This window comes from Gopherus evgoodei, chromosome 17 (assembly GCF_007399415.2).
Source record: "Gopherus evgoodei ecotype Sinaloan lineage chromosome 17, rGopEvg1_v1.p, whole genome shotgun sequence".
Classification (NCBI taxonomy): domain Eukaryota; kingdom Metazoa; phylum Chordata; order Testudines; family Testudinidae; genus Gopherus; species Gopherus evgoodei.
The window spans coordinates 7003749-7287017 of NC_044338.1; the positions used below are offsets into that span (position 1 = coordinate 7003749).

Consider the following 283269-nt stretch of genomic DNA (forward strand, 5'->3'; position numbering starts at 1 on the left):
TCTGCCCCCTGCTTGCTCCATTAAGCAGAGGTGTAGGGAGCAGCTGGAGATGAGTATGCCCTGGCTCTGCCCCTGAAGTGCCATCCATCAGAACTGAGTTGGTTTGAAGGGAAAAGTAAGGGTTACCCAGTAAAGGTCTGCAATAAATTTCTCCCCATGCACCTTCCGGTGCAATTGCTTGCCCGAGCATACCCTGTATGAATGGAACCTTTACACTGGAAGCCCCTGGTGCAGGGTTCCTCTGTACTGGGGCAGTACACAGTAAAAAATAATAATGGGCCAGATCCTGCAGACTCTTCTTAGTCTGTACTTGGGCAGATCTCCGTTTGCTTTCAGTTGGTGTCTTTCCTGAATAAGGTTTGGGGCCAATAATAACAATTTAATATCTCCCAGCTGATCTGTGATGCACAGGCCTTTGTTTTCCCCCCCCGAGAGATGATGACTATAAATAAAGTTGTAACAATGAAGGGTTGCTGAGTGCTATTTTTCCATCCCGGATTAGGTAAATTTTAGAAACATGACAATAATGAGCCCAGCACCTGGTGCGGAGCTGAATTGTTACTGCAGTGACAATAACAAAAAGGGGTGGGGGTGTGTGGGGGGTGTTGGAGTTTGGAACTTCCTAAATTTGGCAGCCTCTGTGGAGTTTTCCGAGTGCCAAGTCCGATAAGCACGTAGTCAGAGATGGGGGTGTCGGAGGGAGGGAATGGGTCGGTGTCAAGCGGAGGCCTCGAAGGATGTGCAGAGAAGTTTTTGTTTAAGCTCTTTTCAGTTGGGCTAGGTGCAGGAATAAGGTCTTTGGTGGGGAGAGAGCGGTGGCTCTTCCGGAACAATTTTCTCACACTGTTCTGGCTGCACTCCCTGAAATGAGGTAACCTCATATGCTCCCTGGTCATCCTTATTTAGGCCCAAAGAATCAGAGGCTGAGAAACTTTGGCCTTTAAATCTGACTTTAATCTTTTTTTCTCCTGTGTACCCATGTTCATCCTCTCGTTATTTAATTTACATCACAGTAGCACTTAGGGTATGTCTACTCTGCAGCCGGGAGTGAGCTTCCCAACACAGGTAGATGGATTCACAATAGATCAGCTCGCGCTAGCGTTGCTAACAATAGCCGTGTGGATGTCATGGCTCTGGTGGGGAGACAAGCTAGTCACCCAGGTTCAGACCCAGGAGGTTGGGTGGGCTTTTAGCTGAGCTAACATGAGTCTGTCTACCTGAGCTGGGACCCTTGCTCCTAGCTGCAGTATAGATGTACCCTTAGAGGCCCCATTTTGTGCTAGGTGCTGTACATACATATAGTCCCTGCCCCATAGAGCTTACAATCTAAATAGAAAAGATAGGCAGAGGGCAGGAGAAATTAAATATTGTGATGGGGGAATTTAGGCATAGAGAGACTCAGTGACTTACCCGGTGTCACACAAGAAGTCTGTGGCTGAACTTGAAAATGAATCTGGGTCTCCTGACCTTTAACCCCAAGGCCATTCATCCCCTTCCATAGCTGTTCCTCTGCAGAATCTTTTGCAGCGGTTTTCATGGCCATGGGTGGGCTAAGAGCTGGGGACATTCAGAACAGTGGGATCCTTCCACACTTTGTGGTCTCTCTGCAGAGATTCTCCTTACCCCAAACCCTGGACTCAGAAGACATTTTAAGTTCTCCCAGTCCAGATTAGCCCTTCCACACTCTTGTGAACCCCTACGGGACAGGATAAACCCTGTATTGCCTGGTAACCTGAGCAACAAGCATCTTAAAATGTGTGCCATCATGCTTGGCGCTCAGCAGCAAAGACTTCTGGGGCTTTCCTGCTGGGACCTGGATCCTGGCCTCCAAGAGATCTGACCTTAGCCAGCCACTCCCCTCAACACTTCAGAGGATGTGCTGCAAGAATTGGTGTGATGTTCTTTGTAACGTTCCTGAGAACTGTTTGCATATGACTAAGCCAGTCTGTTTCGGCAGAAGCTTGGAGCCAGGAAGTAAGAGCAGTTTGCATCCTCTCCAGATGAATGGCTGGAGGCTCCTTGGATATCTGAGGAAAGGAGCCAAGGGAGATTAAACCAGGATCCTTTGGATCAGAGTCTCACAGCTGGGGGTGGAGTGGGGACCAGATGGAATAGAGGCAGAGTAGCGGGCAGCAGGTACCGTGCTCAGAGTATTGCCTCCAGTCAGCTTCCTGCTTTGGTCAGCACCTGTCTCACTTTGGCTAGAGATCAGAGAGCAGGAGAGTGACATGAGTCCATCGGGGGGTGGGTGCTGGGGGCATTTAGAGGGACTAAGAATGTTGGGGGATTAACCCTACATCAACCAGTGACTCTGCAGTTGGGAAACCTGCCCTCAAGAGTGAGAGAACATGTTGGCATTGCTCCTGATTACACTGTGTTAAGGCTTTCTGCCTACTGGCTGGGAAAGCTGGAATATCCCTACCAATAGGTGCGGGGAATCCTGGAGAGATCCAAGCTCCCAAGGTATCGTGTCGCTCCATTGAGTTAGCTTTTATCCTTCCCAGCAAGTCTGCTCTGCAGTGCTGCTCCAGTACTTGTTCTGGGGTGAGGAAGGCTGGCAAACAGTTCCATCCAGACTGCGCCAAACACATTACCTTGCTGAAAGGTGATGCTGGTTTGCAACAGGTCCTTTCCAAATGTGCTCATGAATTTGGGGTGTGGGGGTTGTTTGTCTGATCATTTATTTTTGGAGGGAAGTGACTTTTTAGTGCTGGTGGAATGTGCCAATTGACTTCCCTAGAGACTGAAGTCCTCTGTCTACAGAAACTGGCACAGTATAGATGGTGGCACACAGCCCCATGGCTGCCCCTTAACCCTGTCCTAGCAATCTTAGATGGCCAACATATGTGCCAGTTTTGGAGCTGGCTTTTGCAGTATGGACATACCTTCTCCAAGAACAGAACTAAGACCCGTTAACCACTGAATCTGTTAGATTCACTACTAGCTTCTGCCAGATTTGAACGGGTGATGAACATTAGCAGCTCTTTAAACTGTGGGGTGGGGAAGCCTATTCCAGTAACAGATCATTTTAAGTGGGGCAACCAGAGAGATTTGTGGGGGTTGGCTTCTTAAGCCTTTTGGCTCAGTTCTTATGTGTTACCTGCTTAATATTTGTTCTGTGTTATACCTGAGAACTATATGCTGCATTATGTGCTCCAATGGGTCTTTATCATCCACTACTCTGATTCTATACCCACCTCCTTGCAGTCTTTCTGGTCTAGGGCATGACTGTGTGTGTATGAGTGAATGATGTTTCCTTCTCAGAGATAATAAGGGAGCTATAACAGAAAACGTCTTCTTTAGCTCAAGTGCTAGTGGCCTGTGTTTTTGAAACTAAAGGACAAAGTTTCTACTTCTAGCTCCTCAGGTTTGTGCAGGTGGTTTATCTAGGCAGTGTGTCAGCCTTTTACATTACATAGATTTGTTACACTGCTTCTATTTTAAGACCAGTCCCTTGTGCCAAACATACCTCTAGTCTGAACATGGGTATTTTGGTTCAGACACAAGTTGCAAAAAAGCGGTGATGTTGAGACAGATGGGTTTATGACTGCAAATACAAGAAGCATTCAGTCTTCTTTGGAGTTAAATTATAGGTAGGGGACTTTGTTGCATGACACCAAGTTCTCTTTTTCAGTGCTGTATACATCAATGTCTTTCTCTTTTTAGACAACCTCATAAATTCTACGCAGGTTAAAAATTATAGCCCTGCATCTGACTGAATTGTACAGGCTGCACCATGCCTAAATACCTGTAAAAATGTGAGCTTTAGTCTCTCTCTGCCTCAGTTCCCTATCTCAAAAATGGGAATAACAGTACTTCCTTCCTTTACAGGGGTGCCGTGAGGATATGTGAAAGATATGTATGTGCAAGATTTTCAGATGCTCTGATATAGCAGTAATGGGAGTCACATACGTACCTAAATTAGATAGATATATTGTACGTTTTCCTTCTTTTGATCTCTAAATCTATGTTTGGAAAATTCTTGATGAAGTATAACTGTGATTCTTGTCAGTTATAATAATTACTATCATTCATTGAGAGCTGATGAGTGACAGCGTGCTGTATAAAACATGGTACAGGTAGTATAATCATTGCAAACTGTAATAGTCCAGAAAATGCTGTTGTTGGTTTTTTCCCGTCCGTGTCCAGGAGATCGAAAGGTAAAAGGAGTTTATTCATGGGGCCTGCCAAGGCCATTTTAGTGGATTTGTAGAGCTGGGAGAAGATTTTCAGTAGGAGTCTTTGGCTCTATAAATTCAGCCTTCACTCGCACACTGGTTTTTAATCTTGTCTTAATCCAGTTGACTCTGCAATCCTTCCTTGTAGTCTTCAGAACAGAAGTATGTAGTTAAAATAGAGAACTCCTGTTGCTTAATAGAAATACGGTAAAGACTTGGGAGTCTGCACTGGCTCCCATTGTAAAGGAAAAACATACCATTCCTGCTTGCCATGACCTCCAGCACAGTTTTGACACAAGAATACACATCTATTCAGCATTTCAATCTAGATCCAGCAGGCCTGCAAAGAAGGAACATTCAGCAAAGTAAAAGCAAGAAGCCTGTTTACCCAATTTTTGTTTTAATTAGTGTGGATTAAACCCTCCCTCTTTGGATAGGAAGACCAAGAGTCGGGTGTATAATCTCTTTCCAACATTTTTGCTGCGACTCTTTCAAAACAGAAGGTTTTGCTCCTCCCCCACCCCTTCCCACTGAAGAATTTCTATGTCCTAGTTTTTCAATTAACTGAAAATGTTCTAGCAGGAATTTGAATCCAAGATGATTATCAGGCTTTAATGTCTCAGGATATTGTTCAGCAGCCAGATAACAGAACTATATTAGCTACAAGCCACAGACGGAGAAGCAAAAGAAGGAAGTAAAAACCTTGTGCAGTCAAAGTAGCACGTGACTCGATGCTATACTAATCTAGTTATCAGATTTAACATTCTCTAAATGTGCCTAAGTTACTTAGGAGTGCAAGTTCCATTTTTAAAAGTGATGTAGGCACACATGAACCTAAGGACTCCCATTCAGTGGGAATTTTGCAAGATTGGTCCCTGATCTAGTTATACTTGGGGTAGAATTTTCAGAAGTGCTTAAGTGACCTAGGAGCTTAAGTACCATTTTTCAAAAGTGGCGGTCAATCTGGCCCTTAGCCTTCTAAATGACTAACAGTGCAGACAGGTATCTAGAGGGAATTACAAAACTGCTTGTACAGCTTAGGCACTTAACTTCCACTGAAAGTCAATGGAAATCAGGCACCTAATTCACACAGTTTCTTTTGAAAATCTCACCTATCTGTGTCTTTAGGTGCCTAAATATCATTTTAAATGTGGCCCTGTGTCCTACTTACTTTCAGTCAGATGAAGGGTTTTTCTACACATAGAGGTATCCCCAATGAGCTCCATGTGTGGACACTCTATTCTGGAACAAGAGTACCTGGTTCCTGTTATAGTTAATCAGGAATAATTCCATGTATAGACAAGCCCTTAGGCTTATAAGACCCAGCCTGCTCTTTGTCTTTCATAATTTGGGACAGGATATTTGCTGTCCACAGTTTAACACATATTTTTAATAGAATGAGGGGATGGTTGGGAAAAATTGTTATTGTATGTTGGAACTGTGGAATTTTATAGCAAGAAAGGTCTTGGGGCTCAAACACAGAATGCTGAGTCAGACCTATTTCTGCCACTGTCTTCCTGTGTTTCCTTGGACAAATCACTTAACCTTTCTGTGCTTCACTTTTCCTAGATGTAAAATAAGCATAAACAACTGGAGGGATAACACTGGGTGATGTGAGGTGCAATAGAGGCACAATTATCTTACTCATCACATTGCAGTGCAGCATCTTCTCCCGTAACTTCAGAAACAGTTTTTGCACACTTATTTAAAATCATAGGGTGAAATTCTGCAGTCTTCAGACAGGCAAGTCTCCCACTGGTGTCAGTGGAAGTTTTGCCTGAGTGAGGACTTGCAGAATTTGTCTTAGATATTTTAGAAACTGCTTTTTGTTTTCAACACAAAATTCAGGATGCATGATATTCCCCCATAGGACAAATTCTGAGATGCCTTGTGCTAATGTACATGGACAAAACTGTGCATGACTTCCCCATAAAGTGGACCCCTCTCAGGAAGCACGCCTAAGTGATTCTATCCAGATCCCAGCAGACAGTATTACTCTCACTTATTATTTGTATTACAGCAGCACATAAAGGCCACAACTGAGACTGAGTAACATTATGTTTGACACTGTACAGATATAGAGCAGGAGATGATCCCTGCCCTAAGGCGCTTCGGTATGAGGTGTGAGAAGCTAGTTGTGCAGGTGTCTGCACAGAGAGGATAGGAGGTATCTTCAGGGGGAAAGTGAGCATGCTTAGCTCCATTGCACACTTCCCGCAAGCATGGCCCCAGTGACATGTGTACATGTTGTTCAAAACTCTCTACTCCCAAGCTCTTTCTTGGTGCCATTGGGCATTTTGAGAGTATTGAGCCTTCCGCGGTTGAGTGGCACAGTTTCAAAGTGAATGTTTCAATGTAAGACCAAGACTAAAGGGCTCCCTTTGAATTATTCAGCGCTGGGTGGCCGAATATTCTAACACCTAAGCTCATGTATACTAGAATGTAGCACTTAAAAGTCATGTGACGCTATGGAGTTAAAGGGTTCGTTGTTGGAAAGTGACCTCTCTCACCCATAAACGTGCCACTTTACATTCTCATTTGTCTAGCTAAAAAAAATATTGTTTATTGGGACTGGTTTTTATCTGCAAACTTCCTGCAAGCATTCCTGAGCTCTGTTCTGTCAGTAATAAAAAGGCAGTAATTTCCCATCTCTTTATATCTGTTTACTGACAGTAAGAATGGTTAAAGTCACAAGATGATCTTTCTGGTGTCATATATCTTCTGCATGGTATAGTCCAGAGGTTCTCAGACTTTTCTACTGGTGATCTCTTTCACACAGCAAGCCTCTGAGTGTGACCCCCCCCCTTGTACACTAAAAACACTTCTTTTCATATTTAAAACTATTATAAATGCTGGAGGTGAAATGGGGTTTGGAGTAGAGGCTGACAGCTTGTGATCCCCCCCCACCCCGTATAATAACCTCTCAGCCCCCTGAGAGGTCATGACCCCCAGTTTGAGGACCCCTGGTATAGTATATTCCTGCAACACAAAATACGGCCTTTAAAACAAAGCAAAAAGCAGCTTGACTGATGGCTGGACAACTGGCCTGTTAGAGATCGATTCAATCTCATATTCATGTACATATTTTTAAAAAGATTGAAAGCTGCAAATTATGCACATAGCTAGTCCAAGTAATCCTGTGTTCCTAGAACCAGTACCCTGGTCTTTCATCTCCTGCCAATGACCTCTCTTATAGGCTATACCTGTTGTCTCATGTTTCGAATTAGATTGCAAATTCTTTGGGGTGGGGACTGACTTTTTTTTGTGGATTTATACAGCACCCAGCACAATGATGGTTCTGTCTGACTGGGGCCTCTGAGTGCTACTGTAATATAAATAATTTCTTAGATTTAGAAGAGAGCTAGAGAGAGAGGGGCCTGGTCCAAAGGCCTGACCTGTATTTTTTTTCTTGTCTTGCCACAACAAAGTTGGGAAATTAAATATATAAGCAAACTCTTTCCCATTTTAAAAATTCAATTGATATTTTTAAGTTAGGTTTTCAAATGGATCATTAGCCTAACAGACCTCAAGAGAATTTTTCCCTTTATAATGCTAATAAGAGACGGTGTTGTCTAACGGTTATCATGTGGGGGCTGAGTGTCATGGCTTCTGGGTTCTACTCCTTGTTTGGAAATTGATTTGGTGTGAGGCAACTAGGGCCTGATTTTTCAGAGGTGCAGACAACCCACAACTCCAGTTGAATACCAAGGGATCTGCAGGTGCTAAGCATGTCTGAAATCAGACCCTAGTTGTTTCAGGCTGGCACTCAAGACCTGGGGCACCCAATATTAGTGGACACTTCGAAAAACGTACACCTCCAATTTCTGTCTCTCACTTTATCTGTAAAATGCGTACATTAATACTTCCCTGCCCCACACAGGTAACAGGAAGCTTAATTAATGTTTATAAAACACTATGATATCCTGGGAGGAAAGGTGATAGAGAAGAGCAAAATATTGTTATTACTTGGCATTTGTTTTCACACTATATATAATACCACCTAGCTCTTATATAGTGTTCTTCATCAATAGGTGTCAAACAGGTAGATATAAATCAGCTACTTCCTGGTAACACCAGGTCACATCTGAACCCATTGAGCTTTTGGCCAAGGGAAGATGAAAGGAAGGATGCTCTAATGGTTAGGACATTAGCCTGGGACTTCAATGACCTATGTTCACTTCCCTGCAGTGCTACAGACTTCCTGTGTGACCTTAAGTAAGTCACTTAGTCTTTCTGTGCCTTAGTTACTCATCTGTAAAATGGGGACAGTAGCACTTCCCTACTTCTCAGTGGTGGTGTGAGGCTAAATAAAGATCATCAGGTGCTCTGGTAATCATAGAACTGGAAGGGACCTTGAGAGGTCACCTAGTCCAGTGCCCTGCACTCATGGCAGGACTAGGTATTATCTAGACCCTCCCTGACAGGTGTTTGTCCAACCTGCTCTTAAAAATCCCCAGTGATGGAGATTCCACAACCTCCCTGGACAATTTATTGCAGTTAAAAAGTTTTTCCTGATGTCCAACCTAAACCACCCTTCCTGCAATTTAAGGCCATTGCTTCTAGTCCTTATCCTCAGAGGTTAAGAAGAACAATTTTTCTCCCTCCTCCTTATAACAAACCTTTTAGGTACTTGAAAACTGTTACCTTGTACCCTCTGTCTTCTCTTTTCCAGACTAAAGAAACCCAATTTTTTCAATCTTCCCTCCTAGGTCAAGTTTTCTAGACCTTTAATCATGTTTGTTGCTCTTCTCTGGACTTTCTCCAATTTGTGCACATCTTTCCTGAAATGTGGCGCCCAGAACCGGACACAATACTCCAGCTGAGGCGTAATCAGCGCTGAGCAGAGCGAAAGAATTACTTCTCCTGTCTTGCTTATAACACTCCTGTTAATACTTCCCAGAATGATGTTTGCTTTTTTTGCAACAGTGTTACTCTGTTGACTCATGGGGGAGGCCCACGATAGATGTTCAGCTCTGGCAGAGTAGGTGGTCTCCTGTCTTGCATAGCTTTCATCCTCAGCTTTAAACCATTCCTTATATATATTTTTGAAAGTTCAAAACTCTCTTGCAAAAAGCTGAAAAGATAGAAGTCTGGCTTCCTCTACATAAATGCATAATAAATCAGCACTCTCTACTACTTCACTAATACCTGTTTTCATCTAGTAATATTGGATAGATTTTTTAAATTTTATTTTATTTGGCAAATCCATTAGAGAATTAGGAAGATCCCTGAGCTTTTCACAAAGAAGCTATTTATACTCTGTTTGATATTACTCTTTAATCAGACTAGTGCTTCACAGGATATTTCACCCCAGAACTCTAGATTCCCAAGAGACTTACGGTAACATTTTCAAAAGTGTCTGCTTCACTTTGGAGCCTCAGTTCCATTGAACTTAGGTGCTTTTGAAAAATGAACCCTTAATAGCTTTACTGCTGCTGGTCCCGCTATTCTCCCCTTTTGTCTGACCTGTATGTCGGTGGATCTAGCTAGATGCTGACAGGAACTGCTGCCCCCTCCGCGGTACTGCCAGAGAGGTGGTGGCAGTGGCCGAGATAGCAGAAGAGTACTCAGCAAAACAACACGCCAGCTGCCTGGATGATGAAGTAGTAAGAGGACAAACAAAGAGTGTATAGAAAAACATTAACACACAAGTTTTGGTGGGTCACACTTTGCATTGAGTGTGTTTATAAAGGGTTAATATATCAGGAATATATTTTTAATAAGGGGTTGATCAACTGTTGTAGAGTCAAACAAGGTCGATAGTTTGCCTATAACCGTTGATAACACCTTGACTGATGTTCTTATAACCCTCTATAATGCACACTATTTACATTTGTAACATGCTTACAGCACCTGTTAAGCCTTTATCAATTTTATAAAGATATCCTTAGTATAAAGTGGGATTATTTTGGTTTCCTTTTCATGTCCATCCAGCATTTTCATATGGATTTCTTACTTTGGGTTTCCAGTTAGCTGAATGTTGTAAAATGCTGGCAGAACTATTATGTGATTCACAGATTCATAGATTTTAAGGACAGAAGGGACAATTATGAGAATCTAGTCCCTGACCTCCCATATAACACAGTCCATAGAAATTCACCCATGCTAGTAATTCCTACACCAAGTCCAAAACTGCTGTTTGAGTTACAGTGTAGCAATATTACCATTTAACTGTAATAAGATGCTTATTTTTAATAAAAATGAAGCCTATGATTATAGAATAATGATGCAAACTCATGACTTGGTGCATCATCAGCTGATTTAAAATTATTCTGTAATTATTCTGTTCTAGAAAGTTTTTGGTATAACCCAATTTGGTCATTTTGCTTACAGGAAACTTGCATCATTGGGTCCTCAGTTTGGACAGCCAGATAACAGCATAAATATTTTACCAGGTCTCTGTCCAGAAGATTTCTTGTGATAAAAAGAGAGGGCTGTATATAAAAAAAGAAACAATTTTATGAACCAAAAGCAGCTGTTTGGGTGTAGAAAAGGTACTTGTGTACCAGTGCAAATTCACATATTGATTTACTGTTTGAAATGGCTGATATGATGTTTAAAAAAAAAAAAAGGAATCCATCAGACTCAGCAAAAACTTTCTAAGGGGGGATTTTGTGGTACTCCCAGAGAACTCTGAAATTGTCCCAATTTCTTCATTTTTCCCACTCACAATGTGTATAGCTGTAGAACATTCTTTGTAACAACAGTGACCTCTACTGTCTAACATGCATTTTTATAATGTACATTCAACACCAGCCGTTTTCTAACTAGGCTGAAGCACTTTAAACCTGGTTCTTGGAACTCATGTAGCTTTTCAAAAAAAAAAAAAAAAAAAAGATCAGAAAGTAGTCGTTAATTATACTGGTACCACATGGAATATCCCTTAATGAATATATACAAATACAGATGCTTGTCGGTTGCCTGCTACAAACTTGTATCAGGACTAGATAAATACATACGATGGGATTTCAAAAGCACCTAAGTATCTTACGTGCTTAACTTCCCTTGATTTCATTAAGAGTTAGGTGCCTAACTTGCTTGAGTGCTTTTGAAAATCCTACTAATAGACCCTCTTATTCAATATATGTTTTAACTTCAAAAAGAAAACAGTAGGGGGGGCTCATGATTTACACCACTGTAAGAGAGATGAGACTCAGGCCTTATAGTTAGCTATTGGTCATGAAGCATTTTTGAATGTCCTTCCTGAAAATGATATTTCTGCACATATAGGTTTCAGTTCTGTAATCAGCTCTGTGTGGGCAGACCCTTCCACCTGCATGGAGCCCCTTTGGGACTTTGCAAAGGGATTTGATTGCAGGCTTGGGGATTTGTTGTCTTACCATGTCTGTACTGTGCTTAGAAAAATTGAACTGCTACTGTTCAGACCAGTTGCAACTGTGAGAACAACAGGCATTTAGCTACTACATTGTTGATTCTGTCTATCAAATTGCTGCTAGAGATTTTGATGTATTCCCTATGCAATGTGTTAGTCATGCGTTAACTATATACATTTTTGTGCATAAAACAATTTTTAATTTTAACTCAGGGGACACTGTGTTGTATTAAAGCTTTAATGGTTAGGAGCATTTTTGGTAGGTGTAACCCTTTGAGAATAGTTCTGAGATGAAATTACAGCTCACAGCTCTGCGTGAGAGGCTGGATTAAGAAATTATCAGCCCTGACTCTCATCAGATCTAGAGAGAGGTAGAAAATGGCAGATTTCAGTTAAGAACATAATACTAGAGGTCTGTAATCAGCCAGGATATGAGAGGCTTTAAGATTCAATTTGAAATGAAAGCTGAGCAATAAATTGGAATCTTTTTCTACAAAGAAATTGAATTGAAGACCAGGGCCCTGAACCAGCAAAAGCACGTAAGCACATGCTTAACTTTAAGCACATGAGAATTCCACTGAAATCAATGGGACTACACACAAGTATAACTTTAAGCATGTTTTTAAATGCTCTACTGGATTGGGGCTCAAGACAGTGAAACTAAAATGTTGTTTTCCACATTTAATTTCTACCCAGTGACATGCTCCGCTAAATATTACCATACTAGCATATCTATCTCTGTCTAATCTATCTATGAATTAGGGCCTGAATTCACATTAGGTTGTTTTTTTTGGGATACCATCCAAGACTTTATAATTACTAAGCTGATCATATAATGCCACTGTAGGCAGTGAATATTTACTTCTTGATAAAGATTGCTGTAAGCAGAGGAAGGTTGCCATAGGGAGATGAATGATACTTTATTGAATATGTTTGCCACCTTTGATTATCCTAGCAACCTGAGCGGGTTTAGTCATGCCCCTGAATTGATAACCAAAGTGCTTTAAATGCACTAAGGGTTGAAGTTTAATCCATTATTAGGATGATATTGTGGCAACAGAAATTCCAACAAAAAGATAAATTTTTGAACTGCAGAGCAGGGGGACAGTAATACATCTTGTATTGTTCGCTCTCACGGGATATAGGATATGCAAAGCAGTGTGTTTTAGCTGTTTAAAACTGGATTTTCCACCATGAACAGATACCTGAACTGCTCTGTCAACAGCACTGAAATCTGGAGCTCGCATCTAGTCCTTGCACTGGGTATCCCTCAATTGATCATTAACATAATATCTGTGATCTTCAACTGTGCGGTCATCATTACCATATTATCTACAAAGGATCTGCATAAACCCATCTTTATTCTTTTCTGCAATTTGGCGTTTTCTGATCTTCTCACCAGCTCTTCAGGCTTTTGGATTTCAATGCTGTTCATCACTAACCCAGAAAGCACAATCTTTGGATCTAAGGATATCCTCATAGCTTATGCCTTTTATACTATGTCTATTCTGTCCACCATCTATAACTTAGTCAGCATTGGAATTGAGCGCTACTTGGCTGTGGCAGAAGGCCTCAGGATGAGATGCAGGGTTTCCCGAAACCAGTCGCTGGCTGCAGCTCTAATTAACTGGGCACTTGCTGTCTCTTTGAGTTGCATACCTCTAATGGGGTGGAACTGCTTGCATAACAAAGAAAACATGTCTGCTCTCTACAGCCCATTTTGTGTTGACTACCTCATCTTAATCACCATCCCCAACTGTGCGGTGGCCTTTATCTTGCCTCTGTTCACCTACCTTAGCATCATTGCCATATTGAGGAAACAGAAGTTCACAATGGGAGCATGTGGACAAGCCAATGGCACCTACAAATCAGCTGAAGTCCAGGTTGCCAGAACTAGTGTCTTTATCTGGCTTCTGGCACTGGTTTCCTATGCACCTTTCATTGGAGGAGTCGTGTTAGATGCAGCCAACCGTCTGTGCCCCACTGACCTGTATCCAAGTGTCTATGTGTTTCGAAACTGTACTGCTATGATGATAACCATTAATTCTTTGGGGAACCCCATCATATACACGCTCCAAGTTAAAACATTGGGGAGTAAGCTCAAGTTTTTGAAGTGCCCTGCCAGCAACCGGGTGCAAGTCATTGGGAATATCTGACCTACTCTGGAATTGCATATGACTAACATAAAACTGTCTGTCTGTCTAATAATTTTCTGCATCCATGAAGTTCTTCAGCTGGACTGTGGTTCTCTCTTGCAAAGCCACACTCAGGTTCTAGCATGCCAAAGATTGGCCTACAACCATGGGTCAATTTCAGAACTAGGACAAGTGGACAGCTCCCTGCTGCTACTTCGGCAGAGGTAGTGCTGGAACCAACATCACTGATTTGAGATCTTCAGGTCCTTGCTTTGTAATGCACTTGTGGAGAAATTCAGACTGAGTGTTTGGGGGAGCAAAAAACCCAAACAATGAGAGCTTTTTTCAATGAGCAAAAACAGATTGTGAACATTAGCCTACTTCAGTTATTGGACTATAGAAATGTAATCATCCAAATGATCTGTTAGGTGCTTCTCTGGATGCACCCAGGTTTGTCTTGCTCTGATAAAATAGCAATGCTGCTGTTTTGAAAGGAGAGTTTTGTGAGTTAAATCAATTTTCTTTACATTATTTTAATTTTACTTGATTATTCAGATAATCCTTGACCCTGAGTACGGGAATTGAGAGTAGCAGTTATTTGACTGCTGACAGTTCTGTGTATGCCTGATTTGTCTGTCCCTTTATTGGAAACATATGATTTATTTTGCATTAAGAGATAAAAATAAATCCATGAATACTATTTACTTTGCATTTGGAAATGGGCTTCTGCTGTGCTTGCATTACTAGCAAACTTTCTTACTTTTTGTATTGTTTCATGTTTTTAAAGGCAACTTTGTGTTCATTTGCATGAAAATTTTCAGAAATAGTAGAAAAAATTAAAGTTTCAGCTATTATTTATAATCAGTCTTTTCTGTGTGCAAAAATTTTTCTTTTTCTATTAACATAGCACTCACCGTAGTTTACTGTAGCCCTTTTAATTTCAAAATGTAGCCTGATTGTGTCTTTTTTTGTGAAACATTTGTGATTCTATACTTTCTACCTTTTTATTTCTTCATATTTCTACTTTTCACACTGCACTCACTTTAAAACTTGAACTAAAAACACACTTCAGTTTCACAATATCAAGACTGCAATGGAATTCATGTACCAAGGAAATTGCTGGGGTTTTTAAATAAAAAGAGCAAACATTTTATAATTGATATTAAACTTTGTTCATCTGCATCTAATTAAAAAGAGGGACAGTCCCTTTCCCAAAATTACATGCCTGAATAGTTTATTTTTTCATATTTCCTTACGTAGACTAGAAGATGGAAACTAATTTTTCAGCTCTGCCCTTTATTGTTCAAAATAAACTCTTGGGATACATTTTTGGGGGTGATTTTTGGGATAGAAGTTTTGAGCGATCTGAGGTAGCTCTAAAGCACTACATGTATGGTCGTGTCTTCAGAAATCTGCACTTAGAAATCCTCATTACACAAGCTCACCTTTTTGATCGAAAACACTACTTAAATGGACATTGTCTGGTGTGTGAAAATACAGTAATATGGATTCATAGTCACAAAATGAACACACACATCACATAAGCCAAACAAAATGATCATTTGAAAATCAGCCCTTGACTTGCTGGTTTGGAGTTTTGAAAACAAAGCTATTTGTTTTTATACATTTCAAGGTGGTTTTTGTTTGTGCTTTGTTTGTTTGCTTTTAATTATTACTCTGAAACCTGTAAAGACTTAGGGGAAATTTTTCTTAAACATCATCAGCCTTTTATTCAGAGGGTCTGAAACAGCATGTTTAGTTTAATATGATGATAACATGCATCAGTTAAATTAACACACAGGCAAATTCAACATTTACGTACTGGCAATTTAGTGTTTTATGGATATTGGTAACAAAAGCCGTCTTGACTGTGACGCTAAATATGGAAAATCTGGCAGGTGTTTTTATATTTTTTAAGCAAGCATTTAAAAGTCATCCATTACTTTTAAGGAGATGACAGTGCCAGGTAAACAATAATGAATAATGCATTAAAATAAATGATGTCTTGTAGATCAAGTAGGACCAATTTTCTTCCACTCTTTTAAATATTACTGTATTCTTAATTGTATTTCAGAAATTATCTGCAAACATCTAAACATCTGTTTCTCGCTAATTATATTTCAACCTGAGTTGTAAATCAGGAGATTAAAAACAAAACCTACTACTAAAGGGCAGATTATAAAGATTAAATTTGGGGGGTGATATTTATTTTGCTTAGCTGCATTAACAGCCATGTTGACCTTGGCAAGCTGACATGTAGCAACCAGAATATTTCATTTACCATTTATCTATGATGGTGATTGTAAAAGATGTTGAAATTCTTTTAAAAGCAATATAACAAACAGTTGGACCCTAGCCAGAGAAAGAAAAGTTAATCTCAAACCTATCAATTTGCAAATAAAACTTTGTACTGCTACAGACCCTTTTGTTCAGGCACAGTGCTGTTCCTACTAAAGTCAATAGCAAAACTCACATTGATTTAACTTGGAGGAAATGTAGTCCAGTGGCTAGCGCATTGGGCTGGGATCTAGAAGACTGGGCTTCTCTTTCCAGCGTTGCCACTGATGTGTGACTTTGAACAAGTCACTTCAGTTATCAGTGCCTCTACTTCTCCTCTCACACTTTGTCTAGTTAGATTGTAAACTCTTCATGGCAGGAACTGTCTCCTTTTCAGTGCCTCCCACAGTGGGGCATTGATTTGGTTTCGGGTGTGTAAATATTGCATTAGTCATAACAGTAAGAAGCAGGAGAAGGTCCTGTAATTAGGAATCCAGATTTATTTTTTCAAATTTAAAAAGCCTTCTATCTGAGATACAGTCGATAAAATATACACCCAGAAATATATTAGATCATTGACCTTAAATAAGATCTTCCAACTCATCCATATAAACCCCTCCTCCTTCCCCCCACTCCATAATGTTATTCTGCCCCCTCCTCTTCGCTGCTCCTGTAAAAGTCTGGTAAAACAGAAGAACCTTACAGCATAGCCCAGGTTCATTGTATCCAGGCTTTGTTGGCTTTGATAGGGCAGAGTTAATATCTTAAGATTCATCCAGAAATCAAAGCTAGAGAGAGCACAGGTGTGAAATGTGTGTTCTACATGGAACACCACAAGAGGGCAGCTGCATTCTGCATTACTTATGAGTAATGGAAGCAGGATTTGCAAATGGTCCTCTAGTTTCACAGGAACTGTAGATCCGGTGCTGAAAAGATGAAGTAAAATACTCTGTGTATTTATAATATTTTCATCACGGTGGTACCTGAGTATGTATTGCATTTTCCTCATCAGTGTGTTGATAAGCCTACAATGCTGCCTGTCACTTCTGTTGATTATTTATGCTGCGAAACAAATGTAAATCATAAATCCAAGGGCACCGAAGCTCAAACTGCCCTTTACCAGGCTGCTGTTACTGAGTGATCATGTGAGTATTGTTCTTCTGCTTCGTACCACTCAGACTGTGATGAATTCTGGTAACTAACATGAATTCAGTTTAACCATTAACTCTGCAAAGCAGTAAATGGTTGCTTTAGATTATTATGTGGCCATTTAGGGGGTCCCTTCTCCCTCTAGTTGTTTTCCATGGACACTAGCTTTCAAGTCCAGCACTTCTGATCACCTTGCATGGAACTGAGACTTGTTGATCAACCAGCAGTAACCTGCAGGATGCTACTATGACTTGGAGAATGTATAATGTGCTTTACACCCCTTTGACTTGGCTTATAAAGGGACTCCTTCCAGAAATGTGTCACTCCATGTAGCAGATTATTACCATAGCTACAGTACAGAGCCAGTAGTTCTCTCTTGTGGCCTCTCCATTACTAGACTTCTTTTTCTTTTCAGAATCCCTATTTTTTCATAGAGAATTCATATTTTGTCCTACTCTGTCCCTCTTGTCTGCAAGAGTGCCTCTCCCTTTATCTATCTAAATACCAGACTATTTCAGAATCTCATCTAAAGATTCATCTTTTCTTGGCTAATGATGCCTCTAACCCTCTTACAGGCCCATCCCTAGACCAACAAAAATAGAGAGTGGGGCAGAGAGAAATTATGAGTATTTTGTAAGAGGGTCCCTCTATTTCTCACTACAAGCCTTTCCAGAGCAGGACTATGTGGAAAACGGCACAATGAGCGCACTCTCTTTAAAAGTGAGATCAAAGCAACATGTATGGTAGTTTATCCAAGAAGGAGACAAATGCTTTTGTCTCTGGATTGCTTTGAAAAAGAGAAGAACTTTTAACCTGTCTCCTCATTATAAACCACCATACAGCCTTAAATCCAATATACATATGAGAAGGAGACATATGTTAAAACTATAACTTATTCTTTTAAGAGATGTGACGGTTTCAAAATTTCTTTGAACATAGTGCTGTCCCTGTATGTATGTTGGAGTTGAGGTTGCACTGGACTTTATGGAGCCCGGGGCATTAACAATAAATTGTAGAAGGCGGATACTAATGTGTGAGAGTTAACACATTTTATATGGGTATAGGCAGAGAAATAGAAGTGTCGTTCTTAACTGTCGGCTAGTTTTTCAGCACTTGAGGAAGATGTTGTTGAAGTAACAGTGTAACCTTAACTAACATTAAATGAATTGATGTTTTCTCTGTGTGAATACAATAGATATTTAATGATCCAAAAAATGATCCATAGTCTGAGGTTCATCAAATTCACATTGATTTGTTTGTCTGATCTTCAGGCTCCTAGTGAACAAAGCAGGTCATGCTGATGTAGACTGTAGGATTTTCGCTGCTTGTAGGTGATGCTTCCAGGAAGAATAGAATAGAATGAGCCCATAGTCTCCCAGGTACAGAAAAAGTGCCAAATATGTATTGAAGTTGCATGAATTTACAGGGAGATTTTCAAAGGCAAAAAGGCAGTTTGAGCCTAACTCTCAATGAAAAGCCAATTAGAATTGGTCACCTGACTCCTGTTTATGCCTTTGAAAATCTCCCCCTTACTTGACTTTGTAGAGCATTGAAAGGTTCGTTCCAGCAGGTGACGCTGTAGTCAACTAAAATATCTAGTCTGGATGCATCAAACTAAATGCAACCATCTAAAAGGGGTGGGGAGGGGAGAAGAGACTGACTCAAAAAGGAGGAGAAAAAAATTATTCTGGGGCAGCAGATCTGACCTTCTCTCTTATCATAAAATCTAACTTTCATTGCTTAGGTGGGTCTATAGTGTAACTAAGCGTATGCCTACACAGTCTGTGAGAGTGAGGCTCAGAGCCCAGATTGACACACGCAGGCTTCCCCTACAGTGCTAAAAACAGCTGTGTAGACATTGCAGCTCAGGCTAGATCTTGGGCTCTGAAGCCTGGGGTGTGTGGCAAAAACTAGAGAGAGCACTTTTGAGTCTGTAAAGATGCTGGCAGCTTTAAGCTAAGAAACTGCTCAGGTTGTTTTTGGTTCCTCCTGTGTTTGGGAGGAGCAGGACTCTGTACATTCCTTGTATGTAAACAAGATTGCACCGAAGAAAATACCAGATTCCATCAATTTCTCCTTCCAGCTGGAATATTCCCCAGGGTCCTGAAATTGGGTTGAAAAGGGACAACAATGCTACAGCTACAAGCCCACCCTTTCTGTGCAAGTGGAAACCACGCAAAGGTCTCAAATGTAAGTAGTTATTATAAATGTAGCTAATGACAATGGACACTCCTGCCAGGAGAAGAGGAAAAACTGTTTTGTTAACTGGAAAGCAGCTCAATATTTAGAAGCAAAGTAAAATGAGTTAATGGGTTCTCGGATTCTTACACCATGTCCATCACCACTGTATCTGAACTCATTTCAGGATTGAAAACTAAAGTGGTAAGGTGTCATTCTTTGGTCCTGTGGGAGTGATGTTATGGGCCCATCCCTGTGACAGTGCTGTCTCATCAAGGCATGTGGGTCACCTAGGAATCTCTAGACACTGTCATGGTCCTGGAGAGTGACAGAGGCACAGATCTGGTGAGTGCAGGAGGTTTTTTTTATATGTATTTTCAAAGCTCAGAATGGTCTGGTTCCAGAGTATAAAGAGCAAGAACTAGGTTTTTAAAAAAGTTGCAGCTAGATGCCCTAGTTTTATTTTTAAAACGCCCATCTTAAAATGGGCAGCAAATAGTTTTATGACTATTGGTGACAGCGGAGGAAAAAAGGGAGTTTGGATTTTAATTCCTGGGCCGTGCTCAGCCACTCGGGTGGCGAAGGCAGTAGAACTAGCGGAAGGGGTGGATATAGGAGGGAGCCAGTCCAAGAAGTTGAGCACAGGGGCGATATGCTTCAGTAAGAATCAGAGGGGTAGCTGTGTTAGTTTGGATCTGTAAAAGCAGCAAAGAATCCTGTGGCACTTTATAGACTAACAGACGTTTTGGAGCATGAGCTTTCGTGGGTGAATACCCACTTCCTCAGATGCATGCACCCACGAAAGCTCATGCTCCAATACGTCTGTTAGTCTATAAGGTGCCCCAGGACTCTTTGATGCTTCAGTCACCAGATGTCGTTCTGCCTAGAGAGGGCCGGGGCGGTTTTGATCTCTGGTCTGGGAGTGCAGGAGCCATAAATAGAAGTGGGGCTACTCGAGGTCAGACCAAAGGCCAGTGCCAGGGGCTCCAGAGGGAATAAACAGAACAGGTGTTCACCCACTGATCCCTCTGTGCACCCCTGGGTGCCAGGAGCCTGCATGTCCTGAGGGCTCTTCGCCCCAACCCACTTATCACACCAGGGGCAGATTCAGAAACATCTGAGTGACTGTGAATGGGGGGGGGTGTGTGACAGGACAGCCATGATGATTTATGTGCTAAGCAGCTTGCACTGGGAGTCTCCTCACAGCCCCCCCCGCGCCCATCCTGTCTCCTGCGCGAAGGGGCTGGCTCAGCCCCGCGCCGCAGAGCCTCCAGCCCCATCACACACCCCCTGCCACGCCCACAGCCCCTCCCCGGGGGCGGCGCGCATCGGCGATGGATTAGTAGAGCCGGGTGGAGGCGATGGGCGCGCGGCAGAGCGGGGCTTGGGGCGGAGCCTGACCCGCACACGTGGGCCGCGCTGGCCGGAGCATGCAGGAGGGGAGCGGCTGCTGTGTGTGCGCGGGGCGCGGCGCCCCTCGATACCGCTGCCCGGGCTGCAGGGCCAGATAGTGAGTCCGGGGGGCGGGGGCGCCGGTGTCCCCCCCGGGGAAGGCCGGCCATCCTCCCCCTCCCTCCCCCGTGCAGTAACGGCCCGTGGCCCTTCAGCTGCAAAGGGTCCCTCCCCCTGGTGCCGGCGGCAAGGCCGCTTGGCCCGGGAAGAGCGGGCCCTCCCGTGTACGCGCGGCCTGTTGCAGTGGAGAAGGGGATAATCGTTCTCCTCCTTTCCCCCCAGTGGGTTATTGCTGGGAGCAGGAGTGAGGCCCTAGAGCCCAGCTCTGTCTGCGTCTCCGCCCAGTGATTCTTCTTCTTGTCCTCCGGGGGGGCAGAGGAGGGAACAATGGTGGGACTCCCCCGTTGTCCTACAAGTTATTGAGACTCTGTTTCTGCATGCACACGTGCTGCTGGGCCCAGGCCCACTGGTGGGAGCGGAAATAACTTATTTCGCTGCTCCGAGGAGAGCCCTCTGCTTCTCCCCGAGGTTGCCAGGAGAGTCGCTGCAGCTAGTCTCTGGTAGAGCACAGGTAACATTTAATTGGTGTGGGGTTTTTTGTAAATGGCACTTTTCTTTCTTGTAGTTGTTCTGTCCCCTGCTACAAGAAGCATAAAGGTAAGATTATGTCTTCGTCTCAGAGTTGCACATTATTCTAAGCCAATTTTTAAAATAATGCTGGCCTGTAGCTGTGACCTTCCCACTGTTAAGAATTAATGTAACTTTGAATTTTTCATAGAACAGTGTATACCAAAACAGGATCAGGTTGTAAGGACGCTGATTACAGACACATCCTCACTTTTCAGAAGAGTTAAATCAGTGCAAGACAAAGGTATGTTTGCTTCCTTTATAAATATATGAAAAGCATAAATTCTGGATAGCTATTACCAAATGAGCTTTCTGGGGCTTCTTAGCAGAAATGGTCACACAAAAAGAACAAAAGATTTAATCTTTCATCTGCTAGGTGCTGCTAGCATCTCATTGGAGAAAGAAAAGTAGCCCAAAACCTAGGAACTAGGAAAAATTAACACACCAATTACATACCCAGAAAAATAGGACAAATACATATTTGGTTACCATTTATTCAGTATTCAGGCAAAAACTATTTGTCTGCTAAAGGAGAAAAAAAGTATACCTGTCCACTTATTTTATAATAAGTTGATAAACATGCCTGATTTAATAAATACCTAATCAGAAGTTTCACACTGTCCAATAAAAGTGCCAGAAACAATACATCCTGGGTATGGTAGAGGCTTCCTCTGAAATATAGTTAGAGAGATCTAATAATTAGATTACAGTATAATGTTTTTCTAAACAAAAGCTCATTGTTGTAATGATTATAATTGTCTGATATTTAAATGCAATGATCTGTAAACCTGTTAACTGCCTAAATACATTTTAAAAAACCCCCATAAATATTGACAAGTTTTTTAATACATAAAATTAAAGCACATTGTTTCAAATTACAGCAATTATAATCATCTTTTAACAGGTCCTACTCTTTGCTGAATACTTGCCTGTTTTACCGAAATGCCTGCCATTGTTTATGTAAGGGAGGGAAAGTTTTTCTGTAACTGTAGAACATAGCATGTTTGGTTAGAATAATACTGCTTCAAAATATAATTGTGCCTTTAGCTTGTTAGAATATGCTTAAAACCCAGAATCCTTATACTAAATAACTATCTTTTGTAAAGTACCTTGTGACAACCTAATGTGCTCTGCTGTTAACGCATGTGAGTTTAATCTTAACACTTTATTCTTATCTACATATTTAAATTTTCAAAAAAAGAAACTTGGATATGTAGTGGCCCAGACTTTCAAACAAGTCCTACAAATTTATGCCAAAGGAAGAAGGGCCAAGTCTTTTCTTTTTGGAAAGTGCCATGTGAGTGAGTGCCTATTCAGTGTTCCAGGTATTGCAACTGTGTAAGGTCTTGTCTAGAAGACCTCTACATTAAATGGTACTCAGAAGGTTTTGGGAAAGTGGGATGAAGGTCTGTTCTTCCACAGAGTCTATAGACATTTCATATCTGAGTTTTACTCCATTGCCAAGGGGGAAAAGCATCTGCGTTCTAAATGAGGGATAGTAGATAGAAACATTTGACTTGTTGCTGTGACTTTTTGGACCTAACTTATTTTATTCGTAAAAACCACATTTGTTTGCCTTAGGAAGCCATTGGTCTGTAGATGATATCCTTACAGAAGATGATGAGGCAGACAGAGTCTCGCTGCAGAAACTCAAACTCTTAGGTAACCTTTAAGATTAATCTATGATGTTTGCTGTAAGAGCTGATAGGTGTTGTGACTGAAGCAGAACTGCAAAGAATTTGCTTAAAAACTAAAGTCAGTGCTCAGTATTTAGTTCTTCATGGGCATCTTTATTATGCCTTTGGGAGGATTGGTTAAGGTGTATATTAAGTTTAGTCTTTGTACAAAGAGTAACTTTCAGATAAACTGAATTGAAGCAATACAGTCTTTGACTCTATTGCCTGACCGAGTGGGAGAACCAAGCTTTGATCTGGACTTATTCTCTAAACTGCAGGAAATCATGTATTTACAAAAGTAGTGTCTGCTGAGGCTCGGGTGGGGGTGGGGAAGGGGGAAGGATGAGTTTAAGTCCTCTTTGACAACAGATAATGGGAAAGGTTGGGCTTGGGATTTTTTTTTGTTAAAATAGAGATGCAAGTTTTCCTCCTACATATTAAGTTTTTCTGCTTTCCTCAAGCAGATGCAGCATTGGGTTGGATTTTAAAAAACAAAACAAAACACACACGTTCAAACCCATGATTAATCCCCACCTGTTAATTTCAAATGTGGCTCTCTTCCTCCTGTAATATATGTTTTTTTTTAAATAGGGGAGTCTAAAGAACTGAGAAGCTTACTACTCAACCCCCATCTGCAGCAACTGCTGCTAACTGTAGATCAAGCCAAAGAAAAAGATTCCCTGATGAAAACATACATGCAAGAGCCATTATTTGTGGAGTTTGCAGACTGCTGCTTGAGAATTGTTGAGCCTCCAGAGAAAGAGAATTGTCTTCTGGAGTGAGAGACTCTTCAGGAACAGAACTAATCATGAATTTTTCTAAAACTAGAAGAAACATTTTATTACTGGGTGCTTTGCTGAAACAGCCTCATGTGTGTGTTTTCCCCTCAGTAAAACATATTTAAACTCCTGGATATCAGCACTCTAATTCACACCTCCAGTGTTGTCATATGGTAAGCGTTGTTACAGGTGGTTGAAGGGAGGCTTATGTGCAAGTACTAGGTGTAATTAGAGGTTCTATTGCCAACTGTGGCTGTGCCAGGCACTGCTGCTGTCAAGTGTGTAAGGAAGGAGAAAGATTAAGTCCACTAGTGATTAACTTTATCCTTTGAGCATTTGACAAACCTTGATGAGAAATTAGAGTCCAGGGAGCTGCACAAGATATTTAAGTTTATTAAAATGCCATGTACATAAGAAAAAAAACAAAAGCATACATTTCCGTGCCTCAGGTCAAGTAAGAGGAAAGAGCCATTTTTCCTCTATCATACTAAAGGTTGCCATGCTAAGAACCACATCTGCTCCTACACCATGTGTGAGCCTAATGCTGGAGATGGATGTAACAGTGAGGGGCGCTGGAGCTTAGCAGCACCAAGAGAATGGAACTCATATGCTACATTTGAGTTTGGACCAATACAATCTAACTGCTTAAAAGCAGCATGTTAATTTTTCTTCAGCTGGTCAGAAACGTTGAGCCCAGTCTTATGATCTCACTTTTCCTGAGACAGTGGTGTCCAGCATTAAGCTCCACCAATTCTTGCATTTTATTCATGAGCATTAGCAACCTGCTGAATGTTAGTGCTATTTGAGGTACGTGGCTGTATGCTTGCCTCCAGAGGGGAAAAAATGAGTAGGGTTCAGATTTCTTGAAAACAGTCATCGTTGCCCTCTTACTTTTCCCCATATGGGGGAGTGCTGAAAGGATATTTTACATTAGATCAGAGTTTTGTTCAATTATTTTCCCCCAAAATATTGTAGTTCTATTAAAGGTGGTTGTGATTGTTTGTAGTCCTACTGTAGTGTTTTCTTGGTATTAACCACTTCCTCCATTACCTATAGGAGAAAGAAAGAAATCTGTGCTAGCGACCAGTATACCTGTAACCATTATACTTATATATGCGACTATAGGGAGAGGGAAATCAAGGCACCAGGGAGGGTAGCAGCAGATATTTTTAAATTGATCTGTCTCATGCAGGAATATATTGTAGATAGATTAAAACATTTAGAAGCAGCAGCTTGAAAGAAGTCCTTCCTTGAAGGAAAAAGTGCAATAAATATTTAAGATGGCCAAAAGTCCACATTATGTAGTGAGCAGTTTTTTCCTATCTAGTAAGATTTGGTTGAATCCAGTGATCATACAGGCTTGGTTATGTGGACTGATGTTTGCATGAGGTAGTGGAGACTTCTTGCAGTGAAACTTGACAGAGCCCTAGGAAGAGAAAAAAAATGACATTTTAGTTGCTGCAGGGGGCGAGGGGGGAGAAAATCAGCCCCCCACACAGCTCAATTTGCTACCAACAGTCACCAAATCATACCTTGTTCAGTCACCTGCCCACTGAAGTTAGATTACCTGCTGAGTAAGTAAAGTAAGGGTGGTGAAATCTGTCCCTCAGCTGTCAGGGAAATTACAGCGGAGAAGAATTTGTATAATACACCAGTAAAACCAGCAGGGTCTACAACACAACATTTTTAAATAGGACATTTTGGTTGTGAACACCAGTGTGCAACCAGTGGTTGGAATTTAGGGCCCCTGTGTGCTGAGCACATTTATCACCTTACACAAGTGTTCCTTCATGCTTAGCATCCTATGATGGTGTCCGAGTTATTTCATGCTGAGAAACAGGACAAAAAAAAAAGAAGGCCTTTAAAGAGCAGTTTTTGGAGAAGCAAGTGTGAGGTTGACTATTTGGGGGTAATTTTACCTAATGGACTCTTTCCAAAATTTGATCTCTTCTGGAAACAAAGAAGTGGGAGAGAAGAGAGTTCAGTGTTGCCCTCTGAGTTCTCAAAAGCCCTGGTGTCGCAGATTCTTTAACATCTGCTCTATGCCCACACAACATTTCTGCAAGCATTTTCCATCTCAAAGTCTCAAAATTCCTCTGACACTATATTAACCTTCAGTGGCCTGGTGGAGTGAACAAGTTATGTAAACGGCACAGAAGTTAAATGACATGCCTAGAGTCATAGGAAGTCTGGCTGAGCCAGGAAGCCTCCCTCAGCCTTGGGCATCTGTGGGGTGAGGCTGTGTCTCACAAGCACACAAGGCTCAAGTTTGGACAGTAGTTCTGCCATTATGCAATAACCAGCGCTCACTGCATGTCAGGTCATACTGCTGAATTTGAAGTGTTCTCAGGGTCAGGTACCTTACCTGTGGGAGTGCTCTAATGGAGGTGATACCACAGCCAAACAGATTGCTCTCCACTTTGTAACCATTGTTCCGATGAAGTATTTTCAAGCATGCCAGAAGGGATGGGTCTCTTCGAAATCCAACCACTTTAACAGGTGCAGCAGATAGAACTAGTCCAAGAGGCCAGAACTGTATTATTGCACTTAAAGGCCAAGTCTTTTCCAGTGGACTAGGTGATCGGTCTAAGAAAATGGTAGCACCAGGAACAGAGGAATGGAGTTTTTCTTCAATGTAATCTAGCTCCTTTGCTGCTAGCACATCCATCCTTGCCTTAAGGAAGGGAGACAACACAACATTCCTGAGAGACTGAAAGGTACAGATGGAGCTAGTTCAGAACTAGCCTCCTATGCCCTTGAGTTATTAGAATCTTCCAAAAATAACATGGATAATTCAACCAACAGGACAACATTCTGCAGAATTCAACAAGCCTGGGTGGCTGGTTAAAACACTAACTCCCCATAAAGTGAAGCTGAAGAGCAATTGAGGAGTTGATCCCACTGCCCTCAGATGGGACTAACTGCAGGACTGAACTCTTAATTCTTGCCTTCCCCAATCCTTCAGCTTGAGGAAACTAACTCCAGTCCCAGGAGAGGAGACTACAGAGAGCAGTTTTCTCCTTTCCCATTAAGAGAAACAGGAGGCAGATTTATAGTAATGGGAAGGAATAAAACACCAAGTCACAGCAATGTACTTTTACGATTTCTTTGATTATTTGGAGGAGGAGGAGGAGAATATTTTTAAACACATAAAAAGAAGCAGGCAATCAGACACTGACTCAGTGCAGTTAGTATGGTACTTACTTTCCATTTCCTCCACGCATGCTTTATAACAGTAGCAGCCCTGCGCATTCTTTGGAAATGTTTCTTTGCGAACCAGGAGCGAACAGCTGAAGATTTAATCAAGAGTCAAGAATAAAGGAACTGTCATATAGAGGATCTCAAAGCACTTACCTATAACAAAACCAGTGGTATACATTTCCTAATTGGAATCTTTGTGCCAATGTTCAATTATGGTACCCAGACCCTGGCACACTAAATATTTAACCCATCTGGAAAAATTACTTTTGACATCAAACCACACCTGTATCAGCTTTCACCTACCAGCCTGGATGATGGTAGCAGACCAGCTCTGCTTTGATAGCTTCCTCTGCTTAAATCTTCTCCAGCAACACTGAATACAAAATGCTTTCTCAGATAGTACCGCTGCTCTTCTAGCTTCAAGTTGTTCTAGCTGTGTCAAGGAAAAATCTTGCCATTAGTAGACTGCATATTCATTCAATCATTTAGGAAAAAGCTGCGATTGGCCTCATTTTTCATTAATTTATAACATGGATCCTTTGGTATTTTGCATGAACATGTTTTAGAAAACTATTAAACAGTGGTGGGTTAATGTATCTATGGAGACCTGAAAATATCAGTTTCTAGAACTGTAGATCATATTTTGAAAAGACAGGCTAATTAGATAGAACCCGCTACTCCTAAAGTGAGTGGGGAAGAGACCTAGGGGTGGGAAAGTGCCTAGAAGATAGATACTTTCTATCAAAGCCAATCTAAGAAGCTTGTTTAAAGTGGTCTGCTTCATTAGCGTAGGCCCAATTCAGCAAAGTATGTAGTTAAAATTCCAGCTGCGTGTTAAGCACATTCTGAACAGGGAATTTGACACTTAGGCCTGGTCTACACTGCGCATGGGGTGGGGTGAATCAATCTAAGTTATACAACTTCAGCTACATGAATAACGTAGCTGAAGTTGACATACGTAGATCTACTTACCATGGTGTCTTCACTGAGGTAAGTCAACGGCCGATGCTCCCCTATCGACTCCACCTGCACCTCTTGCTCCAGTGGAGTACTGGAGTCGACAGGAGAGCGCTCAGTAATCGATTTATTGGGTCTAGACTAAATGCAATAAATCGACCCCTGCTGGATTGATCGTTGCCTGTTGATCCAGCGGGTAATGTAGACAAGCCCATAGGAGATAAATGAAATTTATCAACCCGAAACTGAATATAATCTTTAGTGCACCTGTGGCAAGCAACAGTAAATGAGTGGGCATAGAAACAAGTACAGTGTACAAGCCCTTAGGTTCATGTATGCCTACATCACTCATGTCCCTTACCCGATGGAGTTTTAAAAAGACTAAATTCCTACTCCCATTGGATTGTTTTCACGTACCAAAAAGTGTTTTTGTGGGTGTTTAGGAGATAATGTGAACAGGGTGCGAAATTCTGCTTCCACTGAAGTCAGCAGTTTCGTTGTTGTCTACAGTGGAACTGGGCTGTGACCTGTATTGCAGAAGCACACCCTTGTTCTTCCAAGGGATGGATATAAGATACTTACCATGGAATTAGTCATGAAGATTTTGGTTTTTCCGCAATACATGGAAGAGTTGTTTGATTTGGTCTCTGTTTGCTTAACGGAAACAGCACTTTGTCCCACCGTCATTTTCTGAAGAAGATCATGGATGACAAAGCGTAACTCTTCATCGTTATTTGCTGTTGGAGTCAAACCTGCGAAATACAAGATGTTGAAGGGAGGGAAAGTCAAGCATCTAATTAAAGACTGGAAAATAGTCTCACTATAAGTAAAAGGGACGCCATTATTGCAATGGTTAAAACCACCTATGTAGAAACAATCAGACTTGATTTGAACAGATCTTATGCAATCTAGAAAACAAAACCAAGAACAGGAGCAAGCGGCAAGGGATTTTGACCCTCAATGACAATGTTCTGCAAAAAAGCAAAAGCACTGAGCAGGACTTCACCACAGTGCTTTAGACTGTAGTTTTAAAAAGGGAAACATTTCAGAGATACCCAAATAGGAGATGATTCTATCAATGGATCAGGGATTATTCTGGCCACTTTTGAGATAGAATGGACACAGTTCTAGTCACATTATTAGACAAAAAAGAAAGAAAGGACAGCAGAGTGAGCAGGAGAATGAGGGAAATTTCTCTTTTGAAAGAAGTAAGACTGGAGGATAGGCAATTCAGACTAGTACAACTACATATCTCTTTCAGAGAGTATAAAATAGTGCTGCACAGCAATTCTGAATGTCAAATATAGGAACCTGGAAATCCCTGGATCTTTCTAACCCTAACAATGCGTGTGTTTCCGTTTTTTCATTGCAATACTTATTTCTCTTTAGGAGATGGAAGAGTTGGAAAAAGCAATATATTTAGGCTGACTATTGAAGTTTTGCTTTTCTTGCCAACAGGAGAACACCTGGGGATGAGCAGTGCTTCCATTGGCCATCACTAGGAGCCAATAGTCATATTGCTTATTCCTACCAACAGGAAATAACATTTCCTCTTCTTCATTCTCAACCTCTTACCTACCACAATAAGCGGGGATAGCAGCTAGTCAAGAGAAGGCATTTCCCACGCCAGTGTCCAATAAATATTTTGACTGTGGCTCTCAAATTACAAATTTAACTGCCTATACTTGACTGCATATAACTAACCAAAGCTAAGCAATCAGTATTTTCCCAGATACAAGTAGACTGAGGCAGTCAGAACCTCTTGTACCAATGACCAATGTTTCCTAGCTTACTGGGCTTCCTTTTCCATGTTAAAGTTAGATGTATGAACTTTTATTAGATTAAAGTTAAAAAAATGGATTAATATGATGCATGTTGCAGATACTTTCTATGCCAAATTTAACAAGGAATGAGCTGGTACCTGCTCCTAACAGCCCCTCTTTCAGGAATACATAGCATACGCATTACCTTGTGAATAGGATTACTTTTTAAAATGCATCCTCGATTGTTGCTTTGAAATACAGATGCGCACAGAGAAGTTTGCAAAAAGGTAGAAGCAGCAGAATCCAATAAAGCTAGAGGCCAATTGTGTATTTGGCAACAGGTACAAGAAACAGAGAAAGGAATGTAAGCAAACAAAAAACTTAAAATTTTCCAGTTTACTTATCTAATGCAAAATATAAAATAGTCACCAAAAAAAAACAGGATCATTTGAAAATTGTATTCTACTCCCGATAAGAATACAGTCATCTGCACAAAGATGGAGGATTTAGCATGGAAGTAATTTTAAACAAACAGTTTTAAAAGCCTGCCTTAAATGCCAGATTGTTAATTTCCGTACAATGACTAGAACATAAAAATACTACGAAAGCTCAAAAATGAGGAACATCCCCAAAACTGAATGTGTGACAATACAGTTGCTGGATTTGTTTTATGCAATAGCAAGAAATTCTGTGCACTGAGATGAGTGAAACGAATAAAACCTACCTCTTTCCTTCTTAGCAGGAGAAAAACCATTTTCATCTGGCACTGTATTAGATGTACGTGATTTTCTCAGCACTTTATAACGCTCAATAAAATTTTGGAAGGAGATCCTGAGAGCCAAAGTGAAAATCAATCCTGCATGAGTACCATTTACTGTATGGCTCAAGTGTTTAAAAATTACCTTTTGGGGGGGAGGGGGAATAATTTTTGGTATGGATTATTAAAGGATGAGCAAGGTTCCACTGCACACAGGTATAGACTTAGTTTTTGTTTAGGGAATTCTACACTACAAACACCCTTGTTTAACAGGATTATTGCAAATTTTAGCTGATTAAAGTCTCTCAGTTTTACTACTGGAGGCAAGCTATCACTGCCCAGAGAGATCATTGTGACTTACTGCGCCACCAGCTATTCTGCAGTTTTAAATCTTGGCTCTGAAATACAAAACAACCCTGCAAAAGAATTGCTCAGATGGCTTTAAAAACCCACTGTTTCCATGAGAAAAATCCTGAGACAGCATTCATGATAGCTGGTTTTCAAGAATCTCCACCAAGAACTAGGGGATTTAGACGTTAGCTAACTAAAATTAGTGGGAATTGTGTTGTTAAATCCCAGGTTGATTCTCCAAATCTCAGTCTCAGAATACAAAATTCCTTACTAAAAACAGAATAATTAAGTAAACCCTGTCTGTGCCATTGGCAGATTTCAAAATTGTCATGCACAAGGGCTGACCTGATCCAGTAACAGCATAATGAATTGCTGTACTGATGTGGGGTTGGAGAAATGGACATTTCAGAGTTCAGGTGACAATCTTATACCCATATTTCTTGGGTCAACAGGTCATAAGGCTGTTGCCTTTCAGCATGGAGATTTTAAAAGGAAGGTAGGAAATATGCATCTAAATTCCCTACACGGTTTTGAAATTCTTCACCAAGGTGTATTTGTCTAAATAAGCCATACAGCAGAATATGCAGGTTTCCTGCCATTTTACATTTGGCTACTCCAGATAAAAGAGTTTATAGTAACAAGTACTCAGCAATTAAGTTGTAATATAGAGAAGGATGCAATGGTCCCTGATTGAACTCTGTGGAAGCCAGTGGAGCTGCACTAGACAAATCCAGCTTATGAAGTTTAAGGAGCTGTATTCTGAAGATAAAGTAAACATGAGAAACTTAAAATTCATTAGGACTTACCTAACAGGAAATCCAGCTGCACTGATGCTGATAGTTTCTACTATGCCACATGCTTCAAGCTGACTGAGAACCTATAGCAGGAATTAAAACACTAATTCTGTTTAGGTACTGCTATTAAGGTTTACCAGGGTTTCTATCAATGCAAACTGCTTTTGATAACCTATGAGTTTTTCAAAAGACTTGAGCCTTTCTATTCATATATAGTTTCCAAAAGCAATTAACGTTCACCTGTTCAATCTCTCAAGTCTGTTGATTCTTTGAAAGATGGCAAAGTTATGGGCTCATCTCCTACTTACTACGGTGGGAGTTTAGCCTAAGCACTCTAGGGTGTGTGTGTGTGTGTGTTACATCTCACTCTGAGCAGAGTTAGACAATACTGTCCTGTCCCAGACCGTTTGCCCGAAGTCTTGAGGCTCAATTTTGCTACATGTCTGATTTCCACACCCTCACACAGTCAGCTCATTCATTAGTGGCAGAAGTTTCTTTACTTTGTGCAGTAGGTGGTTTTGCTCCAACCCCAAACTACCTGGAATTTGTACTGAGGATTTGCCAGTTACGTGCCTCACTGCACTTAAAGTGGCAGGAAATTTATCCTGAATTTTCAAACTGGATTCAGGTTTTTAAAAATGTCAATAAAAGAACATCAAGATAGATCCTTTGGCGCTATGCTGATCCTTATATGTACATTCAACAGAGCTTTTGATTTTATACCAGCTGAGAATCTCCAAGTTTAGCTACAATTGCTCTGCTCCGAAGGAACCTCCCACTCAGCATGCATGTCAGCTGTTTGCATCTGAGTTGGCAGACCTCCCTGTATAGAAACTAGAAGTAGGCAGAGATTTAATAAAAGGTGTCTATTATAAAATAGACTGTGCCATTAAGATGGGTCTTGACTCAGAGCTAGGCTTGGTGAGCTCCAAGCCCCCCCACACCACTAAATCCAAACTTGTACTGAACAGCATTTAATAGAAACTGATGTTTCACATACACAGTATTTATTAACAAAGCTGCAGTGAAGAGAGCCTCACTGAAGATTCACCGTAGTTTGGAGAGGTTTAAGTATCATCGACCCTACCTCTGGTAAGTTCCCTCTTCTCGAATGAAACTTTCAAGATATTTGCTAAGAAAAGTGCTTTACAACCCTTATCATGCTGAGCCTGATGCAAAGCTCAGTATGAAACCAATGAAAAGACATGGACTCCATGAGGAAAATTCTTTGCAGAGTTACCTCCTCTTTTTTAAAAGTCATTGCCTTGCAATCAACATTAGGCTTGATGCATCTGATGTAATGAGGTGTAGTGCTATGCAAGATCTGCATCAGACGTTCAAGTGAACCCTATAGAAACAAACACAGCAAATTATTAATGACCATGCCATATTGAGACCTTTTTGTTTTTCCAGAGTAGTTTGGCTAATCAATACTTACGTTTTTAAAAAATCCTGATGTTTATTCATGGTAGCGTTTATAGGCCCACAAGAGCAGAATTGTTTAATTTCAGCATAATAAGCACAGTTGCTCTTTTTCAGGACAGCTAGAACAAATTATCAGTGTTCCATTTAAAGATTGCTTCTGGCACTTTTTTATTCTGTGGCTAATTCAGTATTCTTAAGTGTGCTGGATTGATTGCTCTATGCCTGGGGTTGTAGCAAGTCTGGAGAGGTAGGTACTGGTTTGACATGCGGCCACAAGTTATGGGTTAAAAAGCACAAAGGAAATACAACAGACTCCAACTTCTACTTGTTTAAATACAGAGGCTCCCTACTGAACAGTGGAGTTTGTCAGTTTTATACCAGTGTATCAAACATTTGGCACAGAGTCAGGAAATAAATGGATGGGTTTTAATCATCAAGTTACTTGAAGATGGCAGCAGAAATCAGGCAGAACGATATAGTATCTAAGTAGCATCAGATACTCAAACAGGACAAACCTTGAACTTGGAGACCACTGTAACAACTGCTGCTCTGTTCTGGGTTTTGGTATCATTCGGTCTCTTTTCTGTCATGGGAAAGAACTTCTGAAGCAAGCAGTCTTGGGAATTCTTCAGAAGCTGGAGTAACTCCAGTGGAACTGGGTCCTATATAGGCAAATACACGTCACTAGGATTTGGGGGAGTTACTTGGATAGGTAAGGCATCCTTAAAGATGTAACTAAATATTCATCATGTTTGGAGTCAATAAGGTTAGTAAATAAGCTGTATCAGAATATTACTCAACAAAAGCAACAGTTAAGAGACCATTTCAGATCTGACCCCATGTATTTAATCTGAAATCACAAATACAGGAAAATGCTTGAGTGTTAAACCAACTACCATATTTAGTAAAAAATGTGTGTGTTACTAGCATTTTCTTATGGAGAGATGGCACAATGAGAAGATTCTGGCACTCATGCAGTTTAGTTTTGGGACTAGTTAATGGTAGGGCAGTCCTCATAATGGACATTAGAACACTTTCCTATGCTTAATAAGATGATATTCACTGCATCACAATACCATTTCTTAAAGTTCCTTGCAAAAAAAGTGACTTGCCGTATCAGAAACGTCATAATAGAAAATAGATTCCAGTGTTCACAGATCACCTCCTTAACTTCGTGGTAGGTATAGTGCAGAAAGACACTACGTTTCTATGTGATATTGGTAAACAGCTAAAGGTAAGTCCATGCTGCTGTTTCCCTGATCACATGGAAGTTTAAAGTCTGAATTTAATATTCATAATTAAATGCCACAATGACAGTTCTGGAGGCTGAAGTCCTCTATTCACACAATATGCAATAGTAGTGCACATGCCTCTACGCTGCCCCAGCAATGACCAAACCCTGGAGAGAACATCTGCAGGGCGAGAGGTCATGGAGTCTGCATGGCTCCCTTAATTCTTGGGCCTCTGAGCCTGCTACTAAAGGTGCTACCTGTGCTGGTGATTGTTCACTAGGAACTGGACTGAGATGATCAACCCCTTTTACATATCAACTACTAGTAGTGGACGCATGCACTATGTTAACAGCAATTAAAGACTATTTTAAGGAGGCTTTTTATTTTTAGGCTAGCTTCTTTCATGAGCCATGTGCTTATTTTATAGTTTATTTTTAAAAATACATACCCTATTTTTCTCCACCATACCTTCCACATGGTAAGGGACTTTGCCAGCATAATGGGAAACAACAAAGTTAGGCTTCTTACTAAACTTGTCCCGGCTTATACACCGGTTATTAGACAAAGCGTTCTCAATTCGGGTTTGGAACTGGCTGACGTTAGAGGACCTGTTCAGGCGACACTCCTGTGTAATGAAAACAAGGTAAAATTGCAGCATGTCCTGTTTGTAATAGGCAAACTTTACCTGCGCAGCAATTAAAATCTTTCAGACATTAGTATACTTAGGGTATGTCTTCACTACCCACCGGATTGGAGGACAGCGATCGATCCATCAGGGACTGATTATCACGTTTAGTCTAGACACATGAAATTGACCCCCAAGTGCTCTCCCGTCAATTCCTGGACTCCAATGCCATGAGAGGCGCAGGCAGAGTCAATGGGGGAGCGGCAGCAGACGATTCACTGCAGTGAAGACACCACGGCAAGTCGATCTAAGTACGTCGACTTCAGCTACATGAATACGTAACTTAGATCGACCCTCCCCCCGTGTAGACCAGGGCTTAGACCTTAAGGCATTTTACCGGTCTATGTTGCATTTGGTATTGCAAGTCCTTTAATGTTAAACTACTTTTAAAAAGTGACTCAGTCATTGGGGTTCCATGTTTGACATCAATGGTGTGCACATACACGGCATACCTGCAAGACTGGGGGAGGGATGTGGGGAAAGAACCACCCTTATAGCATTATGGAAACAGTTGGTTCTTTTGCCTGTAAAGATGCCTTTAAGTGAATCTACTATCTTTGGTCATTTTGGGAGACAGTTGAGGAAAGGAAGAAAAGCAGGCTAGACAGTATTATCAGTTCAGCTCTTAAAAAAAAAAAAAAAAAAAAAAAAAACTTACCTCATTCAGCAAAGAGAAGATGCTGACAGGGCTTCCTTCTATCAGATTCAGACAGCTCTGGTTATCCTGGTAGTTTATGAAAGACCATTCTAGACCTTCTGCTGCATATTCTTCCTAATACAAGAGAAATGAGAATGTTCTCCTCAGGACATTAGTATTTCACAGTGTACTTAGTGAAGTATTTCACTTCGGGCTTTTGTCACTTGACATACAGTTGTTACATGTTGGCTTTTTAAAGAACAAGTCAGTTCATATCCTTAATCACTTGTAGCAGATTTGTCGTCATTTTCAGAACTACCAATGTTCTGAAATTTCTTCTCACATAAGAGGTCTAAAATCTTTGGCTAAGTAGCATCAGATCCCCACAGGGCCATCTGTAGGATGTATGTGGAATTGTGCAATTTTTCATAAAACTGCAGAGATGCTTTACAGAGAGTGATCACACAAGGTGAAAGCCAAGTTGTGACTCAGATGCCCCTTCGGGTTTCCCTTAAAGGGAAAGAGCATCCCACATGAACATCTTTAGGGCACAATTCAGCCCTAAGCAAGAGCTCAACATGCATCCACTAACAGTATTGTGTTGAAAACTAAATTAGATCCAAAAGGAAAGGGAAAATGACTGCAATGGAGTTAAAAATCAATCAGTGTAACTGATTACAGTACTGTAGTTGTGCTGCAGAGTTCAGCATTCGTTCAGCACAAACGGACAAGTGAGAAAGCAGAACAAGTTCTCATTTTTGTTAACTTTAAAATTTTGTGGCAAGTCAAACTTGCTTAGGCAGACTCACTAATGGAATATAAACTGTTTGGCATGCAGCCATATCAAGAAGGGCAAGTAGTCAAGCTGTGACTTGCAGCTGGCATAAAATGGCTCTGTAAATGGAGATGATGATTTTGTTTCAGTTAGAAGAAGAAAAGGCATTTACGCAAAACCTGGTTTCCATCTGTTAACTGATTGTTAACCCCGTGTGTGCTGGCATGTTGTACACAGTCACCGTAGGAGCGCAGTTTAAGCAAAAAAGTCAGTGGAACACACAAGCACACAAGATCGTGAATTTCTTGATGATTTACACTCGGGCCAGTTTTGTACTACTATGCTGTCTGCAATGTATAATTTTCTTATCTCCTCACTGCCACAAATACTAGATAGTCTTGTACCCTTCAGCTCAGCTGAAAGGGCAAAAAGCATAATGGGGATATACGAGTAATAATGGGTTCCAACGCAACAAGTATGTTACAGTAGCAGCCACAAGCCCCAACGAGGGTTGGGTCCCCACTGTGCTAGATACTGTACAAACTTTGCAAACAGTTACATTCTGAAGGTTTATAGGTCTGAAATTTATATTCAGATGCATCAAGATCTAATTAGCAAGGAGTTTCTTACTTGTGATCTAGCCAGTGGTTGCAACAACAGCTTAGCAAAGTTCAATGTTTATATGGTTCTAAATTAACTCAACCCCTTACTTTCTAGTGGTTGAAATGCAGAGTGGGAAATACTTCTTGTCCTTTGCCAGGGCTGCTTCCCACTAATAAGAACCTAGGGCAGACAATAAGTGTTCTATTTCTATTGAATGGACAAGGGAGCGGCAATTTGGTTTATGAGGTAGTACTGCCAGGGCAGAGGGCCCACACAAAGCACTAGGCATCGTTTAAGCCCTTATTACAGGGCTCTGCACGAGCTCTCTGCAGGAGATGAATTTTGGCCCTAAGGAACTGCCCACAAGACCATTACAGAGTCTTGTGTAAGACACAGCCATGCATTAAACTCCGTTGTTCCTGACAGGAAGGCTGTGCTGCGGTTGCAATTTCTGAGGAAGTCGCTGTTCAGACAACGCACACCTTAAGAGATGCCCAACAAATTCAGCAGCACCAATATGCCACTTTGATGAGCTCTGGACAGCTCAGCAATTCACAATGTCACTGGAACCCTGGTGACAGCTTTTTAATATGTATGTGGATACACATTTTATTTCCTGCACAGATGTTCCCGCTCCCTGGAAGGACCCAATACGACAATCCTTGGTCAGATAAGTAATCCTGACCTACCTGTACAATCCCAATTATTTCTGTGACAGAGTAAAAGTTCCATAATCAGGCCATAAAACAGTTTTAGGTTAAAAAAACAAAAGAAAACAGTCTTGTAATTAGGAATTTAACAGTGTAGTAACGTAGGAATAAATACAATGACTTTGTGTTAGACATCTCAGAGGGACAGTACCTGTTGTGCCTTCAGATAGTGTGCTACAAAGTGCTGCTGTAGTTTCTCATTGGCATAGTTAATACAGAGCTGTTCCAAGTTGTTTTCAGGAAAAGATTCAAAACCATAAACGTCCAACAAACCTAGAGAAATATGGGGAAATATTTATTTTCTGTCAGATCTAGTGTGTTTGGGTCTACAGAAGATTTACTGTACTTTCTACTCTTAAATTAAAAGGGACTAGAAACCATACCTATAAAGTTGGTCCACACAAGAGAATCTGCATAGATGCTTCCATTTATCACTGAAACCAGCCAGTCAAATAATCTGTAAGTAACAGAACCCCAATTAGCTGGAAAGCTTTACACTTATCTTGTAAATATTCAGTTGATTTATGTTTTCCAGTGATTTTTTCTGACTCCTACTGTTACGGCCAATACCACAATATTTTAGAGTTTCACACTTTATCTTGGCAGCTAAACTTATTTTTATGAAGTCAGAGGTTTGCCACGAATGTTTGAGTAAAGTTAAGAGACCTCCTGAAACAAATGAAGAGCCCATACACCCCTGCCACTAAATTCACTTAGTTGTGTCACACAAGTTTTGAAGAGCAGAAGACTATACTGTAACATGTGAGCACAAAGGCAAGACACCATTCTACCGGGTTTGTTCCCTTTATTCCCACCAAACTTCATGAGACTAGAGGCAGTTTAGTACACGTATTTAAGCATTGCTCTGCTCAGCTCTGTAATGAGTAATTGACTTAGGAGTCTAAGGCGCTTTTGAAATGGCATCTTAAAAAAAAAACAACAACAACCCCACACCATGGACCTAAACCCTTAATTCAGTTAAGGACACAGGGCATTTATTCTGCCCTACTTTACATCACATATTGTCTCACTCATATCAAAGGGAAGTCAGAGAGTGTGAAGGCAGAATTTGATCTAGATTTTTTTTTCAAGAAACTTCTTGATTTTAAAATCATCTATACCATGTTTATCTTTGACTGCAGTAGCACCAGCAATGCAGCCCCATTGTGGTAGGAACTGCACAAAAATACAAGACCAAGTTTCCTCCAAAAAGCTTACAATCCAAGGCCCTAGTCATACAGTGAGGTATGCATTAAGGCCCTTATCTATGCAAAACTTATTGTAGGATGGGGTCTCAAGAATGAGGGAGGAGAAGGAGGGAAGAGAGAATACACACGTTTCTTTAATATTTATCAGAAGGCTGAAGCACGTAGGGCTGTCAAGAAAGTGGATGAGAAGAAACAGATTTCTCACAGCACTGACCCATGTATTCAAACTATTTTAACTTGGATATCTCTCTCCAATTCTGCATCTAAACGATAACATTATTTAATCATTGTGCATGAGTCTATTTTATTTGTGCTTTCAAAACATCATGAGTCAAATATCTACAGTGAGCAGCAGTGGCTCAGGGATTCCTAAGCTTTTTCATAATATAAACATGTTTTAAATGCATTTAAATCCCATTAGTGATTGCACAGACAGCTCATCTGTAATTGCATAACATCCATGTAAGCAATTGCTGTATTTGCAAGAGAGGGGAAGATGAAACAGAGGAAGCCAGTGCCATGAAACAAGAGTTTGTAAAGTGCTGGCATTTTTTTTTAAATGTTTCATTATATATAAACTATTAGCAAGTTGAAAATGCTAAACAAATCCTCAAGTGTTCAAACATGTAGAAGGTAAAAAACTGATTAGAAATGTTCTTGAACAGATATCACATGACAAGCTTTCCAAGGACAAGCACATGTAGTCATGCTAGATAGGCTGCAGATGAATAAGAAATATGTAGAAATGACTGATTAGACTACGATAAAACCCTGCTGCTCACGTTGGCACTTGAGCTAAACCTTATACAGGCATCAAGGCAACATTGCTCATGGAACGTACTTAGCATAGATAACTTTAGCCAGGCAGTCCCTTCTTGTTTCACATTCTGATCTGGAGCATGGCTTCTTGAAGACTTGTTGCTGTTTTCCAGCAGTTATAGCTCGAATTCTTAGTGTTTCCAGCAGCTCCTCTACAGATACTTTTAGCAAGTTTGCAGTGGTCTTCAAAAAACCTTGTTCAAACAGCCAAGAAAGAATAATATGAATATAACCGGTTTCTTAAAATCTAAGCATCTCCCAGAAGTTTAATGTATATTAAAAAGTGGTCTTTGGATAGCCCACACTGAAGCTTCTGACTTCATGATATATGGTCTTTTACTTTTAAGACAGAATTTTGTAAGACTAGCCTCTAATTCTGAATACCCACTAATTTTACCCAAGTTGCAGGTGCTCAACAATGCCTGTTTAAAAACAAACACACACACACCCCTATCCCTCTTGGGCTATGTCTATACCACAATGAAAGCCCAGGATGAGAAGAACTCAAAGTTAGCAGACCCTGGATTTGTTAATTTAGGACTTGAACATATGCACTAATTTTTAACCCCAGGTTAGGAATTGTTGAACCCAGAGTCCCAACTTGGAGCACCAGCATCTGTCACTGCATGATGTGGGCCCACAGTCCAATCACTCATTCCAGACTTCCTGATGCCCACCCAAAATGTAGCTGCTCTAGCCTTTTGTTCACAGTGCAGTGGGAAAGCTTGACTGTCCAGAGGACAAAGGAAGTTGACCCATGGGATTGTGGGACAATTTTGGTGGACTCTCAGAGCATGAGTCCAGTAGTGCTGCATCTACACTGCAAAGCAAGAGGGCTTGAACCCTGTGACGTTCTGAGTGTAATATAATAACATCTCACTGAAAGGCAACAGGCCCAGAAAGAGTTAGTTAATTCACAGACTGGACCTGACACCTGGCTCAACTTTAGAGACTTGTTAGGAAGATATGTACATGAACAGAGCTTTGAAATGCAGCCTGCACTGTTAGAGATAGAAGGGTAGATGCTTGCTTACATCACAAGACCTGAGCAAACAAGTCTTGTCTATTGCTATAGCTTTGATTCAAAGATCAAAAAAGGAATATTAACATTTAGGAAGACACTGAGTGAAATAGTATTATTGTCTCTATGTCTCTTTGAAGGTTGTGGTAACCTGTATCTGAACTGTTTAATGGATAAATTACCCTGTGCTAACTGCCAGGCCAAAAGGCAGCTGGAAATGTGTAAGAACCCTGGGACACAATCCATCTCAGATCTGCTTTGGGTTTCAAGAAGGGGAAACCTTAAGCCATAAGGATTGAGATCCCTAGTCATTGGCGGGAGCCACCCTGAATATGGGCATTTAGAAATAGGTTATAGCCCAAAGGACTTTTGGCAACTACAAGCTCATCTCTGCTATGTATCTGAACCTTAAGAATTGAATTCAAGTTTGTACGTATATTGATATTTTAACCAACCCTCTCTCCCTTTCCTTTTTTAATAAATTTTAGTTTAGTTAACAAGAATTGGCTATAAGTGTGTATTTTGGGTAAGATCTAAGTTATAATTGGACCTGGGTGTGTGGCTGACCCTTTGGGGTTGGGAGAACCTTTTCTTTTATATGGTGAGATAAGATTTTTAGTTATCATCATATGTTTGATGTGTGTCTGGCTGGAGGCCTGAGGCTGTCTAGCTTAAGGGAACTGCATTGTTTGGACTTTTGAGTAACCAGTGAGGTACTACAGAAGCTGTTTTGTGCTGGTTTGGTAAATCTAAGTATTAGAATATCCACCAGCATTTGGTGTTTGTTTGCCCCATTCTGTTTGCAGTTCACCCCGATTGAGTGATCCCAGCTGCCTCCCACAGGCAGCATGGTCACAAATCCCAAAGGGTCCCTGGGTTAGCACAGTCTGTGTGTAGACAGAATGGGGGCTAGGCTTGAACCTGAGTTTGATACCTGGGCTTAAAATGCAGAGTCTAAAACTGGCCACCCAAAATTAGACCCTCTCTCTTAAGATATACCCTTGACTATTTATTTTGTCATCACACATAAACCCCAATTTGCACTGCCTAAAGAGGTCTCTAAATCCATGAAGGGTAGTACACAAACAATTATTGCTACTAAAATAGGAAAGGTATCTGGCATAATTAAGAGAACTTAACCCTGTCATAGTAGGAGTCTAAATTTTCTGCGTACATTGCACAAGGAAATCTTAACTCAAAAAAGCAGCTGAAGTATACTAGAAATTATTGGGCCCAAATTAAAGCCATTGGAATGTGTCAGAACTTGTGAAACAGAAATATGAAGCCTTCCTGATTAGGCCACTGTCAGTTCCATGGAAAACTGGGGCCATTTAAAATTTAGGTCATAGAGATCTTTTACAGATAGAAGTTCAATATAGGTTCTCCCTTGTAAAGTATCTAAGGTATATAAAAGGCTGCAATTTGACAGACTTGCTCAGATTGGAATCTCAAAATGGAATTACAACCTGAATATTTAAGCACATAAAATACATAAAACCTCCAGTCTAGGTGTCTCTGTCTCTGGGGGCCACAGTGTGAGTATACGACTGGAACAAAGATGATGATTCTGCCAACAACTCACTCTGTGCCTTTGTACAAATCACTCAGTTCCCCTGGTCTCTTACAGGGGTGGGACGATTACATTAGTGTTTGTGCAGCATTCTGATGTTTTATAAAAACAGATAGAGGAATAATGGAGTGGATACAATTAAGTGACAGTTCTTGATTCCTGTCCCCGCTTTGGCCTCCTAATGAAAGGAAGAGTACAGTATATGAAATTATGTACTTCTGACATCATCAGATCTTTCTGGTGCCTAATAGGAAAGCAAACACTAAAGCTATGTATGTTTGGGGCCTCACCTTTAGCATTATCTTCTGGTTCACAAGGCTGGGATTCATCCACTGAATCAGAGAAGTGAATGTTACCAAGGTGTAGAAGTCCTGCTAATATCTGCAACATAAAGAGGCATTTGAATTCTGGAGTTCAGATTCACCTACCATTGTTGAAGGCATCTGGGTTCCAAATACCACAGATGAAAAGGACAGCAGCTGAAACATTTGTGCAAATATGCAAGCCAGAAATCATATTTTTAAAGCCACTAATTTAGCTCCTGACCCTGCACTATTCAAGTAAATGAAAATTCTACCATTTACTTTTAGAGCAGAATTGAGCCTTTGGAAGTTAAAACTTTTACACATTAGATAGTATGACCTAACCGCAGGTGCTATACTAAAGAACTACTGTTGGTTTAACATCAGTCTACAAAACGCTGTTGAACAAATGCAGTCAACTGCTGAAATGAAGAATTAAAAGCACATCCTCCCCATCATCCTGCCATCCTGCTCTGCTGCTAGCAAGAGCTCTAAATGCAGCTGAACAGATGCCAAGAGTGGGCAGGATCCTCCAAAAGATCTTGGGGAATGCCAGAGGAGAGCCACTTTCCCCACCCGCAGAGAAGAAACACAGAAGTTGTGTTGACCACTGCAACAATAGCCAAACAGGTTCCACAGTCTTGGGAAGGCAGGGTAGGATTCCTTACCCAGGATTCTCACTCAGGCTTAGGATTTTCTGTTAACAAGTCAAACTCTGCAGTCCTTACTAATGGGATCTTTGCCTGAGAAATCAGTAGGAGGAGATTTTCTTGGTAAGGCAAGGACTGCAGGATTTCATACTAAGACTGATCACACGCCAAACAACCAACCATATGCAAACCAGATCCTTAGTTTCAAAGATGAATTTACAGTGTTTTTATCTGACCTTAAAAATATTGTTCTGTGTGGAGTTGTCAATGCCCAAGTGAAACATTGCCTCTCTGGTCACCTCAAAGCAGTCCTCTGGAAAGCCAAAACAGCTGTTATTAAAAAAAAAAAAAAAACAGAACCAAAAACACACACACCCCCACCCACCAACAAGCCACTCAACAGCACACTCATCCCTTCAAAAGGACAGTGTCCACAGGACAGCTGAAATTTTCAAAGGAGCCTAAGGTGGTTGGGCACCCCTTTGAAAGTATCAGCTGCAAGCACAAGAACATCTGCTTTGCCAAACTAAAAGAGCAGAAGTCATACTATCAATTATACTACTGTCACCGAGTGACTTAATATTGAGCCTTTGTGGGCCCTAGGAGGTTAGGTAGCAAGTTGCTAACGTAGCCAGAGATCACACAAGGTTTGTAAACTTAGCCTCAGAGAGATGCAGAGGCCCTGGATCAGAATTTGCTATTCTATGCCAAGTACAAATTCTTAACAGTGCAAAATGAAATCTGAACAGAGTCAGGCAGGTGGCTTTGTGAAAATAGAACATAAATCCAATGTATCAGAGCTGTAAGTCTCTCTTGAGCGATTTTTCTTATGAGCCATTAATATTTTACATACAACAGTTAAACCTTTCGTATCAGTCTCAGTTGTCAACTTTAAAATCTTACCTTCCAGCGTTCTTTCAGAATTTGGCAGCCAGAAGAAATTGGCACCCTCAGGCAGGTTCCATTCCAGTCTTTCATCCTTTGTGGCACCTTTTGTGATCTTGCAACAAAAACAGAAGAGACTACTGAATCCTAATGTTGTATGAAACATAAATGGCAGAGTGATGATTAGCCAACTGGGAACATACTTAATGCAATAACACAAGATCCAGAAAACTGAATTTAAACCGTGAGTAAAAAACTGAACTGTTCTAAACAATAGGAAGTTGCAAGTAGATCTTCTGCCAGATCTAATGGTTCCGTCAACTAATGTACTTTAGAAATATCTAGATAAATTAATCTAGAACAAACCTGATAAAAAATATGGAAATTCCTTTCACATGGAGCCTGATAAGCAACTCTGGTTTTCTCCAATAGAAATGTTTGGATGGAAGCACTAGTCAGATGTTGTGATCTAGAGAAATAAACATGTTAGCATATGCCCTCAAAAACAGAAGTCCTATGCACAGCCTGTTGTCACACAGTATGCAAGGCACCCCTAAACTTTTAATAGTGTTTTAAGCTTCTGGTGTCTTTACTTTATGAAAGATACTACGATAGGGTTCTTAAATTGATTAGCCATGCAAGTGCAGAGTAGTCCATTGGTACAGTCTTCTGTACTGAAAAGCTATCCTGCAAGATAGATGTCCTTTTAAGTGTTGACAATGTACTAGGTAAATCCAGGAAACATTAATTCATCCCAATATACCAAGGTACATTATAAAAAGCCACTCCATTCCATGTTCTGTGGAAGACTCGAGACACATATGTTTGCAAGAAGAGAAAGTTGTGAAGGTCAAAAAAAAACAAACCAAAAACCAAAAAAAAAAACAAAAAACACCCACCACCACACAGCTTGAGCATTTTACATAACAATTAATACCTGTTTAATTGAAGCTGGATATATTTTCCAAAACGGCTACTGTTGTTATTCCGAAGAGTACATGCATTTCCTGTGAAGTTACCAGGAGTGGGGACACACAAAGCATAATTATTCTCCAACAATGGGGAAACAAAACAAAAACACAGAGCTAATTTTCTTCTCTTCTTTTGGGGACACACAAATATATAGGATGATTTGCATGCTGCTTGAATATTTCAGAGGTGATTTTTTAAAGAGGAATAATGGGGGATAGTGTAGGTTTGTACCATAAAAAACACCACACCCCACAAAACCAACACACACACTTACAATATAATCATGGTTTTGTTTTCCCTTAATTTTGACACTAAAAAAAAAAAAAAAAAAAAAAAAAAAAGTCTTTACCAAAAGCTTCCATAACAGGGTTGGAGTCCAGCACTCTCTTCTCTATCCTCTCCACTGTTTCATTGCCTTTAGGAGAGGTAGATGATGCAGCAATAGTAGCATAAAATTTCATAAGACATCGGGAAGTCCAAGTCTAAAAAGAGAATCTTGACAATAGGCCTTTGTCTGCTCTCACATTACTAATTAGATGCACATCTGACAAGAGCTTTGGCTATTAGAAAATAACATTGTGCAGCTAGTGATTGTGTTGAGGAAAGTGATTATTCAAAATTTATGGCACAAGCTTAAGTGCCTTGCTGGACTAGGTTCTTGTAAGAAAAATGAAGGTACAGCTATTCTGAAGCATAGCCAGAATTGACAGCTATTCTGTTAAGCAAAGCTGTATGTGAACTATAGCCATCTTAAGTGCTTTGCTGAGCAGAGATGGACTGTTGAATCAGGGTCAGAGTTAGAAGCTGAACTCTTCAAACCTTGTGGGTGTTTTGACATGTGGGGCTTACGCTAAATCATATCTAGTCCTAGCAAAGGGCCAAACTCAGCTATCTTTACCTTGATTTCAATAGGAATTTTATTCTATCAAGAACTACAAATATGGTCCAGAATGCAGTTTTACTGAGCATGGCCTGTTTGAATTGAACCAGAGCTCATTCCCCTTCTCACCTCCTCCCCCGTACTATAATGGCTTATGGTTGCCTGCTGTATTCTGTACCAATTGTATTTATGTTTCCTTCTTCCTCAAATTAGAGAGCTAGCTGAAATGCTTTGTACCACATTAATGTCTCAGAACATGCTAGCAATGTCAGAAGAGTGGCCTGATTAAAAAGGGGAGGCAAAGAAAAAAAAATCCTACGCTTACCTTTCCAGCACCACTTTCACCACTAACAATTATAGACTGGTTTATTGGTTCAATCTGGCTTTCAACATTTCTGTAGGTCTGTTCAGCCACAGCAAAGATATGAGGTTTCAGCTCCTAACAATAAAAATAGTATATATATTGTTTGGAAAAGAAAACAGTTATGTTTAAAACAAAGCAGATTCTATTACTTAATCCTCACCAGCCCAGTGAGGTAGGGAAATAGAACTGAACCAAAGAAGAATTTGGGCCCAGGAAACAGAAGCAGAAGGATAAGCTATGTAACCTAAGGCCACACAACAAGAATTAGAACTCAGGAGTTTCTGACTAAGCCTCACGCTCAGGTCACTAGAATATTCTGTCTCTTCCTCTAGTCAACTTAAGAATTTGAGCACAGAAATATCAACCATCTCTCTCTTCTACATACAGCCCTATCTTAAAACTAAAATTTGAGACGCACACTTAACTATACACCATAAGAATGAATGAACCTGGCCAACGGTGGGGTGGGGGGGAGAGAGGAGAGGTAAAAATGCTCAGGTCTGTAAAAGAGCCCTGGCTGAATAAAGCATATAGGTTTTGCTAGAAGAGATTCTAACATAGCTGGTTTATTGGGTCAGATTTGGATGACTTTTCATCTCTTTTGCTTTGTAAGAAGACCAGTCACCACCATTACCTGAGGACGAAGTGCAGCATGGTACTCTTTCATAAGCTCAGGCGTATAGAGGCGACAGATAGATTGAAATGGATTTATGGCCACAAGACTGCAGCCAGCATATGTATAAAACACATCTACTGTGTACCTTGCTTGAAGACATTTCAGTACTGAAACAAACATATGTTCTATTAGCAATTATTCAGAACAAATGTATTTTGTTTTCCCTAGTGCTATTTGTAGAAGAAATCTTTAGGCAAATGCTTTTTTTTTTTTTTTTTGCCAGTTCACAGACTGTAAAAATCTGATTTAAATCAGAGTCTGAGAATGGTCAAATAAGAATTTCTAGCATGTCTACCAGAAACAAATATTCCTCTTATAGGTTCATTTATTTTCTTAAAAACAAGAATTTAAAGAACATCAAATTTGACTAATTAATTTCTTATGCATTCTCATTATAGGTTCCAAATACACAGCCCTGGAGATTGAATCATCTATTCATTCACAGAAAAAGGAGAAAACAATGGAGAATTTGCCACATTGTATCAATATGCCTCATCTGAGTCTACAAAGGACCATTTTTAAAGTTAAGTGGAGACTGTAGTTTCCAAGCCTGATTTCAATCCTGGGCTTCTCTGCTAAGACTATTACAGTAAGAGGGCTCTACTGTTTGTGATGGTGTCTTGAGATACGGAAATCTGTTAACAGAAACTGGACTGAAAGCACAAAATCCTTTTGGATAGCCATGTAAGAGCCATCCAGTAGTAGAAGAAAAGTTTTTTGTTTAAATCTTAGTTCCATGTTGCTGAGAGACCAGTGTGGGTTCAAAGCAATGCTAAAGAATATTGATCAAGCCAAGTTTAAAGACTGATCTCCAGTCAACAAGAATCTTTCCATTGACTTCAACAGACTCTGGATCATGTCCACAGGTACTATCTTCATGCTAGCATTACCAGGATCAGAATAGGTGAGCACAAGTATGTTGTATGCAGTATTGTTGTAGCCATGTTGGTCCCAGGATATTAGAGAGGCAAGGTGGATAGGGAATATCTTTCAAATATATTGAAGTTGATTGAATAAAAGATATTACCTCATCCACCTTGTTACAGTACATGTTGACAGTTATTTGTTATGTGAAGTGAAGCAACCTTTCAGGAGATGTCTCTGATGGCCACAAATACTGACCCGTTGTTGTGGTTACAGGATTAACTTTGGTAAGGTCATCTAAGAGATGCAGTTTATCTTCATCACTCAGAAAAGCTTTAACCTCTTCTTTGAATGAGTCATTGAGCTCATTCTGGATGGCAGGATCTCTCTTTGGGCCATTCACCTGGAAAACAGAGATAAAAGAGACCACCAGTAATAGATTGAACACCTAGGTGGACTTTCACCTCTTCAACTGCAGTTTAAAGTCCCTTTCCAGTTTCCAAATAAAGCAGAATTGATTTAAGTGCAGTCTTAGCAAGAAACTCAGCACATTTTTACTACTGGTCTGACTTCTCTGCCCAGAAAGTATTAAATATTATATATATCAGTACCGTGGAAGTTGTGTTTCACTCTTTATACATACTTTAGAAAGTGTTTATTTGATGCATGAGAGATCATGAACTAATGACAACTTTTAGGGGCTGAATTCAGCCCTGGTGTAATTCTGACTCAAAAGGAATGTCACCATGGATAAATCTGTCATTAGATGTATACTTCTTGGTATTGGCAACTTTGTGATTCTTTAAGAACAGATACACTTACACAGTGGTTCGTGATCAGGAGATTTTGAATCCTCTGAACATCATATACTCAACACAACATATGACTCAAGAAGATGGTTTATTGGTCTTAATGGCTGCTGCCTAGATCATATTAGTTGTCAGAAGTATTCAAGCTAATGGAGGTTCCCCAGGGTTGCATTTTTTGGAGCCAAACATGGTGCTCCACAAGTATGGTTTTGCAATATATACATGCCCATCTGGAGAGGCGAATGGAGGGGTTATACTACTTTGTCTGCATCAAACCAGAATTTGGCTCTCCACATATAACTTATTTAAATACTTTAATCTGAGCCTCTTGGCTCCAGTGTCCTTGAAAACACTGTTTGAAAGGTCACTTGTCTGTTAAGCATAATAATGGAAAGTGCAGCCAGTACACACCGGTTTCAGGTGCTGGGTTTGGGTGGGTTTTGGGGGGGGGGGGGGAAGGAAGGGCAAATGCACATTTTTGCATTCCTTCCTGCAAACATTCTTTCTTCTTCTCGCCCCCAGATTACGTAACTATCATTAGCATTACAAGTTGACCACGTCTTGACACACTGGATTTTGTTTATACCAACAAGCTTCTGAATTAGCAAATACAATTTGTTAACTGACCTCAGCAGCATTCAAATGGACAAATAACATCCTCTAAACACCCACTTGCACATACGGCTCTGCAGGAATAATATACAAACTAGAATAATAATTCCTCACAATTAATATAGCCACTTGGGGATCTCCAATCTCTTTCCAGACTGGATATAACTGAATTTAAAGTCGTGCACAATTCTATAGCATACCAATAAAAATGTGCTTACCAGTAAAGTTGAATGAGAAGAGAGTAGGCCAAATATTGACATGAATAATGGTTTTCATTATCATACCATGTATGAGCATTAAGGGACCCAATGAGTTCACAGCTAGACATGCTGAACTACACAAAGCCAACTACTGCTCTTCAGATAATACTAGAGATTTGTTCTTGTAGATTCCCCCAGCTGTGGAAAAATATGCATTGTTCTCCCCCTGCCCTCTCATTTGTTTACTGTTTAATGTTTATGGTAGATAAACTGTTGCAAACTCCATTGCAGAGCTAGCCGTACTAAGTCCTGGAAAAGGAGGCTCCTTTTTGCTGGCTTGTATTAGTTAGCCCAGCTTCCCTGCATTCAATTTCATCTATTGATATGTATGGCTAAAGGCAAAAATATTCGAGAATAGGATCAACTCTTAAAATGTGCCCTTTTCCCTTCTGTCTGAGTTTTTAATAATGTTATTGAAAAATTAATTTGAATGATGATTAAAAATAGTGATAGTCTATTGTAATCTACAATTTCCAGTTGTAGTTGGCTACATCTCTGAATGCAGGCTTACCTAAATTAATGAATTGCCAGTACTCACTTTACTCATTTTATCAGCCATATATAAAAACAATTTTAAGTAACACAGATCAAGACCTTTAACTGATCAGATCTAGTGGCTCGATATTACCTAGAGGTTATTGACAAATTTGTGGAGCAGCTGCAGGGCAAACAAGGGAGGGGGATGGAGGGAAGAGAATACTTTAACAGTCTCCTATTGTGGATTACAGTCAGTTATTTCATGACAAAGTTTAAATATTGGGGCTTGATTTTACCTGTTTTGGCATATTATTCAGTTGTCTGATGCTGGGTATGGGTGAATTTGTAAAGCTCTATAAACAGGACTCCTGGGTAGCAGAGTTGATACAGTGAAGGCCTTCAGACTGGGGGACCCTGTCCAAGTCAAAGTGGAGGTCCTAAAAGAAATCAACTTTGTTATTTCAGAAAGAGTAGTGCAAACCATAGAATCCTGTATGGCTTTCCTGGAGAGGAGACTCAAACCTAAATTCTAGTATGAATTTAAATTTTTTTTTCCCTAGAGAAGCCAGCCTCACCAGAATAAGGAGTTAGTTAACAATGGTTCTAGCTAGCTTATATTTATAGTTACACGAACAATAAAAATACTTGGCTTGCCCTCAGCCAACCAAGTTTAAACAGCTTGATCTGTAAAGGGAATAATTAAAAAAACAAAACAAACGAACAAAAACACACACAAACCCACCACTAAAACTCCCAACATATGAGCTTCAGCAAGTCATACTACCAAAGAGGGGGCATAAAATATTTTCAGCCATGGGGCTGAAAGAAGCAAATTGAATGAGTTTTAAGTGTCCTAACTAGGAAACGTAGAATGAAGAGCTACTTGGTTTTATATGCACTCCTTACTTAGCTTCAAAAGAATTAGCCTGTTAAATACATTTTTATTTGACTACTTAAACTTATAGAGCCTTAAGTATACAGCCATTTCTTCTGGGCTCATTCAGATACCAAGTGGCCCATTAATCCTGCCTTCCCCTTTGTTGCTTTAATTGGGCCAAATTCATTGCCAATGTAATTACACAGGTTCATTGACATATGCTAATGATCAGTTTGACCCATCACCATTAAATCACTCAACATCAATAGATGAGTGTCAAATCTAGTCTTGACTATTTCCAGCAAAGGAGATTCCACTACCTGTCCTGGCATCTTGTTCCATTGTCCCAAACTATTCTTACAATTCAGTTTGCATTAATGTGTGTTCTCTACAGAAGTGTAGACCTAGACCTACTGTTAGATCACTTCTAATTCATTTCATCCAGCCAGAAGACCAGACAAGAGCTTCCCTCAGAGACACCTCTGTACTGAACGAAGTCGCAGGTGGTATCCTGTCCTTCACCCAAACTTCCCAGTGAACATGAACTTGTTAAGCTCTCAGGATTCCCAGACAGGTTCAGAATCAAGGTCTTTAAAGTTGCAGAATGCTGTGACACCAGACCTAAGTGTCCTATTTTTAACAAATTTTGTATTTCAGTGCAACTTTCATTATGTGTTTAAGTCTCAGAAATCCAGGTGAATAACTTGATTGTATTATGCAGAACCCAATTCAAAAGCATAAATCATTTTGGCCCAGATCCTCAAACTGTATCTAGACATCTAGCTTCCATTGATTCAAATAGGAGTTAGGCCCCTCAATGCCTTTGTGGAGCTGGCCTAGGAATTTGGGGTCAACAAATTCAATTCTACTCCCACTGAAAATAATAGGATCTTTGCTGTTTACTTGAGTGGAAGTAGGTTCATGACCTAGCCGAGTACATTTATTATGTGCATCTCTTATAATTCTCTTTGTACTCACTGAAGAAAAAAAAATGAAATAAAGGTTCTTTAGGAAAAAGTTGTGTGAACATTTACTTATTGCAAAATCAGTTACTTGGTTTCTCTTGGATTAAGAGCAGTAAAGCTACTATACAGTTCTCAATATCAAAATACATTTTGTTTATCTTCATTCCTGCGGTTACATCTGATAGGAAAAGTGAGTGATAGCATCAGTGATGTCAGAGCATTTCTGGATAGGGTGCGACTCTTGAAAATTACATCCTACAGTAAAAACAAGACATACTTGCTCATTACTGGCTTTATTCTGCTTCCGCTGAAATCAAAGGGAGTGTTCCGATTTACTTCAGTTGAAGTAAGCAAAAAGATAGGGATTAACCTTTCTTGTTTTTAGTCTAGCAATGAAAAAAGATTGATTCTCTAGGCTTCAATAACTGTATCTCTCCTACCACACATCCTAGATGGGTGAACTGCTGTGGTTTTAGTTTCATGTAAGTGGTGTTTAAAGATAAGGCTTGGTTAACACAACACTGATCCTTAATTTGAAAGAGCTAGAGAGCAACATGTTATTAACAGTTATGCATGTAACTGTTATACTCCATTCTGCACTTCTCTACCTCCTTCCATTATTAAAATATTTAAGTGTTTTACAAACTACTGATTTAAATCTTACAAGCTGTTGAAACAGGCAGGAGAGAACAGCTCCAGTTTACAGATATCAAATACTGCCCAAAGTCACACAGCAAATCTGTGACAGAACCAAAAACAGAGTCCAGATCTGACTCCCAATCCTGTATTTTACCTATTGGACTATAGTTCCATCCAAGCACACCACCAAAGCAATAGCTTTTCCTGACTACACCGGAAACATCTATTAGCAAAAAGAACAGGAGTACTTGTGGCACCCTAGAGACTAACAAATTTAATTGAGCATAAGCTTTCGTGGGCTACAACCCACTTCATCGGATGCATAATAAACGTGTTAGTCTCTAAGGTGCCACAAGTACGCCTGTTCTTTTTGCAGATATAGACTAACACGGCTGCTACTCTGAAATCAATTAGCAAGTGATTTTAAAAAAGGGGAGTGAGTTTTCATCATCCTCTGCATTGTGTTTAAAGTTTCTTGTTTTCTGCCTTCAATTAATCTCTGAAATAGGTTTTATTTAAAGTTATCCCTAATTATGTTTATATTCAAAACACACACACCCACACACACACAATTTAACCTTGACTGAAATTATCTCTTTGCAGTCTAGGCATTACAGAATGGGCTTTGCTAGCATCCAGTTTAGTGTTACCCTTCCATAAGCAAAAGGACATGTAAAATAAACAGACAACCCCCTCTAATCCAGATGTGCTACCAAAAGACATTTATCAAGGAAACTCAATTTCTATAGTGCCTATATAAAGATATATTTCTGTAGTGCATAAAACAAACTATTTGCAACAATTATCTAATCTACAAATGTATCCTGGATGCCTTATAGGAAAACAGTTAGCCTTATTTTTAATTTAAGTTATTATTGCTTATTTTAAATATGATCATCAGGCTTTCAAGGGCACCCCAAAGACAGTCTGAAGTTGAAAGCTGTTTTTAAATAGTCAGTGAGTGGTTAATTCTGTGGATTGGGCTGAAACAGAGTTTACACTCTACACCTCTAGAAAAGTCTATGGCAGAAAAGTTTAAAGTACATGGCTATATCACCCATCCCTCACACTTCACCAATCTCTTCCTAATCTGAGAATGCGTGAAGTGGAGGGAATAAGGGCGAGTTTGTGCAGCTGGGGAAGAGAATTTGACCCAAACGCTCCGATCATTAGAGATAAGGGGTGGGGGAGAAGGAGCAGATCAGATGTTAAACAGGGGAGAGGGTGGGACGTGGGAGAACGCCGCAGACGTTAAATGGAAGGGGGGAAAGAGCTGGAATAAAATAAATATCCCTAATTTAGGACTCACCCGTTCCATAGGGCGCGGACATGAGACTGCAATCACCCAGGCAGCCGGGAAAGAGAAAGCTGCTGCCTGAGCCGAGCTCGCCAAGGAAGGAGGAGCTGAAGGAGCAGGGGCGGAGGCTGCAGTTTGAATCCAGAGAAGAGCAGCGTCCCACGCCCTAACCGCGCGCAGACAGCTCCCAGCGCGACTCTGGAAAGAAGAATGCGAAAACCTTGGCCTTGCCTTCCCAGCCTCATTCAACGGCGGCTAGAAACACGTGGCGCCAAGAACCCACGTGTCTCTGGTTACAGCGCTCTCCCTCCCTCCCTCCGCGGGTTTAAAGGCAGGAGGAAGGGGGTGGAGGTGGGAACGTTGCTGGCATTGATCTCTGGAGTAGGGGCTTCATAGCAAACCCAGGGCTGTTGTCCTGAATCTTTAAATGCAGCCCCTAATGCAGAGATGTTAGCAACATTTTCTCCCACTTCCTCCTCTCAAACTTGTATGTGCCTGCATTGGTCGTGTACATAAGCTAAGGGAAAGGGCCTGTGGGTGTTTTGGTTACCCAGGGAAGTGGCAGTGGGGCTTCACTTTGCCTTAGTTTCTTTATCTGTAAAATGGTGATCCCTGTCCCAGAGAAGGATCATTCGAGAGTCTTAATTCATTAATATTTGCAAAGTGCCTTGATAGTCAATAGTGCCCCCTAGAAGTGCTAAGTAATTTTTTATAACCTTTTCCATAGCCTCACTTTCAAGAAATACCACATTTAAAATGTCATTTCCCACTTCTGCAAAGACTTAAAGTATATGCTTGCCACTAGGCATGTGAACGGTCCCATTTTCTTCAGTAGGCCTGTCACATGCATGAAGTTGCATGTGGCTTTGCAGGATCAGGACCCTAACTATTGACAGTAATTTATCATTCAGAACTAAAAATACAAGTATTTTTATTTTAAGTGACAAAGAGTCCTGTGGCACCTTACAGACTAACACAACTATTGGAGCATAAGCTTCCGTGGGTGAATACCCATTTTGTCAGATGCACAAAGTGGGTATTCATCCACGAAAGCTTATGCTCCAATATTTCTGTTAGCCTATAAAATGCCACAGGACTCTTTGTTGCTTTTTACAGATCCAGATTAACATGGCTACTCCTCTGATACTTTAAGTGCTTATCTTTAACTCTCCCAACTTCAAAATAATTAAAAACAAACAATTTTTTCACATAAAATCTAATGCCTAGACCACATGAAACCTCATATGTCAACAATAAAGCTCAAACAACTAACTGATTACTTCAGCATCAAACCCTCAACCCTCTTATTCCATAAACACTCAGGGGGAGGAGAAAAGTTGTTTTAAATGTTCTGTTTATATAAGACAACAACACCTACCCTGGATGGCTTTTGGGGGTCACTGATGGGAGATAGATGGACCCAAGGACCAAAATGTTCATGGGAGCCAACAGCAAGACTTGGAACTTAGGTGTGTCAAACAGCAGGAAATTATAGGGGGTCAGAACTCAGAAGAAAAATTTCCACCCATTTTAAACTGCACAGCAATCCTGGGGTTTTTGTTTGTTTTGATTTTTTGAGCATCAGGCCTGTATCGCATTCTTCTGTTTTGCAGGAAAATGAAGTGTTTAAAAGCTCAGTGCAGAACAAAAATTGGGAATGGGGAGGTACTAGAGTAGTTTTCTACCTAGGAGTCTGCTCCGAAATGAAATGTTCCAATATTTTGTGAAAACATTGTTTTAGAAGTCATTGTAATAATCGTATATCAATTTACCAAAACAGTAATTGCCAATTCCACTTATGTATACTCATCTGCAATTCCCATTGACATTAAGGAAAGCTGACTTCAATGGGAATTGAAGGTACGTATTTGAGGGTGACATTTGGCCCTAAAAAGGCAAGTAAATTGCATCTCTTTGTATTTACAAGCGTATGGGGATTTAGGCAACTCTCATATTCTCTACCTTCCCTCCCAACATTTAGAAAGTATAAAAGGGACATTTAAAGAGAAAATTAGGAATGGGTCTTTTCATAACAATGCTTTGCATTTCTACTGAATATCTTGCATCCCAGGATCTTAAAATATTTTATAATATTTAAATAATTAAGCAGCAGAAAATCCTCATGATGTAGATCAATAAACACCTAGATTGGATTGGAAGAGATTTCTGGAAGAAAAGAGTGGAAAAGTGGTAAATATTTGGGTTGCACATGAAGAGGGATGGTAGAGAGATATTCCACACCTGCACACTCTCTCTAATCAAAAACATTTTATGTAGTGGCAAATAATCAGATATTGTCTTTTTAGATGAGTAAAATGTAAGGTGTGGCTCCTCCCCCATTTGTTTTTCGTGGTGGCAGCTTTATACTAAGTAGAAAAGAGGTTTATTAGACCACTGTGTGTTGAATCAGGCAACGAAGTAAACCAGACTGGTTCCCTTAATGGTGAAAATGTTTGGAGGAAACAGAGTCCTCATTTACCTCCTAGATTTGAATTTTGGCAGGCTACCACCGGAAGTTAAAGCAAGCCGCAGCGAGAGAGAGAGTGAAACTAATGGTAGATTGCAGAGACAGGGAGGAAGAACTTCATTTAACAAGCAAATTGCCTTCTGCACAGAGAACGCTCATGGTGAGGATCTCCTGCATAATAAATGTCAAAGTCACAGATGTTATAGAAATTATTAAAATAAACCGTTATTATTTTTCATATGCTGGCACAATGCCTTAGAGCTCTTCCAGAATTACTTGGTATCTGTCATACCTTGTGGGGTGTGACAAAAGTGTAAAGAAATGAAACTACTAGATGGAACCATTGCTTAAAACGGCCTTTGAACTCATTTTAATTGACTTAATGTTATGTAATGCAATATTTTGGATAATTTATTGCTATTATTTATATAGTGCTATTTATGTGCCTGGTACTTTACAGAGAGATGAGAGCAGGTCGCTGGCCTTAATGTCTTAAAATCTAAACAGACAAAATACAAACTAGGAGGGCAAGGAGTCCAATACGAAAACTGAAGTGATTGATCAGTTGAATTTAGCTGTATCTTGGTATGCTATATATTTGCAATGTTCTTTGTTATGATTTTTGTGAGTTTAAATTAAAGAATTATGAGATCAAGTAAGGCCCCAATCGTGCAAACACTTGTGCACTTTCTTAACTTTACTGCCATGTGTAGTTCATTTCAAAGGAACTACTCACAAAATTAAACAGACAGGGTGTGTGAGTTAATATCTTTTATTGCAGTGGTTCTTAACCAGGGGTACGTGTACCCCTAGGGGTTCGCAGAGGTCTTCTGGGTGGTAGATCAATTCACCTATTTATTTCCCTAGTTTCACAACTGGCTACATAAAAAGCACTAGGGAGGCCAGTACAAACTAAATTTCATACGGACAATGATTTGTTTATAATATATAGGGCAGTATACACTGAAATGTAAGTTCAGTATTTATATTCCAATTGATTTATTTTATAATTGTATAGTAAAAATGAGAACATAAGCAAGTTTTCAGTAATAGTGTGCTGTAACACTTTTGTATTTTTGTCTGATTTTGTAAGGAAGTAGTTTTTAAGTGAGGTGTAACTTGCAGGTACACAAGATAAATCAGACTCCTGAAAGAGATATAGTAGTCTGGAAAGGTTGAGAGCCACTGTTTAATTGAACCAACTTCTGTTGGTGAAAGAGACAAACTTAGGAGCTTACACAGAGCTCTTCTTCAGGTCTGGGGAAGATTCTGAGACCTGAAAAAGCTCTGAGTATGGCTCAAAAGCTTATTTCTTTCACCAACAGAAGTCAGTCCAATAAAAGCTATTATCTTATATCTAATATCCTGGGAACAACATGGCTACATCACCACTGCAAACACAGTAGTAAAGTTAAATGTGTATAAGGCCTAAGAGAGCAAGGGTGGTGAATTATTACAATATGCCGTGGATGGAGATAGATCTAGTTTCAAAAGTATTTACAGAGGTAAGGAGACAAGGTGAAGCTGGTAATTTAATACTTAGTCCTGCCATGAGTGCAGAGGACTGGACTAGATGACCTCACGAGATCCCTTCCAGTTATTTCTTAACCCTGAGGAGTCATCTTCTAAGAGCATTTGAAAACAAGGCTTGTGCTGGAGAAATTTTCTAGGTAAAAAAAAGAGAAAACAGAGGAGAAAGAGTGTGGTTGCTAAACGTGAAGGCTCCAAGAATTTTAGCATGACAGCTGTCACTGTACATCAGTGCCCCTTAAAATGTTTGATTAAGCTGCTTGAATCTTTTTTTTTAAATTGTATTAGTGGAAATTTAAACTATTATGTTTGATATGCCTTTTTAAAATCCATTTTCAAAAACTTTTGCTGGGTTTGATCTACTAACTTGAGTTGATGCATGTTTAAATCATTCTGCTTGCCTGGCTTCATCAACTGGTAAACTTTTGAATTTATTATTTAACATCATATGCAAAATTATTGTTAGTGCTTGTGAAAAATTAGGGATTAGTTTAACTGAAATGTTCTGTATGTATCCATAAAACAAGTGAAGCATGGACAGGAACAATGCTAATTTTCCCACCAATATGCCTCCAGTATAATGTAGGTCCTTCTGAATGCTGCTCCATACAGGCCGATATGGAACAGCTTGCAGAACTGGGGCCTTAAGAAGATACTTTAGTCAGTTTCTATTGTATTTGGTTTCTTCACTGAGAATGGAAACAAAGGTGCAAATTGTGATGGTGTTGTTTCTGATGTGGACACTGGGGCCACAATCTTCCAGATTGTTCTGTGTTGGCAAATCCACTGCACCAGTGTAGAGTAACTTGCAGGATTGGAGTCTTCTCTATTAAGAACTCCATGAAGGCCACTAGTTTAATCCACACATGCCACCAAACAGCTGTCCAATAGATAGTGACAACTTTTTTTCTTTTACTGCAGCATATTTAATACCTCTAAATGTATTCTCTAAAGTAATAAATGCTATGACACTAGTTACGTATATATTTTACCATTTATAACTTTCAGAAAAAAATCCTTTGGTGTAACAAAACTATGTTTAAAAATATTGCTTCTAAATGTCTCACTATAACAAAGTCTCACTGTGAAATTTGTAATCCTAAACCTTGGTCATAAATCCTGCAGACACTTACACATGTGCTTAACTTTACTACTGTGAGTAGTCCCAAGTTAAGCACATACATAAAAGTTTGCAGGAGCGGGCCTCTTATTGTGTCGGGCTTGGAGGGGGAGTGCTTCTATTTTTTGTTTTTATTAATAGATATTTTAAGAATCATTAAAAACCAACCAGATGGCCAAAACACTTCTTATGACATTGCATGATTTCTTATGGGAAGCATATGTTTTGAGAGGCAAAAAGAATTCACCTGTAACTAAAATTAAGTTGGTACTTATGAAAAATCATTTTTATTTAATGTCTTATGTTTCCATATGTAAAAAGAAGCAGAGCCTAAATTAAACACAAAATTGAAAAACATTCTTGCATTACAAAAATTAATTCTGGTTTACATTTTTATTTGCATAGGAAGAAGAATGTCACAAAAGCTGCTGAAAGAAGCCTTTATCAGTAACTTAAATGGAACGAGTTTGCTGGAAATTTCAATAGGTTTAACTCTAGCTCCACTGTGTATAGCTTGCAGAGGTTTGCTGTTAATTTTGTATAATCTGCACTATGGAAGACCTTTACGTTCAAGGAAATATCATCTACTACTAGACTTTACAGTGCTAGTAGCTCCTTTTGTGCTCTGCTGTACAATTTTGTCCTCTGTCCTCCCCCTTTTGCCTATAACTATTGGGGCCTTCTGTGCAGGATTATTCTATAAAATATACAACAGACGAAATCATTATATCAGGACTCCTCCTAAGCAAGTCATACGTGATTTCCTGAAGACTAGCTTAGAACCAGACTACATTCCATCAATAACCGTGTTTCGTGTTTATGTCAATGTGTTAACTGCAATCAACATCCTAGCAGTGGATTTTCCACAGTACCCCAGACGGTATGCTAAAACTGAGACCTATGGAACAGGAGCTATGGATTTTGGAGTGGGAGCTTTTATTTTTGGTAATGCTCTTGTTTGTCCTGAAGTTAGGCAAAAAACAGGTGTGGTGCAATCCAGATTCTCCTGTCTAGCAAGACAGTTGTTATCTGTTTGGCCTTTAGTTTTTGTTGGCCTGGGACGACTGATCAGTGTTAAAGCTGTAGAGTATCATGAACACTTTTCAGAGTATGGAGTGCACTGGAATTTTTTTTTCACTTTAGCAATTGTGAGAATGACAGCATCACTACTTTTAACTCTGTTTCCAACCAACAAATCATGGATTGTTGCTGTGATTCTTGCTGTATTTTATCAGTTTATTCTTGACACTACCCATCTGAAGATGTTTGTTTTATATGGGAGCGATGGCAAAGATACAAGGGTTGGATTTTTAAATGCTAACAGAGAAGGAGTGTTCTCTCTTTATGGGTATCTGGCTATCTATATGGCTAGTGTACAAGTAGGGTTATATGTGTTAAAGAAGAGAACTTTAGTCAGGGACTGGATTGAAGTAATATGTTTCCTTCTGCTGACAGTTTTTATACTCTTTATATTTCTTCATATGTCTCAAGTTTATGTGGAGCCTGTGTCCCGCAGGATGGCTAATCTGTCTTTTTGCATCTGGATAGTTGCTCAGTGCCTGATATTTTTAATCTGTTTTTTAGTAACTGATCTTATTTTGGTGTTTACAAAACTTCTGGTAAATGGGTCTAGAGTGCCTTGCTGTTGGAATTTTACACAATCACCTAATACAGATACAAAGCATGATTCAGAGCCCACATCTGTCAAAAGAGAGAAAAGGTGGCTAAGTATTTGCATAATTAATGCTATTGATAAAAATCAGTTAGTTTTTTTTTTGCTAGCAAATGTTATGACTGGCATAGTGAATATGATGATAGATACAATCCACAGCAATACCTCATTTACCTTATTTGTGCTACACTTGTATATGTTTACTAACTGTTTAATTATGTATATATTGCACGCAAAAAATATATTATTAAAATGCTGGTGACTATTGAAACTACTTGTGTTCTAGTACTGTTTATCTTAAGTGTACAAATAAAATTTCTATTTTGTTAAACATTATTGTTAGCCATGCTCAAGTGATTATTTTAATAGAAAATACAAATTTTGTCTTAGATTTATTTCTGTGCAAACACACTGGTTTGTAGTATACTGTGTATTTAAGATTTATATCTATATATCTTGGCAGGATTCAGTGTAAAAAAAACCTGAATTTTTATTTTTATTCTTTATTTTTTCACTTTTATTTTTAAGCATTTTTCCTATGTTTACCAACTTAAATTTCCAGGTGTGCAAAATTATGGGTTTTAAGCTTTTTTTTTTGTATTTTTATCTTTTTAAATGTTCACAGTTGTGGGAAATTATGGAGATCAGACATTGGGGAAGGTCAGACAATCATTTAATGACAGTAGACAATGAGATTCAAGAAGTTAAAGCTTTATAGCCATTAATGCACAAATTATCAATATAACATCAGAATACACTAAATAAATATCCTTAAATCAAACTCTAAGTTTTCAAGCAGCATTTTTCTTACCATGCCTTTCTGTAAATTTCAAATATTATTGATGGAAATGTTGTTTTGTGTGGTGACAGTGAAATTGACATTTATTGAAAAAAACTAATTCTTCCTAGCCTATTTTTACCAAATGATATCATCACCCAGTGAAACTTATGGGAAATGTAACACTTTTTTAAAAATAAACACCTTAATTGCATGTCTGGATCTCTTTATTTTTAAAAACAAATTTTAAAGTATTATCAACAAACTATTTATTGACCTTTGTCTTGATCTTGCAAACACCTGTGCACAAAAGTAACTTTACACATTGAATTCAAAAGGACTATTCACATGTGCAAGTGTTTGTAGGATTGGGGCCACTGTCATAAGAACATAAGAATGGCCGTACCGGGTCAGACCAAAGGTCCATCTAGCCCAGTATCCTGTCTACCAACAGTGGCCAACGCCAGGTGCCCCAGAGGGAGTGAACCTAACAGGCACTGATCAAGTGATCTCTCTCCTGCCATCCATCTCCATCCTCTGACAAAGCGAGGCTAGGGACACCAGTCCTTACTCATCCTGGCTAATAGCCATTTATGGACTTAACCACCATGAATTTAGCCAGTTCTCTTTTAAACGCTGTTATAGTCCTAGCCTTCACAACATCCTCAGGTAAGGAGTTCCACAAGTTGACTGTGCACTGTGTGAAGAACTTCCTTTTATTTGTTTTAAACCTGCTGCCTATTAATTTCATTTGGTGACCCCCTAGTTCTTGTATTATGGGAATAAGTAAATAACTTTTCCTTATCCACTTTCTCCACATCACCCATGATTTTATATACTTCTATCATAACCCCGCCTTAGTCTCCTCTTTTCCAAGCTGAAAAGTCCTAGACTCTTTAATCTTTCCTCATATGGGACCCTCTCCAAACCCCGTACATTAACAGTTATTCCTGGATAAGAAGTGAGAAAATAAATATTCTAAATATAGACATATCTACAATTTATCAATTTAAGGCCTTCGTATGAATAAGTATTAGATGCACATAATTTTATATATAAGGTAAATTATATTGAATAAATGAATATTTAAAAAACTTTGGTTGCAATTCTGCAAAGATTTAAGCATATGCTTAGTTTTACAGACATTTATAGACCTTTGACTTCAGTGGGAGTAATTACATGTGTAAAATTAAGCATGTGCATAATTTTCTGCAGGACTAGAGCCTAAATTTGCACTCGGTTATGAATGTAATATAAAAACCTGGATAACAGAAATACAAACACAGATTGGTCCATAAAACAAACACTTACAGATTAATAAAACTTTTCACTGAAAATTTGTGTATATAACACTGCTTTTGGTGCGGGAAGCTTTGTTTTTTTTCCCTAAATGCTTCCTCATGGGGTATGAAAGCTGCTTATAAAAATAGTGATGGGAAAGCTGAGTCTCTTTCATCTTTATTTTAAAAGAAAGGGTGCTCAGTCCCACGCACTGTTCCCTGAAGTCATTATTTTAAATCACAGCTTACTTAGGACTGTAGTTTTTCCAGCTGAAATCCTTTCCGTTATGAAGTCTGTTAATTTTCCTTAGCATATAAATCAATTGCAAATTGTGAGGAAAGAGAATTCAGTGGTTTAGGATTTCAGCCTGGCACTCAGAAAACCCAGGTTCAATTCCCTCCTTTGCCAAAATCTTTGTGTGTGACCTTGGGCAAGTCATTCATATCTCATTTCCCTATCTGTAAATTGCAGATAGTCGTACTTCCCTATCTCATAGAGATGTGAGGATAACTATATTACAGACTGTAAGGCATTCAGTAATACCTTAGATAGACATGCAATACAAATGGTAAAAACTTATTTAACAAATCTTTGTTCAGGTTCTTATGAATTAAAGGGTTCATTTCATCCTTACTGCGCTGACTCAATGGACTTATAGGGAAGAGTGTGGCCCAACCCAATAATTGAAATTTGCCAACTAACATAGCAAGTCTCAAAAACTGTTACAAATTAAAAATCCCATTCTTTCAATCACATGCACGTAGACAGACTCACCTTGTGCTGTAGAGCTCTGCTTTGTACAATGGGATTCAGGATAGGTACAGGGTTTTGTCTATGTAAATCCAATTGCAGAATCAGGGCCAAGGACTATATTGGTCACCTGGGATTTGTGTTTATTCTTTTCAGTTGCAAACTATACACTGTTCATCTCTGAATTAGAGAACTTCCTCCACTATCTTTGGGACAACTATACATTTTGGGTCAATGTTATCTTTGGTTTACCCATCATAATAGTTTATAGTAGGGCTGTCAAGCAATTAAAATTAATCACACTTAAAGATTAATAGAATACCATTTATTTAAATATTTTTGGATGTTTTATACATTTTCAAGTATATTGATTTCAGTTACCACACAGAATATCAAGTGTACAGTGCTCATTTTATATTATTTTTATTACAAATATTTGCACAGTAAAAAAGAGTACTTTTCAATTCACTTAATACAAACAATGTAGTGCAATCTCTTTATCATGAAAGTTGAATTTACAAATGTAGAATTATGTACAAAAAAATCTGCACTCAAAACCAAAACAAAGTAAAACTTTAGAACCTACAAGTCTACTCAGTCCTACTACTTCTTCAGCCAATCGCTAAGACAAGAAGCTTGCTTACAACTGGCTCATCATCTGAGATTGCTATAACATGAACTATATGACAGAATGAGGGTAAAATGGAGCAGGAGACACACAATTCTCCTCCAAGGAGTTCAGTAACAAACTCCCCACTGGAATGGTGGTTGAAGCATGAAGGGGCGTATGAATGTTTATCATATCTGGCATGTAAATATCTTGCAATGCCGGCTACAACAGTTTCATGCAAACACCTATTCTCACTTTCTGGTGCCATTGTAAATAAGAAATGGGCAGCATTATGTCCTGTAAATGTAAACTTGTTTGTCTTAACGATTGGCTGAACAGGAAGTAGGACTGAGTGGACTTGTAGGCTCTAAAGTTTTACACTGTTTTGCTTTTTGAGTGCAGTTATGTAACACAAAAATCTACATTTGAAAGTTGCACTTTCACAATAAAGAGATTGCATTATGGTACTTGTATGAGGTGAACTGAAAAATACTATTTATCATTTTTACAGTGAAAATATTTGTAATAAATATAAAGTGAGAACTGTGCACTTTGTATTCTGTGTTGTATTTGAAATCAATATATTTGAAAATTTCAATTGATATTTTGTTTAACATTGCAATTAAAAGTGTGATTAATCACAATTTTTTAATCACAATTAATTTTTTAATTGTGTGAGTTAACTGTGATTGACAGCCTTAATTTATAATACAATTTTCTGTTAATCATTAGTACATATTTATTTTAAAGGATTCAAGTGTTAGTTTAGGTGGCAATCAAACTAAGGCATCAGTCATAAACTCAGAGTTACTCACATCTATTAATGTTTGGAGGGTTGGAGCCTAAGGCCCAGATCCTACAATGACCTCTGCCTGAGTACAGGATAGGGATGTAAATGGATATGATAAAGTTGAATTGTCTGTTGGTACAAGCAACAAACTATCTCTAGCATGCAGGGTAAGGTATTTAAATTGCATTTTGCTGAGCAAAGGTTTAGGCCCTGATCATGCAACTGGTAGAGTGTAGGAGTATGTCTATGCAGGAATAAAAGACCCAAAGCATAGACACAGCTGGCCCAGGTCAGCAAACTTGGACCTTCCTGCTTTGCAGGGCTGCAGAGCTCAGACTCCAGCCCAAGCCCAAACATCTACACAGCAATACAGTAACTCCTCACTTAATGCTGTAGTTATGTTCCTGAAAATTGTGACTTTAAGCTAAACAATGTTAAGCAAATTCAATTTCCCCATAAGAATGAGTGTAAATAGGGGGAGTTAGGTTCCAGGGAAATTTTTCTTTGCCATACAGCACAGTACTATAAGTTGGGAGGTGCCCCTGCCTTACTCCACACAGGCACAGCCCACTGGCACTGGAGACAATGAGGCAGGCAAGGAGGCTGAAGGTGCTCTAGGCTAGGAGAAGCATGTTGTGCAGTAGCAGTGGCAGCTTCCCCTACTCTGCAAGCAACAGGGGCAGAGGGCTCAACCCTCGGCCTACCCCCACCCTTAACCCTCCTCTTCTTCCCCTCTCCTCCTCCTCCTTTACTCTGCATGCTGCTGTCCTTGCTCCTCCCTCCTGCCCATGGCAATCAGCTGGTTTACAGTGTTCAAGAGACAGGGGAGGGAGGGGGAGCCTGCACGCCAAATCCTCGCTCCTCCCCCCTCCCTCCTGAATGCCGCAAGCCTGCTGATTGCTGTGGGCAGGAGGAAGACAGGGAAGGCACTGATCCATGGGGTCTGTCAGCAGGGTGGGGGAAGGCTTTCTGGGGGGGCTAGGGGAGCTAATGGGGGGCTGCCAGCTGTGGACAAAACAGGCAGCTGAACAACATTATAGCGAAGCACTACACAATTTTAAATGGAGCATGTTATGTAATTGAGCAGGGACCTAAGATCGAAACAACATTAAGTGGGAAGTTACTGTATTACAGCTCTGCAGACTGAGTCAGATGACCTAGGCCAATCACATTTTTTAAATTGATGAACAGATGTACCCTAGAGGTGGCCTGCTGTATCTATGCAGTGCCCCCTTGACTCAACATGGGTTCAACTCCAGGAGCATCCTGTTGATTGCAGGACTAGAGGTTTGGTTTGTAATGGACAAGACTAACAGTTGAGCTCTGTAAACCAATAGGATTGTAGTATGCAAATAAATGATGAAATAGGGGATGGGGTTGGCTCTTATCTCTGATGTCACAGTCCCAACAATGAACTATTCATAGTATGTGGAAGATAGCAGAACTCCACATCATGGATCAGTCATCCATTTTTAAAGCTATATAAAGTAAGTCATTCATCACTGAATTAGTGAGAGTGCCAATTAATTCATGTTACTTATTGTCATTAACAAGTATAACAACTTCTGGCCTGAGGCAACTGGCATAGTTTTTAGAACCGAACGTTTAGTCCATGAATAGTTAGGCCCTGTTTTGAGCAAGGGAGCGTTTTTCAATTGTGTTAGCTCAAGAGTTAGCTTAACCTGACTGTAAAACCCTGTTAATACTTGTATAATGTAGGCAAACACATAAGAAGCCCTATTAACAGGTGATGGTATAGCTCAGTACCTCATCTGCAGCTGGGTTTTAAAGGTGTGATCTTGGAACATGCTAGACAAATCTAATCTAGACCAGGAAAATGGCATGCCTGTAACCCATGATAAACTGCTCAAGGGACAGCTTAGGCTAGAGCACAGCTTCAGACATGTTAGTTTGTGTCCTCCCTGGCATTAAGAGAGTTTTTCAACTATGTTAAGCCAACCAGACTCAGCTAACATGATGGAAAACCTTCTCAGCCTTTTACCCCTTCAAGACAGGGCCTTCAACCGGGTCTACACATAAAAGGTTTTTACTGGCACAGCTATGTTGGTCAAAGAGGGTGTGATTTTTTTTTAAACCAAACATAACTATGCCAATAAAAGCCCTATATAGACACTGTTATACCAGCATAACTGCTGTAGCCAGAGGAACTCCATAAATGACACCCGTATAAGCATTTTAATACCAATATAACGGTGTCCACACTAGAGCATTCTGCTAGTATTTTTATTGCCATAACCAAAGCCTCCAAGTCAGGGGGTCTCTGGGAGGTGCCTCGTACTATGTTCCCCCAGAGGTGGATAAGTAGCTGACTCTCCATGATGCCCCCCTCACTGGGTGTGTACCCCTCTTCTGGTGAGCCACTGCCTCTCGCAGGGGGGTTCTAGGTCCCCTCAGAGGGGGGTGCCCCCCACCTTCTCTCCTCCCAGAGGGTTTCCCCCTCATGAGGGAGGTGCCCCCCTTACCCGAAGAGAGGGGAGAGCATCTCCTCAGCCAGCGCCTCAGGGCAGACAGGGGGGCGGACCGACCCCTCCTCGCGGGTGTTGCCCCCGCGCCTCTCCATGACCCGGGGCTGCCCCGAGTCCCCTCACACTCAAGCGGCGCACCGGGCACTAGCCCCAACACTCCCCCCTCCCCGAGAGCGGAGCACTGACTCCCGCCCCCCGCCGGACTACTTCCCGCGGCGGCGGAGGGAGCCGGGCGCTGGGCCCTGCGGTTATTTGTGACACCTGTGAGACTCCCCATTCCCCTGGTTAACGCCGAACCCAGCTCGGAGGCCCAGGAGAAGGCGGTGGCGGAAGGTAAAGGTCGGCAGGGCTCGGGGCGCGGCCTGGGCGGGTCACCCGGGGCAGGAAGAGCCTGGGCCCGTCGTGGGTCACAGGGCGGGGTCTCCCTTCGGGCAGGGGTGGAGGCGGCGGCCTAGGCCTGGGTGAGGGTCTCCTGAGGCTGGGGCGGAGGGGAGCGGTTGGGCCGCGGTCTCTCGCGAGAGGTAGGCGGGGCCGGAGTGGTGCCGCCGCCTGCGGGGAGGGGGTGGCTCTGAGGAGACGCTGTAACTGGGGCCTGGGCCGTTCGCTGGCTGGTCACAGCGCCTAAGGCTGCGGACTCGCTAAGGAGCCGGTAAAGGCCCCCGGGTGATGAGCAGCGGGGCCCGCGGAGGGTGACGGGGGCGGCCTGCGGGAGGCGGGCGCAAGGTGGCCGGGGAGGCCTGACGGGAGGGGAGCTCCCCAATCCTTGCCCGCCGGCTGGCTCCGGTCTGAGCTGCCCCCATTGGCGCCCAGGCCGGGGAGTTGCCTGAGCGGGTGGGTGGGCCGCAGGCAACCTCGTTCCCGGCATGCAGAGGAAGCGGCGGGAGCAGGGCCCCGGGGCGGCGACGCTGCTCTGAGCGGGCGGGGGCTGGGTCTCTGCTGGGGGCAGTTAAGGGAGCGGATTTCCCCCCCCCCCATCGCGGATGCGGGGCGGGGGTCTGCGGCGGAGGGGAAAGGTCCCCGTCCGGGAGCGGGGGGGTCCGTGCTCAGGAGACAGGAACCTCCCCCCCGCTCCGCTCTTTACATAACCGCCGCGCAGGGAAGCGCGCTGGCGGGGTGGCTGCCCGAGCTACACCCCGTGCCTGGAGCGGGCGGGTTCTGCACGGTGCTGACCGCCTCGGAGGAGGGGCTGAGCCCCACTAAGGGATGGGCGGATCCTCCCGCTCTCTCCCCCTCCCCCTGCGCTGTGTGCTGAGAGTTAAGGCCTGTTGACAGCCCGGGCGCATTCGTCTTCCCCCCTCCTCGGTCGTAGTGATCCCACGGGAAGGGGGTTGAGTCCTAGTAAGATCTTGATGGGCATGGACAGACTTTCCACGTTCAGCCACAGTGCCTCCCCCTGGTTTGGTTAAACCCCACTAGGGGGTCAAGGTTTGCCTCCCTAGTCCTACTGCCCCCTCCCACATGCTGTGTCGCATTTCCCAGTCTTTACACCTCAAGTCCCATCTCTTATCCGTTTCTTCCAGACCCAGAAACAGTGACCTGTCTACAGAAAATGGGTGTGGGCTGGGCAGAGGGTGTCTTTTGTATCGGTGCTTGGAAAGCTGAGATTTTTAATGTACACTTTAGTGTGTTGAATCAGGCGATCCGATAAAGCAGACTCATTTCCCTGCTGGTGAAAGTGTTTTGTAGAACCAGAGCTCTTATTTACTTCTCTGGGGCTTGGCTGTTTGCAGGCTGAAGCTAGGAGGAAGCAGCAACAGCAGAGATGGCGCGGCTGGCTGCAGTTTGCAGAGACGGGGAGGAGGAATTTCCCTTCGAAAAGAGGCAGATCCCCCTCTACATAGATGACACCCTTACAGTGAGTGTCTGTTGTACAAGTAACACCTAATCTCCGTGTATCTAGCTGAGCACTTTGCAGTTACAACAGAGGTAGACGATATGTTGCAATTCTTAGGCGAGGCCTTTTTCTTTAGACATGCCTCTTAGGCTCCTCCTTTGAGTTCTCCCAATACGATAATCTTTGGGAATTGATAATGCTTTGAGTCACTTATGCTTAACGCAGCACTGCATTTTTCACCAGACTTTTTTAGAAAAATATAGATGACAAAATCAGAAAATACTTTTTACTTATTTGGGGCCCATATATGTCCAATTTCCAAGAAGTGGTAGGTATGTGTCTCAGCCTACCCAAAAGTAAGGCAAACCAATCTTTAGATAATGTAGGATTAATATAATTAGTGAATCATGAAACTAAGGGAACAAACAAGGTTGGCCAAATATAAGTCACATTTTAAAATAAGTGACAAGGATTAGGTGGATTGGTGATACATTTGCATTTAAAATAAAATAATTTAGGGACGTTGATGTTGTTTAGGTTCTGCATCAGAACATTGTCCTTTGTACAGTTCTCCTTGTAATTGCTTGATGGTTTGGTTGTCCTGTCTCTCAATTCTCTATTTTGATGATCAAAATCTACAGTCATGTGGTTAATTATTCCTTTCCCCAGCTGGTGAATGCAGTAAAATTAACTGGATGTAATCTGGGGGGCTCTGATTTCGGAGCCTCTCTCTGACTTAGTGTTGGGTGCTTCAGTGGAAGGTGCAAGAAAATTAACTGAATGTAAACAGTGGCACAATGTGCCTGTAGAGGAAGTGTCTTCATAACGCTAGCTGTTTAGTATTTGCTTTAGCCATGAAGTGTGAAACTTTATCCTTAATTTTATTTTTATCCAGTCTAATGGAACTATGGATAGTCTCATCCATATTAGTGTCCTCTTTTTTAATCCTGTTCAGTTGTTGGCCTTGATATATCTGGTAACAGTGGATGTTATATATTAATTATGCATTGTGTAAAAAGTTTCCTTTTATCTGTGTTAAATTCCTGTTTTTTTTTTATTTCGGTGATTATCCTGGCTTGTATTATGAGATCATGAACAGGAGTGCCTGATGTGCTGTATTTTAGCTACTAAGTATTTTGTATAGCTAAATAGTTCAGTCTCTTCATATGAAAGGCTTTCTGTTTCTAAGCATTCTATTTGTCCTTCGTCTTTTTGAAGTATAATGACCAAAACGAAATACAGACTTGCCAGGGAAGTCTTGCTGTCCTGGCTAAATCACAATTTGGGTAATTTAAATTTTGCTTACCTAAAATTTCTTCTTCTTTTAGTGGGCTGAAATATTTTTCTCTTCCTGTCCTAAACGGTTAGTGTTGTTCAGTGCCATCAGACTGCCGCTTTTAAACGAGGGTAGGCTACAGTTGTGATTGAAGAGGTTCCTGTGTATAGCTGTAAATTGTTTTTTGATGCTATTAAATGAAAGGTATTTCTATATAATGAGTGACAGTACTTATTACAGACATTACTATTGGTCCAATTCTCATTCCATACCACTATTGAGTCTCACAAAAATTCATGTTTCTACATATGCTGGAAGCTTCTCTTTAACAGTAATGGGACTAGTAGTTGGGTGGTCTCCTTGATGTTTTTTCCCCTTTTCTTTTGAGATACTTAAGAAAAAGTAGTGCATGTTCTCCAGCTATCTGCAAAGCTTAGCTCTAGTGCTTTAATTTTTAACTTAACACACTTATTTGATATATTTTTTTTTAATTTGATATTAACAGGCTTGTAGTAACCCATCAAAAACTTACACAGATTCTCGATCATCTATGTTTTTAAGTAAGTCATTATGCAAACTAAATTTCAGTTAGAATTTAAGAAACAAAGCATCAGCATGACCTCAAATTGGTAAATGTGTGTTTGAACTAAAATGGGGTAGAAACATACTACATCATCTTGGAATAATGATAAAGTGGCATAGAAGCTGAACAGATGCAATATCATTTTGCTCCCTTAAATGAACAGTGCACTAGCTTAGGTGTCCCATCCTCTCATAAAGAGAAATTGCTGAAAGTTTAAAATACCTTTTCAGTTTATGAAAATAACGTACCCTATATGATTTCTAGAGGCGATGGGTTTGATTTGGTACTGTGGGGATCTGCTCTTCCATTTCAGTACCTCAGGAACTGACTGGTTGCTGTTGCTCCTGTACATGGAACTTCTTCCAGAAGCTCTTGAACTGACTTGATGTTTGACAGTTTCACTGTACTGTTCAGTTGCCTTGGAGGGCATCCTCTGATACGGGGTAGAAGACAGAAATTACTTATTGGCCTTTCTTCGCTAATAGCAGCAGAACATGCTGGTACATAGCACCTTCTCAGTTGAAGTATGATATCAACACTGACAAAGATTGTCAGTTTCAGGTGGATGGTGGAAATTGCTTTGTGCAGCATGATTGCATACCATATGTGGCATTAACTGGCAGAGGATATGTGCAGGGAACAATTACATATATTCCAGTAGCACCTACAGGTCTCAACCAGGCTGGCCCATTGTGTCAGGCACTATACAAACATAGTAAATATAGGAAACCCCCAGTTCTGCACCAAAAATTGATGTGCTGCCGCTCACAAAGTGTTATGGACCACAAAGGCATGTAAAGTGGGACCAAAGAAGGGGCAAAAAAAATGGCACAGGGGTAGTAAAACAGAATCCCATAAAGAATAGAATGAAGCATTAATGTTCTAATGTTAGCACATATTAGAATGCGACAAAGGTATTTTCAAGGCTGGGAGAACAAATATTCAAGTAAATCTCTTTCTAGCTGAAAGAGCAGTATTGGCTGGCTCTAAAGGGAGATACATCAGTGCTCTGGAGTTGGTTTCAGTATTTGTGGGGGAAGCAGAAATAGAATGAGGATTTCAGAAGATTGCTCCCCTCTTCTCTAGCCAATTAAAGAGGCAAAAGAGTTGGTGAAAAGGAAAATGGAAGCAAACTACTTCATTTTCAGAGTTGACATGTTAGTTCAGCTACTAGTCCAATTTAAAGAGATGGTAACGGATTTCTGTTAAATTACAGGTTTTTTTCCCCACGTTAGCTCACTGAAACTGAATTTGACTTCTCTGCATTTCTCTATTGGAAAATGAAAATTGGTTAACCAAACTTACTACTTTTTTTTTTTTTTCCTAGTTAGTGTTTCTTTCCCTCTCCATGGTGCAGTCTGAAATGCAAACACTGAAGTGGGTTTCTTGTTTAAAAAATTGTTTCCATTGGATAGAAACATCCTTGTTTTAAATAAAAAATCTAAGTTTGGGACTGAATTTGAACTGGTACGTCCCCTGATTCCATAAAGAGATCTGTGCAGGCGATCCTTACTTACTTTAGTGGGAATCTGTGAAGACTCAATGATCCATGCACCTGGAGCCAGTTGTGGCATCAGTCCTTTCAGTAATTATAGTTAGCTGGATTGGTATGTTAAGTGAAATTAAAGCTCATAGGTAATAATAAGAAGAAATTGAGTTGTAGTTATTTGGTAAGCTACAAGAGTAAGAGTGGAATTGTAATATGTTACATTTGTTAAATAAATAGTGTTTAAATTAAAAGAATGCAAAACTTGGGTTGCCTGCAGAAGATTAACAGATTAGTTTTCTGCATCTGCTCTGCTATCTGTGATACACATTGGAGGAACTTTGAAGAGACATATCTTAATTGTACCTATGAAGGAGTCCAGTTCTATCTCTCTTGTGGAATGGGATGAAGGCAGGGTATAGCAATTTAAATACTAAAGGAAGAGACTTGTGTTCTCCTAACTGCAGCTGGCAAAATTATTTTTTTATGTTCCAGACAAAATATTTGTGCACTGTTGTTAAAATGGTGGAACAGAATTGCCTGTTGAAACTCCCAATCAATGATATATCAAAATTTAAAATACTAATTGGGTTGAGGGAACTTGCACTTTATAAACAAGAAAATATTTTTGCTGGGTTTTTGGGTGCAGAATAGATTTTAGTGCTTTTCATTATTTAAACTGTAATGTTGTTTGGCTCTCCGTTAGCAAATGGCACCATAAGTGAATACCACATCATCTTATTTTTCCAGCTCTTGGCTTCCTGCTGCACAGTAAGTAATTAGGCAAGAAATAGTATGAAATATTGTACCAATTATCACATAGCTCTGTGAGTTTAACATCTTGCTTTGAACCACTTGAGAATTGCAGCTACAGTCATTCAAAGCAATGTAAATGCCTTTGGAAAACCTTGTTAAATTAATACGTTCTTAAAATTGATACTTTGCAAGAATAGACTGTGAAGTGATTAAACTGTCATACATGTGCTTCCATTTTTTTTTTTTCTGTAGTTGATCTACTGCAGGGGTCGGCAACCTTTCAGAACTGGTGTGCCGAGTCTTCATTTATTCACTCTAATTTAAGGTTTTGCATGCTAGTAATACATTTTAACATTTTCAGAAGGTCTCTTTCTATAAGTCTATAATATATAACAAAACTATTGTATGTAAAGTAAATAAGGTTTTTAAAATGTTTAAGAAGCTTCATTTAAAATTCAAGTAAAATGCAGAGCCCCCCAGACCGGTGGACAGGACCCGGGTAGTGTGTGTGCACTGAAAATCAGCTTGCGTGCCACCTTCGCCCTGATCTATTGGATCACTTGATATAATGCCTTGCAATAATTTGTTTGGTTTTTTTAATTGAAGCACTGTTTCAAGTATTGTAGATTGGGGTTCTCAACCTTTTTTCTTTCTGAGCCAGCCCCCACACCCCCCTATAAAAACTCCATGGTCCACCTCTGCCACAACAACTGGTTTTCTGCATATAAAAGCTAGAGCTGGCATTAGCAGATAGCAAGCAGGGCAGTTTCCTGGGGCTCCATGCCCTCGAAGCTAAGTTTGGCTCCAGCCTCAGATGGCAGATAGCCCTGGACTTCCGCCCCATGTGGTGGGGCTTCAGCTTTGTGCCCTGGGCCCCAGCGAGTCTAACACTGGCCCTGCTTGAAGGACCCCCTGAAAGCTGCTCACGACCCCCCAGGAGACCCAGACTCCTGGTTGGAAACCACTGTTGTAGATCATATTAGTAACGTAAATATTGCTGTCTAACCTAATGATTGTTGCCACTTCCTAAAGAAATGTTTTAGAAAAGCACATGTTCTAAAATACCTTCTAGAGCAGCAGGGCAAAGTTGAATGCTTTGCTGACCATTCTGATACCTTTGTATGGAGTACTCTTATGTTTAAAGCTTCCAGTATTGTAATGTGAGAAGAATGAGGATTCAACAGGCAACCATACATGCATTTTTTTTTTTTAAAGGAAGTAGAATAAAGTCAGGTCTGGATTATGTTTGAGTTTTTGTGTTCTGAGAGAGTGTTTTTTTTCTTTAGATGGTGATGGAATTTCCTGATAATGTGCTAAATCTTGATGGACATCAGAATAATGGTGCACAATTAAAGCAGTTCATTCAGGTAAGACACAATCCTTAACTTCCTGTCAGTTTAAACAATCCACTTGCCAGATTTTACTTTCTCTGGTTACTTTATGGTACTTATTTCTTCAAAGGTGTATCAGTCACCATGTTGATAAAGTACATTGCTAGCTTGATGTGCAGTGAAATGCCTCTCAGGCACTAGCACCAAAGAAAGATACATTACACTTTTGTCCCATTGCAATTGTTGCTCCTTTATGTACACGCTGTTCTTTCCAAAGATGAAGTAACATGTTATTTAAAACAAAACTTTTAGGAAGGTGACATCTGGTTGTCAGTGTGTATTTGTATATAATACTTTACAGAAACTGATTTCTAATTCTATTTTAATCCATTATTTGGTTTCAGGATGCTGCTAATCTGTTTATTCAATTTATAAATATAATTTGTCACTTCTGAACATCAGATTCCTGCAGCTAGGTCCAAGTCAGGGGGAATGCACTATTTCATAATATGGTTGCTAGTGGGATTCTAAAAAACAAATTTGTGGTTCTGACAATTTTTGGTGTGGAAAACTGTTAACGAAGTTGGCTTTTTGTAGGGGGAGGGATATCCTGTCTCTCCCTTTTTATTCTATCTTCTTTAGGCTGGGGTTGTCTGCAGTAGACAAAGTAGCTTCTTGCAGTATTGTACTTTAATTTTAACAGTGGTATTTCTGACACAGATACAGCATGTAAAGCATTTCTGTGCAGGATAATTGCACTGTTTCTGCCACTGTTAGTCAAGTATTGGAAAGAGAAGAGTTGCGGCATAGCATCATCACTGCTAGACTGTTGCTCTGACATTTTGGTGATTATTTTTATGTTGGTATTCCTTTAAAGACTTCTAGATGCCTGCATTTTTTACATTGCTTTCAGGTAATAAAGATTAGTAATATAACTTCTTCCCCTCATTCACCCCCCGACACACACACACTTATGCTTTGATATCTGTTTGTATGGTTAGTTTCACTGTGTTTAAGTTATTGGCTTTTTTTATGAAATTGCATGTAGCTTTCAAGAAAAAAACAAACCCTTAAATGTGTCCTGAATTCTTAGTCGGAAGACTTCAAATCGCAACACTTTCACCATAAATGAAAATCACTTGCCATAGCTTAAGAGACCAGAGAATACCTGCATGGTTTGAAACTAATGTACATTCTTTCAGTGTAAATACTAGGAGGTCAAGTAGTAAATGACAACTTGTTGGTTTAAAGTTGTCTTGCAAGCCTCAGGCTGATCTGTTAGTCCCACAATGAGACAGAACTTTTGCCAGTCCAGATTTCTTCCTCTTCCCCATCCCCCAATACTTTTTATGGAGGAATGGGTCTTTCCCTTTGGAAATAAGGCTGGGTGAAGATGTGAGTTCTCCTCTGTAGCAACATCTCTTGGCAAAAAGATGTGGGGAGGGGGGCTGGAGGGGAATTGCCTCCTTATCTTTTCCAAGGCTGGGCCATAAAACTTAAAACAGTGCTGTTGGTGACAGAAGTTGCATTTATGACAATAAAAGGCATGCTTCTAGTCACGTGTTGCTCCAGGCTTTTCTCTCTTTCCTCCCCCCTCCCTCAAATTAAATAAAAAGGATATTTAACTTTCCAGTAGTGAGCTGGTGACCTGAAATTTTGGGGCTGTAGCCAATATACACTAAGATATTTTGAAAGGAGAAAACTGTGAAAGTCTAGAATTCTATAATAACTTAAAAACCAACCCTTTAGAAATCTTAAATCATTGCATCTCTTTCTCTCTCTCAGCGACATAGTATGCTTAAACAGCAGGATCTAAATATTGCCATGATGGTGACATCGCGTGAAGTCTTGAGTGCACTTTCTCAGCTTGTCCCATGTGTTGGCTGTCGTCGTAGTGTGGAACGTCTGTTTTCCCAGCTTGTTGAGTCTGGAAATCCAGCACTTGAGCCCCTTATGGTAGGGCAAAAGGGGGTCCTTTCTGTAACTCGAAGCTGTATGACTGATGCAAAGAAGCTTTATACTCTATTTTATGTGCATGGGTAAGTTAAACTACTTAGTGTGATACATCAAAATGCAGTCACTCAGCTTATTCTTTCCATGCCCCTTTCTGAAAGAAATAAGGTAACTTCTGCATGTAAGTTTTGCCAAGTTTTCTTGGTACAGACACAAATGTATTATTGACACTGTGATCAGATACTAATTAACTTGAAAGCAAGTTGAACTAGAAATTGTGTGATCTGTTAAAGTTTAAACTTGATGATCTTTCAGATGACCAGTTGAATTTGTTGCTCTATCCAATTGCAAAAAGGATTCAGGATTAAAATTAAGATTCTTAGCCAGTAGCTTCTAAATGGCCATCTGTGACTTCTGTTGGCATGTCTAGAGGAAGAGTGTTTGCAGTAGAACAGGATTTTCCTTTTTTCTCTAGATTGTAAACATTAAAACAAATGATATTTTCTTGTGATCTTATTCCACAGTATAAGTTTGCAGGTGGGGTGAGAGGAAGGAATCCTTTAGGGTAGGAAAGGTTGGACTTAGAAAACAAAGCCTCTTCTGTGTCTAGTATCAGTAAAGGCATAGTTGTGTCTTGATGACATATTGGACTATGGTTCATATTGCTTGTTAGAGTGGTTGATTGGGAAAATGCCTACTGCCCTCCCTTCCTTTGTCTGAAACATTATATAGGCAAAGGTGATAATGAACGCAGGAAGAAGAAAAGCTTAGAGTTAATAAGAGTGGAACAGTATTGTATCTCTGATAGTGTTTGTAACAGGCTGTCTTCGTTTAATTTTTGTTGGATAATCTTGTAAGGATTTGTTTGCAAAATTGTAACTTCAATTTTAAAAGTAGTTTCTGAAATGTCTACATAGGTCCAAATTAAACGATATGATAGATGCAATTCCAAAAAGTAAGAAGAACAAGAGATGTCAATTGCACTCCCTAGACACGCACAAGCCAAAGCCTTTGGGGTAAGTTTAAAAAAAACTTGGATACTATGTCTGTGTGAGTACCTTAAAATCTAAAAATGTTCAAAGAACGGAATTATAGATGAGTATTTTTTCCCCAGTTTGTTATCATGAAGAGATACTGAAAATTCTGTAGGTTTATCTGATTTTTGTAGGCAGAGAAGTGAGGGACCAGCAATATGCAGTATGGAACTGCATGCTTAGGTCTAAAACCCTTTTAGCAGCTAGCAAAAGCAAAATTTTATAGCTATAAAACTATTTTGAAGTTTGTATTCCACTGCTGTAACTTCATGTCTGTGAACTTTGAGAGTAGAGATCTTCACCAGGAAAATTCTGATTTGAAGACTTGTTTTATGACCAATTTTGGCCCCATCTATATTCGCTTTCAAACCATATTTTTTTAAAGCATATATATATTTTTAAAACCTGTATAGCATTGTGGATGGAGCTAAATTAAAGTGTGCAGCTGTTCTAAAATATGGTTGGAAAGCCAGCTTAGGTGAACACTTGCGGAGAATAGACCCCCAAGATCTTAACACAAGGAAAGTAAATCCTTTCCCTCACTGTTGCCTCTCCCAGCCTTCCTCTCCCTGGGTTACCCTATAAGATTACTGTGATTCAAACTCCTTGAATCTTAAAACAGAGAGGAAAATTCACCTTTCCCCCCCCCCCTTCTCTTTCCCCCTCCCAGACTCTCCCTGAGAGAGAAAGTAATCCTAACACAGAGAGAAAATTAACCTTTCTCTCCCCCTTCCCTCCTTTCTCCCCACCAATTCCCTGGTGGATCCAGACCCAGTCCCCTGGGATCTCACAGGAGAATAAAAAAAAGCAATCAGGTTCTTGAACAAGAAAAGCTTTTAATTAAAGAAGGAAAAACAGTAAAAATTATCTTTGTAAATTACAGATGGAATATGTTACAGGGTCTTTCAGCTATAGACACTGGGAATACCCTCCCAGCCTAAGTATACAAGTACAAATTAAAATCCTTTCAGCAAAATACAAATTTGAACTCCTTCCAGCCAAATACACATTTGCAAATAAAGAAAACAAACATAAGCCTAATTCGCCTTATCTACCTAGTACTCACTATTCTGGACATATAAGAGACTGTATCAAAGAGATTGGAGAGAAACCTGGTTGCACGTCTGGTCCCTCTGAGCCCCCAGAGTGAACAACCAAAAACTAATAGCACACACACAGACTTCCCTCCCTCAAGATTTGAAAGTATCCTGTTCCCAGATTGGTCCTCTGGTCAGGTGACAGCCAGGCTCACTGAACTTGTTAACCCTTTACAGGCAAAAGAGACATGAAGTACTCTTGTTCTATTAACCCTTAACTATCTGTTTATGACACCAGGTCTTTCCTAGAAATAGCTCCATAAGCTCTTTGAAACTGGGACTGTCCTTTCTTATTCTTAAAGGATTTACATAATGTGGTCCCAGACTTACTGGAATCTATGCACTACTATAAATTAAATGTTAAATAAGTCTTTATATATGCAAATAGTTAACTGTTGTACAGAACATTCTGATAATTTTCTACTGTTGTGAAAATCTGAGCTAAAAGTGATTGTTTATATTTCTGTCAACTAACTGATCCTATTTGAGGTCAGGAAGGAATTTTCTCTAAGACTGGCAGCGACCCTTTTTTTGGGGAGGGAGGGGGGGTCTTCCTTTACAGTTTGGAAGCTTGCTTGTTTGAACTAATAGTAAATGGTGGACTCTTTGTAACTTGAAGTCTAGATCATGATTTGAGGATTTCACTAACTCACCCAGAGGTTACAGGCCTATTACAGGAGTGGGTCGAGTGAGGTTCTGGGGCTTGCAATATGCAGGAGGTCAGACTACATGATCATGATGGTCCCTTGTGCCCTTCTAAAGTCTATGAGAATGTTATCCCTCATTGGAATGTATTGGAACCTTGTAATTATCATTAAAGACCTTGTCTTTCATTTATTATGCTCATTCTCTGAGGCTGAATAGGAGAAGGGAAATAAAATTTATTTTTTTGTTTTGTTTTTGTTTTTCTAACTCCATATGTCCTGAATTTGAGATAATAGTAGCTAGTCATTTAGTTCCATCTCTGACCAGATTAAATATTTCAATAAAGAGAAATATAACTGGTAATACATACTGTTTTGTTGCATAAGCAGAGGTATAGAAGCTAGAGTAATATAGCAAATCCAAGGGAATATGAAAACAACTTGACTCTTTTGCACGTTGATTTCTATCAGATGAATCCTCAAAAGCAGCTTTTTCTCCAATAAATGAATATATGTCTTATTCTCAGGGTGCGTCAGACCAAAGAGGATTATGAAACAGAATGGTTCATACGTGAACGTAATTAAAATTTTGCCTTAGCGCTCTAAACTTGCATTTATTTATTTATATATCCCTACATATCCATAGTATGCAAATTGAGGCTTCCAGCTCTGTCAGATAATGCTTTATGTAGACAACCTGTGTAAGCTGTTTAAATTGCATAGCTTGCAGGTCTCTTAAAATATACTGCTCCGTATAGTATTACTTATACTATTTATATAGTGCAGAAATCATCAGGTACTAGCAATATTGCTATCAAAACAACTAAATCTGCAGTTCTGAATGAAGGCAAATGTATTAATAGCCTAACTGAGGAGATGGAATAGAATGTACATGTCTGTCCAAGAATAAATAGTTGTGAATGATCTTTAAAGTAACTTCTGACTGATTTTATTTTTCCTTTGCAAGAAGCCTTGCTTTTAAATAAGATAATCACAGCTTTGCATGATGCATATTATATATGATTGAACTAGGAGTTTTAATTAGTTTTCAATAACATACTAAATTTGTAGTTGTAATTACAAGTAGTCCACTAGTATGGTTATTGGCTGACAAGTAGTTAGGAGCCTGTAGTCATACCATGTATTGAATTGTAAAAGGCATATCATTACTGCATTCCCTTTGGGGCACAGAAGATAACTTGGATTTCTCTTCCAGTCTTAAGGATTATTTATACTTGGAAATTTATCAAAAGAACTGTTCTAAAATAGCTATTTTTGACTAAAGCCCCAGTGTGGACACCTAAAACTTAGGTAGACCTAGCCATATCTCTTAGGGCTATGAAAAAAATTCACTCCTTGTGCAACATAGTTAGGTTGTCCCACATTGATGGAAGAATTTTTCGGTTGACATAGTTACCGCCTCTCAACAAGGTGGATTTTACTACAGTGACCAAAAATCCTTTCCATTGTTGTTGTGAGTGTCCGCATTAGAGTGGCATAGCTGCAGCTGTGCTGCTGTAGTGCTTGTGTAGTGTTGTCTTACCTTTATTCTGGAATAAGCACGTTCTTTTCTGATTTAGATTAATCCTTTTTGTACATAAGAGTATTAATGCTGGAATTTATACAGAAATAAAATTTCCAGAATAATTGTTCTCAAATAGCTATTTTAGTAAACTTCCAAGAGTCAGCAAGCCCTTGAGTAAAAGTGAATTATTTGTTCTCTGCCATACAACTGCTGACTATTTCAGCAAATGTAAGCTGTTAAAGATATCTGAAATATGGTGTTTTAGCTTTGAACTTGAAATAGTTGATGATGATGATGTTAAGCATGTCTTAATTTCAGATTGCAAACTAAATATCAGTTTGCTGTGGAAATAAAGATTTATAGATACTATACTTCAAAAGCGATACTCGGGGAGGTGTGGGGAGGGGGGAATGTTACCTACAACTTGTCATTGAGATCATGATTCTTGCAGAAAACAAATTCCATTTGATAGTTCTTGTCACTAATTTTATGGAAGAATAGTTTTTCTGTGAGTTGCAATGCTCTCCTGTATCTTGAAATATATGGGATTCAAACTAAATTAGTGAACTGTAGGATTTTGATAGCATGTTTCAGGAAAACATTTTAGATTACTCTACTCTAGACATTATATAGCTGTAATTTTTTTTAATACTGTGCTACAGTGAAGGGAGCAATAGCACAATCAGTACAGAGAAATTAGGTGCAGATAAGAAAAATAGTGAAGACAACAGAAAGGAGAGCAAATGTAGGATCACTTTCCACTATGGACCTTTCCAGGGAGCTGCCAGGTAAAATAATTTAAAAAAAAAAAAAATAAAAAAAATAGCCCTACTGTTTTCCTTTCTCCCTCTCTCAAAAGAAACTAATGTGCAGGTTTTGTTTTTAATCGGTATGTTATGTTTCTTTCTTCAGGGGTTGTTGGATGGATGTGTGGGAACTCATGTCCCAAGAATGCAGGGATGAAGTAGTTTTAATTGATTCTAGTTGTCTTTTAGAAACATTAGAAACATATCTGCGGAAACACAGGTGAGATAAGGAAATTAAAATGTTCTTTATACTTTATACTGTACATACTGGGGATTCTCATTCTCTCTCTCTCTCTCTCTCTCAACAAGGTATATAAAGAATACAGTTTGAAGTTAAGGGTAAATTGAAAAGGTCTTTGTTAAGCTCTGACAATTTTGCAGAGTTCTGCAATAGTTGATGAGACACCAAAAACAAGATGTACTCTTTGGTTGTTTGATAGTAATAATCAGTCATAGCAGGAGAAATGTAGAACCCTAAGATCAAGCCTTAGTTTACTTTTCATTTATGATTTTTAGCTAGTACAATACTGTAACTTGTATTGTAATTCTAGCTACATAGTCACTTGAGGTATGAAATGGCATTCTCTTTTCCCAGTTAATAAAGATTATGGAAGTTTTATTTGCAACTATTAAACTATATCATGTGGCAGCTATTAGAAAAATATTAGAGGCAGTTGACTCATCTGAAGCATCAGCATTTGATTTGATGTAAGCTATTCTCGGAAGATCATTTAAGAATCAAACTCCTCGTGTTTACACCCTGTACCCCTTTTTATTGAGTTTATTATATGGAGTTTTACCTATCTCGTAGAGCTGGAAAGGACCTTGAAAGGTCATTGAGTCCAGTCCCTTGCCTTCACAGTGGGACCAAGTACCGTCCCTGACAGATTTTTGCCCCAGATCCCTACATAGCCCCCTTAAGGATTGAGATCACAGCCCTGGGTTTAGCAGGCCAGTGCTCAAACCATTGAGCTATCCCTCTCCTAGTTTAATTGAGCAGTACTTCCAAAACTCTTTCTTGACCTGAGAGAATATTAGATTCGTTACAATGGCTACATTAATGTGCTAAGGTTGACCTTTTTAAATCGCTCTTGTAACTTAGTCTCACAATTTAATAAAATGTAGTAACAAGGCAGTCCCTGGATAGAACTTCAGACCATTGTTTTAACTTTCTAGATTGAGTTCCATGAAAACAAAATAATGGTAAAAGTTTCTCAATACTGTTTCCTGTTATACTTTTAAAAGAGCAGGTAAAAATCAGCCATATTTAACCATCAAAATATGCTTATGTTTTTTACATTAAGTTAATAGAAACCAGTATTTCCAGTCTTGTTTGACATTTTAGGTCCTTACACTTTAGCATATTACACTTTTTATAAAGTATTAGAAAAATATATAAAGGAATTCTTTCCTAAATGTGCAATTTCTGCACTTTAACGTATACATCTACAGTTGACATAAGTAAGCATGCAACTTTTCAGAATTTAAAACTAAATTAGGAGCACATTGAGTTTAGACTATAGAATTTTTTAAATAGTAGTCAGTCATTTGAATAATATCAAATATTACTACTCTTAAAATAGTTTTCTTAAGCTTGGTTGCATTTTTTTAGATTTAGCACTTTTAGAAAAGTGAAGAATGCATTTCACAGCGGTTGAAAGCCCTTAGAGCACTGTTTTATGACACACTTAAGGTGAAGTAACTACCTTGTATAAGTACACATCTTGTGCAGCTACTTGCACACATTTTATTTGTTTAATATGTACACTTAGCTATAGTAAAATCTAAGGTACTAAAGTAGTTTATAGTGGAAATGCTGATCTTACACAGCAGATACCAGATAAGAATGTACTCTTTGATGTCTTCCATTTTTCACTGTAGTTACTTAAATTATTCTGAAGTCCCCTTACAAAGTCACTTACATTGTGCCATAGCCCACGTCCAGACTAACCCGCGGCATCAGCGGGTTAAAATCGATTGCTCGGGGATCGATATATCGCGTCTAGTCTGGACGCGATGTATCGATCCCCGAGCGCGCTTACATCGATTCCGGAACTCCATCGACCCGAACGGAGTTCCGGAATCGACACGGAGAGCCGCGGACATCGATGCCGCGCCGTCCAGTTAGTACCTCGATTTTAGAAATTCGACTTCAGCTACGTTATTCCCGTAGCTGAAGTTGCGTATCTAAAATCAATTTTAATACCTAGTCTGGACGTGGCCATAGATGGAAAAAGAATTTTAAAGGTACAGGAATTGTGCTGGTTTAGACCAGTGAGTCATCTCGTCCAGTATTTTGCAGGAATCTCAGTAATAGACAATATGGAATTATCTGTCCATAGAGGAAGTTTCTTTCTAATGCTACCAGTTAGTGGTTGGTTTATGCCCTCAAGTACGAAAGGTCATATTAACAACTTCATTATATTGTAAGATGTATTATATACTTTGGATGTTATCCATGTAAGTCTCTGACTTTTTTGGTTTGGAATATCTTAACTTAGAGTGGTCTAGTTTTAATAAATGTAATATGCACTGTGTTATTCCTAAATGATTCTTATGATTGTATTAAACTCTGTTAAACTGCTACTTCAATAAGAATACTCTATTTTTTTTTTAATTTTAATATAGGTTTTGCACTGACTGCAAAAATAAAGTGCTCCGGGCATACAATATTCTTATAGGTGAACTAGACTGCAGCAAAGAAAAGGGCTATTGTGCTGCACTTTATGAGGGTTTGCGTTGTTGTCCACATGAACGTCATATACACGTATGCTGTGAAACAGACTTCATTGCACATCTCTTGGGTCGAGCTGAACCAGAGTTCGCAGGAGGGTATGAGTATGTAATTTGCTAGAATGGGCTATCTAGCGCTTTGCTTCTTTATTTTATTTCTGAACATATGTTGCAAGAGTGATTGATATTTTCTGCCTCTGCTGCCTAATGGATTTTTAGATGTAACCATTTGTATTTGATGTATACCTTCATGATCATGTTTCAAAGCAGTGAACATTTCATTAATCTCTTGGCTAATTGAAATCTACAAGCAAAATTGTAAGAAATTGTTAAATGCCTTGAAATTAATTTTGTTCACTTGTTAGGGCTGCCTTGCTTTCCCATTGAGGTGTTCAAGGTATGTGAAATAGAAAGGGAATCCTGAGTGAAAGTGTTTTTTTTACTGAGTAATTTATATATAAAATCCATAATTTAAAGATCATTTTAGCCACTGTACATTTTTCAGTTACTGCCCTAATATCTTCCATTGGTAATATAGTTCTGAAATTGAATAACTTAGACTTTTCTTCACTGTTGTGAGAAAAGCGGAAGAATCCTGTTCCAAATACTTGTTCTTAATAACGGTTTATAAACTGGTACTGGGATACAGTTGCTTTATTGCAAGGTAGGTCATTTGTAAACTCGCATTCCCCATCCTAAACATTTTGTTTCCTACTTTGTCTCTCTTAAAGGTGCAACTAACATTCTCACTAGACTATAAACTAGATAAATGATTAAATCCTGGAAAATCAAATGCTTAACTGTGCCCTACTGATATTCAGAATGATGATAAAACTCTTGCAATATCCCTCCACCAGTAGAAATCATGTACTGGTGAGAACACCCCTCAAAAGCCACAGAATGGAAAATGCAATGTAGCCCTAAGGTGCTGTGCACAGATGAACATGTCATGAGAGCGATTGATGCAGCTTCAGATTTTTGTTCTGGTCCCTTCTATTTTGCATTTGCATGCAGCACAGTAGAACTCTATACAATCATTACTGTGATTATGCAAATGTCTCTTCAGATTGTTCTATAGAAATGTTCATGTTCAGCTGCCTTAAATGTACAGTAAAGAGATTTCTGTTGACTTTCTTAATGAAAGGAGTGGTTTAATACTGTGCATATCTCTACATTGTTCATAATATTCCAAACCAACTCAGTATAATCTTGTTCTAGACGAAGGGAAAGGCATGCTAAGACAATAGACATAGCCCAAGAAGAGGTTTTGACCTGCCTGGGCATTCATCTTTATGAAAGACTACACCGAATCTGGCAAAAGCTACGGGCCGAAGAGCAAACATGGCAGATGCTTTTTTACCTTGGTGTTGATGCTTTACGCAAGAGTTTTGAGGTAAAAATGGGTGGCTATTTAAAGCCTTATAACTGAGCAGTTAAACTAAAGGTTTTTTACATTAACTATTAACTTACAAAAATTATCTAATTCTTTATCATTTATGATAATTTTCATTCTGACATGAAATACAGCTTGGACAATGGGAGAGAAACACAACCATTATTTTACTTTCCAGTCCAGTTGCTATACACTGGACTCACTACAGTGAACTGGGTCACAGGGACATAGTAAAATCTTCTCTACGCTACAGGTTTTAGCTATCCTGTAATAAGGTTACCTTATTTAGTTTTAACTGTGGTAAAGAATTGAAAGGATGGGGTAGCCTTTGAATTACAAATGCTATAGCAAAATGCCTAAATTCAAACCAAACTGTGTTCACTGGAAATGTCTAAGGACTTGGTGGGAGGAGGGTAGAAACCTACAGTACCTAAATTTGGGGCAGAACCTTATCTGAGTGTCCTTTTAACATTCATTCACTCACTCACGATCTCATGCATCCTTCAGTGCCTTTGACATTAAAATTCCAGTATTTTTATTGGAATAGTTATATCTTCCCCATCTTATATATTATGTGGTTTTTCTTTTATGCTGGTTCCTTTTCATAATGACTGTTCTGTGTCCAAAATCTTTATAACTTGTAAGTGTCAAGTTAAAGGAAAAAAAGATAAAATCCCCATTGGGTGAAGTTATAACCAGATTAAGGCTCAACTTGTTCCCACTTTATGGTCTTACAAAGCATTTTGTAGGAATTTTTTGTTGTTGCTGTAGATGTGGCTCTAGATTACTAGTACCTTGCATTTCCAATTCCCTGTTGAGGGAGCTGCTTTAAAAACCACAGCTATAGGGAAGCCTGATTTGTAGTCTCAACGTGACAGGTTTTGTGGTTTTTCACTTAAAAACCTAAAACTCCCCCCCGCCCCCATATGTTAAAATACAACTGTTGAAAATTAAATCTTCCTGTGATTGGTTTTTTGTTTTCTTTTTTTCCAAAGGGCCTGTCTACAAGGGCAGGTTATACCAGTACAAGATAGAATGTAAATATAAACCATTATAGTGAGACTGATATAACTCCCCAAAGCTTGTGTTTGGAAGTGGTTTAAGCTTAACCAGGAAAAACCACTTTTATTCTATTCCAAGATGAGTTTCCACATTGGGAGTCATGCTTGTCTAAGTTCCCATTACTGTGATGTTCTTAACTCTAATATATTATGGAAGATTCTGATGTTTTTTAAAGGTTTAGATTTCTCATCTTGCTGATGCTCTAGGCAGCTGTATTCATGAGAATACTACCACATTTTTATCTGTGTTGCAATAGTACCATAATTATTTAAACAGAACACTTTCCAAATCAATTTGCTTGCTTTACTCTTTCACTTTTCACTTTGGATAAGGAAAATTCACAAATCTGTTTCACTAATCTTTGTTTTCAGTGCTGCAAAGCTAAGATCATGAAGTCTTTCCACTTACATTTCTTGAAATAATTAAATTTTTAATAAAATTTATATTGATGCATTTTTATTCATAAGTCTTATAGGAGCATCCTTTCCAAAAATCTAAATTTGGGGCCACATTTGAACTGACAATTTTCCTTAAGCATTGAGAGTGATAGTGCTATGATTGTTCAAAGTACCTTTGAGTCAAATGACTTACCAGTATACCCTTTTTACTGCCCTTTCTGTTTTATAAATGGAGAAGCTAGAGTTTAGATTTAACTCCTTTAAGCAGGCTTTGAATTTTGTTACCAGATGGCTGTGGAAAAAGTGCAGGGTATTAGTCGATTGGAACAACTCTGTGAAGAGTTTTCAGAAGAGGAAAGAGTACGAGAACTTAAACAAGAGAAGAAGCGCCAAAAACGGAAGAATAGGCGGAAAAATAAATGTGTGTGTGAGATTCCTGCTCCCTTACAGGCAACAGAAGAGAGAGAAATAAGTCAGGCGAAGGTAAATATTGCTGATTGACTGGTTTAACAGTTTGTTGCTATTGAATAACTAATTTTGAGTTAACACTCTGTTCTCTTGTTCGTCACATTGTTGGACTCTACAGTGGTCTTTTTTTTATTATTATTTTTATTGATGGGGACTAACTTTTTTTTTAAGCATGTCTCTAAGGAAACAGGATACCTCTTTATTCCTTTACAAGAAGGGGAAAACTAGTCTAGTTTTCAAATAAGAACTATGATTTGTAGAATTACTTGATCTAGCTGGTTATTTGAATGAGTAATAAGTGATTTATCCTTTTTTTTTTTTTTTTTTTTTTTTTTTTTAAACTGAAGAGAACACTGGATTTGCATGCTTTTCAAAGACAAATACCACCAATGATGGCCTTTTATAAGGAAACTAAGGATATGGCTACACTGCAAGTAAACACTTGCAGCTGGCTCATGTCTGCTGACCTGAGCTTGCAAGGCTTTGGCTGAGGAACTGTAAAATTGTGGTGTAGATGTTTGGGCTCATGCTCAAGCACAAGCACTGGGACCCCAGCCCACGGACTACAGTTTTACAGCCCTGCAGCCCAAGCCCTGCAATCCCAAGTCAGCTGACATAGGCCAGCCACAGGTGTTTAATTGCAGTGTAGCCATACCATAAAATACTCTTCCTTACATTGGCTTCAAGACCTGTGCTGCTGAATCTAGCTATCAGTAAACGTACCTATTATTGAATTAAGTGCTTTGAATTGATGGAAACAGGGTTCTCTATGGCCACATTCTGGGAAAGAAAGGATGTATCTTATTTAAGGTTGATATTTTGCTTTTTGAAGTGATACAAGCGACATGATATTTAACAGCCTTATTTGATAACAGTAGTTTCTCTTGTATTAGGACTATACTTTCTAGAGATTTAAAGAAAGCAGCAATAGACTAATGTTATCAGCTGGCTGTTTTAACACTTGCATACCTCTCTTAGTTTTATTTTAAGCATACCTCTCTTGGTTTTATTTTAAGGAAAACTCAGACTTCACGGACAATAGTTGCAAAGCCTGTGGTAGTACAGAAGATACTAGCAGTTGTGTAGAAGTAATTGTTACCAATGAAAGCACTTCATGTACCTGTCCTAGTAGTGGCACTCTTTTGGGTTCACCTAAAATAAAGAAAGGTATGTTTAACTTATTTTTCATAACTGTTTGTTCTGAAAACATTTGATGTAGGGTGAGGGAAGATATTTTCAGATACTCTTTTTTAAAAAAAATAGTTGGAAGAAGTAAGAGAATATGAATTAAAAATTCAAGAGCTTCTTGTTTGTAGAGCCCTAACTAAAGAACCTGTAACTTCTGCTATAGATTACAGTAACTTCTCATTTCATCTCAGGTTTATCTCCACATTGTAATGGTAGTGATTGCGGCTATTCATCTAGCATGGAGGGCAGTGAAACGGGATCTCGGGAGGGTTCAGATGTAGCCTGCACTGAAGGCATTTGTAACCATGACGAAAATGGTAGGTTCGGCAAGAACTTAATGTTCACATTATCTCAGTGTATAGAAAGCATAGAAAACATGTTTGAGAGAGGAAATCAACTCTCTTTCACAGGTGATGAGTCGTGTGTCCACCACTGTGAGGATAAAGAGGAGGATGGGGATAGTTGTGTGGAATGTTGGGCTAATTCTGAAGAGGATAGTACAAAAGGCAAAAACAAAAAGAAGAAAAAGAAAAGCAAAACTTCAAATGAGCATGTAAGGACAAATGCTTGCTTTAGAATTCTAACTTAGTTATGCATGTATTGTAAATTATTTATTGCAGATTACCCAATTTGGATTGTGGCTAATGCTACAGGTGTAAGCAAGATGGTGTGGGCTTTTCATCTCCTCTCTCTCCTCCCCCTTCTCATTCAAAAAAAATCTTTGAAGCAAGTATCAGATTAAGTGTTGAAAAAAGGTTTTTGTTATTTATCAGCTACCTATACACTTTAGTAGTGCATTTTCCCCTTATGCCTTCTCTTCTTCCTGTATACCTCAGCCCTGTTCAGGTGGGAGACATCTGTGATAGGCTAGTTATCTCCATGGTCCCGTAATCAGTGCTTTGGTGAAGGCAGTAAACCTAGCTTACCAAATGCACATTTCCAGTCATCTGAAGTATTCAGCATTTGAACTGGTCTTTTGCTACCTCCTTTAAATATTGCTTTGTAAGAAATATTGTCAGTGTCTATACCAAATCTTAGTATCCCAATCGTGAAATGAACTCAATATTACAGGTTTAAAAAAAAATACTTCCAGTAATTCATTGTAAATTATCTTAACTCTTAGATTCAGAAACTTGGAAGTTGTATTGCAGATCCGAGTAACCATGAGACCTCAGGAAATATTGTGTGCACAGAGTTTCACCTTGACAAGACCAAAGACACCCATGCTGAAAGCTGCTGTAACTCAGAAAAAAATGGGCAGCAGCTGCCTTGGTTTGACCACAGGAAAAATGTGTCTCAGTTTGCAGAATCTACAGAAACATCACTTGTTCCTGATTCTGGAAAGGGTGCCAAGAGCTTAGTGGAACTCCTTGTAAGTAACAGTTCATTTGAAGGCATAGGTTCGTAGCCTGCTGCTTTGACTCTTTTGTGTTAGGGATAGGTTCTGAGGAATTCAGAATCTGTATGTGGCATGTTAAGCGTTGGTACAGTGAAGAGGTAATTGAAGATGCTCCTCATACCTTGCTCCTAGTGTTCTGTGTTTCTGGTTGATTTATGTTGAAATGTTGGTGAGACAGCCTTATAGGAGATTTGTAATTCTAATTTTTGAGTAAGAGTTGTCAGTGGAATAATAGTGGTAGAATGGCAGTCTTGTAATGAAGATATGTGCACCATCTGTGCTCTTGTGTAGCATGCGAGTGCCAGCACAGATTTTCTCAGACAATTTTTCCCTTTTTTTCCCCATTGATAGGCATCTCTCCATATTTTGAAAGTTCCATGTTACTGCCATGATCTTTCACTTTAGAGTGTTGTTCTGTTTTCAGGTGCAACAGTGCTGCTGCTTAATTTATGCTAGAGTTCACTGCTGAGTAGACTACTTCTGACACAGCGTGTAGCAAAGCATTGTGAATCAAACCCAGATCACTGAGCTAGCTAATTGTGTGTTGCCACCATGTGACAATTATTCTTTGTTCAGAGCAACTGTAGACTTTGAGCAACACTGTACATAGTTATGAAACTTGAACTGGAGACACTATGTAAAGTGACAGGGAATGTGCAATGTTGGAAGAGCAACGTTCATGTTTTGAACTACCTTTTTTCCTTTGTAGGATGAATCAGAATGCACTTCTGATGAGGAAATCTTTATCTCGCAAGACGAAATACAGTCATTTATGGCAAACAACAAGTCTTTTTACAGCAATAGAGAACAGTACCGACAGCATCTGAAGGAGAAATTTAATAAATACTGCCGCTTAAATGATCACAAGAGGCCCATTTGTAGTGGTTGGTTGACAACGGCTGGAGCGAACTAAATACAATAAAATAGCTCTGTCTTTCATTGAAATCCTCGAGATGACTACTGCGCCTTCTCTTTCAAAAACTTAATTTAGTGACTTATGGCAAAATTTTATCTTAAAATCAATGTGATTCTTTTTCTTTTCTTGTCGTGTTTTTTTTTTTTTTTTTTTTTTTTCCCCGGTGGGGAGATTGGTGGAGGTGATTTCGTTTAATTTTGATCTTTCTTCAGGCTTGTTTCTTTAGTTGAGTAGCTGTGCAAGCCTCTTATAATTTATGCCATCTCCTTTTTCATTACATGTTTCTCTTACTGTGAGACTTACAAAAAGCAACCTAGTGGCAAAGTAATGTTGTACCTATAATTCTGTACAGAATGCCGAGCTGAATATAAGATTTTACAAATAGACATCCATTTGGAAAATGTTTTGGATGTAATATGTTAAAGCGCAATGTGCAAAATTTAAATAAAGAATATTTATTAATATGCATAGTAAACGTTGGTTTAGATGTTTCTGCTTTTCATAACATTGTGGACATAAGTATTACCAAGTCTCTTCAGTGCAGCTAAACTACTGTACCATCGGCCCCTGTATGTAGGTTTTGATAACAGAACTGAGTTGAGTTGACCTACAACCCTTTTCCATACAAACTGATTCAATGCTATGTCTGAAAGCCAAGTCAGTAGTTTCCCCAAGACAAATGCTGGTACTGATGAGTAGTATCTCAGTGTCTCTTCCTTAGTTCCCTCCTTCCCTTGCAGAACAGACTGGGAGCTTCATTTGAACAAATTAAAAGCAGATTAGTATTTCAACATACCTGGAAGGTTGCTTACTGGAGTGGTGGATGTCTTGGCTGGTGGAAGCCTGGAAGATTGGTTTTGAGTAGGTGAATATGGGTGCTTTTGTACAAATGTACATTCAGCCTTGGTTAGTTTAAAAATACAATAATTATAATATGTTGCATCCTATTAATCTGATGGGATTATTTGTTCAGTACTGAGGATAGGAGGGGTAGGAAATATATACCAGCGTGAAAAATGATTAGCCTTCTGATTCTAGGTAGATGTGGATTACATAGGTTGTTGCGTGCAGTAGGCTAAATTCAGCTGGAGTAAATTGGTACAACTGGCATTAGTTGGTAACTATCCCCTTGCTTTATGACGGATTGTAGCCAGTTGTATCCTGCATTTACCTTGTACTTCACTCAGAACTTGGTTTTAATGGCTGTGCATTTTCCAAAGACTGTATGCAGGCCATAGAATCATCCGTGTACTTCATGAGATGGGGCTAAGGGAAGTAGCTTTTATAAAACAAACAAACCTAAAGCACACAAATTAATCAACATGCAAAACTCACTTAAAATTGTTGGTTCTTAGAGCAGAAGCTTCCACATTTATATTTTGTACAATGAAATTGTCTTGCACTCCACTGATTCAGTGTCTCACTTCGTTTTTGTAGACATTTAAAAAACACTGATTTGATAAAATGTGGTGGTCTTGAACACAAGTTCTTTAATGTGGAAATCGTTCTTTTCCTAGTTAACTTGGAAAATCTGTATTTAGTAAGACTAAATCTCTGATGAAATATACAGGTAGATCTCTGATCATGCTGCTGGCCTACTAAGTAAGCAGAAAGGAACAATCTAGTCAAAAGAATCTCCAAAACTTTCTGTAGCCAATTTCAAACTGCTAGAGAGGAGATGCAAGTGATTACACAGTCTTTATGCATGTTTTGAATTGAAGTCCTCTACTATAAAAGTTGATGTTTTTGGATGGGCATAAAGTTTTTCTCTCTTGGCTTCCACCTCTTATTTCTGTTGATTTTAGAGACTTCAGGAACAGAGATGCTGTAGTCATCAGTAAGAACATGGCTGGCTTTCTTTGCTTTTACAAAGCGGGTTCATATGTCTGAAGTCTAGAGCAAAGTTGCATTTTTTGGCTGGAATGAGAACAGGCTGGGAGGGAATCTTTTCTTGCCTTAGTTCCTTTCACTAATTTAAGTTATACATTAGTATTTTACTTTTAATATAGTAAAAATGTCACTTTCAAGCATAGCCAAACCACACAGCTGAATGAAACTGTTTTATGCAGTACAAAGAAATAGAGAAGTAAGTCTTAATTAGCCATGTGACTACTGAAACCATTTTTGTGGATCATCTGTTTGACTTGTGAAATAACTGATTTAACACTCCCATATTACAACAGCAACATGGTAGGTGGGTTAAAAATTGGCCATGGATGAGTCTTAATGGAATGGTAAATAGGGAATATTCATTGTCAGTTATTTCTAATAGGGTCCCATTTTCTAGTAGTAATCTGTTCTAGGCCCTATGCTATTTAACACTTGAAAGAAAACAATCATTGATAAAGCTTGCAGATGATACAACTGGAGGAATGATACATAGTGATGGATCACTGATACAGAACAACTTGTATAGATTGGTAAATGGGGCACAAATGAACAATCAGAGAATCATAACAACATGGGACTGAAAGGGACCTCAAGAAGTCAACTAGTTCATTTGTCCACCTGGAGAGACAGAATTAAGTATACCTAGACAGTGAATTTTTAACAACCCACTCTTCTTTGCTACTGTGGAGTCCTATAGTCTTGATTCTGTATTGGTGAAAGAAAATGATGGTTGGCCATACATTGCTTTTATATCCTCAGGTAGGGGTGTGAGGGCATGCGCGGCTTACGTGCAATCCCCAAAATACTGCTTGATTAAAGAATCTGATCTCATGCATGGAGAGGATGCTCACTTACAGCAGGATTCATAGGGACAACATATCTTGAAGGATCACAGTTATATAAGGTGTAAGTAACCATTTCTTTATCCGGGCAACTGTGATTCATGCACCTAATGTTTGCAGTGTTGTTTATAAACATGTAGGTACCAGGGTATCAGAGAGACTAGGTGGTTAAGGTAATATCTTTTATTGGACCAACTTCTGTTGGTGAAAGAGGCAAGCTTTTGAGGGACACAGCTCTTCATGAGTATACAATGTAACAATTATCTAGAACTCCAACTATCTGAAACCTGGCCATGTTCCTTTGACATCTATTTGAGGGAGTTTACAATATAATTAATTGCATGAAAAATTCCATTATTAACCAAAACCTTTAGTTAGGCAGGCTCAGTCTCCCTTACCCCAGAATTTGAGTAATCAAGTTTGTAAAGTAGAATTATTTGGATAGAGCATTCTACACATCAAGGACTTGCAGAGGTGGGCTGTAAGAAAATAGATGCTTGCCCTTTTTATGGAGGACTATATAAAGGGAAACGGACAATATATCTGGAGAACAAAATTGACAGGATGTGTAGAGCTGAACAAATTTTTTAGTATGCCTTTTTTGGTTCAGCTTAACCCAAGATAGACTTTTGGGGGGGTTACTTGATGAAATAAACTGAGAAATACATTTCAGGTTGAAGTAAACATTTTGTTCAACCCAAATTTAACTATATAGTTCTGGGTTGAACAAAACATCTCATTCAATCCCAAAGGATATTTTTCTTTGGTTTTGTACATGCTTTGCTTTTTTGTTTTTAATCTAGCTAAATGTCAAAACATTTCAAAAAGTCAAAATATTTCATTTAAAAATGTTGAAACATGACTTTTTTTTTTAAAGCTGAAACTGTTCAGGAATTAGATAAAAAATTGTGAGTAATCTCATTCCTCTGGAAACTGCTTCTTTTTGGTGAATAAACTATTTGTCCAAAAAAGTTCACATTGCTCTAATAACATGCCCTTGTAAAAAGTGCCCCCTTCTCTTTAGAGCACCTCCTTTGATATAATAAGAAAGTGAATCTAGAGGTTTTGTTTTTAACCACCGTTTCAAGACTTTTTTTTTGGTATGGCAAATCCATGATTATTTTTTTTCAGCTCCTTATGCTAAAAAAGACAAACCAAAGGACTATGTGCACTTAGCACTATTGTCCACTTGATGGCGCTTTTCTGGTTTCATGTTGCATTTGTTGAAAAACACTTAAAGATACTTCAGCTTTTAAGGAAGAGAGATCTTTTAGTTCCCCGTCCTCTCAAATGAGCTAAAGTAGTGCTACTTTGTATTTTTTTTAAATCTGTATAACCCAAAATTTCATATTCATATATAAATTTTTTAATTTGGTATCTTCATACTTCAGTGAAATGCTGAATACTGTACTTACGACTCTTGGATGTTGCTCTAGGATTTGTTAACTTCCTACAGACTTGTATAATTTCATTCTTGTATGCTGGAAATGGAAATAAACCTTTAAACCAAACAGCACTTTAGGATAGATAGTGAAGGTGGAAGGAAAGCATCTATTTCAAATCTGGTTGGGTTTTTTTGGCTGAGTTTTTTTTTCCTGTGGGCTCCTATAGCAAGTGGCTGCTCCTGATGGTTTCGAACAGAAAGCTAAAGATTGTAGTTGGTAGATAAATCTTGAAGGGAGTATTTGGGCATTTTATTTTCCTGCTTTGGAAAGGAGTAACACCAGATGGACTCACTGAGAATTTTTTGTATTTGCTGGCAGGAAAATGTATCTATCCGCAAGAGAAGTTGCATCCAGCAGGGGTGTCCAGGGTAGAATTCTGTAGAGTTGTTAGCTTCCCTCCACCACAGCATGAATTCTGATCCAGGAGCATGGTACTTACTTAATAAACCTGGACCTGAAAAATGTTTACCATCAGCCTAGAGGAAAGACAGACTTGCAGCTAAAATTTGACTCCAGATTTAGTTTTGAGATTCTATGCTCTGTGTTGGGGCATCTATATCTAACTGGACTACAAGAGCATGATTGAAGTTACTTTTGCAGAAATAACGTACCTATGGTGACTGAGAAATTAGATTTTGACCTATAGACTTCTGCATACAATGACCCTGATATTAGTGTATGGTCCTTGCCACATACTTAGTCATCAGAGTACTCATATAATATTTCTGCACTGCTGCTTAAGATGTTATCATGATCACGGTTTTTACTTTTATTGGAAGATCAGATTAGGAGTTGCAAGTGCTCAGCATCATTCAAATTCAGGCCCTTTAACTGTGTATAGGTTAAAATTACTTGCCCATTTATTTGCATCTAGTTTTCTAATCTAAGACCTGTCCATTTGTCTGGGATGTAAAGAGTGTCCAGAGGGTCTATGCCTTCATGACTTCTAAAATGTGGTTGAGATCATAACACCTATTTTTCCAAACATTGTGTAACATATGTGGTCTGACAGCCCAGCTTTCTTCTTTCATAAAATCAAATATCCTGTCTTTTGTATCAGCTGTTATTATTCAGCAGTTTTCTCAAAAGAATTCCCACAAATTATTAAAACATGATCTTTGTTTCTTATGAAGGAAGCTGACGGTCCTTAATTAATTTGCTTATCCTGTGAACATTTTTCCCATTTGATCTTATGAAATGTTTTTCCCCCAGACTTTCTCATAGCTGAAATTAAAGGAAGTCTTCTGTAATATCCTACTGTCTGTGTCCCTGCATTTTTCCTTTAAAATTATATGACCTAGTCCCGATGTTCCACTGTTGAATAGGACTATGCACTTCTTCTCTGCAAGAACCTGAATACACACAAATATATTTTTCACAGTGACAATGGAGGAGAGAGGGAAGTTGCCTCTGGATGGCAGTAATTTATAGGGCTTGTGGTGATTTGGCTCCATCAGTGGCTCCCATAAGCCTATCAAAAAAGATCACAGACAACCACCCCTGCATGCACTAATATTAGACTGCCTCTTACTAGTCTTTTGGGATGCTTCCTAAATTGGGTGGACTTGTAAAAATGTCAAACTGCTTTTTCAACACCTGCAGTGTATTGGAGTGCATGCAGTTTGGTTTGGTGCCCGATCAATTTTTAAAGGCTTCCAAATTTCAAAGAGGCAGCACTTTTCCTTTTTAAATTAAGATGCCTCTTAGAATCCACTTTTGACTTAGGTTTTGGAGAAAGTTTGTACCCTTCTGAGTTGGCTAAATTTTCTTGGTTTCACTCTATCACCATCATATTTTTCTTAAAACCTGGTCTGTGTGTATGAATTTCCATGTTTAAATTATATTTAATACGTGCCATCAATATCAGTAAATTATTTTTAGTCATACCTAACCCTATTAGAATTATTTGAGATAATAAAATGGAGTATGATTAGGAGAAGTGGGGTGGTGATAAAGGAAAGTTTAGGCTGAATATCAGGAAAAGTTTTGCCCATGACAGACTGATCTGATAGTTCCACAAGGAAGTGTTGTAAGCCCCTTTGCTTGAAACATATAAACCAGACTAGATAACTTGCTAGTAAATGTATGCTAAGGAACCATCCTGCATTGGCAGGGACGTGGACTGGATGACATAAGGGAGATTTTTCATCTATTATATCTACAATTCTATGATGTGGAGAAGGTGAAGAAGGGAGATATTTTCAGAGGCTAGCCAGCTCTGCATTCATGGACAACAAAGTAAACAGCACAGGAAAGTCAGCAAGGTAAAAATCTCCTTGAGGTCTTCTTTATTTCCAGTCATCAAAGTCCAAACAAAAGGGACTTGCATGAAAACCTCCCAGTTTTCCTGGTCACCAGGTGCTTTTGGGTCATTAATTGTCTATTCACAACAAAGTCTTCTGCATGTGCTTAACTTTACACACTGAATCCTGTGGCACCTTATAGACTAACAGACGTTTTGGAGCATGAGCTTTCGTGGATGAATACCCACTTCCTCAGATGCATGTAGTGGTCTACATGCATCTGAGGAAGTGGGTATTCATCCACGAAAGCTCATGCTCCAAAACGTCTGTTAGTCTATAAGGTGCCACAGGATTCTTTGCTGCTCTTACAGATCCAGACTAACATGGCTACCCCTCTGTCTGATACTTTACACACTGAGTAGTCCCATTATAGAGTGTAAAGTTCAGCACACTGATAAATCTTTCCAGGATTGGGGGCCCTCATTTGTTCTACACATTAAGGTAATGGGCTTGACCTGCATCCAAATATGTTAGCTACAGCCAGCATCCAGAAGCAGTATGGGCAGACACCTGCAGCAGCTCTATTGTTGGGGAACCTGTATCTAGTTAGTCACAATGTAAGGATCTAAACAAGCCTTCTCAGCTACTCAGGCATATTAGGTGTGTCTATAGATAAATAGGATTGCTGCAAATATCCCTGTTGTTTATCTGCAAGGCTGTGTCCCTTTGGATGCTTCCTTGTCTCAATTAAATACATAATTAGGCAGGGTTTCCCCCACCTCATTGATTATTGTATAATTATGTCATTAAATTAATGTGTAATTTATGAAATTAGACTATGTAACTATCTTCTTTCTTACCACTGTCCTTTTCGGGATCAGCACACTTGCTATATGGTTAGTTACCTTTTCCCAACACAGTTTAACACTCGGCAGTTGGTTCAACCTTCTGATAAGCTCTATCTTGTGTGTCCGTGTGGTTTCATCCAGAATAACTCCAACAGTTTCAAGAGGTTGGGTAGTAGATTTTTGTAACACTCCATCAGCATCTTGGCTTTGCAACCTTTCAGTTTAGTCTCGTGTACTCAGGAGTCCATGTAATTATGTGGTTTAAAAAAAAAATTGTGAAAAATGTTTACTTCTCTGCTGTAGTGAAGTGCTTGCTTTTGTAACTTCAAAAGCACCGAAATCCCCATGATTTTGTTTTAAATCGCATCCTCCATGCCCCAGTGCTCCAAAAAGAATGGAAAGGTCATCTTGAAAACTTTGATTATATTGGGCTATGTTCATTCCTTTTGTAACTCATCTGCTTTCATTAGAATTACACCTCAGATTTAGCCTGGTTGTTGTTTTCTGTTTGCTGCAAAAACAGTCACATGATTTATCTTTAATTTGTGTACATTTTTTCAAGCAGTGTTTATATGTGACCTTGCAGTCCAGTGTGACTGCTTAACTCCCATGAAGCTGAACTTAAAATGGAAACACTGGCACAGTTCTAATTATAGCACACAGGAGACTGCTGCTATAATTACCCCGTGACCCCAGGTACATCATCAACTTGTATCTTATTTATCATACTTAGGTAATTTTCTGGTACTAAGTACAATGTAGCTTCTGATTTTGCTGTGGACCAAATTAAGGTCCAGATCTTGATCCCAGTTAAGTGAATGGTGAAATGTCCATTGATTTCAATGGAAGCATGATTGACAAGTAAGACAATGATATTAATCACTCCACAGTCGTTATTCCTGTAACTATCAGCATGTAAGTGAAATCATACTCAGTTTACTGTATTTTACACGACTCCCTTATCTTCACAGCAAAAGCTTTCTGACTTTTGGGGGGAAGTTGCCTTTGAAGTCGATGATGGTTCTTGTATTGTACGTTGTTTTGTATAGAGCTATATTATCTGAATTCAAAAGCACCTGCTATAGTGATTAGCTTGTAAATGAACTTCCTTAAAAACACTATCACTTCCACCCAATCGATAGCGTTACAGGCAGGGATGAATTTGGCCCAGTCGAGGACCCACTGACGATCCTCCTGCTGTCAATGGAAGTTTAAGCCCATTATTGTCAATCTCCTAGGTATTGTTGGCTGCCGTGTGTCCTACTGGGCTTTTTCTTTCTGCTAAGGTTTACATAGCCTGATAATTTTGTATTCTGGTCAGTGTCTGAAACTAAGTTAAGGCTTAACTAGTCCCAATGACATGTGCTGCTGTCCCTGACAGAGGCCCCTTTTCCAGCCTTGTGAATTGTAAGCAGTTTTCTTTAAAGATTTCATACCCCTTGCAGATTTCCCCTTCATACAGCTTGCATTGCTGAGGTTGTGTATTTAGGGCCTCATCCTGGGAAGGGCTGGGCAACTCCTGCGAGCTGTTGAGTGCCCTCAACCCTCACTGAGCTCAAAGAATACTAAGGATTGACCTACATCTTTTACGATTGGGTCCTTAACTTTAAAGATCTTTGGGGTATGACTTTGTTCTCTTATGTATTCAAAGGGGCATAAGTGCTAAAGTGCTGTAGAAATAGTAACGGGTAGTCATTGGAGACTTGATTGCTCAGCTCCAAAGTTAAATTAACCATATCACTGCAAAATGACATAACTTGTGACATCAGTTGTCTGGTACAAATACATTCCTTAAAGGATTCTCTCTCTCTCTCTCTCTCTCTCTCTCTCTCTCTCTCAGAAATAATTAGAAGAAAATTTAAATGCTAGCCTCACTCAGTTTTTCCTCAGGTTTTCTATACATTTCAAGTCTTACAGATACTGCATGTTCAAAACCATAGGGATAGACCAAGCATGATTTAGTGAATAGGGCCCTGGATCTGGAATGAAGGATACCTAGGTTTTATTCCTGACTCAGACTGGCTGTGTGACCTTGGGCTAGTCATTCCAGCTCTCTGTACCTTTGTTTTCCCTCCCACCTTTTATCTGTCTTGTCTGTTTAGACTGTAATCTCTTTGGGGCAGGGGCTGTCTCTTATTATATGTGTATGTGTATATATGCACTGGCTAGCAGAATGCGGCCTTGATCTCCCTGGGCCCTATATGTTACTGCGGTACAAATAATAAGCATGGTAGGCAACAAGAGAAACCTACAGCTTCCAAGGGGTGGGTTTGTGGGAAGGGCAGATTGGCCCAAAAAAAAAAAATGACTTGGAGGCTGACTTTTGGAAATGCTGAATACTCCCATCGCGATCATCATTCAACACCTCTAAAAAATTCAGCCCTAACACTGTGAGTCTCAACTTCTCAGCACTAACTTATTTAAGAACCTCTCTATCTCCTCACTGTGGAAGGCTGCCAAGGCTCACTCAAAAGCCATAATTTACAGTTTTTCCCTTTGACTCTCCAGATTTTTCTTATTCATAATGTGACTTTTGAGCACTTTGTGGGAATAATTGAACCTGTTCCATTTAATGGGCACTTGATTTGTTTCAGACATTAGGACCTGCACTCCCGAGACTTATCTCTTGAGGTGGAGACGCTGACTATTGCCTACCTAAGCCAGGAAAAAAAGGTGTTTGACTCAAGTTAAAACAAGAAGTCTAAGTGAAGGAAGGGATGGCTTTGCAGTTAAGGCACTGGACTGGATCTGGATTCAGTTGGCACTTCGGGCAAGTCACCATTTCTCTGTATCTCCGTTCCCTTTCCATAAACAGGTGGTGGAGATCCCTTTTTATTCCCTCCCATCCTGTGTCTGTTTAGCCATTAAGCGCCTCAGACAGGACTTACTACTTGCATGTACAAAGACTACCACAACGGTGTTCTGATCTTGGCTGGGTCCTCAAGGCACTACTGTAATGCAAATAAATAATGCTAGAAGACAAGGTAGCCATGACTTCATCTGTTTGCCCATCAAAGCTGCTGGGTGAATTTTCAGTTCAGTTTGACTGGACTGAGTGATCTTTTTGCCAAACAAATAAAAGGTTTGATTTTAAAGTTCCCTGTAAGGCTGAAGTGGCAAACTCTGTAGAAGAGAAGCTAAAATGTTATGTAGCCTAACCTATCTATCCAACCCATGCTCATCACTGGTAGCAACAGACTTGGGGCAGTAACAGTTGGCCTCCTTAAGGCATTGATCGACAAACAGTCCTCAGTCTGATGGCGGCAGCACTGGGAGTCGAAACAAGGAAGAACTGGGTTGAAGAAGGGGTGAAACAGAGTTTATATATATATTTTTTAAATGTTTGAAAGTAACCTTTAACTGTCCCCAGATACATGATACAGACTGTCATTCTGGATGAAATACTCTGTTCTACACACAGACTTGATTTTTTTCCCCATTTATTGTTGCTATCATTGGCTTTACCAAACCCTCCAGTTCAATGTAGTACTTTTGTTTCTAATCTGTAAATATACTGGCGTTTGCTGGTTCCTCTCAATGTCTTATGGTGTTAAAAAGATAAAAGTATTCCCATCGGGGTTTTTTTTCCTATCTGGAGTTCATCTGGTTGATGATCTGTATAAATATCTCACATTTTATAGCCCCTTTTGAGCTCAAAGATCACAAAGCACTTTGCAAAACATATACTTACTGCACCATGGAAATGCAGTCATCAGTGGGGTTGAGGGTGACAACCAACTAATTCAACAATGGTGTAGAGAGGAAAATGTCGGTTAAGAACACGGACGTGAATCTCTGCACCTACAAGAGATGCCAGGGAATCTTTGCTATCCATGCAGAGAAGTGCAAATCTTCCCTCTACACTGCCTGGTACTCGGTTAATCTACCTTCTAAGCAGTGGGCTGAGTCCATGCTGCTGGAATTTAAACTTTCAGTCCCAGAGAGACTAGGTATTTCAATCCTGATGTTTAGCCCCTTGAGGCTAAGTTCCTGTCTCCCTGTTGCTGCCAGACCCAATTCACTTCTCCAAGTCTTCATGAAACTCTCCCATGCCATCATGAGGATCTCATTGCCCACAATTCTCATGCAGGCATCTTGTTCTATTGCAAGAGAATGTTACTACATTGCTACAGGTGTTGCCTTCCTCTGCCTCCTGTCAATGGTCTGAGCTGTGTTCCTTCCCTTTGTGCTTTTTCCTAGCCTGGGCAGTGTCAGCCTGATGGAGAAGAGGGAATTGTGGACAGAATAGACTCATGGTTGACTGCATGTTCCTGATGACCCTTGGACTGGCTCTGACTGACTAAGCCATCCTCACCTCCTTCCGTTCTTTCAACAAAGGCAAAGTTCATTTATTTGCTCAAGCATTAGCTTAAAAGTTAGCTTAAAAGTAAGAAAAGACAAGAGGTGGGTAGCAAGTTAACTGGTTGTTATTCCTGCCTGGTTGATCTATTGTTTTTATTCTGTGTAAAGGGACGCCAACTCTGAAGACTTTGTATTTATTTGTTACATAATATATTGTTAAATATGAACCTCTCCTAATCTTTTAGCTGCATGTACAAAGCACTGCAAGTGACAAAACAGACCTCTCAGAAATTCCCTTCAGCTCACAAATAAAACTCCAACCCACTGCAGTCTCCTGGGAAACCCTCAGTGCATAGGTAAACCTACAGGGCCTGCAGCAGGAATAACACAGTCAGGCTTTGTCAGACTCTTGGAGGAAGTAGGCTACAGAACCCTAGGTGCAAAGCTCATCTATGTATCCAGCTCTTCTGGTGAAATGCTGAGGTGCTGAAGCCAACGGTAGTTAAGAATCAGGCTCTTTCTTTGAACTAGGTAATCTCAGAGCCCAATGTTGCTTCCATGAATACAAAAGCTCCTCCAGTGTAGAGTCAGGCCTTCAGTTCTGTAGGTCAGTTTTTGAGCTGTGAGAGTTTGACACTAATATATTCTGTGTTTTAAATTTTTTTTTCATGGAGGTAGATTTTTTGTAATAGGAGCATTGTATAAACCAAAATAAATAGCAGCAGGTACACTGGTGTCTATCCTTTTTTTTATTTAGAGGCATTTCTATGATGCCTGTAATGTTGAGCTCTTCACAAATATTAGTGAATTTATCCTGACAACCGCTTTTCCCCTGTGAGGCCGGGAAGTGTTTTCCCTATTTGACAGGTGTGGATTCTGAGGCACAGAGAGGTTAAATGAGTTGTACAGGGTCATGCGGCCAGGCTGAGGCTGAGCTGAGACTACAGCCCAGCTGTCCTGACTCTGTCCTGTGCCTTAACCATAAAACCATCCTTATTCTACTAGGGTAGCCCTGGAAGCCCTCTCCTCCAAGATTGGGGACTTATTGTAATTGTTGCTATATGTATATGTGAGACAGTCCCTACTCTGAAGATGTTGCAGTCTAAATAGACAAGACAGACAAGGTGAGAGAAAAGAAGTATTTTATTATCCCAGGTTTAGGGATGGGGAGCTGAGGCACAAAGAAATGAAGGCTGGGATTATCAAATGAGCCAGCAGTCTAACTCTTTGAAGTGACATGCCCAGGGTCACACAGCCAGTCTTTAGCAAAGCTAGGACCAGAACTATGAAGTCTGGACTCTCAGTGGGATGCCTAAACCACCCCTCTTCCTTTTCTGTTTAACCTAGCTACAGTAGAACCTGGGAGGTAGGAACACCTCCGGAATGGAGTTTGTTCATCGCTCTGAACAAAACGTTATGGTTCTTCCAAAAGTTTACAACTGCACATTGACTTAATACAGCTTTGAAAATCTACCATGTAGAAGAAAAATGCTGCTTTCCCTTTTTTTTTTTTAGTAGTTTTGTTTTTTTTCTTTGCTCTGCTTCTACCTGATTGTGTCCTTCTAGTTTCAAATGAGGCAGTTCATAACTCTGAGGTTCTACTTTATCTTATTACTAGGGTGACCAGCTGTCTTCATTTTATAGGGATAGTGCTGATTTTGGGATCTTTTATATTGGCTTCTATTAGCCCTCTCTTCCATCCCGATTTTTCACATTTGCTGTCTGGTCACCCTACTTACTACTGATTATACTTTATTATCTACATTGTGGTAGCACAGAGGCACGCGCTGTGTCATGTTAGGCATTGTACTAATGTTACACAAAAAGTCTCTGCTCCCAAAGATTTAATGGATTTGTTTCATCTGCTTTGCCTTCCCTCATTTTTTATCTTACTAGAGTGCTGACGGGAGCTCTCATGCAGGAGGAGTGCCTTACACATTCATAGATAAACACACCAATAAAATAGAAAGCAGAGCAAAGGAGACTGTGTGGCTTATCCTCCCTTTGTGGCAGAGACCCTCAATTTCTTCTATGTGTGTATAACACCTTGGTAGGGGCACCAGACGGAAGTGTGAAAAATTGGGACAGGCAGTGGGGAGTAATAGGAGCCTATATAAGAAGAAGACCCAAAATCAGGACCATCCCTATAAAATCGGGACATCTGGTCCCTCTGCATCCTGGGGTGTCGGTTTATGCCTGAGGCTCCTCAGAGCTCCTGCCATAGCAATAATCTATTCCAGGGGCAGCTCATGTTAACGGGCTCTCCCCCTCCCTGCGCGGTGTGCGCCCAGTCCGCACGTGCTCAGCCTCCTCTCTCCCCCCTCGGGCAGGAGCAGCAGCGCTGAGGCCGAAGAAACTCAGCGCAGGCAGGCGGGGGTGGGGGGAGGCTGCTGAATATGTAATAGGCGGGGGAGAGGCTGGGCTGGGAGAAGGGGAGGGAGGCGGGGCGGGGAAGGATTCATCCTCCTCGGGCAGGAGCGCGGCTGGGCTCCCGGGGCCATGGAGCGCTGGACGGGCCGAGTGGCGCTGGTGACCGGCGCCTCGGTGGGCATCGGGGCGGCCGTGGCGCGGGCTCTGGTGCAGCACGGCATGAAGGTGGTGGGCTGCGCCCGCAGCGTGGACAAGATAGAGGTAGGGGGAGCGGGGCGGGGGAGGAGACGTAGGGCGGGGTCTCCCTGCCCCCCCCGGCTTTTGGGGGGAATCCCATGATACTGGGGGGGACCCCACATTTCCGTCCCCGCTGGGGCGCAGCCTCCCCGCCCGCCCCTTCATTGTTAGCGCTCCCGGTGCGGGCTGCGCACAATGCCGGATACACCCCCCACGTGCGGGAGCCGAGGTGCCTGGGGAGGGGGCAGGTTGACGGGTCTCTCACAGTCTTGTGAAGGGGGGAAAAACCCTTCCAAGGGTCAGCCCGGAGACCCCCCGAGGGGGGGGGGAAGGGGATGAAAGAGATCTGGGGACTCTGCAAACATCCCTTGTCCCCATTATTCTTCCAGTGCATGGGGGGGGGAAGGGGTTGGGAGGCCCCAGTTAAACTCCTATTATTCTCCTATCTGAAATTTGCTAGAGCTCTTCCCTTCCCACCTCTCAGGTCGCTGGTTAAAGTTGCAGATCCCCTGTGTTGGTTGATAGTTTCCCCAAGCCTTACGCTCGCTCTCTGTTGATCTGTCAGATAAAAATTCAAAACCAAGATTTTTTCCAAAGTAACTGGTAATTCTGGTTGGCTGCATTTTGGGGGGGCCTCATTTGAGGTGCCGTTAAAGGGACCTGATTTTCAGAAGTTGGGTGCTTAGCACTTTTTGAGCTTTAGGTTCTTTGAAGGTATCTCTCAGGCTGGGTACCCAAAACCACGAGCCATTTTTGAAAATCGTGGCCCATATTTTTTGGAAAGTATCTTTGGAAATAATGTTTTTAGCTTAAATTTTAAAACTGGACTGAGTTCTCATAACTTTTGCTGTTTGTTTTACTTTCCACAGTTTTGACTTTGGAAAATAGTCCCGTCAATCTCACTTCTATTTATGAGTCCAGTTTGTAGTCCAGTTTTACTCTTAGGTTCTAGCACAATGCTGCAGTGTGTAGGTTGCAGACATTTCAGGGAAATGGATATTAAAACAATTATAAAAACTGTTGCCATTGCAATTAAATTGTAAAAATTCCTGGAAATATTTCTATTGCTGCTAGGGTTTCTAAAGATGGGTTTTTACAAAACCTAAATTTAGGTCCAAGTTTGACCTGAGTGTCCCTCTAGTTAAATAATACTAATAAAACACTTTGACCTCAGTAGATGAAAATATTTATAGAAGTGCAAAGTATTACATTATGCAGCTGACTGTATATTAAAATAGAGCAGCCAGGAGGGTTGGATAGTAAAGACGTGTTGGTTGAGAAGGACCATGGAGGAAAAAGGATCAGTGTTTTGAGGGAGATTGTGGAGAGTAGTTGGGTAAGAGAGCATTTTGCTTTACAAGGACTTAGCTCCATTGCAGAATTGTATAGTGTTTGAAAATGATTGTGAACAAATGAGTTAGCTGACACGATTCTGACCCCATCTAAGTGGACAAATTGTATTCAGAATCAGCTAAGTGTGATTCATGATCAGTCAGCTGATATGAAGCTAAAACCCATTTGTCCTGGTCTAGACAGAGGACTCGGATGTGGTCAGAAGCATCATGTCAACTAATTCAACTGTTGAAAATTATGTTCCAACACAATACAATTTTGAAATGTAGAAAATCCATAAGGGATAATAGAGGGATGGTGGTGAGATTAGATCATAATATTAGTTTGCTGAATAACGGTGAACATATCTTGTAACAAGATGTCCTTAACAACTAGGTGACCTCATGACTATATTTCTGTAAAAACCTCCATGTGCTTATCCTCCTCTTTCCCTCATCTGTTATGGCTTTCACTTGTTGCATCATGGCTACCAATATAATCTAAACTCTTTGGGACAGGAATTGCACCTTGCTCTGTTAGAAAGCTTTCTGGTACATTTTGGATGTTACCCACGTTAAAATAATAAATATCATAGTATAAATACTTATGAGTGTGTAAAATTCATAAAATGTAGCTGAAGAATGGTTTAATATTCTGCATAACTGTTCATATCAATTTGAAATCCGGTTTTTATGAATGTGTATCATTTCCGGAAAGGGCTGTGAATGAAGTTCACTAAAGATATCCAAGTCACCTGTGATTATAAGGGTGAAATACATTCACGTATGTGCTATTTTTTTTTTCAAGACTATACATCTCATATCTTGTGGCTGCTGTTATAATGGTCAAAGGCACATTTAATTGACTCACCTAGCAATAAATGTAAAATATATTCTCTTCTTTGCCGGCTTGATTACACTTTGTACAGTAATTCAGTTTTATTATCTTTTAGGCCCCAACTCATCAAAACCGTTAAACACGTTTAACTTTAAGTTCAGTTTTGAATTCACTGGATCTTACATATATGCTTAAATGCTTGGGTGAACTGGGGCTTCAGTGCGTAAGTTGGGAAGACAGTTGTGGAGTCAAGTTATACCACTAGCCAACTATAATTATATTCCTCTCAGAAATCACTGGCTAGAAGTTACTTATTATATTTTTATTAGGTTACATTTAAAAAAAACACACGTGTTTGTGCCTGTGTATTCATTCTATTTTGATAGTTAAATTTGTCGCCTAGCGCTTTAGGTTTTAATCCTTTGAGGGGAAGTAGCTTGTTAATTTAGTTGGGAAGTAAAATTTAGGTTTTGCTAGAGAGTAAGGCATGTTGTTTTTTTTCTTTTTATTATGGAAAGATTCCCAAAAGTTTGATTTATCCTTTGTCCAGACAGATCTTTCTGTGCAATATTGGCTCTACACAGCTAGTTAAAAGCTAAGCAATAGCATGTTTTATGTAAATATTGACAGCTTCTAATGATCTTCAGCAATGTATTTGGAAATTTGAGGTACTAAAAATGCTGACTTTATTGTTATGCTGCTACAGGGGGAGGGGGAAAAATATTTCTCAACAAGCCTGAATTGGGAGACTAGAGCCTGGGGAATGGGGTGGCAAGACTCCGAAGACACAGATACATGTGTATAAAATATGGTGAAGCTTTGGGAGGCAGGCTGTGGTAATAGAGAAGAATACCCAAGACGTCTAGGGAACGTTTCTTGGCTTTATTACCAATAGGGCTGCTGCAGATACATGTTCAATAGTCTCTGTTTGCCTTGCATAGTCTAGCCATGGAAATGAATTTCAACTTTTTCTTTCATCAGCTCTTCCCCTGAGATTCCTGCCCTGTTTCTAATCAGGTTTTTCACAAAGCTCTTTGTTCAAAAAGAAGAATTGGAAGTTGTACCATTAAGTTTTAAACATAACTCAACCAAACCCCACCTTTATTTACCACGTGCTGCCTGTATTTAAGATACAACTTTGTTGTTTTTTAGCTTCTGTGTTGTAGGAAAGTATTATTTTAAAAATTGTCTAAAAACAGAATTGGTTTATGTTCTGAGCTGACCAGAGGTATACAGCATTTTAAGGCACTTATTGTTTACGTGTGGTTTAATAAATTTTATCTAGGCCTTTAAATCCGTCTGAACAATGGAGAAATGCTGGTCTTGCCATAATTGAGGTTAAAATAGCTTTTCATGTTAAACACAGTTTTGTCCCTGCAGCAAACTTTCCCAGAACTAAACCAAATTAGCTGAGTGTTAGATGTGGTTTGTTGGTTTTTTTTTGTTTGTTTGTTTTAATGCTGGTGTAGGAAATTTTTTGGGCAAGCCTAAGTTATTTGGGACCATGTTCATATATATTTTGGGGACACCAAAAGTTCAAAATGGTTTGGCCTAAATACTCCAAATTTGTTTTAATCTGTTGGTGTTGGCAGGAACTGGTACGTTGGAGTAGTTTTGTGGATGGAATTGTACAGTTATTTGAAGCAGTTTTTGCGTAACTTTGTGGAGTTTATAAACGCTGGCTGGCCACCATATGGGGAAAGGCAGAGGGAAACCACATAGGGGAGAGAGGAGTGGGCTGGCATCAGTGGAACAGAACAGAGAGAACCTCATGGGTTGAGATAGAAGAGTTACACCTAACCAGCCAGGAAACGAAAACAATGTCATGTGACCCATCTGTCCAATCAAAATTAACTAATATACAGTATTTTAAGCTTAAAATATTAGATAACTACAATAACCTTCTTCTAAGCAGGCTATGATAGTAGCATTTGCCAGATAATAGGAGGTAAGAAGCTTATGCCCAGATAAATGTTAGTCTCTAAGGTGCCACAAGAACTCCTCGGTTTTTTTGCTGATACAGACTAACACGGCTACCACTGAAATCTGAATAATGAATTAATCTGAAAAATGTATAAGCTGGTTGTGGATGATTTGCAGCTAGAGAATAGTCAGAAGGGTAGATCCTCAGCTGTAAAGATCAACATCAATCCAGTGAAAGCAATGTAGCTAAGCTGATTTACCAATGAGAATCAGGCCTTTGATTCATTACATAGATTGTTCCCTGTGAGTTATTAATTTTGCTTTAGTTTAAAACCAAAGCCAAGTGCACCAGTCTTGACTCCACAGGTGAACCCTGCAAAGGAGGTGAATTTGATTTGTCGGTAGTCACAGGCTACAAACTTCTTAAAATCTTCATCAGATCCTACTTCATTTAAAAGTCTTCCATCTAATATCTCCATCTTATATGCAAAGGATAAAATCCTGACTCCATTTAAGTCAATGGAAGTTTTGCTATTGACTTTCAGGGGCCAAGGTCTTGTCCAGAGTTTGAGCCAAAACCTATTGAAGTCAGTGGAAAGATTCTTATTGACTTCAGAAAGCATGGGACCAACCTTTGTGAGCACAAGGCTGAAGGGGGCAGAATTAAGGTAATTGGAGTGGCCTCAAATCAGTATTGCCAGCCCCAAGCATTCAAAACTCACAAGTCTGGCTCCAAAATCCAAAACGTTTTTTGGGGGCTGCTCTTTATTTGCCTTCTGGTTTTTCAGCCAGTAGTGTGTTTGCGGGTAACACGTTCAAACTTTTCTCCACAACCATGAGAACCAGGAGCTTACTTTAAAAAAGGCTGAGTCTCATGTAATCACGTGACTCCAGGGGCTGGGGCTTTAAGAAGAACACCTCAGATCCCGAGAGTCTCAATAGAAGTGTGAGAGTACCAACACTGCGTTTCCATACATTCTAATATTTTGAGGGTCAGGGAGGTGTTGTTTTATTTTTAAAGACATGAGCTTAAAGGTCACCTATATAGGACAAAACATCTTTGAGATGAAAGAAAGGACCCCCCATTTGTGTGTACCTTAAAAATTCAGGTTTTGTCTAACGAGGTACTTCATGAAAATGACTGGGATGATGAGATCACAGTAGACAGAGAGCTGAGCAATTTGCCATGGGGAAACTGGTTTATTGTCAGATTATTTAAGACTCTATTGTCTTTTGGCTATTTAATGTTTTCTTTTTCTATGTAATATCTTGTAAATGATGCCATTGTATGCATTTCCTTTAAAAAAGAAGCAGAACTTGTCAATAAGATGGAGAGTCAGCTTAGTCTGTTATGATAACGAAGCGCTACAATCTGAAGTTCGATAACATACACATTCAAGAGTTATGTTTGTCATAATCTATCATCAATTGTTTACCCCAAATAGTTTACCCCAAATTTTTTATAAGGTCAGAACTCCTGGGTTCTGTTCTCATCTCTGTCTGATTTTCTGTTCCTCAGTTTATTGATCTGTAAAAGGGAAATGCTCTTGCTTACTTAACTCACCAAGTGTGTTAGAAGGCTTAATTATTTAGGGCTTGATCCAAAAGCCCATTGAAATCAGTGGGAGTTTTACCATTTATTTCAAAAGGCTTTGGATCAGGCCCTTAATGTTAGTAATGGTTACGTTTGTGGTGGTGAAGTGAAAGGACTTATACAGATGAAAATTATTAGTGGCATTCCACGGAGGGCTTTGGTAAAGTGGCCTTTTATCTTGCTATTTCCTTTTCATTTCATCTTCATTATCATATCTGTAGAATGGCATTCTATCTGCACGGTTGCTAATACGCCTTTGCACTTTTAGGTGTCCATAAGCACTGGCATATGGTAACACTTACATTTGAATCTTTTTGAAAAGTTGCAGATAATATCCTGCAAATGGGTTGTGCGGTTTCCTTGGAGCTAGAGATTTATATGGTTAGTTAATCTAGTTGGGCTGGTCTTTGTGAAACTGGACTCCTCACTCCACCCAGCTCCATTATCCATCCATTCACAAAGGGAAGTTCTGCCCTGCTTGTGTGAAACACAACATTAATGAATGTTCACTCTAAAACTTGAATCGCAGATGATCATCTTTCACAACATTTACTATCCGGGGAAGCAACATAAACACCATTGCAATGTGTATACTGACTTGCATTTAAATTGGCTTTTTGCTTCTGCTGGGCATCTCTGGTAGTGCTGGTTAATTTACTGAGTTGTGTGATTGCTGAAGTTGGTGATTGCACAAAACTTTTAAAGGAGAGACTTTCCAAAGCATCTAAAAGATTTAGGGCAGGAAAGTCAATGAGCCTTGTGCTCTCTAAATCTCATAAGTACTTTTGAAAATCTCAGCTTAGTGGTCTTTGTTACTCAAACTTTTTTCTGGCAAAAGTACATTATGTATAACATGGACCTCAGAAACACTCTTCTAAAATCTTTGCTTTTTATTATAACCAGCACAAAATGCACATTTTATATTGGTAATTTATTTGTACATAGATTGTGTTGCGGATACCCAAGTGTCCCAGATAAGACCAGGTTCCATATTCTAATTCTGTTTAGATTCTTTTATATCACCGTAGTATCTGAGCGTCTTCCAGTTGTGCATGAAGTAATGCGCTAACATCTGTCTTGTGTTGGCCATTCTTTCTCTCATCCTGTCCCCAGGGGAGAATTGGGTGTGCAGTGTAGTGATTTGTTTTGCTAGGGTTTTGGTTGGTTGGTGGTCATAGTTAAACATCCGCATTGCTCTGTGTTTGTGTTAGAGGAGATGAGGTTAAAGAAGTGCAGCCTGCACTTGGAATAGAAGGGTGTGAGGTTTCTGGTGGTCCTTAACAACCAGGGAAGTTCATTCTGCAGTCTCAGACTGGCCCCCAAGAAAGTTGTCTCCTGTGCTGACAAGCTTTGACCTTATGTTGTAGAAAGTTCCATTTTGGAATGGAGTTTCAGTCGGCTATCCCTGACTGCTGCTCTTCTGAGGCTGGTTTCTTGTAGGCATCACAGGGGCAGTGAGTCTTGAGTAAGGATATGAAAGATGAGTGGACTTATGGATTAGTTCAGCGAGAGCATTTCATGTGTCAAGGGCAGTGTGGAAAAATGCCTGGGGATGTTTGGGAGAGAAGCAGGCAGATAAGAGAAGAGCGAAGCTGGGATGATTTAGTTGGTTGTTGGTCCAGCTTTGAGCAGGGGATTGGACTAGATGACCTCCTGAGGTTTCTTTCAACCCTAATCTTCTATGATTCTAAATGAAGCATTCATGGCTGCCATCAGTGGGAGCGATGCGATGAAAGGCAGGAGCAGATAAGGAAGGGAATTAAAGGGGAAGAGAAGAAACCTGTATTTGATGCAGTGGGAAATGGCAAGGCAGTGGAGAGGTCAAAAGGAGCCAGGGGTGACATGGACTATTTGAATGGATTGGAGAGAGGCAGTGTGGGTGCTGAAGAAGCAGGAATGAGGGAGCAGGCAAGATGTGTTACAGTATGTATCTCTCAGATGTGTTAAAATCTAATAAATAGATGTATAAATCAGTGTAACTCGTGTATATAGAAAATAAATCCAAGCCATCTTTAACTGGGGCAGCATAACTGGTACTGTTTTAAAAACAAAACAGAATAATCATATTCATAATCTCTTATCCTTCTAAACTAAACTGGCTGGAACCACTGTGTATAGATGTTTTATAACCTACTGCAGATTGGTAACTGAGAAAATATGTAGTCTTGTGGGGGAATTTATCTAGGGCAATAAATACTATGTCAAGATTTCTTAATCTCTCGGAAAATCAGATAAGAGCTAAAGGCAAGATTACCAAGGAGTTGCAGAATTTTGTTTTGGGGTTTTAAGTGGTGGTGAGAGTGGTACACTCTCTTTATTTGACTTTGAAATAAATGTAAATGTGTTAGAACTGGTCAAAAATGTAAAAAATGAATATTTTTGGATCTGTTCTATGAATTATTATTTAGTAAGAGTATCATTTCGTTTCAGTAAGTACAGTACTTACTGTGTGGTTTGATTTGGATCGATAGTTATTTTATCTGTGTGGCACAATAAAGAGCTAACTTTAGTCATTTGGTTTTATCCTATATAATAATATCCAGTAGTGATGGTCTAAAACAGGGGTAGGCAACCTATGGCACAGGTGCCGAAGGCGGCATGCAAGCTGATTTTCAGTGGCGCTCACACTGCCCAGGTCCTGGCCACTGCTCCAGGGGGCTCTGCATTTTAATTTAATTTTAAATGAAGCTTCTTAAACATTTTAAAAACCTTATTTACTTTACATACAACAATAGTTTAGTTATATATTATAGACTTATAGAAAAAGACTTTCTAAAAACTTTAAAATGTATTGCTGGCATGTGAAACCTTAAATTAGAGTGAATGAATGAAGACTCGGCACACCACTTCTGAAAGGTTGCCGACCCCGGTCTAAAATAAAATTCTGTACATGCTCAGTTCAGCAACAGTGACTCACATAGAAGTTCGTTACTCCGTTAAAACAGTTTCTCACCAGCGAAAGTCTTTAAATCTTACTCAATGCACTATGCCTGCGAGTAAGGGTTACCTGTGTCAGTGGTACAATTGTGGTCTTCTTCTATAATTCAGGTTTGGAGGAATAAGATAACCCTGCAAGAATCAGATAACCCTGCTTTTTCTGGGCAAGTCTGATAAATTAATTTGGCTAAATACTTGTGTTTAAGTGGAATCCTTGAGGCATTTAAGCAGTAATACAGTTCTTGGTGTGTACAGTAACCCAATGTTCCCTGGCTTTCCAAGGTTTAAGTACTCGTGTACTCAATGTTGTTGAAGGGTACCGGCGCTGCTAGTCAACCTTGATTCCTCAGTAATAAAGTTTTTTTGGCAATGAATGTATTAAAGTCAAGCATGTACTTAAGTGTTTTGCTGAATTGGCCCAGAGCATTTAGTACTTTGCATTAAGTGAATCACTTGTGTGATTTCTCTTGTCCTCTCTGTGGGAGAAGAATTGTGTGTACAAGCAGTGTTGTGTTTTGGTTGTTGGACTCTGACCTGCAAGGCTTTTTCCATTTTGAATTTCTGACTTCAGTTTCATAAAACCATTTTGTAGTCTGAAACCTGTATTTTTGTAGCATTTTTCTTTGGGTGTTGAGAAAGGCACCGTGATAAATTTGAGAGTGTTGTAACTGAGAAGACTTAGTAACACAGCTGAATATTAAAAACTCATATGTTTCTAAAGTAGCAAGAAAATTCAAGCAATATTTGAGATCTGTTCATGTCATTGAGAATAAAATATCTCATCTCCTGGCTGTACTGGCTGATAGAACATCCTCTGCTCCTCTTACTTAAAAATGTAATGCATCAGTTACATTTTGCAACTCTCTACACCTGAGATAAAATGTATGAGTATAGGTAAGTGTAGGGTCTATATGGCTTGGAGGCATAATAGACAGCTGAACATCCTGTCATTTGTAACGTGTGCTGCTTTTTTTTTTTTTATTAGAATGCAGGAACATATTAAATGTTTTTCTCTTTAAGAGGCCTAGAGTAGAGATCAAGAGAACAAAGCTGCTCCTATGGGATATGAAAATGAATTCCATGTATAAGAATGAAACCAGATAGCAAGTCACTCTGCTACTCTTTCTCTCTTATCAGCCAGCAGAACATTCGTCTGTGTAATTTTAAGGGTACGTATTAGTGCTAATTTAACCTGTACAATTGTAAGAAGGCTTTCAACGTTAAATCATGTATTAACACAGTGCGGTAGGTGGTAGAATGCTGCACAATAAGACTAATAGATAAGCATAGAGTCCCTCCGCCCAGAGAATTCACAGTCAAAATACGGCATCCTGTTCTTTTTCAGGTCCATTCAGACTGTACTGTATCCCTTAGCTGGTGATTTTCTCTTTTCCCTACTGACCTTAGTCATCAATGTATGGGCTGTATATTTATGTGATAAAAGTGCTCAGTTGGGCTGGGAGAAATCCTTTCTCCTCAACCCCTAGGCTGTGGATCTATACCTAAAACTGCTATTTAAAAGTCTGGGGCTGGATTTAACACCCCCTCTGTGGTCCTTATGCACATCCCAACCAATCCAAATAGACAAGACAAAGGGTAGGAGAGAATACAGGCACAGAGAGGTGAGGTGACTTGTCCATGAACAGTGTCAGGAATAGAATCCAGGCCTCTTATGTCCCAGTCCAGTGCCCTACCTACTGGACCATGCTGCCTCTTGCACAGCTCTGTAGTTTTCTATTTAAGCAGATAGGTTTGGAGTAAAGAGGTAGACTTTTTTCGTTTCTTTTTGTCTAAATGTAATAGACTTCAGAAGTGTATTCACCTCATCCATGTTAATTCTATCCATGTTTTATTTATGTGCATTCTTCCTTTTAACGGTGAGATGCTGGTCGCTACCGAGGACATTGTAGTTCATGTTGCAGCATTAAGCTTGGGACACAGCATTACAAGAATAAGACAGAATTAAAGCGTTTCCTTGGCTCCCTGCCACTCCACCACAAGAGGGGAACGTAAGAGAAGCGTGTTGTCTGATAGTCTGTGTGCTGCGCGCACAACACAATCCAGACACGACCGGGGGAGGCAGACGCAGAAGCACGTTACACTGACGCCCTGGGGACACAGCTGCAGCAAAAAAATAGCAGACGGAGCACAGCTCTGACTGTAGCAAAAAGATGAGTTCAGTGGTACCCTTGCTTAAACTTGATGCAGCTGTGCTAAGCACTGCTCAGGGGGCTGCCTAATATTTCATTACGTTTAGCGGCTGCTTAGGGGGATTGAAACCTGTTTCTAAACTAGCTGCTGGTCTGCACAGGGCTAAACTGCGTTCACATTGGCTTTGCCAGGGTCAGGATGAATTGTGAAATGCTTTTTAAACACCTTTCTTTCTAGTTTATATAGGGATCATCCTCACATCCTAGCTGTATTCATTTGGGACCAGATCCTGAGCTGGTGTCAATTGGCTTAACCCGTGAAACTGTTTAGACAGGCTGAGGGTCTGTTCCCATTTCAGAAAAGTTGATCGTTCATTAGGCTGCTGGTTGCCCTATAGGTGGAAAAGTTTCAAGGGTGCTGAGATTTTTGGTGGTTTTATCCTTCCCATTGCTTCTTACTTCCTCTGCCACTTGATGGCAATTTCCTTTTCTTTAAGATTTGCAAATACTTGTTCTTTATTTGCCAGCACTGAGCATGGTTGCAATGTACCTTGGAGATAGGTGGCAAGGAGTGAGCATTAACTGTGTTCTAATACTGGTATGCACTATGGAATTGTGCTCACGGCTGCCAAGGAATCTAACTGTAGATGATATGACAGGTATCCAAAGGTAATCTCACTCTTTTTTTCTATAGCTCTCAAAATGCTGTAGAAAATTGGTATCATTATCCCCATTTTATAGATGAGAAAACCGAGGCACAGATTGATAAAGTAACTGTCTTAAAGTCACACATCAGGTCAGTGGTGGGGTGGGAGTCGCACCAAGGTCTCCTATCTCCCAGCCCATGACTCTTTCCACTGGACCATGCTGCTGCTTTGTATGATTTGTGTTTCTCTTGGGAAATCATTTTTCCATCTTAAATTCCCCTTTGAGTCCTGCACTGAGGCAACTTTCTAGCTGAGGAGGCCTAGATGTGGCTTTCTCTGGAAACAGGTAGTGGTACACGCACACACACACCCACACCCACACCCACACGCACGCGTGCACACACACCCTCCTCCCCCCACCCCACCTGGAACATTTGAGCAGTGTGAGGTGCTTACTTTCTCCTCTTGGTTTTAACACACATCCTTCAACAGTCAGAGATCCATATACCTCTTCCCTTTGATAATTTGCATTACGGTAGCTCGTGGTGGCTGTCACTTCTTTCATTAACCTACAGGCTTTTTTAAAATGTTGTTGTGAATTCATTGCTTGTGAATGTTCCTGGATTGACAGCCCAGGAAACTGAGGTCTTCTATGTACAGAACATGCACAGCTTCTCCACAGAGCCACACCTGTGTTCCTTGCCCTGATCCAGGTGGCTCAGGGTAAGAATGAGAGGGAGCTCAGCTGTCTCTTTCAATCTTAGCCTCTCTGCTAAAAAAAATAACAAAATGGGAACTTTTTTCCTTTTCTCTCTCCATACATCTGGCCATTGGACTAGTTACACTGGAAGCTCTTTGAGGCAGGGACCCTCTTTTTGTTCTGTGTTTGTACAGCACCTAGCACCATGGGGTCCCAGTCCACAACTGGGGCTCCTATGTGCTACTATAATAAAAAATAGATGAGTGAGTTGGTATCTTCTTATTATTTATTATTACACAGGCCACCCAATGTCCACCAAATGCAATAACTTTCAACCACTACTGATCTAGGTTGGATTAGGATCAGGGCCTGAAAGGTAAAAGATTCAGGATCCCATTACCTAGTTCCCTTAGCCAGTCATTCCCCCCCCCCCCCCATTCTTAATAAATAAGACAAAACAGGAGGACCAGAGACACCCAAACTAACAAAGGGGATTTTTGGGAGATGAGACACCATCAGGATATAACTGGTTTCACAGAGTGTGTTTTGATTTTTTCCTCGGATTGCTTTTATAATGGATTGTGTCCTACAAAACATCTTTTTTTTGGTAGGCTATACACAGCGTGATACAATGTGACTCCAATTACAAGCTTTAACAGGTTAATTTTAATGCATTTGTGACAGTTATTGATCAAAGGTAACATTTATAACCAGAGTCTACTTTGTCAAGGTTGCTCAAGAAACAGCTTTTGATAAGATGAGCTATTGACTGTAAATTCTGGCCGCCCAGCCTCTTAACAGATTAGTGCTTTCCTTTTCAAGCAAGCTGTATGTAGGAGGAGGGGAGAAGAGAAATGCTGGGCCTCAGTCTCCCTGCTACATGCGCTTTATATAAACGTTCAATCTTTACCCCCCCCTCGATATATCCCACTTGTATATTTATTATTTTTAATGATTAGTAGTACAGTAAGGCAAAGAGAGAGCCCAGCGGAGATCAGGGCCGTAGTGTGCCTGCCGTGAAGTCCCTCCTGAAGAGTTTACATTCTAAACAGACAGACAAAAGGAGAAACAGGCCCAGAGAGGAAATGATTTGTCCAAGATTATTGGCAGAACCAAGAATTCAAATTAGAACTTGAGTCCCAGTTAAACGCCCTATTCATATACAGCTCATCGGGTAAATGCAAGCAACCTGCATAAGAGCTGTAGCCGTATCAGGTGCTACAGTATTTCCCCTCTTGCAAGGAAAGCCCATTGGGTTGGGCTAATACCTGGATAAGAAACCTCCAAGGAAAAGCTAGGTTGTTTGCGATTCAGTAGCTAGCACTCTTTCCTCCTAGTCAGTACTGTACCAAGGTACTAGGATGTGTTGCACTGTTTTTGACATGTGATGTTCAGTCAGGATCTTGTGACCATTAACAATCCAATGGCATTTTCCACAAGAACAGGAATGCTGGCCAAATTCCAGCTCATTACATTCTGTCTCCTTAATAAATTCCTCCTCCGGCTTCAGGTAAGCATGACATGTTCAGATAAATATGTCCTAAACAGTTGGGTAGATTGTAGGGTTGCCAGGCATCTGGTTTTTGACCGGAACACCTGGTTGAAAAGGGAGCCTGGCGACTGTGGCACTGTTGACTGGGCTGTTAAAAGTCCAGTCGGCAGTGCAGGGGGGTCCAGGTCTATGGCAGGCTCCCTGCCTGCCCTAGTTGCATGTGGATGCCAGCTCCCTATGGCCCCTAAAGCACTGGGGCGGCCAGGGACTGGGAGGCTTTGCGTGCTGCCCCTGCCTCCAGCACTGCCTCTGCAGCTCCCATTGGCTGGGAATTGTGACCAGTGGGAGCTACGGGGGGTGGTGCTTGCAGGCATGAAGGCAGTGCACGCTGCGCAGAGTCACCTGGCCACCCATGCGCCTAGAGGCCACTGGGACCTGATGGCTGCTTCCTCGGTGCCGCAGTAAGCAGTGTCGAGACCCCGCACCCTCCACACACCCCGACTCCCTGCCCCAGCCCAGAGCCCACATCCCCAGCTGGAGCCCTGACCTCGCTCTTCACCCCGGTCCCACCCCCAGCCAGACCCTTCACCATCCGCGACCGCAATTCCCTGCCCCTGCCCAGAGTGCCCTCTCACACCTCAAACCCCCATCTCTGTCCCCACCCCAGAGCCCTCACAGCCCTGCACCCTAACTCCCTACCCCAGCCCAGAGCCCCCTCCTGCACACCAAACCCTTCTTCCTTGACCCATCCCAGAGCCTGCAGCCCCAGCTGGAGCCCTGACATCCCCTTTCACCCCAAACCCCTCATCCTCTGCCCTGCCTAGAGCCTGCACCCCCAGCCCAGAGCCCATACCCCTTCCCATACCCCAACGCCCGGCCCCGGCTTGGTGAAAGTGAGAGAGGGTGGGGAAGAGTGAGCAATGGAGGAAGGGGGGGATGGAGAGAGTGGGGTTGGGGCGTTGGAGAAGGGGCAGGGCAGGAGTGTTCAGTTTCGTGCAATTAAAAAGTTAGCAGCCCTAGTATATTTACTTGATGCTTTTAAACAGATGAATGTATTTCAACCAGGGGCGGCTCTAGGAATTCTGCCGCCCCAAGCACGGCAGGAAGGCTGCCTTCCGCGGCTTGCCTGCGGACGGTCCGCTGGTCCCGCAGCTTCGGTGGACCCTCCGCAGGCAAGCTGGCCTCGCGGCGCTGGCAGAGCGCCCCCCGCTGCTTGCCGCCCCAAGCACGTGCTTGGTGTTCTGGGGCCTGGAGCCGCCCCTGATTTAAACTCCAATATGATTGCGTGTCAGTAGTGGATAAAGTGATTCCTGCATTTAGCAGGGCATGGTTTAGCAGTGTGAGCATAGGACAGGGAGCTTGGGGGTTTAATATAGGTTCTCCCCCATGATTTGGTGTAAGAACTTGGAGAAAGTTACTTGCTTCAGTTTCTCCATCTGTAAAAAGGGAGCTAATAATCTAATTTACCTAGGTTAAGTTTTTCAATGATATTTCTCATTGTGGTATCTAAGCACTGTGTGCTGGGAAGATTAATTACTTTGTCTGCAAAATGGTTTGAAGATGAAAAGTGCTATGGGAGTGTTATTATTGCGTGATCATTTTCAAAGAGCTATGGGGGCCTTTTGGATGAGACGCACCCTCTAAATGTTAGACCAGACGTGTGGTGTGTCAGTGCCCAGTGTTACAATTCCAGAATGAGAGGAGGAGAATGTCTTGCATGTGATTAGACCAGACCCATAAATAACTGCCTTTCCCTTTGATCCTCCTTTTTTCACCTGTGGATTCGTCTTAGAGAGAGATTTAGAGGGGATGCATTTTCTGCCATGTAAATGCAAACCATGTGACTGCAGCATGACTTAAATTGTGAGTCCAGGTTAAGAGGTGCTCAAATGTCTCAAGTGCAAGGAGGGTGACTTGGTTACTTTTTAAAGGCTTGTACTTACGTGTGTATTGCACAGTATGGAAACCTGGACATCCTGATCTTCCCGTGGCATTACCTGTATCACTTCCATAAGGGGCAACAACAAAGAAGTGAATTGAAAAGCACTTGCGTTTATGATTCAAGTGCTGCAAGCTGACATTTATCCTTCGGAACAGGCAGCATAAATACAGAACATAAACTCATGCCTGGGTGGGATTTATTTTATAGCAGCGTCAACAGCTTCAGCAATTGTGGGGCTTTAAGCTTAATTGGTTCATATTTATCAAAGTATCCTTTCAGTGCTTTTGGGTCCAACCCGAACTGCACATCTGCTTCCCAGCATTTGGTGCCTCTGGTTCCATGTGGGTTGTGTTCAAAATCTTTCAGTCCTGAGCTTGAAGTTCCAAGAACTCTAGACCATTAAGACTTGAATAGGCTTAATTTTCTGAATACTGTGATGTGCCACTAAGTGCCAATCATGTTGAACCACAGTAATTGGTGCCAGAATTATAAAACATAAAGCAAGAGGAAAGCTTTAGGTTCTAAGTGTACTTTGTACAGTACAGTATTTTGGTCATTTAATTAAACACTAAATTCTCTCTGTGTATTAACATGGGAGTAAATTAGGTTCCATGTAAATTGCAAAGATGACTCTTAAAGCTACCTTTCTACTCCAAACTTATTTCTTTCTGTCCAATCTAAAATCTTGGCCTGTCTCTCTGATCTCTTCTCTTGGCTATCTAGCCGTCAGTTGAAGTTCAGCATGGCTAAAACAGAGCTTGTAGTCATTCTCCCCAATCCCTCCTCGCTACTTCCTTTCTTGATCACTGGGGACAACTTTAGTATCCTACTTGTCACTCAGGCCTGTAATCTGGGCATCATCTTGGACTCTGAACTCCTTTCTAGGTTGTCACATCCAGGCTGTGTCTAAGGGCTCATCTATGCAAACGTTTAGATCGGGCTTGGCAACCTTTCAGAAGTGCTGTGCTGGGTTTTCATTTATTCACTCTAATTTAAGGTTTCGCTTGCCAGTAATAAATTTTAATGTTTTTAGAAGGTCTCTTTCTTTAAATCTATAGTATATAACTAAATGATTGTTGTATGTAAAGTAAATAAGGTTTTTGGAATGTTTAAGAAGCTTCATTTAAAATTAAATTAAAATGCAGAGCCACCCAGACCAGTGGCCAGGACCCGGGCAGTGTGAGTGCCACTGAAAATCAGCTTGTGTGCCTACTTCGGCACATGTGTCATAGGTTGCCTACCCCGGTTTAGATCATGGTAAACTGGGAGGTGATTCTACTCCACACTAGGCTGCCGTGGTCTAAGTGTCCTTGTGCACTCTACTGCCACACGTTCACAGTTTTGTGAGAATGCTTTGATCTAGTCCTTCAAACTGGACAAGATCAAAAGAACTGTTAACTTATATCAGCAGCGTGCACCCAGGTAGTGAGGCAGGTTAGTGCAGAGTAGATTTATACCACAGCTTACTGAAGTCTGCTTCATATGGATAAGCCCTAAATCTTGCTGATTATTTCTGCATATCTCTAACATACGACCTTTCCTTTCCAGCCACACAGCTACAACTCTTGTCTAGGCTTTCATCATCTTGCCTCTCAATAACTGTGGCATCCTTCTCTCTGGCATTGTGAAGTGCAATCTTGTCCTGCTCATGTCCATTCAGAATGCTGCTGCAAAGGTGATTTTTCCAAACCCATCGCTTTTGTCATGCTACCTGGCTCTCTGACTCACTTCACCAATTGTCCCTTCTCTATCTCAGCAAACATAAGCTGCTTCTATCAGAGGGGTAGCTGTGTTAGTCTGTATCCACAAAACAACAAGGAGTCCAGTGGCACCTTAAAGACTAACAGATTTATCTGGGCATAACCTTTCGTGGGTAAAAATCCCCACCACTTCTGATGCATGGAGACTTGTTTTCACCTTCAAGGTTTTACACAGCTTATTCCCATCATATCTGCCATTTATAGTTCACTGTTAAAATGTCAACTGCTGCCTCCAACTGGCCCATGATGTTAGCCCCAATAACCTGCTTGTTCAATTATCAAACAAGCTCCATCGTAGTTTCTCCCACGCTGCCTCTTGCACTTGGGAGGACCTCCCCTTATACATCTGCAAAGCTATTTCATTCTCCTCTTCAGTCCCTCCTTAAAACTCTCCTTTACTACGATTCCTAACAAAAAATTGTCAGCAACTAGGCTGATGTACCAAGATCACGGTTTGTCTTGCTGACCAATATTGTCTCATTGTTTCTTTGTACATCCCCATCAGTCCGTCTATGTCCCTCTGTTTATCTCTTGTTTTATACTTTGATTGTAAACCAGTGGTTCTCAAACTTCTGTACTGGTGACCCCTTTCACATAGCGAGCCTCTGAGTGTGACCCCCACCCCCATAAATTAAAAACACTTCATATATTTAACAACATTATAAAAACTGGAGGCAAAGTGGGGTTTGGGGTGGAGGCTGGCAGCTCGTGATCCCCCATATAATAACCTCGCAACCCCTTGAGGGGTCCTGACCCCCAGTTTGAGAACCCCTGTTGTAAGCTCTTTGGGACAGGGAGACGCTGTCTTTTTGTTCTATATTTGTACAGCACCTAGAAACATGGGGTCCTTGTCTATGAATGGGACTCCTAGGTGCAGAGGTAAAATATAAATTTTCTTTCTTGTTGAGGGTAAATGGTACGTTTTTGCTACTGTTGTTTTAACCTACCCCAGGTTAATTAGCCTCGGGACAGAACTGTACAGAACAGCAAGCAGCTTGAGAACACTTAATGAGAAATGTGCTGGATTCCAAAATGATTAGCCTGCTGCATCATCAACCTCAGAAATTGTCTTGGAATTTTCTAGGTTAAATAATTAGACATTTTGTTAAGGATATTTCAAGTAGCTTCTTTGTAATATTTCAGTTTACAACGTATCTCTAAAATAACTCAGTTTTACAGGTGAACAAGATGGATGAGGTAATATCTTTATTGGATCAACTCCCGTTGTCTCTGCATGTCTCAAAAGATTCTTTCTCTCTCACCAACTGAAGTTGGTCCAATAAAAGATATTACCCCACCCATCTTGTTTCTGGGACTGACATGGCTACAACTACATTGCAAACATCAGTTTTCAAGGAGACAATCCCAGAAAGTAATATGAGAATGTTATCCACTGTGATTTTTAATCCTGTATCTTTAAGAAATAAACCTAAACCAGGACTGTTTCTCTTGTAGGTAGAACACACAACACAAGTAGGTAGTTGCTTCCTCCTTCATTAACAGCCCTTTGGTTTATTTGGCATCAACCAGACTACTCCTGTGTGCTGAGTTACTCCTGTATTTGCAGGATCAGGCTTATGTGCAGTAACTTGAAAGGTTAAGGCCAGGTCAGCATGCAGGGCTATCTCCATTGTGGTGTGGCTGGGAGCTGTTGTGGTCTGAGGATAAAGTCACTGCAGCTAGGCAGTTTAACGGGGTGTTGATTCAGGAAGTGGCACAATGTTGATAGGGAGCACAGGTAGGTTTGTGCGTGCTCCCAGTTGGCTGAGGAGAATATAAATGCTGGGCGTTCTAATAAAGACAAGATGAACCTTGCTGGCCTGTTTGCAGTCTTTATTAGCTGTCACATGTTCAGAAAACTGTAACAACCCCTCAAACAGCTGTCTCCTGAGTGAACATGAGGGAGGCCTGATTTTCAGAGGTGCTGAGCATCCACCACTTCTGTTGACTTCAGTGGGAGAAATCAGGCTCTGAGTGCTTCCTTGTTGTCTTGCCATTCCGGTCTTGGAAAATGCTGCTGCCTGCTCTTGTCTTCCCAGAGGGGTTGGAACCTGCCCACTGCTTGCCCCAAATGCTGGACCACTGTTATTGAGGAGTAAAAATTGGTCTCATAAGAGGCAGGGATTTTTGTTTGGGCTGGATTTTCCCTTATTTACAGGAAAGGATTGCAGAGACTGTTAGATGAAGCACCCATCAGGAGCACGCAGCTCAGAAAGCTTCTGTACCATAGGAGAGCCCCATTAATTTTGACACTAAATTGAGCCCAGACACAGCTTGCCAGAGGCTTTTTTACTACCTTCAAAAATTTTAATGACCTTCAAAATTTCCTGGCCCCCTTCAGAGGCTTGGTTTTTATTTAGTGGAAGCAAGGGCTGAGAGAGACAGAATACTAACTGCCTCTAAGAAACCACCCTTCGTTGCCCCTTGACCCTGACCAGATTCCTTTCCTAATAAATATGAAAGAGATCGTATAACTATGTTTTGTGAGCAGCTGAAACAAATACTTCACTGCACTAAACAGTTTCTCAACCCTTGAATCGAGTGAATTTAATAGATTTTAAAAAACAAATTAAAAAAAAAAACCTTGGGTATTTTTTTTTTTCAAACATGCTTTGGAAATCTCCCATCCCTTCCCTTCCGTTCCCTCGTTCGTTCCCTCGTTCGTTCCCTCGTTCGTTCCCTCGTTCGTTCCCTCGTTCGTTCCCTCTTTCTTTCTTTCTTTCTTTCTTTCTTTCTTTCTTTCTTTCTTTCTTTCTTTCTTTCTTTCTTTCTTTCTGAGTTAAAAAGGACAGCCTCCAATTCAGTACAATCAAGATATTTTGCCATCCAAGCACCTTATTGTGCCTCAATGGCTGAAATAGAATAGGCATTTATGGAGGAAGAATTAGATAAATCAGGCCATCTGCCTAGTCACACATCTTCCTAATTCATCTTCTGACCACAATGATCTGGATCAGTAGCACTGAAGAGGTGGACACTTTTGAGGGTTGGCTATGACTTATAAATAGTGCTTTCTGCTTTCTCACCAAGAATAGTCTCACTTTTTATAGCACAGTTAGAGGGGCATAGAAATGTAGCCAGCAGTAAGAAGGGTGATTAGATTGAGTGGAAGGGTGGGACAATGGTTAAGGGATATACACAGACCCAGTTAAGAAATATTGGGGCCCCGGGCACAAAGACCATGTGGGATCTCTACATCACCCCCTGTCCTGGGGCCCCACCCCCTACTCTGCCCCCTCCCCCAAGGCCTCGCCCCCTGGCCTTGCCTGGCCCAAAGCCAGGTCATGGTAAGAGCTGACCAGGGAGCCTGGGCCATTGTGAGGAGCTTTGAACCCTTCACCTGCCCTGGGGGATAGGGACACGGGCTGGGGGCTGGTCTTGGGCCACCTGGCCCCCACCCAAGGCAGATGTAGGGTCCTGGGCTCCCCACAGCTGCCTGGGCTCACTGGACAGCTCTTACCACAGCTTGGTCAGTGGTCCCCAAACTGTGGGGCCCACCCCTGTAAGGGGGCTCAGAAGAATGTTTGGGGGGTGCGGTGGGGCCCTGCCCCCAACCCCAGCTGTGGCTCTGCTCCTGGCTGCACCCCACTCACAGCCCTTAACCAAGGGGCCCCAGCCCCGCTCCTGGGAGAGGCACAGACTGGATAAGATGGAGGTGCACAACTGAAAAAGTGTGGGTACTCCTGGCCTAAGGTGACCATACTTCCCATTTGGGCCCCAGATGTCCTAATTTTTTTGCCGACTGGTCATCATGGTGATTACCTGGCAAGAGCAAGTGGGACAAATGCCCAGTTTTGACAAAAAGGAGCCGGGGCTGGGGGAGGAGGGGAACTTTGGAGAACTTGGGTCAGCCCTGCACAGGGGAGGGGAGGGGGCTAGAGAGAAGGACTCAGGTGAACTCCAGGAGGGGGACTATTACTCAGCCGCACTTCCACAGGCTTCCAGCTTGGATGGAGGCGGGCCTCAGGGGGAAGAGGAGAAGCAGGGGGCATGGCCAGAGTTCCAGCTTCTCCTGTGTGGGCCCCTAAATTGGCATGGGACCCGTCGGCCCATGTGCTAATCTGCTCCTAGATGAACCTGGGACTTGGGAGATCAAGTTTGAGGGTGATCACAGACTTCCACATGTGACCTAGGGTAAGTAATTTAACCTTTCTGTGCCTCAGATCCCTTTTCACAAAATGGGGAGAGATACAGTGGTAACGCGGGGCCATATAAGTACAAAGACATCTAGTAAAACTTTTCTAAAAAGGTGGGGTGGACTCTTGCTGGCATTACTTACCATGTCAAGAGAATTACATCAGTAACAAAGTACTGAATCAAGGTCAAAGACTCATCAATAAAATAATTTATTTATTCATTTATTTGTTTATTATTAATTTCATTTATATCTCTAAAGCAGCTCCAGTATAGAGAAGAAAACAGCAGGTGCACATTCTTTATCCTTTGTTTATTTGCATTTCCACAATGTCTAGGAGTCCAGCTTGTGGTCCAGGACTCTTTTGAAGACCTTGTCAGAGCAACAAAGAAAAAGAGTTCAAATTACTTTAGAGGTGAATAGAAAAGGAAAGTGAATTGATGAGCTTTTTTTAAAAAAAAGTTGAACTTATTGAAAATGGAAATGTAACCTATATATATCTGTTATGAACATAAATGACACAAACACCGGTGTAAATTAGATCCGAACGTGGCCCATTGTGGCTGGTCGCCTAAAGTAGTGTTGGTATTTGTGCAGTTAATTACAATACGTCAAATCTGCAGCTGTGTGTTTCTGCTCAGAAGCAGGAATGTCTATCTCTGTTGTATGTGTCTTTCACTCTGAGTATTACTATACCCCTCTATGCTGAATCCTTCACTTCACCTGGCCTTGGGTCATAAATCCAAAACTTATTAAAATTCAGTAACCATCATCTGTATTTTGCTAGTGGGGAATACCAGGGCCCTGTGAGAGAAGCCTGCACCTTTCCAAACATGCATTAATGTTCCTTTTCAGAAAAGAATTTGTTTAGGATTATAGTGGCATGTGGTAGTAGCCAATGAAATGGAGATAAATGCATGAGGAATATAATTTCCTCTCCTGTACACCCCTGGCATAAATATTTGTCTGAATGATTTAGGGGGCTGTGTGGAAAAATGTCCAGCGCTGTATTTGGATGTTTAAAAAAACCAAAACACTGGGGAGTGTTGAAAAGGAAAAAAGGCTGATCTTATAGCAGGGACCTGTTGTTCTTGTACTGTTCTTTTCATGATAGTGTTTGAGTGATTTCCAACCAGTTAGCAGGCTGCTCTACTGACAGGGATGTTCCTTATAGTGTGGCACAGATTGCAGCTGAGTTGTTGGAAGTTTATCTGTCGCCTTCCAACTTTGTTGCAACAGAGTGATTCACGCCTGGAATTTACCAGACTCAGTCCTTTGCTGCTACTAACACTTTGCCCTTCTATCCAAGGATCTCAAAGCCCATGAATGGCTCATCTTGCAACGCCCTGTTTTACAGGTGGGGAAACTGAAGCAGAGAGAGTATGGTTAATCAGTGAATCTGTGGCAGAACTGGGAATATAGCACTACTCTCCTTGTTCCCACTCCTGAACCTTAACCCCAAGACTGTCTTTCTTAGACCCCCGTCTAAAATTGTCATTTATTATTTGTATGTTGGTAGCACCCAGGTGGCCTGTTCATGGACCAGGACTCCATGGTGCTAGGTGCTGTACAAAAAACAAAAAGAAAGTGCCCGTCCCTCAGAGTTTACAATTGACATAAGTGTGTGTGAGGTCACCCGTGTTGGGTGGCACTTTATCATTTTGGTGACATTCCAACCCATGAACCCTGTTTTACAAAGAAATGTTGTCCCCATGTGCCTGCAAGTGGTGTTGGTCCAAGGCTGCAGATGGTATCAGTATGAAGAGAAGGGGGCAAAGGTGAAGCAAGACATTCAGGGCCTCTGGCAGATATGAGCAAACTATCTAGCAAATCTGAGACTGGGTGGTTTGGAAGCTGAGGGTCAATGATCCTTATTAGGGGATGTGGGTGAGTGCAAGAAGTGGGGCTGGGAGGGGAGCAGATGGGAAGTAAAATGCTGGGTCAGGAAGTATTCATCAGCTAGATGGGGATAGGGATAGTTTGGGTAAGTTGGAGGAGGTTCAGCCCTACAGTTCATCTTTTCTGAATGGATGTTGAAGGGAAGAGGAGCTTAAAAATTAGGGCTGTGCCCAGAACCAGGGAGTGCCTTGTGGCTACATGCTCGGAACAGAGGCCAACTCCTGCTCGGCAGATCCCATAGCATAAAGTATTTTCCGTGCTCCGTTGTCAGTCCCCCTGTATGGGCATGGGATGTAAGAGGACTCAGAGGGCCTCCTCCTTGAGCTGTATTTTTTTTTTTCTTTTCATATGCAGGCGTAAGCATTGTGGAGTTCATTGGTGCAGCCTGATTTGGTGAACACTGGGCTGATTAGATGCAGACATAGACATTGCTGTTTAGGGTAACTGTGGGGGAGCAGGCAAGGAAGGTAAGCGTGTGTGCGTATGTTCATCTATAAAGTAGCTCCAGTATATAGAAGGAAACAGCAGGTGCACGTTCCTTATCCTTTGTTTATTTGCGTTTTCACAATCGTGGCTTTGATTTATAGCTGTTGTCCATACAGAGACTCACACAGCGAGGTTTCGGGGGGAAAAACTGAGAGCAGAGGCCAGTGTTCTGAGTATTCTGGTGGGAGGCTGGCTGAACCGCTGTGCTGTTACAGAGGACTGTGGTGTATGATGCTGACACTGTAGGCGAGGGAAGCACTGACCACAGATCCTGGCTTAATATTGTTACTCTGAAAAATGCTTCAATTATGGCATCTTTCCCCACTTCTCTGCCAGCCCCCAAGTGTATTTTACTTGAGGGGAGCCCTAGAAAATCAAGATGGAGGTGGCCTGTTAGATCATCTACCCCATCTCCAGGGAACCGCTGTCAGATTATCCCGTGAAATATTTTTCTAATGCTTAGTCCTGGTTAGTTTGAAAGATCACTACTTCCCTTGGGAGACAGATCCACAGCCCAAGAGATGTAATTGTCAAAAAAGATTTCTATAACATTCAACCTAATTTTTCCCTTTAATTAATTAAATCCCATTGCCCCTAGTTGCATCATCATGACTTGTTCATTAGTAAGATAATTTTATGCAAGGGTATGTGTGTTTGGGTGTCTTTCTATTTATTTCAATGAGCTTTGAATCAAGCTCTAAATTTATACAGTGTATCCATAGGTGTGTTCCACCTTTCTGGAGCAGACTTTCATAGATACTCCCACACAGGTTGCAAGAACACGCCAAGTGTAGTTGAATTAAAACAAATTTGCAACATCTAGCTGTATAAAAATATAGTCAGTTGTGGTAGAATAAAATAGAAGTGTGTGTGTGTGTGTGTGTAAAAGTATCTGCCTATCTGATATTGAAATTCAGATCTTCCCCTCAGATACTGCACGCATACACGCTGCTTTGTATCTGCAGGTTGCCTTGGAAATTTACTTCCAGATAGGCAGTGATCCATACTGTAATACATAACAAGTGAGGCCTGCTGGGTGGAAGCACTTACATGTATTTTGGACAACAGTGTCTTTGACTGAACTCTTCCCCACTGCGAGTAACTAAGACTGCAGAGTGTCTGGCAAATGGACACGTATGACTGCAGTACATTTACTTCCTTCTTAACGGTAACAGCAGTGTTCTGATAGAAAACAAGGGCGGGGGAGGAGGGAGTTTGAATCTCTGTTATGGCACTGCCTTGTGGAATTAAGGAAAAGGCAGAAACCTAAGATGTTCAGTTCAGGATATTCACGCTTTAAGGTAAACATTGGTTTAATGAGCCGTCACAATAGAAATGGCATATTACCCTCCATCCACACTCCCAGCCCGTGAGAACACTATTAGCAATCACTGCCAAGCAGTATCTTTTTAATCGTGATATGGAGAACAATTGTTTTTATGCTTTAAGGTAGCAGGAACACTTATTAAAATATAAATGGAATAATTTGATTTGTACATATCAGACTGGACATTTCATGATCTAGTTGAGTTGGAAAATTTGTCTGACAGGTTTAACTGTTGAGAAGTACTAGGAGTGGGGTGTGACATGAAAGCAACATGCTCTACCTCCTCACTAGGCAATTCACGCCATCAAAAACATAGCAACTGCCACAGGAACATAGAAACTAATTTGATCCATAGTGGGTCAAACTAGTTTTCCGTTCTGCCTAGTCAGTATCCTACCACTAACAGTGGCCTGTACTCCGTGCTCCAGAGGAAGGTGCAAGAATCCTGAAGTTATAGGATAACCTGTTCATAGGGAAAGTTTCTTCCTGACTCCCATTAATTAGAGGTTGGCAGAAGCCCTGAATCAGGAGGGTTTATATCCTTTGTGAAAATCTTGTTTGCTTTCAATATTTTGTATTGTATCTAGGGGGTGATATCCTGGCTCCGTTGAAGTCAATGGGAGTTTTGCCACTGCTTTCAATGGAGCCAGGATTTCACTTGGGATATTCTTGTTGGTGATATAAATATCTAATCCCTTTCTGAATGCTGCTAAGATCTAGGCCTCAATGATCTTTTGTGACAATGAGTTCCACAGTCGAATGGTGCATAGTGTGGAAAGAGTTTTCGCTTTTAGCCAGTTTTGAATTTGCCACCTTTCAGTGTAATTGAATGTCTCCTGGTTTAGTGGCAGAGCTGGTCTGTTGCTTTGCGCTCCTGGGAGATGGGCGTGTGTCTCTCCAGTTTGATTCAGATCCTCATCTCACTTCCTATTGGCAGGGGGCTTTGAGACTCTTGTCACTCAGTATTGACTTTCCTATTGGTGTAAGGTGCAATATTGTCCAGCTCTGTTGAATTCTCTTTTGCCACTTAGAGCAGGAAAGGAAGGATGGTCCAGTGGTTAGGGAGCTAGTCTAGGACTTGGGAGACCTGGGGCCAATTCCCTGCTTTGCCATGGGCTTCCTGTGTGACTATGGACAAGCCACGGAGGGTATATGGACGTAGCTTGTGGCAGTGAGTCTCCGAGCATGGGCCAACAGACTCAGGTTGACGCTACCCTTCTGAAAGTAGCTGTGCAGACATTGTCACTCAAACTGCGAAGCCTAGTCCACCCTCCTCATTAGGGTTCTGAGCCCAAGCACCCCTACAGCTGTTTTTAGCGTGAGCCCAAGTCTATCAGTCTGGGCTTGGTGGCTTGCTGTCTGAGGCTACCGCTGGCGGTGTAGATGTACCCTTAGTGCCTCTGTTCCCCATCATTTCTAAAATGGGGCTAAATCCATTAAAGAGTGTGGGATGCTCATATACTATGGTAATGGGGAAATATAATTACTGTATCTAGACAGAAAGATGTTAGCTGTGACATGAGTATTGGGATGCATAATTAAGTTAGAATGGTCCTAGCATGTATTACTTCCACCTTTGAATGATATTGGCTCAGCTATATCCATAGCACAGTGCATGATCTATAACCAGGCTTAATCAGGCAGGTCTAGAGGGACTCTCCTGGTAAGTTGGGATAGGTGGCATATGTAAGATGGTGCAGTGTACTTCCATTGTATGGGAGATTAGCCTGGGCAAACTCAGAGTTGGACCCACTTTTACCACAGCGGAATTTGGCTCAAAGCATTCGGTAAATTGGAGAGGCTCTATCCTGAGAGAGATTGCAATCATATGTATTTTAACATTTGAAACCTGCTCTTCTGAATGGGCTGGGAATTGTATGTGGGCTTAGCACATTTCTCAGAAGGTTTTGGCTTAGCTTTGCCGTGGTTAGAAATAGTTTTTCTTGAATCAAACAGATGCCTGAGCAAAACTGCCTACTGGAAACTAAGGATTGGACACCTGAGACAGGAGCACAAAGAAACAAGTCAGAATGAGGTTAGGCAGTGGTGGTTTCACCCCAGATAATCTGAAGAAAGCGATGTTTAGCTGAAAATAATGAGATCCCAGCTTCTCTAGGCAGTTTTTAATATTTCACTGAAAAAAGATATTTCTGAGTTTCTTATGAATATTTGTTAGCCTTAATTTTACACAGCTGAAATATTTCTTTTAGCATGTCTCTTTGAACAGACAGCATTTATAAATATATCTTTAGATTCATTTTGACTCTCCAGTATTCTTGTTACTTTTTTATTCATTGTTTACAAATATTTGTGCAAATAGTTTTGTTGGCCGGAATGTTTACAACTGACCCCTGTCTGAATCCCTGTCTTCAGATATGAATAAGGGTATTGCTGTGCAAACAAAGCCATTCCTGGTTCATTGTCCATTATTCTTTGTTCCTTCTTCAGTATTCTCCTGTTAAAAAAGTTTAGTCCAATCAAGGCACAGATATAAAGCCACATGACATAGGTGACCAATCAGGTCCATGAATAAAGAAGAACAAGCAATTCACAAACAATCCATAGGCTGAACGTATAAAATATTTGTCAAAGATTTATAAATAACCAATATACATGCAGAAACTGGGATTGCATCATGACTAGAAATATAGAAGAAAAAAAAAACCCTCAGTTTGTTGGATAATGTTATTCACCACCAGTTCAAGCATACAGTCAGATAACCTGGAGGCTTGGTTTAAAGTCCTTAATGGATAAAACTAGTTAGACTGTCTCTTCTAAAAGCAATGCTTGTTCAGTTTTTGGCCAGCAGAGTCCAGTGGACACAGCATGAAGTCTTGGGGCTATTTGAAGTCAATAGCAAAATTCCCACTGATTTCTGTGGGGCAAGATTTCACCCAACTGTTAATGTCAGACCTCCAAGTCAAAAAGTGACGGTATGCTTCAGCTGCAGAATACCGTTGTGATCTAATACTGACAAAGTCTGAGCTAGAGGCACTCTGGACATCTGTGGCCAGGGAGTGTCTCATACTAGTACATAACTGTACATTACCTCCAGCATGGATCAGAGTAGCTGACGTAGATTGTTAGTCAAAGTGAAGAGTTGCTGAATGCTGGGTCTATACAACTGGGTTCCTCAGCTTCCAGTGTGCTTTGTTACTGAACTACTAGGGTGACCAGACAGCAAATGTGAAAAGTCAGGATGGGTTGGGGGGTAATAGGAGCCTATATAAGAAAAAGACCCTAAAATCGGAACATCTGGTCACCCTATGAAGTACAGAGTGAGCACCAAGAGGGTATGTCTAAACTGCAGTAGAAAAGAAAAGCACTTACTGAACTTGGGTAGCTAACTGACTAAAACAGCAGTGAAGACATGGCAACTCTGCTTCTAACTTGAATTAGCAGCTCATGTTAAAGCCCATAGGGGAATCTGGGACTGAACTCAAGGTACTGATCCAAGTTAAAAGCCAAGTTGCCCTGTCTTCACTACACTGACTTCCTTGCTGCAGAATTCCTCTAGAATTGTTTTTCCTCCTTTTTTGAAAAATTGACTTAATTGGGCTTTGGATCAGGCCCATTAAAACCCAGTTTGGACTTTCATCCTGGAACAGCCTCCACAGGCATAGGTCAGCATGAAACTGTGATTTCATGAGCCAGGGCTACCCAGATGAAACCCTCCCCCCTTCCCTCATATTGTGTCCTTCAAAGTTTGATTAATTTTGTTTTCTTTTCTAGTGGTTATTTGTTACTATAATTTATTATAACATGTAACAGGGTTCAAAAAAGAACTAGATAAGTTCATGGAGGATAGGTCCATCAGTGGCCATTAGCTAGGATGGGCAGGGATGGTGTCCCTAGCCTCTGTTTACCAGAAGCAGGGAATGGGCGACAGGGATGGATCACTGGATGATAACCTGTTCTGTTCATTCCCTCTGAGGCACCTGTCATTGGCCACTGTTGGAAGACAGGATACTGGGCTAGATGGACCTTTGGTCTGACCCGGTATGGCTGTTATGTTCTTATGTTCATTTTCTCACTGAAGTCTTGTAGAGCCAAGTATGAGCACTTGAGAATGGCACTAATTATTGCTGTCTTTTTCTCTATTATTTGAATATATACATTTTTGAGTCACCCTTTTGGTCTCATCTATTTGTTTACGTATGTAAACAAATGTGGGCCCCTCAGAGGCCATGGAAGTGAATAAGAAGATATGGGTATGTCCAAACCTGAAGTTTTAATCATGTTAACAAATTTGACTGCGAATTCTAGTGTAGACCCGACATGAACGTTTGCTCTTAGAAGTGTAGGACCCTAGCACAAGACAGTGATCTAGGATTAAACATGACCAACAAAAAATGTTGTGCCCTAGAACAAAAGTTTGTGTCACTAGGATTTATGATCACATTAGTTCAAATGGTAATCATTACTGTTCAAAAGTGGCTAAAATTTAAAGCACAGCCTCGCCCCAAGTAGTAAAAATGCTTTACAATTGCTCCTCTGTACAGATTATGATAAACAAGTCACACAATGTGGGTCATACTTTGTTTATAAAAATATCCGGTGCATCTTTCATCTGAGGTTTTCAAGGAGCCTGTGGGCCTGGTCCCAAACCCATTGTCCTCAGTGAAAAGCTTTCTAATATCGTAACTTCAGTGGACTTTGGATCAGGCCATGATTTCTTAGTAAGCCAGCAGGTTTGATGTGAGTGATGGAAACAATTTAAAGATGAATCTAAGTACAAAATTCCCTGAATGAGGAAACCCACTTAATAGTGGTGGTGGACCATCTGCTCAGGCACACTGATTAAAGGTGAAATCCACTATAGTGCAAAAGACCTGAACGATGCCTGGTGAAACCTTCTACAAAGGGGGGAATTTTGCTGGATGATGAAGCAGAATCATGCATGTGTAGTATGTGTAATTAATGATCACTTCAAAACGGTGCTCCTGAATTCAGTTGTTATAAGGAATCATTAACAATGAGCAGATGCTCCCTCCAGCTGAGTGTTCCATCTTCTTCCAATAGCCTCTGCAGCCTCATAAATCATCTTGCCAGGGTGTGCCAGGCAGCAGGAGGAATTCTCATTTAATTCAGCCATCTACACACACACGGTATTAAGGGCCAGAGTCAGATCCCAGTGACACTGAAGTCAACCTGGAGTAACTTCCACCAAGTTCAATGGAGCTAAACTGGCACTCGTGGCCCCAAAGGTCAAGGAGGAAAATTCCAGATCACTGAAGTAATTTTCAGATATATTTATAAGGCCCTTTAAAGTATCCATTGGTTAGAAGTCTCAGCGTATCTTCAGGAAGTGGCTGAACTTTTCAGCTTCACTTGAGCTTCTCTGACTCTAACAAGCTTCTCTGACACAAACAAGGTCCCTTTCGAACCAGGAGCTCATTCCTAAATTAAGGAGCATGTTGTTCTTCTTCGAGTGATTGCTCATATCCATTCCAGTTAGGTGTACGCGCCGCGCGTGCACATTCGTCGGAAAACTTTTACCCTAGCAACTCAGTGGGCCGGCAGGTCGCCCCCTAGAGTGGCGCCACCATGGCGCTCCATATATACTCCTGCCGGCCCACCCGCTCCTCAGTTCCTTCTTACCGCCCGTGTCGGTCGTTGGAACAGTGGAGCGCGGCTTAGCTGACCTCCACTTCCCTAGCTACTCATTTTCTCGTATATAATTATGCAGTTATAACCCTTTTATATATATATTTGTATGGTTATACGTGTTTCTTTGCTAACATGGTTAGTTTAGTTAGCGGGGTTCAGGAAGTAGCCCTTCCATGAGCCCAGTGCCGGAGCCATGCATGGCTCACCCGGTTTTAAAAGGGGCCCGGCTTGCCAGAAGCCGCGGCCGAAGAGAGATCTACATGACTCCTGTTTGAAGTGCCTCAGGGAATCACACTTGACAGATAAGTGCCCCATTTGCAAGGCTTTTAAGCCGAGAACAAAAAGGTGCGGGACTTTCACTTATCCCTCCACCTTGGGCGCCGAGCGATGTTCAAGCGGCGGGCAGAAGCGCCTCCTCGGCACCGGACCCCGCCGGTACCACCAAGGCCTTTCGGCACCGACCGTCGCCGGCACCGATGTCGACTCGGCACCGCTCCCTTCTTCCGAGGTCGAGAGAGTCTACGATTCCTGCTGGTGCCTGGCAGCTCCCCGGCACGCGCCGTGGTTGAGCCCCCTGCTCCCGCTACTTCCGTGCCACCTGCATCGCAGCCAGAGAGCTCGCCTAAGTTGCGTTATCCGGCACCGTCACCTGCAGAGGCACCGATGACTTCGGCTCCGTCGATTCCAGTCCCCCAGGACCATGGAATCCGGTGCCTGGCAGCTCCCCGGCTCGCGCCGTGGTAGAGCTTACTGCTCCTGCTGCTTCTGTGCCAGCTGCACCACAGCTAGACAGCTCGTCTAAGATGGCTCGCCCGGCACCGCCGACGTCGGCACCGTCGATCCCGGTCCCACGAGGGCCGTAGAATCCGGTGCCTGACGGCTCCCCGGCACGCGCCGTGGTTGAGCGTATTGCTCCTGCTGCTTCCGTGCCAGCGGCACCGCAGCCAGAGAGCTCGTCTAAGTCGGATCGCCCGGCGCCGACACCTGCTACGGCACCGATGACGTCGTCACCGTCGATCCCGGTCCCACAAGGGCCGTAGAATCCGGTGCCTGACGGCTCCCCGGCACGCGCCGTGGTTGAGCGTATTGCTCCTGCTGCTTCCGTGCCAGCGGCACCGCAGCCAGAGGGCTCGTCTACGTCGGATCGCCCGGCACCGACACCTGCTGCGGCACCGATGGCGTCGGCACCGTCGATCCCGGTCCCACAAGGGCTGTAGAATCCGGTGCCTGACGGCTCCCCGGCACGCGCCGTGGTTGAGCGTATTGCTCCTGCTGCTTCCGTGCCAGCGGCACCGCAGCCAGAGGGCTCGTCTACGTCGGATCGCCCGGCACCGACACCTGCTGCGGCACCGATGGCGTCGGCACCGTCGATCCCGGTCCCACAAGGGCTGTAGAATCCGGTGCCTGACGGCTCCCCGGCACGCGCCGTGGTTGAGCGTATTGCTCCTGCTGCTTCCGTGCCAACGGCACCGCAGCCAGAGAGCTCGTCTACGTCGGATCGCCCGGCACCGACACCTGCTGCGGCACCGATGACGTCGGCACCGTCGATCCCGGTCCCGCAAGGGCCGTAGTATCCGGTGCCTGACGGCTCCCCGGCACGCGCCGTGGTCGAGCTAATGCTCCGGCTGCTTCCGTGCCAACGGCACCGCGGCCAGAGGGCTAGTCTAAGTCGGATCGCCCGGCACCGACACCTGCTGCGGCACCGATGACGTCGGCACCGTCGATCCCGGTCCCGCAAGGGCCGTAGAATCCGGTGCCTGACGGCTCCCCGGCACGCGCCGTGGTTGAGCTCCTGCTCCGGCTGCTTCCATGCCAACCGAAGCCTCTGAGGCACCGACAACATCGGCACCGTCGATTCCAGTCCCACAAGGGCTATCGAATCCGGTGCCCGACGGCTCCCCGGCACGCGCCGTGGTTGAGCGTATTACTCCCGCTGCTTCAGTGCTGACGGCACCGCAGCCAGACAGCTTATCTAAATCGGTTCGCCCGGCACCAGCTCCTACCGAAGCTCTGATGACCTCGGTACCGTGGATCCCGGCCCCACGAGGGCCGTCGAATCCGGTGCCTGACAGCTCCCCAGTACGCACTGTGGTTGAGCCTGCTGTTCCCTGCACGCCGGAGATGTTACCAACGGCGAGGGCTCTCAGTGCCATGACAGAGTCAGTGCTGCCTGACCCGGGCACCGCCGGTACGGGTAATACAGTCTCTTCAAGGGACTGTCCCCTGTCAGTACAGCAGAGCGGCACCGTTCATGATCACGGTCCCGCAGACACTCCAAGTCCTGTCGGCACGCCGGACACCACTGGCAGTCCCGGTGCTGTTTTCCTCGGTACTGGTCACACTCGCTGCACCGGTCGGTATCCCGTTCGCCGACCCGCTATCGGCACCGTTCCGACATCTGGCACCGGGGCAGGTACCTTGACTCCTGTAGCTCTTCTCCGAGCCTCGAGATCTCGGTCGACCTCCCAACACCGTTCTGGTTGCGGGTCTGGATCTCGTTCCAGGTACCGATACGCCTCCCGATGCCGGCCCCCGGTGCCGAGTTGGGCAAGGTCCGAGTGAGTCAGAGACTCGGCCCATGCCTTCTTTTAGTACCTCCATGGCCGTCCGGACACGCATCCGTGTCAGCCCATATGCGCAGATTTTATGCTCAGGACCACGATCCTGATATGATGGCCAGCGGGCGCCAGCCCCGAAGCAGAAAGAGCCTTGGCGAATGCAAGGTGTACTCTGCAGGGGCCCTGCACCTCTGGGTAGCAAAGCAACAAGCCTTGCTTAGCTGCGATAATTATAGCACCTGGGTGGAGGAGTTTCTCCCTCGAACCTCCCACCTGGAGTTCGCTGCCGTCTTGGAGGACGGGGGAAAGAATTTACCCTTTGTTGGTAAAGGCATCTTCGCGGCAGAGACAGCCCCAGACTGCGAAGCCTGCTGGACAATAGGGTCCTAATACGTCTCAGCATGTATACGCTAGCGACCAAACGCAGGCCTTTATGGCCCCAGCCGCCATACTCTGTGCCTAGCCAGAGGCAGAACTCTGGAAAACGGCAAGGCCAAGGTGGTTGCAGACAAACGTCAGGCCCCCTAAAAAGCCAAAGTCAAGGTCCCTCGCAATTACCACTGGGACCAAAGACGGACCTTCCAAGGTTCGCCGGAGGGCGGTGTACCAGTCGCAGGACGGGATCCCGATCCCGCTTTCTCCTGGCATGGCCCCAGTTACTTTCAGATCGCTGGGTCCTGCGCACGATGGAGCATAGGTACCACCTTTAATTTGCTCCAGCCCTGTCCCCCTTCAGCGGACGAAAGGGGCAAGGGGTTTTACTCCCGTTATGCCCTAGTCCCCCACTCGAACACAGGTCTCAGACCTCCCTGGTCCTGCATGGACTCAACCGGTTTAGGATAAGGTTGAAGTTCTACATGGTATCCCTGGGAACCATTATTCCATCCTTGCCTCCTGGGGGCTACTATGCCGCCCTGGATATGAAGGACGCGTACTTTCGCAGTGCCATCTTCCCTCCACACGGGAGATGCCTCCGCTTTATAGCCAGCGGTGAATACTCCCGGTTTACGGCCATAGTCGCCGCCTTCCGTCGCTGATGTCGGATATGCGTTTTTCCGTATCTGGACGATTCGCTTATCCGAGGGGACTCTGAGACACAAACCGCTCAGCCGTGGGCATCATCACGGTCTTATTCACAGATCAAGGCCTGATGATTACTATAGAGCAATCCACTCTGGTTCCCACGCAGAGGTTGGGCTTCCTAGGGGCTATCCTGGTCTCCTACCTAGCCGGAGCCTGCTTATCACAACTGCGGTTTTAGGCGAGGGCAACAATCATCTGAGGTCTGAAGGCTTTCTCAACGACCTCAGCTCGCTCTTGTCTCAGTCTCCTGGGTCCATGGTTGCCCGCAAAGTTGTAACCAAACACGCCAAGCTCCGCCTCCGTCCTCTCCAAGTCCGGCCCACCTCGGCGTACCGCTTGGTCAGGGAGCCAATGGTCATGGTAGTCACCGTTCCCTCGAACGTCTTAGGCTCCCTAGAGTGGTGGCTAACTCCCTCCTTGGTGTGGACAGGGATGCGGTTTCATCCGCCCCAGCCCTCACTGCCCCTGACGGCGGACGCATCATCTCTCTGCTCGAGTGCTCATGGTCGCCTCCGAGCTTAAGGCCTTTGGTCTTCTAAGAAGCTGGCATTCCTCGTTAATGCCCCAAAAATGAGAGTAGTCCGCCTGGCATGCCAGGGGTTCCAGCGGCAGCTGCGAGGCCGTTGTATCTCGGTGTTTGCAGCCAACACAAGGGCCAGGTGCTTCATAAGTATTCAGGGGGGACATAGTCCTCCCCCCTTTTTTGTCAGGAGGCCATCCATTTCCGGGTCTTTTGCATGGCCCACTCGATGGAGCTGGCGACGTCCTTTCTCCCAGGCGTTCGGAACGTCTTAACTCTTTGACTCAGCAGGTTTTTCCTGTCTTACGAGTGATCACTCTGCCCCATGTGAGGCGTCCCGCTTTCCGGAAGTGGAGATGTTTCCTCACACAGACCTGTTCGCTCACCGCGAGAGCAGGAAATGCCAGGTGTTCTGCTCCTTCCAAGGTCTCTCCTCGGAATCGATCTTGGACGCATTCCTGATGCCGTGGAACGGCCAACTGCATTATGCCTCCCCACTGTTCCCACTGGTTCGTTACGTCCTGCTCAAACTCCGCAGGGGCAGAGCGTGCATCATCATGATCACTCCAGAGTGGTCCAGACAGCACGGACATACCACGTTGCTCGGCCTGTCAGCCCAGACCTCATCACTCAGGGCAATGACAGGCTTCGTCACTCGGACCTGCAGCCTCTTCGCCTCACGGTGGCTCCTGCGTACCTGAGTCGGGGTGACAGGCAGCCTTCCACCTGGTCAACGTACCGAGCCAGGTGGAAGCGTTTCCTTTACAGCTGCAGTACGCTCGATCTTGCTCCTGCTGAGGTCTCGATCCCCTCTATTTGGCCTGCCTCTGGCCTTCAGCGGCAGGATCTGGCGGTATCATCGCTGAGGACACTCTCAGTGGCCATCCCTACCTTCCAGCAGGCTAAGATGGACGTTCAGTGTCCCACGCTCTATGGATTCGAGGTCCCTCAAGGGCTTGGAGCGCTTGCACCCTCGGGTGCGCCGCCCAGCCCCGCCCTGGGACCTCAACCTAGTCTTGGCCAGACGGGTCTCTGAGATCAGAGCTCTTACGAAGGTTCCAAAAAGACAAGGTGCAGTTATGACCGCACCCGGCTTTCCTCCCTAAGGTGTTTTGGCCTTTCATGTTACCCACAGCTCAACGCAATGGGCATAACCGTTGCACTCCTTGGACATCTGTGGAGTGCTCGCATTATATTGTGCTGACAGAATCATTTCCTAAGGTGCCCCAGCTCTGCCCCGGTAGCGGGCCAAAGGGAGGGCTTGCTTGTTTTCCTCTCAGAGGATCTCATCTTGGGTGATGGCGGACATCCCCACTTGTTATGATTTGGCTCATATTTCCCCAAGCCACATCACCGTGCATTCTACCAGGGCTCAGGCTTCATCTGCCGCCTTGCTGGCTCGTGTTTCTACCCACGAGACCTGTCGCGAAGCTCCATTGGTCCTCGGTCCTTACCTTTGCTTCGCAGTATGCCCTGGTTCAGCAGTCAAGAGAGGCTGTAGCCTCTGGCTCGGCAGTTTTATTCTGCCACATTTCACTCCGACCCCACCGCCTTTGTAAGGCTTGGGATTCACCTAACTGGAATGGATATGAGCAATCACTCGAAGAAGAAAAGACGGTTACTCACCTTTGTAACTGTTGTTCTTCGAGATGTGTTGCTCATATCCATTCCGCACCCGCCCTCCTTCCCCACTGTCGGAGTAGCCGGCAAGAAGGAACTGAGGAGCGGGTGGGCCGGCAGGAGTATATATGGAGCGCCATGGTGGCGCCACTCTAGGGGGCGACCTGCCGGCCCACTGAGTTGCTAGGGTAAAAGTTTTCCGACGAATGTGCACGCGCGGCGCGTACACCTAACTGGAATGGATATGAGCAACACATCTCGAAGAACAACAGTTACAAAGGTGAGTAACCGTCTTTTCCTTCCAGATCTAAACTTATCCATGTTACTGTGTTGTGGTTACCACCCTGAAATCACCTTTGCATTGCATTGCCTCTGCCATAGCAAATTCATCAACCGCCCTGGTCACTGGATTACGGACCTCAAAGTCACAATACTCCAACAAAAAAACTTCAAAAACAGATTTCAATGAGAAACTGCAGAATGGGAATTAATTTGCAAGCATGACACCATTAAAGTAAGCTTGAATAAAGACTGGGAGTGGATGGGTCATTACACAAAGTAAAACTTATTTCCCCATGCTAATTTCCCTCTCCCCCCCACTGTTATTCACACCTTCTTGTCAACTGTTGGAAATGGGCCATCCTGATTATCACTACAAAAATTTTTTTTTCCTCCTGCTGATAATAGCCAACCTTAACTGACCACTCTCGTTATAGTTAGTATGGCAACACCCATTTTTTCATGTCCTCTGTGTATATGTATCTTCCTATTGTATTTTCCACTGCATGCATCCAATGAAATGGATTTTAGCCCACGAAAGCTTATGCTCAAATAAATTTGTTAGGGTATGGCTACACTCGAAACTTCAAAGCGCTGCCTTGGGAGCGCTGCCGTGGCAGCGCTTTGAAGTGTGAGTATAGTCGCAGCGCCAGCGCGGGGAGAGAGCTCTCCCAGTGCTGCACGTACTCCACATCCTCATGGGGTTTAGCTTGCAGCACTGTTTACACTGACGCTTTATAGCGCTGTATCTTGCAGCGCTCAGGGGTGTGTTTTTTTCACACCCCTGAGCGAGAAAGTTGCAGCGCTGTAAAGCGCCAGTGTAGTCATGGCCTAAGTCTCTAAGGTACGACAAGTACTCCTGTTCTTTGAGCTACTTTAGTGGCAATTCAGAAAAGGCTGATGGGCAGCATTTCTAGCACTGCAGGCATCTAATCTCCCTTCTTCACTTGCAGAGTAGCTGCGACAATGAGTAGTGGCAGCAACCTGGCCGAGGCAACTGTTCCCTAGCTGCTTCCCATGGGTGCTGCCTGTCACTGTACACAGTTAATAGACAGTGAGTAAGGCCAAGAAAATCCTTGTGTAGTTTTCCCTCCTCCACAGACATCAGCTCTGATAATTGATCTGCATTACATATTATTTAAAATAGTTTATTTTGCATGCCAGTAGCAGGTCTTGGCTAAGAATATCCTGTTGTAATAGGAGAGTGAAAATTGTGCACCGGGAGCTGAATTCTCTATAGATTCCATCAGCTTTTATCACCTCTTCCTTTGTCGAAGCCTAGAGATGAGCCTGACAGTTTCTGGGGCAATGTTATAAATTCGTTCCTGCTAATGAGACAGCGCTTTAGATGCATTTGGTGTAAACTATTTAGAAACTGCAAGACTCCTCCATTCTCTGTTAGTTCTTGATGTTGGCGTTCCATGTTGAATGCTTATGTGATGTCTCGTTAATCTGCATGTATTTGCCTTTCCACCTGCAATGTTCTATTTCAAAAGCCCAGATCCTCAAAGGTATTTAGTTGCCTAGTGCCCACTGAAATTAATGGGAGTCAGGTACCTAAATGCTTTTGGAGATCTGGGCAAAAGTCATCTTTCTCTTCTGCCATGCATCTTGGCACAGAAGATCTGAGTTGAGGAGCAGTGTGCTAACTATATTTAAAATGCATTGGTTTAATCCATTTTAAAACAAAAAGTTAGGAGGATTTAATACCCAAATATCACACCAATTTAGGGGGATTTAATACCCAAATATTGCATCAATTTAGTTAAATTTGTTTTGTAAATTGATTTATTTAAACTGGTGCATATCTCTGTAAACAACTTTAATTTGTTTACAAGAATTTAAATTGATATAACTGAGACACTGTTTTAATGTCTCCCAAGAGGGCTTTCCACCTGCTTAATTAAATCATTTAAAAAGCCAATTGTAGTTAAACAAGGACTAAACTTTTGTTTGTAGGTAACCCCAATTGCTTTTGGTGATTTAAAGATAAAAAAAATCTAATTCCTATTTAGTGCTTTTCTTCTGTAGACCACAAAGCGCTTTACAAAAGAGATAAGTATCATTATCCTCATTTTACAGATTGGGAAACTGAGGCACAGAGAGGTGAAATGACTTGACCAAGGTCAATCAGCAGGGCAGTGGCAGAGAAGTGGCAAGCTCCTGTGTCCCAGTCCAGTGCACTATCCATAGGTGCTGGAACTAAGGTCTTCTGCACCCCTGGCTTGAAGTAGTTTCCATCATATACAGGATTTACAGTTTGGTGCAATGACTCTCAGCACCCCTAGTATAAAAAGTGTTCCAGCACCCCTGATGCTGTCCGCTGGGCTGCACTGCTTTTCTTGTGTTACCATTCTGGCTTTACATCTTATTTAAAACAAGCATCAAAGTTGTCAATTAGTAAAAATGGAAATAATTTACAAAACCCAATTTCCTTTCACCTTTGATGCAATATAATTTTTTTTGTACTTCACTCACCTCCGAAAATGAAAATAGAGGAGACAGTTTCACTTTCCTTTCTAGTCAGTTTCTTGTTATGGAACGTTTGGGTTACAACATTGCAAAGTGAAATATTTAAGACTTTGATATAACAAATCACCTAAGCATTTACACCAGTCTGTCCCTTTCAGGAAAGTGCTTAAGCACATGCTTAACTTTAAGCCAAAGGGACTTAAACACCTGTGATATACAGGAGGATGGAACAGAAGATTTTATGGATAGTTCTGGCATTAAAGGCTATGAATTAAGCATAGAGTTAATGGGTTGGTTTGCCAAATCAGGGCCTAAACATTTAAATATTTATATTAAGTTTTGTAAAAGCTTTAAGAACTGTTTACTGGATCCTAAATTTTGGGTCTAAAGTATATGTGTCCTTTTAAAATTGTCTAGTGCACAAAAGCCTTGTGAGGACTGCTACTGCCTATTTTTAATATGCATGGAACATGTCATAAATATGATACAGCAAGGTACAGTTTAAAAAGAAGGTAACCAAACATATTGTAAACAGCTGGACCAGATTCCTCCTTTGGTTCTTTATTGGAGATCTAGTTCTTCTTTCATTTATGCTAGTTTAAGTCAAGATTAACACAAACGCAATCAATGGTAAGACTGGTATAAGTTAGAGGACAGTCCTGCCCTGTGTATGAAGTAGATGCAGATATGTCTAACAGGATGTTGGGAATGATATTCTCAGATCCTGCTTTTGTATTAGCTACTATATAGGCTTAGCAGCTAGGAAATGCTGTATCCATGGCAATGGGCGCTTCCATTTTAAACTTTTGAACATGTGAAGTAATTATTTTTTCTTTGTTATATTTTCCCAATATATAATGGTACTAATGGCCACCTGGCTGGCACTTAACGACAAGCTGGGTTAAAGGGTTAGGGCTTCATCTGAAATCTTCAACTCTACCAGCTGGTGGTTAACTGCCAGGAAATAATCTTTCCCCATAGGGCATCCTGGCTTAAATGAGATCATGACAATGAGATTGATTGTATAGGAACAAAAGGAGTTGGGATTGGGCTGAGGTAGTGATTAGATCTCTGGTTAGATGCTAGGAAAACATTCCCAGCCTGATTCCATATCATGTTTAACTGCTTACACATTTCAGACCCATTTTCCACTGGTATAAATAACCACACAAATCACAGCGCAATGAAGAATCAGACCCTTAGGACTGATCTACACGCAGATTTTGCACTAGTATAACTATTTTGGCTAAGGGTGAGAATTTTTGCTGATATTGTTATACTAGTATAACCCCTAATGTGGAAGCAGTTATATCAATATAAAAGTCCCTTATAAGCCTCACCAGTATTCCACCTCCTGTGGGAATAAGCTGTAAAGATAAAAGCGCTTTTATACCTGTATAACTGTGTCCATGTGGTGCGGGTTTTGGTGCTGTAACAATAGTCATGTAGTTAAAGCAATACAACTTCTGAGTGTAGAAAAAGCATTAGCTAAAATTGTAGCAAGGGTATTCAGCTGATAAATCTGTCCTTTGAAGTTCATCTTAATATACCCAATGCTTACTGTATGCTTTTAAAATTTCTTGGCTTTCCCGTTTCTGTGTCAAAGCCATCACTTCATAGACACCAAGGTGATTATCTTAGTATAAATGTCTAGAGAGACTCACTATACTGCTTTTTGTATTATTCACCCCCTGTAGGTGTGATCAGAAGCTGACTAGTCTCTCTGTAAATGAAAATCTGGCCTATGATTGACCGGAAATGGTCCAGCCCTATTTGAGTTCTTGATCATCTTAACAGCAGGGAATTTACTGTTCTGATCAATGTCTGTTTCCAAAGGAAAATGTTAGTAGGGTTTAGCCTAACAAGCTAGACAAATTGAGACTGGAACTCAGGTGTAAATTTTTAACAGCAAGGATAATTAACTACTGGAGCAATTTAGCAAGGGTTGTGATGGATTCTCCATCACTGGCAATTTTGAAATCAGGATCTGCTCTAGTAATTGTTTTGGGGAAGTTCTATGGCCTGTGTTATACAGGAGGTCGGACTAGATGATCACTGTGGTCCCTTCTGACCTTGTAATCTAGTAACGTTTCCAAGAGTCGAGTGTAGTGGCAATTAAACTCCAGGGTAAGGACTCAGATCTGGGCTTTGGTCCTTGTTCTGCTAGTTACCTGCTGTGTTACTCAAGGCCTAAATATTTTCAAAGCCTATATCAATTTTCAGTGCCGCACTTTTTGGGAACCTGATTTGAGACATCTCTTATCTCAAGTTGAGACGCTCCAAATTAGTGGATGCTTTTGAAAATTTCGTCACTTACCTTTGTGTGCCTAAGCTTAAAGTTGGGGAAATAATCCTTAATAAGCCTTAATTAATACTGCAGCATGCTTGACATGAAGACTATATAAAGGCAAAAGGATACAGTACCAGACTGGAAGTCAGGCGACCTCAGTTCTCTCTGTCACTCTTTTGTAGTGTGACCTTGGCTAAGTCACTTCACCTCTCTGTGCCTCATTTTCACCATCTATAAAATGGGAATAATGATGCTCACACACCTTTTGTAAACTGCTTTGAGATCTATGATTAAAACAGGTAATATTGGTGCTAAGTTTTATTATGCTAATAATTACTATTAAGAGCTGTGAGCAAAGAGAGTAAAGTGCATTATTCACATAAGAATGGCCATACTGGGTCAGAGCAGTGGTCCATCTAGCTCAGTCTCTGGTCACTGTTGGAAGACAGGTGTCATATGCTTCAGAGGGAATGAACAGAACAGGGCAATTTATCAAGTGATCCATCCTATGTTGTGCAGTTCTAGCTTCTGGCAGTCAGAGGTTCAGAGGCATGGGGTTGTGTCCCTGACCATCATGGCTACTAGCCATTGATGGACCTATCCTCCATTAACTTATCTAATTCTTTTTTGAATCCCATTATAGTTTTGGCCTTCACAACATCCCCTGGCAACGAATGCCATAGGTTGACTGTGTGTTGTGTGAAGAAATACTTCCTTATGTTAGCTTTAAATCTGCTGCCTATTAATTTATTGGGTGACCTCTGGTTCTTGTGCTTTGTGAGAGGGTGAATAACACATCTTTATTCACTTCCTCCATACCATTCATGATTTTATAGACCTCTATCATATCCCTGCTTAGTTGTCTCTTTTCTAAGATGAACAGGCCCAGTCTTTTTAATCTCTCTTCATAAGGAAGCTGTTCCATATCCCTAATTATTTTTGTTGCCCTTCTCTGTACTTTTCCCGATGCTAATATATCCTTTTTGAGACGGGATGACCAGAACAGCATGCAGAATTCAAGCTGTGGGTGTACCATGGATATATGATGTGGCATTATGATATTGTCTGTCCTATTATCTATCTCTTACATAATGGTTTGAAACCTTCAGTTGGCTTTTTGACTGCCACTGCACACTGAGCAGATGTTTTCTGAGAATTATCCACAGTGATTCCAAGATCTTTCTTGAGTGGTGACAGCTAATTTTGACACCATCATTTTGTAGGTATAGTTGGGATGTTGTTTTCCAATGTGCATTACTTCGCATTTATCAACATTGAATTTCATCTGCCATTTTGTTGCCCAGTCTCCCAGTTTTGAGAGATCCCTTTGTAACTCTTCCCAGTCAGCCTTGAACTTACTATCTTGAGTAATTTTGTATCATCTACAGACTTTGCCACCTCACTGTTAACCCCTGTTTTTCAGATCAGTTATGAATATGTTGAACAGCATTGATCCCAGTACAGATCTTTGGGGAATCCTGTTATTCACCTCTGTTCACTGTGAAGACTGGCTGTTTATTCCTACCCTTTGTTTCCTATTTGAGCTCTCTTTTGGCTCAGCAGCTGCTATCCTTCTGAAACCCAGAGAAAATGTCCCCAGTGTTTTGTTTAAGGTTGGGTAATAGTTAAATGATGCCCTGGAAGAATATCACAATCTCCTTCAGTTCCTTTGCAAACTTCCATGAGGCTGGTCTTTCTTTGAAGAGAGCCTGTAACTCTCCTTTATTCACAAGATCCCATTAAGCAATTTTGGCTCAGACTGAATGCCAGCAATGTACACCAGGCGCTTTGTTCTCAAAGAGCATTTGCTTGAGCAGACGTAACCTGGGAGATGAAAAGAGCCATCTTGATTCCTGTTTCTGCAGGTGACAAACTGCACAGACCAATGACAACCAAAAAAACCCCTCAGGAGATTTTCTGGGATGATTGCTGTGGTCATTCTTGACAGAGAAGCCCTTCATTAAGTGAGAAAGAACTACATGCTGTTGTATGTGGTTTCTAACCCCAGAATGATGAGATTAACTTGAGGCAAGGTGTGTCCTTTGCAATCCTCAGGAAACAGCATTAGCTGCTCAGGATCATCATCAGCTGGTCTACACTTCTGTTTTGTTTGAATCTCCGTCAAGGTCCATATGCTTGGGTTTATGGCATCTGGACGTGATCTCTTTTCATGCCAATGTGGTACTGAATGTTTAAAAGCACTACCCAGCTGAATGTGGAAACAGAGGTTAGATATGTTGGTTTCTTTCTGGCCCACAAAAGTGCACTAGAAACTTGTGCTGAAAGTCAAACCAAAGAAAAGGCAACTGATAGCCTGAGAAACCTGAAATTGCAAAACTAGTTTCTTTTGATGCAGAATTTAAAATTTTCCCCATGGAGGAGAATAACGGGGGACAGAACCATGGAGTGGACTTTAAAATGCATATATCTGAGTTTGTTCTCATTCCCCAAGGGAATATGCAAAACTCTTCCCCTGGGCTTCCCTGTGGTCTTGTCCTCACAGTCAGTCCCGAAGTGACGCCAGATTCAGCAAACCCAGGGAGCAAAGGACTGTAGTCGAATCTTTAAACATGAATCCCTATCTGCTAGTGTTTCTGTTCTTTTCACATCACCATTTGGATGTTGCCAGCACTGGCAGATCCATTCTCTCCCCTCAGTCTTCCCCATATGCACTGGCCTATGGCAAGTGGGCCTGATTCTGGTCTCTCTTTCCCCAGTGTAACTAGATTGACTTCAGTCATATTATTTCTAATTTACCACTGATGTAAGTGAAATCAGAACCAGGCCAAGTTGTAACCTTTTGCTGGCCAGGGCTAGCTCTGTGAGGGCCAGATCCTAAGATAATTGAAGTTAATGGAAAGCATAGATCAGAGCATGAGGGCAGCAATTGCTCCAGCCTAAGTCATTTTATCGTGTCTTGTATAGACGTGATAAATCGACCGCCAATCGCTCTAGCGTCGACTCCGGTACTCCACCTCAATGAAAAGCGCAAGGGAAATCGACGGGAGAATGTCTCCTGTCAACACACGGGGATGAAGATACCACAGTAAGGTAGATCTGAGTACATCAACTTCAGCTACATTATTCATGTAGCTGAAGTTGCATAACTTAGATCGATCACCCCCCCGTAGTGTAGACCAGCCCTTAGTCACCTTCTGCCACCATCCCACCTTTGCCTATCTGGTTCTGTTACTGCTTCCCTAATCTAACAAAGGTGAAGGGAGTGGAGCATGTCCTAAAGTTCTAGATGTTCCCTATTCTTCCAGACTGTCCCATGGCACTTAGATCAGCCCTCAAAACTGGAGAAGCAACAACTGTTTGTTTAAACCTCCCTTGAGTAGACATGTGCCTCAGAGTAACTGCAATGATTTGTCCTATGTGCAGAAGTGTGCTGGGAAACTTTCATATACACCTGGAGACAATATAGAGCTGGTTGTGAGTGTGGGGGGGAATTTGATGAGGATTTTATTGATTCTCCCCTTCCCCCCATTTATTTAAAAAATGTTGAAATTACATTGAATTTGAGCCAGCTCTACAGGTCTTTGGGGGTGTGTGTGTGTGTGTGTGTGTGTCTCTGAACTTTTACAGCATGTAAATGTGTGGTTGATTTTTTTTGACTCTTTCTCTTTGTTATCCAAGATGCACAATGATTCTCGATAACCTTGAGATATAGTGGATGTCCTGCTTTTGTTTTCTGTACCTTGGTACGTTAACATCAAATGACAGCATCCTGCCTTACCGTGACAGTTAAAATTCCAGGCACTGCTGGAATAGTAATTGAAGAAAATTCTAACCTCATCCTTGAGTGTACTGCAGTGCACTTTGTCAGTTTTTTAAAAAGAACAGCAATTTAGAAAAATTAAAAATGGCCAAGACTTGCGAAATTAAGACCAGCTCAGTCTTGAGCCTACCTGATGTGTTGTTTAATTCTTGTTACATCTCTCCCAAATTGTCTTGCTGTTCCCAATAATAAGAGACAGGTGAAGTCAGTTTGGAATTAGCTGCTATTAATCTTCTCCACTCCCTCCCCAGCCACCCTCAGTTAGAACTTTTTAATGTTCTGCAGATGCCAGAATTTGGGGTTTTTCCCCCACTTGTCTCAATTAAACATTTAATTACAAGATAGGGAGAGCCTTATTCCCATTTACATAAAGGCCCTTTTACACTGCTCTGGATGTAAATGTAATTCATGCCCATATATCTCTATCTCAAGTTAAGTTTCTTAGGGAGACTCAGCAGGGGAGAGAATTATCTTATCAGGAAGAGGACAGAAGGAAATATTCTTCTTCCAACTGACTGAGCTCTTTGTGCTGAGCGTTAACTGCAGTATTTGCATTAGTGGATCTTAATTTCCTGACAAATTATTTTACACTGCAGTGGACATGATGGCTTAACAGGTGTGTCTGCCGCTCAGAAATCCTAAAATCAAGAGTGACCTTTAGTGTCTGACTGCCTGGCGTAAGTTGTTTACTAGGACTTCCTGTTCCCTGGGGTGGCAGGATGTACCAAGATACAGTGATTGCATTTGGGAGCAAATTAAGATCTTATCCCAAGTACAGAAAGTACATGGCCACAGACAGGCTTATGGGGGCATAGAATGTCACCACCAATGCCGCTGAGACTCTTCTGCTGTGATACTTTGTAACGGGCAAATGTGGTGTGATAAGCTCTCTCTTCTTGAGGTATTGGCATTCAGGCTGCAAGATTGTTTTCTGGCTGGGAAGATCTCTGAACTTGGGGCATTATGTCTCTCTGAACCATTGAAATAATCATGAAAGCTGACACCTTGATGTAAAGCTATGATCAAAATGGATGAATGGTCCCTTCTATCTTACCATCTGTCTGCGCCTAGATTCTTATAGCGCTCCAGTCATTGCTATATTTGCTGTCTAAAACCAACTCTATAACTTTTCATGAGTGATGTACCCGAATATTTGGATGCTAATAATTAAACAGTATTGTTAAATTTTAATCTAAATTTGGGTTATTGCAGATTGTTCTCTATGTAATTTATGACTCTTGAAAGAAACTTGGTAATTTTGGATGATCTAAGCACTATATCTGGATGTACAGACACTCCTTCCTTAACCTGTGTATTATATAATTTTAACATTAGCTGTGATTACATTTTAAAATCTGAACACCTCCCAGCAGCTCTGGATGCTTCTTTTAATTTGCCCGACTGCTGCTTTTGCAAATGGCCTCTTAAAAATATTTCTTCAAGTGTATGCTACAGTCTTTTCCTCTTTTTAAACACACATCTTCCTTCAAACCTTATCAGCACATGGTGGGCCTATCAGCAAGAACACATCAATGGCCAAATGAAACCACGCACAATAAGGGGGAGGACATAATTCAATCATAGGGTCAATTATATGCTGTGTCCTACAGAAATATTGTCTAGCTCAGCACAAGCAGAGCCCGATAGACAGGATGATGCTATTCAAATGTATCGATTTCCCTGTCATTGAGGCTGAACTCAGCAAGTCTCCCCCCACTTTGTTCTGTAGTACTAGTGGTAATAGTAATCACAGTTTGCGTTACTGTAGCACCTTCATTTAAGTAATTTGAAGTGTTATAGGACCTGATCTAGTGCCCACTTAAGACAATGGACTTTGGATCAGACCCTTAGACATTAAGGCTGAGATTTGCAAAGTCGCCTAAGGGATTTGGATGTCCAACTCCAATTAAAATGCATGAGAATTGGGCCCTCAAACCCAGTCTCAGCCTGTGTGTCTCATCATCCCAGTGGGTAACTGAGGAGACTCATCAGAGGTTGTGACTTGCCCAAGGCCACACAGCACATGATCGAGAGAGCTGGACTCAGAACCCTGATCCCCGGCTGTGTCTCCCAGGTCACACTTTTAGGGTCCAGAATTCATTAAGTTCTGGTAGGGAGAAATTTTCTTGTCAGGATTTTCCAGCCTCTTCTTTGACCATGTTGCTATCTCTCCTCATTTCCACGAAAGCCAGAGGAGTGAGTGAGTTGCACAGTTCTGAGTTAGGTTGCTGTCCTGATTTCTGCTGGCAGATGAACAGAATGTTGATTCTTGCAAAGCTGTAGGGGACCATGTATTTCAAAGTTTTCCCTCTCTTGTTCGCATGTTGAACTGAGGAATCGGCTGCATCAAGAGGCAAGTTGGATAGGAGCCAACGCCCATGCTTTGATTTTGTGGTTAACAGGTCCTGTATTATTTGTAAATACACTGCAATCATACATCAGTTCGAATCGCACTCCCCCCCACTTCTCTTTGCAAATGTCTGTGACGTGGGGAAGATTTCACATTGTATTTTTCCCCTGATTTTCCCTGTGTGCCATAACGTTCGTTTTTCCTCTGTCTCTAATGTTTATTTAGAAGAGGATCATTTCTCTTGTGCTCCTTGATGACTCTGCCAGATGCTCTCTACCTCCCTAACTACCTGAGTAATTGTACGAGTGGGACAAAGCATTCTGAAGCAGAATTCCCTCTTCCGTCATAACAGCAGACTCAGGATGTATTGTAGCTGCTTAAGTCCTTGGAACCTGCATAGTTTAGCTTCCCTATGTGCAACAGGGTTAAGAGAATCTGTTTGCTTCGTCCTTAGTCACGGACTGATGAAGAGGAAAACCTTTTGAGAAGTGCCTGAGCTGCAAAATTTGGCTCTGGAGTCAGCTCTCAAATACTCTGAAAGTTCAGGGAGTGAAATTGCCAGTGAAGTCAATGGCAAAGCTTCCATTCACTTCATTAGGGCCAGAATTTCAACCAGGGTATTTAGATCTGTGGGCTTTTGCTTTGTCTCATTATATTAATATGGACCAGCTGCAAAATTCAGATCTGGGTCTTGGTTTGGATTCTAACCGACCCTGAATTTCACAGCATTTGGACTTGGGGGTTTTGTTTGAAGTTCACCTCTGTGATTGCTGACAAAAGAATAAGTCTGTTAATAAGCAGTGAAAGTTGGCTGCCAGGCTTGTTAGTGGCCCCCAGATGGGATAGATCTTCAATGCATTGTTATACTGAACCTCTGTCCTAAGTGGAAACTGGGATGCAGAGGAGCCGGGTGGGCAAAGCTGCTGTCCATTTAGTGGAATGCTTTTGGGGAAAACACTGAGGGTATCCTTGCAGGGTTTTCTGCTTCCAAGCCTCCTCCCACTGGTATTTCTGTAGGACAATGCAATCTGGGCCACTGTATCCGCTAGAAATGTAGTTGGAATTTAGATAGTCAGCCCTGTTGTCCACCCAGGTTCCAGCTTGGATTAGCACCTTACCCTGATGGGGCCTAATTCAAAAGTGATTGAAGTCAATGGAAGGACTCCCACTGATTTCAATAGGTGTGGAGATGGCCCATGAGGAAAACGCTGCAAGCAGTTTTACATCTCATCCAGAAATCAGCACCTGCAGCCATCTGAAATCCTAGCGCCTTACTGCCGCAGGTATTTACCCTGGACATAGAGGAAAGAGTGCCATCTCTGAAACCCTGGACCACACCCTCTAAAGGTGCTCCTTGGAGGCCTCCTATTCGAGTACTGACCCTGCACAAGGCTGCCTAGATCATGAGATCTGATCAGATCACAGCACAAGTTGGTGTGGCTGTGGGCCTTTTACTGATTTATTTTTGCAGCAGCAAATGTTATCTGTTTGCATTGTCAGGATGCAACACAAATCAGTCTCTTGTGGAGGAAAGGGCTTATGACACGTGGTATGTCACATAGCCATGCACTGTACTGCATCAGGAGGGGTTGTCCCCTCACTGTCCTGCAAGTGGCCAGTCATTTTGGATACAGAGAGACGGGCTATAAAGGAAAAGAAAGCTCCCTTTAATGGGATGTGCGTTTTATTTCACCCGCTGAAATGTCACATTGGTGAAACAGCTGCGGGCTACAGAACTTCGAGTGATTTGGTGGATGTTTGTAGCCAGAGTCCATCTCTCCCCAGCAGCCAGACATCATGTGACTATTGCCTCATGCTGGAAGCTGTCACTGTCTCTAATGTGACACATCAGAGATGAGATGCTGTTTCTCATTAGCATCAGGGCCCTTCCGAACGGGTGAGAGGGCATCCTCTGGAGAATTTTGGGCTGTGGCTGTTGAATGATTAACACACATGGAGAGCCGCAGAGCCTCTCATTTCATTAGCTTTGTATCATTTAGTTTGATAAAAGAGCTGGATGCTTCTAATAATCACTGATAATGAGTAATTAGCAATGGTAATGCATGCAGTTGCTGTGTCCTTTATCCACACTTGTGTGTGTTAAGCCTACAGCTTGTCACCCTCCAGGCTGTGACATTATTTATTATTTTTATTAGTAGCCTCGATCTTATGATGAGACCTCTGTTGTGCTGGGTGCTGTATGAGCACAGAACATGTATATGCAGTTAAATAAGGTTAAAAAGACTTTCACATACGGATTCAGAATCTTGTCTGTGTAAATATATTTTTTTTAATATTCTCATTTCATTTTTTTCTTCTCAAATGAGCTAATTTTTCTTTTAAAAATTCTCACGGAGATGCGTAAGGGTTTGCTCATACTGGGTCACAACCTCCTGGGCAAATGGATACAAATACATAGGACAGATCAGCCACATGGAGCTAGATCATTGTATTGTTCTTGATGCAAAACCTGATACAGGGAGATAAAAGTGTATCGATTTTATACCCCCTTCCGATTCCAGGGGCTGTCTAGAAGTGGCTTTTGCCCCGTATGCATGTTTGAGGAGCCTCAATGTTGGTCTAAGTTAGGGCAATTGTAAAGCAGCTGAAGCAGGGACCAGGATGTGGCTTCCAGGGGGTGAATGCATAGAAGAAATGCATTACAGTGTGTAAGTGATACGCTGGAAAGCTATTAAAGCTCTTGCAATAAAAGATGAAAACTAAGCAAGGAAACAAAATGTTAATATCCCCTGTGAATGTGTGAAGAGTCTAATCCTCTCTACATACAGGCAGGATTTAAAAAAAACAAAAACCTAATACACTCGGGGCCTGATTCCCCTCCGAGTTACACCAGTGTAATACCATTGACTTCAAATGAGTGGCTCCTAATTTACACTACTATGAGGGGAGAATCAGGCCCTTAAAGCTGCACAAATGAATAATAAATTGAGCCATATTTATGTTGGAAGCATTCACATTAAAAAAGCACTTACACAAATTCCCTTTGGTTCCCATAATGTAATGCTGCTTTATGAATTTTGCCTATTAAATTCAGGGGGAAAAGAGGACAAACAGACCCAAGCACAACAGAACTGTGGAAAAAATGGATCCAATAATCTTCATCTTTCTGTTCATATACAGTGAGCCCTGAGCCTCCCCTGCATAAAGACCTTTTCTTGAGCTTCTTGTGAAGGAGCAGAATTTCACCCTGTTCTCACTTGCCAGTTTTTTGATACGGGATCATCATGCATTTTGCAATGTAGAGGTTTGTTGTTTACTATATGTAATGAATCCTAGCACTCCCTGAGCATGGTATGCATGTCTCTTTTTTGTTTTTTAAGGGCAAATAAACAAAATTCAATGTAAACTTACATTGTGCAAACTGACAGCTACTTGTAACAAGGCGCTTTTGCTGTGATTTAGTTGCTAATTAAAGGTCTGACTGCGTGATTGCAGTTACATTGGTGTAAACGAGGAATAGCTCCAGACAAGTCTCGGGGGTTAATGCTAAGGCCAGTATTAGGGGAGTTGGTTTGTAGTATAGAGAACTTTAGTTATTTACATTAATGGAAAATGGGGATAAAAGGCTACCAGATGATAATGGTAGCACTTTATATCTGTTTTGCATGGTGTGATTGTATACAATGCAGGAAATTGTGAACTGGGCCCACAGGTACTGATTATTATTAATAAACAAATCATTATTTTTATGACTGTAGTGCCTAGAAGCCCCAGTCATGGAGCAGGATGCCTATATACTAGGTGCTGTCATCTCTTGCCTACACTGTTTTTAATCTGGTAATTCCATTGATTTAGTGGAATTATTCCTGGTTTGCAGTGATGTAGGTGAGATCATAATCAGGCCTTGTCTTCATTGCTGAAAAGGTGTGTGTTTTTTACCTCAGGGTAACTAATATAGTAAAAACACAGTGAAAGCCTGGCATTTTTGCTTCACCTCAAGGTAAATTAGGCGAGGTCAGCACTATAACCCCATGTGAAGTTGACTTTACCTAGTTTACCTCATATAAAATTGAAGTCCCTGGTCTTCTCTGTATTTTTAACTCAGGGTGGTTCATAGATGTTAGTTACCCTGAGATTAAAAAATGCATCTTTTTTAGCAGTGAAGTCAAGCCCTGGGCCCGAAGCCTGAAACCCTTACTCCATTCAGTTCGGCACAGATATTCTATGGGATTCAATAGAAGAGTTGTGACTGGGGAGTAACAAAATGCAAAGACATTTTTTCTTTTGCCAATGTCACTTGGTGATGTAGGGACTTGGTAATACAGCACATATTCAGCGCTGCAGCTGTGTCGCTGTAGCACTTCATTGTAGACACACACAGCAGTGCTGGGAGGGGTTCTCCTGTAGGTGTAGTTAATCCAATTTCCAGAGAGGCGGTAGCTAGGGTGATGGAAGAATTCTTCCATTGACCTGGTGCTGTCTACACCGAGGGTTAGAGACAGTGACATCTCTCAGGGCTGTATATTTTTCACACTCCTGAGAAATGTAGCTATGCCGATGGACATTTCCAGCGTAGACCAGCCCTAACACTGCTTTGCACCACTCTAGCCGTAAAAGGGGTGTTAAAGTGCGTGTCAATTACCTCTTGTTTGGAAGCTCTGAGAGCTACTTTACTCCTGAATTACACTTGCATCCACTTTTAGTCCTGTGACCCTTTTATGCTGCCAGCATGGCATAAAAGGACCTTAGCATAACTGAGAACCAGGCCCAAGGTGACGAGCGACATTTCAAGGAGATAAAGGACAAGGGTATGGAAAAAATATCAGAGAGAGGTTAAGTTGAAAGGACATCATCTTACAGACTCTTACTCGTGGTACAGAATTGTGCATTTGTATCACTGTGTACTGTTCTTTGCATGTTTAAAGCTTGATTATTTTTTCCCCTCTTTTGTCTGGGGCAAGGTTTGGGCCTCGACTGTCTTACACCATCAGTGCTGAGTGAATGATGCCCTAACGATCATGTTCATGTTCCTTGCTTCGGCACAAACAGTGCTGATCTGCTTGTGACTTAACTCCCTCTCTCAACCTATCTGAGGTCTCACCACCTCCCCGTAGGTTGGCAGGTGACCTTTTGGTTTATTGCAGTAGCCTGCAGGATGTGAGATTGTCTTTCCTTCTCAAGTGCTTTGTCTTTTAAATTACTCTTGTTTCATGTGTTAAATCGCCCCACCCTTCCATCTGGCTTTTATAGTCTTACTTTTTAGAAGTTTTAACCATTGTTGTTTCTTATATATATTGTTTATAGCGACACAAGCACCTATTTGGAGGTGCCATGTGTGTATGTTGAAAGCTTTATGAATATTATTTTACATGTCTCCAGCTCGGATATCGTGATAATGAGTGCATTGTCCAAATCTGGAATACAGTAGCTCTTTCCTACCCAAGATCTCAAAGTGCTTCACAAACGTTAATGAATTAAGCCTCACAATATGCCTGTGAGGCAAGTCAGAATTACAGATGGGGAAAATGAGATATATTAAGGTCAAAATGTTCAAAAGTAGCTGCTGATTTTAGTTATCCACCTCTGAGATTCTTTGAGCTGGACTCTCAGCTGGTGTCGATCAGAATAGCTCTGTTGACTTTGATGAAGTCCCAAATTTCCTGAATTTTAAGAGCTCTGAGAGTACAAACCTCCAGCTGAGGTCAGTGGGGAAGAATATGATAAGTCTTTAAAGGTGGAAATACATGAAACAAACTTTTGAAAATATGGCTGTGACACACAAATGAATGCAGTAACTGGGAACAAAACCGAGGTTTACTGAGTCCACCCCCAAAAAAACCAACAAACAAACAAACAAACTCCAAAACGCCTCTGAAGCAGTTGCTAATATTTTAAAATTCTGACTTGAGTTGATCAGAAAATGAGCAGGGGAGAGAGCATCACATTTTTTTTGTGATTTCCTCCTCCCCGGTCGAAAATAGATATTTCAAGTGAAAATTTAATCAAAAACTTGAATTTTGAAAAATGTGAACCAGCTGTAACCCTAATATTTTATGGGAAAGGGAGGGGAACACTTAAGAGAATCCAGTTTCATTTACTGATTTGGTTTTTAATTTTTCTCCCCAAAGAAAGGAACTCTTTATATGCTGTGTGTTACAATTTAACATTCCAACTGAATATTTGTATTCCAAGAAGGCAGTGTGTGAACTCTAGTACGTTTTCACTGTCTTGTATATTAATTTTAAAAGACAATGTCAAGGTAACTAGTTCCCAACATTTACGTACTGTGGGGGAAATCCTGGTTTCATTGAAATCAATGGGAGCTTTGTCATTGCCTTCGGTGGGGCAGAATCTATTCACTCTGTCTTTTAAAAATGAGCTAGTTCTTTTAATGTTGACGTTCCACTGATGTTTCTTTGACAAACTGATTGTTGCGGAGAGCTCAATTTAAATCACTCATCCCTCCTGCTGCTTGCGTTAACAAAGCCCTGCATGTGTATTTTGAAAGTGAATTTCACCCTGTCTTATTCAGGACGCGCCAGAAGCCGGGCATGGCTTTTGCTTGCCTTTTGGTGGTTGTTTAAATTACTTGTTACTACAAAGACCGGTTTATAAAACAAACACCTCACTTGCAGTGGGAAGAGGGAGGTTGGGCGCATAATAGTTTAGTCACCTGAGGGCTGTAATACAGTACTTTGGTCTAACTCTGGTTATTGGGCTGAGTATGGGTTGTTTAGTGGTGTTTAGTGGCCTCTGATATACGGGAGGTCAGAATGACCTAAAAGCATTAATGATACATTTTAGTAGATTTTGTAGACTTAACCCCTTTGAATATATCAATTGGTAAGGGAAGGGTATTATTATTATTATTTATTATTACTATTTATTATTATTTAATCTATAATAATTTATGTATTAATAATAAATAATTATTGCTTTGTACAGTACCCTTTACGTCTGTCACGTTGATGATCAGGGCTGGATCACTAGACCGGGAATCACTCTTGAACAACAGTGCTAATGCCTGATCCAGTGCCCACTCACATCAATGGGAGTCTTTCCATTGACGTCAGTGGCTGCTGGATCTGACCCTTAGACCTCGACCTCGATCACTTCCTTGTGGGCAGCAGACGGGTCAGTCCTCCCAAACCTAGGTGCCCTTTAGGAAGATTCCTGCAAAGGCTGGTGCCTTGTAATTTATTTTGGCTAGTTAAACCGCACGAATGAAACTTAAATCATAAGCAAGTCACATCCAGGCATGAGCTCTGTTACTGTCACAGTGTGGGGCGTGCCAAGACATCAGACACTTGGTGGATCTACATCAGTGTTTCATGGTGCATACGCTGTGGTGCGGATGGCGCTGAAAAGTACGTGTATGGAAACCAGACAGCTTAAACCAAGTCCCTGATGCAGCTAAGACCTAAACCTATGCTTAACTTTAAGTACATACTTAAGTCCTATTGAAATCAATGGAAAGTTCAAGCTAACAGCGCTAGATTGATGTGGTTGGAGGACCTTTGGCTTGAATTCTTCCTCCTCAGGCCTGATCCAATTCCCATTGAAGTAAATGGAAAGGCTCCCATAGTTTACAGTACTGGATCAGTCCCTAAATTTGCTGACTGTCTTCAGGACGTAAGGCAAAGCTATCTGTTTTACAAGGCTTTCTCTCCTTTGGGTGTTTTTGGGGGAATTCTTTGATAAGAGCATATATTTTGTTTGAATTGCTGCCCAGCGGCTCAGTGGACCAGTTTTGCTTTGTGTTGCTCTTTATTATAAATGTAGAGGTTGACAATTATTTGCACCATGCAAGGTGGTACATTAAGTAATCTGAACAATAAACGTTTTTAAATATTAAAAAAAATGACTTCAGTGAAGGATAGTCGTCTTGTGCAGTGAAGAGTCGTAAGGGCCAAGACTGAACTTTGTATAAATCCTTTAATGGTTCTGAGACCACAGTCCATGCTGTGCCCTGGTTCAATTCATTCAAGCTACCTGGAAATGTCTGATATTTAAAACATCTCTGCACCCAGCAGATTATCTTCTTACTGTAAAATACTACAATCCAGCACACACACTAGACAGCGTGGGCCAGATTGTTAGCTAGTGTAAATCAATGCAACTCCGTTCACTTCAGTGGAATGATGCTGATTGACGCCAGCTAAGGATCTGGCCTTACAAATGTAAACCAAGGGGAATTCAGTTTTGAGTAGTTATGTCTGTGACATTTATAGCATCCAACCCAAGAGGATAAGCTCTGTGGAGCTGGATGAGCAAATGTAATGTGCAAATGACAGGCAATCAGCAAGGCAGCCTATGCTACACAGAAGATCAGGCCTCCTCTTGCTAAGTCTGAGGCCTGGTTTACACCTAAAACTTAGGCTGACATAGCTACACTGCTCAGGAATGTGAAAAAAATCACGTCCTGGAGAGATGTAGTTAAACTGAACTAAGCCTCGATTTAGACATGGCTAGGTTGATGGAGTGGATTTACTACAGTGACTGAAATCCCCCTTCCATCGCTATAGCAAGTGTCTACATTACTGTGCTATAGTGGCATAGCTACAGTGCTGCTGCTGAAGTGCTTGTAGCGTAGTTATAGTCTCAGGGTATGTCTACATCTACAATTTTGCAGCGCTGGTTGTTACAGCTGTATTAGTACAGCTGTATAGGGCCAGCGCTGCAGAGTGGCCACACTTACAGCAACCAGCGCTGCAAGTGGTGTTAGATGTGGCCACACTGTAGCGCTGTTGGGCGGCTTCAAGGGGGGTTCGGGGAACGCGAGAGCAAACCGGGAAAGGAGACCAGCCTCGCCGCGGTTTGCTCTCGCGTTCCCCGAACCCCCCTGCAAACCGCAGGGAAGGAGACCTGCTTGCACGGGGGTTCCGGGAACGCGAGAGCAAACCGGGGAAGGAGACCAGCTTCGCCGCGGTTTGCTCTCGCGTTCCCCGAACCCCCCTGCAAACCGCAGGGAAGGAGACCTGCTTGCACAGGGGTGCGGGGAACGCGAGAGCAAACCGGGGAAGGAGACCAGCTTCGCCGCGGTTTGCTCTCGCGTTCCCCGAACCCCCCTGCAAACCGCAGGGAAGGAGACCTGCTTGCTCGGGGGTTCGGGGAACGCGAGAGCGAACCGGGGAAGGAGACCTGCTTGATTACCAGAGGCTTCCTCAGGTATGCTGGGATACCTGCTTATTCCACGGAGGTCAAGAAAAGTGCTGGTAAGTGTCTACACTTGATTACCAGCGCCGGATCCTCTACACCCGAGACAAAACGGGAGTACGGCCAGCGCTGCAAACAGGGAGTTGCAGCGCTGGTGATGCCCTGCAGATGTGTACACCTCCTAAGTTGCAGCACTGTAACCCCCTTACCAGCGCTGCAACTTTGTGATGTAGACAAGCCCTTAGTCCCTTTCTACAAAGATGTTTTAAAATCAAGGATCAAGGACCATAATTTTAGTCATCAGAACAGGAGATTCTGGCAGCCATATCTGTAGAGGCAGCGTGGTCCGGTAGGTAGTGTACCACGCTGGGATTTGGGTTCTGTTCCTGGCTCTGTTGCAGATTGGCTGTGTGACCTTGAGTGAGTCACTTCCCCTGTCTGTGCCTCTGTTCCTCTTGTCTGTCTTTCCTATTTAGTCTGCAGGCTCTTTGGGGCAGCAACTGTCTCATACTGTGTGTTTATACAGGTCTAGCACAATGGGGCTTTGATCTTGGTTGGGGCTGTTAAATGCTACTGTGATACAAACTAATAACGAAAGTACTTGCTGCCAGAAATGAAGTGCACAGCTGATCAGTTGGGCCTTTCCCAGGGGAAGGGATTCTGATTACTTTTCTCTTCCTTCCTTTTTTCATTCTCTAGAAATTGGCAGCAGAATGCCAGAGTGCGGGATACTCTGGCGTCCTTATCCCCTATAAGTGCGACCTGTCCAATGAAGAGGAGATCCTATCTATGTTCTCTGCAATCAAGACTCTACATCAGGGGGTTGATGTGTGCATCAACAATGCTGGCTTGGCTCGCCCCGAACCCCTGCTCTCTGGGAAAACGGAGGGTTGGAGGATGATGATAGATGTGAGTAGTACGCCCGCAAAACAATGGGAACTATGGTGGGCTGGGCCGAGAGATGCAAGTCTTTGCCATGACCAAGCGTTTGGATGCAGAGATAAGTGTTGCCTGCTGGCTGGGTGCTAGGGATGGGAAAATGTGTTTTGCCTGATACTTGAATCATCTGGAACGTAGGCGTGATTAGAGGAGGAGAGAGACCATGGGAAAAGGGAGCAGAAAGGGAGGGAAATCACCACTGGAAAAAATAGGGTGGAAAATGGAGCAGAGACCAGGTGAAGTGAAAACCAAATACAAAGAGACTGTGGGGAAATAAGGAGAAGGGATGGGGAGAGGACATCCTAATTAAAAAATACCACTGTGGTATGTCTACCTAGGTATTTATCTGGCCCTCATCAGTCTACTATCTGGGCACTTCACAGTCATTAATGGATTTTATCTTCTGGCCATTCCTGTGAGATAGGAAAGTACTGTTCTCCCCGCATGGGGAACAGAGGCATGAGGTAGATAATGTCTTACCCAAGGTCACACAGGCAGGCTGTGGCTGAGCCAGAGATCAGACCCTGCTCTGACTCACAACCCGGTGTCCTCGCCACTAGACCATCCTCTCTATCTTGATATGCTGTAGGCATCCACTTGTCCTGGCCTAGTTTGCGGTGGGGAGTGATTATTTTGCCCCAATATAGTACTCGCCACAGGCTTCTCTTTACCCAGGAAAATGAGTTTTGATTTTAAATAAGATCATTTTCTGGCATGGGATGAAACATGGGTATAAATTTCATGGGGAAAAAAATTAGCAAATTTGAAGGCACAGCCTAATAAATAGTCTTAGAAATGTTGCAAAATCTCCATCCCCCCACAGAGGTTCACCACCTCAATTGAGCACTGTTGCTGTATGCTACTAAACAACTGCTGTGTTCTACCCTAGAAGTGTTGCCCGATCTTTAGATTATGTATTAATTATATTGATTACTTCCAGGGGCTTACCCTGAACAAGCCGCAAACCAAGTTTGGGAATGCTTGATCTAGGTGAAATGTCCCAAACATATGTATGCTAACTTTGCCGTAGCTCAACATGCAGGATGTGGTTTGCAGGTCCCTTACGTTACAGCCAAAATATACTCTAATATAAACCTATTATAATAAAACAAATAGAATCGTAGAATATCAGGATTGGAAGGGACCTCAGGAGGTCATCTAGTCCAACCCCCTGCTCAGAGCAGGATCAATCCCCAGACAGATTTTTTCCCCCAGATCCCTAAATGGCTCCCTCAAGGATTGAACTCACAACCTTGGGTTTAGCAGGCCAAACCACTGAGCTGTCCCTCCCCAATCAAACCCATGAGAAAATAAGAAACTTTGTAAGAGAAGATATATAGGCAAGTAAGTAGGCCAGCCTTAAATGTATCTCATGTACCTGTTATGTACGTCAGTTTGTTGCCTGGACACTTCTGTGGTTAAATTATTTATCTGTGATCAGAACTTCCCCTTAAATTCTATTTTCAGCTCCCCAAATACTTGTGGGTTTTCTGTTGGGCCATTTATTCGTTCAAAGTTCATAGGTCTCAAGCCTTATTCTAACTTGCTGGAGCTAACGTCTTACAGGATACGGGCTTGTAGGTTTCTTGCATTACTGCTAAATATAGTGCAAATCAGAATATAATGCAAAGCGGTAAATATAATAAAGGCAAGCTAGCCCACTGGGCTACAGAAGTGGCAGCATTTCAGTAGAAGGTCTGCTACATACCTGCAGGATGACTTCATTACATGGATAGCTCTGCTATAGCTGTCCTCTTTAGTGAAGGCAAAGACCACAATTTGCTTTCTTGTTGCTTTGCCACTTGTAGGGTGACTAGACAGCAAATGTGAAAAATCGAGACGGGGGGGGGAGGGGATAATAGGAACCTATATAAGAGAAAGACCCAAAAATCGGGACTGTCCCTATAAAATCGGGACATCTGGTCACCCTAAGCCATTTGTGAACTATCCCGCTTTTTCTTACCAAAACTATGCTTAGTCATTTTGTGTTACATGGATTGTAACCTATGGGTTGTGATATTACTGGGCTCTGCAATACTGTGTCACTTTTTATTTCTGAGTTTTAACTGGATTATATTTTACCTTGGGACTGATTTTCAGACATGCTGAGCTCCCTTTTTTTTCGACTTGGGAATGGCCTCGTTTTCATTTTAATTGGGAAAAGCACCTATTTTCAAGCACCCCACTCTCCAAATCCCCCTTCCCCCCAAAGAAAAATGACAAATCCAAAATAACAAAATACAATTTCCAATACTTCCAATTTCATGTAGATTTGCATTTTGTCGTGATCACGTCACACTTCTTCAGCACAGAGGTCCCCTTTATAGTCTCCAAAGGTCTCTCTGGAAGTGGATGATTGTGTCTATAACCCACGGCTGATTAATAGATTTGATGTGATAGAAAGCTCTCTCCTGGTCTGTGTGCAATATTGGTGCCCTGGAATCTGTGGCATGCTGATTCCAGGAGCCCTAGAGGACTGTCATATCCCTGCACACTCAGAGAGTTATTACTGCGTAGTTGTGTCAAATGTCCACTCACAGACTAAGGGTATGTCTAGACTGCAGCCACTGTGTGTGATTGCAGCCTGAGCCAACATACCCCCAAGTTAGCTTAAATCTTGCTAGCTCAGGTCTGTAGTCAGCCGCCCCTCAGCTTGGGCTTGGCTATCGTATCTTTGAATCTCTTGCCCCTGAACCTGCTGCAGAAGTCCCCAGGCCTGGGCAATCTTACTGTTCCTGGCAGAAGTTCAGCTCACTCCGAGTCTTTTCAGAGCTCAGTTTACACTCTCCTTGTCTCTAACCTCTGGTGGTGCTTCCCAGGACCCACTGCAGGCCACTGGCTTGAAGCAGCCCTCAAGGGCCTTCATTCATACTGAGCTTGTTGTGTCAATCTGTCCCAAATAGGGCAGGGTGATGGGGGGCAGGTGTGAAGGAAAAGATAAGCAGCTGCCTCAGGCTGAGCTCCCCTCGCTACCAGAGCTCGCTAGCAGTCCCTGGGAAAACTCCTCCCTGCTTCTGTGGTCAGTCTCACCCTTCAAAGTTCCATGTCTCCGATTGGTGCAGGTTCTGCAGATGCACCGAACTGAGTACAGGAGTGCTTGTTAGCCTTTCCACCAGTCGGCTGAAGGGCTTGTCCCATCACTGGGTCTTGGAACAATGAAGCTGTGGCAGCACATGCTTCAGCTTGGGCTAGCACCACGAGTAATTACCAGGAGTTCTGGGTGAGTTTATCCAGCCAATGCCTGCAGCCGAGACATATCCTCAGAGCTCCATCGTTTGAGGACTTGGGTAGAACTTTAGTGACATGTAGGACTTGTAATGACTCTCTGCACTGGGGTAAATGTCATACTGATGTGATGTGCCTTGTTACCGACTGGCAAATATCCCTGCCGTCCATCTTCTGTTCATCTCTATACTGAGGTGTTGTGGTTTGATGTACCTGAAGAGCCACAGCATGGAGTGCACGTACACAGGAGCTGGCCTTTCTGCTCACTGTTCTGAAACATGCCAGAGGCCACCACCAAACCACCTGATATGTACAGGAGTCCTGAACCTACTTCCTACCTTGTCCAGCTTTGTTGACCCTCCAGATGATGTCTTGAGGCCTATTAATTTTCCCAGGCTTTCCTTGAGGAGGTGGGCTATTAACCACATGCCCTATATCCTGTGGCACTGAAATATTTAATACCCTTCAATATTATTTTTCCTTCAATCTATTGATTTTTTTTTTAAAGTGAAGATCCTAATTTTTAAACTAAAATTGAAAATTAAATGCCAGGCGCTAGCTGTCGTAGGTAATCCTGTTAGTTTCACAGTTTGTTGCAGTGATAGGTAGTAAAATGGGTTGATTCACATCAGTCTAATAAACTATATCATTCATAGATTCATAGATTCCTTTTTTTTTTCTGGTCTTTATTACTTTATTTTCTGTTCAAAATCTGGTTAGAGCTGGATACCACTGAGACGATTTCATTATTTACAAAAACAGTCTCCTAGGAGATGTACATACAGTACCTAGTATAATGGGACCACAATCTTAGGTGGAGATGCTACTGTAATATTAATAAGTGCATGTATTTATGGTTCTGTTTTCTGTACTGCACTGTGCCTTTAAATGTCAGAAGTCCGTCTGCAATGGAGGCAGGGTTGTGAGGTGATTTGGGATCTTACAGTATGAGAGAGACTTTCTGTTCTCTCTCCCTCTTCTGGAAACTTTTTTTATTTTTTCTAATGTTAAGTTATGGGAAATGACAGTCCTCCGTACTGGAAGTGCATGTTCTGCTCGTTGTGTATGGACAATATACCTGTGTGTGTCTGCTCTGATGTAGCTGTGGTATTAATTGTCAGGGTGATGTTACACCACTCTGATCAACCAGGATGTCCAAATATTATCCAAATGAGGCTTTATTGACAGCTTGCTAGAAGCTGAGAGCTGAACCTAACCTAACGTGTGTCTAAGGAACCTAATTTCAGTGGCACTTTTAATCTGGAGGGGAAGTCCATGGAAATCACAGGCCCCACTGTACCATCAGCCATCCTGATCTGAGCAGCTTTACTGAATCTGGCTCATGATTTTTAACCTGCTAGTAAACATTGAAAGTGCTATTAAAAATAGCTCTGGGTTTTGCTTCCTCTCTGAATAGTCCCCTTGTCACAGCTATGCTCTCACCGCCTGGAAATCTCACTCTCTGAACACACTGTAGCAGCATATAGCTTTTGGTCTGGCAGTGGGGCTTTTGCTCTCTCTCTCTTTCTCTCTCACTACATATGCATCAGAGAGATACACTTACTGACTGCCACATGTGTGCCTCTAATCAACATATGCTTTCTGAAACTTTTCAAGAGTTTCTTGAAACAGAGCTTGCCAGCTCCTTTCATGGGCCATTGGGTCTTTGCAGTGCTCAGAATAGTATGAAGAGAATTTCTTCAAATGTTCTGCAGGAAGAAAAGTGTTAGCAAATGCTTTTATTTTGGAGGGTGCTGGAGAAGCATTTCAAAGTCTAGCTGTGCTGAAGGAGAGGGGGAGTGGGAATCTCCAAATAACCCTAGATCCCTTCATTAAGAGACTTTTAAGGTCTTAAATTTAATGGAAGGGTTTTTAAACTGTTTCTTGTCGCCTTACATCATTTTGAGACTGAGTTTGATTTTTAACGATCCCTCTTCCCATGTTTCTTTCTTGAAACCTCTTCCTGTAGCGCCACCAGCCAGAGAAGTGCTATTGTTTATTTATTACAGCCCCTACTGTTCTGCTGTGGGATTCCAGATCCTTGTCATCTGAACTGTTGTCTCTTGTGTATTCTCCCCCCCTTTCCGTCCCCCCTGACTGCAGGCTTCTCAAGGGCATGGACCACATCTTCTTTGTGTCCTCTACAGCATTGAGCAAGTTGTTGGCACTCAACAAATACACAGTGTATGAGTGTGAATTTTATACCACTCTGGCAGCATAAAGTGACCTTAAAATGGGTGGAAATATCCCCTAGCCCCAAAATATCCACAAAATGCCCCTTGTACAGAGGGCCTCCTTTGAATGGTGTGGAGAGAGCATCAGGGCCCCTGGCATAGGGGGACGTCATGGGCATCACTGATGTATATTACATTACACCTATTCTCTGCATCTTGGGGCTCATAGAGAGCTACATTCGAGCAGTCTTGAGGCAAGGGCGAGCCAGGCTCCTGCAGGGCCCCGGGATATGGGGAATGCAAAGGTGGTTTAAAGCCACTCTTGTGCCCTTGCCCCAAGTGCAAGAATGGAGCAATGGAAATAAGCCCTGAGATTTTTATCCATCCTCGGTCAGGTGCACTCCGATTGACGTTGGCAGGAACGTGTCTTGAGAAGGACCTCAGATTTGGCTGGTATTACACCATGGTTTTGTCTTAATTTTCCCCGGTTCTGTTTCCTATTATGGTACTTTGTCTCCAGTTGGATGGGCAGAAAAATGGCCTCTTGCCAATCCGTTGCTGAGATCTGCTTACGATGAGAGGTGTATTGGTAGCATATTGCTCAGCTGATTCTATTTTGGGACTTGCAGCAAATTACTCCTTTTTTCCAATATTTCTGAGTTTAGTTTCTTCGAATCTCTTCAGGTAGATCCACACAAAGTAGCAGACAAATTGAAAAGGTCAGAAATGAGAACTGTCAGATCCTGAGCAAGGTGGATCAAAGACAACAATCCCTCCGATCAGAAATAGGAAAGGTTTTACAAGTGTGGGAGCAGGTCCTCAGCTGGTGTTAATCAGCGTTGTTCTATTTCCTTTGATGGAGCTGTGCCGATTTTACACCAACTAAAGATCAAGCTCATAAAATCATAGGCAGAATGAAAACAATGCTTTCTTCCTCAGCATGGCTTGTCTCCACATGTACAATGCAGCTCCTGGCTGGGGTGTGAACTAAGGGGAGGGGGAGTTTTTCCAAAAACACTTGTATGATTTAGGAATATAAAACCCAGTGGGGTTTTGAAAATCTCACCCCAAGTCTCAATGCCCAATGAGTCATGGGACGGCTCTCCATTATCACAAGGTAGTGGCTTTGGAATAGGAGCATGCACACACACCCACACCCATACCTTGAAAACAATCCCTGCATCTCCTGGCACAGAGAGGCTTCCAGCAGTCAGGTTTATGCCCAGAAGACAGATAACCAAAGGTTAACGTTTAACACCAACTCAGAGATCCAGGCTTTCAAACTCAGCGAGAGCCACTACCTTGTGCAATGACTGGTAGGCCTTGAAACTTTAATGGAGTGATTTATGGCTGTCCTTTGCAAGTGGGGGAGGATGCAAAGAGCCTGCATCCTCATTGCAGAGGCTGGTCATAGCTGCAGCTTTGCTGTACGGGGGACGCTCAGGGCTAAGCCCCTCCAAAAGGAAAAGGTTATGAGGCAGAACTGTTGTCTCACCTGTCATGCCCATCCACAGCAGCCCAAAGACACAGGCCCAATTTCTCAAAGGTATTTAGGTGCCTGACTCATTGAAATAGGAACCTAGATATCTTTGAGTGTCTGGGCCCCAGTATGGTGCTTTAATCACGGGACCATCCTTCCCCTCTTTTCGTAGAATTGTAGGACTGAAAGGAACCTCGAGAGGTCATCTAGTCCAGTCCCCTGCACTCAAGGCAGGACTAAGTGTTATCTAGACCATCCCTGATAAGTGTGTGTCTAACCTGCTCTTAAAAATCTCCCATCTCCTTTCCTCCGGTTTATGAGGTTTCTGTTCTCCCCGCTATTCTCCCAGCTTGTTTATAATATTGTAACAACTCCTTCACGCTTTACCCACTGACCTTTACAGCCATGAATTAAAGCAGAACCCTCCGTCCACTCCACGTGGGCTACATTCCAGCCCAGAGGCAAAAGATTCCAGTGCACATACCATCACATTCAGTAACTCTTGCGTAATGCGGGAGTGGGAGAAAAGTCCTGGCTCTCTGGGTCTTTTGACAGTTCTTCATTGACCGGGGATGCTTTTTGCAGTTTAACTATACCTCTGCTGTGTGTGTATGCAAAGTAACAATACAGGACTGTGTGAGGCACATTTTCACAGAGGCCAGTGAAACCAGTAGCTCTGTGACACTGGCAGATATTGCAAGTATTCTCCTGGAGAGGCTTCAACTATTTGAGATGATTGTGAGCCTCAGGACGAGCAAAACTAATCCTGGCAGCTGCTGCTTCACCTTTGTCCAGCTGAGTCGTGGAGGCTCTTTGATGCTACGTATTGATTTCCCTACACTTGTCACTAAAGTAGCGCAGTTAATAAGATTCATAGTGTGGTGGGTGAAGTTTGTTTTGTTTTGTTTTTTTCCCCTGATGGTAAAACATTTACTTTTTGGCATCCTCCCCAAATGTAACTGCATGTTGTAAAGCGCTCTGTGTTGCAAGATCATGATGATTTTAGCTCTCTACATTAAACATTGCAGAAATGCCCCTCCGTCCTTGCTCCTTCAAATAGCCTAACAGAGAGGCAAGCTGCCACATCCCCAGCTCGTGTAAGCTGGCACAGCTCCATTAACTTCAGTGGAATAATGCTGATTTACATCAGTTGAGAATCTGAGGCCATTATACTCACGACTTTACGGCTTCACAGAGAGCAGTACTGGTGTTCATAGAGGCTTTTAAAAGCCAAGATCTGTATCTCAAAGATTAGTTTTGGTTGTTTGTTTAAGATTTTGACTGAAACATTCCATTCACACTTTCCTTGACCTTGCTAACTGTGAAATCAAATAGATTTGAAATACCCTGCCTATTCTGGGCTTTACTCCAGCCCTGGAATACAGGGCAACTTTGGTGAGACCTCTAGAGACCTCCCACATAACCAAGGTAAATTTTTAACCTGGTATATCGGGATTTTAGCCTCAAGTTCCCAGTGTGATTGCATTGTGCTGGCTAAATGCCCAGGTAGTGTTTATATGCTCAGCAATGTGCAGTAATTAAAAAAAAATAATATTGTTTATTTAATTTATTTTTATTGAGGTAGCTCTGAGGAGCTCCAGTCATGAACCAGGACCCCACTGTGCAAGGTGTCGCACAAACACAGAATAAAAAGTCAGTCCCTGCCTCAAAGAACTTACAATGAGAAAACATAGTTTTCACTTTCCCGTAACACAAAACCAACCAAACACGACTTTCCTCTCACTTTGTTTTAAAACAATTAAATAAAATTCATACTAGCTGAGACAAAGCCTAGAGAATTTCACCCCCTTAAAATGAATAATGTTGTTGTTATGGTATCAAACTTTACAAGTCCTATAGATACTGGAATAAACTTGCTAGTGTCTATGTCACTACTGCACTCTACAGGATAGAATCAGAACTGCCTGAGCATTTATCTTAGGACCTATACTGGTGACAGCTAGTGGAGGGTCTTTTTTTTTTTTTTTTTTAATCTCAAGTTGTAAGAACCTGTGCTTTGAAGCTGGAGGATCAGACTTCTATCCTGTTAAGTTCTGAATGGTAGAGGTTGCATTGTAGTGACAACTGGGAAGCCCCAGGTGGCTGTGGATTCTTTGTTAGTCATCAATGCTGGTTCCAGCCACGTTTTTCCTCCATGACCTGTTTTAAAGTGCATGCTAGTATATTTAAGCAAAACCTATTCCTTTGGGTGCAGTGTGGTTACATGGGTTGTAAATCAAGGTAGAGTTTATGCCAAGCATGCAAGGATGAGCATGAAATCCATGGTTACTGCAAAGGGCTTTAATCTTCATTTTTTCCTGCTGTTTCAGGTCAATGTTATGGCCGTAAGTATCTGCACTCGGGAGGTCTATCGGTCCATGAAGGAGAGAAACATTGATGATGGCCATATTATTAATATTAACAGGTGAGAGACTGGATTGTGGTATTCACTGAAAATAGGCCTAATTTGCTGTGGGTTGGCTTTCTTTGCTGTTTTCTTTTGTTGCTTTACAGTGCAAAGCATCTGTCTCCCTGTCTCCACTGCTGCTTGTCTCTGGAAGTCCTTCTATATCTAACTGGGAGTTTTTCTGTGAATGTATGTTTTTTAGCCTTTCTGTTTTTGATACCAAAGATTCATGCAGCAAGTTGCCGGTATATGTTACTGACTAGTCCAATATTGTTTCATGCCCTATGTATGTAGCACTTCACAGCTTCTCCTTTTCCAGATAAGGCTGCTTTTTGTGCCACTGTACACACAGTATAGGGACACAGGCTGTCAATGAACCCTCTTCTCTCCCAGGTACCCATCCTGGTAGTGCTTCATAAACAACATTCGTTCATGTAAAGCCTGAATAATGGAGCTCTGTGAGGGTGAAGTGTTGGGTTTGGGAAGGTGAAATTCGCCACTTCAGCCAGGGACCAAGGTACAGGCAGAGAGAACAGCTGAACCACTTAGGAATCTGCATAAACACACGGCTCCTCTGGTCTCTTCCCTGGCCCAGACTCTTTGCTGCCCACTGAGCTGGCAAATGTAGGGGTAGTATGGAGAAGCCGCCTGGGAAGGGGGTCTCCATTCACAGCCGCAATGTATGGTTTACGTGTTGCAAAAGGCACTCTGCACTGGGTGATACAGTCACATATCTGGTACTAATACTGACTTCAACTAATGCTGGGCCCGGTATGTTGTCCTATTCTGTTTGTACCTACAATGACAAACGTTCCTTTCATGTTCTAATAAACTCAGGCTTTGCCTACTGGAGATTTTTCCTGGTTACAACCATTGGTGTCTATCCATCTATATAGCACCAGTACAAATCACAGCTTTTAGCTTTTTTTGCGTGTTGACTCTGTGGTGTGGCTACACCACTTACTGACTGGCTACTTCTGGTTAACACTCCCAGTATAGACAGAGCCTTAGTGTCATCCCATATTGAAGCCCCAGGAGCTCAGTCTTTGGGATGAGTCTGAACTTTCTTTCTTTTTAATTTGTTTTGGGGAACGTCAGTAGAGCCAGTTAAAAACTTTGAACATTTTTAATGAAAATTTCAATTTTTTAAAACATTTTGACCACTCTATAAACTGTCAAAAGCAGGAAAGATTGTCATAAAAATGTTGCCCCTACCCCCTTAAAAAAAAAAAAAAGTCCAAACTTTTCAACTAGCTCTAGAAATCAATTATGTAAAAGAAAAAAAACCCACCTCACAGTGCATGATCCTCCCCATTTCATTCTGTAGTTTAATTTGCTCCTCCACTATGCAAAGCCTATTAGCTCGTTTCCTGGCTTACAGCGGGAAAAGTTGAAATTCCATATTTACTCATCCATGTAGGATAGGTATGTTGTTTTTTTTTCCCCCTCTCTTTGGGTTCACTATGGCAGCAATACTTCAATTTGTTTAGTATGGTACTGGTTCCTGTTTGGGACATCTCATGTGTTCCCTGATCTCCCCGCAGTCACCGCTTTTCTTTCTGTTTTCTTCTCAGCATGAATGGCCACAGCGTCGTGCCACAGTCAGTTGTTCATTTTTACAGTGCCACCAAGTATGCTGTTACAGCACTGACGGAGGGGCTAAGACAAGAACTTAGAGAAGCCAAGACTCATATACGAGCTACAGTGAGTGGTTTTTCTCCCTGCCGTTATAATGAACAGTAGAATGCTCACTCATTGTGTGTGTACAAAGTTTTACCTTTAAGGCATGTTTTGGAGGGCTAGGGTAGAACTTCTAAACCAGAGGGCTGAAGACCTGCTCCTGGCTCGGCCTCTGACTTGCTGTGTGCCTCAGCTTCTGGGCATCCAAACTTGAGATATCTCAGGCCTTATTTTCAAGGGATGTTGAGCACCTACCACTCAAACACATTTCATGGTGCACACACACACAAGAGAAGTTAGATAAAAACATAAAAACTGTTACCACAAGGTTGCCAGGTAACACTGTTTTATTTCTGAGAATTCAGAATGATAACACATAAGCCGCAAATAAACAGAGAGCGAGAAAGAAGACTGCTCCCTAAAACAGAGTGGCACAACTCACCCAACCTTACTGTTAGGCCTGGGCTACACTAGCGGGAGGGGCGGTTCGAACTAAGATGCGCAACTTCAGCTACACTATTTGTGTAGCTGAAGTCCTAGTATCTTAGTTCGACTTACCTGGCCATCCTCATGGCGGCGAGTCGACTGCTGCGGCTCCCCCATTGACTCCGCTTACTCCTCCAGCCAAGGTGGAGTACAGGTGTCGATTAGCAGATAGATTTAACACGTCCAGATGAGATGTGATAAATCGATCCCCGATACATCGAACACTACCCGCCAGTCCGGTGGGTAGTATAGACATACCCTAAGCTGTCTGCTGTTAGGCTCATATCACATGCTCCCCTACCAATCTCCCTAACCTGCAAGAAGGGCCAGGAAAAATCCCTGCAATTTAAAGTGGCAGCGTACAGTTTTAACACAGTTTTCAGTATACCACACACTGGAAATCAGCACCTAATTTGTCCAAGTTTTAACACCCAAAAGTTGAGGCATCCAGAATTAAGGATGGTTGTAGAAATTTAACCTCTGTGCCACAGGTCCCTCATCTGTAAAATGGGGTTAATAATTCTTATCTACCTCCCCAGGGTTTGAGAAGGCTTAATTCATGTTAGTAAAGTGCTTTTGAGATCCTCATAGAGATGTGAGTATAAAAATGTGAATGAACAAGAAGTCGCAACGGGAGTCTTGAGACCTGGGTTCTACTGCTTACTTTGTCCCTGACTTGCTGAATGACCTCAGGCGAGTCACTTAGCCCTCCTGTGCCTCAGTTTCCCTTCTGGGAAAGGGATGGGGAACCAGACCAAGAGACAAGCGACAGGGATTCTGTTGGGAGAATAGCCTTTTCTGAGCTGCAGTAACTTACTGAAGAAGGAGAAAAAATATATTAAAAATGGATAATACCAGTCAGAAGCTTTGCTCAAGCTGTTTAGTAAGGTTGGTTCTCAGAGGTATTTTATTCAGCAGTTATACTGTATTGCAAGTTATTTTGTTATTTGCTGTGCTGAACCTTCTCTTTGTGGGGTTGGGGAAATATATCAGAGGTACCCATGGTAATAGCCTACAGAGATCATTAAATCAATATCTAGTCTCTTAACATATGTCTTTTTTTTTTTTTTTTTTTTTTTTTTACACATGAAAGGGGAGTTACAGATCCCATTAGGATGTGCTCTGTTCTTTTCCAGTGTATATCTCCAGGACTGGTGGAAACTGGATTTGCTTTTAAACTTCACGATAATGATCCAGAAAGAGCTGCTGCAACCTACGAAAGCATTAGGGTAGGGAACTCAGAAAGGAATGCAGAGGAAATTTACACTGATTGATTGCATGGCGAATGACCTCTCTCTAACTAATAATCTTTTAGGGCCCCAAGTCTGCATGTCACTGAGCGCTTCTTGAAAAGTGCTCAGCATCCTCAACTCTCATAGAAATCAATGGGTGGTGAAGAGACTCAGGACCCATTAGGAGGTTCTCAGCACTTCAGCGGGATTGGACTCTTCAGACTGAATCTCAGATTTTGCACTGACCTCCACATATGCATTGTAGATGTTAATATGTTTCAGTCTTTTTTAAAATTTTCTTATTTACAAGAAGACCATCCAAGTATAAAGATCAACCAATTTTTGACATTTTGTGGGTTTAAGTGTCTTGTGTCTTATTGGAGAGAATACATATCTGACAAGTGTATCCCATTAGCGACTACACTTTCTGAAAGCTGGACCTTGCCATTTTGGAAATTCAGAAACTAACCAGCTTCTTGTAGAGATGTTGGTTTAAAATATTTTTTAAAAACTAAGCATCTCCCCTTCAGAGCTCATCTTAAGTCTGGTTTATTTAATGAAGTGCTCTAGGAGGAATATAAACCCTCATGTTTCAAGACACAAGCCAGCCTCAAACTAATGGGGGTCAGGAAGGAACCTTACAAAGGAGCAGATTATCCCTTAATTGACTAATGCAGGGTTTCTTGTACCTTCCTCTGAAACAGCTGGTACTCATCAGTGTTGGAGATGGGTCACTGGACTGGATGGGTCACTGGACTGATGCAGTATGGAAATTTCAATGTTTCTAATTATTACCCAGTTTGTCCATGAAGTCCAGAGTGTCATCCCATTCCTCATAAAACCCCTAACTTTCAGCTAAGAGGTTGTTTTCCAAATCTCTCCTAGTTGCATCGTCCGTCCCCCACCCCAAAAGCAGAACGTAGTTCTCCATCCTGGGTAAGGGGCAGAAAGTTTAGCTCTGTGAGGAAGTACATCAGGGCTGAGGGATGGAGTCTTCAACCCAACTGATTGGTCTGACTCCAAGTAAAGCCATGAGCTCTAATCCAGGTCATGGATAAGAGTATCTGATATGATCTGATCCTTCTCCTCCCCATCCTATGCAGGATTTTAGCCCAGTGGATCTGTGTAATGCACATTGTCATAGGCCATATCCCTTGCTCACCCCAAAACCTCCTTTCCAAGGGGGGAGGTGATGAGTCTTGCTGGGATGATTTTCCCATGTGTGGTCTCTGCTACTGTCCTGCCATTTGCTTATTGGGCCAGATGCTTTTGGACACACCCTGGGACTTGTCCCTTCATCTTTAACACAATGACAGTAATGGGAGTTTTATTCTGATCAGCCTTTAAATATATGAAGGAAGTGTCTCAATAAAACAAATCCCGTTAAAACAAGCCTAAAACCCAGTCTGAGCCTGCCAGAGGGAATCCATGGAGTGTGATCACAATTTGCCTAACCTAGGGAGCAGGTCTTCCTTGGCAGCTTGAAAACTCTCTGTGCACATCACAAACCCACTAGTCTCACTAGTTAGCTCCTGATGCCTTTTTTGTTTATACACAGTATGGAACATAAAAGTATCCAGCACAAGTCAGTGAAGTGCATAGGGTGTGTTTAACTTTGATACTGAATAGCCTGCTGCTGACTAAGGCAGGAAGGGAAGAGTATATATTTTTCCTTTGCAAACAGCCCAGTTCTGAAAATCTATTGCTCTGGTCAAATCATGTTTGCAGGCATTAAATTATGACTATGCCCCTGGCTGAAAATCTGCTAGAAGTATTTGCAATATGTGTCTCATAGGGATAGTGTCCGAGGTCTAGAAAGTTGAAATACACTTTCGAGGAGCAGTAGAGTGATCAGGTGGACAGCACATGGTACTAGAAGCCAGGAAATCGAGGTTCTAGTTTCTGCTCTTCTGCTGCCCTGCTGTATGACCTTGGGCAAGTCACTTTCTCCCCCTCTGCTTCTGTTTCCCTTCTGAGTTTTGCCTGCCTCATCTATTTAGATTGTAAGCTCTTCAGGACAGGGCCTATCATGCTATGTTTTTGTACAGCACCTAGCACACTGGGGGCCTAATCTCAGCTGATGCATCAAAGCACTGTTGTAATAGTAATATTAATAATAGCCAATGCAAAAATGAAAACAACTTCCCTTGTTACATTTTTAATGACGTTTTCCCCATGTCTGTTTTTGTTTTTGAAATGTTGTTGATTGTTAAAAGCTGAGCAGTTTTACTGTTAAATTTTCGTAAGTAACCTTTTGTCTCGGTTAATATTGGTTCTGTCTTTCCAGTGTCTAAAAGCTGAAGATATGGCCAATGCTGTCATATATGTACTAAGTGCTCCACCTCATGTACAGGTAAGTTGCAACTCATGTGAAATAACATCTCTGTTGTAACAACAATGAGGAGTACTTGTGGCACCTTAGAAACTAACAAATTTGTTTGGGCATAAGCTTTCGTGGGGTAGAACCCACTTCATCAGATGCATGAAGTGAAAAATACAGGAGCAGGTATAAATACATGAAAGGATGGGAGTTGCTTTACCAAGTGTGAGGTCAGTCTAATGAGATAAATCAATTAACAGCAGGATACCAAGGGAGGAAAAATAACTTTTGAAGTGGTAAGAGAGTGGAGCATTACAGACAGTTGACAAGAAGCTGTGAGTAATAGTAGGGAGAAATTAGTATTGGGGAAATTAAGTTTAGGTTTTGTAATGCCCCAACCACTCCCAGTCTTTATTCAGGCCTAAACTGGTGATATCCAGTTTGCAAATTAATTCCAGTTCTGCAGCTTCACATTTAAGTCTGTTTTTGAAATTTTTTTGTTGAAGAATTGCCACTTTTAGGTCTGTTTATTGAGTGACTAGAGAGATTGAAGTGTTCTTCTGGTTTTTGAATGTTATGATTCCTGATGTCAGACTTGTGTCCATTTATTCTTTTGCGTAGAGACTGTCTGGTTTGGCCAATGTACATGGCAGAGGGGCATTGCTGGCACATGATGGCATATATCACATTGGTAGATGTGCAGGTGAATGAGCCGTGGATGGTGTGGCTGATGTGGTTAGGCCCTATGATGGTGTGCCTTGAATAGATATGTGGACAGAGCTGGCACCAGGGTTTGTAGCAGGGTTTGGTTCCTGGGTTGGTAGTTTTGTTGTGTGGTGTGTAGTTGCTGGTGAGTGTTTGTTTCAGGTTGAGGGGTTGTCTGCAGGCGAGGACTGGCCTTTCTCCCAAAGTCTGTGAGAGTGAGAGACTGTCCTTCAGGATAGGTTGTAGATCCTTGATGGTGCGCTGGAGAGGTTTTAGCTGCAGGCTGTAGGTGATGGCTAGTGGCTTTCTGTTATTGTCTTTGTTGGGCCTGTCTTGTAGAAGGTGACTTCTCAGTACCCTTCTGGCTCTGTCAGTCTGTTTCTTCACTTCACCAGGTACTGCAGTTTTAAGAATGCTTGATAAAGATTCTGTAGGTGTTTGCCTCTTGTCTGAGGGATCAGAGAAAATGCGGTTGTATCTTAGAACTTGGCTGTATTTTAGAGCTTGGATTGTGTGATGTTGTCTGGATGAAAGCTGGAGGCATGTAGGTAAGTATAGCAGTCAGTAGGTTTCTGGTGTAGGGTAGTGTTTGTGACCATCGCTTATTAGCACTATAGTGTCTAGGAAGCGGACCTCTTGTGTGAACTGGTGAAGGCTGAGGTTGATGGCAGGATGGAATTTCTCAAGGGCCTCCTTCCCATGGGTCCAGATGATGAAGATGTCAACAATGTAGTGCAAGTAGAGTAGAGGCGTAAGGGAACGAGAGCTGAGGAAACGTTGTTCTAAGTCAGCCATAAAAATGTTGGCATACTGAGGGGCCATGCAGGTACCCATAGCATTCCCGCTGACTTTAAGGTATAAATTGTCCCCAAATCTGAAATAATTGTGGGTGAGGACAAAGTCACAAAGTTCAGCCACTAGGTTTGTCGTGATGGTTTGTTGTGTGTAACTGAAAGAGTAAAGGGGAATTTTGCACACCTGACATCTGTTCGTCAGCATTGTAGTCTCCATATCAGCTGTGTGCTCAGGAGCACATGGCCTAGGGATTAACACTGATCATTTTAGTTACACGTACCTTATGGCAACGTCAAAACTGCAAGGATCCAACAGCTAAAGCCTGCATGTCTACAAGATAACTTTTCTCTGGGGATAGGAACTTTTTATCTGGGACTCCTAGAACCTAGATAAAATGGAAGGAACATGGATCTCTCTTGCCCATTCTGAACTGAGTCTTCGGATGTCCTGCTGACATTCTTGGGTCTAGATCAGATTCTACCAGTCACCAATTTAGGGCCCAATCTTGCTAAGTGCCCAGGGTCACACAGGATGCGTGTGGCGGAGCAGGAATTGAATGCAGGTGTCCTACAGGACTAGCACTCTACCCACTGAACCATCCTTCCTCTCCCTCAGCTCTTTCCAAGGGGTACAGAGTACCTCACACAATGACGCCATATGGGTTGTTTACAGGTCTGATACATATGCTAAGTGCACCCGCTCCCCTCCAGTGGCTGGTCCACACAGAAGATAAGAGGCTATTACTGCTGCTCCTTTAGTCCCAGAAGCCTGTTCTTTTAGTGCTAAAAGCGCAGGTTCAGTTACCAGTGAGGACACCTGCAAGCTGCCAAATTCAGAGTCAAGTTTCAAATTTCCAATACCTCTGCACAGCTAAATCCAATAGTTCCTAGACACTTAAGAACTGATCCTCCGCTCGCTGCTCTCTTGCTTTTATGCCTCTATTAAATTTGCATTTGAGGTAGTTTTTACTTGGTAAATTCCCTTGGGTACTTTCAGTTGCTTTTAAAATCACAATGAATTTGTGGCTCAGACATGAAATAACTTTGGAGTCTCCCTCTGTGTTATACACAAACTCCACTCATTCCTCAGCTATATGGCCAGATTGTGGGTGCTGAGCACTTTAGGAAATCTGCCTGATATCTATTTTGCACTCACATTGTGCCTCTTGATCGAAGGTCCCAAAGGGGTTTTCAGGTCTTTTGTGCTTTCAGATGTATTTTTCACCCATTACATAATAAATAAACAAACAGTTTGCTTCTCTGCTGCGTTTCAGCTCTATGCTGGTGTGAAGTAACAAACTCCTGACAATCCAGGTTTGTAGAGACTCTGAAAAAAAATATTTGTGAAAAGGCTGAGTGGAGACCCATGTAAATATCAGGTCCATATCGTGAAAGCAAGAAAACATGTCAGATGACTTTGGACAGGATCTTTACATGGGGTCCTGCAAAGCCAGGGCATGAGACACATGGATATAAGAGCTGTCTTCCTGAATCATTACGTTGGCCCATTTAGTCCAGTGCCCTGCCTCTGACACTGGTCACTACTTGCTTCAGAGAAAGTTGCAAGAATCTGTGTAATAAGCAGTTATAACCAGGCCATGTGCAATATTCCTTCATGACTCATTAGGTAGAAGTTGGTTTATGCCCTGAAGCATGAAGATTTATAACCAATATCAGCTTACACTGTCTTCCTTCTCTTCTGTGTACTAAGATTAAAATCATTGTAATTCTGTTAGAAGAAAAAAATCATGGTTAAAAGAAAAAAACTGTTATTAAAAACAAACCAACAAAACCTAATGACTGGTGGCTGAATAACTCTGAAGGGATCTGTATCTTGTCATACGCATTGTGTTCATTTGCAGTTTGTCATTATTATGTTTCACACATGTTTAGTGTGTTTTTGTTTACCACACTGTGAACCTCTTAAAATGGGCTTCAGTGCTACTGTAAAATCATGTACTGGTCTTTTCCAGATTGGAGATATTCAGATGAGACCTACAGAGCAGATTTCATAGCAAATGAAGAGGAATGCAAGAAGCACCATGCATCAATCCTCCTTCACACCCTCCAGCAGTTTAGGGTTTCATCTGCTGGTTGACTAAATTTTAATTGGATTCCAAGGATCACATCTGAAGAATTAATTTTCATTCTCTCTCTCTCACACTCAGCTGGTGCTGAGCCAGTAAAAAAAAAAAAAAAAAATTCCTATTGGTCTTGGGTTTCTCTCCCCCTCACTATTACCGTAAATGTAATTTGAAAACACTGCAGGGAAACAAATCAGTGGAATACTGTATATTATTGGTTTGGGTTTTTAGTTTTGTTTGGATCTTGTTTGCAGATGCTCCAGACACACAGGTGAAGTGTCATGAGATATTTGCCAACTTCAAAGCATCACTTGGTTGCTGATTCCTTTCTGCTGATGCACATTCTTTGAACTGTTGCAATGAATTAAATGGCACATGACCTGTCACTTTCTTCTCTGTTTTTTAAGTATTATTGTCAGAGGTGTCCCAACGACTTCATTTGGCAGATGTGATTTCCACCTCCTCCCTGGTCAGCTGTGACATACTAATGCATTGGAAGGAGATTTCCTTTGTACTTAGAACAAAGGATTTGTCTTAATACTAGTCCTCTCTTCTAAAGTCAAAACAAGAGACGAGACATCCACTGTCCACCTTTTTCAATGTACTTAATGCTTCAGATTTTTGGTGTATATCGTGTATCAGTCAGATCTAATTTCTGTTTCTCTTACATCTATTCAAAGCTAATTTTGCTTGTCAGTAATGGTGCATGTGACTCCCCCCTTCCCATTGTATCCGACAGTGCCAGAAGAAGTGCAAAGAGTACTTCTTTCCCGTTTACATGAATTGTGCCTGACAGATATGAAGAAGTATCTCTGTGTGATTGACATTTCTCTCTCGGTAGGTAGCTAGATGGAGGATATGCACCTGAATTTCCACAGGTTAGGGAATGACTATCTAACGTATAAGTGGCATAGTTAAAGTGTGAGTGGGTTGTTTGGTCTTTTTAATAAAAGTAAAATAAAATTGTGTACAGTCTTCTTGTGATCATATATATCCTTTGTACCACCTCATAGTATTCTTGATGTTTTTGTATGTTTGATATTTGCATGTGTTGACACTTTTAGGAAATATTGACAGTCTTAGAAATGCTGTATGGTGCTCTTTAAATGCTGATTGCTGAAAGCTAGTGAGTTGGAAATGTTGAAACTGTGAAATGGTATATGATCAGATTCTTGGGGTGAGGGGGAGAGAGAGAGGGGTGAACCATACTGAAGCTGTCCAGAATGCTGACATCTAAACTGCAGGCATAAAGCCTCATTCTGCTCTCATAACCAGTTTTATGCTGATGTAATTCCACTGAGTTACACCTGATTTACACTGGTTTAGGACTGAGTAGAGTCAGGCCCATAACTGATTACACGTACAGTTGCAAAACTACTTTAGCAACCATGTTTAGACTCCATTAGAATGGTATAAAAGAGACATAGATGTGCACTCCAACCTGATACGCAATTGTGGAGCTGTTAATATGTGTTGCCTTAAGATTCTGATTTCACTTCTGCTGTGCTCCAAATTTCCTGTAGCATTTCCGGTGGTGAACCCGTTGTATTAGGTGGAGCAGGTGTGGTCAAGTGACCTGAGCACAGGACTGGGAGCCAGGGAACTTGATTCTGATCTCTTCACGTACACCAGTTTTACACCATCTATGGGTGTTACTCCGTGTTTATATCAGTGTAAGAGAGACCAGGATCAGGCCAAATACCTCCTGAATTCCAGCTCCCTCTTTAGCCTTGGGCAAGTCACTTAACCTCTCTGCCTCAGTTTCCCCATCTGTAAAATGGGGATGATAATACTTACCTACCTCACAGGGATGTTGTGAGGACTCATTATCTGTTTTGTAAAGCACTTTGAATGTGAAAAGCGCTATGTAAGTGCTAAGTATTGTTATTAAGTATTATTAACTACATCTTGTGATACACAGAATTACTTGTGCCAAAGGTTAGCAACAGTAAACAGATATGGCCTGAATAGGTGGTAATGCATACGTTAGTAATGCTGGCATAAAGAAAAAAAATACAACTTTTTTTCCTCTTTAAAAGCATGTTTTTTTTTCTTTCCATTCCTGGTTTCTCATCCCCTCTCTGCTGGGTAAGGCAAGTGCTGACTCAGCCATTTCTGGATTTGGCTTTTTAATTCATGGTAGGTTAAATTCATCACTGTGCAGAGAACTGTAACCAAGCAAATGCACCACTTAAGTCCCATTTAACTGATGTATTGGTCCTCTGCACAGGTGTGAATTTTACCCTGGGTGCTGAAGGTTTAGAAATTGGAAACCTGCTGGTGGGGGAAATCCTTAGGCCTCTGTCCAGCAAAGCACTTAACCACATGCTTGACATTGAAGTCAAAGGGAATACTCACATGCTTAAAGTTAAGCACATGCTTAAGTGCTTTGCTGAATCAGGGCCTAAATTGATAATTCTGCTTTGACTTCAGAGAGCATTACTGAAGGTATCTTCCTATGATTTAGTTGGTGTTGGTCCTGCTTTGAGCTCTCTTCCAGCCCTGATATTCTATGAAAAGGGCCGTTCCAGTTTGCTAGTGTTCCTTAAAATGTGAACTGGTGACCTCATGGTTTTAAAAGTCCCATTCAAATGTTTTTCTACATATGTAACTTTCTCGACTGATAAAATAATGTGTTGTCTTTCAAAGTATTTCGCTCCCAACTGTCTAGTATATTTTCCGTTCCAAATTTTTTAGGGAATTTTTTCCTGCTGCCAGTTAACTTTCTACCTTTGTCTGATTTCCTAAAACACATGCAGATCTTTAAGGGGCTTGAAAACAGATGGCTACTTCTGCTCTTCCGCCACTCATTTACACATACTTTGAACCATCTTTCCGGAATGATGTGGCATTGGCAACACTACTATGAAGAGGAGGGGTTGTTTTGAAACCCCCCAAACAGGAGGGTGAACTGTTTAATTTATCGATAGGTTTCTAATTGTGAACTGTAAAATAAAAAAGAGAAAAATACTATGGCTTTGTCCTACTTTTAAAATATATTAATATACAGTGTGACAGACCCAGGCCAGTGGGGTACAGGAGTCTGGTAGAGGGCAAATATACTGGTCACTGGGTGAGTAGTTTTCAGGGGCTGCACTAGAGTAATCAGGAACCTGCGAGAACCAATTAAGGCAGACAGGCTGATTAGAACACCTGCAGCCAATCAAGGCAGGCTAATCAGGGCACCTGGGTTTAAAAAGGAGCTCACTCCAGTCAGGTGAGGGGGAGCCAGAGGAGAGGAAGTGTGTGTGAGGAGCTGGGAGCAAGAGGCACAAGGAGCTGAGAGGGAGAGGGTGTGCTGCTGGAGGATTGAGGAGTACAAGCGTTATCAGACACCAGGAGGAAGATCCTGTGGTGAGGATAAAGAAGGTGTTTGGAGGAGACCATGGGGAAGTAGCCCAGGGAGGTGTAGCTGTCATGCAGCTGTTACAAGAGGCACTATAGACAGCTGTGATCCACAGGGCCCTGGGCTGGAACCTGGAATAGAGGGCGGGCTTGGGTTCCCCCCAAGCCTCCCAACTCCTGATCAGACATAGGAGAAGTTGACCCAGACTGTGGGGAAGATCACTGAGGTGAGCAAATCTGCCAATAAGCGCAGGACCCACCAAGGCAGAGGAGAAACTTTGTCACAACAGTTAAATTCTTGTGTAAAAAACCACTTAGGAAAGCAGAGTGATTTCAGGGTGGGGAACATAGCTTCCTTTGTTTTTGTACAGGGCCTAGCACATTGTTGGCACTCTGGAAACCAATAATAATTCTTGATATTATTGTAGCAGTGATGTGTTTTTATTAAAGATACAGATGTTCTTTCTGACAGTATCTGCCAATGCCTGTGTCCAAATATGGTGGAGGGAATATTCTCGGGTTACATGTCTAAGAATGGGTGACTCAGAAACTGGTATAAGAGCTGGTGGTGGTTTTGCTAGCCATTAAGTGATGCAGCAGGCAGGCGGAGTTGCAGGGGAGAGACTTTTATTGAACATACATAGAGACCAGTGTTTACACGCTGAGAGGCCACTGTTTTTCAGGTAGCACTGGGCCACCAACATACAATCCAGAGCCCCTGGTGTCACACCTACCTAGGTCCTTCCTGAAAGCTGTCCCTCTTCCTTCAGTCCCACTCTTCATCATACGGGGCAAAATGAACTATTTGTCTCAGTATTTTAAGGAAACACTTTCCAACAGAGTGCTTTAAAAATGATTGAGTCTGGGTCTGATCCCTTCCTTGTGTGAGTAATCCTTAATCAGGTGGGCCCCAAGCCTGCAGTCAGGCCCCATGGGTTGGCCTTGCACCTGTACAGAACCTTACTGACTTCAGCAGGGGTCCACCAGAGCACAAGTTGCTACCCAAATGAATCCCACTTCAGGGTCTGTGCTTATGGGGACTCTCACTAAAGCCAAGGTCTCAGATGAGTAAAGGTTGAATGAAGGTTGGGCCCTTACTTTCATGGCAACCATTTGTGTAATTGCTTTAAAACATACAGGGGATGATCCAGAACCCACTGAAGTCAATGTAAGGAGTCCCAATTACTCCAGTGCTCTTTCAATTGGCCTCATGGATGCTCATCTTTCAGAGGGAGATGTTTGCAAAAAGAGCGTTCTGTTATCTCGTGAATAACCAGTTTAGGTTGGATTCTGCTACTCGTCCTCACATTGACTAGAACCTTAATCTGCAAGTTCTTCCACTGATTTCAGTGGGACTGTCTGTGAGGTAAAGTACTAAATATCCGTGTGGCAGAATCTGACTCTGAATTGCATTTTTGAACTACTCAAGGAATGAGGTACCACCACCCTGGAAAACATAGACTTGCATCTGAAACTAGCACTGGTCTCTTTGTAGGAAATCTTTCGTTCGTTACTGGGGGGCAAACAATACAGAAGACTCTTTTTTTTTTCCCCAACATGGCTATTTATTTATGAATCACCTTCCAATTTACCCAAGTGCAAAGGCACATTTAACAGCCAGTGTTTGCTGCCATCACAATAGAATTGTTTGCAATGACAAACAGGTGGCTGGAAAAAAATTGTTAACTGAGTATTAACAAATGGTTGGGTGTCTTGTGAGCAGCCAGAAAGACCTTGTGAAATAGAAGGGCAGCGTTGCCAACTCTTGTGACTTTTTTTTTTAATCACACGTCTCCCATTATTTGCTATTTATCATGAAGCCCTAGCTCCAGGAGTCGTGATTATGTGAGAATCTCAGCATTTAGTAAGAAATAGTAAGTTGCTATCCATCCTCAGAGAAAACCTTGGAAAGGTAAGGTAAGTGCATCTGGAAGGTTCAAAAACCAAAAGGCAAATAAACAGAGTGCAGTGTTCCTTTACATTTTATGATTTTAAAGCCAATCTCATGATTTTGGGGGTCTGAAACATGTTTTTTTGAAAGTTTCAGGTCGACAGTACTAGAAAGGACTGAAAGAAACTTGACTGGTTCTATGAAATCCTTTGTTATTTAAAAGATTGTCCCAACATTAGAATACATGCTCTTAAGGCCTTGAACCTCCAGCTTTGCAGGAGCTGGGCTCAAGAGGATTACTTCCGTGAGCAAGTTGTGCAGGAAAAAACCCTAAAGGCCCAAAAGCTCCAACTGACATTTATTATGGACATGATCCTGCACCCACTGAAGTCAATGGGCCCAGTTCACCTTTGCCCTACACCCCGTTTAGTCTTTTACACAAGTGTAAAGTGGACCTAAAAATACTTCCAAATCAGAATGGCAGCATTTTGCACTGGTGTAAAAGTGCAGGGTAATAGTGAATTGGAGCCAATGGGAGCAGATTTGGCTGATTCAGTGCATCGTTTGGGCCATTCCTATTTGTAATCCTAATATTGCAAATATGTTGCAGCTCAGTTGTAAACACTTAGGGTAAAATCCTAGCCTCAGTAAAGTCAATTGTAGTTTTGCTGTTGATTTCAATGGGTCAGGATTTCACCTTTACAATTTATATTTCCAGCTGGTTAGACATTGTTTGGACAGATGCCACCGTCCAGTGCATTTTACAGCCTGCCTGACTGCACAATGCCTAGCAGAAGGGAGTCACAGATCACTCTAGAGTAACTGAAGTTCTAACAGTTTTTTTTTTTTAATATTTAAGGTGCTGCTTGGGCCTCAGAATGTACGTGTGCTTTGTGCCAGGCTGAGAGGCTCCTGAGTTCTCAGCATTTGTTTTTTGCTGTTGGGTTGTGTTGCTGGAAGTGAGGAGTTCAAGAACAGCACTGGAAACCAGTAACACATCAGAGGAGCCTTCTAAGGCCTCAGTCCCACAGAGGGACCCTTCTGCCCTCACAGAGTCCCACTGACTTCTCTGGGGTTCAAGGTGAACAGCAGAGACTGCCCATGTAGGTCTCACAGTGGCTCAGACCCCAGATAGATGGTGTGGGTCCAGGTGTGTGTGCACAGACAGATATCTAAGGCCAAATTCTGCCAACCTGTGGTGAGCCTCTGTGCAGCCATGAACACAGCCTCCATCTCAAGCCCTCTCTACAGGCCCCAGCCACAATCACCCTCTTATGTAAATAGGATATCTCCATTAATTTATTTATCTCCTAGAACTGGAAGGGACCTTGAAAGGTCATCAAGTCCAGCCCCCTGCCTTCACTAGCAGGACCAAGTACTGATTTTGCCCCAGATCCCTTGAGGCCCCCTCAAGGACTGAACTCACAACCCTGGGTTTAGCAGGCCAATGCTCAAACCACTGAGCTATGCCTCTCCCCCATCAGGAGCTGCTCAGAGCTGGCACCCACACAGGCTCAACTATAGGCAATGGAGTTACTCCAGAATTACGCCAGCGTACAGGAGAATCTAGCCTAGTTTGCCTGCATGCAGCGCAATGCGTCCCCCGCCCGGAGCTTCTCTGGGGGCTGATATGGCTTCACAGAGCCCCCTGGTTGTGTCTGTGCCAGCCACAATCTGACCTCAAAACCGTAATAAACCTGTTAGTTTAAAGGGATACAACTGAGAGCTAAATTTAGCCATCGGTCCCCTCCTTAATGTGTCTGTTTTCCTGGCTGTGCTGCCTCAGGCTGCCATGTACGCCTGACCCCTCCCTGTAAAGTTGTGGAGGGGGGAAACACAGCTGGATAAGGCAGCATTGTGTAGTATCTTCACATCGCCTATCCTGGAGACTCATCGGTGCTTTCTGGCAAAGACAGCAGCCTGCCCCCTTCTTTTATGTTGTGTGTAACCTTGCCCGTGAAATACAACATTGACTTTTACCAGGCCATGTACATTCCCAGTTGATAAAGGTCAATTGTCCGGCTAGCTTTGTTCTGCCCCGTTTCTTAAGTATTTACTCTTTTATTTTTTTTGACTGTGCTGATGCTAATTTTCCTGTCCCCGTTGTCAGCCCATTGATGACATAGCTTTCTGTTTGATTCCACTCAGCATTTGGATGCAGTTGTTGTCTACCATCCTGAGGGGGACCCTCTGTGAAGCAGTGTCTGGGTGGGCTGGTTTCACGTTCTGCTGCACGTTGCTGGTGTCTACTTCACTTTGCAGAGGACAATGGGATCTGGGGGACAGAGTTCGTGGGCTTACAAGCCGTGAGAGAGGATGAGTTCTCTGCTCTTCAGCCATGTAGAGACTAGGAAAAGAATCCATGTTTAAAATGTTAGCTAATATGTGTTTACATACTAGTGTAGACGGGGGTCTAACATCTTTAAAAAAAAAAAGGCATCAGTTGGTCTTGTTCAAGCCTTGGGATTTAACTTGTTTTCCAACATGACCTATATTCCTAGACTGCAGCCGCCTCCGCACTACTGCTGAACGCACCGCTCCTACCCTTGCATTTCCTCCTGTGCAGCGTGGGCTCCGCTCTGGCTCACAGGCCTGAGCCCTAGGCTCACTGCAGGTTCACTGGCGGAGTGGTGATCACAGCAGCTGCTGGGAAGCAGGAGAATGGGGATGGGCTCAGCACACACCTGTGCTGACCCCAGCCTGTAATGTGATAATTAAGTGGTTAAAAAAATACCGGTGAGTTTTCCGTTTAATGTCTTGACAATGAAAACCTGATAATTGGATAGCGGGTGCTTGAGCTCAGCGTTAATGAGCTCAGAGACACCATGATGCACCATGTCCTTCATTGTTGTTAGGAATAATCTCTTTAACCTAGTAACCCCTAGTGGTATTGGAAACAAACCACTGGTTACAAAAATGCTGCTGGTATATGACCCTTTCCTTGCTAGCTCTCTGGGTGTCCTGCTACTATACCTTTAAGGCTCCCGTGAAACCAAGGGAGGGTCAGCCCTTACATATTGCTGCCTGCTATTACATCCCGTTTCTTTTCCACTCAGACCTTTGGGGCTTAGCAATAGCTGGAGGATTTGCACAAAAGACCTGGTGCCTAGGTAGTGCGGTGGAGCTAAGGGACATGGAAACACGGAGGCAGATGGGCAATGGTTGGAGCAGGAGATTGGGAGTCAGCACCCCTGGGTTCCATTCTGACTATTGCTCCTGATGCACTGTGTGAGCTCAGCCAAAGCCCTTCTGTGCATAAGGATCCCCTGTTTGTAACCTGGGAATAATATTAATACCCGCTCTATGGTGCCCTGATTGTCTACAGGTTGGAACTGGGACCTTTGGTGTTGCTATGTCCTAATTTTTCTTTCTTTTTCTGGTGTGAGTTAAACCATGCAAACGGTTGTTGCTTTGCAGAGCAGTTCCCCTCGCAAAGCCTGTCCCTCTGCAAGATGAGTATTTAGCTCCATCCGCGGGGCAGACTGATGGATACCTCATGATACAAGGCCCAAATGTGGGATGCAGTGGGGAGAGAGATCCCCAAAACCAGCAGCTGCCCCTGCCTTAAAAAAAATAAAAATAGAAGGCTCTAAGAAATGGTTTGTATTGTCTGTGATGGAAGTACCCGATGTTAGGAATGTCAATTCTGGATTATGATGAAAGTGACAGGCTACAACATTGGATGGGACCGAGACAAATTTGAGTCTCAACTGAGGGTCATCCTGCCTAATGAGGGGCAGTTAAGAGGCAACCGGAAGGTACCAAGTTCAGACTGTCAAACCCAATCAGGGAGAAGACAATGTTCCATTAACTGTGGTCAGCAAAGCAGAAGCCCCAGTTTTAAAAAATGCTTTGAGTTTGGAAGGCAGACAAAAGACACTAATGGAATCCAGTATATGGAGCACATCCTACTCAGGCTAAAAGGGAAAAGCCTCCTCTGAAGGATCATGGTAAATTAGGAGCCCTAAAGAGCATTCTTAGGCGGATTAGGTGGTGATGATATTTATCAGGGCTAGTTACAAGCAAGGACATGTGGCAATAAATGCAAAGGTAATAAGGATTGCTCTATACCTCCTCCTTTGTGTTGGGGCTTGTTGGCACTCCAGTTGTGTCCAGTTGAGCACTGACAGGTTGTTCAGATCCACAACCTCTACCCAAATGCTACAGTGATAAATATGTTATAAATCAATGTACAGGAGCTAGACAGGTATAGCGCATGTGTCTGCACATTAAAATCAATGGCAACAGTATCATCTGTTTTAGTGGGCTCAGGATCAGGCCTGTAGACAGATCATATAGACAGGGCACTGTCAGGTTAAAAATCAGGTTTCAATGGACATTTTCTAGCTGTGTTACTAATGGCAGAGGGAGAGCTCCGTACCTGCTTTGACGTTGAGGAATGACTTGGGTGACTTGTTCTCTTCTGGGAAACAAATTAGATGATTTTTTTTTCCTCTTAATTAAATGGCATTTCTATTGCAGGGAGGAGACTGACGCTTCTGGAGCAAGGCCTAGATCTGTTTATAAACTCATGCAGTGGCGGATGGATACTACCCTGATGGGCACCTTATAAATGCAGTGGGTAATGTCTCATGAGACCTGTTGTTGCCGTTGCTTCATTATTACATTGGAGTGAATCAGGAGTAATCCACTGAAGCCAAGTGGGTTACACTAATATGAAACAAACAGCATAAAGACACCTAAAAGTCTGCAGAAAACAGATCTTGGCTGGTGGAAAATGCTGGCCCTGCCCAGCGGAGGAAGCTCATCGGGACATGGCCAAAGTGCATTGTACTACAACACAGTAATTCTTCTCTCTCACTTCCCAGGGTCTATTTATAAGGCTAGAAGGCTCATGAGACCAGAGGGCCAAACAGTGCTGAAAAATGGAAGAGCTCCTAAAGGATCCCAGTCTCGCTGACCTGCTCTGTCCCCCGCCAATGTCTCTTTGGATCTGATCTCCAGGTGCTCAGGCATGTGAGAGTAGAATCGTCCTCTGCACTTCTGAGTTTGATTTTATTTTTGAGGGTGCAAAGATTGTGTGTGTGTGTGTGTGTGTGTGTGTGTGTGTGAGAGAGAGAGAGAGAGAGAGATCTGCACAATAAATAAATAAAGCTGGAGACGAACATATGGGCCTGCTTGAAAATGCCATCTGCCAGCAGCAGCCTGCAACTGCTCTAAATACCAGAGGGTAGGAAAGGCAAGTTGCTGTTGAATCTTTCGATTTCCTAAATGAACACAGTTTTAATGAATAGGGCCTTAGGCCTTCTGATTTACACCTACACACACACAACTGCTCCCTACTGCCTGTGGTCTCCAATGCATGGCTGTAATTCAGCAATGGGTCTGAAATTAACTGTCTGCCTTAGCATCACAACACGGTGCTAGAGCCAGGTTAATGCACGCTCTATCGAAATGAAGTAATCGATAAGTTCCTGTATCTGTATATATCTTTTGTTTTTAAAGTGAGTTGCTAATGATGTAATGTCTTTTAATTGATCTGGGATAATAATAGTTTGTACTGTTACACTGTGCTTATCACATGGTGCAGGGCGGAATGGACAACTGGATTCACCTCTCCTGCGTAGCATGCTCGACTTTTATGGAGCTGGCTAAAGGAGGCAGATGTAACAAATACAGCCCACAAGGATGAGGCAGAAAAGCCCTAGAAATGGTTTAATTTGAAACACGCACACAGTGGAGACAAGCTAAAAGGGACAATGTTGGTGTTTTTAGGCTCAACCTTTGACTAAGCTGAAAGTAGTGAATGTGTTCCCCAGACGTGCACCCTTCTGATCAGGAATAGCCAACCCACCAAGGTTTGTGTTTGAAAAGGGCTAGCTTGTGGGGTCTAAATTAGCTGTTACCACTTTAGAAAGAGATCTTGGAGCCATTGTGCATAGAACTCTGAAAACATCCACTCAATGTACAGTGGCAGTCAAAAAAAACTAACAGAATGTTGGGAATCATTAAGAAAGAGATAGAGAATAAGACAGAAAATACCATATTACCTTTATATAAATCCATGGTATGCCCACATCTTGAATACTGCATGCAGCTGTGGTCGCCCCATCTCAAAAAAGATATATTGGAATTGAAAAAGGTTCAGAAAAGGGCAACAAAAATATTAGAGGTATGGAATGGCTTCCATATGGAAAAGAGATGACTAAAGGGGGGGATATGATAGAGGTCTATAAAATCATGAATGGTGTGTAGAAAGTAAATTAGGAAGTGTTATTTTACTCCTCATAACACAAGAACGAGGGGCCGCCAAATGAAATTAATAGGCAGCACATTTAAAACAAACGAAAGGAAGTATTTTTTTCACACAATGCACAGTCAACCTGTGGAACTCCTTGCCTGAGGATGTTGTGAAGGCCAAGACTATAACAGGGTTCAAAAAGAACTAGACAAGTCCATTGAGGATAGGTCCATCAATGGCTATTAGCCAGGATGGGTGGGGATGGTGGCCCTAGCCTCTGTTTGCCAGACGCTGGGAATGGGTGACAGGGGATGGTTCACTTGATGATTCCCTGCTCTGTTCATTCCCTCTGGGGCACCTGGCACTGGCCACTGTCAGAAGACAGGACACTGGGCTAGATGGACCTTTGGTCTGACCCAGAATGGCCAGTCTTATGAGCCCTAATGTGGTCATATAGGGCAGTGAGTTGGGAAGGAAAACCCCCGGAGCTATGTCGGGCGGGTCCCTGGATCCATGGCTCCAGAGTGCAGCCTCTCTACACAGCTGCAGCTTCCCTCCAAGTCAAGAGATGAGCAGGGAGTGAACAGAGTCAAGGCTTTGCTTTCCCAACCACTATGGTGGCTGACAGAGCTAGCTGGCTGCAGGGAGATGTGGGGAGGATGGATGCTGCACCCTTTTCAGAGCTGCAGTAAATTATTCCCCCTCGCCCCGAAGCAAACGGGATAGCAGGGAGAAGGGGTGACCTTGCATTCTGGAGCAGCACACACTGCCCCACACTCACATCTGTGTCTAAAGGCTCAGTCTGGCCCAAATAAACTTGCACTGATGTTGTGAACACTTTTTGAGTCACTTGTGAAGACCCGTCCCCAGTGCTTTGTGCTCGCTCTGGGCACCTATTTAATGCCAGGAGTGGCACTTGCTGTGGCTATTATTTGTTGCTTAGATAGCGCCACAGGTGAGCATAGGGCTTTACTGTACTTCACGCCGATGGAGCGGCTGCGCCAAAGAGCTTGCAGACTAGGTGTTGAACCTTAAACCCTTCCAGCTGTGTGCTGGGCTTCCTACATGGAGCAGTCCCATTGAAGTCACTGGGGATCTTGCAGTGGGGGTGGAATTAATAGACTCTAAGGCCAGATGGGACCCTTATGATCATCTCATCTGATCTGACCTGCACAACACAGGCTGCAGACTCTCACCCAGGAATTCCTGCATCTAGCCTGATAGGGCTGGTTCAAACTAAAGACCTGTTACTGCTTTCCTTGAAAACAGTGGGTGTTTTGCCACTGACTTCAATGGACATTACCATTAAAATCCTCCTCTAAAGAGCTTGAAGATCTTTCAGGATAGAAAGTCCTAGATTAAGTTAGCACAATGGGCTCTTGGTCCATGACTGGGACTCCTTGGTGCTATAACGGTACTGAACAGTGGGTGGAGCTGCATTGCTGTGGGCCCAGCGGCTTTCAAGGCAGTCTCTTAAGAAAGGAGATTGTCTAAATAAAAGTGGCTTGTGCAGGGTTCACTGTACACATGCGGAGAGAGAACGCTGGCTCTGTTTAGGGGAGTCATGCGCAAGTTGCCTGTGTAAATCAGCATAGCTCCGTTGAAAACAATGGAGATAATGCTGATTTACACCAGCTGGGGGCTGGCCAAGGAAGCACAGCTGTGCAGGACCGAATGCTCTGACCATACGCATCTCGGCGCCCAGAGCCAAGCAGTCTGAAGATAGCTCCTGACGCCCCCTGACACTTGATGGCGAAAGCCAAAAAATTCATTATGATATAGAAAAAAGTTTCATTATGGCTGCAGCCACTTTGCTATTTAATTCAGCCGAGGGGAAAAAGTCTGATTTATTTCAAGGTGCGTTAAAGGTCTGTGCTCCCAAACAGGCACTTCCCATCCTAGCTGAAATAGTCCATAAGGGCTTTCTAAGGAGATGGAGCACTTACTTATCCATCCCTAATAATATTTTTTATGTGGAGTAAAGAGAAGAGCTAAGTGGCAGGGCTTCAATGCCACCAGCCCAATAGTCAGCCTAACATGCTATTACGTTGCAGACTGCGATGCTGAGGCCAAGGAATTTTCTTCTGTTCTGTTACCTTGCCAATGGTTCAATCACAACCCTACTCCACCTGAGTGGTGCATGTGTTGTCTCTGGGTCACAGGCAAAGTGTAACAGAAGTAGCACCTTCTATAACCATTTTGTGCAGTCATGTGTGTCTTCACAGCACAGATAACCCTGCAGCTAGCCTATGCCAGCCGACTTGAGATCACAGGGCTCAGGCTGCGGGGCTGTTTCACTACTGTGTAAACTTCTGGCCTCAGGTGGGAGCCTGGGCTCTGGGACAGAGTGAGGTGGGAAATGGGAGTTAGGTGCCCAAATGCCTTTGATGATCTGGGTCTAAGTACTTGGTGCAGAAGTGCAGCTTGCGAGCTGAAGTGTGTACATACACCATCCAAGCTGCTGCGGTTCCTGAACACACACAATCAATGAAATTACATTTGCCTTTATGCACACTGCACATAGTGTATTATTACACAAACTAACACTCAGCTCTTTCCATGTTCAAAGTACTGTACAAACATGAGTTAATGCTCCAAACATCCCAGAGAGGCAAGTAGTACCATTCCCATAATACAGAATGAGACTCAGAGAGGTTAAAAGAGAAGGCCAAGTCAGTCAGTGGCTGGGCCAGGATTAGAACTGGGTTTGTTCTTCTAGCCAGTGTTTCCTCTCTTCACATCATCAAAGTCCTTTACATGCACTAATTAAGCTTCACAACACCTAGGTAGATGGTATTATACCCATTTTACAGAGGGGTAAATTGAGTCCCATATCGTTGGCTAACCACTGGACATCAGTGTCTATGGTATGTCTACACTAGCACTTTGGTATAACTTATGTCACTATGATGTGTAAAAAACCCACCCCCGAGTGACATAAGTTATACTGACAGGTGGACTCTCACCAGCACTCCAAGAAATAGCAAATGTAATAAATATAACACAAGAAAACATGTCAGATGCTCCTGACTAGGAGCCATGAAGAAATGTGGAGTATTATGTCCTCCTGTGATGCTTTGGAATGCAGCATAAGCAATTGTGAAGAGTGCATAGGCAGAACCATCAAGAAAACAGATCCCAGGGGATAGAATGGATCCTTTCCAGGCCCTCAGCCCAGCTAGGTTATTTGTAATCCTTATATGCTGGAGCCTCAGCCTTAACTGCACTGAACATCATAAGTAAGCTGGGGGGAGAAGGCAGCAGCAAAGATTGATTTGGTCTGTTCCTGTAGCAGAAATCCAGAGGGCGATGTCCCCAGGACACTGCAGTCAGCGTGCAAAGATTCCTTCTATTTCTAGAACCTCCTGTCCTGGAGGAGAAAACAAAGCGAGTCTGCAGCTCTGAACCTATGGTGTCTCTTTCTGTGGATGCTCCCAGCCTGCGTCTGGGCACCATAAGGGCTCAGCAGTGCTGTGAGGACAGCTGCTCCACTGGCTGCGCAACAGGGGGATGTGAATGACTAGCAAAAATACAGACTTTGCTTCTGTTTTCAACAATGCAGCCTAGGGGGACTGTGACTGAGTGTTTGTAGGACAGCTCCTTCCATGAGCTCTCTGCCTATGTTGAGTCTAGTTCTACATACTGAGCTCTGCTGCAAGGCCTTATTCAAATATCTTTGATTATTAGAGATAGGAGGAGAGTCACTTCCTCACCCTCTCGTAATATTTAAACAACATGGCCTAGAGGGAAAGGCAGACAGGGCACTCATCAGAAGGTGATTGTTACTGGGGGTGCAAGTGCGTCAGGCAGACCCTGGGCTCCTGTGGGAATTTCTAACGAGCCCATCATTAATTATAACGAGTTATTAACAACAGCAATCTAGAGCAAATCCCTTAACCTGTCTCCAGGATCCTTCAGCTCACTGAAAGAAATACTTAACTCTCTTTCTCCCCCCTCCACCACATGTACACCCATCCCACACCTCAATGCTCCACCTGATCTTTGGATGGAAGGTCCATGTACAGTATTATTGTTGTAGAAGTATCCTGAGCACAAGGTTGTGACTGTACATAACCAGGTGTCACTCTGTTTTCTCAGCGTCAGAAAGCAGGATGTGCATTGCTTGCGAGTGCCAGAGAACCCAAACTGGCAGGAGAGCAGGATGGCACATTGTGGGCACACACCTGCCATGTATCACAGAATTTGTGGGGCAGCCTAGATTTTGTCCAATCAATCCCACATCCTGAAAGCTCAGCTTGTAGCACAATATCCAGTCCCTCTGATACTGTAACAGTTTTGTGACTCAAATGACACTAGGGGTAGATCTTCACTTGAAAGTTGTACTAATATAACTATGTCTGTTAGGGGTGTGTTTTATCCTGGTATAACTGTAGTTGAGGTAGAGTTATACCATTATAAAGTTGCATTAGACTGGTATAGTTATTCCCCTTCCTGGGTGAAAATAGCTAAACCAGTATAAAGGTCCTTTCTACTGAGTCCACGTGAGGAAGGTTCCACTGCTTTGCCTACACTGCTTTATTAAAGGGTACAACTTTCCATTGTAGATGAGGTCTCTGTCACCAAATTTCAGAGAAGCAGCCGTGTTAGTCTGTATCTGCAAAAAGAACAGGAGTACTTGTGGCACTTCTGAGCATAAATTTATGCTCAAATAAATTTGTTAGTCTCTAAGGTGCCACAAGTTCTCCTTTTTGTGTCACCAAATTGTATCAGTATGTGATGCCACCGCCTTCTGACGTCATGATACAGCCTCACCTGATCATTTAGCATACTATCTTGTATCAGGATATGGCAAATCCAGAGGTCTGAAAAGTGGTGACCTTAGTCCATCATCACTGTGCTTTTAGCAGTAGGCCACGCCCAAGCCACGAGCTGGCATTTTAAAACTGTTGCAGCTTTTTCTTTGAGAGGAGCTGAGACATTTGGTCTTCAGCAGAAGCAGCTGCATTTTTAAATGTGCATTTTCAAGCACAAGACTGAGCCAGATTTCACTGAAGCCAATGGAATTACACCTGGGATGAATTTGGCTCTGTAAGATTTGTTTATCTTGTCAGCCTTGTCAAGCATCTCTTTACCCTAACTGGATTTTAGCATTGTTCATCAGGAGGCTTTCTGTGTATTAGTAGAAGCCAAGCTCCCTCTGCTGGCTACCAAGGAGCCAAAGATCTTTAGCAACTCGGCCCATTCTCTCCCATGCCCGAGGTTCACTTGACAGTGAGGGAAATGATATCAAGGCGTCAAACCAGGACAGATAAAAAGCTGATCCCTGTCTTTGGGAATTTCTGAAGACATGCATCGCTTTACACAGAAGGGCAGTAATAATTACCAAGAAGTTACATTTTCCAAGAAAATATCAGCAAAGCTGGAGACCTGGATATCACTCCCAGCTCTGCTGAGTGACCTTGTAAATGATGTCTTTACAAAATAAGCTTATCTCTCAGGCTGTGGAATCATTTTGTGTGCAACTGAAGCCACAGTAGGTGGGTTGGAGTCAAAACCTTGTCCTCATCGTGAGATTGTGTGGTGTGTGTGTGTGTGTGGGGAATTTTCCTGAGTGTGGCAAGCAGGCAAATTTGCAGGTGACCGGCAAGGTCTCTCCTCTCAGTGCACGCTGCCAAGGCACTGTTTTCACTTTGATAGTCCAGCCATGGGTCCTGAGCATCTGCTGGAGTCAGCATGATTATTCCCAGCCTTCGAGCACAGCTTCCGGGCAGGGGTGGGCCGTAAGGTGACCAGATGTCCCCATTTTATAGGGACAGTCCTGATATTTGGGGCTTTGTCTTATATAAGTGCCAACTACCCCTCATCCCCTGTCCCGATCTTTCACCCTTGCTATCTGGTCACCCTAGCGGGCCCACAGACACCCTGCTGGGTATGAGGCACTCCTCTGGGATATGGCTATCTGCAGGGAACAGTGCACACGCCGGCCCACTCCAGGGCACATGCACGGTCACCCCACCATAGGAGATCCTTGGGGGCATGCACTGGCGCTCTCGGGCTGCGCCAGCACCTTGCACGGCATGTAGGACACATTGGTCCCCTGGGCAACATCCAGGGCCAGCTGAGCTCCAGCACTGGTGCCCCTGGGACCTGCCCAGCAGCCCCTAGAGACCTGCTGGAGCCTGAGTGACCCCAGCCGCCCAGGCCATCAGGCCTCCGCCCGCGGGCACGCTCCGCACCAGACAACGCCTACCAGCAGGTGGCGCTGCAGCGCAGGGCGGCCCTCTGTCCCCTCCTCCCTATGGCGGCGCGCGGACCCGGAAGTGGAGTGTGAGGTAGTGGAGTGTGTGGGGGCGCCCAGGGGAGGAGGCTGCTGAGTTCCGTCGCCCCCCCCCGGGGCTGCTACCGAGGGGGTCACCGACGGGGGGGCGGGGGTCTGGGTGACCCCTCCCCCAGCCTGGGAGACTGGAGCCGCTTCCCTGCGCCGCCCCCCCGGGTGTCCCGCCCCCGGCGCCCGGGCCCGGCTCGCTTCCCCCGGCCAGAGCCCGCGGGGCTGTGGGGACCGGACGGGCGCAGCCTTGTCTCCTCCCCGCCGCGCACGGGGCTCTTCTAGCCCCGCAAAACCCCGTTTCCCGCCTGGGCGTGGGGCCGAACCAGCCTCCGCCGCTCCAGGCTCTCCAGCGGGTAGAGAGCGTTAGCCCAGCGCGCCAGCCCGGAGGTGGGGCCCGTTCTCCTTTTCCCCAGAACGGGCCCTGTTTCTACAGCACTCACAGGCCCGCTGTCACCGGCGCTGCGTATCCGTCCCTGGCTCGTCCCAGCGCCCTGGGGACACAGCCAACGGCATCCTCTTGTCAAACAAGGGAAACTGAGGCAGGGAGACTAGAACTCGCCCAGAGTCGCATAAGAAGTCCATGGCAGAGCTGGGAATTGAACGGAGCGCCCAGGAGTCCCGCCCCTGTCAGCCCTAAAACCCGCTCTTCTTCCCCCCCCCGGAGGGTGTTTGTTTCCATCTTGTAATGCGGCAGGATAGCAGACTAATGCATTGGTGCTCTGGTTTGCAACACCAGCAAGCACTGAAGATGACTGAAGTTTTGCAGTGAGGATCTTAGTGCTTGGTGCTTAGCCCTGCTTATTGTTTTTGTCTCTGTAGCAATATATTAGACTAATAAAGCTGTGTCCAAGAGGTGAATGGGGATGGTCCAGTGGTTAGGATACAAGCCTAGAACCTGGGAAACCTTGCATCATATTCCTGTTCTATTACAAACTTCCTGTTTGACACTGAGTCAGTAACTTAGCCTCTCTGTGCCTCAGTTCCCCATCTGGAAAATTGGGATAATAATAGCTAGTTCTTATCTAGCGCTTTTATCAGTAGATCTCAAAGCACTTTACAAAGGAAGTCATCATTAGCCCCCATTTTACAGGTGGGGAAACTGAGGCATGGAAGAGGGATGTGACCAGGCCAAGGTCATCCAGTAGGCCAGTGGGAGAGCCCAGAATAGAAAAGGACTTTCCTACCTCGTGAGGGTATTGTGATAATAAGTATGTTACAGTTTGCAAGGTGCTCAGTATGACAATGGGGGCCATATAAGAACCTAAAGCAGACTATATTCAGTGTGAACAAGTTCTGTTAGTTGAGTTTATCACTGTGAATAATACGTATATTCTTCTGTATTTTTCCTTCGTGGAGATCATCAATAATATATGACATAGACAGGCAATACTCAGTATGACAACTTTGTTGCAAATCTATGAAATACTCTCTCATATGGCACAACTTATGGCTTCTTAAGTCTGTTGATACAGTCAGAAATGCTTGCAGTATATAGATGTGTATTTAAAAGAAAATCATGCAGGGAACATTCTTGACCATGACTATAAGTTAATGTTATTGGCCAGAGGTTGAGGTAGGCTGGAGTGATGAAATAGAGGACCGGTTCATAAACTGATCTAAGTTGGCATAGCATCTTCTGTTTGAATGGTGCTAAACCAGTTTCCACCAGCACAAAATCTGGCCCAGAGTATTTAACTATATTTTGAGAGTCAAACGGGCCACTTTGTGTGGCTTACGTTTGGCCATCGGTGAAAGATTCTGCAGTTTGAACGTAGCTAATTCTGTTTGTGAGCGCATGAGCCAGAATGGAATCCAGTTCATTCTCCCGTGAGCATATTAAGCTAATATTAAAAACTTGTTTTAGTCAGCAAAGAGCAGCTATGACTTGGAACACAGGCAGGGAGTAGAGTGGACGTTAAGTGTAAGGTTTCCATTTGTAAATAGTCCTTTTTCTGATCATAAGCATGTTTTAAAATTGTAAATATTAGTGGGATATTAACCCATATTGCATAACTAGCCCATTATCTCCTTTTTCAAGGGATAGCCGTTCCGACGGAGGAGACTTGAGTGGTAGAATGGCCTTTGTGGTGGTGATGGTGCAGATCTTTAAGTTCAACATCTGGAAAGCTGCAAGACTTTCATTTCCTTTTAGTTGCAACAGTCATTTTCGGGCAGTCCGACATCTTTTGGCTCAGGAGAAGGAGCCATCGCAATCTTCATCACCCACAGGGTTTGGGAATGGAGGAAATTCACACCACCACTGTAGCCACGAGCTTCCAATATTGGGACTTGGGGATGCTGCTGCACGAGTGATCCCCAAATCACATCCTCCTCCCAAAAGCTATAAAGGCCTCACCCCTCAGAAGAATTTGCGGTGGCAGTGGAAGTCTAGAAAGAGAAGCACTGAGCAGGCTGCATCTTCCAGTGAGGAATTTAGGAACCTGAGAGAGGATGACTTTTCAAAAGAGCAGAAAAGACCAATGCCAAAGCCTATGTCCATTGAAAGGACCAAAGGTTCGGAGATCTTGTTTGGCATTGCGCCCTGCTCCCTGGCTTTCTCGCAGTCAAAGAGGGACTTTTTCCAGTTGTTCCTCAAGTCGGACAGCAGCTGCACACAGCCTGTGATGGAAGAGTTTGCCCAACGAGCTAAGGCCTGCGGGGTCCCCGTGCACCATGTCAGAAGGCAGGTGCTGGATGCTCTTTGCAAAGGTCGAGTCCACCAGGGAGTTTGCTTAGAGGTCACTCCTCTCCATCCTAGCAGCTTGGAAGAAGCTGAAACTCCCCAGGTTGGTCTGGGCACACAGCTGATTTGGCTGGTGCTGGAGCAGATACAGGATCCTATGAATCTGGGTGCAGTGCTGCGTTCCGCGTACTTCTTAGGAGTTGACAGAGTGGTGACCAGCCAAAAGGACAGGTAAATTTTATGCTTTGCTTCTGTGGTGGGGTTTCCTGTTCACATTACTGCTGTCTTCCAAGGGATGTTACTGCCTTACATATTTGTATAGCTCCTTTTACCCCGAATGACCCCCAAAGCATGTACCAAACAGATATAGAAACTATATCTGGCTGCTGAAGCTCTGCATATGGGAGGCAGCATGGCCTAGTGGATAGAGCACTGGTCTGGGGAGGCCTGGCTTCTATTCTCAGCTCTGCCCTGGGCCAGTTGAGTGACCGTAGGCAAGTCAGTTCATGCTTCTGTGCCTTTACAGTTTCCCCATCTGTAAAATGGGATAATAATGCTGACCTTTGTAAGGCACTTTGAGAGCTACTGATCAAAAGCAGGTAGAGCTTGGTATTATTAATGTTATTTCACCCCATCTATGATCTCTGATTTTCACGTATGAGTCCTTCAATAATTGGAAAAGCTCCTACCTCTAGTCTACCAAGCGCACCCTCCCTTTCCTTCAAATCCCTTCTTAAATTCCCCTCTTTTCCAGAGGGCCTTCCTACGATGCTCCTCTCACCAGTGCAGTCCCATGTTTTGTTTTAGTTTCAGTTAGATTGTAAAGCCTTGGGGGCAGGAACCTAGATCTCTTATTTGCTTTGTCGAGTGTGTTGTGAATTGGCAGTGCTGTGTAAATAATGGCAGCATTAGGATATCGGCTTTGCTTGCTGCTTTGGGACAGACGCTGATTTCATTTCAGCAACCTGTGCTCCTTCAGAGATGGAAAGTGGGGAAGGTTTCGTTTGCTAACTCCTTTGGATCTCTCTGTTTTCAAATGCATCCCCCCTTTTATCGCTGCAGTCTGCCTTCTGTATGCAACTGCCTTAGAAGCCAGTTAGTGCAGTTTCCATTTGTCAGCTGGAAGGGGTGGGGTGTGTGTGTGACCAACTTGCACCTTTTCCCATTCGACCCCTCTCACTGCCTCTGCAGCAGGACCATGAGCCAAAATTAGAAAATCCTCTGCTCCCCATTGGACAGTATGTTGCGTAACTACCGGCACACTGGGCAATCTCTGATTGCTGTTTTTTCCGTTATTGCTATAAGAGTTTCTGAGTTGCAAAGGGATTAAAAACATATCTTAACCTCTGGCATTCTAACTGCCCCCTCTGCACTCATTCATTTCAGTGACCAAAAAGCCATTCCCTTTCAGCCGTGGAGAGAAGGGATTTTTTTTTTCTGCAGTCCAAGTTTTCAAACCCTATGGGTCTGATTCTGCATGTGGAAAGACTCCAGGATATAATGAGGATTTGCTCACACATACTTAACTGTCCTGTCCCCCAGTGCTAACTCCTCATAAAGGGAACTGGAGCCCTTCTCTGAGCTTATTCTGTATAAGATGCCAAGAGTAATTTCCTTCTTCCAGTATGTATTGCTTTGTTGTCTTTGCCTAAACAGTTCACCAGTCTTTCAAATAAGATGTAAAACCAAGGTCCTTTTGTAGGCATTAAAGATCCCATCATCCTTTTTGTAAGAAATAAAGTGTCAGTCCCACCACTCTGGACATATTCCAGCTCAGGTTGTTGCATCCTGCCTACTTTGTAGTTTCAGCTGGATGCTACCTTTTTCACCTAAATTGTTGAGATGCCATGTTCCACCCTGGAAATGGATGGCCATATCCTTGTATAGGGTGTGTGTATATGTTTGAACTACTGAGGGTTTTAAAGCAATTAATAGATCATGCCCCAGCGACATCAATTTTGATTTGTTCACCACCACGAAAACTGCGCTCTCTGAGTCAATGTGGATCACAAAGGTGTGTGAGAGGTGAGGACAAAGCATTCTCGGTCGAGGGGATCTGGCTTTGGAACAAACTCCCAGAGGACATCAGGTGAATCCAGAGTTTGACCATCTTTTGGAAATTTTGCAAAGCCTTCCTCTTTGAGAAAGCCTTTCCATCATAAAAATGACCCTCGCAGCACTGACAGGCTTTCTACCCCAAGATGCTACTAAAAAAATCGAAAACCCGTACCCCCAAGTAAAGTTTTGTTCTGAAACAGAGCTGGAGTCCCCTTGAAGTCTGCTGGGGAGAAAACTATTGCTACTGATTTTACAGGGAAGGCATTCAGATACTGTGGTATAAAACCTCAGGATAGCTAGAGAGATGGGATCTCTTGGGATGCAAAGAGGTTTGTAAGCATGCTCAGTTCTGTGCTGTGCACAAACACACACCCACACAGATTGCCATGTGTCCACAGCTCCTAAGTGGAGTGTATAAATTGACTAAAAAGGCACAGGTACTGCTGGTCAGAACAGCCCTGAATTCTTTTCTATCCTAGGTTTTTTTCTTTTTTCCTATGGTATGTTTATTCTAGTCACTCTGCCTCTAGATTAAAAAGTGCAAGACTGCTGCTTGCAGGATTGCGAGATTTGGCCGGATGCCTGCTGTTCTCACTCCAGGGATGAATGCATTCTTGCACCTCTGAGCTGTGCTTTTCTGATCAATATCATTTGCTGAGCCACTCCACCACTGTGTATGTTTTTTTGGAGATATATTTTAATACAGAGGGAACACAATTATTTTGTGGTAGAACTATTAAGGTTGCACCCAGAAGCCCCAGTCAGGGAGCAGGGTGCCACTGTGCTAGGCACTGGACATGCAAATAACATAAAGATAATCCCTGCCCTAAGGAAAGTACAATCTAAGTATAAGATGAGAAACAACAGGTGGAGATGAACAGACATGGGGAGCACAAGGGAATAGCAAGAGGATTATGAGCAAGGTGATGAGCAATGGTCCCAGCAGACCAGCAGCCTAACTATTGCATTATAGGCATCACAGCAGAGGTGATTTTAAGGAGGATAGAGTAGAAGCCTTGTGAGGCCCGTGATGGTGGGAGGGATGCTCGCTTCTGCCTGCCTTCTCTCTTCTGAATAGCTTCTGCTGAGGGAGGCAAATAGGGGATTAGCCCTGCTGATACAGGTGTGTGGCAGGAAGGTCTCATGTATGCAAGGCTAGGATTCACATAGATCTTTAACAATGGGAAGGAGTCACCAGTGCAGTAGGTACATATAAAGATAGCCAGAGGTATTTAAACTTGGTTTGATGAGAAGTTTTGTTTTGTTACCATTTTTAGTTCGTCTTGGTGTCAGAAGTGCTCCTCCAGTCTTGTCCCTGTGTTCCTGTCAAAACCTCCCATTCCCTATAAGAAAGTGCATCTATAAAGTGAAGAGAATCATTTGTAAACTGATTTAAAGTGAGTCATGAAAGCAATCGGATGAGCTAGTAAAAACAGTTTTTCAGGGGTTTTGTTTTACTTTGTTTAACTTGGAACTTTTCTTGGCTTCTCTACTCACAGCTGCCCCCTTACTCCTACGGTGAGCAAAGCAAGCGCTGGAGCCATGGAGGTTTTGGAAGTATACAGCACAGATAATCTCCAGAGATTTCTGAAGGTAGAAGAGCCCAGTTTTCTTTTTTTTCTTTGTCCTTTTACCACTAAAGGTCCAAAGAACTTTCAGGTCATCTCACCAAGTAGATCGTGTGGCCTGTCAGAGATCACCTTTTTACAACATTTGGTGCACAGCTATAGGCTGTTACATGCACATCCCTGATCACAGAGATTTCAAAGGCACAAATGGCACCCAGCTCCCAGTTTCACTTACTATCTGTAGTTATAAGCTATATCTTTACCTATCAAGTAAATAAAGACACTTGCCTGGGTTGATGCTTTTGAACTAAGTACCTTGTAACCTTTTAACGTGAATATCCCTTAAACAGCTAAGGGAATTTAAAATAAATATGTATCAATTGCTTATTTTAGGCCACCATACCATGTATTAGCTAAACAATAACAGCACTGCCACTTATTCTGATTTCTCCTCAGCCATGAGAATCTGGTTCAGACACTTAATTATTTATTTGTATTGTGTTGGTGCCTATGACCCCAATCAGGGATTAAGGCCCTGTTGTGCTCGGCGCTGTACAAATATATAACATGGTGATGGGTCCTGTCCCAGTGAGTTTACAATCTAACTAGATAAAAATCCCAAACTGTTTCTGGATAAGTAACAGCCTTGGTCCAAGGCATCTGTGGGAGAACTTCCCACTGGTTGCAAAAGGAGACTGTGCAGTGTCTGCTTTCTAAGGGAGCTAAAATCAGTAAATAAGTTGCAATAAATACATTGCAGGGCCAAGTGAGTAGCTCTCTCTATGTATCAATAGGTGTAGATTTTAATGCTTCATATAGGAACATTTTTATAAACTGAAACAAATAAAGGCACCTGCTTCCATGTTGTCAGGGTTGATGCTTTTGAACTAACCACCCTGTAATCCTTTTGAATAAATGTCCCTTAAAGAGCAAAGGAAATTTTCAAAAGCACCTAAGTCACTTAGGAGCACAACTCCTATTGAAAGTCAACGGCACGTGTGGTCCTGAATCACTTATGTGCTTTTGAAAATTCCCCTATATGTGCATAGAGAACAGATCTAATATTGATGTAACTTATGGGTATAGTTTTCAAAATTGACTGAATCCCATTTTCAAGGACTTATGTTACTTTGAAAAATGGGATTTGGGCCCATGAATCACTCAGATGCTTTTGAAATTTTACCTTACACCTGTCACAGTGTGACTGACCCTTTAAGGGGAGATGGGTCCCAGCCCCACCGTGACACTTAACAGGTGGAGAGAATGATAATGTCACATGACAGGCAGGCCATGCGGCTAAATCAGGCTTTCTGAGGGGAAAGTTAAAAAGAGAGCAAGAGGATTGTGTGAGCAGGTCTGCACAGCTCCTCTTAGCTCCCAGGCACAGGGCCTGGGAAGCGCAAGAGCTAATACCTGCTAGAAAGGCTAGAGTGTAGAGACCAAGCTTGCTGAAGGAGAAGCTTCAGCAGCAGTTTTGTTCCCTCTGGAGCTTGGTATTAATAAACCAGATCCCAAGAAGAGGTGTTAGCTGATACACAAAAGCCTTTGTGAAGTTATTAAGGAGCCTGAGAGAAAGAAACTGAAGCAGCCACGTCACTGAGCCCAGAGAAAGTAGGCAGCTCTGCAATCGCCTTTAGGAGCATGTCTGCACTGCAGCTGGGAGAGAAGGCTCCTAGCCAAGGTGGACTGATGTACTGGGGAGGGCTAAAGTGAGAACAGTAAAATCAGCTGTGTGGACATTGCAGCATGGGCAGTGGTACGGGCTCACCAGATGAGCATTGATTAGGGTGACTAGACAGCAAATGTGAAAAATCGGGATGAGGTGGGGGGTAATAGGAGCCTACATAAGAAAAAGACCCAAAAATCGTGACTGTCCCTATAAAATCGGGACATCTGGTCACCCTAGCGTGGATCCACTGGGTCAGACGAGCTGATAATTGTGCGGCTAGTGCATGCTACAGCCCGTGCTGCAACCTCCACATAGCTATTTTTAGTGAGCTAGCTTGAGTGGAGCTAGCGCCTCTCTGTCTTTCCTGGGCTGGGAGGTTCGCTCTCAGCTGCAGGTAGACATACCTCTGTTGAGTTTGCGCATTGTTTCTCTGTCTTATGCACCACCAGCTACAGCTGCTGCTCAAAGGCTGGTCACACGAGGGCAGCATTGTGCAGCAGTTAAAATGTAGAGGCAAAGAGAAACCGTGGGTGAGTTGAAATGCTGTGAATGCTGTGAACCTTGTTGAAGGGGCAGCTACAAAATGAATCTGGAGATCTGAGCTCCATAGTGAAACCTCTGATGAATAACTCCATGGAAGGGGAAGAATGTTTTGAAAAGACTCTTAAAACAAAAAATATCCTTGCATTAGGGTTGCCAGGCATCCGGTTTTCGACTGTAATGCCCGGTTGAAAAGGGACCCAGGCAGCTCCAGTCAGCACTACTGACTGGGCTGCTAAAAGTCCGGTTGGTGTCATAGTAGAGCCAAGGCACGCTCCCTGCCTGCCCGTGCACCGCGTGGCTCCCAGAAGCAGCTGATATGTCCGACTTGTTGGTGCAGGGGTTGCCACGGGGGCTCTGCACGCTCCCCTTGCCCTGAGTGCCAGCTCCGCAGCTCTCATTGGCCTGAACCTCGAATACCCTCCTGCACCCCAACACTCTGCCTCAGCCCTGAGACCCCTCCTGTACCCAAACTCCCTCCTGGAGCCCGCATCCACTCCTGCACCCCAACTCCCTGCCCCAAGTCAGAACTCCCACTCCCACTCTAACTCCCTCCCAGAGCCCACACCCAAACCCTCTGCCTCCTCCCACACTCTGAACCCCTCAGCCCAGCCCAGAGCTCCCTCCTGCACCCCAAACCTTGGCCCCACCCCAGAGCCCATACCCCCAGCCAGAGCCTCACCCCTTCCTGTACCCCAACCCCTTGTGCCACTCCGGAACACCCTCCTGCATATCGAACCCTCATTTCTGGCCCCACCCCAAAGACCACACCTCGAGTCGGAGCCCTCACTCCCTTCTACACCCCAACCCCCTGTCTCAGCCTGGTGAAAGTGAGGGAGGGAGGATGGAGGGAGCAGGAGCGAGGCCTCGGGGAAGAGGCGGGGCAAGGATGTTCGGTTTTGTGTGATTAGAGAGTTGGCATCCTTACTTTGCATTAGAGAGGGTATCTGATCAGTTTTGGAGGAGTGTTTGGAGGCCAGTGAATTGCATGGACTTGGTGTTAGAGAAATGTCTGTGGAGCTCGCACTTGTTTGCTATGTAGTTGTAGCTGTGTTGGTCCTAAGGTATTAGAGAGACAAAGTGGGTGAGGTAATATCTTTTATTGGACCAACGTCTGTTGGTGGAGATCCCATACAGTCAGTATTTTTCTCCCTGCGTATCCTATTTTGACCACCAGGAAGGTACCGAGATGTCTAGCCCCCTTCCTTCCAGTGCAAAGCTGGAAACCTTCTCCAGCCCAACTATAGATCTATGGCAGCCGGCGCTCTGGATGATGGTGAGATAAAAAGCACATAGAAGATATTGATATTTAATTGAAACACCTGGAAGAATCATCGTGTTACTATAAAGCTCAATTTATTAACATTTTGGGCCATTGCAGCAGTCCATTTAATTGGACCCAGATTGGTCAGTCTAACCTGTGGCATCACAGGAGTGTAAATTTAATGTAGTGTAATGTAAAAAGTGCAGATTTCGCAGGAAATGAGGTTGGCAAGAAGCAGCAACTTGACTCTTGTTAAAGTGGATTTTCTAGTTAAAGGGACCCTGGCCAAATTAAGGCACCTGTACTGAGCTTTTGTCAAATAAAATGGGATTACTAGTCTTCTAAGATGCCACTCAACGAGAGTAAGGGAAGCAGAATTGGCCCACTAGTTAGATAAGGGCGTTGGGAGCTGAAAGTGTTCAGAGTGTTTAAAAATCAGGTTGCATATTTAAGGGCATAATTTTAGGCATCCAAGTTTGAAAGTTTTGGTTTGGGCTTCTCAAGACAGGTCTACACTTCAGGTTTTGCAGGCGTTGCTGTACTGGTTACAGGTGTGATTTTTTTAAAGGATTTAGGAATGCTGGCAGAAATCCTAGTGGAGATGCAGCTACAGCAGCAAAAAATTCCTTTTACCAACATAGTTTATTTTGCTTACTGGACTGGAATAAGTTATGCCAGCAAAAGCACTTTTTTGCTGGTATAAGCTGTGTGACAGATATTTGCAACCCCATGCAGTATCTTTGGGGGCATTGTGTTAAATTTATATACGACTGTGTGGGAGGGTTACCACAGCTCTCCAGGAACCAGAGACAGTGGAGTTCGATTAAAGTGAATCACTTAGATTGCAAACACCTCCAGAGAGGTGCCACCCTCTTGGGAGGTTTGCATGTTCTGGTTCAAACGGGTTTTCCCAGAAACCAACAGACAAAGAAAGGGATTTTGGTATTAAAACGCTGAGTTTGAACTGACTCAGGGCCTTCTGTCTGATCCAGCGAACGGACAGGAGGGATCCTGACCCTTGTGGAAGAGTTGGAAAGATTTTGGCCTGCTAGGGCCTCATAAGACTGATGGGTAATTCCTGGTATGTTTTCTGTGAGTTTAAATCTGTTTACTGTTTCCTGTATGTTTTCTCTGTAATTCTTTCTACATTTAGAAAACGTGTGTGTGCTTGGAAAGAGCTGTGTGGTAACTTGTGACAGCTGGGAATACACTGTTCATAGCCCTCAGAAAGAGCAGCAGGCTGGTCTGCTGGGGATGTCAGGGAGTGGGAGAAGGGTCCCTCCCAGAGCCCTGACTGGGAACTTCTGGAGTGGCCCATGGGGGTGGGGTTACAGGTGCAGTTACTCTGAAACTGTGGCAAGCTATCACTACAGTTGCAGGGTTTTGCCAGTATAGCTATGTTGGTATAAGTTTTAAGTGTAAACAAGATCTAGATGTATTAAAAAACGAACAAACCAGAAGAAACACCGTAGGTTAGCTGCATGTTTGTGCTGAAAATCTAAAAGCTTATATGTGTATGTATTGTTCTTATAAATTTAAAGAACCTGGAATCATATTTTTCTTTTTTGTCTCCTTTTCTTTCTAAGGCTAAAACTGAAGAAGGCTGGGAAGTCATAGGAACAGTCAGCAAATCTGAGGTTGAGGATAAGGTCCCCGTCATCAGCTGCTTAGAGTTTCACTGGAATAAACCCACTGTTTTAGTATTAGGTATGCTACGGTGCAAAACTTGAACTGGGGTGAAGGTTCGTGATATGGAGATGTCACCTCTTAAGCTAGTGCTGATGTAGTGGCCAGAGAGGTCAGTGTTCATGGCTCTAAATTTGTAAGTGCTCAGACAGGTATAGGATGGCATTTCTAAGGTGGTGGGTGCAGGTGAGTCTCCATGCTATTCAGGCTTGGGCTGTACTGAGATTGCCAACAAGAGTGTCCATTACATGGGCAGCTTTGATAATGTGGACAGCTGCCCCAGTGGATATAGGATCTAGCTGCTCATTCCGCACAGCTGGCTACCAAACAGCCATCAGTGTTTCTCAGGCAGGGGTATGTGTACCGCTGGGGGTACGCAGAGGTGTACATCGACTCATCTAGATATTTGCCTAGTTTTACAACAGACTACACTAGCAAAGTCAGTACAAACTAAAATTTCATACAGACAATGGCTTGTTTATACTTCTCTATACACTATATGCTGAAATGTAAGTAAAATGTTTATATTCAAATTGATTTATTTTATAATCATATGGTAAAAATGAGAACGTAAACAATTTTTCAGCAAGTGTGCTGTGACACTTCTGAATTGTTATGTCAGATTTTGTAAGCAAGTAGTTTTTAACTGAAGTGAAATTTGGGGTTCACAAGACAAATCAGACTCCTGAAAGGGGTACAGTAGTCAGGAAAGGTTGAGAGCCATGGAGATACAATATTAACTTTTGGTCACTTCCAACCTTTTTCTCATTTGGAGTGACTCTAGTTTGTTACTTGACCCCTGAGCAGTGCACATCCCTCCTCACCCCAAACTTATCTTAAGCAGATAAAGGAGGTGATTGCAGTGAATTTGCCAAGATGCTGTCTTTTATGGAGAAATGTTTGAGTTTATATGGTCTGAATGGTAGAGAAGCAAGTAGATGTTACAGCTGAAGTAAGAAACATTGCAGAATTATCCAGGAATGCATATTTGGAAGCCCTTTTTGCTGCTTCATGTCAGCAGGCAACGAAGGTGGTTTGAACCATTGCACTGGAGGGTAATGTCATGCTGACGATCAGCCATTGAGGGGCTGTAATCCTGCCTGATACTACCATTTACTTGGCTCTGAAGACATTTCTTTAATTAAAATGTTTATTGAACTCCAGGAAATACTGACAAGACAACACAGCAAATCTGGCATCTCTACAAGATGTGTGGCACTATATTACAAAGGGAATAGAAAGGCTGGCAATGCAGATGATGGACCACAAAGAAATACATACCAGAAGCGATGACAACAGCAAGAGAAAGGAAGAGAGAGAAAGTGACAGCAGTGTCATTACCTTGAATTATGAGAGATTTCTCCCGGAAAAAGTCCAAATATTCTTTTGTCAGGGGAGACTGGAGGCTGATTGGTAGATGCATGAGAAGAGTTCCCAAACCTTACAACAGTAATGACTTCAACTCTCTACTGAGCACTAACTCTTCACTGAAAAGAAAATTGAACATTATGGAGTTGTGTGAGACTGGGGTTGTTTGAAGAAATGTCCTGGATCTAAATATGTAGCATACCTGTGGCAGCAAACAGAGAAGAGCAGCAATAAATTAGTGTGGAAGCAAGCTTCCCACACACTGTCTTATAAGAAAAGTGTTACAGACTTGAATTTGCCTTTCCAGCATCCTAGTCAGCTACAGTCTTGCTCGCTTGCCAAAGAGAATGATCTGAACAATATCTCTTAATGTTGTCTGTGTGTAAAGTCAATGCCTAAGGCAACAGATTGACTTCCCTAGAGACTGAAGGTCTCTGCATGGGCTGGGATAGGATTAACTCCCTTTCCTGTCCTGCCAGTTCTGCATATCCTTTCAGTTCTTGGCATGGGTGCTGAGTCTGGAAATAAGGGCGCCTACTGTGGTTTTGTTTATTTGGACACCTGTCCACTTAGATCAATCAAATTCATTTTTAACAGGCCACTGAACAACCATCATCTTTTGGTCGCTGCTTATTTTGGCTGGATTTGAGCTGTCAACATCCAACGCTACAATAGTTAATGATAACATAAATTCTGGCCGTGATATTCAACATCATGCTTCATGGCATAAGCCAAGTTCTAACTATGTGATGTAGGAGGTTTCTTGCACTGTGCTCTGAAGCGTCAGGTGCTGGTCATTATCGAGATGAGATACTGGACTAAATGTGGAGGTGAAAGTAAGTCCATGTGGTCTGGTATGGCATACTGGCAAGAGCCAGTACACAGTCATCCGTACTGGCAGGGCGATTTAAAGGGCCCGGGGCTCCTGGCAATACTAATAAGTCCTTTAAGTTACTTTCAGTCCTGACTAAATGGACCATGGTCTGATCCCGTCTGGCCAATCCTAACTTAGAGATGAAAGGCTCTGCATCCCATTATCAAGCCCCTGAATCATCAGGCCACACTCTAAACAATATTACAGTCAGAAAGAAATAATTAAATGATTGCATTTCAGCTGCACTCTGAGAGACAAAACTATGAGATTAAAGTCAAAGAGCCAAAGTGGTAAATGTTTTGTGCAGCAATATAAACTAGCATCTTGTATTATTTTATCTGATTCCATCAGCACTCCCTCCCACGTCATTCTGTATCAGCAAGTCTCTTGCCCTGAATTTATGGGTTCTAATTATCTTAAGCGACTAAGGCCATAAAAAGCTTTGTAAAAGCTGGAAGCAAAATTGCTGCTTTTATTGGGAATCATAAGACCCTTATCAGTGAGAGAAAGGGAGTGTTCCAGGAAACATGACATCTCTGACAATAGCTGTTGTCCCAAGCTGAAGGAACACACTAGAATATGAGCGCAAAAGTCTAATGAGATGAATATTGCTTGAAGTTATAAAACTTTTCTCTTCTGTATCAAATCAAGAAAAAGTAGAAGGGAAGGTGAAATCCTTGCTTTTCCCACCAACAGTGGTTGAGATGCTAGCCTAGGAGACCCAGGTTTGAGTCCCTGCTCTGCCTCAGACTGCCTGTGTAACCTTGAACAAGTCACCTTAGCTGCTCTGTGTCTCAGTTTCCAATCCATAGTATGGAAATAATAGCACTGCCCTATCTCACCGGGGTGTTGAGTGGATAAATATATTAAAGACTTGAGGCGCTCAGATAGTACAGCAATGGTGGCAATATAAGTACCTTAGAAAAACTGGAGAGATGATTTGGTGACAGCCTCAGAAGATGGAGGCTTGCAGGCATGTTACAGAGACAATTCCAGCATGTAGGACAGCTGCTAGGTTCTAGAGTAATAAGTCTACAATGCAGTAGAGATGGCCAGTGTATCAATTAACAATCCCTTTTTGGCAAGGCTCAAAAAGGGGAATGGGTGCCTTCCTGTTCTATGAATCTTTCTGTTGGCTGCAGACCAGGGACCTTATTCTGTCTTTGTCTAAAATGTACCAGGTGCATTTATGGAGCTCGATAAAAAATGAACATGAAAACACCTTTTGATAATAGAGCCGATGTGGAGTCCGAGGTAGGGGGAAGGTACTGGGGTTCTGTATAGCCTGGGCCTTCTGTATTCATTTGTCTACAAGTGGAATTGTTTTAAGCAGCTCCCTTTCCATTTTCCTTTGTGACAATACAAGCCAAACTACTACTAATGACCTGGCATAGATTTCTACTCTGCTTCACTAGTGTATCAGGTCAAACATATTAGGGTTTTTGGATGGTTTAGCAACTAATCAATTGAAGCCTCTGGTTAAACTCTCTGTGTTCATGAGTTGCACCCAGCTGGTAGTACCGTCTACTGGAAAAGTTGAACAAGTCAATATCAATAGAGACAAATGAGTTGCTGTACCAGATCAGACCATTGGTCCATCAACCTCTATATCCAGCTTCCAGCATTGGACACTATGAAGCTTCCTCCTGTAATGTGCCTGGTCAACTGTGCATTGCTGTACATTGGGAATAGGGAAGGATTTCCCCTGGCCCTTGAAAGGGTGCTATGAGGCTTTGTAATGAGAGTGCTGCAGAAGCGCAAGATATTAGCACTGGCTCAGAAACTCCCTAGACCTCCACAAACAAATCCAGATAGGTTGAAATGGGCCAATAAGGAAAACTAGATACAGTGCTGTCATTTGTTACCTCTGATTTCAATTTAACAGCTGGATCCTGCAAAACTACTCTTGATCATGTATATTGTCCTATCAAACTCAATGGGACAATTCCTGTGAGTCAGCATTTGTCAGGAGGGTGTTCTGGTTTTATTTTAAAAAGGCATTTGTTGACGGTTTTATTCATAAATCAGTGGCAGAGTTGTGAAAATGTGCGAAGTTGGCAACACAAATGCATGAACATACCCATACAATATCTTTTTTCTGCAGGGAATGAAGGGTATGGGCTGTCTTTGAAGACAAGAAGTTTGTGCCACAGGATGCTAATCATCCCTCCTGGAAGAACGTTGCAGCCTGGGATTGAATCGTTAAATGTTTCTGTTGCTACTGGTAAAAATAATTTAATCGCTCAAACTGATTGCAATTCATGTTTCTTTAAAGATAAAAATTTTCAGGAAATGTTTCTATTAGTCATGCCTTTTTGTTTTTTTGCAGGGATTCTCTTGCATTCTATATGCAGCCAAAAAATAAAGTAACGGAATGTGATTTTACTGTGAATTGCATAGATCTTTAAAAATCCAACCCTTTTGAGCAGGGAAAACAGTTCAGTATTGTGTGGCTTCACTGATAATCAGTAGAGGCAGAAACCTTGTTGCACTTTCCAGAGTCTTTGTACAACTGTGAGCTTCTGAGAAGCTAAGAAGAAAGTAAACAGTGAACCTTCTGCTGTGGAATGTTCAACTTAAACTTTAGAAGATTCCAGATACCATTCCAGGTTATGTCCAGCGTCCTACTCTTCCAGGTTGTCTCTGCAGAATGTTCTACCTGAGTACTGGATGCATTGGCTTCATCGAACTGTGTTTACAGACTGCTATAAGTTCCAGGAACTTGTTGAATACATAAACTCCAAGAGACAAGATTAAAAGAAAATGTGACAGAGAGAAAGCTGGATTTTAAAAACAGGTAGCCAAATCTCTCTCTGTTTACTAATGCAAAACAGCCATTAAAATAAATGAACCTTGTTTGTTTGTTTGTTTGTTTGTTTTTTACACTAACACCCCTTTACATTCCCAGTGAGATCTTTGCTTGAATAAAGACTGCAGAATTGGGCCTATTCTGTATGTTTTTTCATAGTGTGATGGTGTTTCCCATTCCACATCACTGTTTGAACATCTGAAAACATGTTGCATTGAATTTGACTGCAAAATAGGTCGGTGAACACAATCGTGTGACAGATGTGACCTATAATGAAACTCAATTGAGGGGAAAAAAAGTAACCTATTGAAATAAAACTGTCTAAAGATTTGTCGTAGATTTGTATTAAATTGTTCCTTTTGTTCTCTCTCATATATAAACCCACCACATGATTAGTGAACCAGGACACTGCATATTTGTGTGAGCTCTGGGGGAGGAACAAGGATATGGATTCACTAGCATGTTCTTTCATTCATATTGTGAATGTTCCTCTTTCATCATGGTTCTGTTCCTGAAGGATGCTGAACACCCCAGCACCTTCAACTCCATTGAAGTCAATGGGAATTCATGACCTTCAGCATCTTGCCTTGCATTTGGGTGAGGGTGTGTGTGTGATGGAGGTTTCATTTGCAAATATTTCTGGCTTGAAAACCACGCTTGTTAAATTATTGAAAACAAAATGAATGTTATCGCTTAGCACCTTGACTGTTTTATTTAGTTACTGTGGCCCTTTGCATAGGATCACTCATTAACACTTGATTCACAGTGCCCTTTAGGGATAATTTCAAACAATTTAGCTTACTCCACCCCCCCCCCCTTCCAAATGAGCAGCTAAATCACTCAGAGAGACTAATTGGACTTGCCTTTGAGCTAAATGAAGTCTGTAAACTCTGGTCTGTGAATCTGAAAGTTTTTCAGATGCTTCAGGCCGGTGGCTGATTTCATAGGCTTTGGAAAAGCTGTGGTGTTTGCCAGCCCAGTCTCCATTCCGTAGCCTGGATTTGCCTGGGCTTATTTAGTAGGAAGGTTATGTCCTAGCACATTGTCATGTACGTAAATTCCTTTTCGGGATGCTGTAGGTTCTATTAGATGCAGTGGATCTGAATCTCTGTTACATTTGTAAATTGGTAGCGCTTAAAGGCCACTATCAGGTTGGGCCTCATTGTGCTAGATGCTGCACAAGCAGATAATAAATGAAACCCTCCCTGCCACAAAGAACTTTCAGTCTAAACAATGCTATCTTCCCAATTTGTTGCTGTCAGGGGATGTTTTTTTTAGAGTAATACTTTCTTTGGTTGCTTTGTTTTTGCAGTTTCTCTTAATCGCAGAGCCTCTTTGAAACAGTTATGGGGTTGACTCCTGCATTCCTGTGCAGACCCCAAAATTGTCTCTGAAACTGATGGGAATTTCAGGGGTGTAAGGAATACGGGCTTGCCCCAAGGGCGAGATACTCAACTGGTATAAATCAGCGTAGCTCCAGTGGAGCTACGCTGATTTACATCAACGGGGGTTCTGGCCCATAGTCTTTTTCAGTATGCTACGGGAGATTCCATTCTTTACTTCACTCTCAGCCATTTCTCCCTCTTGTTCTTGACATGGGCCTAGGTTTCTGCAGAGATGTGTGGCCGTGAAATATTTCCTTTAGGGTGGATGCTTGGGAGCTGAAATGTACAGAGTCATAATAATCTTGCTGCTCATTAAGGTGCCGTTCCTTCAGGATTTCTTTTTGCGTTATCTGAGGTGTGTGCCTCCGTCTTGCTATTTTCACTAGTATTTCTATTCAGTTATACTTGGCACTGAGGAGTCTCCTTAAAACCTTCTTCATGAAGCGATAGTTTTTCAGAAAGGGAATGGATCTTGAAGCCTTGCACAGGCAAAGTTCATTGACGTTTGCCTTGTTTTTAAAACCAACCTGCCAAATGTTTTCAAGAACTGAATTGTCTTGTGGCTGCTTTGCACACGCTATTTTTCCTTTGATGCTGTCACCTAAATAGCCTGCCTTGTGCAACTCATAGCAAGATCCCAGTGACTGGCCTTTGTTATAAAGTGTTGTTTTTGGCATTTCTTAAAGCATGGTTTCAAATTGTTTTTCCAGACTATGTGTACCTTTTTACATTAATAAAATATAGGACTTGTTTATATGGGAAAGGTGCACTGGTATAACCTGAGGTGTGAATTTAAACCAGTAGATTTAAACTGAGTCAAACTTCTATGTAGACACACTGATTTTGATATGGGAATAGCTTTTTTCAGTTTAGCTTAAATTGATTTAGAAAAGATTTAAGTTTAAACCAAAGTAAGCCTCCCTTAAACTAAAATAAGAGCATCCACATGGATTTACACTGGTTTAACTACATTGGTTTAAAAACGGATTACATGAAACCTTTGCAACTTTTCCACATAGACAAGGTCAGAGAAAAAAGTTAGCATAGAGGTTAAGGCATTGGTCTGGGACTTGACAGAGAACGCTGACATTCACTCTGCCACAGATTTTTGCTGTGACCTTGGGCAAGTCACTTAATCTTTCTGTGCCTCAGTTCCCCTTCTGTAAAAGGGTGATAGTAACACTTCCATTCTCCCACCTGTTTATTTACATTGTAAGCTCTTCAGGACCAAACTGTCTCTTTCCATCTGTTTGTATAGTGCTTACCAAACATTTCATATTAAGGCCTTTTGGTGTAACTGTAATACAGATTAATAATAGATTGTGGTCATCTGTGTTTTGTGTTGAATTTTTGACATTTAAATTTTATTTGGCCTGATTTTCAAAGGTGCTGAGCACTTACGTTTCCTATTGTAAACCAGGGAAGGTGCTTAGCATCCCTGCAAGAGACTGGTTATGCTTAATTATATTTTCCCCTCCAACTCTTAATTGAGAAAATAAAACACTGGCCAAGCAAACAATAATTATTTTGTGAAACACAGCTCTTTGGAATTCAGATTCTTTGTATCATCAGATTTAAAGATGAGAGCTGTCTATTAGGTGACATTGAAACAACTGGTAGCTGGAGAGCAGTAATGCTTTTCTGGTAGATATATAGCATTTTAGTTTCCTGTGCAGAATGAGTCAGTTTTAATATAGTAATAAAAAAGGCTAGAGATAAAGTAAGGTTCATATGAATCTTTTCCTTGTTTTTCAGGTTGTTATTAAGGAAAACCCTTGTTCTGTCCATTAGGTGGTGCCCACTATGCATTTTTGCATTTGTGGAGGAAAGAAAGATTCTAGAGACTTAGAAGCAAACAAAATCCATCCTTGTTAACATTAAGAGAGGAGAATAAAGCCATTTCTTTATTCTTGTCATTTAGGTAGGTATATATATTTTTTCTATGTACTAACTGATTTTTGGATGTAATTAGTTGGTAAGGGGAAGCACATCTTTAGGTTTGATTAGATCCTCTATGTATGCTGAGAAATGACTTGTAATTTCAAGTCTAAGAATAGTAAAGCAAAGCTACACATTAACAAACAGGCGGTTGTAAATAACGTGAATATGTTTGATAATTATTTTGCCCATTTCCTGAAGGTTCCAAAAGTACTTTGCAGACACTACACCTACAGCAATTCTGATACGAGTGGAGACTGGTGGGAACTTTTGGAACATTACGTTGTTGTATTATCCGCCTGTTATTGTTTATTGCCACTCAGCTCCTGTGTGTTGTGAAGTCCCAATTCTGACTTCCTGATATCACAACATGCTGCTGTGTAAACAGTGGCTTCCCACTCTCATAGAAGGAAGGAATGCATTTGGAAGTGAGAGGATATGGAGGTCAGAAATGTGAGAATTAAGAGCCAAATCTTGCTGGTCTTACCCTTAAAAGTCAGCCATGCCTACTCACATGCGGAGGCCTAGCAGAAGTTGGCTTTAAGTTTGTGAAGAGCTTAAAGGTGGAGAAAGACCTATTAGGTCTCCCTGGGAAGTGCATAATTGTTCCCTATTGTATGTACTGTTGCAAGTGCTTTGTTCAATCTTGTTTTTAAATGTGCCAAGTAGAGAGGTTTCCACCACTTCTCTTGGTAGATTATTCCATAGGTTTGATAGATCTCGCTATTAGTTTGCACGTGCATATCAAAAATAAGAAACTGTAGTTGTTTTATTGCATTTACCAAAGGGATGACAGACTCCTTGCCTTCTTCTCTATTTTTTCTCATTCTTGTGCTCTCACTCTTTTATGGTCTTTTTGGTAATTTAATTTGGCAATAGAGGATCAAAGGACAAGGGCTGGCTGTGGCGTATAGTGTACATTTCATGGTAGCAACATAGTTTTTAAATATTTTTAATGAGTCTATGTATTAACACACTGCTGGATCTCTATGGAAATACATCTGTTGTGCTAGTGACCACATTAGGTCTAATGCAGACATAGGGTAGGGTTATGAATTGACACGCTTGTGTACACGGGCATTATTCAAATTGCCAGCTCCACAGCTGCACTGAATACTTAGAATTGCATATCTGTTCCTATATTTATATATGCTGTATTAAAGGTATTGTAAGCATATTAACACCCAGGTGGGACTGCGTTCTCTGTTCTCTTGGCTTCTTCCTATCCAAATCCCCATGGAGGGAGGATCACTTGATTCTCTCACCCTTGTTTCACTGCAGCAGTTGACCAGGTGGCTGGGATAGTCACGATCATTTGCCATCAGAATTTCTCTCCATATTTTGACCCCTATCTTGCAAGATGCTGATAGCTTCCTAAAAAGCACTGAGCACCCGTGAATCCCATTGAAATCAACAGGAGCCAAGGGTCTTTGGCCCCCTGGCAGAATCATGCCCTTTGTGAAAAAGCTCTGTGCTATCTCATTTGCCCCCTGATTTAATACATCCAATTCATTAATTGGATCATTGCCTTCTTTTCCAGTTAATTTCCTGGGTATTTTTAAATGTTAAAATGTAGTTTTATAGTCTTTCATTATTTTTAGCCTTGAGCTTGAATATAATTGTCCCTATAATGTAACTGTAAAAAAACTCCCAGCTTCATATCATAAAGGAAGTTATTAATTGTCATTTTTGTGTACATCTGCAAGATCAAAACATGTTGGCTGATTACTTCTGGTTGTACATAATGTCTCTCTGATACTTCAATATGAATAACGTGAGTGTGTAATTTGAAAGTCAATTCTTCCCTCCCTGCTGCTTGTCATGGATTATTTTCCAGGAACATATTTACCAAATTGATTTTAAAATTTAGTAATTGCCCTTCTACAATGATTTTTCAATAGTCAAAGTGTCTAAGCACACTGGCAAAATATTTTCCTTATTAGTTCAGTAGATACTTCATGCACATTGTGTCTTTGCCCAGACAAAGCTGAGTACATCTGGTTCATGCCCAATCTTCTCTGTTCAAGTGAGGCATTATTTAAAGGGACTCCGTTAATTTAGTTTAAGCCTCAAATTTAGGTTTTGTGCTTTAAAACATTAACCAAAAAACCCTACAACCCAAAACCTGTTTCTAAAATCAAATATTTGTCTCAATGAGATTTGCACGTATACTTGGATTGGAAGCTCATTGGGAGCAGAAACTGCCTCCTTGTTCTGTGTTTGTACAGCCCCTAACACCAAACGGTCCTGGTGCATGACCGGGGCTTTCACAAGACAAATAATAATAAATTCTAATAGTACTGTGTGCAGCAGATGTTAGTACAAATTTAGGTGTTTACATGTGCAAAATTGCACATACACAAATGGAGGCTACTTCTAAAAATACAAGTATATTTTATTTTCAATGGATAGATTTTAAATTTTTAAAATTCATTTAATCATTTCCCCCTCCCCCTCCCTCCCATGTTAGGAATCTGGCCAATATCGTTTTAGTGCAGGAGAACTGCCTTGGCTGTAAAGTGAAAGGGAAACAGTTCCATTTTCATTGCTAAAATACTTAAAATAAAAAAATAAATTGAATGAAGTGCAGAAGGTAAACAGACACTGCAAATAGTGAAAAGTAAAGGAGGTTTGAAGGCTGAGACTGTTAAAGCCGCCTAAGGGATCTGGACACCCAAATTCCATTAATTGTAATGGGCCCAATTCAGGAAAGCATTTAAGAATATGCTTATACCTTAAAACTCAACAGTGGTTAAGCAGCTGGTGTGCTAAGACCACTGCCCATCATGCTGACCACTATTGTCTCCTTGTTTCCTGGTGCTCTCACATCTGTCTGTATCCACCTGTTGTTTCTTGACATATACTTAGAATGTAAATACATTGGGGCAGGATCCATCTTTTTTTTTGTACAGCATCTTGAGGTCCTGATCCATGACACTGGCTCCTGAGCACTACTGCAAGGCAAGTACTTAAGCACATGCTTCAGGTGCATGGACTTCAGTGAAACTTAGGTACGTGCATAAAGCTTAACACATAGTTAAATGCTTTGCCTAACTGGGGCCACTGTGTCCAAGTCTCTTTGGATATGTCTGCATGGCCATAAAACCGTCTTAGGCTTTCGGGGCTTGGGCCGTGGGGCTGTAAAATTGCAACGTAGACAGACGGGCTTGGGACCTCCAGCCTGAGCCTGAACATGTACTCTGCAATCGTATAGCCCCGCAGTCAAGAGCCCCTGGAGCCTGAGTCAGCTGCCATAGCCAGCTGTGGGAGTTCTACTGTAGTGCAGCCGTACCCTCAGGCTTCTTTGAACATCTCTGCCTGCCCTACGTGTTCTTTCAGTTTAATCTGGGAAAGTTTTGTATCTGTAATTCAGTGAGGGATTTAAAAATAGAAACCTTTTTTTGTATCTTGGCAGTGTCCCCTCTTAACAAATATAGAGTGCGTATCAAATTCTTGTTTCTTGTTATGATATCATCTTGAAAGTGATATAGATGTCATATTTGTTTTAGATATGTCATGCTGTTTAGTGAACAAAGTTCTCTGAGTTTTCCATTTACCCAGTGCCTGCGCTCTAAGTGGATGTATATTTTTTGGCCACAATTATATCCACATAATCTTGATAGCCTCTAAGTTTACTAACCAAGCTGCAACACTGATCCTGTTGTGCTAGGCCTGTTTTTATTGGCTCTTACACAATTAAAATTTCTCAGACAGATAGAAAATCCCCCACCAAACTTCAGCGCCCTGCCTCATGCAGGGTTAATTCAGCCTGAGTGTAACTCCGCTCTCTTAGCTTTAAAATGGTTAATACTCACTTCCATTTGGTTTGACTTTGGCTCCTAATTCAGAGAAGTTTACACATACATACCCCATCTCTCATGCATACGATTAACTCTGCATGTTAATTTCTTTGAGGCTCACACATGTCCATTTTCAGAGGTGATGCCAGTTAACCTCCCCCTAAACCTTAAAGCATACAAACATTAAATGTGAAAACAACATACACACAATGCCCCCAATCCCAAGTTGTGAACAAATCCCAGCTTGTTCTTTTTAGGAATTTAAAAATGATTTTGCAGTAACTTGTCTAGTTGTTCATTGTTCTAATTTGAAGTGTAAAGTCTGGAAATCAGTGTAACGTGATCCTGTTTTGTTTTTGAGAGGATGACTGGTTAATGTTACCAAAATCCTGCATTGAGAGCTGCTAGTGCAGATCCCTATGCTCATATAGATTCCCACTGAGAGTCCCTATGGATGCATGCTGGTGGATCTGATGCTGGATTGGCACTTAAACCCTGATTCAGCAGTCTGTCACTATTCACATTGACTTACTGGCATTAAGCTCAGTGGGCCAGATTTTTAAAGGTATTTAAGTGTCTGAAGATGCAGATAGGTGCCTAGTGACATTTTCAAAAGTGCCTAGATGTCTGTCTCCCATCGAAAATCCTATTAGGTGTCTATCTGCATCTTTAGTAGTCTAAATATCTTTAAAAACCTGGCCCTGTGTCGCCTCCATTCCCATTCCTATCAATGAGAGTTGAGAAGATTTAGCACATCCCAGAATTGGGCCCTTTAAAGAGCTTTTAACAAAGTTCCTCTTCCTCCTTTTTCCTGAAGCTGTTTTCAAGAAAGTTACACAGTCATTATTTTGTTAGCCATATCATGTTTGGCTTGGTCTACATTTGGGAGGGAGGGGGCGGGGTTGGTCTAACTTACACAGCTTCAGCTAGGTGAATAATATAACTGAAGTCGACATACTTAGACCTCACTCTGCCCGCGCCTCTTGCGGCACTGGAGTACAGGAATCGACAGGAAAGCACTCGGGTCGATTTATCACGTCTAGACTAGACACGATAAATCGACCCCTGCTGGATTGAGCGCTGCCTGCCGATCCGGTGGGTAGTATAGACGTACCTTTTGTTAAACCCAATGCTCCAACCATTCAATATCCCAGGTCCCCACCACTGTTAATTGTCCCAAATTTGTTTGTGTCAGACTTATAAAGAGGTTGTGATGAAAATATTGCTTGTTGATTCATTTTGCAGACTGTTCTTCCTGAATAAATGATACCTCTGGGTACTGTGTTGAATCCTCCAGCCGCACCGTAGTGATAATCGGAGTTTGTAAATGTAATCAACCTTGAGGTCTTGTTACTTCCACAGGTGCAATTAACATTACCATCTGCTAATCCATGATTAACGATGTTTACAAATATGCTACAACATGTTAAAATGTGCCTGTACTCCCCCCCCCACTTTGTGTGTGTGTGTGTGTTATCATTAGAAGTGGGAGCATGAAAGGAATTTCCCGGTGGAGGGTTCTCAATACTCCGCCATTAATTCACAGGACATTTTGTTTTCATTATTTAAAAGTGCTGTTAAACTCCAAACCAGCTGTAGGAATGACAAGTTCAAATCAAAAGGTCGCTGCCGCTAAATGGGATTTAATTGCATGGGGTTCGGGGCACTAACTGATGAATCTGAATAATAAACTTTGTTGGAAGCGACATATGGCGTGGTTTAAAGTAAATTTTTATTGATCATCGCACAACTGATGTGTTAATGAAATGGCAGTGTTCGCTTTGAGTTTGATATTGATGTTGAGTTTTAATAATGTCACACAGGAATATAGTGGCACATGGCTTTTAATGGGAATTTTTATTAAAAAGTTGGTTTTTATTAGTTGCCTTTTTCATTTTCACAAACAAAGCAATGTATTACAGCTCAAATACATGTCCTCCAGATCTATGTTACATGTAATTTTTCTGTAATTGGTGTAAGCATAAAAAAGCCATCATATTTGCCAGTTAAACTTAAGTTACCATGATATTGAAGTGTGATATTACTCTCTGTAAGACTTGTGTTACTCAAATATTGTATACAATCACTTTTTGTTTGTTACAGATATAGTTTTATTATACACTGTGTATATGCATGGAATATTGCACCAGTATCAACATTAAGGAACATTCATTTTTGGCAGACAAGGTCGGAACATTATTTGGTTACATGGGAAGATTATTAACCCTCACTATCCTTCAGTTTCACTATTGGTAAAATAAGGATATTATAAAGCTAAAATTCAAGAAGTTTGGGTTTTTCCAGAGATTTAGGGGAGTCAGGTAACTAGCTTTAATTGAATTTTCAGTGCAATTTGAGCATCTAAGTCTCCTAAGTTATTTGAAAAATCCTAGCCTAATATTTGTAAATTGCTTTGAGATCCTCAGATGGAAGTTACTATGGAAATGCATATTATTGTTATGCCCTCAATTACTAGGCTTACCAGGGTCTATTACAAAAGCCAGTAATATAGAATCATAGAAGTGTAGGCTGGAAGAGACCTTGAGAGGTCATCAAGTCTAGCCCCCAGCACTGAGGAAGGACCAAATAAACCTAGACCATCCCTGGCAGGTGTCTGTCCAACCTGTACTTGAAAACCTCCACTGATGGGGATTCTACAACCTCCCTTGGAAGGTCTGTTGTGCTTAAGTTTTCGGGAACATGGTATGTAGCACATGTACTGTAGCTGAACATTGTTTGCATTGATTTGCATCACCTATTGTGTTATTTTGTTTTAAAGTTGTTTGTTGTTAATGGATTTGGTAATTATGTGTGACCAGCCATATTAAACGGTTGTTTGGTGGCTCAACTTGGTGTTATTCATTGTTCACGTGTCTGAAATCAGGTCGGTACCATTCTTCTGCGTAGAACAGATGACATCCTCAGACCAGTTTGGTCTCTATGGATGTCAGTGCAAGAACATCATTGGCTATTGTCCTATTCACTTGTCCTAAGTGAATGGGACATAAATGGACAAAAAAATATTGTTGATTTAAATGGATGCATGATCAGACCCATAGTCTTTTTTGGATCCAATCCAGGTTTAGTAAAAATCTACGTGGAATACAGTTCTCCCACTCAGATCAAACTGACCCCAAGAGCTGACCTTGTGTCTAGATTGTCCATATTGATGAGGATGAAGTGGAAGCACAATGGGATTAAATGACGGCCAGATCCAATCTGATCTCAGTCCGGAAATTCGTGAGAAAAGTGCTACTATGCCTGTTCAGATCATGCTGATCCCGGGAATCAATCCACGTTCCTCAAAGAAATTCACAGTTAATCATAAATTACTATGAGATGAATTTTCCTTTGAAACTGGCTTGGTTCCAGAAAGTCAGTATAGTTCACACCCATGTAAAACTAGGTATAAATGAGAGGTGAATCATGTCCCAAGAGCCTGTGAAATGGTGTATTTTGAACTTGTCTAGTTTTTGTTCCTGGGGCTCTTTTAGCAGCGACTAAATCCCAGCACCAGAGTAAAAATGGGAGAGGGGAAGGATGATACAGTGGGGTGAGTGCTAGCCTGGGCCTTAGGAGATCTCGGTTCAATTTACTACTCTGTCATAGACTTCTGGTGTGACTGATGGCAAGTCATTCATTCTGTGCCTCAATTCCCCATCTGTAAAATGGAGATAATAGCACTGCCCTACCTCTCAGGGGTCTGGCGAGGATAAAGAGTATAAGATGCTCAGAAAGTACAGTAATGGGAGCCCTATAAGTACCTCATCATGATAGATGTCCCAAAGAAAGTGCACATCTGTTTGTCCCTTCATCTATCACTCTGGTGCCCTTTGTGAAAAGTAATACCTGCCAAAGTATGGAGAGATGCAACAATTGTGCCCTTTGAGCTCAATAAAAATAGCTGTTGGTAGATTCTGAATTGTGGAAAGCTTTCAATGCTGCTTTTCTTTAGCGCTGGAATTATTCTGTTAACAAACTGTATATGTTTAGAGTATGTGCCGCGTACGGCACTTATTGAAACCAGGCAGTCTTGAACGTAACACACTGGGGTTCCAATATAATTACCCTTCTCTTGTCTTTTTTCTGACTTGGGTCCCCCCCCCAGGTGTAATATGGAGTGTGCATTACAGGTCTATGTTTATTAAGCAATCACTCCTTATTTGCCTAGCATGTGACTTAAAATATGGGGAAAGGTAATTGAGTTGCATGTAATGCTTGCTTATAATCAATAGTTTATATATTGTAAAATGTAACAATGTGGTATGAATTTGATGCAAAGTTAATGCTGCCAATTTTTTTCTGTTGGCCTGTTTTAGAAGCTGCAAAGTCAGCAGAGTTTTTCATGTGCTCAATAAGTGATGGATCAGTTGTTTTCTTTGAACATCTAAAAATTTGATCCCTTACGTCATGTAGATACTAAGCTCCTGTAGCTGCTGTTCCTTTGAGCGCCAATTTCATAGAGCAACAGATCTACTAGCCCCAGTTCAGCACAGATGTATACATCTTAAACATTTTTAAAACATGTCTCGGGCTAAAGATTTTTGTTCTTAATCCAAATGTCTTGAACTATTGGAAAATAACGTTCAGGCCAAGGATTATTTATACTGTGGCTGCTTTGGACGCTGATTGCACAAATTTATCAACTCATTACAAAAGTTGCATCGCTGTGATGAGGGGGTATGTGTGCAGATGAATAATACTACTTGGCACTAATATTTATTTATTTATTTATTTAGATTTATGCAGAAATAAAAAGGGGCTACACTGAGGGTCTTGTATAGACAACAGAAACAAGTAAAACACCAAACTCCTTTCCCCACAAAATCTGATTTCCTTAGAAAAAAACAACAACCCCTCTCTGCAGCACCAAGCACAAGTAGATGCATCTTGTAGTGTGTGCCCTGAAGGTCAAGAGACCTGGGCTATTTAGGACTGAGAGTAGCTTGTTGCAAAGAAAGGGCCGCACACAGAGAATGCTCTACACTTAGTCCACACTCCTTTAATATATTAATAGCTACCTAGTGTGTATGTATAATACATGTAAATGTGTGCGTGCGCATATGTATACTGCGTGTAATTGCTTTTTATCCCTAGATCTCAAAGAAGGCTGAGTATGATCATTACCATTTCACAGATGGAGTATGTGAGGCACATAGGGGTGAAATGATGTCCCCAAGGGCATGAGTGAGTCAGTGTCAGAGCTGTGAATAAAATCCATGTCTCGTGATTCACCTTCCCATGCCCTTTTCACTGCACCATACTCCCCTTCAAAAGTGCCCGGTAGGACAGCGCATCCTGGCAAAAATATTATATCCTGAGATACATGCATTACTGTCAGCAGGATTCAGGTACCATTGAGTACAGTCTCACTGCTCCCTGCTGCCCCAAGAAGACAACCGCATGCCTCCACATCCAGCTGTTAAGCTTTACCTTTACACAGTCAAGGCCTGATGTTCAAATCCATCTAACTCCTCCACCCATCACTTTTTTGAGTAGAGGACTTCCACATTTTAGGTGTGGAAGAAGGACACAAAGCAAAAATGGAAGGAAGTGCAATTGGCAGAGCACAGGGCCAGATGAAGCAATGAGAGCTGAGATATAGGCAGGGGAAGAAATGTCTAGAGCAGTGATGGTGAGGTCTAGGAGCTGGAGGTTATGTATAGTTTGATCAGCATATACAAGATGGCAGAGTGAACCAAATGGTGTGATTGTGCACGTTGGGAAGAATGCCTTGCATTTCTGCAGTGCTTTCAGGCAAATCTACATAGTGTCATTTAGTAACAGCAAGGAAAATTGCTAATGCCACTTTCCTTGGCTTTCCATGTGGGATTATTATTGAGACATAAACACCACCAAATTGTGTATCAATTCTGAAGAATTGAGTAGCTTTGCAATCTCACACAAAGATTCTCTAAAAGCCCAATGAATAACATTGGCATACATAGACTAAGAACCGGCTTCCCCCTCAGAAAAAATCACCTGCATTTTTCCAAATGGATCATAGGTGAATTGGCAGCATTATAATATTTAAAAGTGACTGGGGATGCAAGTATGATGTGCTAGGATTTGTATTACCCAGCAGAATAAATTAGGCAGCAGTGTCTGTCAACATGTTCACAGCTTTACCTAGCCTCATTAGCACCTCTCAGCAAACCGGCACTTGTTCGAACTATATCACACAAATATTTTACTTTAGATTTCATCTGTGCCTAATATACATTTTGATATAAACAAAGGTACTAAATGGCCTTTCATATCCTTTCCTAATGCCTTTTTTAATAGACGGTCCTGAATTAAAAACATATATATGTGACTCTAAGAATTTTCTAAGTGACACTGAAAACCTATTGTAAAGTAGGATTTCTTCTTGCAAAATTATTTTAATGAGGTTCTGGTTTATTTTCTGGGTATATTTTATGTATTTAATCCTCCAGAGGGGTTTTCAGAGGCAGCATCTCATTTTCAATGCCAGGGAAAACTACCTTTCTGAAATGCATGGAGGGAAAAAAAACAAACTACCCACCACCAGAGGAAAATGTATGAGATAAGAGTAGACTTGAAAAGCTTTGAGGTGGTTTATGGCTTCTCTTGAAAGAATAACAGTTTGTGTGTTTTTGTTATGGTGCAGTTTAATGATGCTTGCAGAAAAAAGATAAGGTAGAAATGGAAATATAAAATTAAACCAGGAACTCTAATGTGCTTATTTTAGTTACTAGTATTACCTGGGGAAAATGTACTCAGAGTTCTTTATCTAGTCTAAATATTTGCTTTTGTAAAAGGAAGGGCCGCTAGCACCTTGCAAGATCAGACCCGATGTTAAAACATTCCCATGTATTTCGACACTTTGCAGGGGGGCATAACTGGAAGTAAATTTTTTTTTCTCCCCCACTTCTCTCTGCTTTATACCAAGTACTGCAGTAATTCTGACTGTTCGATTCCCAGTTTGATTCCTTCTGGTATCTCCTTGCACCCCTTTAACAGATTCATCAATGGCTTAATCACCAGTAATTACAAGTTGTACTTTTACTTTCTCTTAAAGTTCATGCAGTGTTTTGGTCTTTAATTGTTGTGTGTGGAGGGGGGAGCTGGCTCATGCTCAGCCTGCGTGCTATTTTATTTAGATTAGATGTTGTTTTTGCGTCTCGCCTTTTGTTTTTAGGGACCTGAGATACTCTAAGTGGCTTTGTCTCTGAATTCTTTTGGAGACTGCTCCTTTGGCTCTCCTTGGGTCTTACTGCCAGTTCTGATGATAGATGTTTAAATTGTCTAATCCAAAGCTTCGACTGCAGTTGTCCAGGGTCCAATAGCAGAGTTTCTAGGCTGTGCTGTTGTCATGCACAGCAATCTCGTACACCCCTCCAATGACCCACATGCCTGCACAGAGTAAAGGTCTGGAAAACAGGAGATTTTCTGACACAGAGACAGAAAGGGGGCTTGTTGGCCATTTAAAAAAATCTTTTCCACCTCTATTTTGTGGCTTTTTTCTTGCTTTTTCCCTTTTTTTTGTTTGTTTTTGGGGGCATCTCTCCTCTCGACTCCCCATTCTCCATTTGTTGCTGCTTTATTTTGTGCCTTTCCCTCTGCCTCCTATATTATTATCATGAATTTTGGAGGGGGCAGGATTCCTTGTAATCTCTCCCCTTGCTTTTGTAAACTCTTTGCAGGAAGAGCAGCTCAGTGGAAGGACTGGAAAGGGCTAGTCCTCATATCCTGAGATCGCAAGCTGTATGGGGCATGGCTTGTCTTTTAACTATGTGTATGTACAGTACCTAGCATAAGGAGAGGCATGATTCCTGATTAGGGCTTCCAGGCACTACCACAATCCAAATACTAAACAATAATAATCAACATCACCAGCTGACTAGCCATCAAAGGGGAAATTCCCAAAAGCACCTGTGTGAATGAGGCTCCCAGCTCCCATTGACTTTCCCATTGAAAATCTCCCTCCTGGTCATTTTTCCTTCTGACATACTTATGTGCCTGGAGTGCTCATGCTACTACTGCCCATGATGTGCATATTCTGTGGATATGCAGAGACCATCAGTCTGGCCCTGTTCACTCCCTCAAAACTCATCTAAGAGACGTATTTCAAAATGTATTTGTCTGCTCTATATTCACTTCTGCTGAGCTTCTTATTCCCCAGCCATTCACGGTGGTGAACCTAACCTAAAACGGTAGCAATGACTTGATCAGGGCTAGGTTCAGACTAGAAGACATTGCCCATCGTAATAGCATTGTGCAGATACATCCCTTGATGGTAGCGCCAACAGGCTTGTGCCTGAAGAAGGCACAACGGCTGTAAGAGTGCATTTTGCCATTTGCTACACCCTTTCATAGGCTGCAGTATATGATCCTTTCTGTGCTGGCCCAGCGCTGCTAGTCCCTATACGAGCCTCAACCCCTGCACCTCCTCTGCAGTTTCTAGCACCTGGTCCTTGCATACTAAGAGCAAGATTGTTCCTGGGCACCTGCTCAGCAGTGCCATCTCCATCACCACCCCCCTGGTGCACCTGTGACCTAGCTACAATCCACATGCCACTGTGGGGGAGCAGCAGCACTTCAGAATCATTTGCCAGCCAGGGATGGTATTTATGGAAATGAAATTAGTTACGGAATGCTGTTTTGAGGGAAGACGGAACATGGGCTACTCAAGGAATTTCTTTGCCATGTAATGACTGTTTAGTGCAGAGCATATTAAGAAGATAAACACTCCTGAGTGAGATCCGTTGACGTCAGTTTGGAAATCTTTACAGCTGTAGAGAAATGACCCTTTAAAGAACAAGAGGACTGGCTACACTGGCTGTCAGATGTCCCTTGTTTATAGGTTTCAGTCTAGACTGCATTGCATACATTCCTTTCATGGTGGTGATGTCAGGATTATTAATTACTCAGTGCTTTAATATGCAAAGTTGAGTAAATACTAAGTACTAATATAATGTTAGAACTGACATTTAATGGATTTCATTCTGTTTCTATCAGGGCTTTGGAGCGGAGCCTGGAGCTGGAGCGTGGACCAGTAGGTTTTTGCCCGGAGCTGGAGCAGAGCAATTCAGAAATTTGATTGCTCCAAATCCTGGGTTTCTATCCTTTCCGGGAAAAGCCCTCCAAAAGTTGCTTGCATGTGTTAAAAATCAGTCAATGCTTATGTTTCTATGGTGGTTCCCAGTGACAATAAGTAATATCCATGCAGTGTGGTTGTTACTATTTATTATTCATTTCTTGTATTGTGGTAGTGTCCAGAGGCCCCAATCAGGGATCAGACCTCATTGTGCTGGGTATGTGTGCACACAATGAAAAGATGGTCCCTGCCCCAAATAGCTTGCAGTCTAAGGGCAATGCCTAGTGTCTTAGGTCATGTGTACGCTGCGCTGCAGTTCAGACGATGGGAGTGTGAATAGCAGTGTGCACCAAAGTGCTGCACTGCTACTCCCCCTTGTGGACACAAACTAAGAGGTTCCTAGTTCACGTTACTCTAATCCTGTTTGAAGGGGATTAGGTTAACACGAACTAACTGCCCACAGCACCCACATGGGGGAGTTACAGGGGAGCACTTTGGTGCGCATTGCTATTCACACCCCTGTAGTCGGAACTGTGGGTCAATATAGACGTAGCCTTAGAGTTCAAATCTGGATTCCATTTTACATTTCTCCTTGCCTATTACCATTCTGGGCTTTTTGTTTTCTTACAACCCGAGGCCATTCAGGGCTTTTTTTCTAAACTGAGCATTAGTGCTTGGTGCTACCCTTCATATAGTTGTCCCTGTTAAGAAAAAGAAATAAGAATATTCTTGACACACAGGCCTGTTTTTCATTGTATTTGTAGGTTGAAAAGCCACCTGCCTCCAAGCAAATCCATGCTGCACTGTTCCCACTCCCTGACTGCGTTTTACAAATCCTATTGCTGTAGAGTTCTGTTGTGTAATTTGAATCCCTGATAGACATTAATCTAACCTGGATATTCAAGAGTAGGTTAGATAAATGTCTATCAGGGCTGGTCTAAACAGTATTTGGTCCTGCCATGAGGGCAGGGGACTGGACTCGATGACCTCTCGAGGTCCCTTCCAGTCCTAGAGTCTGTGAATGCCCTGAAGAGCGTTCATATCTTCCATATTTTGTAATAATTAGGTTACTTTGCAGTAATGCAGAGCCTTTCAGCCAGTGATCTCTGTGCACTTTCCACATTCTTTTGAGGGCAACACACCTCTGAGGTGTTATCAGCATCCACATCACACATAACTGAAGTGGGGCCCGGTGGGTTCCTAAAGGCTGCGAAGGGCAAAGATGCCATCATGCTGTCCACACCTGGGCAAAAGTCAGTGACAGAGCGGGGAGCTGAACCTATGAGACTTAGTGCTCTATTCCCAGCTATTCTAATGACTAAACAACATTCCCCTTCCTATTCGCCATCACTCTGTTAAGGTTTTATTTTTCCTTCTTCACGGGCTATTAACAATTTGACTCTCCAAGAGAATTTGTGGCCAACATCCAACTCCAAAATAGGTCCCTATTCAATGAGTGAAGTAATTACTCCTGTGAGTAATTCCTCCAACTCTATTTGAAAATCTTTAGGAATAGTCCTACGAGGAAGGCCTGTAGGAGCATACTCTTTGTAGATATAGTGGTGATTTGCTAGGTTTAGTGAAGTTCTCAACCTAAAAGTACAACAGGCAAAATTATATTTGAGCTCTGACATACATAGAATCATAGGACTGGAAGGGACCTCGAGAGGTCATCTAGTCCAGTCCTCTGCACCCAGAGCTCCTTGCTGTCTCATTCCGGTCCCTCTCCAGTTGGTGAGCCTAGTCTAAGGGTCACAAGAGTTAACTTGTAGAAGAATTAAGTATGACATGTGGCCTTGAGCTTTACTGGGTAGTTAATTTTTCTGTTCCTTTCATGGATCCGAAATAGAGAGCAGTTTGTTTATAATGAAAGTACTTGAGGATTTATATTTTAATTCAAATAGCTGAAAAGAAGCAGTTTCTGTGTAGGTTTCTTCACTATCAGAATCTAAAAAAGATTATTATGTAAATTTTTTCTATCCTAAATTCATTATAATATTCAATTTCAGGAAATGCTCTTGACCATCTGCTGCTGCTCTAAGAAATGAGTCTTGGAGATTGTTTGCTATCAGAAATATTGTAGGTATTTAGGCTATATCACAGTGGAATGTAGGGGCAATGTATTTATTTCCGAATCCTGATGATATAAATCAGTAATACTAAAGCCACAAGCCTAGGAAGTTATAAAAGCATGTACCCTCTACTGGCAAAGGTACATGTATCATGATACAGCTCACTTTGTTCAAACATCCCAGTTGATACCACAGCTTAAAAAAAATACAAATTCCACAGTATGTTGTCAGCGGTGAATTAGAGTGGAGTAAGCACTTGAATGCTATGGTGATGGATGCCAATAGAAGAACCTTGATGGATGGATTCATAGCTAGGTAGATAGGATGCATTTATTTTCTCTCGGAGGCACTTACAATGCTCTTCAGCTACTATGGGCCATATTCTGAAATTTTTACTCACATGGATAGCTGAGAGTTTGGCTGTTTACTCTTGTGATCCACCGGTCAATGTGTGTTGTGTGTTCTGCTTTGTATCTGGTCCACAGAGGATGTCAGTCTGGTACAGTCCGCAAGTTACAGAGTAAGCTGTAGAGACTCATGCTTTTAATTCTGGTCCCTGATTGAGTTCTTGGTGTGTCAGTAAAGAGATGGTCACTACACTCTCACAGTGAAAGAGGGGGCATAAGCCATCTTGGCTTCTAGCATAGGTCAGTTGCATTTCCAGGCTCTGTGTGTGTGGGAAAGTAGCTGTTTCTGAATTATGGCTTTGGTCCCCAAAAAAGAGCAATCTCTTTTTTAATTATAGAAAGTACACTCTCCAATAATTGCTTTAAAGTAAATGCAGATTCCTGCTGCTTTGCCCCTAAATTCGTCACCTCTGTCCTTGGTTAGGCTCTATTTAAAAGGTCTCTGATGTTTTGAAAATAATAGCTTTAGTTTACAGCACGGGTCGGCAACCTTTCAGAAGTGGTGTGCCGAGTCTTCATTTATTCACTCTAATTTAAGGGTTTGCATGCCAGTCATACATTTTAACGTTTTTAGAAGGTCTCTTTCTATAAATCTATAATATATAACTAAACTATTGTATGTAAAGTAAATAAGGTTTTTTAAATGTTTAAGAAGCTTCATTTAAAATTAAATTAAAATGCAGAGCCCCCTGGACCGGTGGCCAGGACCCGGGCAGTGTGAGTGACATTGAAAATCAGCTCACGTGCCGCCTTTAGCACGCATGCCATAGGTTGCCTACCCTTGGTTTACAGTAATATTAAAATAAACAGAGCCTTTCATAAAATACATACTGAGCTACACATTTAGCTTTATTAGTCTTCTAATAAAAAGAAGTCCTAGCTCCATTAGTCAATCATTTATGAAAACTGCAGTTTATGGAAAGACCCTAGTTTAAAAAAAATAGTATTTTATTAGAAATTCATATTCATTATATGAAATCTAATTTGAGAAAGACATTTTCATTGTGGTCCTAGTACAGGACCATGATTCGTCTAGGTCCTCTCTCGCTAAGCTATTTAAAACAAAATCAGGCCTCTTTAGTGGGAGACATGTACAGTTGACCACTCAGCTGATATTTTCAAGTGTCTGCTCAGGGAGAGATTCTCAGAGGGCCAGCACAACGGCTATTTTGAAGACTTGAGTGGTACATAGGACTTGTGCAGGTCCTCTGCGCAAGGGCGAATTTAACTCTTGTGTCAGTCTTTCACTAGCATGTAAACCACAGCATCCATTTTAGGGTTAGATCCAATGCCACTGAAGTCACAGAAGTCAGGAGATCGGGGTGCTGTTCCCAGCTCTGCTGTGTGGCCTGAGGGAAGTCAGTTAACTTCTGCCCCTCAGTTTCCCCATCTGTAAAAATGGGATAGTAATACTTACTGATCTCATAGAGGCGTGGTGAGGCTTAATGCATAGTCTTAGCAAAAATGCTTTGAGATCCTCAGCTGAGGAGCACTATAAAACATATCCTTTACCAATTATTGTAGTCTCTCTAAGCTTGCCAAGACAAGTCAAATCCTGATTTGCAGAGAGCTTTCCATCCAGGTGATTTCTTAGAGTAAAGCTACCCAAACCTCCAGACAAAGAGGAAATGCAAGGTGCAGACGTCTTTATCAGGAACTGTGCAGGACTAAGAGCTCATAGTTACCACTGTGCCACTATGAAGTTTAATCTATTTTTTCCAGTGTATTTTATTACCAGTAGCTTGTCAGTCATTAGCTGTGTCAGATGCAATGGCTGAAACACAATGGATGGTGATACACAGGGCCGGCTTTATGAACGGCGGGGCCCAATTTGAATACCTGGCGGTGGTCCAGGGCTTCGGTAGCACTTTGGCAGCGGGGGGTCCGCTCCTGGTCTTCCGCGGCACCGAAAGACCCCCTGCAGCCGAAGACCCAGAGCGGACCCCCCACCCCCCAGCCCACGCTGCCGGGTGAGTAAAAAAAATTTAAAAATTAAAAAGACGCCTAAGGCCTGGGGCCCGATTCCAGGGAATCGGCTTGAAGCTGGCCCTGGTGATACAGATGTGTTAAGGAAGCCTTTGCTTCTCAAGGCAAACCTCAAAACTGTTGTTTGACATTTCTTTTTGCCAACAACATTATTAGCATTGGAAAGTTTATTACAAGACTTTATGCTGCTCCTGCTCTCTGATTTTTAAAAAACGGGTACCTATCAAACATGATTTTTCTTTTCTTAGCTTCAGCCAATGAGTGTGGTACTGTACACGCTGGCCCATCTCCCAGCATAAACCGAAATGAAATTCCCAACAGGGTCATCAATAGTAGCTGCTGCCTATTGATTAGGAAAGGAGCCTGAGCAGTGATGCTTGGAGCAAGAATGTGCTCTCTCTTCATGGTGATTGGGTCGAGTATTGACAGGTTGAATTGGCTATCAGGGTCCTATTATGGGAACAAACGTCTGCTGGCTGTACATGGGAGGGGGATTGAAGGCAGAGTGGTGTCTCTAAGGATTAGACTCTCTAAAATGACCTGACCCAACCCCAAACATATTAACTTCTTTTCACTGCAGCAGAGGGAACAAAATATTTCAGTTTATAACTTGAGGTCACTTTGGACTTCAAGTGTAATGGTCTATAATATGTGACTCGCTGTACCTGAAAGTGGCAATATTTAGGAGAGCTAGTAATATTAATGTGTGTGCAGGATGGGGGACTATTCCTAAGGGCTAGTACTCTTAATAGGAGCACACAGCATGGGGCTAGTAGGATAGACATGGGAAAAATTTAGTAACCTTTAATATTAAGAAATATGCAATATATGAAGTATTAATAGATTAGTAGCATTGATGTGGGAGATTATGTAGCATGGAGAAAATTCAGTACAGTTAATTTGCATGACTATGAGAGTATGTAGAGTATTTAATAAGATTAACTATTAATACCGGAGTGTGGGGAGTATTCAGAAGGGCTAGTAGTATTGGCATGAAAGTGTGCATGACAGTGTACCTATTTATAAGAGCTGGTAATATTAAAAAGTCTGCAGTATAGGTCTGCAGTAGATGTCAAAGTAGACAGTATTCAGAAGAGGCAGTAGTTTTGGTCAGTGGACAATACTGAAAGCATTCAGTTGGGTTACTTAGGGCATGATGCAGTAGGAGGCGTGTTCGGTAACATTAGCTTTATTAAAATGAGCGAATGTGGCATGGGAAATATTCAGAAAGGCTAGCAGTATTTAGTAGAAGAGGATGTAATGTGGGGAATGTTCAGTAGGCCTAGCATAAATGTCTGAGCACAAAGTATAACAAAGAATTATTTTGTTCCTGTTGTTTTGCATTCATGTACAAACCAATGAAAACACCATTTTCTTATCGGGAACCCTTTCTTGGATTCGGTATTCAAATACTCATGAACACTAATCGTCTTACTTTCCCTCCATTAGGGAAATTTTAACTCTTGTCCTCAGTTGCTGAGTAGATATTTAAGCTGGTAATAATGTGAGACAGAGGGGAATTAGCTGGCTCTGTCTGCCCATTCTGTTTACGAAGACCTCCAAAGATCATAGCGGTAGAATTAAAGGGGTATAAATTTGCATTCAAATTATTTTTCTGCTGTGGAGGGGTTCATTTTTAACATGACGTGAGGAATATTATGTACATTTCCCCCCCTTTTATCTTTAGCTCCTTCCCTCCAAGCTTTTGGCACAGGTATAATCAGATGTGTATCACATACTATTCTCCCACAGTGAGGTCTCAAGGTTAGTTATTCTGTAGTGACCAGTGTGTTGTGTTGTCGTGGTACAAGATTACCTGTAAAATTCTCCTTCCATAATTTATTTCCTCAGTCAAGGAACCTGTTTAAAAACTAGCATCTATACATAGCTTACCATTTTCTAGGAAACTTCTGCCATGAGGCCAGGTTCTATAATGCTGGAATAGCTGCACTAAAGTCAGTCATAAATAAGATCAAAATCTGGCTCTTAGTTTCTAACTCAGAGGGAATGGTAAGGATCTTACTGATGCTTGATATGAACGAAAGTCACTGACACTCCCCCGGGACCCATTTCTCTTGAGGCTGTTGGGCTGGGTATAACGGGAGAGGAGGGGAACTACCACCACTCCTCAGGATGGGGATTGCAGCTCTGTATTGCAGGGATTACATGGAAATGAGTCCCCCTGTTTCCCTTAGCAGCTCTTACCTGCTGGGACAGGAGGTGGAAGATGAGAGACAAGGGGTTGGACTTGAACCTTGCAGGGTGGGTTGCCATGGCTGTGCAGGGTAGGGCGGAGGTTACCTTCAGCCTAGCTGGATTCCGGGCTACACAGAGATATCAAGACTCCTTAGCTAGGGAGATGACTTCAAGTCATAGTCCTTTAAAGTCTCCCCCTCCTGCTGATTGTCAATCAGCTGTGAAAGATTCCATTCTCTGCTGATTGGAGGGAGTTCCTGTGTCCCTCCCAACCTACCTCCTCCTTAATATACAGTGATGGGGCTTGGTGGAGAGAAATTCTGCTCCTGGGCAGTGAGAAAAGTTAACAAATTTGGGTGCTTCTCCCACCAGGTATATAGTAGCCTCTCGGAATCATGACTCACGGAAACTCCTTAGCCCCACAGCCATGGAAATGATTCTGGCCAGATGTACGTCCCCTAAGTGCCCAGAACATATGCATGGAAATAGGATCTTTTTCGCTTACAGTAGTTTATTTGCTTCAGCTACTCTTACCCGCCTCATAAATCATAATCCTCATTGGTCCTCCCACCTCCTCACTGCTGTTGAGGTGACAAACAGGATTAGGAATGTGGATGAGAGGATAAAGAGACAGGAGTAGCTGCCCTCACAAGCAAAAGATACCTCATGAATGAATAAACAGAGAGAAGGGAAATGTGCTCAATGTGATGGCAGTGGTGGAATTGTGTCTATGATGTTCCCCACCCTTTCCCAGAAACCATTAGTAGTTTCACCCATTTATTCATATTTCCGGTTGGACTTCAGTTTGCTTCAAGGAAGTTTTTGCATTAACTTTTCCTGGTGATTCTGGAGCCCCTGAGCAGATCATGAAAGAGGGGAAACTTAAAGTGCTCTGTTGATCGGGCTTTGGGGGCGCGTATGTGAATTTGTGGAATGGTTCAGCAGGAAAAGAAACAGAGTCGCAGTCAGCATGGTCTTCTCCTTAAATGTTAGTTTTTAAAACAAGAGGGTGAAATGAGTCAATGTAATCAGGAAATAAAGAGGAGAAGTCCCCAGATCGGGGATCAGCCCAGTGACATTTCATCTATGCTGAGAATTTTAGGCACAGGTGCAGCTGTACTGGTGTCAAGATTGGTGCGAATGCTCGTGTAGACTGATAGTTGGCCTTTTTACCATGGTGTGGACCATGCTGAGTAGGGTGACATGGACTTCTGGAAAATGGGCTGAGAACTACCAGCATTTAACAGAGGACACTGAACAACCACATGTGTGGATTTTGTTTTCTACTCATAGACTGATAGACTCAGAAGGCTCCTTTCTAATAGTTCCACTGTTGGTTTCTCTCCTGCTTCTACATTAATCCTGTTCTGTTTCTAAAGCAACCTGCACATGGGCAACTGCGGTCACATGGGTATAGATGCCAAGAGTAGTTGTGAGCATGTCCTTGGTTCTGTCAGCTTCACTCCAGGCAGTGGCCTTGCTCTATATTCCACCTTTCTGTTAATAATAATAATAATTAATAATGTATTTGTATTGTGGTAGCATGTTGGTGTCTAAGTCATGCACCGGGCCCCATTGTGCTAGGTGCTGTACAAACATTGAACAAAAAGATGGCCCCTGCCCCAAAGAGTGTACAGTCTAAACAAAAAAAATATCGAGGTCCAACAGAGAGTTGAACTTGGGTTGCTGGCTTCAGAGTCCAGAAGCTGGCTCTTACACCATGGAAGTAGCTAGGCTCTTGGGCTCTCTAGTGAGGATGGGAATCTCTGCATTTTGGGGGGACATCTGCAGTCAGGAATTCTAACTAGCAGGATGAGCATTATGCTCAGTGCCTTAAAGAGATGGAAGGAGGCGGTGGGTTTATGTGATCTTACCTAGTCACATGAGGTGGAGTACATTGCAAGAAGTGAATGTGAACTAGAAGGAAATTCATCATTACAGATGCTTTGTCTCTCAGACTTGCCCCATTATACATGCACACAGAGAGAGCGGGGCCTCCTGCTGACATTTAGGAGGAGGAATGCATCGTAGCTTGCCTTTTGTGTGTTTTGATTTTAGTCACATCTAAACATTTCTCACATATCTGCAATGTGATGCTTGTGTCTTTCATGCATTGCACTCCGGGGTGTAGCATCAGATGAAGGGCAAATTCTCCTTCCACTTGACTGTAAGTAAGTGTGGAGATGCTCCATTGGCTTCAGGAGTTACTCTGGATTTACAGTTGTGTATCTGGGAGGATAGCATAAGAGCTGCAGAAAATGTGAGTAATGAACAGGCTTAAGGTGGCGCTCAAGCAAGAAGCAAACAAACTCTAAAGCACCCAAAATCTCCCCTGATAGCCCAGAAATAAAAGGTGACACCCCACTGATTATCTAAGGTTCTGTCTTCACTGCAGAAAAGGGATGTGTTTGCAGACAAGGCAGGTAGTTTTTACTTTGATGTGGCTAGTTGAGGTCAGCCTTATACCTCACAGCTGAGATTCACCTTGACTAGCTACAGCAGGGATAGGCAACCTATGGCACACGTGCCAAAGGCGGCACACGAACTGATTTTCAGTGGCACTCACACTGCCCAGGTCCTGGCCACCGGTCCGGGGGGCCCTGCATTTTAATTTAATTTTAAATGATGCTTCTTAAACATTTTAAAAACCTTATTTACTTTACATACAACAATAGTTTAGTTATATATTATAGACTTATAGAAAGAGACCTTCTAAAAATATTAAAATGTATTACTGGCACACGGAACCGTACATTAGAGTGAATAAATGAAGACTCAGCACACCTCTTCTGAAAGGTTGCCAACCCCTGAGCTACAGCAAGGTAGAAATAACAGTGCTTTATCTCCACTAAATTTTATATGGAATTAGTATCTGAATGTAAAAACACATCTTTTTTGAAGTGATAATCACTGGGGTGCCACATTTTATTTCAGGACTGTAGAGGGGCATTGTGTGTGGTTTGAGGTATGTTTGCTATCAAGCTATCTTGATGGAAAAAACCTCGTGAAGACAAAGCCTAAGCTTTATTTTCATAGTTTACTTTCTACAGATCAAATAAATATCAGTACGTGCATGTTGACTAGACTTTTTCTTCCTTATGGGCCAGATTGTTATCTCCATTACACTAGTATAAACCTAGAATAACTCTATTGACTTCAGTGGCTTTATTCCAGATTTATGCTGGGGTAACTGAGAACAGAATTAAGACCAAAGTCTTTCGTGGATACAGTAAAATCTGGCAATTGCCTCATTCACAGATCAGAGATTTTAATTCTATTGTAGGGAAAATAACATGGCCCAAGTTTTGCAGTCTCTACTCGGGCATAGCTGCCATTGATTTTATTGGGGTTATTTGCTGAGTCCTTGATTTTTCCAAAAGGCCTCTCACCACCATTGTATGCTCTAGCTCACTGGTTCTCAAACTGTGGTTCGGAAACCAAAGTGGCTTAGACTTAGACTTGCTGGGGCCCAGGGCCAGAGCAGAAACCCGAGACCCACTGCCCAGGGCCGAAGCCTGAGGGCTTCAGACCTGGCCTGCAAGTCTCAGGTTACATTCTCCCTGGGAGGCCGAAGCCCTTGGGCTTCAGCTTTGGCCTCCCTGCCTGGGGCAGTGGGGATTGGGCTTCGGCTCAGGCTTGGGTTCGTGTAGTAATTTTTGTTGTCAGAAGAGGGTCGCAGTGAAATGAAGTTTGAGAACCCCTGCTCTAGCTCCAGGGTTCTTAGATGTCAAAGGATCACGATCATTCTGCCCTTTCTGCCTCTCTGAATGGGAGAAGGTCCTGGTTAGATTGAAGAGGTGTTCTGGGGTGATCCGACTGAGGATAAGGTTGAGAATAACTGATTTAATCAATAAGGGGCCAGTACAGTGTAAGGAATATAGGATTTGGATCCATATTAATTGACATGTTATAGTAGGACTAGGAAGATAGAGGCCAGTTCTCCACTAATGTAAATCAGTATATCACCATTGGTTCCAATGAAACTATGCTGATTTACACATGCTGAAGACCTGGCCCATCTTTCAGAATGAAGGGTTACTTATTTACCAAGTGCCATCGGTGCTCATGGTGTGGTGGAGAGATGCTTTTCCCTACACAAATCTTGTTGATGGCCCCATAGCAGCTGCAGCTTTCAGTCATCTGTCATTGCATCGGAGACATAACGAAGGGGTGATTGGCTGCCTAAACAGTCAAGCTGAGCTCACTGCACTTTCCAGCATAACTCATGGCAGATTTTGTACTTTGCAGTCAGAAGTGGAGGGAACTTGGATGCAAAAACATCACTTGAGAACGCATCGTCCTTTCAGCAGCACGGGAGGGAGTTATTTGTGCGGTACATTAGCGATTGTTTTCAGTTTTAATCCTGGGGCAAAACTTCCTGAGTTTCTTGGGGGTAAATCCTCAGATGGTGTAATTTGACATCGTCATTAGAGCTATTCTGATTTACACCAGGCATGGCTCTGACCCATAGTCTATTGTCTCAGGGATTTATCCAACAAATGCCATTGTTTCATTGACTTTTATTCTGATTTCCCATACATCAGCGGAACTCCATTGTCTATAGTGGAGTTACTCTGGATTTACACAAACATAAACAAGAGGGGAAAGTTTTCAGTTAAACCGAACACGACTTTTCTTGTGGCTGTGAAGGAAAAGAAATGCTGTTTGTATCTTTAGTCTGCAGCCTTGCCTAAGTGTTATGATAAGGTTACAGGGTTACTAAAAGTGGGGTATCTTTTGTGTGTGTGTGTGAGAAACAGATGTGAATAAACCCAAGTTCGATTTCCAAGCGCTGCCTGGGGAATATTGTTAACTAATTATAGAAAACAGAAGATGCACTCCCCTCTTCTTGCATTTTTGATAAACATTGTCTCCTCTCAACAGCTGAGTATTTAATTAGGGTTGATTGTTGTTAACATGTTCAATAACTACTCATTAGAAGAGGGAGGTGTCCTTTGATCCAATGTGGCCTGAAGCACAGAAGAACGGAGAGTGTTCATAATTAAGGATGCAATTTATTTTAGTAAGTCATGTGTACAGCAGCCAACATTTTAGGTTAATTTTCAAGGTTAAAGGGTAGAATTTAAAAAACCTCCCCTGCAACTTCTGAGGACAGAGTCTTGTTTGATAGCCATCCATCTATACCCAGGGTGTGAGTGACGTCACCTGTCTGACCTTAGATCAGATTGATCTAAGAGAGTCCGAAGATGCCAGGTATCAGTGGATATACAGTATATGCTAAGGTTGCTCATACCTCTATAGATCCATGCCATGGGGGACATTTGATACAGCAAGATGTGTATATGTTTGCTACTAAACCTCTGTCCAAAATGGCAAAGCAAAGCAGTGGAAAGGTTTTACCTTGTTCATCAGAATGAACTTTCAGGTAAGATCGAGTTAGCATTGAGCCCTAACTCAAGCCCCCAGATCTGGGCACCCTTAATTATGGTAAAGTTTGGGTCTTGGTGTGAACTTGGCAGTTCAGGTTTGTCTTTATTTCTTAAGAGAAATTAGTGAAGAAGGAAGATCTCTGAGTATTCATACAAAAAAAGGTGTCCTGGGCTGTGAATCCTCCATTTTGAAAAGTTCTCAGCAAGGTGGCGTGGCCTTGTAACCCTACAAAGAGTCATGAGGAACAGAGTTGGCAGAACCAGCTCTATAAACAGCCCATAGAGTTTGGTTTATTCAGGTCTACTATTATTTCTCAATCAGGTGTTTAAATCTGAGTTACGACATTGTCTCTAAACTCATGAAGATGAACGCTAGATCTAACCCAGTCCTGTTGAATATCCAGAGAAGGTAGACATGATAGTGTAGTGTGATATAAAGCTATTGACAGCTTGTGTTTGGGACAGCAGTGTCACTCGTGCTGCAAGTGTCAAGTGAGTTCAACAGGCTATCCTGAAGGAGTATTGGTGTGCACATCTCCCATCACATTTTCTATAGTTGCCATATATTTTAGGAAAGTGTAGGTGAATTTAAAAACAAGTATTGGGATGATTGCTTTTATATAGCTCTGACTGTAAAGCCTGACTCATTGGTGCCACAAGACCAATTCTATAAATCTCTGCAGGAAAGAAAAAAATATCACTAATACATTAAAAACAGCTACCCAATTTACCTACAATAGGTCATCTAAACATAAAAAATGCCCCAACTTTAAAGTCTTGGATTTCTACATCTCTGGACCTTCAAGGCCAAAAACAAATATTACATGTTGTTATGGGTAGGGCCCTACCAAATTCACAGTCCATTTTGGTGAATTTCATGGCCATAGGATTTAAAAAATCTTAAATTTCATTATTTCAACTACTTAAATCTGAAATTTCATGGTGGTGTAATTGTAGGGGTACTGACCCAAAAAGGAGTTGTGGGGTGTGGGGTTGCAAGGTTATTGTAGGAGAACTATGGTACAGCTACCCTTACTTCTGTGCTGCTGCTGGCGGCAGCGCTGCCTTCAGAGCTGGGCTGCTGGAGCCAAGGCATAGCTGCAGAGCTGGCCCTCAGTCAGCAGCTGCCACCCTCTGGCTGTCCAGCTCCAAAGGCAGCAGCACAGAGGTAAGGGTGGCAAGGTATGGTATTGCCACCCTTTTATTTGTGCGGCTGCTGGTGGGGCACTGCCTTCAGAGCTGGGCGCCCAGCCAACGGCCATGACTCTCCAGCCACCCAGCTCTGAAGGCAGTGCAGAAGTAACCTTGCAACCCCTCTTCAACTCTCTTTTGGGTCAGGACCTCCAATTTGAGAAATGCTGGTGTCCCCTGTGAAATCTATATAGTATAGGGTGGAAGCCCACAAAAGATCAGTTTCACAGGGGGAGACCAGATTTCATGGACTTTGATGCATTTTTCTAAATGGCCATGAATTTGGTGGACTCCTAGTTATGGGTTGAGTTAAAGCTTGCAGAAAATGGTGGGTGTAGCATCCACCCTTCATTATAAATAAATATAAGAAACAATTAAGCCCCTCTACAGAACAACGTAGCTAAAATTATAGTAGGGTCCACTCAGAACAGGAGGTCAGACTAGTTGATCCAATGGTCTCTTCTGGCCTTAAACTTTATGATCATGACAAACCACAAATACATATCACCACTCAAAACAAAGGCACATATGGGTTGCAGGGATTTTGTTGGGTGTTATTTGGTGGAGAGGTGTGTGTCTGTCTCTACTGGAGAAGCACGAGAAGAAACAGCTGAGAGAGAAGCAGCAGAATGCAAAGGACAAGCACTGGGCACGTGGCCCTGAGAAAAGCCTAGAAGGAGAGAGAGCTTTTGGGTTAGGGGCTGGTTGGAAAGTGGTTTGGAACTGTGTGCAAGGTAACTGTCAATTGCTGTTTGATTCCTGTTGTGTTTAGGGAAACAGTAGTTGACACCTTTTTTATGAATAGACAGGATTGCATCAGAGAGACTTGACTCCAGCATCAGTTTCTCCTCCTAACCTTAACAACCCCTTGGATCCTGAACTTTAGCTAGCCTGTGATGTAAAACAGGGGAAGCAATGCCATGTTGGAAAGCTGAAAAATTTCACGTTTGGGAAAGAAAGAAGGAAACATTTTTGTGGCAGATGTATTTTTTTTAAAAAGGTATCTCTTTGAGGCTGCTTGGTAGTTTGGAGTGTTATGGTAAATCCTGGGTGGGATGGATTAGTGAGCAGAGTGCATGGGAGGTGATCAGAGATGCATGTTCAAATGCAGTTTTTCATGTGGCTGTGCAGTTTATCATATTGCTACCCTGTGACCTGAAGAAGAGCTCCGTGAAACTTGAAATTTGTTCCTTCTGCCAACAGAAGTTAGTCCAATAAAAGATATTACTTCACCTCCCTGTCTCTGTCATATGGTATAGGTTAAAACCGCCATGTAAAGAATACACACAAGAAGCCATTTATAGGACACAAGTTGTATTGGTCCTACAAAAATCGGGAACTGTGCCATATGTTCTTGAACCTCCTCTACTGGCATTTCATTAAACTCTTTGTGTGTATATGGACATCTCTCATTTATAGAGCACTCCTATATCAGAGTATCCCTCTCTCTTTGTGTGAATTATAATTTAAACATAGGTTTTATTTTTTTTAGCATTTATAGTTAAGGGCATGATTTAAACTGAAAGTTGAAGGAAATTCTGAGGTTACATACCTTAAACCTTTCTATGCCTAGGGACTGCAGAAATCAGAATAGTGACACCACCTTACAAGTCAGACTTTGTTACCCTATAACATCTTCAGACAACTCTGTAAGACATTATTATTTAGTATTTTTATTATGGACAAAGACCCCATTGTGCTAGGTGCTGTACAATCACAGAACAAAAAGTTGGTCCCTGTCCCAAAGAGTTTATAATCTAAGTAACTCTCATCTGTTAACTCTTCCAATTTGCTGATGTTATGGATTTCAATGCGGGAGCCTTTATACTGCCAGAGTGGTAAAAGGACCTTTAAGTTAAACGAGAATCAAGCATATGCATGTATAATCACACAGGCCTCTATATCTTGATACATAACATATTTTAAAGAGGAAAATGCCCGTGATATCTTGCAGAACAGGAGAATACAATTATTGAAAAAGAAATTGATGCACAAATACTTCTTGTACTGTGGAGAGAAGGAACTAGCTATCTCTCTGTTTTGACCTCAGGCAGTGTCTTTTTCTTCCTCCATCCCATATCCCTGCTATCTGAATGCAAAGCCTTGCATAAAGCAATGAAAATATGCTGATTTGGAATTACATACTACAAGAACTTTACAGCTGCATCAAATTATCTTGGCATACATATTTTTGGGGGTATATATGAAAATGTCTTTTATCATTTAATGCGATCATATGTTTTCTGAGGGAATTGAATTAGATAAATATTTACACAAAGAATTACTATATCAAGATACAGAGGTGTGTATAAATATATTTCACCAGAGAGCTTGCAGCAGAAATCAGAAATATGGAGATTTTCAGACCTATTCACTCTTTTCCAATAGTCTGTGTCTGTTCCTTTAAGTTTTGTGGGAAGAATGTTGTCTCCAATGTCAAAATGTCTATCTGAAGAAAGGTCTTTTTTTTAAAGCTGAAGTGGCAGTGTGTAAGGACTGCTGAGGTTTACAATCAATATGGGTTTTATCAAATTCAATCGTGGGAGGGTGGAACATTTTTCAGCATTTCACATTTGACTGTATTTACATAGGAAATAATTGTGTGTGTGCCAAAAGAGATTGTCCTGAGGACTTAGAGAGCTTGCAAACTAGGTCAGCATCAAAGGCAGAAGTTCAGATTAATTGTCAAAACGTAACATAAAACTCCCTGATTCAGGTGTGTGTGAGGGAATTAGAAAAAGCCTGTTTATTTTTAAGGCATATTGAAATTTACCAATGTAACTTTTCAAATCACAAGAACTCTTCTTTTTTTTCCCATTAGACTGTAAAGGAATTGGAGTTCAACGATACTTAACTGACCCAGGTCTCACTCAGGTAACTCAGGAGGTGCTGATGCAGATGACTACTTCGATGGAAGGTAGGAGAATATTATAACAGCATCTCCTTCCAATGAGAGTTTTGAACTCATACTACTCTGTGTGTGTGTGTTACTGCCCTATAACAGATGAAATGTCAGATGTGCCTAAGAGTGTGTGAGAGAAAAAGAGATACTAAACTGATAGGCTCTTGAAACATTCCTAATACGGGTAATGTCACCCCCTACAGATATGATATGAACTCTAATCCTATTGTGGATAATACAGACACACATTTTAACAGCATTTTTGGTGATTAGTATTTGGAACATCTTACCAAGGGATGTAGTGGATTCTCCATTACTTGAATTCTTTCTAGATATGCTCTACTTCAATCACATGTTATTGGGCTTGGTTCAGGAATCAATGGTGAAATTCTGTGGCCTGTGTAAAAGGTCAGACTAGATGATCACAATGGTCCATTAAAATCTATAAATTCTCTTTTCAGCTCAAAAGATGGGGACCTGTGTTTTTGGAACCTGACAACTCTCACGTCTGTACAGTCTTGTAATCTGCTACCCTGTCTATCAAAACAATCAGATTGCTGTTTCTGCATGGAGCTCAAACATGGTATGTTAATGTCATTCTGCACCACAAAGGTCAGAGTAGACACTGCATGGTAGATTCCCCCAGAAATCCCACTGTTATGCAACACACTGGAAAAAAAATGCTGTTTGGTCTAGGAGAGGATGCATAAAGCTGGGCCCAGAGCCCATAAATTCCAAGCTTACTTCAGGCCAGTCTCAATGACCATAATGATCCCTTCTGAGCTTAAAATCTGTGACTCTAGGAATAATGCAGTGGTTGCAAGTGAAGGAGAAAGAGTTATCAACATCCAAACACCCTATTGTGACTCTCAGAGTCACAATAACTGAGCAATCCTCCTCCTGTTTCTTGCAGTCCCAGATGACAGTGTGTAAGGAAGTTCCTTTTAAACTCCATTGCTCCAGAGTGCCTGGGTATTCTGGATCATTTTGGAGGGGTTCTGGACCACCACGGGAATGTATGCATACATTCTGGATCGCTTTAGGAAAATGTGTTTGTGCGTGTGCATGCACGCAGGGAGATTCTGTATTGGTTTGGGGAGTGTGTTGTGTGTGGATACAGAGTGGGGGTTCTGGATCATCTTAGGAGGAAGTGGAAGTTCTGGATTACCTTGGAGGTCTTTCGATCTCCTTGGAGGATCCAGTATGCTCAGGGGTAGGGATATTACAGAGCACTTGCCTTTAGATTCCTCATATATCTGAAGGTATTTCTCACCCCATTCAGAGCGACTCAGGGCCCAATTCAGAACAGGTGTAATTTTCACATCAATAAACTGCTATAAATTGGTGCAAGAAGGTGTAAGCAGTTACAGTTTATGTGACAGAGGGGCATACGGACAGGGCTGTAGCAGGAAAAGTGTCCAACAGGAGGGTAAAAGGAGGTGTAGGATAAGGCACATGGTGGGACCTGGGGATACTCTAGCTATGTTTTTTTCCTGCTTTGGGTGATTTCCAGCTGAGCTACCAGGGAGGGTTGTACAACTGTAATGATTATTTCTATAATATGCTCTATAAATATCCTAAGACGTGGCCTGATTTTTAGAGATGCTGAACACTTGCAGCTTCCGTTAGCTTCAGTGGGAGGTTTGGATGCAGTGCACTTTGGAAAATCTGGCCGATAGTGTAGCATTTTGACCTTTGTGAGATCACTCGTGGCAGGGCTAGGATAAGTACCGACAAATCAAACAAAGGTATATTTACCTGTGCTCATGCTGAGTAGCCCCATAATCTGCAAGTGGCTGGGCTGGAATCAGACGACTGGTGTGCAGAGGAAGGTGCTATGCAATGTGAGTAAGGAGTAGGAGCCAACACCTTGTCCTTTAGTAAGTGACATAACATTCAGTTTATGAAATATGGGCCTGATCCCGCAGTCCTATCGTGGGCAACCTTCCCTTCCCCACCATCAATGGGGATGGGTTTTAGGGGCACCCCTATGTTCTTGCACATTAAAAAAAAATTTCTAGGCCACATTCTGCAAACACTTACGAGGGGGGTGAACCATTAATAGCCCTGGAGAGTCCCACGGAAGGCACATAGCTCAAATCCTCATGGTATTTAGGCACCTAACTCCCATTGATTTCAATGCCTTTGAGGATCTGAGCCATACCACTTACTACCCACTGGTGCTAAATGTTTGCAGAATCAAGCTGATAAATCAGACCTCTCTTCATACCTCTCCTTTGCTGCCTCAGTCTTTACTACCACCATCCTGACCTCTCTAGCCTACTCTTCCATTTCCTTCCTCGGCTGCTGGCCCTGGATGGAATATTAATGAATCGAAGGCACCCTTAAAACTACTTTATCTTTTTCCAAAGCTGGATTTTTTGGTCTCAAGTAACTCACTGGGAGTTACTAGGCCTGGTGTTCCTCCCACACTGCTGTTATCTGAGTTTAGTTCTATTGACGTTAATGGAGTTACTTCACGTGATGATACAAATGAGTGTGTGGTATTGTGATGGAGGCTGGGCACGCTGCCCCAGCTGAGGTACATGGGGCAGGCTGGGCCAAAGGGGCATGGGGGAAGACGGGCACACTGCTCCAGGGAAGATGCAGGGAAGAGAATTAGCTGAAGGCACACAGAGGCAGCCGGGCATGCTGCTCCAATGACAGTACCTGGAAGAAGTTAGCTCTGCAATTCCAGCACATTCTTATTTCCTGCTGACTAGATGCTTTTGCACAGGCAGAGGTGGGGGTGGGAGGGAGACTCAGCGGTAAAAAAGAGAAAAAAACCCCTCTCTCTTCCCAGTTCTCCTTTCTCTTGTATTTATTTATTTATTTATGTTGTGCCGCCTGACAGCGATGATGGAACTGTCATGCTTTAGTGGCCACAGTCTCATGATCAGGCACCTGTTCTCTACAGTTTAATCTCTTTACTCCTTTTATATAGAGATTCTATATATAACCCCTAGCCAAACAAAATGTGAAGAAAAATCAAATCTAATTACATGCCATTGATTTCTTTCCAAATTTGCTTCTAATACACTTTTTGACTCCTTGATGTTTTTTTCCCCGTCTCCCTTCCTTTCCCCACTTCCATTCATTCAGCTGCAGCCTCCTCTCCAGAAAATGAGTTTCTATATTGCCTTGCATTGGACTTGCAGGTCCGCGGAGCATTTAGGGAATATGCAGACCGACAGGTTTTTGCTTTTCATAGGAAATAGAGATTCTCAGTGCGTTGAGGATTTTCATAAGGCACAGGTAGGACCTTGTAGGTTTCTGAAATTTTTTTTTTTTTCCTTTTTAAACCTGACCTCTGCTTATGGGGTGTGCGAGGAACAGGAGCTGCTGACCATCAGCAGTTGCAGTGAGCTCTGTTTATTTAACAGAATAACTTACCATGTACTTGGTGACATTAGTGCTTTTAGCAATTGCGACCTGCTGTTGGTCATTCTGGGGCTCTTGTGTTGCAGGTTTGGGGGCAGTGCGTGAGGGAAAATGACATCTGATTAAATTCTACTGTGTCAGCCTTTGCAAATTATCAGTCTACTCAACGTCTATGCTAATATTTTTGCTATCTTGAATCTCGTGTTTGCCCAGCTTGTCTTTGTGCTTAGCTATGTATTTATTTATTTACTTGATCTCCGAGCAATTGAATGTGTTGCTCCAGTAAAACCATTGAGGGCAGTGAGAGATACCTCTGCATTTGATAGCTGGTGAGTTTGCATGCTTGTAAAGCAGCTACTGAGGGTCTGTGACATTCACTCATCTGATCAGTCTTTTAAACCAGAACTCTCGCCGCTTGTTACATGTTAACGCAAATACATTTCAAGGAGGGGGGATGAGTATGGAAGGACAATCGAGTACGTTGTCAGTATCTCAAGTCACTCATATGGAGTTTCAGAATCTGGCTAGCATGTTTTAAATGTTCAGTAACTGCTGTAATGAAAAGAGAGAGGAGAAGGAAGTAAATATTTGAATAGCTTTAGATACAATATATTTTTTCCCCTGGCTTTCAGTTGCAATCGATCAAAAATAGTATTTGGGATGTCAATACAGTCTGTGTCAGGGTGTTTATTACTTGATTTTGAACACACCAGGGCATATTGATTTTCGCAGGGGGATAGGTGGTCTTGTGGCTACAGACCATAACTGGGAGTCAGGCAGGGTCCATGTTCTATTCCCAGCACTGCTAGGACTTCCTCTCTGTGCCACTGTTCCCCATACCTAAATTAAATGGGCTAATAATATCAATGCATCTACTGGCATGTGTGTCATAATGCTTATTTCATTACTGGATGTAGAGTGGTCTGAGATCCTCAAATGGAAGGTGCTCTGGAAGGGAAAGGGTATTGTTGTTTGTTTATTTTGAGTCTAGGATGATACTGGCTCTTCTTTGGGTCAGTAGCACCCACTCCTTGTCATATCAATTCTGGGTCCTGGAAGCTCTCACCTGGGTGCTATTTCATCTCCTTGCTCAGTCAGCGAACACAGGTTTTCACCCGTGCTTTGCTCTCCAGTTGGGTTTGCCCTTTGTGAGATGGACTCCTCTGCCCTTTGTGGTTGTCCGTGTGGAGAGGATGTATGTACGTACCAGGAGGGAGGCTTCACATTGCACATTGTGGTGTTTTGAATTCTGAGGTAATGACTGGGAATTGCTCATGATTAGTCATTCTGGAGATGGAGCTCCCTGCAGATTAAAAAAACCACACTGAACCATGACTGACTTGCAAATGCCTTTTTTCTTTCCATTCCTCATTGAATTTCAGGTCACTAGCCTTATGAGCTTCCACAGTATATAAGTAGACTTGTCTAATAAACTAGATTAGTAAACAGGCATGATATGCAGCTAGGCGAAGGCAATTCAGATGGTTGATGTAGCTAAACTTCCCAAAGCCTGATGTTATGCGTGACAATGAAAACTGCATCAGATGGAACATGAGGCAGCGCGTCCCCTACACCCAGCCACCCACCCACCTGCCACCCTATATAATGCAAAGGGTACCATCGGTTCTGGTGGTGGTGGCAGGCATTTCAGTGGTTGGTGTGATACATAGGTTGCATATTCCTGTTTAAAAAGGAACAAAAAAAGAAGTCAGGTTTAAAGAATTTCCCTGCATAGCCATCCATTGCTGCATGTTTTTAAAGCCTGGATGTTGTGTTTAATCAATCCCTTGCTATTGTCTGCCAGCTGATGTGTAAGGAAAGGGCGCACAGGACCCATTTAGAAGAAATAAATAACACTGCTCCTCCTGCACAATGCAAGAGCTGTTTATTGTGGGAACTGTAAAGAGTAATGATTGTGCAAGCCTACACCGTGCTCAGGTGTGCATCAAAGCTCAGTAACCCCCTCCTAACATTCTAATATTCAGGTGCTCAGAGAGTCCCAATAAATGGTGGTTGATTATACCTGGGTCCTAGCAGCTGTATTTATTTGTACTGAACAGTGGGTCTCATGGGGTATGTCTGAGTGATTTTTCCTCAATATGGCGGACCTATTAACTTTGTTCAGCAGCTGAACAGTTGAACACAGAAGTTCAGGTCACTGGGCAGCAGCTTCAGCTATAGTTTTTTCTTGAACATCAATATATTGAATATATTTTAATCTGGATGCCTGGGAACTAAATACTTTCTGGGTATAACACTGAAAACATGCCTTGTCTTAAAGGTCATGCTGTTATAGCATTACAGGAATGTTGAATTAGACCTCTTCAGAGTTCTTCACACCATCTAGCACAGGGGTCGGCAACCTTTCAGAAGTGGTGTGCCGAGTCTTCATTTATTCACTCTGATTTAAGGTTTCGCGTGCCAGTCATACATTTTAACATTTTTAGAAGATCTCTTTCTATAAGTCTATAATATATAACTAAACTATTATTGTATGTAAAGTAAATAAGGTTTTAAAAATGTTTAAGAAGCTTCATTTAAAATTAAATTAAAATGCAGAGCCCCCGGATCGGTGGGCAGGACCCGGGCAGTGTGAGTGCCATTGAAAATCAGCTCGTGTGCCGCCTTCGGCATGCGTGCCATAGGTTGCCTACTCCGATCTAGCAAATTGCTTGGCATATGAATGAAACGAGTTAAAGTGGAGTTGCACTGGATTTTGTTTAAATATTTCTACAGAAATAACAGGCTGAAATGTTCAAACCGGGATGCCTCATGTTAGATTCCTAAATCCACATCTGGTCATATAAATATAACTGCCTGATGTTCAGAAATGCTGCACCCCATTGAATTCAATGGGAGTTAGATGCCCAGTGGCATTTGAAAATCCCACTCGATACCTAGATGCAGTTTTACATGCCTAAATAACTTTGAAAATCTGTCCCAGTCACTTAGGAGCCTAAGTTCCAATGGGACTTAGGTTCCTAAATGATTTAGGCGCTTTTGAAGATAGGACTTTGGCTCCTATGGGCACGTTTTTGAAAATGTTACTTTTTTTTTTTAAAAAAAGCCCCAAACAAACAAAAAAAACCCAACCTTATCTGCCAGTTGATCCATCATACAGTGATATGGGTGAAAAATAAAAGAGTTAAAAGCAAAAGAGACATGATTATTATTTAGCCAACTTTTTCACAAAAGTGGGTTCATTTTTACATTCATAATAAGCAGCAGGAACCCCCCCATTTTGGTTGTAGTTTTTTCACCTATTAAATATTTCACATGCTTCTAATCAACAGCTGCTACTTCTGGTGAGGCTTGTTAATTTCGGAGCAGCATTGTAACCACAAACTGAGTGAGACAAGAGCAGACACTTGTTATCTAGGCAGCAGTCCATCCCAAAACTGCCTGGTCTGTGCCAGCACTTGGAGCCTGATCCAAAGCCCACTGAAATCGATGGAAATAGTCTCATTATCTTCGGTAGGCTTTGGATTAGCCTTGTGTGGTTGACACTAGGCAGCACAACCTGTGTTTAGTTAGTCTGGGAGCTAAAAAGTCAGCGAGAATGCCAGCTGCCCAACACCCTCAATTAAAAACCTTTTATGTTCATTACACAAGGTGGTATTGGGGTGGAGGTTACCAAAAGGTCTCATCCCATGATTGCACCATGGTAATCTATGCAGCCTATAGTATATCTAGTCTGTTGTACCCCTGTGATAAATCAGCTATTCACCTAACACAAGAGAGGAAGACTTCTGGGCTTAAAGCAAGCTAGTATTTTCTCTCCTCACATGTGAAGGTTGGTTTCCCTGTGTGTTTTATACCTATTTTGCCTCTTGTTGTACTGCAATACTGTTAATGCTAAAAATAGGATAGGCCTGGTTAAGGAAATAACAGGGGACAAAAAAGCAGCCCCTTAGCAATTTCTAGCCAGCCAGCGTCCTTGAATTTTTTCTTACAGCTCTATATAAAACTAAACAGTTGCTCCACAGACGTTTTTAGGGACATTGAATACTGCAGATTTTCCTGATGTATCACAATTACAGAGACCACTGTTCTAAATGATTCAGTGCTGAGCCACCGTGAGAGTTTGCAGACCATTTCATTGCCCTCATTTCTTACCTGGAGTCAGGTGCTCTGTGGCTTACACCTCTACTCTGCTGTCTAAAACGTAGAGATGAAGCGGATAAGAGTCCTTACTTTTTAAGGTGATGTTTGCATGCCACCTTGGTGATATTTTAGCATTGCATTTAACAACCTTATAGTGTTTATATCAGAAATGGGATTCTTTTTTGTTTAACCTGTTTCTCAGAGGGGCAAAGTCTCATTAAAGATGGCGGACCTATTAACTTTGTTCAGCAGCTGAACAGTTGGGCACTGAAGCTCAGGTCACTGGGCAGCACCTTCAGCTATAGCTGAAAGACTTCCATTAGTGGAAAGGCTTCCATTGACTTCAGTGGGAGTTAAATTAAGCCCCATGTGCCTAGAAGACATTGTCCATGCCACAGTTTGGCGCAATTTAGCAAGAGGTGTTCTTTCTACCCAGGAGAGACCTAGGAAATTAGGCAGAAGCTACTGCATGCCAAGTGCCCTGAGGGGCTTAAGAACAGAATAGAATAATAGGCGATGATATAGGTCAGGACTGAGATACACTTACATGAGGTAAGTTTTTTATAGCATTTGATCATGTTCAACCTTGCTGTTAAGTGTAGGCCCCTAAACACGTACCATATACTCATGAATACTGCAAGAAATTAAGAAGGAAAATGTGTGCTTGTGTGTTCGTGTATGTATTTGTTTACACAACAAGCCTCTTAAGTCTGTGCTGGGAGAAATATTGAGCTGAGTTCCTGTAGTTCTTTACAATATATGTGACTATAAGAGACTGGCCAGATTTATAGTTTAAGAAGAAATATTTAGGCCTAAGACAGTTCAGTTGTGTTAATTATGAAAATCTAAAGATAATCTATATTTAATGTCAAATTTTTGTCAAATTGACTAAAGAATGAGGAGAATATATGCATGTGATGACATTTAAATGAAGAACAAGGTTCAATTAAACTCCTAAATGTACAGTAGACTAATTGGGAGAGAATGACAAATATAGTTATCATCAGCGACTAATTAGGGACCCGCTTTAGCTTTCTTTGCTTGATTAATCTTGACTAGGTGTTAATAAGTTATGTGGGACTGGCTGTAACTTGTGAATAGACTGTTTGTTTCTCTGGGTAGTATGGCGGAAAGGTGTACATTTGAAATGTGCAAGAATTGATGTTGGGTTTTTATGTTCTTTTAAAATATTTTTTCATATGTAATTTGTCTGGTTTGTTAGGTGGGAAATATTGCAATCATTGTGACAGGATCCCTGGGGGCAGCCTGGAACTGTGGGGCCACTGTGCCCCCTTAGCGTTCTCCAGCCTGGGCTGTCCCTCACAATGCCTTGCTAGTAACAAGCAGCAAACCCCTCCAGGCGCTGTGATCACTCAGCACTCAGCACTCCACTCATGTGGAGACCCACACCCAGCTAGATTGCATGAGTGCTCCCAGAGCCACTCATAAATCACACAGAGAATGGCACCAGCCAGATCCCCCCAGATCCCAGCACTGTATCTCAGGAATATACCGTCTTGCACTGCTCAAGATGGGCAGTGCAAATTTATTAATTGGTTCACCACTTTATCAATGGAAAGTGGATATACACCAGCCTTTGCAACCCTGAGCAGTTTTGCCATACACTTCATACATATTCACTGGTAAAGATAAACAGTAAAACATTTTTGCAGACTACAAAAGCTAGATTTTAAGTAGCAAAGAGTCCTGTGGCACCTTATAAACTAACAGACATATTGGAGCATGAGCTTTCGTGGGTGAATACCCACTTCATCGGATGCATGTAGTGGAAATTTCCAGGGGCAGGTATATATATGCAAGGAAGAAGCAGGCTAGAGATAACGAGGTTAGTTCAATCAGGGAGGATGAGGCCCTCTTCTACCAGTTGAGGTGTGAAAACCAAGGGAGGAGAAACTGCTTTTGTAGTTGGCAAGCCATTCACAGTCTTTATTTAATCCTGAGCTGGTGGTGTCAAATTTGCAGATGAACTGAAGCTCAGCAGTTTCGCTTTGAAGTCTGGTCCTGAAGTTTTTTTGCTGTAGGATGGTCACCTTTAGATCTGCTGTTGTGTGCCCAGGGACGTTGAAGTGTTCTCCTACAGGTTTTTGTATATTGCCATTCCTAATATCTGATTTGTGTCCATTTATCCTTTCCCGTAGGGACTGTCCAGTTTGGCCGATGTACATAGCAGAGAGGCATTGCTGGCATATGATAGCATATATTACATTGGTGGATGTGCAGGTGAATGGACTGGTGATTATAAGATTTTAAGTGATTATAAGTGGTAGGCAAAAAGTCAGAGTTAGAGAATAAAATAAAATAAAATGTAAGCACAGAGTCTAAACTCTCAACCCTATTAGACTGGGCAACATCTAGATTAAGTAGTTTTTCTCACCCCACTGGATATTGCAGTTCATAGTACACAGATTTCGCCCTTGAACCTGGGCTAGTCTCCTCAGTTGGAATCTTAAGTCTTCTCAGTGTCCTTGTTTCTTGCAGCATAGGTGGGGGCAGGAGAAAGACGAAGGTTACCTCCTGTGTCATGGTCTCTGTAGAGCTAGTATCTGGATGCCTCGCAAAGCCACAGCATATTTTAGTGAAAACCATACAACACAATTCCATAACATCATATGCACTAAAGATGTACCTATTTAGATAGAACGGTGACTTTCAGCCAATCATAACCTTTTCCCTGATACCTCACATGGCATGCCCTGCCTGCAGGGGAAGTTGTCTAATCTGGAGACTAATTCCATTTCCTTGGCCCACTCCTCATGCTCTCTGTAGAGACTTGTCAGTTGTGGTTTTATGTCCTGATCCAAAGCCCACTGAACTCAGTGGAAAGACTCCCATCGACTACAGTGGGCTGTGGATCAGGGCCTCAGTGGTTTGTAAACCTGTCCCTTAGGAATGGGACTGGGACCATCAATTCCTTTCATATAGGCCACCAAGCTGCTGTCAGATATAAACAAATTCTCAGCTGTTACCTACCTGGGCTGGATTTGTACCAATCACCTAGAGGCAATCTCTTCTATTTCTCTTCTATACTCTTTTTGTCCTTTGATTATCTTCTCCTTAGTGCTGACTCTAACTAAGTTGAGGTTCATTGATTAAAGTTTAAAAGCAGGTTCAGTATTTTATATTCTGTTTAGAAACCTTCAAGACATATTTATAAGAATGAGAGAGGGGAGGAAATAAAGGAAATATTTGAAGCACCTGAGATATCTGAATAAATTTGTTTTTTTCTCATTTCTGGCAGGATGTTTCAGTGACACACAGGCTGTTAATGTCTCCGCATCGGACACACTGCTTGTGTCAACTTTGTTAAGCCATTGAACAATTAAATTAGGTTTGATTCCATGATAAGCCAATTCTTCGTGCATGGTGGGAGAAAAATTATATTAGCTTTTGCTTTGTTCAAGGTGAGAGAACATACCAAAAACTACCCAACTTGTAACACTAGATCAACTCTGTTGACATATCCATTGTCTCTGAGATTTACGCTCTTATCTTTTGCATTGAAAGGTAAGAATAATAGTAAAATCTTAATGCTGTGTTCTATGTATAATACTGTACATAAACGAATGACATGACATGGGAGACAGATAAATCACCATTGTATTCAGACAATAATCTGCAGGAGACAGAATAACACATGAGTTCTGCAAGCATGAATATGTGCGTGGGAAAACATGGTTTTACAGTCCAAGTTGTTTGTGTTTTTTACTAGTGTATTTATGAGGCTTTGATTTTATATATATAATCCTAAACATGCTGATCTCTGTTTATAAAGGAGACGCTGTATCTTAAGGAGTGAAGGTATTTACCGGTAATGAATGACTCGTTGCAGCATAAGTCCCATTGACAGCACTGTTCCAGCATGGCTGTTGCTAGCAGATTGTAATAAAATTTCAGTGTCCAGTGTGGTCAGGGAGTGTTTTCCCTCCCAACAACTGTGCAAGCTAAAATTATGCTATGGACTATTAGACTTCCCCTCCAGGATGTCGATAGCAGGATATCTTATCATCCTTGTAACACGGTTTGTAACCATGTTAGGTGGGGATGTGAACAGTGTTGCAACTATGTGAGGCTTTAATTGTGCTAGAAAACAATTAAAAGTCTTTGTGTCTCCAGGTCAAACTCTTTCAATATCATTCCTACCATACTGAAAACTTTAATGAGGAAAAAGAGTAGAATTCACCTGCAGTGGTTGATTACACTCTCTGTCACATGGGGTAAAAGTGACAGGCTGTCTGTTAAGGTGCCCACTGAAATGGGGAACTCATGGAGGAGGAAGGTGTATATGAAAGGGAAACAGCAAAGTTTCTTGAAAAGTCACCCTTCCTAAATATGGTGCTGCCTTCTGCTTTGTGAGTAGCCGGTGCAAATATAGTCTGATTTCACCTAGTGGAGGTGTCTTCCCCAACACCCTCCATAAAATAGTGGCCATGATCTCTGGGGGAAAAAGGGGAAACCAGGTTTTATAAATAGGAGCTCTTCTTGGAACACATTTTCAGTATGGTGTGGAGGAGGATTCCTGTGCTTTCGAGAATGCTTTTTGGTTTGTCACCCAAAAGAAGATGATTCCTGACTTGCTCAAACTGCAAGATCTCCACCTGAATCCAGATTTTGAGCAGCCCAGAGTCTGTGTGTGTTAAGATCTTAGTAGTGCTTTTTATCTGAAGGATTCGGTCATTTTTATGAAAAACAGGAGGGCCACTCATGATTTGTAAATGGAAAGGCACAGAGTACAAGTATTTAAATCCAGAAGGAATCATCCTGTTCCTCACGCAATGGAAATGCCATTTCATATGTTTTCTAAAAGGAGGGAGCTGAATTTTAATTCCTATTCCTTACCTTTCCTAGACAAGGCATTCTCCTCCTATCCTACTCCTTTCTTGGCTCAGTCTGCTTGCTTTTTTATCCTGTTCCAGAAACTCACCCTTTGTTTCCTGTGGGAGTTATCATTAATATGGCTTCTTCAGCTCAGACTGGCTGTGGGGAAAGCCAGTAGTACCAACAGCTGGTGTTCTAGTCACAGCCAGCAGGAGTCGCTGGGGTCCACGCCACAGACCACCCTCATTGTGAGGGAATCACCTGCATTGCTGTGTGCAGTTTCCACTGGTCTGGAGTCTGAGTCCAAACCTTCCCTTTTCACATCTACAAATCCTCCTGTTGACAGGACAGACTGATGCCCGAAGAGACCCCAGACTTCACTATATGTTTGTAGGGCTTCATTCAGGTGTTTGAAGCGTCGCGTTTAGGTTCTCAGGCAGAAGGTATTAGAGAAGTGCCAGACGTTGTAACGAATCCGTGACCACTTAGGACCTTCACTACGCTGCACCACATGGCCACTTCCCCTGCTTCAAAAGTACAAGCATCTACCACTGGAGCTTGGGGAGAACCTTGGTTAGCAGTATGAGGATTGTGACCCAGATGAATGGCTCCAATTCCACTCAGCAACGGGCCCACCAGCCTTTTCATTGGAGTATTATACTATCATTGGGAAGCAGTAGCAGTATGTTTTAGAGCAGCTATATGAGCAAGGTTGCAACTTATATTTTCAGTAGCTTCCTCGGGTTGCGATTGGGCCTTTCTATCCCTTTTCTCAGTGAAGCATTTAAAAGAAAAAACCAACATTCTGTTTCTTGCTTGCACAGAAAGCAGGATCAGCCCCTCTCCCACCATGTCTGCTTGGACTCCGTAAGCGTGGATTCATGCTTCTGGGCCAGGATGCTGAGTAGATGTAAACTGGTGCATCTCCACTGAAGTCGATTGACACGAGCTGAGGATGTGACTGCTGTATGTAGTGAAAGAAACAAGTGATCTTACCAATACTAGTCAGGCCTGATCTCTCTCTCAGGCCTTGTCAATACCTCTTTGATTATACCAGTATAATTAAAGCAGTACAACCCTCCCAGTGTGGATCTAGTTATACCAGTATAAACTGCGTTTATATCAATGTAACTTATTCCATGCATGGGAAGGGTAATAAGCGATAGTGGTATAAGGCATCTTTATACCAGTGTAACTGCATCCACAATTGTACCAGTATAACTATATTGGTAAAAAAACCCCAACAATCCCACAGCATACACCCCCTCAACTGACAGTTATACCAGTACAAAATCTGTATATCGACCAATCTCATTTCCCTGCTGCCCTTATGACAATGGTTACATCATGTCAGATAAGACTGGGGTTAGATCTTTAAAAGCCCCTATATTTTTAAATCTTACAAGAACCGGTGCTTTGGTATCAGGTATAATTCAACAGAGAAATTTGGCTATTTTATTTTATTTTATTTTATTTTATTGTTAGTTAATAGAGGCTGGGTCCACTTTTCATTTCCCCTCCCACCTTCATCACGTCCATCATCACTTCACTACCCCCCTTGTCCTTAGCATTTATTCCTTAGGAACTTGCAGAGCCACGGGGAGGGGAAGGGGAATAATGTTTTTTTATTAAAAAAAAATTTAAGTCCTGTGTATTGCTTCAACGTGTTTCTCAAATGTCTTCAGTTCTCCCCACCCCCTTCCCTCTCTCCTTTGCTGGCAAGGAGAAGATGCGTCTGACAGATCTAATGCTGTTTTTCTCAGAAACAATTCAAACCGGTGGTAAGAGAGCAAATCCATTACCGTGTGGAGGATGAACTTAGCTCAGTCACCATGGAAACACTGGCCAGGCAATAGTGCCATTCTCGTGTGCAGAAGTCCCGTTGACCTCACTTAGAATTATTACCTTTAGCCAAATAAAATAATTTGTGTTAATAAAGAGACCATTTTCCCTCGGCTTCCAAGCGAGCCTTCCCCAGAAGGCAGAGTGACTCCTTAATTACACTTTTACTGCAAAGTGATTAATGTTCAATATGTGATACTCCGTTTAAATAAGTCACTTATTAACACCTTTAATATGTTTTAATTTTTTTCCTTCTCTGTCAAATTAGCAGGCCAAGCTTATGGACTGTAGTGTAGGCGTCCATGTCTGCATCTCGCATTGAGGAAATAGTTAACGCAAAGCACTAGGTGGCGCTGTTATATAAGTCAATATCCCTTTTGCTGGCTGGCATTAGAGGCTGGAACAGAAGCAGCTAGCTGCTCAGCAGGGTGGGATTGGTAAGGAAGGGCAATGTTCTGCTTTGTATCTCACAACACCAGGCTGCAAAAATGTATCCAAACCTGCACCATATCCCTTTTATTAGGTGACCAGAACACCCATCTCTGGTCAAAGCGCTGTAAGAATCTCCAAGCTACCCCTGCCTGAGCTGAATGATTTTAAAGACCAGAAGGCCAGTATTTAAAAACAACAATACAAACGACCCATACTCAAAACCCCTATAATCCTGGACACTAAACCAAATGCATTAAAATGGGCATTAAAATAGAAATGTTGAGTGGAAAGAACCGAATTTCCACTGAAAAGGACAAACAATAGCGATCTGAAAATAGTAAGTCATCTTCCATGCACCATTGTTGTTTTCTACCATGAGGGCTTCATAGGGGGATGATCTGTAATAAGTGGAGGGAGAATTAGACTTGGAATGTTGGTGACTGTGCTGGCTAGAGGATTAGGAAAATCCAAAGGAGTGATGGGAATGTCAATGACAACCGGTGAAAGGTTAAAGCAGGACAGGCAGTAAGATAACAGGTGATGGGTATGTAGGCAAGAGCATGTATTGAGTAGCATAGGGATGACTGAAGGGGATATGGGGTTCGTGTCGCAGGAAGAGGATGTAAAGTGAAATGACAAAATACTGAGCCTGAGAGAGAAATTAGAAAAGCTACACCTGTCATGTCATCCTGGGCTGGGCTGATAGGAGATGCATTCAGTTACTTTGGGATCTCAGTGAATCATTTGAAGGATATGTTCCCCAGGGCAAGGACTGTGTTTTCCTATGCATTTGTACGACACGTAGCCTGATGGGGCCCTGATCCTGACTGAGGCCTCTGGTCAGCACTGTAATATAAATGTTAAATATTAGTACTCAGAAGCATAATCAATGAAGACATGAATGTGGGAACAGGAATGAAACATGCACAGTCTTTCTTAAGACAGAGATTCATTCTAGTCCAGTGTAAGTCAAAAGTAAGTGGAGTTATATGTGTTCATTCAGAGTCAGTGAGCTGGGAAAATCAGGCCCAGAGTGTTTACAGGGAACCGAGCTTTAGAAACCAATACCCTGATTCTGCTTTCACACTGGTTTTGCACCACTGAAGAGCCATTGTCCAGATCAGGGCACACACTGGCGTCAGTGAGAGCACAATCACACTTTTCAGTGCAAATTAAAAAGGAGGCAAATAACATTTGGTATTACTCACCAAAACACGGGAATAAAATTCTCACTTAAAGTTGTTTATTATTTTAAAATTCTTTCTTTACTAAAGTACCTACTGAATAGCAGTTCAGATTGGTTCATTTCCTCACTATCAGCAAACTCCATTCCCTTTTCTGTGTATAATAAGGAGAGATGGTCATGTTGGCCAAATTGAGAAACACACTGTAGCAAGGCAAAAATACTAAGCAAACTCAGATGAAAAACCCAGTGTTTGTTCTTTCACTGATAGCTATTGCTATCAATGGGGTTGCAGGTGCTCGAAACCCATCCGATTAGTTCCATAGTGACTTCCAGCCAACTGGCCATCTCCTCTTCCTCCAGCGTATCTTTAGTACATGATTAACAGATTAACAGTGGGATCTGTGATATCTTGAATTCCTCCTCCAGCTGATTTGCTGCCTCAAATGACTCATGTTCCATTTGTAGCAGTTGCTACCAGGTCCACAACCCCATGCCTTCCCAGTCTGTAGCATCTTTCCAATGCCTTAATGTTCTTCTGGGGGAAGATCTTTAGCTGGGGTAACTTATCATAGGGCCATTGAAATCAATGGTGCCATGCCAATTTACACCAGCTGTGAATCTATCCCATGGTGTCTATGGGGATAAATCTGACCCTGCTGTGTATATGTGGTGAGCATATCTCCTTCTATTCTGCACTCCTCGTGTGCCTTCAAAGGGCCAAGTCTCAAATGCATAGAGGACCTAATGTGAGGCTGGAAGGAGATGGTACCTTCCCTTGTTCTGAGACAATTTTGGCCATAGGGGTTGACTATGTACTCCTTTCATCTCTCTGTGGGAAAGAAGTGGCAAGGAGGGTGTTGTGTTTTTATCTGCTTTGCAGCAAGAATCCTAGGAATAAAATATGCCACATTTCAGGAAATGCATCAAAAACAAGAATGTGGAGACAGCTTGTGGGGCCTCTGGTGTCAGTTCTAGGGTAGATGAATATGACAGAGGGGTAAGGAGCACTGAGAAGGCTGCTGTCTTGGGTTTTAATTCTCCTGTTGGTGTGTGTTATTTCAATTCACATTCAAGCAAGTTACTCACACTTATCAAGACAATTTCTGGCCTCAGATACTTGGGTACAGTTCAATGGGAATTGCAGGTGTATAAATGAAGGCAGAATTTGGCCCATAGAAGAGAGACTAGATGCCCCCGAGGAGTGGGCGGGCTGAAATAAGAAGGCATTAGTGGCTACTCAGAACCAATAGGGAATTTCTGACTACTGCTGTTATCTCTCTGGTATGCGAGGAAAGGAAGAATACCTTATGGTAGGAGTGTCTCTCTTCACAGAGAATAAAGGGGAGGAGATCCTGGGGCTGGAGGTGTGTTTCACACAGGATAATACACTGTAGATTTGCATGTAAGCAGTGTTAACAAAGAAGCTACAGTGTAGTATTTGAGCCTGGTTAGAACAAGAGATGAGCCAGAATCACAACCCTAAATCTGAGTATTTATAAACTTTGGAGAAATTTTGATTCAGGTTAGGATCCAAACTTTCCAGTTGGCCTATGTCATCATAATGGACCAAATGAAAACTCTGGATCCAAAACAATCCCCAGCGTCTGGGGACCTTTAGATCTGGATCTGAACTTTGTAGTTTGGCCCAATATCTAGCCGTTGATGTGTTCATCACATAGTGTCTGTAACCTAAACTGCTGTAGGGTAAAACTGAGAGAGTCTGTGGGTTTACAGTGGCTATATAATTTTATGCAATTATCATATAAATTAGAGATGGGGGGAAAAAACCTGTTAGGTCATCCAGTGCATAATGGGTTGGGACTTTGATGTCTAGGAGGATAGGAGGAAAAACGATGCCTTTGTATTGTTCTAAAGAGAGGGATGGTCTTGCCACAAATAGAATGCATGTCTGTCCCACAATTCAGTCCTCTTTGCCATAGCTGCCATGGCAAAAACCGCTCTTAAGCAGCCTTAATGGAATATGCTAACACTGTCCAGGAGATTTTCCCTGCAGCCAAAAGCAGCTCTTCATAGATGGGATGTTGTTGTTGTTCCAAAAGAGGCAAAACAAATGTACATCTAGACAATGCAACCTACAACTGCAATGCAGGACACTGTGTGACACACAGAGAGGAACCGGGTAAACAAAAGGGTAGAGGGCGGAAAAGGGGAAATAGGAAAGTGAAATGAATGTAACAACGTAGAAATTAGAGTAAATAACAAGAAAAGGAGAATGTACAAGACTGGAAATTAACATCCCAAATTACAATCTGCTCTTTCCTAGAGGGGAATACTTAATTTTGAAAATGGCAGTTTTTCCCCCCAGTTCCCCGCTATTCTTTATTCCGTTTAATCTGTTCTGTTTAGCGGCAAGAAGGATGCTTGGGTGCAAATTCTCCAGTGACGAATACAAGGAGAATGAGAATAAACAAATAAATTGCTCTGTTTCTTTTCGCTTATAGTTCATGCCATAGAAAAATTTGAAGCCATGTTAGGTATAATAGGGTTATTTAGCTGGCCTGAAGAGGTAGAACAGTAATCACAATTAAAGTAATTTATTATGCTTCTTGAAATAAAAAAAATATATTTGTAGTGCTTTCAGAAAACAGGTGATTTTTTTTCTTTACTAGATGGTTTGCAAATGTGCAGCATAGATTCTGATTTCCTGAAAGAAACAACCGAGTTGGGGAACAGGCTGCTGCAAAAGGGGATGCAATAGGGGAACAGCAGTGATCATTTTATTTCAGGCTCAAAGACTTTACGTCTGGGGGTTTAATTTTTCTTGGGAGCAGAAAGACATTGTAAATTTTGTTTTGTTTTCTTGCATGTAGTTTTCATCACTTTCTTCTTTCTTTGCCATTATTCACTATTCTAAGGTATCTGTGACCCTATTTAAAAAAAATTATTCTATTAGTAGCTGCAGTTCATTATGCCAAGTTGTGATTGCTGCTTAATTGAATAATAAAATGCCGTTTTTATTTATCTTAAAAACATCTTTGAAATATTATTTAGTCTCATGGGACCAGGGGACTACCTAAAAGCAATATTTTATTATTTGACTATAGGTTAATTTATTAGTAGTAAGAGTAGTATTTGAATGGATTGTTTTTCTCTTCCCTCAGCCGCAGTGGAAACCCTGGAAAGGATTAAGTTTGACTTCACAAGGTGTACTTCAACAAATCTCTACAAAATAGGCACAATCCCCCTTTTCTAATGATTTGGCTGGAAATTTGATATGCTCCCTAATCTGGTGTCAGATTCTGCACCCATTGACCTCAATAATGCAGGATCAAACCCTTGCAGAATTAAACACATTTGTGGGATTCTTCCAGGAGTGGCTGAGTAGAATGACTTGTCACTTTTTAGGGCCTGACTTTAGTAGGAGTATTGCCTGTGTGAGGACTGCAGGAGCAAACTCAGCATTGAAGATGCTACCGGCCAGATTTTCAAGCGTTCAGCACTCACAACTGGTTTTTAAAAGTAATCAACTACCAACGAGGTACCTAAATGAGGCCCAGATTCTCCAAAGTGTGGAGCATCCAGCAGATCCCATTGTGGGACGGATGGCCAGATTTTAAAAAGCGTTCACTACAGTGGTGATTGAGTTCTTTTGAAAGTCTGACCCTGCTTGTTAAATTTGAAAACGTGGCCTTTAATGGTACTGTATCTTTTTCCTGTCCCAAAAACAAACAAAGATGATGCCAGAAAAGGCAAGTAAAATAATGCTGAAGCTATTTGGTGGAGAGTTGTTTTTCCTTTTTTCTGCTATACACTCTGACATTAAAAGGAACTGCTTAAAATATGCAGTTGGTTGTTTCAGAAATTCTCCTCCGTGCTGACATAGCTTGGTGGGGAAGAGGAAGTTGTTAGCTAGATGTTTCCAGTCTATGATGCAAGGAATGCTGACTACTTTCAAGGTTGAGGCTGAAAGCTGGGTGCAGTTTAGTTAGTACACAATAATTTTCTTACGCTTTTTTATGTTGGCATCACTTACATCTTTGGGTCTATCAGCTGATACAATTATCTGGAGCCAGGTTATCCCTTGTAAATATCATTGCATTCCTAATTACATTTTGTATCAAGCTTTTATTTATTTATTTGTTTTAAAAGGCAAACACTGTTTCCATTTTACTCTTGATTTTGAGGAGCAATGTGCAGCACATGAAACCTGCTGGGAAGGCTAGAAGTTTGCCATCCAAATTGACGTCTCATAATAATGGGACATGTTTATGGCAATCATTATTATTGTTTTTTTGTTTTTCAAATGCCTCTAGGCTGTTTCCTTTAGTACTGGAGCTTTTTAAGTATTGAACCTCTCCAGTATTTTCTGTTATGACATAAGGGGACACCGTACATTCCCTCATAAAATCTCTGTACATATTGAACATGGCTTCTTTGTGGGTGCAGATAAAACGTGCAGATCTTATTTTCTCTAAGAAATGCATTATACATTTCCCATCTACTTTTCAAGCCCTTTTGCCCTGATGCTCAGGTGACTGTTTCTCTTCTTGTACTAAATCTTCTGGCCAGAACATAGGCTCAGTCAACAATCACAACCACAAAAAGGAGCGTCTCGAAACTAGGGAGAAGAGGAGCCACAAATGAAACCAGCAAGGTGAAACCACAAATGAAACCAGCAAGGTGGACTAGCTAGAGTGAAGCAAGACAAAAATGTAAATGAGGTTAATGAGACTTAAGGAGGCACAGCAAGAAGGAGGAAATGTCCTGCATTGGTTAGGGTAGGGGACTGGGAGTCAGCACTCTTGGGCTCTGTTCCTGTTCTCTGACATGGACTTACTGGGTGACTCAATTTCTCTTTGCATATAAACTGGGAACAATAATACCTACTTGTCATGAAAATGAATTAGTGTTTATAAAATACCATAAGATCTTTGCAGAGGATAAAAGAATATCTGAGGGATGGGAAGACCTCAAAGGGGTAAAACCTAATCACCAGTCCCCCAATCCCTTCCCCTTCTAATTGTCCCATGCCAAAACGAAAGCAGCATTTCTGATTCAAACCCCCAAATGCTGGGTTATTCATTAAAGTAAAGCAAACTTTGGGGCAGGGACTTTGGGTCTGATGCGGATCTTGTTTATATTGGTGTTTATCAGGAGTGACTCCACCGAAGTCAATAGATTTAGATTAGTGTAAACACTTTGTGAGTGATATAATAATCAAGGTCTTTGTCTCTTTAGTTCTGCCTTTAAACCAACATGTTCACCTATGGTAGGATGCCACATTTTGTACAAATGGAGGGTGCCAGTCTTCAGTGATTGCTTGGGCAAGACCATTATTAGATTCAATGGGAATCATTTAGGAATCAAAAGTAAAGGATTGAGTCCACAATTTGTCCAAGCTACAGAACCTGCTTCTGTATAATACAATTTTAGCCTTGTAATTTGTGGATCCTTTAAATAAATCCAGTTTACTAACTATAATTCCGGATTTAAATGTCCCATTGCATGCGGTAGGAGTTCAGCTGTGGAAGGGTTGAAATATTTGAACAATTTTGGGGCCTAGGAGCACTGAATGCGAATTGTCCCATTGATATAAATGGGAGTTAATACCTTTGAAAAGGTCCGCCTAGGTGTGCTTACACCTTTGCAGGCCTGGGATCTTTCTTTGGGAGCAGAATGCCGATCAGATAATGATTCAGCAATTCCTGCCTTGGTCAGGGTTTCATGCAATGTGCCAAAGGAGAGACAGCGGGCAGGTGTACAAAGTGGCAGTTCTCTTCGAGGGCCTCAGTTGAGCGCTTTCATGTAAATGCAGCAATATGAGTGAGTTTACAGCTCCACTGAATAAGCATCTTCATATCTCCAACTTCCCATTTAACTATGGTTGTAGTCCCTTATCCTGGCTTAAAGTGATCCCCCCCCGATTCCATTAGGCCTGTGATTCCATTAACTATGTTGGGTTTATAGGTAGGAAGCAGTTTGGTCCAACCCTGTTCAAATCCAAAGTAACTCTGCTCTCAGTTGCACTGGTGTAAATCTGGAAAGACCCCATGGAAGTTAGTGTAAAACCAGTATGAGATGAGGAGAGCCTGGCCCAACATGTGCAAATGGTTAATATTTTTTGTATTGTGGTAAGTACTCAGAGGTGCCGATTAGCGATCGAGTTGCCATTGTGCGAGATATATGATGGAAAGATTCCCCCTGCCCCAAAGACCTGACAGTCTAAGTAAGAGCAAATGATTAATGTATGAGATGGGAAAGTGGTATCCAGCTTCTCCGCTAATGTTCTGGTTTGCACACAAAGCTGTACTGGTTTAACTTAAAGTGCGATTTTAAACTGGTGCAAAATCCTATGTGGATGCTCTTAATTTGATTTAACCATGGTTTAGCTTGCATTGATACATTTGCAGGTGCAAGCTAAACTCACCTAACCATTCTTAAACCCATTGAGGAACATCGTCCCAAGGGTTTTTGCACACGTGAATGTGAGAATCACTACCATTTTAATGCTGAATAGAAAGGCTCTTCCCATTTATGCTGTGCATTCATGGAGGGTTTGTTTGTGGTGAGCAAATGACCCATCTCTGAGACAGTACAGTGAATCCCGAAGGGCTGTTTGTTCCCCAGTTGGAGCCCCACGACTGGAAGAGCAGGGAGGATGTGACTGCTCAGAACTGAGCAGCATTGGCAGAGCTGTGCGTGGGAAGCATGCATATACTGCTCGCCTGGAACGGTGCCTGCTCTCTGTCAGTTCCTTACTTCCATGAGCACTAAGAAATCCACTGAATGTCTCTCTATAAAGTGACTTTTTATTTAGGATGTATATATTGTATCTCACAACTGCACACTGCTATGCACCAGTTTATTATGCCAGAGCTATTGGCAGTCTTTACGACTATGCGATGCCCTAATCCAGGCAACTAGCATGTCTTATAGGGTTATTTGCTCAGGAAGGACTGGCAGGGTAAAAAGAGAGGAGGTGTTGCCTTCTGGGACAGCTCCAGGCACCAGCATAGCAAGCGCGTGCCTGGAGCAGCAAGCAGCGGGGGGTGGCCTGGTAGTCTCTGTGAGGGCGGCAGTCAGGCAGCCTTCAGCCCCGCGGCTTCAGCGGCAATTCGACACCGGGTGCAGAAGGCGCAGGACCGGCAGATCACCTGCAGAAGCACTGCCATATCTGCGTGACCAGCAGACTGCCCGCAGGCGTGCCACCGAAGGCTGCCTGAGTGCCATGCTTGAGGCGGCAAAAAACAAAGAGCCGCCCCGGTTGCCTTATATATATTAAAACTGTATACACTTGGACTGAGATTGAGATGGAAATAGGAGACAGACTTGTTGAAAGTATTTGGGTAAGGATAAAAGGGGTAAAAAACAAGGGTGATGTCATGATAAGGGTCTACTACAGACCACTTAACCAGGAAGAAGAGGTGGATGAGGCGTTTTTTAAACAGCTAACAAAATAATCCAAAGCACAGGATTTGGTGGTGATGGGAGACTTCAACTACCCAGACATCTCTTGGGAAAATATCACAGCAGGGCACAGATTATCCAATAAGTTCTTGGAATGTATTGGAGATAATTTTGTATTTCAGAAGGTGGAGACAGCTACCAGTGGCGAGGCCGTTCTAGATTTGATTTTGACAAATAGGGAGGAACTGGTTGAGAATTTGAAAGTGGAAAGTAGGTTGGGTGAAAGTGATCATGAAGTGACAGTGTTCATGATTCTAAGGAATGATAGGAGGAAGAACAGCAAATAAAGACAATGGATTTCAAGAAGGCAGATGTTAGCAAACTCAGGGAGTTGGTAGGTAAAATCCCATGGAAAGCAAGTCCAAGGGGAAAAACAATGGAAGACAGTTGGCAGTTTTTCAAAGAGACATTATTAAGGGCACAAGAGGAAACTATCCCACTGTGTAGGAAAGATAGTAAGTATGGCAAGAGACCACCCTGGCTTAACCAGGAGATCTTCAATGATCTAAAAATCAAAAAAAGAATCCCATGAATAGTTGAAAGTAGGTCAAATTACAAAGGATGAATATAAACAAATAACACAAGTACGTAGGGACAAAATTAGAAAGGCTAAGGCACAAAATGAGATCAAATTAGCCAGAGACATAAAGGGTAATAAGTAAACATTCTACAAATACATTAGAAGCAAGAGGAAGGCCAAAGACAGGGTAGGCCCCTTATTCAATGAGGAGGTGGGGTGGGCGGGGGCATAACAGAAAATGTGGAAATGGCAGAGGTACTTAATGACTTTTTTGTTTCGGTCTTCACCAAGAAGGTTGATGGTGATTGGATGGCTAACGTACCGAATGCCAGTGAAAATGAGATAGGAACAGAAGAGGCTAAAATAGGGAAATAAGTTAATATTATTTGGACAAATTAGATGTCTTCAGGTCACCAGGTCTGATGAAATGCATCCTAGAATACTCAAAGAGCTGACTGAGGAGATATCTAAGCCATTAGCGATTATCTTTGAAAAGTCATGGAAGATGGGGGAGATTCCAGAAGACTGGAAAAGGGCAAATATAGTACCAATCCATAAAAAGGGAAATAAGGACAACCCAGGAGATTAGTTAGTCAGCTTAACTTCTGTACCCGGAAAGATAATGGAGCAAATAATTAAGCAATCAATTTGCAAACATTTAGAAGATAATAAGGTGATAAGTAAGTCAGCATGGATTTGTCAAAAACAAATAGTGTCAAACCAGCCTGATAGCTTTCTTTGACAGGGTAACTAGCCTTGTGGATGGGGGGAAGCGGTAGATGTGGTATATCTTGACTTTACTAAAGCTTTTGATACTGTCTCGCATTGACCTTCTCATAAACAAACTAGGGAAATGCAACCTAGATGGATCTTCTATAAAGTGGGTGGACCACGAGCTATATATGAGTTAACAGTGTAACACTGTTGCAAAAAAAAAGTGAACATCATTCTGGGATGTATTAGCAGGAGTGTTGTAAGCAAGACACGGGAAGTAATTCTTCCGCTCTACTCCAATCTGATTAGGCCTCAGTTGGAGTACTGTGTCCAGTTCTGGGTGCCACATTTCAGGAAGGATGTGGACAAATTGGAGAAAGTCCAGAGAAGAGCAACAAAAATGATTAAAGGTCTAGAAAACATGACTTATGAGCGAAGATTGAAAAAATTGGGTTTGTTTAGTCTGGAAAAGAGAAGACTGAGAGGGGACATGGTAACAGTTTTCAAGTATTTAAAAGGTTGCTACAAGGAGGAGGAAGAAAAATTGTTTTTCTTAACCTCCGAGGATAGGACAAGAAGCAATGGGCTTCAATTGCAGCAAGGGAGGTTTAGGTTGGACATTAGGAAAAACTTCCTGACTGTCAGGGTGGTTAAGCACCGGAATAAATTGCCTAGGGAGGTTGTGGAATCTCCATCATTGGAGATTTTTAGAGCAGGTTAGACACACACCTGTCAGGGATGGTCTAGATAATTAGACCTGCCACGAGTGCAGGAGACTGGCCTAGATAACCTCTCGAGGTCTCTTCCAGTTCTATGATTCTATGATATTACTTGTGCATGCGAAAGGATTTCATGTTTGCTCTGCAATAAGGGCCTGATCCAACTTTCATTTAGTTTTTCTACTGAGGTCAGTAGGAGTTGGCTGAAGCTCCAGACACGCTAAAGACATCTCATTGCAAACTCTCTAATTGACCACTTAGCTATCTAGCTATTCGATCTCTACCGTACTGCAGGGTTTCTGGAGGGGTTCTCATAAATTGCTAAGGAAACATCCTTTGCTGAAAGCCAAAAACCAGCAACAACCACCACAACAAAACCCCGTCTGCAGGATTGTAACTTCGTAATTTAAAATGACAATTCGTTACTGCAGAATCCTGTGATACTTTTAAAATTAGGAATAATTCAATTATTTGAGAGACAAAATTCTTTAATTGTTGAGGAGTAACTGTGAATGTGTAGTGGACATACAACTCAAGTGCAGGCTGTACACTGAATGGTGAGTATTGCATTGAGTATGATTTATGTAATGTGGTGGTTTTGGCTTATTGTCTTGTCAGAGTCACACATGCAGGCTAGAACGTCTACTTCTACATTTTGGACCCAAGCCTGTCCTCCGTGTGCATCCAGAATTCCCAGGGGGTGTGCCAGGGAAGCAGGGTCGGGTGCAACATTAGCACTTCATTGTATTTCAGCATAAGCTATGGTGTCCATAGCCGTCATACAAAAAGCTTCCTTACACCTTTTTAAAGAACTCCATTTACTGCTACAATGAGCACAAGTCTGCTCTGCGGGGAAAAAATGGAGAGAAGGGGAAGCCTTTTTATTTACATAGACAGCTAAAGAGGACAACCTCAAAAGATGTGTCATTTATCCAGCGGACAAGATCTGCCTTTCCAGATTGTTGTTTTTTTCTTTCTTTAAATAATCTCCTTTGTATCTTTGAATTTCTCTGTTTGGCCCCATAGTTTAAAACCAGAGGCAAGCTGCCCTTGCCTTTGCCCCAAACACACATATGGAGCTTTAGACCTCCATTGACTAAGTCTTTTCAAATGGGTGAACGGTTCAACTTCTGAGGCTAAACAGGCAGGGTCATGTTCATCGCTGGTGTACCTCTGTTGACATCAGTGGGATAATACAAGGGGTGAATCGGAGAATCTGGCCTACAGGTCCCCCCCCTTACCCCAATAACAAGACTGTTCTAATTAAAGAAAATAATTAGAAATAACTTTTTAAGAACCATCTCCTTTCCCTTTCCATGTGTCTTTATACTTGGAAACGTTATTGGGTTTAATAATGAAAATAATGAGCCACTCTCAATAAATTACCTCTCAGAGATTTTGCTAAAGATTCTCCTGAGTAGCCACTGCTTGTAATTCTGAGAAAGATGCACATGTAGAAATACGTATCTGCTTCCTGCATACATTTTATTTTTTAATCCTTGGTTTGGGGCCTATTGAAGGACACGTGAATTTAGCCATTGACACAACAGGAGGATTGGACTCTTCAGTACATTTTGTTTTCATTTCACTGATTTTTAGAAACATCTTACAGGCAGGTATAGATTATGTACTTGGAGATCACAGCTAATGTTCTGTTCTCCCTGTCTTACATGAATTCCCCTACTGAAAAAACAGAATTAGAATTATATTTGTATTCACCAAGCCCCTAATTGGCTAAGGCATGCATGGTGGTGTGCAATAGTTTCTTAATAAGTAAGTGAAGAGATTAACCCTATGGAAGAAGCTGCCTTCAGCAAGCTACATAAACAATAAAGCTCTGTGCAATATTTTCTTTTCTGTTTTTATCTCTAGTCCCCTCTGACTAGTTTATAGCACTTGCGTAACTTTGCTTAGGCCCAGTCTGGGAGAATGTTGGAACTTTGATACAGGGACAAATCCTCAGCTGGTATAAATTGTAATAGTTGGATTGATTCCCTTGTTGAAGTAGAAGCAATTTCAATCCTTTGTCTTATTATATACCTCTCAGACAGGAAGACATCAAATGCATATAACATTTCCCCCCAGTACTTCATTGCTAGATGTTTGTGACTTCATTAGTTCACATGGATAAACAATACATCACTCACCATTTCTTAATACATTTCTATTTCAGAACTCATTCCCGTCTAACATTATTTTATTACATTACATGTAACTTTAGGAAATATGGAAATTAATATTTCTCTACTATTCAAGTACAACTGAAAGTCTCTGACTGAGATTTTGTTTAATTATTATTTACCTATATATAAAATGACACTGGTATGTTTCTCTCTCATCCTCTCTTTTAATCTTTAATATCTTTTTCACTTGCAGCCAGATGTTTGGCTGTATAATTTCTTTCTGACCTAATGGCACTAGCTTTTACTCAGTATTTAAGCTGAACAAGACAGAGGTAAGTAGCAAATAAACAGTGGTTCCTATTTACCCTGCCAATTTCATTTGATAGCAAGAGGTGTATTGAAATTAACTCTGCTGTTGTCTAATGCTGTGGAATGTTTACCGAGTGAGAGAGGAGATAGATTGTAGCAGCCAATTACTGCCACACAGCCTCTGATTACTGCCCACTCAAGAACAGCAGCCATTTGTGTTGATGAATTTCAGATTACATTTGGCATTGCTTACCTCCTGTCAGACACATTTAGTGTAAGACAGAAAAAAATAGGTCGGTAGTTTACATTTCTATTATACAAGCCCTCCCCCTCACCCCTGTTTTTAATTGGCTAAACATTTGTGTACTTAGTTACTTCCAAAGTCAGTGCTTGAGTTGCATCCTAATATATTATATATATATTATAGAGAGGGGAAAAAAACCCAAATCTTGTTGAATCCATGAAAGAAAAATGACCAGTAAGGCCAATCGATTCTTTCTAGCAAAGAAAGTCTAAATGCCATAAAGGGGTTAAGTTAGAAACCACTAAAGGCTTGCTGCAAAACATTAAGGAAAGTATGATGAATATATATTAGGGACCCAATCCTGTCTCTATTATAATAAGTGGCAAAACTCACTGAAATCAGTACAAGCAGAAAAAATTCTTTAATTATGGGAGGGCTGAAGTCAAATAGCCTTTTCACGGGGTTAGGTGGTATGGATGTCGTTTTCACAGATGTTATGCTTAATACTATCTCTAAAATTCTAATGATACAGTATGAAGTATAAGTGTAAGCAATCCTGTTGGAAAATGGTCAGTAGCTCATGTACATATTAACAAACTGTTTTAAAACTTAACAATGACCAGTAACGTATGGTCTATATTAAAATTAATGTAAATTATCCTCATAGACTTTTCTGATTATTGCTGTTACCTTCTCTTCTCTTTGTGTATCTTTGAAAGCCCATTGTAAATAGTGACTTGCCAGAGTTATCCAGTGTCTTACTGAACTAGCATTAATACGACAAGCCACAATAAGTCAAGATGCTATGACTTTTTGAACAACAAGCTAGTAAAGCTGCTTTGATAAGTTTTGCTTGTTTTTTGTTATGGTAAAGCAGGTGCATACATTATTTCATTTCATTTTATTTTGTTAAAAAGAAGCTAGAATACATTCTTTAGTTAATGTATTTTCTAATCTCTGTTGGAGTATAAGAAGGTTTTTCAGATCAAGTTTCATTGTCAATCTTATGGGCATTTGGGTTTTTGTCTAGTCATCTTTTTATGAAACAATTGCACTAAACTATCCATCACATATTTTTAATATTTCCCAGAAAAGTCATGCTGTAGTTTTTCTTGCTCTAATACTGTAGCCAAAAATTAAATTAGAAATTCAGCAGAAATCCTTTCAGAAATGCAGAAGCACTGAAGACAAACATACAGAGGCTTGTGCCTCTGACTTATAATCCGCAGCATATTTTTATAGTGGTTACTTATTTTCAGTAAATTAACTACACTTTAAGGGAAAGCTGAACTTTCAGCCAATACGTAGGTAAAATAATATTAAATTCTTATATAAATATTATCATTAACGTATTTGTTTTTATTGGGCTAACAGTAAACATAATGGGCTGTGAGAGGGACTTTTAAATTATTTCAATGAATATTCATAATATGCAGGACTTTTAAAGTAAATAAAAGCAAGAAGTGATCTCACAGTGATTGGAAATCTTGACAAGTAATTTTCTGCTTTTAAGGTTATAGTGATGGAAATGAAACACACTTGCATTGTAAACATTTATTTTTGTTGTGGCACAACATATTATTGTTCCGTTGCTTAAATTATTATTTTTTAAAGCCTGTAAAAGTGAATGCAGCATTTTTGGGCAGTCGTTTGTTAACCGAGTACTATTTGTGTTCAAGATAACATGGACTACATAAAGTGAATATATAGAACCTGTTTCTGCCACCGTTTATCACATTGAGTAGCACCTTGCTATGCAAATAGTCCCATTGATTTCAAAGGGATTACTTACATAGTAAGATGCTACTTGTTATGGGTATGTGTGGCAGAACTGGGCCCTACGTAATGTAAACTTTGGTTTCATTAGATGGAAATGCTGTGTAATGTGACAGGTGTCTAATGAGCCATTTTCTCATCTCTGTTACAATAGTTGTAAAGCAGAATTACTTTGATTGCAAGCTCTCTGGGCCAGTGACCCTCTTTTTTGTTCAAATTGTCCTGGTCCATGACTGGGGCTTCCAGGAGCCATGGTAGTACAAATAATAATAATAATTAATAATTAATACTAAATAATGCTAACTCTGTAGAAGTCAGTGGTGTTACTCTGCATTGACACGTGTAAGTGTGATCAGAATCTTGTCCAGTATTTATATACTAGGTGTGTGAACGCTCTGGCCCAAATTCTGCTCTATGTTATATCAGTGTCAGTTTAGGGTAACTCAGCTGACCTCAGTGGAGTTACAGTGATGTAAGCAAGAGCAGATCTGGGTTCTGTGTATGTTGTAGGACAATAGGATTTCAAGTCTGATGTATTTGAAAACTCCAGATTTTTTTTTCAACGTGCGCCAACTCCTTTTCCCCCCTGACCATTGTCATGTGATAAAATAACTCCAGAGAGTGGTTTTTGCACTTCCTCGGTATTGAGGGAATCAGTTAAGTGAGACATTTTGTAAGAACAAAGTGGAGACCTGAGTAACCATTTGCTGAGAGATTGTAAAAGATATGAAAGGAATGAATGAACTCCTTTGTCCTGTGTGTATATTTTTAGCTGCGACAGGAAGTTCTATGTTATAAAACTCTTGAGACAGACAATAGGATTGGATGCCATAAAGGAAAGTGTGACTTGTGAATTAAGAGATTTAGTCACTTGTAGAATGAGGGTTTAAAGTGTCTTTATTTTATAGCTAGTTTCTGCCATCTGAGTGATGTTGCATGTATTGGTTGTATTTATAACTTAATAGCTATTCTCAATTTTATTATACTTTTTATGATTCTCGTGGCTTTATGGTACTTCATAATTTTTTTCTCTCAGATTCATTAAATTTAGTTGAGGGTGGAGCTAATTACAACAGCAGGTATCAGATTTTCAATGCTACAGAGTAGTAAGTATTCCTCCCACAAAATAATCGGATAGGAAACAACTGCACATTCCTGTTCCCAATTCAGGTGAACAAGGCAAGAATCTTAAACCAGGTGGAAGAGGAAACTTACACCAGAAAGTTACAAGTTATAATATTGAACTGATATCTAAATGCTTTCTGTCAGAAATCGTCCATGGCCAGGATTGGATCACTATACAGCAACTCTGCCAGGGAAGAATGTAGACTTTATGTGTGAACAAACAGTTGTTATCTTCTGTTGCAAGAACACATGGCAACTCTTACGGGTTTATTTACTATTTTGTTTGGCAAACCTTTACAACATAAGCACACTTAGAAAAACCATGGTATGGTATATTTCCCATGAGTCCTGGCATAGAGGCAGAAGAAGAGCCTAATACAATATTATACAATTAGCAGAGGCAGCATCTATTATCATTATTATTATTGTACAGATGCTCCCCGGATTACACAAGACCCGACTTTACACTTATGGAAAAAGTTCCATAAGCCAGAAATAGGATTTTCGAGTTGTGGAATTTTTTGCATAACATACAGATATATGTTTCCGACTTACGCAAAATTTGAGTTATGCAAGGCTTTCCGGAATGGAATGATTGCGTAGGTTGGGGGGGCATCTGTACTGTGTTAATGCCTAGAAGCCCCAGTCATGGACAAGGATCCCATTGTGCTAGGAGCTGTACAAATTATGAAGTGATATTAACCACATCAATGGTTAACTTCCAGTATCTAGGGAATCTGTCTGATATGTGCACTACCAAGCAAGTTAGGGAAAGTTGTCTCTTAAGCAAAGCATGGCTGATTTGAGAGAGAGACTAAATAAGAGCCAGGACCAGTCCTATGCAGGAAAGCTCTGTGGTAAGAAACAGTTACTCCACAGTAGTGTGGCTGCTGGGAGTCCCTGAGGCAAACCTTTGCAACTGCTGAGCTGGGGTTTTGGAAGGAGGAAAAGAAAGGAGAAAGGCTGCTGCTTCCTCGACCCCCATTCCCATGACAAATTCGCTCCTCATGATCGGAGTTTCACTTAGTGGAGTGGGTTTCTGCCCAGGATAGTGATGGCCAAAGGAAGATAACATCCTGCAGGTTGAGCGGGGGTCTGTAACTATTTTATACCCAGCCCGGCTGTATAGTACGATAAGTGGAACTGGAGAAAGATGACCAGGTTCCAGGAGCAACCTAGATGGTGAGGGAGCCAAGGCTCAGCCAGGGGCTGCCAGGGACAATCAGCACAGAGTCAACATAGACTCTGGCCTCTCAGCATGGGTAATATTATTATTTATTATTTGTAATGCCTGAGAACCACACTGTCCTACGTGCTATGCAAACATGGAACAAAAAGTTTCTGACTAGGAGCACTTAAAATCTAAGTAAAAGATAAGGGTCATCAACTGGATATAGACAGACAAAGGGGGAAGAACAAGGAAACAATGAGACATTAATGGCCTGTCTCTCACCATTCTCACCAATGATATGGCCTGCTTGCCATATCATTTACTGCTAGTGAAAATAGCCATGCTCTCCTATGTTCTTGAGCCCTCAATTCAAATTGGTGGAAGAGGGGGCTTGCTCCTTATTTCTGTGATTTGTATACTTCTTGACCCATATTTGTTGTCAGGGTCTGACCTCGTGGTCTGTAGGGAGGGTATAGTGATATTCGCCATATAAGCAATTATGGCGGTTATTTTTTCTTGGAATTGTGGGGCAAAAAATCCCATATTTTATAATAAAATATATTTTATAGCCTTCATGTCTGGTGTTCACAAAACTCTCTAGAATTTCCTTGATGAATGCATTAATCTTCTGTCTGTGCCACTGCATACTGCTCTGTTTATTTTAACTTTTCCAGCCCTGGTAGTTACCACATACCAAGGAACATGTTGTTATGTTTTGAGGCCATTCAATGGTTGGTTTAACTACAGAATAATATACTTGTGTAGAAGAGCATTTTAGATCCTTATCTTTCTCTGAGTGAATTTATTGTTCATGAAAGGGGGCTGGATTGACTGTACTGGAGATTGAACTCCTCTGTGCACAGTTAGAGCAGGCTTCCATTCCACTTCTCCCTGACCAACATGTCTTAAACCTGGTCCTGAAGAAGTACTTCCAGAGGTGAAAGACTAATTCAGTCCATAAAAATCTTAACAACTGGTTCCCTATAAAAAGTTCTGATGTAAGGGGGGGAGGGGCTGGAGCGGGGGGGGGAGACTTACTCATGGGGCTGGGGGCCCCTGCAAGGCCTGGGGCAAATTGCCCATTTGCCCCTCCCCCACGGCCCTGGAGCTCGCAGCCCCCCCCCCTTACCTTACCGACAGCTCAAAGCAGCAGGATGACTCAGGAGCTCAGCTGAACTGCCCAGCTGCTGGCCATACTGCAGCTCTGCGAGGGGAGGGGGAAGTGGAGGGGGGGAGGGGGAGACATCCTCGTGGGGCCGGGGGCCCCTGCAGGGCCTGGGACAATTGCCCCACTTGCCCCCTCCCCTCCCTTCTGGCCAGCCCTGGAGCTTGCAGAAACCCGCCCCCCAGCTTACCGGGCCACTCAAAAAGCAGCAGCAGGACGACTCCCCAGCTCAGCTGAGCTGCCCAGCTGGTGCCGGCGGCTGGCCACCCTGCAGCTGGGGGGATGCAGGGGAGGGGCCCGGGGAGCCTTAGCCTCCCTAGCTGGGAATCCTGGGAGCAACAGGATGGTCCGGCCCATGGACTGGAGTTCTTTGCCCACCTCCTGGCCCTTAAACAACTGGTTCTCCACGAAGGTCTAATTTTAGCAACCAGTTCTTGGGAACCGGTGAGAACCTGCTCCAGCACCACTGTCTCCGTCCATATAGAGATGTTGTTCAGTAAGGTAAATAAGCATATGTAACTGTAGGCAAAAGAACTGTGCTACTGCAGTCTGCTCACTTCTGCTCACAAGTTTAAAGTGATGCTTAAGTACCTTGCTGAATCAGGGTTCTCATGTACTTCTGGGAGACTACCAGATAATGGTGCTGTATGTGTGTGTGTGAGTGAGAGAGAACGTATTAGTCCTATCGAAACCGATCCCTGGCATGTAGCTGCTGTCCCATGATTAGGGTCCTGTGAAATGTTAGTACGAAAAAAATACACAAACACAGCTTGCCAAGTTTGACATTTCATAATGAACTTCATTCTGAACTCACTGAGATCCTGAGTTTAGGAAACTGTGGGTCTGATTTAAAGTCCATTGAAGTCTATGGAAAGAGTCATATGGAAAGGGCTCATTAGGAAAGAGGTAAAAAATAAGACAGAAAATATCATGATTCCACTATATGAATAAAAGAACAAAAAAAGGCAGCAACAAAAATGATTGGCTTACTGAACAGTCCCAGTCTTTTCAATCTTTCCATACAAGGAAAGATTGAAAAGACTGGGACTGTTCAGTTTAGAAAGAAAACAGCAAAGGGGGAGTTATGATAGAGGTCTTTAAAATCATGAATGGTGTGGAAAAAGTGAATAGGGAAGTGTTGTTTGCCCCTTAACATAATGTGAGAACCAAGGGTCATCCAATGAAATTAATAGGCAGCAGGTTTAAAACAAACAAAAGGAAATACTTCATACAATGCCCAGTCAACCTGTGGAACTCTTTGCCAGGGGAAGTTGGAAAGGCCAAAAGTATAACTAGGTTAAAAAAAGAATTAAATAAGTTCATGGAGGATAGGTTCATCAGTGGCTAATAGCAAAGATGGTCAGACATGCAACCCCATGCTCTACATGTCCATAAACATCTGACTGGCCGAAGCTGGGACTGGACAATGGGATGGATCACTTGATAATTGTCCAGTTCTTTTATTCCCTCTGAAGCATGTGTGACACCGACCACTGTCGGAAGACAGGACACTGGGCTACATGGACCATTGGTCTGACTCACTATGGCTATTTTGATGTTCTTATGACTCCAGTGGAATTTGGATCAAGCTCCTTTTGAACAAACCTGGGCTGATTCATGCTTTCTTATGACTTTGACAAGAAATTTGCTCCAAGCCATAACCTGAATACAGAACCACTCCCACCACCACACTCTACAGAGTGGGCCTCTTTCTGTAAGGGGCACACGTTGAAATTCCCAGTACAAAACTTCGACAAAGTTCAGGTTTTGATCCAGAGCCAAATTTGAATTTTGTGGCATGGGCCCATCTGTCCTTTTGATATGAAACTCTGTAGTTTTGACTTAGTTTTACTTTGAGGTGCAGAAGCAATTTGAACCCAAACATTCAA

At 41.9% G+C, this 283269-nt stretch overlaps 7 protein-coding genes across 14 annotated transcripts; 6 read left to right on the top strand and 1 right to left on the bottom strand.

Moving 5' to 3' along the window:
- Positions 1–12704: 12704 nt before the first annotated feature.
- LOC115636652 (lysophosphatidic acid receptor 1-like) lies at positions 12705–13667 on the top strand. The gene has a single exon (XM_030537019.1). The coding sequence runs from the start codon at positions 12705–12707 to the stop codon at positions 13665–13667; it is 963 nt and encodes a 320-aa protein (XP_030392879.1).
- A 6985-nt stretch (positions 13668–20652) lies between these two features.
- On the top strand, positions 20653–24787 carry ZNHIT3 (zinc finger HIT-type containing 3). The gene is made up of 5 exons (XM_030536945.1): positions 20653–20760; positions 21328–21359; positions 21481–21573; positions 22911–22991; positions 23597–24787. The coding sequence occupies exons 1-5, from the start codon at positions 20681–20683 to the stop codon at positions 23785–23787; spliced, it is 477 nt and encodes a 158-aa protein (XP_030392805.1). The 5' UTR covers positions 20653–20680; the 3' UTR covers positions 23788–24787.
- A 97-nt stretch (positions 24788–24884) lies between these two features.
- Positions 24885–67463, bottom strand: MYO19 (myosin XIX). Of its 2 annotated transcripts, none has more exons than XM_030536935.1 (26): positions 67303–67463; positions 53834–54019; positions 50340–50480; positions 48144–48288; positions 46980–47128; positions 46307–46420; positions 45451–45583; positions 45067–45136; positions 44496–44598; positions 44148–44244; positions 43481–43557; positions 42583–42673; positions 39724–39895; positions 38058–38131; positions 37826–37947; positions 35608–35721; positions 34713–34889; positions 33548–33694; positions 32848–32955; positions 31620–31690; positions 30430–30536; positions 28525–28694; positions 27289–27418; positions 26989–27074; positions 26150–26458; positions 24885–25210 (listed from the first exon to the last, which is right to left on the bottom strand). In XM_030536935.1, exons 3-26 carry the CDS (start codon positions 50349–50351, stop codon positions 25082–25084), a joined length of 2907 nt encoding a protein of 968 aa, XP_030392795.1. In that variant the 5' UTR covers positions 50352–50480; positions 53834–54019; positions 67303–67463; the 3' UTR covers positions 24885–25081. The 2 variants fall into 2 exon arrangements, with proteins under 2 accessions (XP_030392795.1, XP_030392796.1); XM_030536936.1 differs by lacking the exon at positions 67303–67463 and adding an exon at positions 63444–63706.
- On the top strand, positions 56370–61602 carry PIGW (phosphatidylinositol glycan anchor biosynthesis class W). Its single transcript, XM_030536944.1, has 2 exons — positions 56370–56448; positions 59344–61602. The coding sequence occupies exon 2, from the start codon at positions 59352–59354 to the stop codon at positions 60870–60872; it is 1521 nt and encodes a 506-aa protein (XP_030392804.1). The 5' UTR covers positions 56370–56448; positions 59344–59351; the 3' UTR covers positions 60873–61602.
- A 94-nt stretch (positions 67464–67557) lies between the features above and the next one.
- GGNBP2 (gametogenetin binding protein 2) lies at positions 67558–91662 on the top strand. Of its 6 annotated transcripts, none has more exons than XM_030536940.1 (14): positions 67558–67638; positions 69036–69160; positions 74527–74607; positions 76357–76610; positions 77442–77540; positions 81737–81850; positions 84259–84468; positions 85582–85756; positions 87505–87699; positions 88701–88851; positions 89064–89189; positions 89283–89425; positions 89996–90244; positions 90981–91662. In XM_030536940.1, exons 2-14 carry the CDS (start codon positions 69068–69070, stop codon positions 91182–91184), a joined length of 2094 nt encoding a protein of 697 aa, XP_030392800.1. In that variant the 5' UTR covers positions 67558–67638; positions 69036–69067; the 3' UTR covers positions 91185–91662. The 6 variants fall into 6 exon arrangements, with proteins under 6 accessions (XP_030392800.1, XP_030392799.1, XP_030392801.1 ...); XM_030536939.1 differs by lacking the exon at positions 67558–67638 and adding an exon at positions 67675–67766; XM_030536941.1 differs by lacking the exon at positions 67558–67638 and adding an exon at positions 67751–67826.
- A 13594-nt stretch (positions 91663–105256) lies between these two features.
- DHRS11 (dehydrogenase/reductase 11) lies at positions 105257–183514 on the top strand. The gene is made up of 7 exons (XM_030536908.1): positions 105257–105388; positions 162905–163114; positions 172354–172448; positions 174005–174134; positions 175733–175825; positions 178116–178181; positions 181621–183514. Exons 1-7 carry the CDS (start codon positions 105257–105259, stop codon positions 181660–181662), a joined length of 768 nt encoding a protein of 255 aa, XP_030392768.1. The 3' UTR covers positions 181663–183514.
- Positions 183515–199670: 16156 nt separating this feature from the next.
- On the top strand, positions 199671–216024 carry MRM1 (mitochondrial rRNA methyltransferase 1). Of its 2 annotated transcripts, none has more exons than XM_030536571.1 (6): positions 199671–200242; positions 201497–202372; positions 205699–205792; positions 210827–210947; positions 215273–215392; positions 215474–216024. In XM_030536571.1, the coding sequence occupies exons 2-6, from the start codon at positions 201534–201536 to the stop codon at positions 215536–215538; spliced, it is 1239 nt and encodes a 412-aa protein (XP_030392431.1). In that variant the 5' UTR covers positions 199671–200242; positions 201497–201533; the 3' UTR covers positions 215539–216024. The 2 variants fall into 2 exon arrangements, with proteins under 2 accessions (XP_030392431.1, XP_030392432.1); XM_030536572.1 differs by having other exon boundaries at positions 199672–200242; positions 215498–216024.
- The last annotated feature ends 67245 nt before the right edge of the window (positions 216025–283269 follow it).

What these genes read in the sequence shown, in the direction of transcription:
- LOC115636652 (XM_030537019.1), top strand. Translation starts at nt 12,705, where the DNA reads ATGAACAGATACCTGAACTGCTCTGTCAACAGCACTGAAATCTGGAGC.
- ZNHIT3 (XM_030536945.1), top strand. Translation starts at nt 20,681, where the DNA reads ATGCAGGAGGGGAGCGGCTGCTGTGTGTGCGCGGGGCGCGGCGCCCCT. An exon ending in CCGGGCTGCAGGGCCAGATA is followed by an intron (nt 20,761 to 21,327) that starts GTGAGTCCGGGG and finishes TCTTTCTTGTAG; the next exon opens with TTGTTCTGTCCCCTGCTACA. An exon ending in GCAGAAACTCAAACTCTTAG is followed by an intron (nt 22,992 to 23,596) that starts GTAACCTTTAAG and finishes TTTTTTAAATAG; the next exon opens with GGGAGTCTAAAGAACTGAGA.
- MYO19 (XM_030536935.1), bottom strand. An exon ending in ATCCAGCTTCAATTAAACAG is followed by an intron (nt 44,599 to 45,066) that starts GTATTAATTGTT and finishes TTATTTCTCTAG; the next exon opens with ATCACAACATCTGACTAGTG. An exon ending in CACAGAACAATATTTTTAAG is followed by an intron (nt 42,674 to 43,480) that starts GTCAGATAAAAA and finishes TTTATGTTGCAG; the next exon opens with ATATTAGCAGGACTTCTACA.
- PIGW (XM_030536944.1), top strand. Translation starts at nt 59,352, where the DNA reads ATGTCACAAAAGCTGCTGAAAGAAGCCTTTATCAGTAACTTAAATGGA.
- GGNBP2 (XM_030536940.1), top strand. Translation starts at nt 69,068, where the DNA reads ATGGCGCGGCTGGCTGCAGTTTGCAGAGACGGGGAGGAGGAATTTCCC. An exon ending in AATTAAAGCAGTTCATTCAG is followed by an intron (nt 74,608 to 76,356) that starts GTAAGACACAAT and finishes TCTCTCTCTCAG; the next exon opens with CGACATAGTATGCTTAAACA. An exon ending in AGAGCTTAGTGGAACTCCTT is followed by an intron (nt 90,245 to 90,980) that starts GTAAGTAACAGT and finishes TTTCCTTTGTAG; the next exon opens with GATGAATCAGAATGCACTTC.
- DHRS11 (XM_030536908.1), top strand. Translation starts at nt 105,257, where the DNA reads ATGGAGCGCTGGACGGGCCGAGTGGCGCTGGTGACCGGCGCCTCGGTG. An exon ending in AGACTCATATACGAGCTACA is followed by an intron (nt 174,135 to 175,732) that starts GTGAGTGGTTTT and finishes GTTCTTTTCCAG; the next exon opens with TGTATATCTCCAGGACTGGT. An exon ending in CAACCTACGAAAGCATTAGG is followed by an intron (nt 175,826 to 178,115) that starts GTAGGGAACTCA and finishes CTGTCTTTCCAG; the next exon opens with TGTCTAAAAGCTGAAGATAT.
- MRM1 (XM_030536571.1), top strand. Translation starts at nt 201,534, where the DNA reads ATGGCCTTTGTGGTGGTGATGGTGCAGATCTTTAAGTTCAACATCTGG. An exon ending in ACCCACTGTTTTAGTATTAG is followed by an intron (nt 210,948 to 215,272) that starts GTATGCTACGGT and finishes TTTTTTCTGCAG; the next exon opens with GGAATGAAGGGTATGGGCTG. An exon ending in AAATGTTTCTGTTGCTACTG is followed by an intron (nt 215,393 to 215,473) that starts GTAAAAATAATT and finishes TGTTTCTATTAG; the next exon opens with TCATGCCTTTTTGTTTTTTT.